Source organism: Carassius gibelio, chromosome B3 (genome assembly GCF_023724105.1).
Source record: "Carassius gibelio isolate Cgi1373 ecotype wild population from Czech Republic chromosome B3, carGib1.2-hapl.c, whole genome shotgun sequence".
Classification (NCBI taxonomy): Eukaryota; Metazoa; Chordata; class Actinopteri; order Cypriniformes; family Cyprinidae; genus Carassius; species Carassius gibelio.
In genome coordinates, this window is record NC_068398.1 from 48,897,159 (window position 1) to 49,136,326 (window position 239,168).

Below are 239,168 nucleotides of genomic sequence, written 5' to 3' on the forward strand. Positions count from 1 at the left end.
TTACTGGAGGCAACAGAACACAAGATGGGAGTGTTGTATTACAGAAAGAGCTCAGCGATGGTAAAATCAGACATCTCTGCTTACACTGTGTCACTTTTAGTTTGTTCAATACACTGTTTGATACTTAGATAAGTAACTATTTCCAAATCAGTGAATCTGCAAATACTGTTTTGAAGTCTGATGATGCAAATTGTAATTTGTGTCCCTTCGCATTTTATGTAGCGTAAATGTGGCCTTCTTGTCCTCTGAATTTGAATAACCCTGACTTAAGATGGTCTTTTTCATATTCTGTGTGCAAAGTCTTATGAAATGTATACAAAACACTAAATAACGAATTGAGGAAACTGTTATTTTGTAGGTCAGTGGTCACAATGATGACACCAGGGTTGAATTGGGGCGTATGATGAGGGAGAGACTGCTCTCACTATGCAGTATGCCGTGAGTCAGCAGCCACTAGACTTGGATTACTGGCAGTCATGAACTTATTTTCATCACATCCATTCATAATCAAATTACTTTCCCACATGAAGTCCTTAATGGTCCGGGTATCGTTCATTCATCTGTTTTTGCTTTCACATATAAAAACGGAAAAACGGGAAAACAGCTCCTTTATATATATATATATATATATATATATATATATATATATATGTATATATAGATATATATAACTGAGCAAAACTTGCCATTCGCATGGCATACGCATTCGTTCCAAACTGCTGTAGCCAAGGCGACATCTAGTGTATTATATGACTTTGCACGAGGGTGTAATTTACTTCCGAGTAAAGATAGGATCAGTCAAATGAAATACAATAAACATACAAATAAATATTACAAATTAAAAAACGATCGGAAATGTTGTCCAATTTTCTGATACTATTATTTAATGACAAATCAAAATATTTTTAAGGATGGCCAGAGCCTATATAGGGAAGATATAAAGGGGATAGCAAAATATATTGGCAAGGAAAAGCAAAAGAAACCTATATAGAGAGGAATGCACTAAGAAGGGCCTTCTCTACATTCTGCCTTTTGTCTGATAACCATGTTTACATTTAGGTTATTTCAATAGATTTTTTCAGCCAGTTAAGCCAAATAATTGGGTAACAAATAGCATGCATATAGACTATTAATCTTTTATTTATTTATTTATTTTATAGACTATTAATTGTAGAGGCTAACAAATACAGTGTGGGTAAACTCTTAATTTGAAAAATAATGAGTGCATTTCCTTCCAATCAGATTTAGCACCAGCCACAGGGGAAAATCGAAATATCATGTCGTATTTCTGATTTCCGTGCAAGAACGGGTAAACCAAAAATCAAGTCATAATTTCGTTTTTTCGTTTTCCTAAAAAAACGGAAAAAGGAGCTGTTTTCTCGTTTTTCCGTTTTTATATGTGAAAGCAAAAACAAATTAACGAACGATACCCGGACACTTAATGGACTATCCAACTTAAAAAATACAGTGGAGAGGCAAATTGAAAACAACTGTGCACCCATAACTGCCCTAGAAGTGCAATTTGGAATGAAGGCACGTTCAAAGTTTCTCATTTCTAGAGAATATCTCCAGAATCTTGTGAGCATGCAGCTGTCTACTGTATTTCATGCATTGCTCAGCTTCTTGGTGTATCAACCGGGAATATTAATCACCGTCTCAATGAGTATGGTATTTCTATAAGAGATACATACACAACGATAACAGATGAGAAACTTGACAAGTTTTTGTACAATTCAGACAGTCAAATAGAACATTTATGAGGGTGAATGAATTGTTTTGATATATTTTGATATATTTCTGAAAAAAAAGTTTAAAAGCATATAAACTTGGCATACATTAAAGGGGCAATGATTTTACTTTTAGACTGTTCTTTTCTAAAACAGCTTTGCTCTTTTTAAGTACTTCTGCATTTAGAGTTCGAGGAGGCCAAGGAGTAGAAAATGTGGAGATCGCTAGATACAAGTTTGAGGAAGGGGTTAGTTTCATGTCAGGAAAAAGCATGCATAACCAGCGATAAGCCTCAAGATTAATTAAATATTCATACCTTGAGCTAAACATTTAAACATTCTATTTGTAAAGATAACTGTGTACTCAACATTTATGGCAGATTCAGACGGGATTAAAATCACCAAGTACGTCTGTGAAACGCAGATTTCTCTTACGACCACATGTAAAACTAGTCCCATCCGAATAGGGCTTTAGAGAAAATATAAGCAAAAGCTCATAGGCTTGACATTTATCCTGCCTGAATTCGTTCTAAGAAATGCACATAACTTCATAAGTACCAAACTTTCTTAATCTGTGAATATTAAATATTTTAACTACAGTGTTTTTCTTTCATTTTCTGTGACTGAAGCAGTCAAATGTAACCCATAGATAAGGCAAAACTGACGTCTATTTGCGAAAATGTGCTGTAATGCGTTTGTTTGATAACTTGTGGTTAAAGCACCACTCAGTGGTCAAAAGCTGCAAATGCACTTTACAGACACCGCGGCAGAGGTACGTGCGGCGGTAAAAGGTGCATTTATTTCAGTAATTCAACTCAAATTGTGAATCTCGTGTATTAAATAAATTCAATGCACACAGACTGAAGTAGTTTGATGGCCACTATGAAGATGCAGTCCACTTTATGAGAAATAAAACAGATTTAGCTACACCAGTGATACATATTGAACTTGTATCAAACCGTTTCAGTTTTTTCTTTTGTGACCCCCTCCAGTTCACAGAGATGGCAGAAAGCACTTTTTTTTCTCAAAACACGTCTTTTGTTGATAATTGACTGACCAACTGTTACAATCTCTTTCTGGATCACAACTAAATAAGGGAGTCAATTTATTTGTCCGTGTAAAAGAGAACAACATAGAATGTCAATATAAATGGTATTCATTGTGTCAGCAGATACATGGATGTGTGTAATAATTATGAAAGACAATAATCCAAGCCATCCTTAAAAATATTTTGGTTTGCAGTAACAGTAATTAAAAAAAAAAAAAGGGTCGGTAGGTTGGTCTATTTTTTTTTTTTTAAAGTTTCAATGTAAAAAAAAAAAGGAAAATTTTGGTGATGGTGATTACGTAGGCATGAATTTAAACAAATTAGCATATCGTGACGTCACTGACAGGGTCTTCAACCCGTGCCTTCAGGCACATAATTGCAAACCTCATTTTGATGCAGGCTATATAGACCACGAACAAATTAAAATCTTTGTCAAAAACATGTTTATTGCATGAATTTCAGGTGAGAAGAAAAAAAATGAGGTACTGTTATACTATTTTACTTGCATCCACCACTAGGTATCAATGCAATCTACAAATGAGAGACCATTTACTGTGCTTTCTTGGGTTGTCACTTTTGTGAAAAAAAATCCAGTTTGATTTGAGTGACAAGTGTTCATTGAATCGATTGTAAAATCGATTTTGCATGTCTAAATAAGTTTTATACGGCAAATAACACCAAATATAGGTAAATCCATGGACAACAGGCAGGACGAATGTAAAGACCAATATTTCTGATGATTTATTGGCGTGAAGTTACGTGCACAATGGCAAACAGGAGTGCAACATTTTAGAAAAACAATAAGCAGAATGGACTGCCATAATGCAAAACATTTACTGCAGGCTTCAACATGGCTGTGTTTACGATTAAAAAATGTCAACAACAACAAAAAAATCACATAGGCGATTCTAGGGCTGTCAAAAAAAACCCGAATTTCGAATATTCGTTGAATTTAAAATAAAAATCCACATTCGAATGCAAAAACGTTGCATCAGTGGCGCACGAGATGCGATGACAATGTATGTGGCATTGCATTATAAGGTTATGTTAGCCTATCCAGTTGAAGCCACTACAAAAAAAAAAAAAAAGAGAGAACATCAATGTGGAGAAGATCTTGTTTACATCAAAACTGAAACCAAGCCATTCACACAGAATGCATATTTTGCGCATTTTCTAGAGGGACACCGTTGGACTCGCGTCTTGCACAAGAGAGCCGCATGTTTAGAAAGACATGTAAAATTAATGTATTAATTTAATTTTCTAAAAATATCTCAAGACTTTATGTTACCCATCCCACTGCATCTCATGTTTCTAAATGAAGAAAAAATTATCCTGTGTGACTGGTTATCCACCCTTTTTATTTATTTAACAATGTATGACGCTGTTTTGTTTATAGTTCTTTAAGCAACTTAATTAATAATAATTGGTTCATAAAAATATTGTAAATATGTTTTTTTTCACAGTCGTGTATTCTAATGCTTTGAATAAACATGCAGTAATATTTTGCTCGATGTGCTATCTTGAGGCCTCAGAAGAGAAGCAAAAAGCTTTTCTTCACCCTAACTGAAGTTATTCATTTTATATTCGAATACAATTCAAATTTTGATCAGCTATTTTTACAGCCCTAGGCGATTCTAGCCCAAATCTGTATCTGTATGCATTAAATTGTCTGAATACCGGCAGAATTCACATTTCTGTTGTAAAAAGAGAAACATTGTGCAGAAGTATTTTTTGCTGTAATGCGTGTGTCCGAAGCTGCAGTCGTTCTGTGACGCGTGTTCCCCAAAAAAAAAAAAAAAAAAAAACCTGGACGCTCTCCGAGAGAAGATCGTTAAAATCAATTTCTTATTTTAGTTTCCGAAACTTGTGTTGGTTGGTTCAATCGATTTATGCAATAGATTTTCGAACATAAAGTGACAGTCGACACGGACACGGTTTTAGACTAGACGGGAGAAGGGATGGGAAAAGATCTGGGCACAGTTTTTCTTGACACCTATCACCTGCGGTCTATTTAAATTCCCATTCTTCAGTGTCTCTTCCATTGCATCGCTGCATGGCTGCATGGACAGGCGTGTGGAGTGTTGCCCAGAACATAACCATACCGCCAACACTAACTGTGTGCAATTATAATTGTCATTAAATATACTTGACGGAAGTGGTCCTGATTGAAATTTTGTTTACTGCAGCCGCAGCCATCATTACCAAGCGCGAACCGTTGACTCTGACAATGAAATAGAGTATGAGACGAAGCGAACGCACAGGCCATATTGTGACATCCGTTAACCAATAGTGTAAACATAGATGACGTCCCAGGTGTTTTTTAATTAAGGAAGATAGCCTTCGTTTGTATGTAGGCCTAGGCAATTTATATATTTACAATACTTACTTAAATATAATTAATATTATTTTATTGCTTTTTCTATTAGTTGTTTGAAGAGTAAAAAAAAATTGGTCGGTCTTAACGCAAATTTACAATCGGCAAGTTCGTCGGAATAAAAGCAGAAAAAAAAATAATAATTGAGTCGGTCCTAAATTGACAGGGTCAGTCGGATTACGGCAAACAAGAATATTTTTAAGGATGGCCCAAAGCAAACACAGTCCATGGATCCTCCAAGAACCACAGCCATCACCAAAGGAGATGAATCAATGGTGGTGGGGATCTCCCATATCCCTCTTATCTCATCAGTCCTCCGGTAGCCTTATGAGTAACCCAAGGTACTGAGCAACAAAGACAACTCAAGCTCCGCACCAGCCCTACCAGCGCTCACACACACCCCACACTCCATCTCTGTCCCAGTCTTTTATAGAGTGCCATGTTTAACTTCAGGTGTGCAACCACTCCCTTCTGCCAAATCACCTGTGACTCAGAAATAACCAGTTACTCGCTGGAACCGTCACACCAACTCATAACATTTTTGTTGTCTACTCTTCTCCTTGACTAATGTTTTGTGGTCAACTCTTCTCCTTGACAAATGTTTAATCCACTAGTAGGGGGCATCTACATAAAATATACTGAGTGAAAAATATTGACAAATGTATTTGCTAGTGGGGAGCTGTGGCCTAATGGTAAGAGAGTTAGACTTGTATGTGTGTATGTGTTCACGGTGTGTGTGCGTGCGTGTGAGTGTGAGCGTGTGTGTGTGTGTTCACGGTGTGTGTGTGTTCACTGCTCTGGGTGTGTGTGTGTGTGTTCACTGCTCCGGGTGTGTGTGTGTGTGTGTGTGTGTTCACTGCTCCAGATATGTGTTCACTGTGTGTGTTCACGGTGTGTGTGTGTTCACTGCTCCAGATGTGTGTTCACTGTGTGTGTTCACGGTGTGTGTGTGTGTGTGTTCACTGCTCTGGGTGTGTGTGTGTGTGTGTTCACTGCTCCGGGTGTGTGTGTGTGTGTGTGTTCACTGCTCCAGATGTGTGTTCACTGTGTGTGTTCACTGTGTGTGTTCACGGTGTGTGTGTGTGTGTGTGTTCACTGCTCTGGGTGTGTGTGTGTGTGTGTGTTCACTGCTCCGGGTGTGTGTGTGTGTGTGTGTTCACTGCTCCAGATGTGTGTTCACTGTGTGTGTTCACGGTGTGTGTGTGTGTGTTCACTGCTCTGGGTGTGTGTGTGTGTGTGTTCACTGCTCCGGGTGTGTGTGTGTGTGTGTGTTCACTGCTCCAGATGTGTGTTCACTGTGTGTGTTCACGGTGTGTGTGTGTGTGTGTGTGTGAGCGTGTGTGTGTGTGTTCACGGTGTGTGAGCGTGAGTGTGAGCGTGTGTGTGTGTGTTCACGGTGTGTGTGTGTGTGTGTGTATGTGTGTGTGTTCACTGCTCCAGATATGTGTTCACTGTGTGTGTTCACGGTGTGTGTGTGTGTGTTCACTGCTCTGGGTGTGTGTGTGTGTGTGTTCACTGCTCCGGGTGTGTGTGTGTGTGTGTGTTCACTGCTCCAGATGTGTGTTCACTGTGTGTGTTCACGGTGTGTGTGTGTGTGTGTGTGTGTGTGAGCGTGTGTGTATGTGTTCACGGTGTGTGAGCGTGAGTGTGAGCGTGTGTGTGTGTGTTCACGGTGTGTGTGTGTGTGTGTGTATGTGTGTGTGTTCACTGCTCCAGATATGTGTTCACTGTGTGTGTTCACGGTGTGTGTGTGTGTGTGTTCACTGCTCCAGATGTGTGTTCACTGTGTGTGTTCACGGTGTGTGTGTGTGTGTTCACTGCTCTGGGTGTGTGTGTGTGTGTGTTCACTGCTCCGGGTGTGTGTGTGTGTGTGTGTTCACTGCTCCAGATGTGTGTTCACTGTGTGTGTTCACTGTGTGTGTTCACGGTGTGTGTGTGTGTGTGTTCACTGCTCTGGGTGTGTGTGTGTGTGTTCACTGCTCCGGGTGTGTGTGTGTGTGTGTGTTCACTGCTCCAGATGTGTGTTCACTGTGTTTGTTCACGGTGTGTGTGTGTGTGTGTGTGTGAGCGTGTGTGTATGTGTTCACGGTGTGTGAGCGTGAGTGTGAGCGTGTGTGTGTGTGTTCACGGTGTGTGTGTGTGTGTGTGTATGTGTGTGTGTTCACTGCTCCAGATATGTGTTCACTGTGTGTGTTCACGGTGTGTGTGTGTGTGTGTTCACTGCTCCAGATGTGTGTTCACTGTGTGTGTTCACGGTGTGTGTGTGTGTGTTCACTGCTCTGGGTGTGTGTGTGTGTGTGTTCACTGCTCCGGGTGTGTGTGTGTGTGTGTGTGTTCACTGCTCCAGATGTGTGTTCACTGTGTGTGTTCACTGTGTGTGTTCACGGTGTGTGTGTGTGTGTGTGTTCACTGCTCTGGGTGTGTGTGTGTGTGTGTGTGTTCACTGCTCCGGGTGTGTGTGTGTGTGTGTGTTCACTGCTCCAGATGTGTGTTCACTGTGTGTGTTCACGGTGTGTGTGTGTGTGTTCACTGCTCTGGGTGTGTGTGTGTGTGTGTTCACTGCTCCGGGTGTGTGTGTGTGTGTTCACTGCTCCAGATGTGTGTTCACTGTGTGTGTTCACGGTGTGTGTGTGTGTGTGTGTGTGAGCGTGTGTGTGTGTGTTCACGGTGTGTGAGCGTGAGTGTGAGCGTGTGTGTGTGTGTTCACGGTGTGTGTGTGTGTGTGTGTGTGTATGTGTGTGTGTTCACTGCTCCAGATATGTGTTCACTGTGTGTGTTCACGGTGTGTGTGTGTGTGTTCACTGCTCTGGGTGTGTGTGTGTGTGTGTTCACTGCTCCGGGTGTGTGTGTGTGTGTGTGTGTTCACTGCTCCAGATGTGTGTTCACTGTGTGTGTTCACGGTGTGTGTGTGTGTGTGTGTGTGAGCGTGTGTGTATGTGTTCACGGTGTGTGAGCGTGAGTGTGAGCGTGTGTGTGTGTGTTCACGGTGTGTGTGTGTGTGTGTGTATGTGTGTGTGTTCACTGCTCCAGATATGTGTTCACTGTGTGTGTTCACGGTGTGTGTGTGTGTGTGTTCACTGCTCCAGATGTGTGTTCACTGTGTGTGTTCACGGTGTGTGTGTGTGTGTTCACTGCTCTGGGTGTGTGTGTGTGTGTGTTCACTGCTCCGGGTGTGTGTGTGTGTGTGTGTTCACTGCTCCAGATGTGTGTTCACTGTGTGTGTTCACGGTGTGTGTGTGTGTGTGAGCGTGTGTGTGTGTGTTCACGGTGTGTGAGCGTGAGTGTGAGCGTGTGTGTGTGTGTTCACGGTGTGTGTGTGTGTGTGTGTATGTGTGTGTGTTCACTGCTCCAGATATGTGTTCACTGTGTGTGTTCACGGTGTGTGTGTGTGTGTGTTCACTGCTCTGGGTGTGTGTGTGTGTGTGTTCACTGCTCCGGGTGTGTGTGTGTGTGTGTGTTCACTGCTCCAGATGTGTGTTCACTGTGTGTGTTCACGGTGTGTGTGTGTGTGTGTGTGTGAGCGTGTGTGTATGTGTTCACGGTGTGTGAGCGTGAGTGTGAGCGTGTGTGTGTGTGTTCACGGTGTGTGTGTGTGTGTGTGTATGTGTGTGTGTTCACTGCTCCAGATATGTGTTCACTGTGTGTGTTCACGGTGTGTGTGTGTGTGTGTTCACTGCTCCAGATGTGTGTTCACTGTGTGTGTTCACGGTGTGTGTGTGTGTGTTCACTGCTCTGGGTGTGTGTGTGTGTGTGTTCACTGCTCCGGGTGTGTGTGTTCACTGCTCCAGATGTGTGTTCACTGTGTGTGTTCACGGTGTGTGTGTGTGTGTGTGTGTGTGAGCGTGTGTGTGTGTGTTCACGGTGTGTGTGTGTTCACTGCTCTGGGTGTGTGTGTATGTGTGTGTGTGTTCACTGCTCCAGATATTTGTTCACTGTGTGTGTTCACGGTGTGTGTGTGTGTGTGTGTGTGTGTTCACTGCTCCAGATGTGTGTTCATTGTGTGTGTTCACGGTGTGTGTGTGTGTGTGTGTGTTCACTGCTCCGGGTGTGTGTGTGTGTTCACTGCTCCAGATGTGTGTTCACTGTGTGTGTTCACGGTGTGTGTGTGTGTGTGTGTGTGTTCACTGCTCTGGGTGTGTGTGTGTGTGTTCACTGCTCCGGGTGTGTGTGTGTGTGTTCACTGCTCCAGATGTGTGTTCACTGTGTGTGTTCACGGTGTGTGTGTGTGTGTGTGTGTGTTCACTGCTCCGGGTGTGTATGTTCCCAGTGTGGGTGTGTGTATTCACTGCTCTGGGTGTGTGTTCACTGTGTGTGTGTGTGTGTGTGTTCACTTCTCCAGATATGTGTTCACTGTGTGTGTTCACGGTGTGTGTGTGTGTGTGTTCACTGCTCCAGATGTGTGTTCACTGTGTGTGTTCACGGTGTGTGTGTGTGTGTGTTCACTGCTCTGGGTGTGTGTGTGTGTGTGTGTTCACTGCTCCGGGTGTGTGTGTGTGTGTGTGTTCACTGCTCCAGATGTGTGTTCACTGTGTGTGTTCACTGTGTGTGTTCACGGTGTGTGTGTGTGTGTGTTCACTGCTCCAGATGTGTGTTCATTGTGTGTGTTCACGGTGTGTGTGTGTGTGTGTGTGTTCACTGCTCCGGGTGTGTGTGTGTGTTCACTGCTCCAGATGTGTGTTCACTGTGTGTGTTCACGGTGTGTGTGTGTGTGTGTGTGTGTTCACTGCTCTGGGTGTGTGTGTGTGTGTTCACTGCTCCGGGTGTGTGTGTGTGTGTTCACTGCTCCAGATGTGTGTTCACTGTGTGTGTTCACGGTGTGTGTGTGTGTGTGTGTGTGTTCACTGCTCCGGGTGTGTATGTTCCCAGTGTGGGTGTGTGTATTCACTGCTCTGGGTGTGTGTTCACTGTGTGTGTGTGTGTGTGTGTTCACTTCTCCAGATATGTGTTCACTGTGTGTGTTCACGGTGTGTGTGTGTGTGTGTTCACTGCTCCAGATGTGTGTTCACTGTGTGTGTTCACGGTGTGTGTGTGTGTGTGTTCACTGCTCTGGGTGTGTGTGTGTGTGTGTGTTCACTGCTCCGGGTGTGTGTGTGTGTGTGTGTTCACTGCTCCAGATGTGTGTTCACTGTGTGTGTTCACTGTGTGTGTTCACGGTGTGTGTGTGTGTGTGTTCACTGCTCTGGGTGTGTGTGTGTGTGTGTGTTCACTGCTCCGGGTGTGTGTGTGTGTGTGTGTTCACTGCTCCAGATGTGTATTCACTGTGTGTGTTCACGGTGTGTGTGTGTGTGTGTGTGTGTGAGCGTGTGTGTGTGTGTTCACGGTGTGTGTGTGTTCACTGCTCTGGGTGTGTGTGTGTGTGTATGTGTGTGTGTGTTCACTGCTCCAGATATTTGTTCACTGTGTGTGTTCACGGTGTGTGTGTGTGTGTGTGTTCACTGCTCCAGATGTGTGTTCATTGTTTGTGTTCACGGTGTGTGTGTGTGTGTGTGTGTTCACTGCTCCGGGTGTGTGTGTGTGTTCACTGCTCCAGATGTGTGTTCACTGTGTGTGTTCACGGTGTGTGTGTGTGTGTGTGTGTGTTCACTGCTCTGGGTGTGTGTGTGTGTGTTCACTGCTCCGGGTGTGTGTGTGTGTGTGTGTTCACTGCTCCAGATGTGTGTTCACTGTGTGTGTTCACGGTGTGTGTGTGTGTGTGTGTGTGTGTGTGTGTGTGTGTGTTCACTGCTCCGGGTGTGTATGTTCCCAGTGTGGGTGTGTGTATTCACTGCTCTGGGTGTGTGTTCACTGTGTGTGTGTGTGTGTGTGTTCACTTCTCACTGCTGTGTGTGTGCACTTGGATGGGTTAAATGCAGAGCACGAATTCTGAGTATGGTTTCCCATACTTGGCAAATGTCACAACTTTCACTTTTTTGCTAAATATTACTTCTCAACATAGGCCTACTGTATGTAAATTTTTCCCACTATTGCCTTCATGATCTGTAACTGAACAGCATTCCTTTTAGGGGGATGCTAAAATTCCTTTTATTGTTATACAATCAGACCTCAGGAAAACTAAAGACTTCATCTTGTTTGAATAATTAAATAATTATCAAACATGCTTATTCTGAACATAATGATCATTTATCTTATTTTCAGAATCAAAAAAAAAAAAATTGTAGTAATGATTTATGACTCTTTTTTTACAGCATGACAAGCTGTATTAATTGTAGTGTTTTAATTCATTAAAATGTCACATCAGAATTTCACAGCAAAAATAAAAATAAAATAGAATACATAGAATCATAGAAACACACCAAAGATGTATAGTGCAGAGAAAACACAAGCTCTATATTCGGTGCAGTGTGTCTTATTGTAGATGTGAAGATCTGCTGGATTCAGTGCAGCAGGATGAAGGAGAGCAGAGAACAGCAGAGGAACATGAAGCTCTGAGAGACGCTCGCAGCACCGTTACACAGGTTCCCATCACAGCATGAGGCTCCCTGAACATCTCTAACCGATGTGTCAGCATCACAGATAGATTTAGAGACACAGCCTTTTACAACTAGCGACTGGCCACCGAAAATCCCTGATGAAAAGAAAGAAAAGAGAGGTTAGTCTAAGTTGGAAACTGGTAAATGTGATCTGTATGTGATCTCAAACATCAGAGAGATAAAGATAATGCCTTTTTTCTTTTTTTCAGATTCTCACCTGATGCTTTAAAGCAGCGGTCTTCACTTCCTGAACAGCTCAATATGTTTGAGCAGCTCTTCTCATCACAGGAGTAACACATCTTTCCATTGGGGACAATAGAGGGATCTACAGGACAAAAACATTCATTGTTTTATCTTCTGTGCTAAAAATATAATATGTAATGAAATAACACTCTGTTAGCTGCTCCAATTAATTCATTCACACCTGACAAGCTGCACTATGTATTGCATAATTTGTATTTCCTGATCTCCTTTTGAAGTAAAATGAGTGTTGACCTTAAAGATTTATTTATTTTATGGTCAGTAAAGCGTGGTACCTGGAGTGTCTTGGACGTTACACTTGTCTGTGTTACAGCACGCCAAAGATGTCTTTGCAATGCCCATGTCCATAGATCCATTTACACAGTCAGCAGCACAGCCTTTAAGCTTCACTTTAGCACCTAAAATGTGAATGATTAAGGAAAGACAAGTTCAACACATTTTGATATAAAATATATTTATAAACCTCAAAATTTAGCATTTTCTAATTTGAATCTCAATTGATTCAATTTTAACACAAATTATATTGTGCATAGACAACTGAGAGAAACAAATTAAGTGGCAGAAATGTAAATAGAATATTCTGTGATCACAATGATAAATAATTCTGTGCGGAAATCAGCAGTTCTTTTAGAAGTTACATTTCCAGTGAAGCAGCACCAGTAAAAAAAAAAAAAAAAAACACCAACATCTTCATCAGTTATCAGTGATTTTCAATCCATCATATTAGACTTACCGGCATTTGACGTTGTTGTTGAACTCGTACACTTAGAAAATCCACTGGAACATGTTGTTACATTTTGATTTGCACAAGAACCCGTCAGACCTGAGCACTCATAGCAGCTGAAAGAGTGTCCTTTAGTATTAAAACAGAGAGAGAGATGTTAGTGGTCTGTATTCATACTCAATAACATTACAAACACTATTTGTCTTTGTACCTGCAGTGAACAGAATGAACAGAATAAAAACTGAGATTTGCAGATCCATCTTCAATCAGGAGGTGAATTAAGTGACACCTGTTTCAGTCCTTACTTTATAGCTATAGAAAGGGGAGGGTCTTTATGAGAAAATGAAAGGTTAAAGTAGACATTTCTAGAAAATGAAACTTTAGCTTACATCATTTACATGCCCATTAATTATAAAGGGAGGTTTAAGGAATTATAACCAACCATGCTACCAAATCTTAAAGTGAGTTTGTCCATAAAATGAAAGCCATGGGTTCAGTGTTGTCTGGGCCTCATTATTCTTTAAATAATCTTTTTATGTTCTGCAGAAGTCATAAATACTTTGCTGAGTGATCCAGGTATTACCTACACTCTTAAATATAAAGGTGCTTAAAAGGCTCTTCAGAGCAATCCCGTAGAAGATCCATTTTTTAACCAGTAAGTCAAAGGTTCTTTAAAGAAACATCTTTTTCTTACCTTTTTATAATCAGAAAAACCTTCTTTCACCACATAGAACCTTTAGTGAAACAACACAGACAAAAAAGGTTCTTGGCATCGTGTAGAACCTTTATTTTTAAAGAGTGTTTCTTTGGTGAGGATGGAATGTTATTGAAAAACCAGGTCAATATTAGTTTCAATGATCTTTTCACTTAAATACATGGCATTGTTACAATGAGCTAAACTTCTTTAATTTTCAATGAAAATATGAATTAACAATTAATTAAAAAAAAGTTAGTGGTTTCCAATGTTAGTTAATGACACCTAATGAATTAACTATTGTCAATAAATGGAATCTTATTGTAAAGTAATTGTTAAACAGGTAGAAATGTTGTATCCAGGAATAAAAACTGAATAAAATATTTTGTATCTGGAAATGTATTCATCCAAGATAAAATAAGTATTGTTTAAACACGGTGGTTGTGTAGTGTATTTTACAAAATATTTAAGGACATCTGGAAATACTAACCCATGTATGATGTATAAAATCATATATCTCAGTAAAATGAACTGGCATAAATCAACCCGTTATTTCAAAATAAGCCAAGGTGGAAACTGACAAGTCGATCCAGCCATGGGTGGTAAAATAACTCCAGCCATTGAATATATATATTAACAATAGATTTAAAACAAGAAGTTTGAACATTTATATTCATTAGGGAAATATTGTCACTGTTTTTAAACAACAGTGACTCACAGTTCATGCATACAACCGTAGCCTAAAGGCAAACACATCATTAAGAGGTAATATGCAAAACAGAGACAGAAACTCACTGATGACCTGTAGATATCCAAATATCCATCCAACTCACTTTGGATAAAAAAAAAACAATGCGTCTCCTGTCTTTACTTTCTTGTGCTTTTACTTTCATTTTTTATTTAGTACATTTAATTTTTTTTATATACATTTAATTATAATAATTAAATGTATTTATTTATTTAGTTATTTTCTTGGACATGATTTTGCTCAGTATTTCTTCATGAAAATAAAGCTGTTGAGCATTTCTAGCTTTATTTTAATTTAACCGAAATAATGTTTTATTAGACATTTATTAAATATCATACATTCTTGTTGCAGCATTGAGCATCATACATGAAACATTAAGCTGTACATAGACGTATTGGTTCTGGTAAGGGGCAGATTTTAAGGATCCTTTCCATTGTATTCACTGACTAAATTCTGCTCTCTGTCAAATTTTATCATCAGATACAACAAAGTACAGATATGCCTATGATTTAACTGAGACATATCTCACAGTGTAAACAGCTTCAGTGATAGTAATGGAAGTTTTTGAAATGTTTTTTGACAACTTAAATGTTATTTGCTCTCTGTACAATGAAAATGTAAAAATTTGTAGCTTTAATGTTTTTATTAAATTCACACTAAATACAAAGTAATGAAACTTTGTCATTAAAAATATTTATGTTACGATGTGGAGGGGCGCCTGCCATCTGTGAGGAGTGGGCGCCATTCGCCAGTGAGCCTGAGCCTGCTGCCATCCACCATGATGGGGAGGAGCAGGGAACGGGGGACTTGCCAGCTGCCTAAAACCGGAGGAGCCGTCGTCATCCACCGGGCGGCGAGGAATATTGTGCCGTCCACCGTGCAGCGGAGTAGTGTCGTGCCACCACCAGGCACCACGGAGGAGTTCACCCAGCTGGTGGAGGGCCAAGCGGCAGTACGTCTGGGAACCAGAAATTCTTTTTTTCTCTCTTCTCTCCCCTCTCTCATCTCTGTTGCTCCACATCCTTCCATCTCCCCCTGGAGGGGGAGTAGAGCGCAGTCTCGGAAGTACCCCCGGCCTGCGAGGGGCAATGGGGGGTATGTGAAGAGTGGGGTGGGGCCAAGAGGCGTGGGAACAGAGGGAGGCCAGTGGGGGGATTTGGAAATGAGCGACACCTGCTCCACTCACCGGTCTCACTTCCCACAGAGGACGTCGGAAGGATACAAAAGAGGTGCGATGACAGTGAAGGACGAGAGAGGACCAGGTCTGGATTTTAGTTTGTATTTGGTCTTGTTTGCGTTGTTTTGTCTTTATTTTGTCATTAAAGTTTTATTTGAATGTCCGCCGGTTCCCGCCTCCTTCTTCCTATGATTATGAAGTTTGTATAGTGTTACAGGCATGTTATGAGATTTTATGTGTAGTTAATAGATTACACTATTAGGCTACTTTACCCATCATCCATTATAGATCAACTAACATAATCTATAATATTTGATAGTTGAGATATTGCATGATATAGAATCTTTTAGGGTTCTGTCACTTCAGTCTAGTGTAATTCATGGTTTTGTGATGGAGCCCTGACACTCCTGCCGTGTTGTTTTCATGTGAGCGTGCTGTGCACTCTCGTCTGCATGAGCTGTTTCATTGTCTCATGTTGGAGCATGGTGTTTCGGATCCCAGCACTCATGTTTCATTGAGTTTCGGTTTCGTGTCAGGGTTTGGACACTTACGCTCCATGTTCTGTCTTGCTGTGGAGCATGCAGTGTTAAGATCACTTGGGACGTACACTCTTCTGTCCACATGTGGTGTGTTCTATGTGTGTTCACGTGGTTTGTGATCGGCCGCTTGCTTTCATGTTATGTTTTGTCTCATGCTGTGTAGCACACATCTTTTTTTTCCATGGTCGTTGTGCTTTCATTTCATGTTTTCTGTGAATACGCAGCTTATGAGTTCTCATCAGCTGCGTGTTTTGGTCTTGTCATGCGCATGGCTGGTGATTGTTTTGCTGGCCATGTGCTTGTGTTTTTGTTTTCTGTGAGCGCATGGCTTTCTTGTTTTTTTTCTGTGTGCCATGTGCTCTCATCTCGATTGTCTAATCCCTCCCCTCTTGTTACCTGATTATCAGTTAATTAGCTGATACTGTCTACTGTTCCCTGTTACTCCAAGTCGGTCAAGTCAAGTTGCTTGTCAAGTCAACTGTCTTGTTAGTTTTTTATCTTGTTTTGTTTGCTAGTTTTCTTGTTGTTCTAGTTCCCTTTCAAGGGAACTTCAAAACTTCGTCTTCTAGGGGGCGCTATGGGGAACACCTTATCGTGACCCGTGTCTGAAGCATACATTGAAAAAACACCAACTTGTTGGCCGGCTACAGCCTCTGACGTCACTACCGGCGCGACTATAAACAGGCACCAGGAGAACACGTCATTCTCTTCTACCTCACTGACTGTTCTGTTAGAAGTGTGCATCTGAAAGAACTGGTAAGAGCGATATTTCTCTGTTTATCATGGTGACTACTAACAAGCGTTTAGACAATGTGTGAAAGAAGCTGAGGCTGAGCCTTCTCAATTCTCCTGCCCTGCGTATGTAGAGCTGTTGGAGGTTTTGGATGGCGCCACAGCAAAGTTGGACTTGCCATGAAAGTGCGCTAATAAGGTGACGCTGTGAGGCAAAAAAAAAAAAACCTAGATGAGCATTATCTTTCTGAACATAGCCCTCCAGCTCAGGTGAGCCTTCCATTTCTGCATGACCTCCATACAGATATCAAAAAAGAAATGAAAGAAGCAATTTTCTTCTCGCATCCATCTTTTTTTCTGATCAGGTAGCCGAGCTGTGCCGCACCACGGATCTCTCCGTGCTACCAAGCAGGCCGCCTCTGCCATGGGCAGGACTTGCTGGCCATGGTGGCATCAGAGAGACATCTGTGGATGAACCTGGCAGACATCGGGAAGAAGGAAAAGGCTTTCTTCTCGATACTCAGGTTTTGCCTTCTGAACATTTTGGTATTTCTGTTGAGATGGTGATCGAGAGGTTCAGGAAGACGAAGGCATGCTCTGCTGCTTATAGATCCTTCGTTCCGCGAATGTCCAGGTCTGAGCCCGAACAACATAGGGGTCCTGGTCTGTGTCGATCTGAGAATCAAAGACGGCAACAGACAGCTAGTGTTGTGACCCGCGTTCCTCCCCGACCTGCGGGCAGGGGTTAGAGGAATCGTGGCTCACAAGGAGGAAAGCAGAATCTAAGGAATGTGATTCAGATGAAGCAGCTTTCTCGTCTTAATCAAAGTGATACCGAGGTATCTACTCTTTCCCTTTTAGGATTTTTAACTTCTGCTTTTATCCACTCCTTCCTAATTCCCCTCTATCTACCAACTCTCCACCTGATCGAGGTTAGGTGGAAACCTCTCGCATAACAGTCTCCTATGCTAGACCTAAAATGTTTTTGGCTGGTTCTATGTTCATAGCAACCACCTTACTGATGGTCCAGACTAAAAGGGGGCGCCCCTTGAGTGGGGCTCCTGCACAGGAGGGTGCGTGAGTATGTAACCCTCTCTGTACATACTTGTGTATTAAATTGCTGGTGGTTATGTGTCTACTAATAAACTGTGAGTTTACAGGTGTCTTCGGGAGCCTTCCTTGATCATCAGCCCTGGCACAGCACTGCAGGGAATTTCATGGATGTCTGGCCAGGTCACCCTTAGGGGTCTCCAGGCTGCTTAGTGGTGCTGTCGTATCTAGCGGGAAGTGGAGGTGGCAGTTACAGAAGTCTTTTTGTATATACTGCCTCAGGTGATGCTCCCCTCGCCCGAGGTTTGTAAAATTTGAGCTTGCCTCTCCCTTGCAATTCAGTGCCTCTGCGATGCTTAGGAACCTTAAGGGACACACGCTAAGCTTTGTGTACTTTCTCAAAACCACATGGTGGTCAGTGTGCCGGGAACACTTTGTGCACTTTTAAAATCCATGTAACCCTTACCTGTACGGTAAGGGTTACGTGCTCTGCCTCGTTCCCTTTCTTGAGATGATTAGACCTTGGTTCCTTGGGCTCCACTCAGCCAGTGTGTATTTGTTTATACACTTAAAGCATCGCTTCCCTCAACATGAGGGGCTATTTGGGTGATTCTCGTGGTAGTTTAGCATCACTCCCCTTTTTCCAAGAAGGGTTGCCTATGAGCCCACTACTCTGAGCTCGGTGTTCTCCTCTCATTTGAGACTGAGTTCTCAGTTTTTTTCCACAGAGCGCTCCAGTATTGTTTCCATAGATCGAGTTGATGACTCTCAAACATACTGTTTTGAGATGCGTCATTCCATCTATGAGCTGCTCTATCAGAGTGCCATGAGAGCATCCCAGAACATCCCAGGGGCATCTCCCATGGAAATGGTAGAGTTGGTTCTTCGCCATGATTCTGGCCTGCACTCACCTCAGCATGGTGGTGTGGGTATACTGTTCCCCATAGCGCCCCCTGGAGGACGCAGTACGATGTTCAACTTTTAAGGGAACGTCTCAGGTTACCAATGTAACCATGGTTCCCTGAGTAGGAAACTAGACACTGCGTCCTCTAGCTTCCTGCCAAGCTTCAGACGAAAAGCTTCTGACAAAGAAGTGAATGACGTGTTCTCCCAGTGCCTGTTTATAGTCATGCTGGTTGTGACGTCAAAGGCTGTAGCCCGCCAACAAGTTGGTGTTTTTTCAATGTATGCTTCAGACACGGGTCACGACGAGATGTTCCCCATAGGTCTTATTCCATACTCAGGGAACCATGGTTACATTTTTAACCTGAGACGTTTATGCCCTATCACAGGTCTTTTGTTTTCCAAAACCAGCAGGTTTTGTTTTCCTCAGACCCTACTCCTGGTTCAGAGACTGCAGCAGTGCCTCCAGAATGGTCGTTCTTTTGGAATTTATGCTCAAAGTCTTCTTGAGGCATTTCAGAAACATGGATTTCATGAGTCATCCTTTATATCTTTTTTCCCAGCTGGACTGGATTATCCTATCAATTGGGAGGAGCTGGGTGATCTGAATTCCTGGATTTAGGGAAAATTGTTGATTTATGCATGTCACCTCAAGGAGATGGAATTTCTACTAGATGAGCAGGGCCTTCTCCATAGCAGGCACACTTTTCTGTCTTTGTCTCTTCAGCCTATCTGCAGCGACCGCTCTGCCCACCCTCCCTCTTCAAGCCAGAGTCCAGATCTTCTGAAGCCAACGGTAAAGCAGAGGATGAAAAGGAAGAGGGCCGCCCGGACCACTGTACTCAATGGTGAGTTGGTGGAGCCACTTCCAGCCATTCCTAGGTCTAACAAATATGCTGTAGCAAGTCTGAAAACTTTTCTAGAAGCAGTGTTTTTTTCGGACATGCCCGCTAATGTTGAAACTGCAGCACTCCATGAGGTGGTGGAGTGCTTTGCAGCATCTATCAAGGTGGACAGCTCCCCACTACCTCATTCTCAGAAGCAGGGGAAGAGGAGTGTTCACTCCGCTACTACCACTCTGGCTCTAGAACCCTATCTAGAGTCCACACCAGCCCCAGAGCCCAGTCCTGAGTCCACCCCAGTCTGTATACCTGTGTGGATCTGCCCTGGCTCCTTGCTCTTCCGTCTCCGCCCAGGCTCATTGCCCTGTCTCGTCATTCCAAATGTCACTGGACAGGATGGGAAAGATCCTAATCCGTGTGAACCCAGAAACCCTTTTTTTTCAACTCCGACTGTCACTACCATGAAAGACTTTGTTTTTGCTTCATGTTTATCCTGTCTACCTGGGTCACTTTCAAGACCATTTCTGCCCATAAGTCAGTTTCTGCATCTCCAGGGCCTACCTCAAAGTTAAATATTGTCCATGAATCTCCAGAGCTCCCTCCAGTCCTGAAAGAGTCTGTTCCAGAACTCACTGGTCCATAAGCCTCAAGTCTTTGCTGCAAGTTGGGATCCTCATGAGCCTGTTCCACTCTGTCTTTTGCCTTGGCCATTGTTATGCCCCATGGCTCGAAAAGGACATAACAAAAATGTGCAAGAAAGTGTGAATAACAAATATTAACAAAATAAAATTAAAAATAAAGAAACGGTCTAGCATGAAGCAGTCCGGAATCAGTGGTGTAAAGTTAAGTAAATGCATGAGAGAGTAATGGTATATAGTAATGTTGGATGCATCATATAAAACAAAAACAAAAACCAAATGAAACCAAGTACAAAATGCAGCCAGCCCCTGGCCAGTTGTCATACTGCTTTTTAAAAGGCAAGACAGGAAACCAACAGCAGGTGTCCTCGATGAACCCATCAGAGCGTAATAAGATGGAAGGCGGAACAGCACCACAATTCAACCCAGGGCGCACACAACACATGGGTCGTCACAGTCAGTAAACCCAGAGCCCCTCTGGTCTGTTCCTCCAGCTCCATCCTGGTTTCTTATCCACCTGAGCCTCCCTGGCTCATCCCTCCCATCCCTCCATGGTCGTCCACACCAGACCCTGCAGAGTGTTCGGCTGTTGCCCTGGCTTGGCTCCCCTCCCTCCCCTCTTTGTCCCTGTGTTTTGATTTTTCCTGTCTTGTGTTGCCTGTTGTATGTCGGTCTTGTGTTGTCATGTCATGTTCCTGTCTTGTTTTTGGTGTTCCTCGTTAGGGACACCAGGTGGCATCGCTTTTTGTGGTGGGGTAGTGTCAGGGTTCTGTCACTTTGGTCTAGTGTAATTCATGGACAGAGCCCTGACATTCCTGTCATGTTGTTTTCATGTGAGCGCGCTGCTTCGAGAGTGCTTGAGTTGTGCACTCTCGTCTGCATGACTTGTTTAATTTTTTCATGTTGGAGCGTGGTGTTCAGATTCTGGCACTCATGTTTTGTTGAGTTTCGGTTTCGTATCGGGGTTTGGACACTTGCCCTCCATGTCTTGCTGTGCTTGGGCCATAAGCTTTTCTGTCCGCATATGCTGTGTTCTATTTAGCACGTGGTTTGTGATCCGCAGCGTGCTTTCATGTTATTGTTTTGTCTTGGGCTATGTAGCACACAGCTTGTGTTTTCACAGGCTGTGTGCTTTCATGTTATGTTTTGTGTGAATACGCAGCTTATGAGATCTCATCAGTTGTGTGTTTAGGTCTTGTATTAAACATGGCTGGTGGTTTGTTTTGCTTGCCATGTGCTTGTGCTTTTGTTTTGTGTGAGCATATGCCTTTATTGTTTTTTTTCTCATGTGCCATGCACTCTTGCATCGATTGTCTAACCCCTCCCCTCTTATTAACTCATTATCAGTTAATTATACCTAACTGTCCTTCCTCATTTCCTGCCTGGTTTGGTTCCCTGTTTATTCTCTCTCTGTGACCTGTGCAGTGCTGGTTCGTTTTGTGTTCCTGGTTACTCCAAGTCGGTCAAGTTGCTGGTCAACCTTTACCAAAAAGTAGTATACTTTTATAAAGTTCTAGTAGTATACTATTAAGTGTGCTGTTTCAATACTCCTGGGACTAAATTGGCTCAGTTTCTAGTATATAAAAGTATACTTTTAAGTATAACAATATAAAGTGCTATAACAGTAGCAAACTTTGAGTACTCAAATAGTTTACCAACTGATACTTTCCAATCAGGAATTAGCTTATATATAAATATAAACTGATTAGAAAATGCCGCAAATCATTATGATTTCTACTATTATAAAATGCTTTATAAAAACTTACACAAACCATTCAGAAGTGTGCTTGACCTTGAAGTCTATAATGTCATGTAAGTCTACTAAGTAATGTAAGTCTATGCTATATTAAAAGTTTGTACTCATTAACGTGTCTTCAGAAAGTCAAATGTTTTGACAAAACATTCAGGCATCTCTAGAGGAAATGCTTGTTCACACAGTTAGAAATATGTTTAAAGGGGGGGTGAAATGCTCGTTTTCACTCAATATCCTGTTAATCTTGAGTACCTATAGAGTAGTACTGCATCCTTCATAACTCCAAAAAGTCTTTAGTTTTATTATATTCATAAGAGAAAGATAGTCTGTACCGATTTTTCCCGGAAAAACACGAGCGGCTGGAGGCGTGACGTGTGGGCGGAGCTAAAGAATCACGAGCGTGAGAAGGCTTTTGTGTTGAGAGCGTCTGGAAGCTGTGACAGCTGTGAAGACTGAAACTGAACGAGAGCAGCAGCAGTAACGACTCGCTCCGAGCGGGGCCCGGGTCTCCGGGAGGGGAGGGGGACTCACTAACAAGGAGGCAGAGATATTTGAAGCAGTTTTACTCACCGCCTGTGGTTCCAACACACAATCGTGACCCTTTTTCGTTGGGATTGCATCATCCTTAAGAAATAAACGATACGCAAATCCGTCGTCAAACTGGGCTTTGTTTGTAAAACAAGCATTTTAGAAATGCAGGGAACAAACACAAACACTTGCTCCGATCAAACATTGATGCTCTGTAAAAATAAACTCCATCCACGGGTCCCTTAATGCTGTTTCTCTTTTGGTAATCTGTGCAGGGTTGTCTTGCCCTGGCAACCAAAAACACACTCCTTTTGTGACATTTCGCGACGCTCTCGCTCTGATCAGTGATTGTCTGCGCACAGCCTCTCTCTGCTCTGCTATACGGGAGCACGCGCTATTCCAGCAGAAGTGCCCTCAGGACCCATATAAGGAAATTCCGCTCCATCTAACGTCACACAGAGCCATACTCGAACAAAACTTTCAGAAACTTGTGACAAACCGGAAGGAGTATTTTTGGAACAGAAATACTCCTTCAAACGTACAACTTAATTTTTGAAACTTTTTCCATGTTTAGCATGGGAATCCAACTCTTTAACAGTGTAAAAAACTCAGTATGCATGAAATAGCATTTCACCCCCCTTTAATTTCTTGTTACATTGTTTCTATAAAATTATTAAAAATATTAACGCCATAGATGAGAACTATTTGCCAAATATGTATTTGTAGCTGTTATTATAGATTATGGATTTATCATGAGTTCAAGTCAGTGGTTGCATATAAAATGTAGAAACTTTATCCAGCAAGCACAGACACAAAAGAGACTCAGCAAATTTAAAGCAATGCCTTTGATCTTGTATTTGCATACAGTACTCCAAATCTTCTCCAATCTTTGTACACAGTTCAAGTCAGTCAAATTTTACTATGCCAGAGGTGGTATTTTTTAAGTACATGTATTGGCACTCTTTGGCCTCTACTGTTTTTGGCTGTAAAAAAAGACACCTTGCTGTACCTCAACACAGTTAACTAGATCTGATGTATCACGAAACTCTTTTTCATGTGTATTAAGTCTCCCTGCTGTAATAAAAGAGGATGAACAGAAGGAAGCACGTTCTGCATTTTCATTGGTTTTCTGTGGCTTGCCTGAAAAAAACAATTACAGTAAGAGTTTCAAGTCAAGTCACTTTTATTGTGCCTTGATGAGTGAAATTCTTGGGAGCGTGCTCCAGAAATTGCAGAAACAATTAACATATAACCATAAAGACTTCAACAGGTGAAAATGTGCAATATGCACATACATATAGTTAGCACTACACATTATACACTATACACAGAATGTACACGTTGAACATTATGTAAACATATTGTAAGGTCCAGGCACTCGGCCCAAGGAAGGTATCCGGTGCTGGATGAAGGTTTCCTGCGTGTTCTGTCTTTCAGCGTGTAGAGTTGATGAAGTAAGATGAATCTAAAAGTAAAATATGCATACCTGACCTTAGAAAATACATAGTATAAAGTGAAGAGACACACAACACACTACGGGCTTTCTGGCTACAGAAATCGCCCTGATCCTTTTGCTGCAATCCTTTAAATACCTCAGACCAAGACAAACATCCCCCGAGATGAAGACAGAAACTAACAATTGGAATTTGCATCAACTCAGGTCCCAAGCCTGGTTGGTTTTAAAACTCAATGGGAATAAAGGGTCATTTACAAGGAGGACCCTAGGAAAGGGCACTCCCATCACAGTAATCTGCTCCTCGCACAAATCTTTCTGTCAGCACGGCTGCAGAAAAGCCACTGAGCTTCTCAACACCCTGCTATACCCAAGTTGACAGTTTTTAAACTTGTTTTTTGTTTTAAATCAATGCCAAACAAGGAGAAATGATCACTACTATGATTCAGAAAGCCATAGCGATATGTTATGTTTTTATCCTTCTAATTTTGTCCCTGCGCTGCTGTTGGACAACAAACTTACAGCAACATAAACAAAGTAAACAGCATGTTATTACCTTCGATCAACACAGCCAGTTTGTTATCCACTCCATGATACTGAAAGATGGCAAAGCGACTTCCCCGATAAAACGATGTCCCAAAGTAGTAATCCAGCGTGCTCTATTCCGTCGGTCGCGGCAAACGTGCTCCCAATGCTTCCAACTATCTAAGTGCGTGATAAAATATCCACTCATAAACAACGCAACCTTTTGCTGTTACAAACAACAAATCACGCAAAAGTTTTATGGGAGCCGCACGCAAAACCGAAAGGGTTACTCGGGGGACATTTAAATATTAGAAGTGTTGCTTCAAAGACTGATCAACTCGAAAAACTACTCAAATCTGGATTTCCTTTGTTTGTCGGAATCATGGCTGACAGCCTCATCACCTGACACAGCATACTTAGTACCAGGGTATAATATCTTTAGAAAAGATCGAAATACTGGCAGTCTAATGAAGCAGAGGGATCATGCACTAAAAACTGCAATTAAGTCAGGGTTAGCCCACCATAGGAGAACATTTCAACAATTACGTAATAAAGTTGTAAAAGAACTGAGAAAGGCAAAAGCAAAGTTTTTTATTGATATTATAAATGATTCTAAAGAGAACAGTAAGCAAACTTGGGAAAACATCAATAGAGCCTTAAAGAAGACCAAAAACAGAGATAAAGAGTTTGAAATGCAAGTACATGGAAATTTAATTAAAGATAAAGATCAAATATCTTCTGTTTAATAATTATTTTATAAATTCAGTTCAAGATTTGGCACAAGGCTTTGGTCTAAGAAAGAAAGGTTATTTCACCATCAAATGATAATCTTCCACTGTTTAGCATTTCTGAAGTGCCAGAATCTTCCATATTTAAAATCTTAGGTAAGTTTAAGAACTCTAAGGCTAAAGATGTTTTTACTTGTGACTGTGCATTTTTGAAGAAGTATAAAAGTATCCTTTGTACTCCAATTATTCATCTGGTAAATTTATCCATTAAACAAAAAATTTTTCCCAATGCTTGGAAATCAGCTGTTATAACCCCTATTTTTAAGGCTGGAGATGTGACTAATTTAACCAATTATAGACCTATTAGTATCCTCCCTGCTGTTTCCAAAGTAATGGAGAGGATAGTCTGTGACCAGTTGCTAGACTATCTAAATCAAGGACATTTTCCACTGCACTCCATGCAGTTTGGATTCAGGAAACACAATGCCACAGAAACAGCTACTTGTTATCTTATTGAGCAAATAAAATCCAGCCTTGACAATGGAGGGGTTGTTGGGGCTGTTTTCCTCGATCTTAAGAAGGCGTTTGATACAGTGAATTATAATGTTCTGTTATCTAAACTGTCAAAGATTAATTTCTCTCCATCTGACATGGATGGAGTCTTATTTAGATTCTAGAAAGCAGTGCACCAGGATTAATGACAGATGTTCCCCCTTTGCTAACTGCACTACTGAGGTCCCTGCACTAATGGGGATCCATTTTAGGACCAATTTTATTTAGTTTATATATTAATGACCTGCCATTGATTTGCCCAGAAGTTCACATCCAGTTGTACGCTGATGATACAGTTATCTACACCCATGCGAAAACTAGAGAACAAGCTGCAGCAAAACTTACTGCAGTGTTGACCAAAGTATCAGACTGGTTAACTCTGAATTGTCTTACTCTTAATGTAAGCAAAACAGTGGGTATGTATTTCTCTATTAAGAGGAATGTTACACAACATCAACCCGATATCTGTATTATGGGAGAGGTGATACATATTGTTGATCATTTCAAGTATCTGGGTATAATTATTGATTCTAATTTAAGTTTTAAAAAACACATAAAAAAGATTTCCAATTGTGTCAGAGATAATTTGGCTAATTTTAGACATATAAGACACCAGTTACCAATAGCCGCAGCTAAACTGTTTTTGCATTCAATGATTTTTTTTTTTCACAATTATCTTACTGTTCTACAAGCTGGTCCCAGGTGGGACGGACCACATTAAAACCTTTATGTACCCTTTACAAACAAGCTGTAAAAGTTCTCGACAAAAAACCAAGAAACTATCACCATTGCACCATCATAAAAAAATACAATTTATTAACCTTTGATAGTTTTCTCTGTTTTGCAGACATGTGCCTGATGTATAAATTGATCCATGATCTTGCACCACCCCCACTCAAGCAATGTGTGTCATTTTTCAGAGAAAATGTAAGGGTCACTAGGGCTTCTGTAAGAGGTGACTGTTATACTCAGTTTAGAAAGACAAAATTTGGACAATCAGCTTTTTCTTTTTCTGTAGTAGAAAGGCGGAACTTAATTCCACCTTATATTAGAGATTGTGAAAGCTTTCACAGTTTTAAAATATCCTTAAAAACTTGGCTGAAGGCGAATCAATTATGTGATCATTAATCCATGGAATGTGTAACTATATCTGTGTTTTGGTTTATATGCGAGTACTGTTTGTTACATTTTGTTTGTTTTTATGTGTTTTGATAGAATTGTCTATATTGTCTGTATTGCTGCTTTTTTTTTCTCTCTCTCTCTTTTTCTTTTTCTTTTATTATTATTGTTTTTTTTTATCTTCCTTGGGACCACAGATGTAAATTAGCTTTACAGCTAACTCTGGTACAGGGCTTGAACTGGGCACGGTCCCTGTCAAATAAACTAATAAAATAAAATAAATAAATAAATCAAGATATCTCTTGACTCTTCGGATCTGTATTATCTTCTAATCTACTATTGTAAGATTGAGACCATTGTACCAGTTGCACTGAGACATTTCCAATGGTACTAGACATGAGTGTTAATTCACTTGCATTGACATTTTCATGTAATCATTTTGAGCAGACTGAGTAGAAGGAAGTGAAAGTGAAAGTGAAAGTGAAGTGACATTCAGCCAAGTATGGTGACCCATACTCAGAATTTGTGCTCTGCATTTAAAGCCCATCTTTCAAGTTGAAGATCATTGTGAATGAACGTGTAGATAAATAGTGTAGGAACTGGACTTGCATGAAGAAATTAATCATAAATTGGCATTAAAACAGTTTTTAAAAAGAAATTGTGATTAAAATTACTTCCGTTGTGAAAAACGCTCTGATCGGAAGTGACGCAACGGCCGGTAAACATCGTCTCTTCGTAATGGAGTCAGACAGTGAAGAGGTTGCAGTTGGCATAAATGTCAACTCTTACGATGGGCCATTGCCGTATAATTACGAGCCGCCTAGGCGAGAGAGTGGTCAGGGAGAGTTAAGGGGAAGGGTAAATGGACAGAGGAGAGAGATAGAGTTGTGGTATGAGGAGAATCAGTTGAGAATTGGGCAGGTGTCTTGGTGAGTGACCACAGGCTAATTGTGGCTAACGTTGTCTCCATGTTTATCACATTGCAGTATCTTTAATAAATCATATTTAGCAATATTGCTGTCGACTTTGTTGTTTTTCAAGCACCCATGTAGATTGTCACCATCTATGCCAGCAACATGTGTCTTAAAATAATTAATTTAGATCCCAGATTTTAAATGAATGTTGTAGGATGTAGGCGGTCAGCTAGTCTGGATAGGGATAGAAATTCTGTGCATTTCCACACAACATAGTTTATCGTGACATTTTGTAGAAATTGCTAACCGATGTTTAATCAGTAACTGCTTTTAGATCTAGATGTCCGCATGTTCTGTTTCTGCAGATGTCAAGCGTTTGGGCCGTATATCTGAACAACATAACCGGACAGCTGGAATTCCGAACTTAGTCGGCTGTTATACTACTCACCTCTTAGTATTTCCGACGGACATAATGTAAATGAGCTCACATGTACTGTGGAGTACCTGTATGAAAGCAGTTAGTCTTCCGGCTAGGACGGGAATATGCTGTTCATATAAATACAGTCATTGTAACAAGGATCTTGCATCTTGATCATGCATCTAATTGACAGCCTATACTGTACAGGGGGTGTGTCTTTTTACAGTTCATATTTACCCAAGTTTTAGGAAGTAAGTAGTCTACATGTCATTTCTTACAAGGTATTACACCAACCACTAAAGCTACAAGGAGGGAAGGAGAGTGAGTTTATCTTAGCACATTTGTTTAACAGGTGCTTGTGTGGTAGATGTGAGGCTATGCCATCAGCAGTGGAGAGTGTGTGCTGTAGGGAGGTCGACGCCTATTGGTCCTTTGTCCAAAACCTTGATCCCCCCAGAAGACATTACCTGCCTCACACTCCATCCAGGGTTTGAAGCATCCTGTCTGAATCTTTTTGTGCTGCAGATAGCATACATGAACTTCAGACAAGAGCATGGCCCTCTTCAAGCCAGCAGACCAGAGTAGGTTTTGAGCAAAAATTATTTTACTGCAATTCAAAATAGCTTTTCTACACCAAAATAGTAAATCCTGTTAAGCAGGTTGTTAAACTGAGTGGTTTCCATATACTTACTATAAAAACAACTTTGGGGTTGTGTAGTACAGTAGAATATCAGCTTATCATTACTATTGAAATGTAGGGCTGCCAAGAGAAGTCTGTACAAGGTAAGTAGTTAGAACATTAGGTCTCCAAAGCTAACCCAATGCAGTGAAATGCAACATAAATATATGACATTAATGTTTTCAGTTCAAATGGGTCTAAGACAATGACTCATCTTTGCAATTATTTTTTTGCAAACAATATGTAATGCTGTTATCAATCTATAACATTTTGGTCTGCTATACAAGACTGCATTAGTTTTTAGCCATATTCATTCTGTCATCATTTCCTGAAATTGAGAAAAAAAGAAAAAAAAAACTAATTTTATTAGTATCGATACTTTTAAGTGATAACTCATTCCTCCAGGCCTGCATGATGGTAGGGATAGAGTAATAGCGCTGATGGCAGAAAAAAGTGCCAGGACTTATGCACTGCAGTCCAAACAGCTTCAGCATCCTGATTGTCTGAGAAGCCATGCAACCTGAGAAGTGGATGGCACCGCTGAGTAAAAGGTTGCAGGCAGGCATGTTTCGATGCACCTTCTCTTGGTTTTGCCAGTAACGCTCATAACCACAAGTTCCGCAGGCCTGAAAGATACAAGATTCAATACTCAAGCAGCTTTAAGATGAACCAGTAAAAAACCTGTATAGTTAAGACACAAATTATTAATATACATACTGTACATTCACAGACTATAATTCAGCTCCTCATAGACAGTTGACAAATAAGACATTACCTGCTTGACTTTTATGAAAGTTCCTTCCGGGTGCATTATGTGTCCCTGGGTTTCCCCGCAGCATGCAGAGCAAACCGTGAACAAGGACAGCAACCACCTCTGGCAAACAATGAACTTGTCAACAGCACTGAAAACAAGAAAAGGAAAACACACATTAATTCTGACTATGACATTTTTTGATACACAATCAGAAACAGTTTCCATTAATAAAAAGGTTTTTACTTTGGGTCAGTGAGAGATTCCAGCTCTTCTGGTTCCTCCTCAGAGGACTCGCTCAACATCTCCTCCCCTGGACTCCATGACATATCACCAGAATGATTGATGATATCAGAAAATTACCATTCATCATCACTTTGTTCAGGACTGGCCAGTGGAGTCCCCACATCCACCATCTGAGGCTTTTCCTGAACACCTTAGATGAAAGAGATTCATCTTACTAATTGTTCACCATTGTACATTCATTGGTAACAACACATGCACTATCTAATGCAACCCAGTAAAAAATGTATTTTTCTAACATTATGGAGTTCTTAATTTTTTTATGTTTACTGTCTGAAAAGTGGAAATGACAAAATAGTAACCATGGAGATCATGAAAATTTTTGACATGATCCTTATTTGTGATTGTATATGGCATGTATGGTGAATGCTAGATATAAGCTAACTACCTAATGAACGATGTAAACATCTTATGTTGCACTGTGATCCACGATGGACCACTTCTGGCTCAGGGTCCACTGTAGAGATGTCTCCATCTCCATCATCTTCAGGATCTGAAGTGGCAGTTGCACCCGCCCCGTCTTTGCTGGCAGCACTCTCTCCCAAAATCTGAAAACAGACCGAAATCACAACTTTGAACTTAAAAAAAAAATGTAGTCCTTTCATGAAAATCCTCCATTCATGTATTATTTAAAAGACTGCTAATCTTTTTAAAATCTTTTCAAAGTAGTCCCGAGCTGCATTCTCTCGCATGTGCCTTGTTGATACCAGCTTCGATTAGTCAAAGAAAACCAAGAATTACTTGGATGCGTTTTGGAGACGGTGAAAAGTGTGCGCGCGCTCTGCTCATTCTTTCAGTTAAACATGCGCCCTGTCACAAGGGCAGCAGTTCATCTACATTACTCACTGAACAAATAAGACTTTGGCAGGGGAAAAAATCTATTTGGCGGGCGCTAAAACAAGTTAAATGCAGGAAAATTCATGCGTGAATTTAACCGAGTAGTAATATGCGAATGCAACCACATAAATTTTTTATTAAAAAAATACAATTTTCTGGAACCTGGTCTTAATAGCTCAATAAAATAAGTGTCAGGAGGCTCATGTGCCGCCTCACGGGGTGTAACAAGAGTAAGCTGACGGCAGCTAGGCGGGCTTTCGTGCCATGCCAAGACCATTATAACGTCAAAAAAAATACATTTGCAGAAATTACATGCAGAGCTACATTTCGATACAACAATGTATATATGGTATTATAAGACTTACTGTGCAAAGCTCCCGTTTTCGACGCGCAGATTCTCTCCTAGTGCTAACATTAACGTTAGACTCTTCACTCCCGCCAGATTTTGCAGGTGGACCTGCATGCACCGATGGCACAGCTCCATTTGCCAGCCTAACCCACTCTTTTCGTCGAAATCCCATGCGAAATTCCATAAGATCTCCTTGGTTGTAGCTGTCCGGTGTGAAGTGTTTTTCACATACCACCGTGTGTCTTGTCAACGAGGAGGCAGCGAAATTGCTTCTCTTTGCCTGGACGAAACGTATCCAAGCACGGAAATCTTTGTGTTTCTTGTTTGGAAATCGGTGGACCCGATGGCCAGACAAGTTGGAGTTGTTGCATCCAAAACAAACACAAGAATTCACCATTGTGACAACTCAAACCTACTATAACTATAATAACGAGAACGACAATCTCTATTTTCTGTTTCCACCTCTCAGACTACGTAAACCCACACTGAGAACCAGGGCGGCAGCGCCTATGTTTGCCTGTCGTTACGTCATATGACGCGTTCTCTGGGAAAAGGCGGGTTTTTGGAGCGTAGCTTAGAATAGGCACTTTTTTTTCTTAATTTCTGCCCGTGGGTGTTGTAAAACATATGTATTCGTATGTATGTCTTTTTAAATTTACATTTTCATGCAATATTCTGTATAAATTAAGTTATAAAATTAAATTGAAAGATGGCCTTTAACCCATCCGAAATGCACACACACAGAGCAGTGAACACACACACACACACTGTGAGCATACACCCGGAGCAGTGGGCAGCCATTTATGCTGCGGCGCCCGGGGAGCAGTTTGGGCTCAAGGGCACCTAAGTCGTGGTATTGAAGGTGGAGAGAGAACTGTACATGCACTCCCCCACCCACAATTCCGTCCGGCCCGAGACTAGAACCCACAACCCTTCGATTGGGAGTCCAACCCTCTAACCATTAGGCCACGACTTCCCAAAGAATGGGTGAAGGGATTTATAATGAAACAAATGGCCAGAAAGGGAGGAGGTCTCCTGCTCCTCCACTCTGTGGGGTGTCTCAAAGATGCTCGTGTATGTTTGTATTGTCTGTTTCTCAGAAGATCAAAGTATCTCAGGTTCTTTCATCCTTACAATATATACGCATAAAACATGGTAAGGTGCAACAGATTGTATGTGAACTGGATACTGAAATGTTATGGATGTGCATCGGATGGTATCCATTGTTAACGGTTAGGTTATTGTAGTAAATGCAGTATTCATAGTCCAGTGTTGAGCTGTTAAAGTGCAGTGTGGCATACCATATTGTGGGAGTATGCTGTAGGGTGTATTAATTCTGACTGTTCATTAGTCTGATAGCCTGAGGGACAAAGCTATCCCTCAGTCGGCTAGTGCGGGATCGGATGCTGCAGAGACGTCTTCCAGAGGGCAGCAGAGAGAGCAGTCTGTGGGACGGTTGGCTGGAGTCACTGATGATCCTCCAGGCTTAACTTATACTCCACCTGGTGTAGATGTCCTGGAGGGAGGGAAGCTCACCTCCAATGCTGGCAGTTCGCACAACCCTTTTCAGAGCTTTACGGTTTCCGGCGGTGCGGTTTCCGAACCAGGCAGTGATGCAGCCTGTCAGGAGGCTCTCTATAGTGCAGGTATAGAATGTTCTGAGGATGCTGGGGCTCAGTCCAAACTCCCTCAGCTGTCTCAGGAAGAAGAGGCGATGGTGTGCCTTCTTCAGCACTGCGTCAGTATGTGTAGACCAGCTGAGATCCTCACCGATGTTAATGCCGAGGAACTTGAAGCTGCTTACCCGCTCCACAGGTGTCTTGTCGATGGTGATGGGTGTGTGTTCTCTTCTCTGTCTCCTGAAATCCACCACCAGCTCCTTGGACTTGTTGATGTTGAATGAGAGGTGGTTCTCCTGACACCATTTATTCAGGGTGCTCACCTTCTCTCTGTAGGCCGTCTCATTCATGTCGGTGATCAGGTCTATCACTGTTGTGTTGTTAGTTAATTTGACAAAGACGTTGGAGCTGTGTGTGGCTGTACATTCATGTGTGTACAGGGAGTACAGGAGTGGGTATGATTAATTGATGTCATACATTTTATGTAGGTAGGTTAGGTACATATATTGTAGACCTTCTTGACAAAACCAAGAGTAAATGCCATTTCTGTTACAACAATTACATTTGAATATTGAGTCAGAAAACATAATTTGATGTAGGCTTCAAATATCAATAAACTAAGATACAACTAACATAACAAAAACAAATAGATACTTGTTTCTGGCAGGTCTTTGAAAGGTGTCACCATGCAACCTGCAAAATAATAATACAAGTTGGTGAATACAGTCATTTTAATTGGTTATGAGTTCAGTTATAGCATGATTAATAATCATATAATAACATCCTAAGCTCTTACCTTGTTTCTGCAGATGTCGTTCAAATGTATTTTGCCTTTGTATAATCTTGTCACTGTAAAACTGTAACATGGAGTCAGAGAGGTTCGGATCCATATGCAGTATTTTATTAAGAGAATGGTCAGACAGGCAGATATCAGAAAACAGAGTCAGCTATGTCAGGGGATATCCAAAATCATTAACAGTAACAAGCAGAGATCCGGGCAGGCAGCAGAAAATCACTGTAATCCAAGATCAGACACGGAAGGAACAAATGCAGGGAAAACACTCTGAAATGCCAGACAGAACTAAACAAGACTTTACAATAATTGAGAGTCCAAACACCGTATATATAGGGAAGTAGTAATGGGGAACACCTGGTAGTGATTAGACCCAAGCACAGGATTCTGGGAAATGGAGTTGGAAATAGGTCCCGAGTGGAGTGCACTCAACTGAAGTTTATGGGCACTCAAGCTGACGATTGTGATATAGTCCCCCGCCTAAGGAGTGGCTTCCAGACGCTCTAAACAATCAATGACTATGTTTACAAGCTGTTAAAATTCGGGTTATGGTCGGGTTAAGGTCACTATTTGAAACATTTGGGATAACCCGTTTACATGCGTGAGCAGAGAGAGTTACTCCTGTATACATGGAATGTGTAATCAGTCGCCAATATCCCGATGTAAACGGCACGGTTAGCGTCTGGACGTAAGACGCAATATGCGTAATTTCCGATTCTTCTTCCAGTATCCAAAGACTCAAAAGACCAAGATTCCTTGTGAACATGCACAGAACACACATTTTGATGGGGATATGCCGAAACACGTTTACAAGAACAAATATTCGGGTTAGAAAAGGGGTACCCCAGGTATAATATCCCGGTTTTTAAAAACCCGGATATGAGGATATCCGGGTTTGTGCCGGTGTTTACATGGCCGTGCGCGACCGGGTTATTGCTAATATCCCGGTTTTGAACAGGTTATTGGCTGCATGTAAACGTAGTCAATGAGGGTGGTGGAGTGGAGGCGGAACAGGGTGAGGGATGGAGGGCCAGGTCTGTGTGGAAGTGGAGTGGCCAGGGACCGGGGTAGAGCTAGCAGAGCAGGAAGCCAAGGTGGAGCAGGCAGAACAGGGGACCTTCCTGGGCTTAACTGGGGATCTGGGGCCCTTACTGGGCTTAACTGGGGAACAGGGGCCCTACCTGTGCCTATGGCATGCGCCAATGGCATCTGTGTTTCAGATGTCATGTCACATAATGTTTAAAACTGCCTCTTCCCGTATAGGTATACTGATAGTTTTATAATTAAATACTTTGTACAATTTGAAGTATTGTCTCAGTAAAGTACTAGTTAAGTAGTTTTATACTGCAAGTATATTCATAACTTAACTTTAATTGAACTTTACATCATACTATAAGTCTACTATGTCTCTATTTAGGTTTTAATTTGTATATATTTTGTTATACACATCTGAACATACAAAACATTCAAAGAAAGACCAGGGTATCTGCTTGTAAACAAAAACATTTTATTCCAGCTACGTGCATTTTTTTAAAAACACTTTAATATGGTGGTTTCATTAAAAAAAATAAAGAAATATCATTTTGAACAAAAAGCTGAAAAAAAAACCCCACTATGAATTGTGTTCAGAATGATAAACAAAACATAAATAACCACAAAGCTTGACTAATTATTACCTCTTCGTCAGTTGACATTTTATTCCATAACGTTACAGTCTTGATGCTGTTCATGTCAGATCATCATGTTAGATCACATGTGGTAGTATCTGTTGTTGTTTTTTTCTTCTTCACTTGTGTTTTTTTTTTATTCTGTTCAGAAAATGAGTACTAGATCCTCATAATAATGAAAACACATATTCTAGGAGCACAAGTATAGCTCAGATATATTTAGACTTTTTGTAAGTATAAGTCAAGTATACTTAAATGTCATTTTAAATATATTTCTGAGGTGTACATAAAGCCCATTCTTAGAAGTACATAAAAAGTAAACTAAAAGCATACTTTCCTAATTTTAGTTTAAAAGAAGTACACTAATAGCACACTTGAATAAACGTATTTTTCGTAAGGGAAGTCAAGTGTCTTGTTAGGTTTTTTTTTTTTTTTTTTATCTTGTTTTGTTTGCTAGATTTCTTGTAGCTTTAGTTGTTGCCCTATCATGGGTCTTTTGTTGTTTGACTTGTTTATGACCAAGTATTGAGTTGATCTTTACTTTTGATACTTTTTGAAATCTCCCTGGCTGTTCTATGTATGGTTTGTCTACAAAAACTTGACAGAGTGTTATGGAAATTTTTTGTTTTGTTAATCTTGCATTGATTGCATTAATCTCATTTAGGTATCTTTTTAAACATACACTGAATAAGTTAGTATATATAGTCCATAGGGACATTGAGGTTTTTTTTGTAACCTCTGCACGTAACTGCTTTAGGCTGAAAAACAACTTCTAAAGAGGAACCATGTACCAGGAACAATTAGTTTTGAGACAGTCCCTACCAGGGAGAGGTGCATGACATGTACATGTGTTATGGGGTGATGTGCACTGAGCAACATGATTGGCTCAAAGGTCCTAGTCTGTCCTTCATTGTATCTTTTACATTCTATAAAAAAGTGGACTGTGTGTTATCTCTTTGCACACAGACTCAAGCTGTGTGTAAACCATATTCTCTGCAGAGAATTAAAGCAATACAAAGACGCAACTCTGTTTGGTTTTTCATTCTCAGTCTCTACAAATTGTTACTGAATTAGAATTTCCACAACAAGAATCAGAATAAGAAAGAATGTGTCAGAAAGAAGCTTTACTGCCAAGTGTGTTTTCACACAAAAGGAATTTGTCTGGCGTCAGGAACTTCCATTACAGAAAGTACAAATGTAGTTCAGACATACATATAATTAAGGTTATATGAAAAATCCATATGAAATCTATAGTGATTTACTGTGTTATGCAAAATGACTTTATATTGTACATAGTAATGTGAAAATATTTGTTTATTAAAAATAATTCTAACTGCCTTTTTCTTTAATTTCCAATGAAATTATGAATTAACAATTCATTAAAAAAGTTAGTGGTTTACAATGTTAGTCAATGACACCTAATGAATTAACTATTGTCAATAAATGGAATCCTATTGTAAAGTAATAGTTAAACAGGTTGAAATGTTGTATGCAGGAATAAAAACTGATTAAAATATGTTGTATCTGGAAATGTATTCATCCAAGATAAAATAAGTATTGTGTAAACACAGTGGTTGTGTGTGGAATGCCACGTCTGCCAAAATAAAAAATAAATAAATACATAAATAAATATACAAATAAATGTAAAAAAGAATAAATATATTGTGACATGCGTCCCGAGCGCTCGTCAGCGTCGCCCTGGCAACACACCGGAATCACCGGCACGAGCTCATCACGGGCTGAGCGGTCGCACCTGCAGCTCATCAAGCAGTGCCTACTTAGGCAGAGGAGGAAGACAGAGTGGTGAGGAATGTCTCCTGACAAAGACGCTAACCCTTACCTCCTCTTTTCCAGAGAGCAGCGTGTGACCGTCAGCCCCCACCACGGAGAGCACAGCACGGGATCCACCACTCAGGACACAGTGAGCACGAGGGACTTAAAGCGCCACGGAGAGCACCGCCTTCACCCAGAGCACTTTCATCTAATAAATCCACCCTTCGGGGACTTTTCTCTTCCATCGGTTGTCGTGTAGTTCCTCACCACGCCACACTGGTGGAGAATGCGGGCAAGAGTGTGAGCTGGACACCGACAACCGACCCCTGAGGAGACCCTTAAAGCCACCCGTTTGTTTTTTTTTTCTGTTTCCTTTTTGTTCCCCCCTGTCATTTGTTCTGCTCTGTTTTCACAGGCGGCCGCTCCTCCCCCGGCATGGAAGAACTGCTGAAGCACCTCACCGAGGTGAGCATCCGCCAGCAACAAATAGTGGAGCACATGGCCTCACGTCAAGGAGACGCCGAACGTGAGCTCGCCGCCCTCCGCGCCGCCGCCCACCGCACGCCGCTGCCTGACCCCCGTGTCCAAGCCGTCCAGCTCATGCCAAGAATGACGTCACATGACGACGTGGAGATGTATCTTCGGATGTTTGAGGCCACCGCAGACCGGGAGGCGTGGCCAGAGGACGAGTGGGCCCGTCTCCTCGCGCCGCTGCTGACCGGGGAAGCGCAGCGGGCGTATTTCACCATGACGGCCGATAGAAGCCGGAACTATGGAGAGGTGAAGAAGGAGATCCTAGGCCGAGTAGGCCTTTCCCCAATCTGTGCGCACACACCACAGCAAGGCGCCCTCGACGAGGCCCCGCGCTGCTAACGTCAGACAGCCCTCGAGGAGGTGAGTCCCCCTCCCAAAACTCTAACCTGTTCTTCGATGTCTTCCAGCAGATAGCGGGAGGGGGGACGCTCGCCAAAGAGCAGCGTGGGGACGAGCGCCTCAAGCATTGCTGGTCTCAAGTGCGGGTGGCGGAAGGGGAGGATCTACAACCAGCTCCCCACCCCACACCCCACTTCATCATCCAAAACGGCCTGCTCTATTATGTCGGCCAGCGGAGGGGGGAGGAAAAGACGCTGTTGGTGGTACCGCGGAGTAAAGTCCCGGCGGTCTTGGAACTCGCCCACGCCCACCCGATGGCTGGCCACCTTGGCGCCCAAAACACTGTGCAACGGATCCGGGACCGCTTCCACTGGCCAGGACTGGAGGCGGATGTCAAGCGGTACTGCCAAGCGTGCCCGACGTGCCAACGGACCTCGCCACACACTCCTCCCCCTAGCCCGCTGATCCCGCTGCCGATCATTGAGGTGCCCTTCGAGCGCATCGGGATGGACCTGGTGGGGCCGCTGCCGAAGTCCGCCCGGGGGCATGAACATATCCTGGTTATCGTGGATTATGCCACCCGCTACCCAGAGGCCATTCCCCTCCGCAAGGCCACCGCCAAAAACATCGCCCAGGAGCTCTTCCTACTGAGTAGTCGGGTTGGCCTACCAGCGGAGATCCTGACCGACCAGGGCACCCCTTTCATGTCCCGGATCATGGCTGACCTCTGCAAACTCCTCAAAGTCCGACAGATCCGGACCAGCGTATACCATCCGCAAACCGATGGGCTCGTGGAACGCTTTAACCAGACCCTCAAACAGATGCTGCGGCGTGTCGTGGCCGAGGACCGACGCGACTGGGACCAGATGATCCCGTATGTACTGTTCGGGGTCCGGGAGGTACCCCAGGCGTCCACCGGCTTCACGCCCTTCGAGCTCCTCTTCGGCCGCCAGCCCCGAGGGCTCCTAGATGTCGCCCGGGAAGCCTGGGAACAACAGCCTGTGGTATGTCGGACCACCGTCGAGCACGTCAAGGCCATGAGAGAGCGGATCGACAGGGTCATGCCATTGGTCCGGGAGCATCTGACCAAGGCCCAGCAAGACCAGCAGCGCCTCTTCAATCGGGCTGCCCAACCCCGGGAGTTCCAGCCGGGAGATCACGTCATGGTACTGGTCCCCACCTCAGCCTGTAAGTTCCTGGCCCGCTGGCAGGGCCCGTATACGGTCACCGAACGGGTGGGACCCGTCACCTACAAAGTGCGCCAACCTGGTCGTCGAAGGGAAGAGCAGCTCTATCATATAAACCTGTTGAAGCGCTGGGTGGGGACCGGGCCCGGGCCCAGCTCTCGGCCCTCGCCGCCACCTCTCCCGTGGTTGTGGACATGGATCCCCACCTCTCCGCAGCCCAGAAGACGGAACTGCAGCACCTGGTCGGTCAGTTCTCGGATGTGTTCTCCCCTCTGCCAGGGCGGACGACCGTCATCCAGCACGAAATCCGAACACCACCAGGAGTCATCGTCCGGCAGCGGCCCTATCGTGTCCCGGAGGCTCGGCGACACGCAATCGAGACAGAGGTACAGGAGATGTTGAAGCTAGGGGTAATTGAGCCCTCGCGGAGTCCATGGTCCAGCCCCATCGTCATGGTCCCGAAGCCCGACGGCACCCTAAGGTTCTGTAACGACTTCCGCCGCCTAAATGAGGTCTCTGAATTCGATGGCTATCCCATGCCCCGCGTCGATGAGCTCCTGGATCGACTAGGAAGGGCCCGGTTCATATCAACTCTCGACCTCACCAAGGGGTATTGGCAAGTCCCCCTGTCTAAGGATGCCAAGCCGAAGACAGCCTTCTCGACCCCCAGTGGCCACTGGCAGTACCGGGTCCTTCCCTTCGGCCTGCACGGGGCCCCCGCCACATTCCAGAGGCTCAGGGATGTCCTGCTGAGGCCCCATATGGCCTACGCCGCGGCCTACATCGACGACGTCGTCATCCATTCAGAGACCTGGGGGGAACATTTAGAGCGGCTCCGGAGGGTGCTGCTGGACCTCCGCCGGGCGGGGCTCACCGCCAACCCCCGGAAATGTCACCTGGCTCTCTCCGAAGCCAAGTACCTGGGCTTCTGCGTGGGACGTGGCCTCATCCGCCCCCAGGAAAAGAAGGTGACAGCTATCCTCTCGGCACCGCGGCCCTCTACCAAGACCCAGGTACGAGCCTTTTTGGGGTTGGCAGGATACTACCGGTGTTTTATCCCTAACTTCTCCTCCTTAGCCTCTCCCCTGACAGATCTGACCAGGAAGGGGCAACCGGAGAAGATAGCCTGGAGTCTGGAAGCGGAAGAGGCGTTCCAGCAGGTGAAGTCAGCCCTCACCACGGAGCCAGTCCTGCGAGCCCCCGACTTCAACTGCCCCTTCCTGGTGCAAACCGACGCCTCGGACACCGGGTTGGGAGCCGTTCTCTCCCAGGTCCAGGACGGCGAGGAACACCCGGTGATCTTTATTAGCCGGAAGCTGACCCCGACCGAACAACGGTATGCCGCCGTGGAGAAGGAAGCGCCGGCCGTCAAGTGGGCAGTCCTGGAGCTCCGCTATTACCTCCTCGGACGCCGGTTCACCCTGCTGACAGATCATGCGCCACTACAGTGGATGGCCCGCGCAAAGGACACCAACCCCAGGGTAACCCGCTGGTTCCTTGCGCTCCAGGACTTCCACTTCACCATACAACATCGGGCGGGGACGGCCAACGCCAACGCGGACGGTCTCTCCAGGATAGGGGCAGCTTTCGCAGGTCTGTCAGGCTCCACTCCCCACCCTCCCCATCAAGCAGTGCCTACTTAGGCAGAGGAGGAAGACAGAGTGGTGAGGAATGTCTCCTGACAAAGACGCTAACCCTTACCTCCTCTTTTCCAGAGAGCAGCGTGTGACCGTCAGCCCCCACCACGGAGAGCACAGCACGGGATCCACCACTCAGGACACAGCGAGCACGAGGGACTTAAAGCGCCACGGAGAGCACCGCCTTCACCCAGAGCACTTTCATCTAATAAATCCACCCTTCGGGGACTTTTCTCTTCCATCGGTTGTCATGTAGTTCCTCACCCCGCCACAATATATATATATATATATATATATATATATATATATATATATATATATAAATATACATGGAAAAGCAAAAAAACGAAAATAAATAATTATTTATACATTTATTTCCTTATTTATGTATATATTTATTTTTTCCCATATTTATTTATTTCTTCTTTTATTTATTTCTACATTTATTCATTTATACATTTATTTATTTCTACATTTATGTATTTCTACATTTATTTATTTCTCCATTTATTTCTTCCTGCGTAGGGTAATGAGGAGGGCGTGGTTTACCTCAGACATAGCAATCGAGCTCAGAGTAAGCGAAGGGTTGAGGCCACAGTGAAACCCTGTGGCGAAATACAATAAGTATCACTGACGTTGATACGGTCTGTGACTGCGAGGTATATGGTTAAAATCTTACTGTGTGACATGGATATGCTAGTCTTTATTCCGGACATGGCCGTAGAACATCGTTTGGTCTGGATTTGTAAAATGTCCTGGGCTAACAAACATGAAACAGAGACTCTGAAAATGAAGCGCTTGATATTTTCCATTTTTCGGTCAAAACTCACGAAAAGGAAGCAGGGCACATAGGCTACAGTGAACTCGACGCAAGCATATTGACCAATGCGTTTGAAACGGGACCATTGCATTTGAATGTAGCCTAATTTCCAAAAACAATACTGACAGCAACAGCCTTATTAAATGTATGAACGTCACGTTAATCCACATCGATAAATTCAGTTAGAGGATAAGACTGTAGCCTATAGGGCAGTTAGCCTACCACTAAAATCCAACCAGAGCTTCATCAGAGCCATCAATACAGAGGAGATCTTAATGCATTTACACAGCAATTAGCCTACAAGTGCATACAAATATTATGAAGTGTCTTTAGGCCTACATTTTGAAGACATAAATATGACATGATGGAATCAATGAAGTGATAGCCTACGTTTAATATGAAACTAAAACAGACACCAGGTGGCAGAAAGTCACTGTCTTAATGAGTGAGTTCAATCCACTCGTTTGATACACTGAATCAAAAACAACTCGACGTGTTGAAGCGATTTGTTTCTGATCATTTATATTTAGGCCTATATGCGTTATCTAAATAATTATAATAGCCTAATAATAATAATAATAAATAAATGACCAAATGTTCAAAAAGTTGCCAGAGAGGGGTCATGTTCGGGGAAACAACATAATTATTGATAGGCTATATTTTTTTGGGGCCATGGGTTTAATGCGCAAACCTGCGTGACCATATAGCAACTATTCAGAAATGGAAATTACGAATGCATTAATATTTTGTTTTGAATTTAAGAAAAGTCGATTGAATATTTACAGGTTTGTATCTCGTTATTATTTTCAGAATAGTAACGTCTTTGTAACCAACCACAGTGATCAAATGTCAGTTTGATTGTTTTCATCTGTAATGTCTGTCAGGTGCATGGATGTAAATGTAATAGCTACAGAAACAAAATACTAAATCAAATAACAAACCAGAGCCTAAAGCAAACACAGAATAAACCCAGAGAAAGTCCCACTCCTACACTAGCCAGCCTAAACTTTTATAGAGGGATGAACAGGTGGACATCATTCCGTTGACGAGTCTCCACACCCACTAACCAGCTGTAGCAAGAAGAATATAGAGACTCGTCACACACTCCCCCTAAAAAGAAGAGCACAGAGACTTAAAACATGTTAAAAACCCCAAAGAGAACCCCACCACTACAAAATTCAACAGTCAGAGTAAGCAAACTTATTCAAACTCTAAAACAGGAGAATAGATCAAATCCTTCAACACTAAACTATATGAATATGAGATAAGGCATCAGCAGTTATGTTCTCTGAACCTTTAATGTGGCGAATATCTAACAGGTATCCCTGTAAAAATAAGCACAACCTCATTAACCTCTGGTTTGGGTTCTGCAACGAGTGAAGAAAAACTAAAGGGTTATGATCAGCAAAAACCACCAGGGGTCCCTCAGAGGAACCCACATACACTTCAAAGTGTTGCAAAGCCCAAATCAGAGCAAGCGCCTCCTTCTCAATCACAGAATAGTTAAGTTGATAAGAATTAAATTTTTTAGAAAAGAATCCAACTGGATGATCAATTCCATCTTCATAAGTCTGTAACAACACGGCACCAGCACCCACATTGCTGGGATCCACTTGCAAACGAAACGCCTGATCAAATTTCGGAGCTTTTAAAACGGGATCCTCTGTAAGAAGGATTTTTACCTTTTCAAAGGCTTGCTGAGAACCCGATGTCCAACAAAAGTCTACTCCGCCCTGCAATAAACTTGTCAGGGGGGCCACCACTGTAGAAAAATTCCTACAAAAACAACGATACAACCCTACCATTCCAAGAAATCGCATAAGTTCTTTCTTTGTGGTAGGAGTAGGGTAGTTATCAATCGTTTCTACTTTTGCATGGACTGGGCGCACTTGGCCTTGCCCAACCACTTTCCCCAAGTAAACTACTGTGGGCTTGGCAAACTCACATTTTAACAAATTAACGGTCAAATTTGCCCCCACAAATCGATCGAATAGTGCTCTAATTTGAACAATACGTTTTTCCCAAGTCTGACTATACACGACGACGTCATCCAAGTACACAGCACATCCCTTCAAACCAGAAATAAATTTATTCATTAAACGCTGAAAAGTTGCGGGAGCATTGCGCAACCCGAAACTCATAACGTTGTACGAAAATAATCCAGACTGTATAATGAAAGCAGAAATTTCTCGAGCTCTTTCAGTTGAAGGCACTTGCCAGTAACCTTTTAGCAGATCAAACTTGCTAACAAATTTAGCGTTTCCCACCTGATCAATACAGTCCTCAATTCGAGGTAATGGAAATGAATCAGGTTTTGTTATAGCATTTACCTTTCGGTAATCAGTACAAAATCTGAATGATCCATCAGATTTATTCACCAGCAATGAGGGAGAAGCCCAACTCGAAAAGGAAGGTTCAGCGATATTGTTTTCCCAACATATAGTTGATTTCCTTTTCTAATTGTTGCTTTTTTGTCGCAGATATTCGATAGTAGTGTTGATGAATTGGAGCTGAATCTCCCACATCAATGTCGTGTTCAATAAGACTTGTACGAAATGGAGTATCAGGAAACAATGTAATATATTCAGAAATCAAATCAATCAAATCGGTACGCTGTACCTCTGTTAAGTGACTAAAAGGATCAGGCAAAGAGCTTAATGCTTCTGAATTGTGTAAACGACCCTGAAGAATAGAATCTCCAGGATCAATCTCATCCTGATCCCCTCCTATCAGAATTGAAGTAGTTGACAATTCAGCGTCACAGCCCAATTAACCTGTAAAAAACACAGGTTTAATACCAGAATTGGATATATCGATGTTATCTTGATTTATTTTATTGTCAACATCTTCAGAACCATAAAAAGGCTTTAGCAAATTTACGTGACACACTCTAGTCTTCTTTTTCCGATCTTGCGTATTAATCAAATAGTTAAGCTCAGAAATTTGACGAGTAACAGTATATGGACCCACAAACCTGGCCTGAAATGGTGATCCCATAATGGGCAACGGAGCAAGAACTTGATCCCCCGGTTGGAATGAACGCAATTCTGTACGACGATCAAAAAGTCGTTTCATCCGATCTTGTGCTTTACTCAAAGATGCTTTTGCCAACTGACATGCTTCAAAAATTCGTCTGCGAAAATCACTCACATATGCTTTGGTGGATCAACTTTTTTCCAATCTGCCGTCAAAACAGATAAGGGACCACGCACCTCATGACCAAAAACAAGGTAATTCGGACTAAATCCGGTACTCTTTTGAGCGGCTTCTCGAGCTGACATCATTAACCAAGGTAATCCAGCTTCCCAATCCTGATTCATCTGAACACAGTAAAATCTCAATAAAGACTTCAATGTTTGATGAAATCTTTCCAGTGCTCCCTGACTTTGAGCGTGATAAGCACTGGAAAGATTATGTTGAATATGAAGCTGTTTCAAAACTTGACCAAACAAGTTGGAAGTAAAATTACTCCCCTGATCAGACTGAATAATTCGTGGGATTCAGAACACCGAAATAAACTGAGTAAGTGCTTTTACAACTAACCTTGCGGTTAGCGAATGAACGGGTACACAGCTGGATATCTAGTCATTTGGCACATAACCGTAAGCAAATATTCATTCCCTGCCTTCGACCGAGGTAATGGCCCAACACAATCCACAATCAGATGCTCAAAAGGTTGACTAACAGCAGGAATTGGATACAGAGTGGCAGGTTTCATAGACTGATTTGGTTTTCCCGTAAGCTGACATGTTCGACACAATTTAATATACTTCGATATGTCACGCTTCAATTTTGGCCAAAAAAAATTCTCAAAAGCAATTTGTATGTCTTTTTCACTCCCAAATGTCCAGATGTGTCATGTGCAGTTTTTAAAACAAGTTGTCGAAGAGACTGAGGAACTACAATTTGTAGAACAGGATCACCAATTACAAATTCTCCCTGCGGCATCCACTTCCGGACCAACACATCTTCTTCTAGATAATACCCAGAAGAAAGATTTATGATGGTGTCATGAGGGACAACTCGATCAAACAATTCAATAAGAGTAATGTCAGCCTTTTGTATTTTAATCAAGTCATCACGTGACACAGACAAAAGGGAAGGAATTTTTAGAGGTGCACTCAACATCTTTTTTGTGTCAGTTGCAGCATCAGTGGGTATTTTACTCATAGACCTGGTTATCACACATGACGGAAACCCCTTCAAAGTACCAGTAAAAATCTCATCACCGGTGTCAAAAGTCGATACAGATGGTGTGACCACTAAATTCGGTGAAACATTCTGCCAAACTCGTTCACCAGCCAAATCATTTCCCAGGATTACCTGTGCTCCATCCACAGGCAAACAGGAACGCACAGCAACTTCCACTTCTCCCTGAATCAAGTCAGAATGCAAAACAATTTTATGTAAGGGAAACGATATCACATTCAAACCAATACCTCTAATCAACACATACGATATCACATTCAAACCAATACCTCTAATCAACACATTGTTCCCAGTGTAAGAGTCATTTGAGAAAGATAAGATAGACTCTAGAACAAAGGTTTCTGATGATCTGGTGTCACAGAGAATTTTGACCGGTATATCTTCTGTAGAATTTACCAATCTGACAGAACCATCTGTAACAAATGGAGAAAATGTTGAAACACGTAACAAGGAACTCTTCTGCACATTTACTTCTGAGGAAGTCACTGCCAAAACAACAGGTTTCACAGAAGACGACTTCGATTTCAACAGCGGACAATCATTCTTCCAGTGACCGAACTCATGACAATAATTGCAGATGTTTTCTTTATCATTTCCTCCAACAAAGCCAAGACGCTGTTTGTCAGGTATACCCCCCAACATTTTTGGAGATCTATTAAATTCCTGCCACGATTCTCTCTTAAAATGTTCTCCAGCATTTTTGTAGCTAAAAGAGGTTTTATGAATCAGAGAGAATTCATCGGCCATAACAGCCCCCTGATATGCGGTGTTGGGTTTACGCTCACATATATATGTTGCTACACGTTGCAGCACAGAGTTTTTAAACTGTTCAAGCAAAATCAACTCCTTCAAATCGTCTAACATTTTCACATCAGACGCTGCACACCAACGATTGAAGTGAACTGAAATATCATGTAGAAACTCAACATGCGTTTGACTATCAGATTTTCTTCCAGGATCTAAATTTTTGTCTATAGGCCTCGGGGACCAACTCGTATGCCCTTAATACTGCATTCTTAACAGTCAAATAGTCCTTAGCATCTTCCACACAAAGAGACAAATACGCTTCTTGAGCTTTTCCTGTGAAAACAGACTGTAACATAAGCGTACAGTCCTCATCTGGCCACTTTCGTGCTTTTGCCACACGCTCAAACAATAAAAAAAACGTTCCACATCTTCCTCTTCAAATCTAGGGATCAATCTCATATTAGTCACAACATCAAATTTACACAAAGAACACAAACCATGTTCTACACCTTCCGTTAAATTAAGTTTACCGTCTTTTATCAGATCTAACCGATAATGTTCCAGATCAAGCTGTTGTTGGTAAAAGATGGTAAAAGATAAGCATATGGCTACTTGATTTCCAAAAAATGAATATATTTGAGGGGGTAAAAATTGGATAAACAATTCCCTCTACCTAAATTTCCAAACTATCTAAACTGATCCCTAATCTTCATACAGTTACTTGCAGCACGTTTTTATACACTGTAAACCAGTGTTTGAAATGGCAACCGATTAACAAGTCACCATTACAAAACACGGACGTGTTCCCGAGACAACTGCTCTAGCTGCTTTCACCGTACAAACAAAACAAACTAAAATAAAAAAAAATTATCTTTTATTTTTAAATTGCTAAACCTAAACAGGGAAAGCATATCCAAGAAACCTCCCTCAAACATACAAATATAGTCAACACTTACCAAAACCAGACTCCCGTAAAGTAGACCAAAACCCAAACCAATCACTATAATCCTCCACAAAATTTCTATTTAACTATTTAACCAAACAAACAAAGTTATGGACGAGCCCCCACATTTGTCACGACCGGCTCAAAGCCATGGCAAATGAAATGGATGACACAGTGACTGGATTGAAAGAAATAAACATTTATTAATGCAAATAAAATAAAATATATCTAAACAAGAAAACATTGTCATCTGAAATGTCTGTCAGGTGCATGGATGTAAATGTAATAGCTACAGAAACAAAATAGTAAATCAAATAACAAACCAGAGCCTAAAGCAAACACAGAATAAACCCAGAGAAAGTCCCACTCCTACACTAGCCAGCCTAAACTTTTATAGAGGGATGAACAGGTGGACATCATTCCGTTGACTTGTCTCCTAGCCACACCCACTAACCAGCTGTAGCAAGAAGAATATAGAGACTTGTCACACTGTAAATACATGATTGTTAGAAAAATATGATTGAATAAAGCTTTGTTTCATGTGTCATTACTTACTGTCATGGTTCCCTTTCAGTAGGTCACTCTCAAAGTCACGTTGGTGACCAGCGAATTGGGACCTCGCTTAGAGAGACAAATATACTTTTAGTGTAAACTAAATGAGCCAATGCACATTGGCATGTGGTTATTGCATCCAGCTGCTGATGATAACAGCATGAGCATAAAAGGCCACAGTTGAAATGCATACCAAATTTTTGCTTTGGATCATCAAGCGACAACATCGTTCTGCTCCTACCTAACTGCTTCATGTATGTGTGACGAGTTCAGCGCGCTCTAGGGAGCTTCTTGTGTTGGTGGAGGGCGCTTCAACAGTGGTCATTTCTGTATAAAGTGGGTAGCGCACTTCAGGCTGCTGCAAAATACCATTTCCCCTGTGTGTCTCAACAACTAAAAGAGCAATTCCCTGAAAGAGCCTATTTCTCTAAAAGAGCTTACACGGGTGTATCTTTGTACGAATCATCTTTTTAAAGATGCCATTTCACCTGTACTTAGATGCGGTCATTACCTGGCGTTGGGTGATGGTCACGATCACTGTCTCATGTGTCTGGGCATTAAACATGCTGAGGTAACATTCATGGATGAGTCATGTTCTCATTGCAGGCTCCTTTTCCTGGGGGGGGGGGGGGTGTTGCCTCTTCCACGATCAAGTGCATGTCCTGGTGGCTGCAGGTTGAGAGCTATTTTAAGCAGTAGCATGGGTGGTTTGAGGGCTACAGTGTTGGCAAACTCCTCAGGGAGCCAACCCTCGGGGGACCATACTCCTCTAGTGCTTTGCAACCAGTTGAGCCACCAAAGGAACACGCTGGGCCCACTTCAAGGGGATACCAGCAGTATCCATCGGTTCTCCTCCTGACGACCAGATGTCAATCACTGCATCAGAGGGAGAGCTTTCTGAAGAGGAAGATTTAACTGTGCTGCCACCCTTAATCGTATCCTTCCTTTGCTGTCCACACTTGTGGCCCCAGCCTGCTCGTCGCATCCGCAGCAGCTTCCAGCAAGCAGCGCCATGGACCTGGGTGTAGGCAGGCCGTCTCACCTGTACTGGCTCCCATCAAACCTGCTGGTGAGCAGAAGAGCAGGAGCCCCCGGGCCCGCGACCCAGAGAGGGAGGAAGCTGCTCTTTGGGGGATGGACCCTGGAGGGCCTGGGTGGAGAATCTAGAAAATCTTGATGAGAGAGCAGTTTTCTCTGTTTATGGGTCTCGGAAGGGCATGGAGAGTGACGGATGGACCAACTCTGGACCAAACTCATCCTCCTCCATCGCCAGCAGGTAGCAGTGGGCAGTTCGTGAACATCAATAAAGGCCCTACTCAGGCACACTCTGCCGACCTGTGGAACCAGATAAGTGTTGCACCGCGCACTCAGACCCCCCTTGGTCTGTTCCGTTGGTCCTGCTTGCACAGTGTCTCTACCCAGCCCATCTCCCTAGCTTCTGTGGACTATCAGCCTCAACTATGTGATTCAGTTCACCTGACTCCACAACAGTGAAAGTGGCTGATGCTCCTGTCTTGCATGCTGAAATTGCAGTCCTACTGGTGAAGGATGCAAATAGAGCCGGTCCCTAAAGCTGAAATGAGGACAGGGTTTTACAGCCCTTACTTCATTGTACCCAAGAAAGGTGAACCGGGCCCTTCGCACGTTACTGTTCAAGATTTTGATGCAGAAACAAATCTTCAGGTGTGTCTATCCCCGAGAATGGTTTGCAGCTATCAATCTAAAGGATGTGTACTTTCATGTGTCGATTCTTCTGTGCCACTGAATATTTCTGTGGTTTGCATTCAAAGGACATGCATCCCTGTTCAAGGTCCTGCCCTTCGGGCTGTCCCTGTCTCCCCATGTCTTCACGAAAGTCACAGAGGGGGCTCTTGTTCCCCACAGAGAGCACGTTTTTTGCATCCTCATCCTCAATCTTGATGATTAGCTTATACTAGCACAGTCCCGCAATCAGTTGTGTAAGCACAGGGACCTGGTGGTCTGGCACCTCAGCCAGTCAGGTCTTATGGTTAACTGGGAAAAGAGCAGAATCTCCCCCATACAGAGGATATCTTTTCTCGGTATGGAGTTAGATTCATTCAAACAAACAGCACGCCTCACAGAGGAATGTGCATGGTCAATTCTGAGCTGCTTAAATTCGTTCAAGGGCAGGACAGCGGTTCCACTGAAACTGTTTCAGAGGCTCCTGGTGCATATGCCAGCTGCAGCAGAACTTAGACATACACCGCTACCTTTTCGAGGTGCCATTTTTTATTTTCTTGTTAACCACATGTGTTTTGTATGAGGTACCCAAAATACATTGCTGCATGAAGCATGTGACCATTGTTGAGAGTCATACACTTGTAAGGGAAACAGGTCAATTTAGCTCAAAGGGAATCATTTAAGATTTTAAAGGGAATTTGAACAGAACAGAATAAGCCCACGCACTCACACATTCACACAAGTTGCAGGAAGATAGAACGTCAGGGAAGAATGAGTTTAAGAGAACGAAAATGTGGAATTCCAAGTTTACATTAATACTTGAAATTGCATAGACACTACCAACCATCAATCACTTAATTAACCCTCACATTGAGTTCCTCAATGAGGTTAAAATTACATTAGATACACCAGTATAGATCAGTATAAAGGAGTTCCCTTTGTTGTCGTTGAAAGGGGGTTTCCCGATGTCGCTGAATGGCTGGAAGTTCAGTAGTCGCTGAAGTGATGTCTTGGGAAGCCTGTGGTTAGGCGTTGGCTGGCTATGCGGAGTTGTGTGGGCTGGTTGAAGTTGAACGGGCACTCGAGGTCAGACTCGGAGACACGGCATTACAAAACTTAACTCAGAACACGAAACTCTCGAACAGAAAAGAAACTAAATCAGAATCAGAATCAGAATCAGAAAGAGCTTTATTGCCAAGTGTTTGCGCATACAAGGAATTTGTTTTAGTGACATAAGCTTCCAGTACACAGAGACACCAACACACAGACAAAAAAAAAAAAAAAAAAATTAGCCAAATAAATAAGTGTATAAACAATTGTGCTATAAATGATAATGGGATAGGATTGAAAAAGATGCAGGGATGTACTAGGATGGAGGGGTAACAAATAAATATAAGGATGTTGCACTTTTGTTTGCATAAGCATAAGTGGGGAACATTTAACTGTTCATGAGGTAGATTGCCTGGGGGAAGAAACTGTTTTTGTGCCTTGCTGTTCTGGTATTTGCGGCTCTGAGACGCCGGCCAGATGGCAAAAGTTCAAAAATGGGGTGACTTGGATGTGAGGGATCCAGAGCGATTTTATGAGCCCTTTTCCTCACTCTGGATGTATACAGTTCTTGAAGGGTGGGCAGGGGAGCACCAATAATCCTTTCAGCAGTCCGAACAGTTCTCTGTAGTCTTCTGATGTCCGATTTTGTTGCTGAGCCAAACCAGACAGTTATAGAAGTACACAGTACAGACTCAATGATGGCTGAGTAGAACTGTTTTAGCAGCTCCTGTGGCAAGTTAAACTTCCTCAGCTGGCGAAGGAAATACAACCTTTGTTGGGCCTTTTTTACAATGGAGTCAATGTGATTGTCCCACTTCAGGTCCTGAGAGATGGTGGTTCCCAGGAATCTGAATGACTCCACTGCAGTCACAGTGCTGTTCATGATGGTGAGTGGGGAAGGTGCAGGGGGGTTTCTCCTGAAGTCCACGATCATCTCCACTGTTTTGAGCGTGTTCAGCTCCAGGTTGTTAAGACTGCACCAGACAGCCAGCTGCTCAACCTCTTGTCTGTAAGCAGACTCATCACCGTCCTGGATGAGGCAGATGACTGTAGTGTCATCTGCAAACTTCAGGAGCTTGACAGAGGGGTCTTTAGAGGTGCAGTCGTTGGTGTAAAGGGAGAAGAGCAGAGGGGAGAGAACACATCCCTGAGGGGCGCCAGTGTTGGTGGAGCAGCTGTTTGATGTGAATTTCCCCAGTCTCACTAACTGTTGCCTATCTGTCAGAAAGCTGGTGATCCACCGACAGATAGAGCTAGGAACAGAGAGCTGGGTCAGTTTGGTCTGGAGGGTTGTTGGGATGATGGTGTTGAAAGCCGAACTAAAGTCCTCAAACAGGATCCTCACATAAGTCCCTGTTTTGTCCAGATGTTGCAGGATGAAGTGCAATCCTATGTTGATTGCATCATCCACGAACCTGTTTGCTCGGTAAGCAAACTGCAGGGGGTCCAGTAAGGGTCCAGTGATGTCCTTCAGATAACCCAGAACCAGTTTTTCAAACGACTTCATGACGACAGATGTTAGAGCCACAGGTCTGTAGTCGTTAAGTCCTGTTATCTTGGGTTTCTTTGGGATGGGGATGATGGTGGAGCGTTTGAAGCAGGAAGGTACTTCACACAACTCCAGGGATCTGTTGAAGATCTGTGAAAAGATGGGGGCCAGCTGGTCAGCACAGATTTTCAGACAGGCTGGTGTAACACCATCTGGGCCTGGTGCTTTTCTTCTTTTGTTCTTCTTGAAGACCTGGCGCACATCATCTTCACAGATTTGAAGAGCAGTAGGTGTGGAGAGGGGGATTGCAGGATGTGTTAATGGTTGTGCAGGGAGATGGTCAGAATGGGTGTTGGGGGTTTCAAATCTGCAATAAAACTCATTCAGGTCGTTAGCAAGTCGTTGATTAGCCTCAGTGCAAGGGGATGGTGTCTTGTAGTTTGTGATGGCCCTCAGTCCTCTCCAAACTAAAGTTGAGTCGTTGGAAGAAAACTGGTCTTCCAACTTTTTAGCGTAGGTCTTTTTAGCCGCTCTGATCTCTTTGTTCAGTGTGTTCCTGGCCTGATTGTACAAGACCCTGTCCCCATTTCTGTAGGCATCCTCTTTGGCCTGACGAAGATGTCTGAGTTTTACTGTAAACCATGGCTTATCGTTGTTGAATGTTAAATAAGTCCTGGTAGGAATGCAAACATCCTCACAGAAACTAATATAGGATGTTACAGTCTCTGTGAGTTCGTCCAGATCGGTGGTAGCAGCTTCAAAAACACTCCAATCAGTGAGGTCAAAACAAGATTGTAAATCCTGCTCTGTTTCGCTGGTCCATCTCTTCACAGTCCTTACTACAGGTTTAGCAGATTTAAGTTTCTGTTTGTAGGATGGTATAAGATGAATCAGACAGTGATCAGAATTTCCCAAAGCTGCTCGTGGAACAGAGTGATATGCATCCTTTATTGTGGTGTAGCAGTGATCCAATATATTACTGTCTCTGGTGGGACATGTAACATGCTGTCTGTATTTTGGCAGTTCACGGGAGAGATTGGCTTTATTAAAGTCCCCCAGAATGATTAAAACAGAGTCCGGGTGTTGTTGTTCTGTCTCTGTGATCTGATCAGCGAGTTTCTGTAAAGCTGAGCTCACGTGCGCTTGCGGATGGATGTAAACACTGACCAGAATGAAGGAGTGAAACTCCCGCGGCGAATAGAACGGCTTACAGTTGACAAACTGCATTTCTAGATCAGGACAGCACATCTTCTTTAACACAGTTACATCTCTACACCACCGCTCATTGATGTAAAAGCATGTCCCACCGCCGCGCGATTTCCGAGTCGACTCTGATTCGCGATCCGCTCTGAACAGCTGAAAGCCCGGCAGATGGAGCGCGCTGTCCGGTATGGCGTCATTCAGCCAGGTTTCCGTGAAACACAGAGCAGCAGAGTGAGAGAAATCCTTATTTGTCCGAGAGAGCAGAAGGAGTTCGTCTGTTTTGTTAGGTAGAGAGCGGAGATTTGCCAGATGGATGCTAGGCAACGGCATTCGAAATCCGCGCTTCCTGAGTCTGACGAGCGCTCCCGCTCGCTTCCCCCGTCTGCGCGTCCTGAAGCGCTTGATCAGCGCCGCCGCTCCTCCGATAACAACGTTCAGTAAAACGTCTGAATAATTTAAATCTGGTAAAAGATCTTGTGGTGTGTTCTGCCGAATGTTCAGCAGTTCATCCCTGGTTAAACAAAAAACAGGAAAAACGAACAAAAACAGTACAAACACTGGAGAGCCAAGCACTGAAGCAGCCATGCGCGGCGCCATCGAGTACTCCGTTTTAAAAAGTAAAAGAACAGAAGTAAGGTTTGACAAGACTAGGTGGTGTTTCTTCTCATCGTGGCAAAGTAGGAGCAGGCGTGCAGGCCGACGCACGCTGATACCGCACTCAAAGAACGCTTAAAGTGATGACTAAAAGCATGGCTAAAAGCTAAAGCTAGGAAGCAAAGCTACAAGCTAAAAGCAAGCTAAAAGCTAAATTTCATGATGTCCTAAGTATTTAAACTGGCCCTTTGGCCACACCTCACATGTTGTCTTGACCAATTAGATATCATCTTTGCTCGGGGTATCATAAACCATTTGTTAACTTATCAAGCATGTGGTCCGAATTTTCCCGCTCTTTCAGGGTCTAATTTTGGACATGATTCCTATAACAAGAATATGATACATTTGACAAATAACTGATGGTCAGGAATGTTTCAATTACTTGCCCCAAATTTGACAATCTCTTCTCTGAATTGAAATAGTCAATAATTGTTCTAATGGTGTTAATGTCGAAAGCTGTTCTGTGAAATAGTTGGTTGGTTGTTTAACTAGTTTCTGACTTGTGGCACTAGGAATGAATTACAACATCCTGTTGCCTTTCTGTGGAATTCGGCTCGTGTTTCAACCACAGTCCTGATCGACTCTTTAATTTGTCTGGTTTCGGTCAGATACGCTACACACTGAATCTTGATGTCAGTGTGATAAAGAAAAGTTTTTTTTTTTTTTTTTTTTTTTTTTTTTTACATTCTTGAAATTATATGCTTTATATTCAGCTGGGTCTCAGGCTGTTGACCCATTGAGTCACTTTAATAAATAATACGCAACTAACGGCATAGATTAGGTTGGGTGAAACCATGTAACCAGACCACATATGTGGTGATGTCTTATTCATCAGCAAGCACACGTCATGCACATGTCCTCTTGCTGTTTTTGCCATAATAAAGATTACAGCAACTAAAAAACAACACTGACAAGTCAAGTGTCAAATTGCACAACAAAAACCTCTTCAAAAACTTACCTCCATTATGGTGACCTCAAATCAAACCATTACTTTGAAATAGACATCAACATCTAAACCTCTGCTTAAATCTTAATTAGAATGTTAGGGTATAATGTTCTGATAATGTTATAAATAAACATTTTTAGATTTTTTTAGAGAACGTTATCCTATCTTTTGAGAGAATGTTCTGGGAACAAAAACAAAACTACCCGCTTAAAACATTGTTAGAACAATGGTAATGTTCTTAGAACATTTTTTTAAAAATTCTAGCTGGGGATGCTTTGACCTGAAGTGCATAGTATGTGCAGTGGTCGCGTGCACATCCGCAGACTAGCAAAACTTAATTTTCACACTTTAACAGTATTTATACAGTTATAACAGTATTTTTACAGGGGCCTATTGTGCACTACCCCACCTCCTCAAAAAAAAAAACATTTCTAAAGGCCATAATGACTATAATGTTATATTAAAATGTACATGTAGAAAAATTTGGGATGCACTAGGCTACCTGTTTCAGCCACATATATGCCCATTGAAAATGAACGCACTTTAGTACAATGCAAATACATTAAAGAACTAGAGATATGATGACTAGTTCCCAATAAGTATTGTTATGGTGCAAAAGGTCAAACTTCAGAGGCATGTCATCAATAACCTTTAATGGAATGTAAATGTACATCCAAGCTTAGCTGCAGGAATTTGCGAGGGCAATGGACAAGAACATTGGTGTACCAAGGGCAGGCTTAGTAACAATTACTCTTGTATGGTTGTCTATATACAATAAACATTAAAGTGCTGTCAAAATGAATTATTAATCCAAGTGGTTAATCAAAAACTAAAAATGAAAATTAACTCATAATCCTGATACCTTCTTGATTGATGGCTTCTTGTATTCGCTACATACGTCTGCTATGTCCAGTGTTCGGGGTGTAACGAGTTACAAAGTTGGTATAGCCTACTTATCACAACTTTGTCAATTGCGTCATCAATCGCAAACGATAATTTATTAAAACGTCTCGCTACCGAACTACCTACAGTACCTTAATTTGTGGAGGAGGAAGAGAGATTATTTAATAGAAAACCACACATAATGTTTCTACTGTATCTCTGTCAATCACTCTGATATTTAGTTACGATGAGTGCTGTCTGTCACTGTCTTTAATCAGTTCTGTGTATTACTGTATGCTCATTCTTTATAAAGTAGCAACAGTGTCGTTTTTAAAATACAGTACTGTGCAAAAGTTTTATGGAAAAGAAAAATTAGTATTTTCACCCAAAAAAGGGTTTTAAGCCAGTTATTTATATATTTTGCTGTAGTGTGTGCGTAGGAAATATCAGTTTGCCATTAAAGGTCCTATGACATGAAAATTTCACTTTCTGAGGTTTTTTAACATTAATATGAGTTCCCCTAGCCTGCATATGGTCCCCAAGTTTCTAGAAATTTGAATCGGTGTAAATTTAGATATTTCTATCTTTCTCTGCCTTTGAGAAAATGGAAGCTCAAACGGGCTGATCTTGAATCTCCTCGTTGTGACGTTTCAACGAGAATTGTTACCCCCCCTTTCTCTGCTTTCCCCTCCCAAATATTTACATATAATTCAGTCGCAATATCAGCACAGGCGTTACAAACAGACTTTCATGATATGGATTCGACAGCACCGCCACAAACAGTGAGTAACAGTGTTCATTAATGCCTGATCTGTGATCAGTGATTTCTGATGTGTAGCTAATCATTCAAGTTCACACAGACTTTCTTTCTAATTCGTTTAATACTGTTTATGCATCAGTGAATCAAGCCAGTGACTAAACGATCAACTTCACGTTGTTTCTCTTAGTAGCATGAAACAAATCTGTTATTTAAATTGTGATTTAACTACAGAGAGCGATCAAAGAACGCTCGCTTTTTTCCGGAGCTGTTACACATCGCAAGTATATCTGCACACTTGCCCAAACTACCGTTACAATGAATGATGCTGTTATGCTGCAAAACGGAGCTCTTACTGTATTCATGTGTTTGCTGTTAGCTGTGGTGAAAGCATTTTGTGAGATAACGTGTTGCAATAATGACGAGATCACTGCATCCACGCGATAAACAGACTCTGTCTACTCAATGCTCATCACTGGAGCCTTTCATGTGATGGGAAAAGATCGAAAAAATAATTATATAATCAACACTTCCATGATTCGTTAATCTCGACAGCTATATATATTTGAGAGGGGTTCCACATGAACGCATATGCAAAGATGTCAGCCAATCACAACAGTTGTCATTTACTCGGCGTCTCACAGCAGACACGCCCCCTTCAAACAGAGCATTCAAGCCAGAGGGCTAATATCAGGATCTAAAATTGCTTTTTATTTCTAAATTTTAAATGTAAAAATCAACCTAACAATATAAGTACACCTAAGAAAACATTAAAAAGCATTTAAAGAAAAGGAAATAATCCATGTCATGGGACCTTTAATTTTAATAATAATCTAGTGCGATTTTGAATGCACAAGCAGTTTGACAACGGCAAAATGAATGTTTGGAAATATAAACTGTTATTTTATACTGACACACACTACAGCAAAATATATAAATAACTGGCCGAACACCATTCTTTTAAGTGAAAATACTAACATGCCTAAGACTTCTACACAGTAGTGTAAGTATAATTAAAGTATGTGTTCGTTCATATGTGTTAAGGGCTAGATTTTCGCTGGAGGAAACACATGTGGTGTGACAAGCGAAAACTTTACAGTAGCTAGATGAGAAACCGACTGCTCCTGCGTGACCTTTTGTAAACTGTATTTATGACAAAGAACTGCAAAGATACGGATATTCTAACAATCTATCAATAATCTGTCTCTGTTTGAGCTCGCGCTGCTCCGCCGCGGTCTGGAGATTGAAGAGCACGCTGAAAGACGGGAGGAGACCGGTCTGACGCCGGTTTCATATGAAATGTAAGCGGACTGACTCTGAGGCGATCGGATACAGGTTCCATACCCAACCCTACCTTTAAGAAATATATTTTTGATAAACAAATCCAAAACTGGGTATGTCCTTGCTGGAGTGTGATGTGATTTGTGTCATGTGCAGGTGCGATGGATCGCGTATGGACCAATGGGGTGTCGGAATGGTATATGTTTATACTTCTCATCCAACCACAATCAAATTCACTCCATCCGGATGGCACGATTTATCTGGATAGGTTTTTTTTTTTTGAATGAATGAAAACAAGCCGTAATGAAATAGCAGTAACAAAGCTTTTTTTTTTTTAAATGTAAGGAGTAAAAGTAAAAAGTCGGCTGAAAAATAATTACTCAAGTAAAGTATAGATACCCCAAATTTCTACTTAAGTACAGTAACGAAGGATTTGTACTTCGTTACTTGACACCTCTGGCGGCCGTAGGTAGCTGACCCCTGGCATAGATAAAATGATCCCGGCTGATTAGGAGACGTTTCGTTGGTGCTCAGGTAGACCTGTTTACCTCTACAGAATCCTCTCACCGCCTTCTAACTAATTTTTCATCTGTCCCAAAAAATTCTCAAATGGAAAAAATGACTTTTTATGCTGTCTGCATTTTTAGAAACCAGTATGCATAGACATCATTTTTTATCATCGTCTAAAGGACATTTTGTAGGGCAACTAGGGCTGGGCGATATATCTAACGATATGATCATACGCATCTAATCAGTAAAGCTGCTTCCATGATTACTGCTAAAATCGCCATTACCTGCTTATAATTGGAGTAGCATTTAATAAATAGAGCCGTAGATCGCTGACAAGCTACGCAATATCGCATTCATTATCCCAGATGAATCGCCTTTGATAATGAACGCGATATTGTGTAGCTTGTCAGCGATCTACGGCTCTGTCTATTAAATGCTGCTCCATTCAAAAGCAGGTGATGGCGATTTAGTTGTCATCATGGAACCAGATTTACTGACTAGATGCACATGATCATATCGTTATATATATTGCCCAGCCCTAAGGGCAACTTTTTTTTTTTTTTTTTTTACTGGAACAGCTGAAAATAGTGCAATGTGTTTAGGGGTTAAAGCTACAGGTGCATCAGTGCATCCACACCCATAGGTGCACTGCCACTTACCAGTGAAAAGAATAGAGGTCAGTGATATTTGTGTGATTCGAAGAGATTTACAGTAGCATGGCCAAACCTATTCCACAACTGACCAACCACCTAATGGTGGAGATCAGAAGTACACATTTGTGAGTGTTTATTGCCATTCTGAAGAAAAATCGAATCTCACGATGAGGATTCTCTGCAGCTTCCAAACACAGGGATCAGAAGCTTTTAAATGGCCTATCATTGGAAGAGACTTCAACACAACACTTTATTATAAATCAGACAAAGCTAACACAAAAGATAGCACAGGATATAAATCACGGAGAAAGAGCATTAGGGAAATCATGAAAACAGTGAATCTAATAGATGTATGGAGAAAGAAAAATCCAGATGACAAAGACTACACATATTCCTGTAAAAAGCCTATGTCCAGATTAGACTATGTGTTCATGTTGGACAAATATTGTGATATATGGCAGGATGAAGATATCATTTCCAGCGCTGTCTGACCACTACCCTGTGAAACTCACTTTGACTATGTAAAAAAACGTATCTTTATTATATATCAGACAATTATCTTAGTGCATTTATTATACTGATATAATCTGCATAATTACTGTGCAAACTGTTTTTATGAATGATTATATACATTGTAACCATCTGTCACTTGTCAAATATTAGTCTTTGGTGATGTGATTTAACTTTTCTTCTTTACATTTATATTGCTCATTTTATCATCTAGGAAAATTTATTTTTCCTGTTGTAATAAATTTAAATAATGCCTTCTTAATTTGGAAACATTGTAAAATGACTTTATAATGTGCATACTAATTCAATTTTTGTGTGAACATATTTTTTTTTATTAAAAATAATTCTATCTATTGATTTCTTTAATTTATTATGAATATACAAATGAACAATTGATAAAAAAGTTAGTTGTTTATAATGTTAGTAAATGATACCTAATGAAGTATCTATTGTCAATAAATGGAATCCTATTGTAAAGTAATTGTTAAACAGGTTTAAATGTTGTATCCAGGAATAAAAACTTAATAAAATATGTTGTATCTGGAAATGTATTCATCCAAGATAAAATAAGTATTGTGTAAACACAGTGGTTGTGTAGTGTATTTTACAAAATATTTAAGGACATCTGGAAATACTAACCCATGTATGATGTATAAAATAAAAAAAATAAAAAATTACATATTTCTTTAAAACGAACTAGCATAAATCAACCCGTTATTTCAAAATAAGTCAAGGTTGAAACTGACCTGTCGATCCAGCTAAGGGTTGCAAAATAACTCCAACCATTGGGTTTCTGTGAACCTAGCACTTCTTAGTGTGTATGCTAGTGTTTTAAGTGGACAAATATTGACTTCCAGCCGAATTGTCACATCTGTGTCATATTTACTATGGTACGCAATTAAATACATATATATATAATTTACATTTTAAAGCCTCTCAGAATAATATGTATATCGGTATCTCTGTGATTAGGATATCAACATTAACAGTAGATTTTAAGCAAGAAGTTTTAACATTTACATTCATTAGGTAAAACTCATCACAGAATTCGAAACTTACTTACTGGAATTATTTGTACTGTTTTTAAACTACAGTGACACATAAATGTAGTTTGTCATGATGTTCATGCATGCAATCTCAGCCTAAGGGCAAACACATCATTAAAAGGTAAAATGCAAAACAGACACACAAACAATATGCAAACTCCTCATTGATAACCTGAAGATATCCAAATATCCATCCAAATCACTTTGGGAAAAAAAAAAGGTGTCTCTTCACTCTCTTGTGCTTTTATTTTCATTTTAATTTAGTATATTTAAATTATTTTATATTAATGTTATTATTCTAATTAAATTAATTTATTTAACATGATTAACATATTTGCAGTGCCTTCCTTCAGGAAGTTGCCATTATTAGGTGCATTTAATTTGTCAGTGGTCCCCCTGAGAGCAATGTTGCACTCAGCCAATAACTGGATGATGGCGACCAACCTGGTAAGCACTTCACGCCACGTCTTCTTTCTGCATTTATCAGTGCCATTTCCACTTTGTCTATTGTTTGGCCTGTTCTTATGCAGCTCTCTAGCTCCTTCCACAATCCCATGTTCTTGGAGTGTTCTGGACTATTCTCATGCATTTTTAGAGTCTCGCTACAGTTTTTCCAGTATTGAAACCCATCCCTACTTAATTTAAATGCTTTCTGGGAGAAGAGCTTGCAACAGAAACAGTATAAACTATCCATTATGGGCGACTACATCAGCCACGTTCTCTTGATTTTCTCCCCATTCACTAACTGCCTGTGGACATAGTGGTGATGGAAACTTCTTCAGATAGATTAATGTGAAATCTGGTTTTACTTCATAAGGTCCTCGACTAACTAATTCAGTTCTCACTGCATCAGTCAATTGGTGTGGCCTGTCAGCGGGATCCACAGGGCCAGCTTGTACAGGTTCACAGACATCTGTTGAAGCTGATGATGTGTCTTCAGGCTGTTGGATTGGAGCACTGAGTCTGCTGGTGCTGGGTCCTTCTTCTGTGAGAAAATTAAACACAAACATAGAGCAACTTTAAAAATATCTTTAGATGCAATAGTGATGATTTTACTTCAAATACAAGACGCAGGTTTTCAGATGTTCACTGTGTCCTATAATGAGTAAACTCAGAAGGGTTACATGGAAAATTTAACCCACGATAATGTCTTATTCAAGTAATACAGTTGTAGTTACTATGCCAAAGTATTGATGAAAATGCCATTATGAATGCCAATGAATGTTAATTTAGTATGAACACAAACTAATGTCCATCATTTAATGCAAATCTACAACATAATTTGACAATGAGAAGTTATTAGAAATACAACATCTTTAAGTATGAAGACAATTTCAAATGTGTATGTTAGGGTGTCTTCAGAGTATTTAGCATTGACTGTGTCAAAAACAAGTGTCTGGTGTGGATTTAGATAGATTAAGATGGCATATATCGATATATGTGATAAGCTGGTTAATTTGAAAAAGACTGTTTCTACTGTAGGTTACGTTTCTACTGTAGGTTACAAATAGCCTAACAAGTAGCCGACTCACCTGGTTCTTGATGGTGAGATTGTAGCTCAGCAAATGTGCTGCTCTTGCTTGATGGCTGGATAGATGCCACAGCGTAAACAAGAAAAAGAGACTGCCGTAAAATGTCATGCTGTGTGTTAGACAGTGCAATCCTCACTCCCCGACGTGTCGGATGGAGTTGAAATTTCGTTACACACCCACTTGTAACAGCTTTCTTCTGATATAATACAAATATTAAATTCATATTTGTATGCCTTCTTATTAACAATTGAAAAAAAAAAAATCATGAAAGATCTGTCCTGCAATCATACTCCAAATCAGAAAAAAGCTGACATTCTTCACCGTGAGGTCCAGCAGGTGTAGACAGTGCCGCAGCGTCAACTGATGTCTGTCGTGGCTGCAGATATTGTCGCATTGCATCTGGACATGATTCAAAAGTAAATTTATTTGGAAAAAGTTGCGAGATACTGTATTGTGTATTTAAACATCTAGCAAGGAACTGAGCGTGGTGAGATCAACCGCTGTAACAGTGGTGTAGTCTAGTTTTTTGTAGTGAGTATACTGTAATATACCCCCGCCTCACACTCACCCATCCCAGACCGTCACCCCACCACACTCACTAATGCAAAAAGTATGCATCGACATGTAATTGAGAGCATTATGAAATATTAGGTGTTATCAACATGTCAATTTATTATAAGCAACACAAGACTTTAACAGCCAATGACATTTCCAGCTGGGGAGACTGGACTGATTTTCTATTGTTTAGTGTTAATCACCATCTAACTCAGCCAGTTAAGAGCTACATTTAGCCTTAGGGTGCTTTCACATCCCTAGTTCGTTTCATTTGGTCTGAACCAAGGGCAAACAATTATACATTGTAACATTTTTCAGCTTTTTTGGTTCCTTTTCACACCACACTGATTGCTTTGGTCAGTACCAGTTGAAACGAACCAAAATACAGTCACATGACAACATCTACATCACTCATTGGCCATGACGTATTTCCTAAACGGCTTTTCGATTGGTCAGAATTTACGTGCGGGAAAATTCCAACATAATAGGAAAAGCCAGAAGTCAACACGACTGCGCGGGCTGGTTTTGTCCCTGGCCATAATCTATTACATTGTTTGTATACACCACAATATGCAAAAAATACATTTCTATAATGAAGCGCGGATGTGGCTTGAAAACAACGTTCTAATGCACTGCAAACGGCGAGCAGGAATCGCTCGTAACTTCAAGCAGAGGCGTGCATTAATTCTTCTTAACTCTGACATGCTCATGTTCATCTGACCAAATTTCTATGAGGCTCCGCACCTCTTCATTACTCCAAGTTTGTCCATGAGCTACCATGCTAAAGTGCAAACTGTCAACAAACACTTCCTCATCCCATAATGCACAATGCAGCTGACTACGGCAGCTGGTTTAGTCCAAAAATGATCATTACTTTTTTCAGTTGGGTCTGTTCAAGGTCGGACCACATTCTCACCACAAGCGAACCGCACCAGAGTTCGTTTGAAAGCGTACCGAGACCATCTCTTCAAGCAGGTCTCGGCACGCTTGTTTGGTTTCGCTTTTAGTCCGCACCAGAGTGCGATTGCTGCTTTCTCACCTGCCCAATCGAACCGCACTAAAGGGGGAAACGAACTCTGGTACGATTCAACCGAACTAAATGAGGCAGGTGTGAAAGCACCCTTAGATGTTATGTGAATATGGTCCCTGAAGCACAGGTTTTATCAACTGACAATAAAAAATAAAAATAAAAAAATAAACATTACAAGTTAAGTTACACCACTGCTAGCCTGTAACACAGCATGTTTTTGCTGTTAGCTCATAGCCTACCACAAAAAGTTCCTTTGGTAAATTGATATAATAATAATAATAATAATAATGCATTTTATTTACTGTTAAGCTGTAAAATGTTGTTGGTCATCCTCATCTTTATCTCCTCCAGGTAGGCTGTGAGCTTGATGATATAGTCTACATAAGTTACCTCTGCTTTGGGCCCGTTTTTCTTCCTCCTCCTTCCTTCATTTTTGGAAAGCCGATCCCGATGGCTTGGGTGTTCTTTTCATCATAAAAGATTATACATATATGATCATTTATAGCCTCTCCCGGTTACTAAGCAACATGCGTGAGTTTGACAGCTGCCTGTCAGAGTGACTCAGACATTTTTTAGGATTGTAAATCTAGTAAAAGAAATGGACAAATACAAGCAGTGTGTGGACAGTGCACGGTAAGCGTACAGTGTGTGCGCAGCTTTCATAATACGATACATACATTTAATGAACTTTTTTTTTTTATTCTGCAATTTTGCGCCCCGTCCAGCAGATGGCACCCCAGGCGGCCGCCTGTGTCGCCTGTCGGCAAAGCCGGCCTTGCATATTTGACAAGATTTTGCCCAGTTTTTCTTTGTGAAAATGAAGCTGTTGAGCATTTCTAGCTTTATTTTAATTTAACTAAAATAATGTTTGCTTAGGCATTTATTAAATATCATACATTCTTGTTGCAGCATTGAGCATCATGAAGCATTAAGCTGTACATAGATGTATAGGTTCTGGTAAGGGGCAGATTTTAAGGATCCTTTCCATTGTATGTCACGGCCGGGATACAGTAAAGACGGAGAGAGATCCAAGTGCATGTATGATATTTATTTGAGGGGAATCCAAAGGGTAAACAGTCCAGGCATGGGTCAAAACCAGAATAACAATCCAACATGAGAACAGACAAAGACACATGGCAAGAGCCAGACTACGGATTAGGACTCCGTGACACATACTAAGACAGACCGGGTATGAATACACAGGGAGAGATAATGGGGGAATTGACTGAGTGCAATGATTGATAACCCTTGACAGCTGTAAACTATGCAATCCGAACGTACCCCTGGCTCGCACAGTGAGTGAGGAGGTGGGTTAATAACGAGATAAGTGATTATGATTGGCTAAGGCAGAGTCAAGTGTTTCATGGTAGCTAATAAGAGCCAGTGTTTTTACACCAGCGGCATCACGCACGCACGCGAGTATCAATATTTTTATTTTTAACGTATCGCAATATTTTGTTGCTTTTAATTTCAATACTGTACCGATTCCAAAAATTTTATATAGATATTTTAATCTTACAAGATTCTTGAAATTTCATTTTGAGTTTGTATCCCGACGGCTAGATAGCAGTCTCTCATCTCTGAACTTAAACAGTGACAGGAAATACTAGCATTAAAACATGCCACTATCATTGGCATTAATATAGTTTGCTGCTAGTAATGGAGGATGAAAGAATTGTTTCAGTTCCCGTCTCAGTGTACAAAGCTGTAGTGTCAATTGGGTTTTTGTGGTAATGTTCGCCCTGGGACTGCAGCGTGGATGGCACCTCAGTTCTGCCAATTGGCGTGTCCTGTGTGAAGAGCCTAAGATTTCTACAGATTTGTCTCTTGGTGCTGGTGTTTTGTGCAGTTGGAGTTGTGCTCACGCCGAGCTTGCTTACAGTATCACAATGTACTGCAATATATCGTATCGCAACCAATGTATAGTGATGCGTATTGTATCGCCAGATTATTGCCAATACACAGCCCTATAAAGTAGCAACATGATTGTTTTCTAAAGTATGCATTCATATTTGTTAAGGGCTAGATTTTCACTGAAGGAAATAGCTGTGGTGTGATGAGCGGTGAATGCAGTGAAAACTGTATAGAGATGAGAAACTGGTTGCTCCCTCGTGACCTTAGAAGAACTGAACAGCAACAGATATTATAACAACCTATTGATAAACACACCTTGTGTCCACTGTTTCTGTTTGAGTCACCTCATGCTGCAGATTAAAGCGTGCACTGAAGGATGGGGAGGAGACAGGTCTGCCGCAGTTTGACCCTGAGGTGATCACAAATTTGTGTACAGTTTATGGAGCAAAACACTATAGCTCCACTAAAAATAGCCTAGTGATGCCCATGCCCCATGCTTCTTGCATACATTTAGGAGAAACTGGACAAATATTTCAACTGATCCAGTAGGGGCCCGTTTCACAAACTCTGAGTACGTTAACCCTGAAATTAGGGAAACTCTAGGTTTTCTGTTTCAAGAATGGGAGGTTTGTCAAACCTGAGAAAGCAGGGTGAGTCAAGCCCATTTCTGATAGAGAGTTAACTTATACTCAGAGTCAGTTAACATGGTAACTTACTCTATTGACCTAACCTGGTCAGTAGCAGGTTTTCTTCGGTAAACCCAGAGTTTATTTCGGTCTCTTACAGAACAGCTGAAATGAGTTGATTTAATCAACTCTAAATTGACTGACTCTGAGTTAAGCTTGTGCACCACAACTATAAAAAGCCATTTTCAATGGAGTGCCGATATTACGATTGTATGCACATCACTCAGTTTCATTTACTTGATTAAACAGCCCTTCTCTCTTATCTGAAGAACTACATTTGAAAGCTGAAAATTTGAACACTGTTATGAATTACAGTATGTTTTTGTTTTGGGTGGTAATATTATTATTTACTCTTTCCCTGCAATTGCCAGAGTTTTAGACAGCAAAATCCCCAGTGTTAATTTAACACTCTGAGTGTGGACTCATATAAACACTGAAGTAGTGTAAAAATTAACACTGAAGCAATGTTGAAGTTAATGAGATAATTAGGTGATTAACTGTTTAATGATTGACCATTATTGAAGACACCTGATAACAACAAGCAGAATTATCAAAGAAGAAAATCACAATTTGTATCACCATTAAAGAGATCAGTGTTTGTTTTATTTGTGATCTTGACCCTTTAGTCGTTAACTTTAGATTTTGTGTGGCTGTAATAACTGAGTTATAACAACCAAATAAAAGCTGATCATGTAGTATTGATTATGTTTTTAACTAATTGTCATGTAGTCACCTAAATATCTGAGATGGGTTTTCTTTATTGATTACATAAAATCAGGTGAAATAATGCAAGATCTGACATTTCTGGCATGATCAGACAAATGTTACCTCAAAAGTTACCTCATCATAAAAAAATAAATTAGTTCTCTCATTTGGACACACATACATCAAGAATCAGCGTGAGCATCACAACAATGGTAACCATCAAAAAGCATGTTGTACCCAATAAAAACTCATCCATGACTCCCATCATGCATTGCGGCATGAATAAATTATGAGCTGAATTGTTCTTTTATTCTTACTATATCGTTTTATTTTTGCTGTTTTTATGTGACACTTTAGTAGCTTGTTTTGTGATGTTCAGAGTTGATCTGTTTATCTGAATATGCTGTTTGTCACTGTTGTTGAGATTCATACGCTGATTCTTGATGTCGGTGTGAGCCTAAAATAAACACTTCTTTAAAAAAATCAGAACAGCTTGCAAGAAACCCTTACAAAAAGCATAGAAAACACAGACTCTTTCACTGTGGAATCAAAGTCAATAAAGAAAACATAACTCTGAGAGCAGACTTTAGATAAATTCAGGTCAAACAATGATTTCATTAAAACATTATCATCATCAACCAGTGACTTTTTGTCTTGGCTTGTCTGTCTCTTATAACTCTGCTATACCAGCCAAACAAAATTTAAAAGATTTAAGGGTCAAGATCACAACTAAAACAAACATTGACCACTATAATGGTGACACACAAATTGTTATTTTCTCATTTGGTTATTCTGCTTGTTAACACTGCTTTAGAGTTTATATGAGTCTACACAGGGATTTTGCTGTGTATATTATAAAAAATAAAAATAAGGTACAGGTAGCCTCTGATTGTGGTTTAATATGTACAAGAAAAACCTGACAGGGTGATACATAGCATCTAAAACCATGAAGGAGGAGTGCTGGCACTGACCTGAAGCTCTGAGGAATCTGAGCAATCTCATCACAAACAGACCAGCAGCAGCAGAATGGAGACGCACTTCTGCATTCTCTTCATGTGGGGTGAGAGATTTCTCCATAAGATACAAATCATCCATTAGTAAATAATGTTTAACTTTCTTAGTTGATGTTTGTGTTGGTCTGAGTCATGATAAATTAATGTAAAACAATTTGTGTTCGTCTAGATGTTTTCTTACATTTTCATTAAGTTGGAGCGGGGCTGAATGGCTTTTGTTCTGGAGCCAGAGCTCATTCTTGTGAGAATTGAACTGTTTCGTAACGCTGCTGTGTGTGTGTTATCCTGACTGGGATCAGTGTCAAACAAACACTGCGTGTCCTGGTCTTTGTGAGAGTAATGCAGCACTTCTGTTATTAAACCGTTCACTGCAGCTGGAGAGATTCTAGCTCTCATATTCACTTGTGAAATCTGTTTCAGTTTCGATATCACTCAGAACAGAACAGTTTATTCATGCGCTGAGTCTCTCTCTTGCAGCATGTTGATGATTGTGATTGTTTCATTATCCGCTAAGGTTTTTGTTTAGGGAACACTGAAAACACATTCATTATTAACTCTTAATTATTGAATTTGGTTCTCTAAAGGTTTTCCAAGTATTGTTGCTCCTGCTCGCCCTTCAGGAACTGAACACACCCAGATAAAAAAGAGGTCAGGGCTGCCTCACAAGCAGGGCTTTTCCTTTCCATCAACCTCAACAACAGCTACATTCCCTCATTTTCTCCTCTGTGTGAATGAACACTATCTGCAAAACCAGACTCACTGTTAATATTTAATAAAACACGACACTTATTCCCTCAGAGGAAAGAAATTTCAAAAGTGAAAAATGAAGTGCTGGGTTAAAAAAGGGACCAAGCCAGCGGTTGGGTAGTTCTGATCCAGCGGTTGGGTTATTTTGAACAGAGGTGAGTAGTCCAGGGGCCAAAGAGTAAAAGTCCTGATATATTTTTGCTCCACTCAGGAACTCGGCAGCTGATTTCACCAGAGAAGGAACCAAATCATTCCTTCCAAGTCAAAAAACAAGTCTCAAGTTTAACTCTTTGAAGACTTGGGATTTAAGTTAATGAGATAACTAAGTGACTAATTAAATGATGATTGTGCGTTAATGATGAATGCCTGCTGTTACCGAGAATTACAGGGGAACAGATATATTGATGTTTTATTGATTAAAATGATGGCACCATCATGGAGATCAGGGTTTGCTTTAGTTGATCTCTTGACCCCTGACTTGGTGTGTTGGATCTCTCTCTGTAGAAATGCACGTGCTGTTGTACAAAGATGAGATATTCTCTGGTATTTGCTGAGATGAGCTTCGTGAGCTGGCCTGAGGTTTTTTTGATTGCCTTTCATAGACATACATGATAGGAAATGTTGCAGTTTGTGTAGGATGGGCTATGTTGTTTAAAAAGCTAAAAATGCTGTAAATTTTTACAAAGCCTTTATTATAATGCACAGGAGAAGAAAAACATTAGCCTGTAACCCTCCCTGTCCCTGAAATGATTGTTTTGAAGCTGATCTTTAGGCTAACAGACAAACAACCCACTACATTTAATAAATTAATTGGGTTTATTTTCCACAGTAGGAGGATCAGGTTGTCACAGCCACACCTTCTACACTCCCGGAATCGGACACTGACGCCACACCCACTCGTCTCCAATCACCAGAATTCCAGACAAGACCTGTGCATCATCACCAGTGCCACATATAAAGCCATCCGTCACCATCACCCAGTGTCTGGTCTTGCACCGATCTCCTCACCCTAACCAAACCGCCTATCGGCTAACCTACCTGATCCTCTGAACCCTCGTCTTCATCATCTGTGTTCCTGTGCCCATCGTCTTCGTCTGAGTCATCATCTGTGTCACCATCACCTAAGGAAAGTTGTATTATCACTGTGTCATCTTCGTGTCAAGATTCACCTGCGTCTGAAACCTCTGTGTCACATTAAATACCATTGCGCTGAATCCTCTGTGTCCTCGTCTGTGTCTGACAGAAGACCAGACCTCATGCAGAGCTCTTCAGATACAGGCGAGAACCGCACCGCGAATCCCTTCACTGAACTGGTTCACGCTGTACGGTCCTCACTCATACAACAAGCTCAACTTTCCTCACCGGCTGTCAACAGTTCAAACACCGCTACAACTCCGGTCACTTCTTCAGTTGCCCCTGCGAGTCCCATGGCCAAACCAGCGACATACAGCGGCACGGCGGAGGATTGCAGCGGGTTCCTGCTACAGTGTTCCCTCTACATGGAGTCCAACGCTCACCTATTCACCACTGAACGCAGTCGAGTCGCATTCATCATCAACCTGCTCACAGGTAAAGCTCTCCAATGGGCTCAATCTCTCTGGGAGTCGAACTTATCTGCCACTGGATTGGTTTCTGATTTCTGTTCTCAGCTAAAATCTGTCTTTGGTCAACAAACTTCTGTATTATCTGTTCATGATCAACTATTCACAATCTGCCAACAGAGAGATGAATCCGTGAGTGATTATGCCATACGCTTCCGTACCCTCGCTTAGATAAGCGGCTGGAATGAAACTGCCTTAATTACAGCATATCGCCACGGGTTATGTGACAAAATACAAAGTTTGATTGTTGTATATGAAAATTCTCTGGGACTTGAGTGTCTTATTCAGAAATCCATCAGAGTCGCCCAGAGACTCACTGCCTGTCATCAACTCACTCCCGCTGTACTTCCTCCACCCGCTATACCATCTGTCGCTCCTCCAGCACCAGAACCCATGCAGGTGGACTCAAACCACCTATCCACATCGGAACGTCAGCGGAGGATTAACACCGGGCTGTGTCTCTATTGTGGGGGAGATGGACACCTCTTACCATCATGTCCAGTATGGCCTCCACGCCCAGCGGTGAGTACCATCCATATACCACCTCAAACTGCTCCTCTGACTAAAACCTGGGTTACTCTAAGACATCTCCATTCTTCTGTTTCAGTACAAGCCTTCATCGACTCCGGTTCGGCGGGGAACTTCATCAACCAGCAAACATTAACTCGTCTAAGTGCCAAGCATCATCGAAGCCCCGTCAACCTCAAAGTAACAACGATACAGGGAAAGCCGCTGGGCAAAGGTCTTGTCCGCTATTTCTCCCCCACAATCATCCTCCGTGTGGGACTCCTGCATGAGGAGGACATCACGTTTATGGTGCTGGAGGAATCCACCGCAGACATCATCCTGGGACGCCCCTGGCTTAACCAACACCAACCTCACATCCATTGGCCCACAGGTGAGATCCTGAAATGGGGAAAGTCTTGTAATCCTACCTGCATCAATCCACCAGTTAAAATTCCCAAGGTCATTCCTTCCATCAAGAAGTCATTCCTACCGGTCCAGTCCACATCAGTGGAAAGCCCCGAAACTAAGGTGGATCCTATCATCCCTCCGGAATATCGGGCGTTCCAGAATGTGTTCAGTAAGCGGTTGGCAACGAAACTTCCACCTCATAGGCCATGGGATTGCGCCATTGACCTCCTGCCTGGAGCAACCCTTCCCAAGGGACGAGTCTATCCTCTGTCCATTCCGGAGCAGAAGGCCATGGAGGAGTACGTACAGGAAGCCCTCACTCAAGAATTCATCCGACCATCTACTTCCCCTGCCGCTTCCAGCTTTTTCTTCATGGCCAAGAAGGACGGAGGCTTGAGGCCGTGTATCGACTATCGCCATCTCAACTCTCAAACCGTCAAATTCAGTTATCCTCTTCCCCTGGTCCCAGCGGCGTTAGAACAACTACGCGGAGCCAAAATCTTCACAAAACTGGACTTGAGGAGCGCCTATAACCTGATCCGCATCCGGAAGGGGGACGAGTGGAAGACTGCTTTCATCACTCCTTCCGGGCACTATGAATACAGGGTCATGCCGTATGGGTTATCCAACAGTCCATCCGTCTTCCAAAATTATATGAATGAAGTCTTCAGAGAATACCTTAATCAGTTCGTAATTGTCTACATCGACGATATCCTCATTTACTCCACATCCAAGGAGGAACACATCCAACATGTCACACTCGTACTCCGAAAACTCCGGGAACACCATCTATACCTCAAGTCAGAAAAATGTGAGTTCCACACGCCCTCAGTCCAGTTCCTGGGATACATCATCGACCCACGTGGCATGAAGATGGACCAGGGGAAGGTGGACGTCATCACACACTGGCCTCAACCTGGCTCCATTAAAGAACTCCAACGCTTCCTGGGCTTTGCCAACTTTTATAGAAGATTCATAAAAAATTACAGTTCACTCAGCTCACCCCTAACTTCTCTCCTCCAGAACTGGCCTAAGTCTCTGTCCTGGAACCCCGTGGCCACTGAAGCTTTCCACCAACTTAAACAAGCCTTCAAGACTGCTCCGATCCTAGTTCACCCTGATCCCAAACGACAGTTCATCGTGGAAGTGGACGCCTCATCAACCTGGGTCGGAGCAGTACTTTCCCAGCGGCAGGGGGATCCTCCACGACTCCATCCATGTGCCTTCTTCTCGAAGAAGCTATCCCCGGCGGAGCAGAATTATGACATTGGTAACCGTGAACTACTGGCCATCAAGCTGGCTCTGGAAGAGTGGCGTCATTGGCTGGAGGGAGCCCAGTTCCCTTTCGAGGTAGTAACCGACCACCGGAACCTGGAATACCTCCGTGAAGCTAAGAGACTGAATCATCGCCAAGCTAGATGGGCCTTATTCTTCACGAGATTCGACTTTAAAGTCACTTATTGCCCTGGCTCCCAGAACAGTAGAGCTGATGCCCTCTCCTGTCTTCATCAGGCAGATCCAGAACCCGAATCTCCTGAACCAATCCTCCCTCCAGCCATGATTGTAAGTCCCATTCAATGGAATATTGATCGTCTGATTGAACAAGAAAACCTTCAACGCTCTGCTCCGCCGGGAGGTCCAGAAGGGAAACTCTTCGTCCCTCCTCAACATCGGATTACCCTCCTGGACTTAGCTCATACCTCTCCGGGATCTGGACATCCAGGCAGGAGGCGGACACTCTCGATCCTACAACAGCGTTACTGGTGGCCATCGATGGCTCTGGATACTGCCTGTTACCTCAAAGGATGCTCCATCTGCGCCATAGCAGACACCCCTAGGAGATTCCCGGAAGTTAAACTGGTGCCTCTGCCCATTCCTGAACGTCCTTGGACCCATATTGGCATAGATTTCATGACTGACCTCCCTCCTTCTCAAGGCAACACCTGTGTTCTGGTAGTGGTCGACAGGTTTTCGAAGTCATGCAAACTCATCCCTCTCAAAGGACTTCCCACTGTGTTTGAAGTGGCAGAGGCACTATTCAACAATGTATTCCGTCACTTTGGCATTCCAGAGGACATCGTCTCCGACAGGGGTCCCCAATTCATCTCCAGAGTCTGGTCAGCTTTCTTCCGTCTTCTAGGGGTGTCCGTCAAGGCAAGGCAAGGCAAGTTTATTTATATAGCACATTTCATACACAATGGTAATTCAAAGTGCTTTACATCAAAGAAAGTAAAATAATCATGAAAAATAAGAAAAAAATAAAAATAAAACAAGCAATTTTAAAACTTTTAAAATTATTAAAACATTTACTTAAAATCAATTTAAAAACAGTTAGAAATTGATTTTATATAAAATAAAACAGTGAAGATATAGTGCAATCAGTTCGGACATAGCACAGTGCTCATTCAATAAATGCACAACTAAACAGATGGGTTTTAAGTCTAGATTTAAATGTGACTAGTGTTTTAGCACATCTGATCTCTTCTGGAAGCTGATTCCAACTGCGGGCAGAATAGTAACTAAAGGCGGACTCCCCTTGTTTTGTGTGAACCTTTGGTATTTCTAACTGACTCGATCCTAGTGATCTGAGTGCTCTGTTAGGTTTATATTCAGTGAGCATATCTGAAATATATTTCGGTCCTAGGTCATGCAGTGACTTATATACGAGTAAAAGTATTTTAAAATCAATCCTAAATGTAACTGGAAGCCAGTGTAAGGACCTGAGGACTGGTGTGATATGCTCAGATTTTCTGGTTCTAGTCAGAATCCTGGCAGCAGCGTTCTGGATGAGCTGCAGCTGTCTAATGGTCTTTTTGGGAAGGCCAGTGAGGAGCCCATTACAATAGTCCACCCTGCTGGTGATAAAGGCATGAACTAGTTTCTCCAAGTCTTGACTGGAAACAAAACATCTAATTCTTGCAATGTTTTTTAAATGATAGTATGCTGATTTAGTTACTGCTTTGACATGACTACTGAAACTAAGGTCTGTGTCCAGAATCACACCAAGATTCCTGACTTGTTTTTTAGTTGTATGACCCCTAGAGTCAAGGTATGCATTCACCTTGAACACTTCATCTTTGTTTCCAAATGCAATGACTTCAGTTTTTTCCTTTTTTAACTGAAGAAAGTTCTGGCACATCCAACTATTAATTTCATCAATGCATTGGCAGAGGGAGTCAATTGGGCTGTAGTCATTTGGAAATAAGGCTAGGTAAATCTGGGTATCATCAGCATAGCTGTGATAGGCAATTTGGTTATTTCTCATTATTTGACTCAGTGGAAGCATATACAGGCTAAACAAGAGCGGTGCAAGAATTGAGCCTTGTGGGACTCCGCATGTCATGGACGTCCACTTAGACTTATGCTCTCCTAGACTCACATAATAGCCTCTCCCTTCTAAGTATGACCTGAACCATTTGAGTACCATCCCAGAAAGCCCTACCCAGTTTTCCAGTCTCTCTAGTAGTATGTTATGATCGACAGTGTCAAACGCAGCACTGAGATCTAGCAATACCAGCACCGATATTTTGCCAGAGTCGCAATTTAAGCGAATATCATTTATTATCTTAATGAGTGCTGTCTCTGTGCTGTGATGCGGCCGAAAACCAGATTGAAAATTGTCCAGGTATCCATTTGAGTTTAAGTATTTGTTCATCTGATTAAAAACTACCTTTTCTATAATTTTGCCTATAAAAGGAAGATTAGATATTGGTCTGAAATTGCTCAAAATTGTGTTATCAAGATTGCTCTTTTTCAGGAGGGGCTTAACAACTGCAGTTTTTAGGGAGTTTGGAAATGTCCCAGAAAGAATGAGGCATTCACCACTTCTAAAAGATCTGCTTCTAAGCAGTTAAGCACACTTTTGAAAAAAGATGTGGGAAGTGTGTCAAGACAGCAGGTTGATGATTTTAGGTTCTGCACTATGTCTTCCAGAATTTTGCTATCAATTGTTTCAAAAATAGACATAGTATCTTTTTGATATTGTGGCCGAATCTGTCTGACCTCTGCATTATTTGAGGATGTGCTAATCGTCTTCCTGATATTAATGATCTTCTCAGAAAAGAAGGAAGCAAACTCATTGCATTTGCTGTCTGATAGCATTTCACTGGGAATCTGACTTTGGGGGTTTGTCAGTCTCTCAACAGTGGCAAAAAGAGTACAAGTGTTATTTACAAGTTACTGTTTATAAGGTTTGAGAAGAAGTTCTGTCTATCTGTGGCTAGTTTAACATTATAAGCATGAAGGCTGTCTTTATAGATGCTATAGTGAATTTCAAGTTTTGTCTTCCGCCACATCCTCTCTGCTTTTCTCCATTGTCTTTTCATAGTCTGAACTGCTGTTGATCTTCTCCAAACTGATTTCTGTCTGTTTGTTTTCTTACTGACTATTATTGGAGCAATATCATCAATAACATTCTTAACTTTTGAGTTGAAGGAATCAAGGAGAATATCAACAGAGTCTGCAGAAATGCTTGGTGTTAAAGATATAGCCTCCGTAAATAGTACACGTGTGTTCTCGTTTATGCATCTCCTTCTGACAGAGACAGATCTAGATTCAGTGGTAGCAGAGATCAATATATCAAAGAAAATACAGAAGTGATCAGATAGTGCTACGTCCTTAATAACAATGGATGAAATGTTTAGACCCCTACTGATGATTAGATCCAGAGTGTGTCCACCTTTGTGTGTGGGTCCATGCACATGCTGAATCAGGTCAAAAGTGTTTAAAACCGTTATCATTTCTTTTGTAGTTTTGTTTTCTGCATTATCTATGTGAATATTAAAATCCCCTGCTATTGCAAAACAGTCAAACTCTGAGGAAATCATTGATAACATTTCTGTGACCTCTTCAACAAAGGCTGGAGAGTATTTTAGAGGCCTGTAAATAATAATAAACAGAATGTGTGGAGCACCTTTCAGCACAATCCCTAGATATTCGAAAGACAAGTACTGACCAAATGACACTTGCTTGCATTGATAGACATCTTTAAATAGAGCAGCTACACCCCCACCTCTTCTAACAGTCCTGCAAACACTCATGTAAGTGAAGTTAGGAGGGGCTGCTTCATTTAGGATTGTTGCACTGCAGCTGTCTTCTAGCCATGTTTCGTTTAGAAACATAAAAATCCAGATTGTTTGTGGTTATAAAGTCATTGATTAGAAATGATTTATTTTTTAGTGAGCGAATGTTTAAAAGTGCTAACTTGATGGCAGTGCTTTGTGTCTTTACATCAATCTTAGTTTGATGCATATCAGATTAGATGAGTTTGCCCTTCGGTTTGAGATGGCCTTAGATTTTCTATCACGTGATAAAACTGAAATAGAGAAAGCTACAGGCACACTGGGTTCCCACTTGTTCTGTAAGCATTTGTGAATGTTGCTGCTATTATAACGGGGACCCGACACATATCACTGAGAGCTGCTATCAGTTGTTTTTGGTTCACCTTCAGCAGATAGAGGGTTTGGGCCCTGGCGTTGTGGCAGCGGTCGGAGAGCTCTCACAGGAACAGGGCCCACAGTCTTTGGTTGTTGGGGGGCCCGCCGTTTTTTTGTCAGCCTCTCTTCAGGATACCATCCACAGACCAACGGCCAGACAGAGCGTAAGATACAAGAGATTGGGAGGTTCCTGAGGGCCGTAACCAGGACTGTTGGAGCCAGTACCTACCCTGGGCGGAATACGCTCAGAACTCCCTCCAGCAATCTACCACCGGGCTCACCCCCTTCCAATGTGTCCTCGGATACCAGCCTCCACTCTTCCCATGGTCGGGTGAGCCCTCGGAGGTCCCAGCGGTAGATCACTGGTTCTGACAGAGCGAGAGGGTCTGGGACTCGACTCACGTGCATCTCCAGTGGGCAGTGCGGAGGCATAAGGAGCAAGCGGACGCTCGTCGAAGACCTACACCGCAATACCAACCTGGACAGCGAGTCTGGCTCTCGACGAGGGACATCCGCCTCCGGCTGCCCTGCCGTAAGCTGAGTCCCCGATACATCGGACCATTCACGATTGAACGGCAACTGAACGAAGTGACCTATAGACTCCAGCTACCTGCACAGTACCGTATCTCACCTTCATTCCATGTTTCACTCCTCAAACCCTTCACTGAACCTTTGTCTCCTCCATCCACAGAGCCTGGTGATGATGCCGTACCTCCTCCTCCAGCCATCGAAGAAGACAACGACATCTTCCGGGTGAGAGCTATCCTCGACTCTCGACAAAGGGGTCCTCAACTGGAGTACCTTGTAGACTGGGAGAACTATGGCCCGGAGGAGCGCTGCTGGGTTAATCGTAATGACATCCTAGACCCCAGTCTTCTCACTGACTTTCACCGAGACCATCCAGACCGCCCCGCTCCCCGTGGCCGAGGTAGACCCCGTCGTCGCACAAGATCCCAGCCGTCAGGAGCCACCCGTGGAGGAGGGGGTACTGTCACAGCCACACCTTCTACACTCCCGGAATCGGACACTGACGCCACACCCACTCGTCCCCAATCACCAGAATTCTGAACACCTGTGCATCATCACCAGTGCCACATATAAAGCCATCCGTCACCATCACCCAGTGTCTGGTCTTGCACCGATCTCCTCACCCTAACCAAACCGCCTATCGGATATCCTACCTGATCCTCTGAACCCTCGTCTTCATCATCTGTGTTCCTGTGCCCATCGTCTTCGTCTGAGTCATCATCTGTGTCACCATCACCTAAGGAAAGTTGTATTATCACTGTGTCATCTTCGTGTCAAGATTCACCTGCGTCTGAAACCTCTGTGTCACATTAAATACCATTGCGCTGAATCCTCTGTGTCCTCGTCTGTGTCTGACACAGGTCTTCAGATTAGAATTCATTAGGAATTAAATAATTTTTATAAATTTCATATAATCAGAGTATAAGAAAATATGTTTTATATAGGACAAGACAATTATTGTTACAAATAATTATCTGTCATGCTGTTGATAAACACCGTAATAGGCTAATGTGTCTGCTGTGTGTATTTAAATTTTTACGAAACTTTATTTTTCTTTAATACATTGCAAAGCATAAACTTTCCCTCCCCTTTATTTCAGGAAAATATGCTGCTCCTTTTAAAGTGAAGAAATCTAAACTTTATTTTTACTGGCTAGTGATGATTCTGAAAGCATATACCTGTAATCTGCTGCTATAATAACAAAAGCAATTTCATGCGCATTGTGCTCTTGTTTTAGTGCAGCTGTTAAGATTGTGGTTATTTCAGCAAAAAGTTTCATACATAGTAACAGAGTTAAACTTGTATATATCATTAAGTGGTATTATTTAGAGATCAGTGATGCGCACACATTTTAGACTTTTTTTTTTTTAAAATGTTTTTACTCCGTCCATGTAATAAATGCACATCTTTGAAAAAGCCACGTTGTAAGCGTGGCATAATGCATTAAAATGTCTTTTAAAAAGACTAAACCCAATTTTTAATAAAGCATTCTATATACAGGCAGTAGGTTATGGGAGGCAAATGCTTAATGCGTAGGCTAATTTGTTTACTGAATCTTTTTAAAACGCTATTTTAATGCATTAAGCCATCAAAACTCCCATCGAATGAGAATCGTATGATAAGTGTTCATGTCTTCAATATTGACACAATAAGGTGGCATTTGTTTAATAGGTTTCTTTTTTTTTTTTTTTTTTAGTTCAGTACCTGCGTAGGTTAATATAACAAAGAGAGACCACTTTCACATTCACTTATTTGTCAGTTATAACTGAGTTATTAGCATAAATCACAAGTTAAGCTGCTACTTCAAGCTTTTGATTCAGCAAAGCACACATTTTTGCTGTGAAACAAACTACTTTGAATTTTTAAGGGTCAAGAGACTTATTAATCACACAAGATGCCACCATAATTGTGGTCAAGGTTTGCTTTAAAGAAAAAAAATCTGTATATTTCATCTAAGGCTGTGGCTGTAGTTAGTTGTAGTTCTTATTTAACTTTTCTTCAGTGATGTTGATTGTTAACAGCAGATGTTCATCACTTATGTGCAATCATCATTTAATTAATCACTTAATTATCTCATTAACTTTAACTCTTTGAGGACTAGCGATTTGACTTCAGACTTCATTTGTGACTTGAAAGGAATAACTTTGTTCATGAGTGGAGCAAAAATATGTCAGGACTTTTAGGGGGCTTTCACACTGGCAGTTTAGTGTGGAACGGGGCACGGTTCGCATTAAAAATCGCTAATGTGAACGCTGTCATCGGACCCTGGTGCGCACTGGGGTACCGAACCAGAGACTACCTGGAGAAGGTGGTCTGAGTTCGGTTGCTCTCGGACTGTGGTGCCGTTCTCCTGAATGTGCAAGCAACACAGACTCGGGTGCGCACTTGTTCAGGAAGTAAAGTATCCTGCCGATGCGTAACACTGTCGATAACATTGTTTCCTCAAACAAGAGAAAGCCGAGGTTGAATCCACACATTCCTCAAAGTCTAAATTTTATTAATTAAAATTAAATAATTAAAATTAATTACTATGCTGTGCATTATAGAACCAAAATAACAAAAAAAGTTACAACTATGCTCAATTGCAAACGAGCCCAGTTTTTTAAGCCCTCTTGTTCTTTGGCCCCTGGACTACCCTCATCTGGTCAAAATAACCCAACCGCTGGGGCAGAACAACCAGCTCTGGGTTATATTTAACCCAGCATTTTTTAGAGTGATCTCTCATATTTCTCATGAGGTTACTTATCAAATAGAGATTTTAGTTTGAGTGTCCTGCTTCTCACACTTGTCCCCTGAGACCAAACTCTAACAATCACTGTCTTATGAATTAATCTTTCACTAATTGGACTACTAACACGCATCATATGATCGAAATGTTTGAGCTTGTATTGAGACATTTGACTCGGTGCACACTTTGTAAAGTTGGAGCTGCTGTGACACTGTACAAATGCTTGCAGTGTGAAAACAGTGTCATCTTTGGTTCCTGCTCTTGTTGCTCTGTCTGGTTTTGGATTAGCCTTTAGCCTGTGATATATGCCCTGTTGTTATTGTCTGGACTGATAACTTGTGTATATGATTGTGGATTATAATATTAATGAAATATATTACCTTTGGATCCTCTACCTTTGTGTCACCGTGCAGTTCATGACGGTTGCATACTGTATACAGTGCTGGGCAATGAAGAGAAACTTAAACTAGTAGCTGTTTAAAATTAGCACTAAGTATTGACATCGAGGCTCAACTGCTCCTCAGACAGCAGGGGTTTGAGTCTGACTGAAGGTACTTTCTGGTGAGTCAATAAAGAGATCTCCCATGTTCCTCACACCACATTCTCAAGACCAGAAAGAATAATTTAGAAGAAGTCTCACAAGCGTCTCCTGATGTCTCAACAGTCTCTCTCTTGTTTCTCCAGCGTCTCTTTCAGAGGCCTTCAACATCGACACTGAACATCCACTGAGATTTAACGGCACGCCGGAAGATTTCTTTGGTTACAGCGTTTATCAGACTGAGTTTGGAAACAGGAAGCAGTGAGTCAGACACACATTGGTTGTTAGGGTGTTCTGTGTGGTTGCTAGGTGTTTCCTGATGGTCTTGAATGTCTGATTGGTTGTGTTTCTCAGGATCATTGTTGGAGCTCCATTGGAAGGAAACTCAACAGGGGAGATGTACAGCTGCACAGCAGATCTGCAGTCCTGCAAACGGCTGCAGCGTCCAGGTATCAGCATCACAGCCATCTTTCAGTAACTGCTCTAGACTTTCACTGCTTTACAGGTGCTGGTCACATAAGTAGAATAGCATCAAAAAGTTGATCACTAATTCCATTCAAAAACTGAAACTTGTACATTATTTTCATTCATTACACAAAGACTGATATGTTTCAAATGTTTATTGCTTTTAATTTTGATGATTATCACTGACAACTAAGGAAAATCCCAAATTCAGTATCTCAGAAAATTAGAATATAACTTAAGACCAATTCAAAGAAAGGATTTTTAGAAATATTGGTCAACTGAAAAATATGAGCATGTACATCACTCAATACTTAGTTGGGGCTCCTTTTGCCTGAATTACTGCAGCAGTGCGGCGTGGCATGGAGTCGATCAGTCTGTGGCACTGCTCAGGTGTTATGAGAGCCCAGGTTGCTCTGATAGTGGTCTTCAGCTCTTCTGCATTCTTGGGTCTGGGATATCGCATCTTCCTCTTCACAATACCCCATAGACAAGGAATGTGACAGCTGAAAACCAATGTCTTGCATACAGAACTAGACTGAGAGACCATTTAAAGGCTTTGCAGGTGTTTTGAGTTAATAAGCTGAATAGAGTGTGGCACCAGGTGTCTTCAATATTGAACCTTTTCACAATATTCTAATTTTCTGAGATTTGGGATTTTCCTTAGTTGTCAGTTATGATTATCAAAATTAAAAGAAATAAACATTTGAAATGTATCAATCTGTGTGAAATGACTGGATATAATGTACAAGTTTTACTTTTTGAATAGAATTATTGAAATCTACTTTTTGATGATATTCTAATTATATGACCAACACATGTATACTGACCCTCTCTCTCTCTCTCTCTCTCTCTCTGGGGTTTGACAGGTTCAGAGAGCGTCCGCTTCTTCGGCATGTCTGCTGCTGTGTCTTCTGCTGCTCTCACTGTAAGTTCAGAGTCTCTGACAGTCAGACCTCCTTCATGAAATGCTAATGATGTGTGTCTCTTTCTCAGAGCTGCAGTCCGTATGTTCCTCATGAGTGTGATGGAAACTCGTATCTGAACGGTGTTTGTTATCAGTTCAACAGCAGCTTACAGATCGTCTCTAACTTCAACGCCGCTTACCAAGGTCTGAAGAGTCTCACACAATCCAAGGCGTCATTCAGTTTAACCATCTCAGACTCTAACACTGTAAACCCTGTGTTGCTTTATTTAATTTCTTTTGGAGATCTATTAGTTGATAACTGAATTAAAGATTAAATACATGATATTATGTTATACTTGTTATATTAGAAGTAACAACAGAGTTTGTGTATGTTGTGGTGTTTCTGCAGAATGCACCAATAGAGAAGTCAATCTGGTGTTTCTCTTTGATGGATCCGCCAGTATGAAAGCCCACGAGTTTGAAATGAACAAAAATTTTATTAAAGAAGTTATGAAAAAACTTTCTAACTCATCTATAAAGGTAAAATAATACATCAGCTAATAATGTGGAATATCACCAAAAATCTGATCACTAACCAGCAGAATCAGCATGTGAATGTCCATATTATAAACATGTGTAATGAGGTGTGAACATTACGTCTAATGATGATAATGTTGTTGTTGTTCGTTGTCAGTTTGCTGCTGTTCAGTTTTCAATAGATGTACGAACTGTGTTTGACTTCAACGATTATCAGAACGGCTCCGCGGAAGAGAAACTCATGAAAGAGAAACACATGAAATCTCTCACAAGAACATATAAAGCAATCAACTACATTCTGTGAGTGAAACCTTCATATGATCATGAGCATTCACTGAATTACACAAGAAAAGTTTCTAATTGTTGCTATCAAAAAATAAATAATTATATATATATATATATATATATATATATATATATATATATATATATATATATATATATATATATATATATATATATATATATATATATATATATATATATATATATATATATAGTACAGACCAAAAGTTTGGAAACAAGTTTCTTCTGCTCATCAAGCCTGCATTTATTTGATCAAAAATACAGAAAAAACAGTAATATTGTGAAATATTATTACAACTTAAAATAATAGTTTTCTATTTGAATATACTTTAAAAAATAATTTATTCCTGTGATGCAAAGCTGAATTTTCAGCATCATTACTCCAGCCTTCAGTGTCACGTCACATCCAGTCGATCACATGATCATTTAGAAATCATTCTAATATTCTGATTTATTATGAGTGTTGGAAACAATTCTGCTGTCTAATATATATTTGATGAATAAGAGGTTAAAAAGTGCATTTATTCAAAATAAAAAAACAATTCTAATAATATATATTCTAATAATATATTTTCTTTACTATCACTTTTTATCAATTTAACAAATCCTTGCTGAATAAAAGTATTGATTTTATAAAAAAAAAAAAAAAATTACTGAACCCAAATTACTGACCAGTAGTGTACATTGTTATTACGAAATATTTATATTTTAAAAACATAGCTTCTTTTTTTTTTTTTTTTTTTTTTTACTTTTTATTCATCAAAGTATCCTAAAAAAGTATCACATGTTCTGAAAAAATATTAAGCAGCAGAACTGTTTCCAACTTTGATAATGAATCATCATATTAAAATGATTTCTAAAGGATCATGTGATAATGATCCTAAAAATTCAGCTTTGCATCACAGAAATAAATGATAATTTAAAGTATAATAAATTTAATAACAATTATTTTAAATTGTAATAATATATCACAATATAACATTTTTTTCTGTATTTTTGATCAAATAAATGCAGGCTTGATGAGCAGAAGAAACTTCTTTCAAAAACATTAAAAATAGTAATGTTTCCAAACTTTTGGTCTGTACTGTATGTGTATATATATATATTTATATCTCAAACACAGTTTGTCATTCTTTAAGTTAAAAGTAAAATAAAAAAATTGCATGCAGACACATTGACCCTGAGGCTGAAATCTGTTCATATGTCATGATTTATGATTTATGTCATCAGAAAGAATCTGCTGAATAGCGTGTCGTCTGGAGCCGATCCCTATGCTCAGAAAGTTCTGGTGATCATCACAGATGGAGATCCCAGTGATAATGATGATGATTATGTCCTCAAGAGATGTGATGAGCAGAATATCCTCCGTTACGTCATCGGGGTGCGTTTCTCTAAAGCTCGAGCATGTCATTTATTCTGTATGCTCAGATAGTTTGGTGATTTTGTGTCTCTAGTCACACAGAAATGACACGCCTCACACTGTTTTTCAGGTGGGAAATTTAGATTTAACTGAACTCTCTCAGATGGCGTCAGAACCAAAACAGAACAACACATTATACATTCAAAACTACAGAGGACTCGAAGGACTTCTTGACAACCTGCAAGAAAAGATCCACAATATTGAAGGTAAGATGTACATGTACAGAAAATGGACAGTAAATAAAAGTTTTAAATTGAAGCAGCTAATGAAGAATCCACAGATGGTTGTAAGATTTTCTTTTGTGTTTTGGGGTTGATAGAAGCTCACAGAAGAAGTAGACAGAGAGATTTATCACAGAGTGGATTCAGTGTCGTCTACCAGGAGGTGAGAGATATGAATGATTTAAAGTACATTTTTAGGGCCCGAGCACTGCACTGCAAGGACCCTATTGGAATTGCTCCGTTTATAAGTATTTATTTTCTTTGTTGATTCAAGATCTCCAGAGCTATAGTTTGCCAGCCTCTGGCAGTTCTTGAGGGAAATGCAGGGGGTTTGTGAGTTGATTTAAAAGCTAATGATAATATCAAGAAAAAAATTATATATATATATATATATATATATATATATATATATATATATATATATAATGTTTTTTTTTTTTTTAAGAAAACGAATCAAAAACAATTGAAATTTATTTGTGAACATTAACCATTATTCCGAGAACTCTAAACATGAATTTGCCGTTTGCAGTCGTGAAACGCCAGTTTCAGCAGCAGTTCTTTCCACAGTTTTGAAAATGCTCAGAAAGTGGCTTTTGTTGAGTTAAAACCATGAACCAGTTGAAAATCAGTGCAAATATGTGAGGATTCAAATCAGTTGAGATATTAAAAGATGATATAAAAGAGGCACTTATGGTTGCTCAGAAGAACATTGATGCTAGTCAGCTCAGCAACATCAGGTTGTCCTGCAGATCCGAAACTGTTGAATCGTTGAACAGAGTCCCTGAGTCAACCGGACAGGAGCAATTTGGTTCAAGGAATGATTGTACCAAGGAGAAAAGCAGTGTAAGCAGTCCAGATGAAGGACAGAGTTGTGATTCTCTCAGTTCTGTTTCTGAGGCAGTTTGCCATAGTGACCATTGTGTTTCAAAAGTTGGTGTATACTATCCCTGAAATAGTCAAAATGTGTCTAGTTCAGGGGGGAGAATGTAACTGGTATGTATAATTAACTGTCAATTTAAATTGCTTTCTTTACTTTCCTACATAGTATTCTTATATATATGTTTATGCTCTTTACACCGCTATAAATTGTTTCATAATAAGAAAGGGTTAGTGAACGCCACACAATTTAAAGGTCCCATGACATGAAAATTTCACTTTATGAGGTTTTTTAACATTAATATGAGTTTCCCTAGCTGTCTACGATCCCCCAGTGGCTAGAAATTTTGATAGATGTAAACCAAGCACAGGCGTTACAAACAGACGTTTACGATACTGATTCGACAACACCGGCACAAACAGTGAGTAACAGTCTCCATTAATGCCTGATCTGTGATCAGTGATTTCTGATGTGTAGCTAATTATTCAAGTTCATACAGAGTTTCTTTCTAAATCGTTTAATACTGTTTATGCATCAGCGAATCAAGCCACTGACTAAACAATCAACTTCATGTTGTTTCTCTTAGTAGCATGAAACAAATGTTATTTAAATTGTGATTTAACTACAGAGAGCGATTTAAAGAAGCTCCCTTTATATTGTTCAGAGCTGTCAAACACACATCGCGAGTATATCTGCACACTTGCCCAAACTGCCGTTATAATCAATGATGCTGTTATGCTGCACAGCGAAGCTCTTACTGTATTCATGTCGATATTGTGTTTGCTGTTAGTTGTGGTGAAAGCATTTTGTGAGAGAAAACATGTTGCAATGACAAGATCACTGCATTCACTCGATAAACAGACTCTGTCTATTCGATGCTCATCACGGCAGCCTTTCATGTGATGGGAAGAGATTTAAAAAAAATGCTATAATCAACACTTCCACAATTCGTTAATCTCAACAGTTGTAATAGTAAAAAAAAAAAAAAAAAATCTAGCAAATGTATTTGAGAGGGGTTCACAGTCTCACAGCAAACATGCCCCTTCAAACAGAGCATTCAAGTCAGAGGGCTAAAAAGCAAAATTTCGCAAATAGAAGTCCGTTTTGCCTCATCTATGTGTTACATTTGACAGCTGCAGTCTGGGAAAATGAAAGAAAAACACTATAGTTAAAATATTTAATATTCACAGATGAAAGTTTGGTACTTATGAAGTTATGTGCATTTATTAGAACAAATTCAAGCAGGATAAATGTCAAGCCGGTTCCTGAGCTTATATTTTCTCTAAGCTACATAGTATTAAACCATATTTTAGATTTGACACATTTAGAAGGTGTGCAGTATTATTTATATTATATTAATTATGTGTTATATTATTCAAAATAAATTGTGGTTTACTTTACATCGGAGCATTAAAAGTGGTATTTTAGTGAGCTAGGCTACATGGATTAATATGCAAAATGTCAATATTTTCATATATTAGGCCTATATTTTAATTTATATCTTAAAATTCCTTTAATAAAACAACATGCATTTTTGTTATTAGTTACAAGTGATGCACGTGTCAATGTATAAATAACTCGCACCCGACCGACTTTTTCAACTAACTGCAACTCGGACCGCAAAAAAATAAAAATTAATTTTGCCCATTAATCCATGTAGCCTAGCTCACTAAAATAGGTTACCACTTTTAATGCTCCGATGCATTACCTGTTGCCGTAGTCAAGCAGCCGGAGATGCTGATGGAGAAAATCCAGAAGATGACGTGGTCTACGAGCGATTGAAGAGGAAGAATCAGTAACAGAAGAGAACGTAGGATACGAGCAGCTCAGTCGGTAGTAGAGAAACTCCAACAATTCAAACGTGAATCCGAGGAAGAAGGTTAATTCATCGACATGAACACAAAATGCCAGAAGATCATGAGTTCATTGTATGGACTGATTTTTGTCTTCCTTTGAAGGAAGACTTTGGATAAGGATACACTTTGGATAAGTGTCTGAAATGTTTGGATTCAGAATCCTAAAATGTTCATAGCACATTGTTATTTGTTCTATTTTGTTTAGTGGCTGATGTTCATTACAGCCAAGAGGATATTACACAGAAAATCGATATATTAAAAGATTTAAGCGATTCTTATATCAGATCAAGTATCTCACGAGCATTTGTCAGAAAAGAAAGATAAAGGTAGATATTTCCTCATTAAAGGGAGGATAAATGGATTTTTAGTAACTATACTTAACATCTACACCCCTCTGGGTAGTAAATGGTCATTTTTACAGCAAATATTTAATATGATAAATATGATATCTATTTAATATGATTTAATATGATATCTACAAAATCTGAGGGCATACTTATAAGTGGAGGAGATATGAATATTCATTTGTCAAAACTGGAATATTCAGGGAAAAATCCTATACTTCAAAACCGGGTAAGCAAGAAAGTCAATATCATGTTAAGAGAAAGTGGTATCATTGATATTTGGAGAAATTTTTATCCAAGTGGAAAATATTATACACATTTTTATATAGCTCCACATTAAACATGTGCTCTCCAAATTAAACATTGGGCTCTCCAAAAGGGGGAGATTCCCCCATCCTAGAGGGAAGCTACAATAACGATAATTGTGTAAAAACCATCGGCCAATTTCGGTTTTAAACCTAGATTATAAAATATACACATCGATTTTGGCTAAAAGACTGGAGACTGTATTGCCTAACCTTATTCAATTAGACCAAACAGGGTTTATTTGTCAGAGACCGACACAAGATTGCATTAGACGAACATTGCTTATACATATTCTTATACAAATCTTATGGCATATACAACATCACAAGATAAATTCTTTGGGATTAGATGGCAATGGCGTTGGGCCAGCAGCCATCTTGGGCAGTGGCGATGGGCCGGCGGCCATCTTGGGCAGTGGCGACGAGCACCAGACTCGACTCTGAAGGGTCCACGAGCACCTGACTGTCACGGTAGGAAATCCAGTGTTTCCTCCGTGTCATGTTTTGTGGTTGTTTTTGTACTTACGTTGTCTCCATGTGCTCGTTTAGTTGATTGTCATCACCTGGGTGTTGATTGTCTCACTCCAGCTGATCTTCATCACACCTCAGCTACTTATACTCACCTCGCTCTCTCTCTGTTGTCAGATCCTCTCTCATGTCTCCGTGTCCTAGTTGGATTACCGTCTTCCGTGTTCGTGTGCTGGATTGGGTTCGTGTTGTCGTCCTCGTGTCAGTGTTCCGGTCTGTTCCTGGTTTCATCCATTGACCTCCTTCACCTGCACCATCGACTTCACCATCCCGCTCTTCTCACGCCACCGTAGACCTTCCTTGCCATTGCCAACATTCTGGACTCTCTTTCTAATAAACATCATCTGATTGCCTGCAATTGCTTCCTCCTCTTTTACCTGTCGTTACAGTAGGATCTGACCATCATGGAAGCAGCAGGCGATCGCTCCCCATCTCATCTGGAGGAATTTCTGCAGAGAGCCGTGGGTCGTATGGATCGCCAAGACAAGGCGATAGATGAGATGGGTCGAGCCTTCCAAGCAATGGTGACGAAGGTGTCCGAGCTCGCTCTCCAGACTCAACACCAACAACAACAGCCACCCGCTGCGCCTCCCACGCCACCCACACCGCCGATCGTCTCCGGGGGTATTTCCCAGCCCGAACCACGCCTCCCCATCCCTGAGAAATATGCGGGTGAGCCAGAGTTTTGTCGATCATTCCTGTCTCATTGTTCTCTGCACTTCGCCATGCAGCCCCGCACGTTCTACACCGAGGAAATGAAGGTGGCATTCGTCTTGTCACTACTGACGGGAAGGGCTGCCCTCTGGGGGACGGCGGTGTGGGAGAATCAAGACAGCTGCTGTGCCTCGTTCCACGCCCTTTCGGAGGAGATGAGACGGGTCTTCGACCGCTCCGTCGCCGGGAGGGAAGCGGCTAGACTTCTCACGGACCTACGTCAAGAAGACAGGTCCGTATCCGATTACTCGATTGAGTTCCGCACCCTGGCGGCGGAGTGTAAGTGGAACGAAGAGGCGCAGTGGGATCACTTCCTGCATGGGTTGGCTGACCGCATCCAACAGGAGATCCACGCCGTCGAGCTCCCCACTTCTCTCAATAGCCTGATTGATCTCACCATCAGAGTTGACAACCGACTCGATCAAGCCGCCAGACGGAGGGGGAGAGCAGTTCTCGCGAACAGACCGGAGGCTCAGTGTCAGCGCTCAGAGGTTGCGGTCAGCCCACCGGGAGATCTTGAACCCATGCAGGTGGGGCGAGCTCGGCTCTCCCGGGAGGAGAGGATCAGGCGGAGATCCCTGGGACTATGTTTATACTGCGGCAGCCAAGAACATCACATCCAGCGTTGTCCGGTAAAAGACCAAGCCCGATAGTAAAACGGAGGCTACTATCGGGTGGGATCTCTGCCAGGAAGACCTCATCTACATCGACACTCCTTCCGGTGAGTCTACGGTGGTCCACCCACGCACTCGATCATCACGCTTTGTTGGATTCTGGGGCAGAGGGTAGTTTCATGGACTTCAAGTTCGCTTGTAAGCTTAACATTCCTCTCACCTCTCTCAAACACCCCATTGCACCCTTTGCTCTCAACGGACACAGACTACCAGTCATCACACAGACCACCTTACCTGTTTCTCTCATCACATCTGGCAACCATACTGAGGAGATCTCATTTTACATCACGAACTCACCTCAATCCCCCATCGTTCTCGGTCACACCTGGCTTCAGAAACACAACCCCAGGATCAATTGGCGCCTTGGATCCGTGGTTAGCTGGAGCGAGGAATGTCATTTGTCTTGTCTTTTGTCTGCTGGTGTTAATGTTTCTGAGTCTGTGTTTCAGGGGGAAGCAGTGGATTTGGCTAGCGTGCCCGCGGAGTACCACGACCTGAAGGAGGTGTTCAGTAAGTCTCGTGCTGATTCTCTTCCTCCTCATCGTCCCTATGACTGTGCGATAGAGTTATTGCCAGGTACTTCTCCGCCTAAGGGCAAGTTATATTCTTTGTCTATTCCAGAGACGGCGGCCATGGAGAAATATATATCCAGTTCTCTAGCAACGGGGTTTATCCGCCCTTCTTCTTCTCCAGCGGGGGCGGGGTTCTTTTTTGTGGGAAAGAAGGACGGATCCTTGCGACCTTGCATTGACTACCGAGGGCTGAACAACATAACGGTAAAGAATACCTATCCTTTGCCGCTTATGTCTTCAGCTTTTGAGAGGTTGCAGGGAGCGTCCGTTTTCACTAAATTGGACTTACGTAATGCTTATCATTTGGTCCGCATCAGGGAGGGGGATGAGTGGAAGACTGCCTTTAACACCCCTAGAGGCCATTTTGAGTACTGCGTGATGCCGTTCGGGCTAACCAACTCGCCGGCAGTCTTTCAAGCACTCGTTAATGACGTGTTGCGAGACATGGTCGATCTGTTCATATATGTTTACCTGGATGACATATTGATTTTTTCTTCGTCTCTCCAGGAACACGGGCAACACGTACGACGAGTGCTTCTGCGGTTGCTAGAGAATGGATTGTTTGTCAAGGCGGAGAAATGCGTTTTTCATGCACAGTCTGTTTCTTTTCTAGGACACATCATTTCGACTGAGGGTGTTCGCATGGATCCTGAGAAGGTTAAGGCTGTGGTAAATTGGCCATCCCCAGAGTCTCGCAAGGCCCTGCAGAGATTTCTGGGGTTCGCCAATTTTTACCGGCGTTTCATTCGCAATTTCAGCCAACTAGCCGCTCCTCTGACCGCCTTGACCTCCCCTAGTTTGACGTTCAGGTGGTCAAACGCAGCTGAGGCTGCGTTTGCCAAACTGAAAAGCTGCTTTGTTTCAGCTCCCATTCTCGTCACCCCTGATCGCTCACGTCAATTCATAGTGGAGGTCGACGCGTCAGAGGTGGGGGTAGGAGCAGTGTTATCCCAACGCGCATCCTCAGACGGAAAGGTGCATCCATGCGCGTATTATTCTCACCGTTTATCTCCTGCAGAAGTTAATTATGACATTGGCAATCGAGAGTTGTTGGCAGTCAAACTTGCACTGGAAGAATGGCGTCACTGGCTTGAGGGGTCGGGTGTACCTTTCATTGTATGGACGGACCATAAGAATCTCGAATACATTAGAACCGCCAAAAGACTTAACTCCAGGCAGGCTCGGTGGGCATTGTTTTTCGGTCGTTTCGATTTTACACTTTCTTACCGGCCGGGTTCCAAAAACATCAAACCCGATGCTTTATCCCGTCTTTTTGAGCGTTCCGATCGTACTGCTACTCCCGAGCCCATTTTACCGGGGACCATCATTATCTCCGCGCTCAGATGGGAGGTCGAATCGAAGGTGTTGACTGCCTTAGAAGGGGTAACGCCCCCGGCTCGTTCTCCAGTGGGGTCATTGTTCCAGTGTTGCTTGTCACCCAGGGGTTAGTAGAACTAGATTTCTAGTCAAGCAACGATTTTGGTGGCCTGGTATGGCTCGTGACGTCCACGATTTCGTCTTGGCTTGTTCAGTTTGCGCTATTGGTAAGACTTCCAATCGACCTCCAGATGGGTTACTCTTACCGCTGTCTGTCCCTTCAAGACCCTGGTCCCACATTTCGCTAGATTTTATCACCGCCCTCCCGCCCTCTAAAGGCAATACGGTGATTTTAACCGTAGTGGACCGGTTCTCGAAGGCGACTCATTTTATTCCCTTGCCCAAATTACCTTCAGCCAAGGAAACAGCGGTAGCTGTCATTGACCACGTCTTCCGCATACATGGCCTTCCGACAGACGTGGTTTCTGACAGGGGTCCCCAATTTGTGTCCAAATTTTGGCGAGAATTTTGTAAATTGTTAGGAGCGACTGTTAGTCTTTCTTCCGGGTTCCATCCCCAGAGCAATGGTCAAACCGAACGAGCCAATCAGGATGTCGAGAGGGTTTTGCGATGTTTGGCTTCCAATAATCCGTCCTGGTGTCAGCAACTCTCAGTTGTGGAGTACGCACACAATTCTTTGCCAGTGTCATCTACGGGCATGTCTCCATTTAAGTGTAGTTTAGGGTACCAACCACCCAATTTTGTCAGTACGGAATCCGAGGTTTCGGTCCCCTCCGCACACGCACTAGTCCAGAGGTGTCACCGCACCTGGACCAGAGCTCGCAGAGCTCTGCTCCAGGCTAGGTCGCGCACCAAGGCTAAGGCCGATCGCCACCGGTCGAAGCCTCCCCGTTACGCCGTCGGTCAAAGAGTGTGGCTTTCTACCCAGAATATTCCTATGCGTTCCGTTTCTAACAAACTTGCTCCCAAATTTATTGGCCCGTTTTCTATTACCAAGATTATTAATCCGGTAACCGTGCGTCTTAGCCTTCCTCCGGCGTACAGGAGGATTCATCCCGTGTTCCATGTGTCCAAAATTAAATCGGTGATTTCTTCCCGTCTTAATCCGCCTGCCCCGGTTCCCCCCCCCCCGCCTCGTCTCGTTAATGGGGAAACCACCTATTCGGTTAATCGTATTCTGGACTCTAGACGGAGGGGACGCGGTTTTCAGTACTTGGTGGATTGGGAGGGTTACGGTCCGGAGGAGAGAAGCTGGGTTCCTGCTCGGGACATATTGGATCACCACCTTATAGATGATTACAATCTACAGGTAAAGCAGGCTGGGAACGTCAGGTGACGTCCTAGGGGAGAGGGTACTGTCACGGTAGGAAATCCAGTGTTTCCTCCGTGTCATGTTTTGTGGTTGTTTTTGTACTTACGTTGTCTCCATGTGCTCGTTTAGTTGATTGTCATCACCTGGGTGTTGATTGTCTCGCTCCAGCTGATCTTCATCACACCTCAGCTACTTATACTCACCTCGCTCTCTCTCTGTTGTCAGATCCTCTCTCATGTCTCCGTGTCCTAGTTGGATTACCGTCTTCCGTGTTCGTGTGCTGGATTGGGTTCGTGTTGTCGTCCTCGTGTCAGTGTTCCGGTCTGTTCCTGGTTTCATCCATTGACCTCCTTCACCTGCACCATCGACTTCACCATCCCGCTCTTCTCACGCCACCGTAGACCTTCCTTGCCATTGCCAACATTCTGGACTCTCTTTCTAATAAACATCATCTGATTGCCTGCAATTGCTTCCTCCTCTTTTACCTGTCATTACACTGACTTGACTCTGGAGGGTTAACGAGAACCTGACTCGACTCTGGAGGGTCAACAAGCTGTCAAGCTGTCAAGCCAAGTCACCGGTGAAATTCATGGACAAAGGCAAGTCCCCAATGATCTTCATGAACAAATGGAAGTCACCAATGATCTTCATGAACAAATGCAAGTCACCAATGATCTTAATGAGCAGAGTCAGTCCACCAATGGTCTTCAAGAGCAGAGTCAAGTCAGCATTGATCTTCTGGAATCCAGTAGAAACATAATGGGATTACCAGAGTCTCTTCACGTCTCTGTGGAACTACCAGAGCCTCCCTACATCTCTGCTGAACTACCAGAGCCTCTCCACGCCTCTGCGGAACTACCAGAGCCTCTCCACGTCTCTGCTGAACTACTAGAGCCTCTCCTCGACTCAGCTGAACTACCAGAGTCTCTCCTCACCTCTGCGGAACTTCCAGAGCCTCGTCATGTCAGCCAAACTCTCTGAGCGCCCGACTGATCCTGTCGTGGCCACGGAGGCTACCCTTAACTTGTTCATGTTCTCTGTTTCAGACTTGCCTAACCAGACTTGCTCTCTGGTTAATGCGACCACACGGATGTGGTGGTCTTCTGCTCCGCCCTGGGGGGCTTCTGTTTCGACCACACGGATGTGGTGGTCTTCTGTGCCACCCTGGGGGGCTTCTGTCTTGACCACACGGATATGGTGGTCTTCTGCTCTGCCCTGGTGGGCTTCTGCCTCGACCACACGGATGTGGTGGTCTTCTACTCCGCCCTGGTGGGCATCACGTTATGTCCTTCCTGGACTTGTGTTTTTGTGGTTGTTTTGTTTGTGCTCTTCTGTCTGTTTTTCCATCTATGGACCTGGCCCTCCGTCCCTCCCCCTGATCACCCGCCAGTCCACCTCCCTCCTGGACTCCTTGTTTTTGTGTAGCACTTCTCTTGTCTCTGTTTCCCCATTTTACCTGGTTCTCTTGTCTCTGTTTCCCCATTTTACCTGTTCCTCTTGTCTCTGTTTCCCCATTTTACCTGGCCCTCGGTCTCTCCCCCTGGTCCTCCGCTGCTCCACCTCCCTCCTGGTCTCTTTATGTCTTTGGTCTCTTCTTGGGTTCGGGTGGAGCATCTGGCAGCTGCTCCGTGGAGGAGGGGGTAATATCACGCTGTCTAGTCTCTGTTTCCCTGGGTGTCCACTAGTGCGCTCACTTCCCCTTAGGCACTTCACCATAGGCACTACAATTCCACTAGTCTTGCCCCTTCATCACAGTAATTGCACTCCTGCTAATTGCACCAGGTGCTTTCACTTAATTGTCATTAGCCTCCCTATATTTACCAGTCCTTTCCTTATTCATTCATTCATTCAAGTTTATTTGTATAGCGCTTTTTACAAAACAAATCGTTACAAAGCAACTTTACAGAAAATTATGATTCTACAATATTTAGTAGTAGCTAGTAGTTTGTGCACATTTGACAGGATTTTAGAAAAAATAAAAATAATAATAATAATACAAGACGTAGTCAGCTAGACGATGAACTATCAATATTATTAATTAAGTTATTATATGATTCAGTCACACATTTAGCAATAATTGTTAGTTCTGTTTGTTGATTCAGGGTTAGCATCATCTGAGGTCCTCTGAGGGTCAGCATCATCTCTTCTCAGGTGTTCTGGATCCAGACTGGAGCTTGTGTAAATCCTAGTTACCACAGGATGTAAATTCTGTGGCGAAACATAGAAACAAAATACAGACATCATTAGCATAGCTGCTGATCCAACAAAGTAAAATTAGTTTAACCCAAGATAATTAGTAAAAATGCACCTTTGATCAGATGCAACACAATTAAAAAGATACATTATTCGAATGCTTGGCGAAAGAGATGTGTTTTTAATCTAGATTTAAACAGAGAGAGTGTGTCTGAACCCTGAACATTATCAGGAAGGCTATTCCAGAGTTTGGGAGCCAAATGTGAGAAAGCTCTACCTCCTTTAGTGGACTTTGCTATCCTAGGAACGATCAAAAGTCCAGCGTTTTGTGACCTTAGGGTGCGTGATGGATTGTAACGTGGTAGAAGGCTAGTTAGGTACGCTGGAGCTAAACCATTTAGGGCCTTATAGGTAAGTAATGATAATTTGTAACTGATACGGAACTTAATTGGTAGCCAGTGCAGAGACTGTAAAATTGGGGTAATATGATCATATTTTCTTGACCTGGTAAGGACTCTAGCTGCTGCATTCTGGACTACCTGTAGCTTGTTTATTGACGAAGCAGGACAACCACCTAGAAGTGCATTACAATAGTCCAGTCTAGAGGTCATGAATGCATGAACTAGCTTTTCTGCATCAGAAACAGATAACATGTTTCGTAGCTTGGCAATGTTTCTAAGATGGAAGAATGCAGTTTTTGTAACATTGGAAATATGATTTTCAAAAGACAAATTGCTGTCTAATATAACACCCAGATTTCTGACTGTAGAGGAAGTAACAGTACATCCGTCTAGTTGCAGATTGTAAACTACAAGATTCTGTGTAGTGTTTTTTGGTCCAATAATTAGTATCTCTGTCTTATCCGAATTTAATTGGAGAAAATTATTTGTCATCCAATCTTTTACATTTTTAACAGACTCTGTTAGCTTAGATAATTGGGAAGTTTCATCTGGTCTCGTTGAGATATATAGCTGAGTATCATCAGCATAACAGTGGAAGCTAATTCCATATTTTCTAATAATATTACCATGGGGCAACATGTATATTGAAAATAGAAGGGGACCTAGGACGGATCCTTGTGGCACTCCATAGTTTTCTGTTGACAACTTTCCTGTTGTCTGTATGGAGTCCTTTCCTTTCGTGATCCTGTCTTCTCGTCCTCCGAGATTCCTCATATTCTGAGTTCCCGTTCCGTTCCCTTCCTGTTCCTTTGTTGTTTGTTTGTTTTTTGGACTGCATTTGTGGTGTATTTTGCCGGTTCTCCCAAGGATCAAACTCAGTCAGGGATTTTTCTCTCAGAAGAAAAGACTTTATTTTAAGCAAAACAAAGTCGAGAGCTTGTTGCAAGAAGTTCTGCCAAAATGCTAGGTTGCATCTCATCATATACCCCACACAGGGCGGTTCCACATAGTCAAACTTTTCCTTATGCTTGCAATTTTGATCCCTCCCTAGGGAGGAGGGCCCCTACTTGTTTTGGTATAACGAAAGGCCCTTTCTGGCCATATGTTTCTCATCCGTTCTGAACATTCCAGCACGTAAGCAACTTTCTATCCATTACCTATAGGATTATAATGGAAAAACAAAAATGGCTTGATTCACATTGATTATTCTTGATTGATCAAAATCTTACTAATAAAAATCTTCCACATATTCTCCCCTTTGAGACTTAATAAGTCTCACATTTGATTATTCTTATCCAGAGTGCTACTCCATAATCCAGTCATATTATTTACACTACCTAGTGACTAAATAAGTCACATTGTATTATCCCCAGTGACTAGATTATGAAATTCCACTCTGAGGGACTACTGGACCAAACATCTCTCTCCTAATTTGACATGGAGTGAGTAAAAGATCCAGTCTCCCTAACCCCTCTTTAATAGTAGACATTGTTAAAAGCATGAATATGCAATTGGTTCAGCATTTGCCTGGTTGTTACAGTTTTGTATAAAAGGCATAAAAATACATACACATACAAATACAAATCACATCACACATTGAATATCACAAGATTATAAGAGTTGATCTTCAGCTTAGATACCTTATGTATCAATTTCCCATTATCTTGACATCTTTGAATTTAATTTGCTTAACTGTGGCTTTGACTAGTGACCTCAATATAGGAAGTATACAGTAAAATAGTAAATATCCTGTCATTAATGCCATTCCTAAAAACTTTCCCTAGTTATAAACTATGCTCCACATGCTCCTAACTGTAAATCAAACCAGTCTTACATTTTATTATCTTTTCCAACATTTTCTTTATCTATCATTCTTAGCCTTTTCAATTTGATCAGTTCTTCATTAAATGCTCCCTTCTATAAATACAGCATTTTCCCCAAACATAACACATACTTTTCCTTCTTCAATTCACAAATCTTGAGCTTTTCTATTTTGCTCCTTTCATTCTATTTGTTGCATCAAATTGCTCTATTTTCCCTTCAAATCTTCCTACATCCATATTTCCCTTCTCATAACCTTCAAATTCTTCATCTACCATTACTTAAAATTCTCTTTCCACCTTTTCTTTTCTATTTGTTGGCTCATATCTGCACCCAAGTATTTTGATCTCAGTAGCAGTCCCATCACTCTCTCATTCCATCTTCACCAGGGAGACTCTTTGCAAAGTCGTTGCAATGGTCTTTCCCTCGTTGGCAAGGGTGGGTCGTTACTAGCACGCCCTTCATCCCTCACTTCATGCTGTGTGGAGTTGTTGAAGCTGGTTGGCGTATTTTAGGGTAAGAGATGTGAACTCAGGTGTCACTCTGTAACCATTTTTCTGATTCATGCAAGGCTTTCGAGATCATTACTGCACCCTCACTGGTTCTCTTTAATGGAGCGAAGCATTCCTTGGTCTTACTGGAACTGCTGTCACCTGTAAATGGAAAACTTAAGAATTTTTTGTTAGTGTTATCAAGCATGCTAATTTGTTCCTCTTGTTAGTCATCCTTCTTGGTGTGACCTGTGGAATTGTAATGTGGGTTGAGGGCTGTCTTGGCCCCTTTTTGAGTTTTCACAATTCCTGTGCTGTCTTTACTGTTTTTTAATTCCTTTTAATTTTATTCTCAACAATTTGCTTATTTAGTTATCTTTTTATTTTGTAAACTGAGTTCCACTATATCACTGGATAATTTATCTAGGCCTATGTTGCTCAGTAGCATAGGCCTTTTGACCTGGAAAACACTCAACCCACTGCATTTATTTTAACAGTCAGAAAGATAATATTTCATCCTTTTGACACAATCAGCTCCATCATGATATGCTGAAAAGAATGTTAAATGTGGGGTAGACAGAGCAAGCTTGCTTTGCTCTGCCTTCCCGTGTTATACGCTGCGCATGTGTGGCACTGTTTTTCTTTCTGCCACAACAAGGACCTAGGTACTGACCAGGAAACTTAACCAAATTCATCCATGGTCATTATTTGTCTGGGCATAAATTTGCCCTGTGGGCCCACATTCAAATTTGTATACAGCTGTTTGGGCAAATTGATTGAATTGCCTCAGTGTCTCGTCAGACACTCTCTTTCATGCCATACAACACCATCATTCATACTTTTTCACACACTTTCACTCCCCCTTTTTTTTTTTTGCCAAAAACTTTTCTTTTCTTTCTTTCCTTCCTTTTTCCAAAATCTCCTAGATTAATTTGTTTAGAGTATTAGGCCTAGGCATTGAGCATTTGAGAGAGCCAATTATCATTTCTCAAATGTCATGTGTTTGTCTAATTTAAAGTTTAGTCAAATACTTTTTTGTTATTGCTCATGAGCGACTCTGAGAAGAGGATTGGAGATCTCTGTAAATCTTGGATCCATGGCCATCAACATTTCCATCTGGTTATCCCCAGTGATGACAGTATATGTGATTTCATGATTTTGGATCTTTGGAATAATCTTTTATTCAATATTATTTTATTCAGTTTTATCTTAGAAAATTACCTTAAAACAAAATGGAGTGACCAATATTTATATTTTTTCAACCATATATATATTTTTCCTATTGTTCATCAGGATACCCTTTTTTATTTATTAATTTATTTTCTTCTTTCTCAAAGAGCTCAGCATTGTTGTCAAGTATTCAGTTGTGCATTTTCCCCTAGTTGTTTAATGAAACTGTCTTACTATGCCAAATCCAGCTCCATGTTTATCTGATTGGTGAGTCAAGTACTCACTTCTGTCTGTCAAAATTATTTTTTCTTTAAGACATGAGGCTGGACTGGTACCTATTGAAAAGCAGATTGAGAAAGTTAGTTAAAACACAGAATTTAAGGAAGTGCTGTGAGACCAGTGAATAATCAAGATTAAAACATAGTAAATAAAATAATCAAATAAAATAATTAACATTTGAAGCAGTCTCTATAGTGTTCATTGAATATGCAGGACCTGTGCACTGAAGGGATGGAAGTCCTTCTGGTGACATCATCAGCCTGGGCTGTTGTACTGGGTCGTCAGTCTGTGATGGCACTCAAAGACCTGATGTTGTGGTGTACGGTCTCCGTTGTTTCTCTGCTTCTTCTCAGTCTGGCTTCTGGTTTCTTTCTGCCAGAGTTTTGCATTTCATAATGTTCTTTTCAACCTCAGGAAAAGTCTCAAGTGAAAGATTCACCTTTTCCTGCTTTGATTCAGTCTTCTCCTTGCTGAAGTGTGTTCTTCTCTTTCAAGAGGGGAGGGGAACATCCATCAGCCCCTCCCTCTTCTTCTCTTTCTGCAGCTGTGTTTGCTGCTTTGCCATTCCTCGACAGACTCCAGTTCATTGCTTTCCTTTGTCAAGGCACTGTTCCAGAAATCATCTGAAAGTTTAACACTCAGAGACTGCATTAATCAAATGTACCTATGTAACTTCTGACCAAATTGTTTCTGAGCAATCAGCTCTTTTTCTAATTTTCACTTTTCAACCTCTTCTTTCAGTGGTCCCTTATTAAAAACAAAATCATCTGGTTGAAAACAGCAGTTCTCTTATTCTTTGTTAGTTAAGCAAGTTCTTCATTGCAGGAAAATAGCAAGCATTTTTTCTTCTTTGCAAAATGCAGAAATCAGCTACCGTTATTATCTAAATATACTGCAATAAAATAAAATAAACCTTTTTTTATAACAGCATGACATGCATATGGTAAAATAAAGACTTCAATCATAATTTTTCTTCTATATTTGCATACATGATTCAGAATAATCCGGTATTTGTGAATTAATGTTTCCTAACCAACATAAAATAATTCCTATTATTGTAAATAAAATAATTAAATTTAATTCTTTAAGCAACTAGTTCCCTTCCTATTGTAAAATGCCTATAGCTTTTGAATCAAAATGTCTTATTAACTTGGTCACCCAATCTTGCTTTCATTCCACATTGCACAAGTTATTTCTTTTATTTTTTACATGTACACAAGCCCAATCTCTGAAACTCTGTAATGGATTAACTTTCATACTGTCCCAGGGATAACAAGATACAAATTTTAGATGTCTTCACATATTAGATATAAAGTTTTAAGCACGTGCATCCTTTAAATTCATCTATTAATATAAGTTATTAAATAATAAATGCATATCTTATTTTAATTAATTTATTATTATATCTATATTCCACCATATCTGCCATTTCTATATTAGTCCATTTCTTGGAACATTTGTATTTATTTTTCTCTAAAACAACCTTCATACAGTTGACTTTATTGTTTTAGGGCTCCTGCATTCCTTTCTCAACACCAGTCTCTGTAACCTGATCACTCCCAAGTGATGGTCCAGGAGGGGAGAGCACCTCTTGCTCCCCCCATGTAATACAACTTTACTGTGGAAACGTCCTCCTTTGTTCTCATTCCCACTACACTGGGCTCAGAAAATGTTCTCCCCTTTCACACAGACATCCTAAATGCAAAAATCTTTTATAGATCTTGGTTCAAACTTTATTGATGCTATTTTCCTAAACCCATTCACACTTGCTACACTCTTTATTGAGCCAGAGTGCTTATTCTTGCATACTTTTTCCCTTTATCTAAGGGATAATCACACATTAATTGTCCTTTTATTATCAAGGCTCATAATACATTCATCCCCCTCAAGTGGATACTAGCTGCGTCCAACTCCACCCAGCCACCCTGAAGTGACGGTCCAAGAATGGTGCGCAACTTTTACCCACCCAACACGGAATTTCTTTGTTCACACATTCATTCAGTCCGGACACAGATACATTCACACAACAAAACACAGCTCTTCCTAGAGCTCGCTCTACCTAGAGCGTCCTTAAGGGCCCATCTATTCAGTCCTTCGAGAATTTCACTTATACATTCTCAAAGCGGTATCCATGGGACTTTTCCTCGCGATTCCTTAACTAATCTGCTTATCCGTTTATCACTGTCCTACCTGGCACAGCTATCCAATAAACACAGACCACAGCATGCCATGTCTTTCTGCCTACACCATATTTGTCTTAAATCGAGGTTGCCTTTCAAGGCCTTCCCATTAATAACCCAAATATGTGCATGCAGTTATTTCTTCTGGAGTAAAACCCCTTTTTCAATTTAGATATCATATTATTTTTCTAAATTTGGAAGAGCAGATTTTAAGTGTCCTTACCACTCAGAGCTGACCAGTCAACAACACACACTAATTATATAAGCAAAAATGCTTACCTTATTCTATGGTGGCCACCACTGTGTGTGTGTTGCTCATCAGTCAGCTCAAGAGCAGTCGTCCACTCTGCTCCTTTCCAGTCCCATCTGGGGTGCCAAATATGTGGTGTATTTTGCCGGTTCTCCCAAGGATCAAACTCAGTCAGGGATTTTTCTCTCAGAAGAAAAGACTTTATTTTAAGCAAAACAAAGTCGAGAGCTTGTTGCAAGAAGTTCTGCCAAAATGCTAGGTTGCATCTCATCATATACCCCACACAGGGCGGTTCCACATAGTCAAACTTTTCCTTATGCTTGCAATTTTGATCCCTCCCTAGGGAGGAGGGCCCCTACTTGTTTTGGTATAACGAAAGGCCCTTTCTGGCCATATGTTTCTCATCCGTTCTGAACATTCCAGCACGTAAGCAACTTTCTATCCATTACCTATAGGATTATAATGGAAAAACAAAAATGGCTTGATTCACATTGATTATTCTTGATTGATCAAAATCTTACTAATAAAAATCTTCCACACATTCTGGTTATGACCTTGGCTTGTTTTCACGACGATTTGGATTACCCTAAAATAAACATACCTGCATTTGGATTTCTCTCTCCCTGTGTCTTACTGGGTCGCGTTAAAGTTAAGTCAAGTTAATAGAAACCTTTCACATCAAATTATCTTAGAAAGATCGTGTAGGCAGGGATGTCCATGTTCCCCTCTTTTGTTTGCTTTACTTTTAGAACCTTTAAGCCAATATATAAAACAAAATACAAATATTAAGGCAATAGACATAAATGGTGATGAACAGAAATTATCACTTTTCGCAGATGATATATTCGTTTATTTAGGTCAACCAAACGAATCATTTGAAGTCTTGATGGAAACATTAACTATGTTTAGAGATTTATCAGGCTATAAATTAAATGTCCAAAAAACCCAGATCTTAACTTTTAATTGCCAAATATCTAGTTTAGGGGTTTACCTAGTTTAAGGGTTCAAACACCCAAAGATATCACAAGACTATTTGATGTGAATTACAAACCACTGTATTCTACAATCAAATCAGATTTGGCTACATGGAATCTTCTACCATATCTAGGATTATATGGTAGAGTTGAATCAATTGAGATGAATATACTTCCACAATTTTTGTATTTTTTCACAGGTACATAAAGGGCAAGTATTGTATTTTGAGACACTCAAACGTGAACACCTGTTATGTAATAAGGATTTCCATAGGTACTTACAAATAAGACACAAAATGAATGTTTCTTAACTCTATACTTTGGTCTTAGAAGTCTTAAATCACAAGACAAATCTGATGAATACTGAATTATGTTGAGAATTATGTGATGAATACTGAATTATAATGAGAATTATGTTGGTAGCTGGCAAAAAGGTTATAACCAGAAAATGGTTGCAACCTGAAACACCAGAAATTAGCTGTTGTGAAATTGGCTGTGAACTGTTAATGAAATTTACACAATGGAGAGATTACAATGAATCTTCGGCTACAGTCTGAGAAATTTGTCAAGATATGGGGAAAATGGATAGATTATATTTGCCCACTAAGAGCAGACCTAGTATAGAGATCAAGATATTTTAAGGTAAGTAGGTAAAAAATTATTGAATAAAAAGAGAAACAAAAGATATAAGGAATAAAAAGCAATGATAGGGAAAAAATTACCCACATTGGGAATGAGAGTCCTCAAGGGTTTTTAATATTATTATTATTATTATTTATTTATTTATTTTATTTTATTTTTTGGGAAAAACTGATCAGATCAGGTACCCAAACTACTGGCAGGGTAATAAATATAGAACTATATAGTTCATTTAATTTATTAATTAATATAGTTGATTAAATCACAAACAGCTGTAATAATGTGTTGGCTGACATTGGCTTGTAACTAACTGAATCAGTGTTGCCAGATCTCGCGAGACAAATAAGCATTCAGGCCTGTGAAAACAAGCCCAAAACCAGCGACTTTTTCTACGGAGCCCCCCTAGGTTCCGGGAAAACGTCACTCACAATATTTTCCTAACCAGAAAAAAAAAAAAACAGATGGTCCTGCTCTGTCTCTGATTGGCTAAGACTCGTTGCCATCTGGGTCAGAGCCAATTGGAAGCAGGATGTGGGTGGGAAAAATTCTGATGTCTCCTGTGTGTATGGGAAAAGGGAAGAGACAGAGAGAACAGGGTAGACAAACTCCTATGTTTAAATAACATATAGAAAATATCTGCTTGACAACTTATAAGGCCAAAATAAGCAACTACACTTTAGAAACAAGCCCAAAAAAACGCGACCCGTGGCTACCAATACTTGTAAGCGACCTTGATATATTTGTTTTTCTTTTAATTTATTTTAATTTATTAATTTTTTCATTCAGCCAATACACACAACTATTGGATGTCTATTAAGGTACCATCTAATTGTATGTGAATGTTGTAATTACTGTAATAAAAATGTAAAAAAATGTCTCCTACAATAAAAAAAAATGCTAAGGAATATATCTTCAATGAACTGCAAAAAACTGAATGTAGTTAATTGTTAGTCAGTGCTTTAAAAGCGGAGCTGGTTGAGAGACACTCGTGGCTTGTGCTGAACGTGATGCGAATTGTTGACTGCCAAGAGCATAAAACCAATAGATTGTATGAAATATGGAAACCTGTCACAGTCTTGCCATTGCCTTAAGCGTGGGACACACTGCAGGAGTTTTGATCGTTTCAGATGAAAGATTGGAATCGTGAAACAATTATGGCGATCTCTGTAATCCTGGCTCATAATCGATGGTCCTGTGTCTTACAGTGAGAGAGGTTCAAAGACGGCCATTGTCAGGGTCTTAATGGTCAGCAATTTTAATGTAGATAATATGCTTGTTTTTAAGGACTTTTTTTGTTTACAGTACAATCTAATAACCAACACACCAACACAATACTGCTGTAAAAATGAATCGATAGCTGATGTGGTTTATTTTCTGCTAAAAATCAAGCCAAAGCTCAAAGAGCTGTCACTAACCTCGAACAAGTGCTGCGTGAAAACCGCTGAATCAAGATAAATCTGTGCACACTGGCTCCTGGAAATGTATTAAAACAGCCAATCAGATCAGAACTGCTGTTTTCAGAAGTCTGTTTAATGTAGGCTGTGTAAAATGCAAATGGTTGGTGTTCTTTGGCTGCTGAGACTGAAGCTGAGACTGCAGTGTTTGTTTCAGGACTCTGTGATCATGGGTTCGGTCGGACTGAATGACTGGCGTGGAGCTCTGTATGAAGTGACGGGATCAGGATCTGAATTCAGACAGACAGAGATCCTCGGTCCAGCTTTAAATAAAGACTCGTACATGGGTATGTTGGAGTTTTTGTTTGTCCTTTTGTGATGTGAAGAGTGTGTGTGTGTTTTAATGATGCTGATGGTGTTCAGGTTTCTCTACTGTGCTGGGAATGAGACGCGGCGTCTCTCTTCTGTTCTCTGGAGCACCGCGGGCTGAACACAGGGGTCTTGTGACCCTCTTCACCAAGAATGAAAGCACATGGACAGTGACGAGCAACATCGATGGAGAACAAGTCAGTGAAAAACCCTCAGACACAATATTATCTCTCTCCACCGGTGAGAGACAATCCATTGAGAAGATCAGCAGACGCTTCAAACACACACACACACTCATGAGATTTACTTTTTCACCAAATTAACCAAAAAGTTTTTTTCTATTCCGTAAATATAAACAAATTTTGATTTTGATGGCTGCAACAAACTCCCAAAAAGCTTGGACAGAGGCATGTTTAACACTGAGCCACATCAACATTCCTTATAATTACAATGTTTAAGTTTTGGGGAATTGAGAATACTAATTGTTAAAGGTTTGCAAGCAAAATGTTTGTCCAGTCTTTCTTGATAAAAGACTTCAGAAGCTCAGCAGTCTGTGATCGTCATGGTCCGATTCTCCTTTTCATTACTGGTCATACACTTTCAGTAGGAGACAGATCTGTGCTGCATTCTTATACATTTACTATGTTTCTATGAAACAATACTGTTGTAGCATATGCAGAATGAGACATGGCATTGTCTCGATCTAATAACCGTGGACTTCCCATGAAAGACTTCATCTTGATGGCACTCTATATTTCTATAAAATCCCAATATATGCCCCCATGTCGATGGTACCTTCACACATATTGCAGTCACCCATGCCGTTTGGTATTGCGTCTGTCACTGGTGGAAGTCTGGATGGTGTCTTTGGTCTTTGGGGCTGAGAACTTGATGTCAGTCTTTCCTGGTGGACTCATCTGAGCACAGCACACACTTTTTGACTATCAGAGATGAGCTCTGGCCAAGAGAAGCCTGCGGCATCACTGCATACAGCTGATGTATTGCTTTCTCCTTGAGTAACAGAGACTCAAGTCATTTCTCGATGCAGCAGCAGACTGTGTTAAGTGACAGCGGTTTTCTCAAGTGCTCCATGTGGCTATATTTCACAGGACAGCATGACGGTTTCTTATGCAATGCCATCTGAGGGGTCAAAGGTCAAGCACATTCACCTGAGGTTTCCTGTCTTGCTCCACACAGACTGAGATTTAACTGGATTCCCCAAATCTTTTTACAATATTAATAACAACATAAAATTGGTGAAATATCTAAATGCTTTGCTATTTTCCATTAAGAAATATGAAATGTTGATATTCTATAACCTTTTAACATTTATTTAGCCTCATTTTAGTTTGTCAGTGAAAACATTGGAAATCTTTTAATTTTTTGCCAATTAAATAAATTAAAGAGAATTAACAAATCTAATTCTTGATTTTACTGCATTTTACAAAATGCTAACTTTTTCTTATTCTGGGTTGTAAGTTTTTAAAAACCTCTTCAGTTTCTAGCCAGTATAATGTGATGTTGTGTTTGTGAAGCAGAAGAACATGAAGTTTTCATTTCTTCTATAAAAATCAGGCTATAAAAGCATGTGCTAGAATGCAGTTTCTGTTCATTTTGATTGATTTCTGGCATCAGATTGGCTCATATTTCGGAGCGTCTCTGAGTCTGTTGGATGTGGACTCGGATGGAGACTCAGATTTCCTGCTGGTTGGAGCTCCATTATTTTACCAGTCTCAGCCAAAGGCTGAAGGGAGGCTGTACGTCTACACTTTATCAGACCAGGTACACACAGATTCATGACTATTATTATGATCTTAATGAACAAGCTTCTGCCTGTAACTGGAAGTCTGCTAGTCGTCACCAGTGTGTTACTCCATTGGGATTGCTGTTGTAATAGGTTCCTATGACATGAAAGTTGTGGGAATTGTTCTAGTGCTGATTTAAAAATATGCTGTTCACCTTTTCAGAAGTATTTTCAGAAGACACTGAATGTGAGCCAGTCAAGCACAGGTAGATTTGCTACATCTGTGGCTTCACTAAAGGACCTGAATGGAGACAGTCTGTCAGATGTGGCAGTCGGGGCGCCGCTGGAGAATGAAGGCGTTGTCTACATCTACCTGGGTGATGGGACGCATGGCATAAACCCTGAACACACTCCTCAGGTGAGAGTTTGCTGTGCTTCCATCAATCCCAAATGCTGTGTTTGTGCTCACGCTTAACTCAGAAACCTAGACGTTCACAGATAAACAAACCTGCATAACGATGAGCCACTTTGACAACGTAGATCTGTTTGTGTGTGTGTGTGTGTGTGTGTGTGTGTGTGCGCAGCGGATCCCAGCACGGTCAGTTCTCCCGGGTCTGCAGCAATTTGGAGTGTCTCTGTCCGGTCAGATGGACATGAATGATGATAATCTGACAGATATCGTGATTGGAGCACAAGGAGGGATCGTCCTGCTCAAGTATGTCATTTCACAACACATTTAGAAATAATGTAAAGATTCTCTAACCATCTCAACACAGGATCATCAGTGGGTTAGACATCAGTGAGCAGTTTTTAAAGTAATCTTTACTTTGTAGAATAATAGAGAATAAAGTAAAATCTATATATAAAAAAATAAATCTATTAGGTGTTAGCCTTGTCAATCTGACTGTCTAGTAGTATGAGCTTTTTACTTTTTTATTTCTTCTCAGGGCTCGGCCTGTGATGTCTGTATCTGCAAAGCTCAGTTTCAGTCCAAAGGAAATTAGTCTGAACAACTTTGAATGTCCGGGTGACAACACATTTAATGCATTTAATCTCACGTCATGTTTCATGGTGACCGAGAGAACCAGCAGCAAAGGTAACATCAATGAAGTTTCAGAGAGTCTCTGTCACATGAAGAATATGTCTTACCCCCTCATGTCTCTCAGGATCTCTGGAGAAGAATCTGAATATTTCTCTGAATCTGAATGTGGATGTGGATGTGGCACGAGGAATGAGTCGAGGATTCTTCGATCCAATGGATTCGTCGTCCAGTTCTCTGCAGCAGTTTGTTCTGCTGGATTCTGGCTTCTCCTGTTTCAGCTTCTCCATCTTCATGCTGGTATGCAGGATTGGGCAAAGATGCAGCAACATTTATTTTAAAATAAACAATGGAGCATTATTATAAATATAATAATACATTATTTGTCAGACAGTCATTTATGCAATGGTATGCAAAATCATGATCCTACTGACAAGTTACTTCAATTAGGGTATGATATTCAGCAGTCAAATATGTATTTATCAATCATTTGACTCCTGTTTGGAAGTTGAAAAACAAACATTTTTGCATTACAACAATTATAATATGATCAATATGTTTTGATTATGTAGCCAGAAACATAATCAGAACTTGTCAACCACTGAATCTATTGAGAGCCATACAAGTGTAGAGGACACACACACACATACACTTTTAATAAGTGCAGTTGCACCAAACACATCACACTTTATTACTCATAAATCCATACTTCCCATTCCACTCCAACATTCCCATAATTCCTGTCCACTAAAAGATGAATGGATATATATTTGCTTACCCGACAGGCCTATCTATGTAAAGCAGCTTCAGTCTGACGGTGAACATTGTCTTTGTTTCAGCGCTGTGTTGCAGACACAGTAACTCCTCTGAAGATACGAATGAATTTCTCACAAACTGATAAGTTGTCCGGAAACTCTGTGGCTGTTCTTGATGTCCACAGCAGGAGGGATGAGCAGGTTGAGGTGAGCCGATTAAAAACTCAATAAACACATCAAAAATGTGTACACAATAAAAAACATTTGTTAAAAACTACAGAGACACTAGTTCATGGGTTCAGTGAGATCAGTGCCCCTTCAGTGGCGAAACACTGAAAACTTGACAAGCTGAGAAACTACTAAACAAAAGATTTGAAACAAAAAAAGAGTGTAGTTATTATTGTCACATATGTGACCAATCACGGAAAGCTAGTAGTAGTGCATCTTTCATAACTCCAAAAAGTCTTTAGTTTTATTATATTCATAAGAGAAAGATAGTCTGTACCGATTTTTCCCGGAAAAACACGAGCGGCTGGAGGCGTGACGTGTGGGCGGAGCTAAAGAATCACGAGCGCCAGTAGGCTTTTGCGTTGAGAGCGTTTGGAAGCTGTGACATTACCGTGAGGAAAAAACCATCATCCAAAACAAACCATGGCTAACAGTCAGATTCAGCGTATATTTATGATCCAGAATCAGATCCAGAGGCTGAAATTTAACAAGAGCAGCATCAGCAACGACGTCTCTATGTGGTATGTACTGAAACTGTATATATTTGCTTAGCGGTTTTGGAAAATGACTAAGTTCCACTTTATGTCGTCTTTTTTTTTTTTTTTTTAAGCTGTACATGTGGGAAGTGCAGTTTGATGACAACATCGCATGTTGTTTACTTGATGTGCTTACGCGCCGATAGCTAAGTTAACAACACAGAGATATTTGAAGCTGTTTTACTCACCGCATGCGGTTCCAACACACGATCGTGACCCTTTTTCGTTGGGACTGCATTATCCTTAAGAAATAAACAATGTGCAAATCCGGCGTCAAACTGGGCCTTGTTTGTAAAACAAGCATCTTCGAAATGCAGGGAACAAACAAAAACACTTGCACAACTCCGTTGATGCTCTGTAAAAATAAACTCCATCCACTGGTCCCTTAATGCTGTTTTTTCTTTGGTAATCTGTGCAGGGTTGTCTTGCCCTGGCAACCAAAAACACACTCCTTTTGTGACATTTAGCATTTGTAGCATTTCACCCCCCCTTTAATGTTTATGTAAACAAAAAGTACATATTGATGCTAATTTTATTTTGTTATTTGCTGGTTTTCTACATAAAACTTGGTGAATTGATTTCATTGTGTCTCCCATGCAGAGAGTTCTCTTTTCTCCTTGTGTAGCATTTACAGTCAAAGTCACGGATTTTCCCCATTTCTCTGTCTTTATGCCCATCAAATGTTACTATCGATATAGCCTCTGATATCTTATCTCATCTTCGCTCAGTTGTAGATTAGGGATATTATACAGTCTTATTATGTCGCTTTCATCGTCGCTCAGATCGTCTTCAGAATCAGTGAGCGCTTGTTCATAAGCATCCGGATTGTCGAAGAAGTACTTCAAAACATTTTCGCTGTAACTGCAATGTGATAATCTTTGCGGCATCCATCTGTTGTGTCACTGGTTTCCATCTTCATTGAATTTTGATATCAGCTAGGGCCGGCCCGAGCACTGCATAATAAGCAGCCACGCTTCCCTTGGAGGGCGGGGGCAATAACAAAAGAAACAAAAGCCGGCTTATCCAGTATCTAAATTGACACAGACAATGACACGCCCCTAATACGTGCTAGAATCTCTGAAAAACAAGCAGATTTCAACTTCAAAATGTACGCTTTTAAGTATACCAATACTGCTATCTCAAAAACGGAGAGGCTTCTTTATGATCTCAACTAACAGATTCTGCAAAAAAAACAAAATCAATAATGTTGAAAAAATAGAAAAATAAAAACGCTTCTTTCTCATTTTGCTCAAGTTGTGCTGCTGACTTGTCACTGGCTTCCGTGATGGGTCACATATCACTTTTAAATTGTGACTATGAGATACTAGCTAAAAGTTCTGCTGTCCTCGTCCTCCTGCTGGAGCAGGAAGAGAGCCTAGCCTGCCGCGATCGATCGATTAGCCATCGCTGTCTTTCCCATCTCAACCATGTAGGTCATGCTCAAACTGAATTATCTGTCTGTCCTGTCATGACCACAGAGGTCTTTCCCTATTCACTGTGCTACTAGCTATTTAGTCTGGCTTAAACCATCCCTGAAAATCCTGACTACTACTGACAAGAAACGAGGCAGACGATAACTATTTCTTTTTAGTTTAATAATGAAAACAACAAAAGACCAGTTGTCCAGATACACACATGCTTCTTGTTAGAGTCCTTACATTACGTGCTTTTTGTCCAGTACCTGGGCTTCCCTTAAAAACACATACACAATACTCTGACACCTCCCCTTTTTAGATTTGCTATAATCTTTAAGAAATTTTATCAAAAACATTACAATGAGCATAGAATATTTACTCTACATACGTTAGTACATGACTGTGTGTTTTAAAGATTCAACTTAAGCTCTCTTAAACAATCACATGTTCCCTTCTTTACAGAATTTAACTGCATATTTACTTACTAGTCATAATGTTTCTTACATTTACTAACATTTATTCACTCTCACTTTACTTTAACGACTAACCTTGAAATTGAACAGTCTGTTAACGTAGGCAGAGTCATTTGTTCTGTTCTCATCATTCAACTCTCAAATTCTCAATCCAATCTGTGTGTGTGTGTTTGTGTGTGTGTGTGTGTTTGTGTGTGTTGTTGTGTGTGTGTTTTGTGTCTGTAGTGTGTGTTTTTTTTAAAAGAAATCACCCTGAAGAGCTCGTTCAGAAAATAATTGCATTTGAAGACTATCCTCTCATGAACGTGAATGCAAAAGAAAACTGAGTCTGTGAGAACAACAGCACAGAGAAAGAGAACGGAGTGAAGGAGTCGAGCCCCAGTCCTGATCCTCAAAACACAGACCAATAAAATATCACTTTATTACACAACAACAAAAGTAAAGATGTTTGCTTTGATGGAGCTGAAAATTGTGTTTTAATGGTCTAGTTGAATAAAGATATGATTTAAGGTTCAGTATGTTTAGTTCAATGATATGCAGCATGTTTATAATAACCCAGTTTTATTCTGATATTCACTTACATGGACCTTTTTTCTATAAGAAAAAGTTTTGTATTAATATTGCTTTTATTGATTTTCTTTAGATTATTTTTTATTTTATTTTTGATCTATCTTTTGAATCTCAAAGAAAGTGTTCTTTAACTAACCCTCACACCAAATATTGGTAAAGAAATGTATAATCAATCAGTATAAATAAATCAGTTAACTGAATGAGATACTGAGTTATTGTTTATTGTTAAGCTGATGTTTTTATGGCACTATGACTACACAAATGAAATGTAGCAAATTAGCTTAAAAGGGAAATGAATATAAATAATTACAGTAAATTATAATTCATTAAAATTATTTATTTCACTGACAGTAGTAAATGTAGCACAATAATTATTACATTGAACTAATCTGTTTGTCCAACTCTAAGAAATATTTTTAGTGGCCACAGAAAATAACTTTCTTACAGTATTAATGCATTAGAGCATGTAGCTAGATTGGAATCATAAAAGGGTCATTATTCACAAGCGGTGACAGAATCAGAGATTCATTATTCATGCAAAAAAGTTTTATTAACTAAACGCTAACACATAACTAGTCTTAGAGAAACAAACATACATTCACTCTCACACATACATACAAACGACAATTGAAATAAATGAATGAAACCATTAGAGAAGCAGTGGGGGTTTGTGAGGCCAGTTGAACATCTAAAAAGAACCGTCAATCTCTAATTCAAAGGACAGTGTACAATCAGATGTCTGTCTGGTGAAAGGAACGACACTTGCATTTGACTTGGCTGTGGAATGAGAGTATTGTAAAGACTTCCCATGATGGTGAATTCCAGTGTTGAGTGAAGGCAAACTCCAGTGGTATTAGTCTGACTCTTTGTGGTTGAGAGCCATCTCCTCAGGCTGGGATGGATGCACATGGCTCTATTGCTGTGTTACAGGCAGGTTTTTGAGCCCGTAAATCACAACTTCAAACCACGACTCATGACTTTGTAGCGTTCCAGGCAAGTCACGCCAAACTGCCTGAGCGCAAGGAATTGTAGCTTGATTATTACATTTACTGCAACATTATGTTGTCCTAAAGTCTATTTCAGGTTGTGTTACTTTGCCCTGCCCGGATTCCTTTGGGCAATAAACTAGTGTTATCAAATGATTTGTCTTTGATTACCATGGAACCAGAGGCCTGTTCTGCCTTTTTGAGGTGTTAGTTTAAATTTGGGGGAAGGGTTCATAGACTCTTATATTTGGCTTGTTGGTTGAGTGTTAGGGATTATTTGTTAAGTATAAAAAAAATATTCTGTGTCTGGTTTGTCCAGGTGCTACAAGAAAATTTTTACTAATTACATGTTCTCATTACAAATCTCAAGATTATAATGTCATAAAATACACAGACAACACACATTTTTATGGGAGAATGTAGAGTCAGAGTCCGGGACAGTCCACCAGCAACCGAAGGACAAGAATCAGGGTCAGACAGGTGTGAAGGTCAAGCGAGGTGGAGACAGATCAAACCAGGGAATCCAAAACCCACAGTCCAGAGCAGACTGATAACAGCAAGCGTGTGGTGAACAGAACCCAGTCCATTAGGTCAGCAAAACAAAGAAAAGAAGAAAAGAGAAACAAAAACAAAGAATGAAGAAAATAGGAGATCGAACCCAAGTCCTGATAATTTCTCAGTGTGCAGGTGGAAAAGTAACAGTTCTTGAAGCAGTTCAACTGAAAGATTCATTATTAGCTGAGACAGTGCTATTGAATACTGCTAAGAAACATTAATAAACATATGAAACATAAGCGTCTTGTTGAATTAGAAAATTAATGCACACCCAACTGGGGAATGTACCCTTGAACACCACAGTCAATATTCCTCACAGTCGGCAGTTGGGGCCTAATGGTTAGAGATTTGGGCTTGTAACCCAAAAGTCATGAGTTCAAGTCTTGGGCAAGTATTGGTGGGGAGAGTGAATGACCAGTGCTTTCATCCACCCTTAATACCACGACTGACCTTTGAGCAAGACACCGAACCCCTAACTGCTTCACAGGGGGGGTTGTTCACTACTTACTGCTGTGTGTGTGTGTGTGTGTGTGCACTTGAAATGCAGAGCACAGATTCTCAATATGGCGTCACATAACTCAGTTTCATTTACTTAATTAAACAGCCTTTCTTTCTTATCTGAAGAACTACATTTGAGCTGCTGAAAATTTGAACACTGTTATGTATTACAATATGTTTTGTTTGCTGTTTTGGGTGGTAATATTATTATTAACTCTTTCCCCGCAATTGACAAGAGTTTTACACAGCAAAATCCCCAGTGTTAATATAACACTCTGAGTGTGGACTCATATAAACACTGAAGTAGTGTAAAAATTAACACTGAAGCAATGTTGAAGTTAATGAGATAATTAGGTGATTAACTGTTTTATGATTGACCATTATTGAAGACACCTGATAACAACAAGCAGAATCACCAAAGAAAAAAAATCACAATGTGTCACCATTATAGAGATCAGTGTTTGTTTGGTTTAGTTGTGATCTTGACCATTAAGTTGTTAACTTTAGATTTTGTGTTGCTGTAATAACCAAGTTATAACAGCCAGACAAACCAGATAAAAAGTGATCATGTGGTATTGATTATGTTTTGAACTAATTGTCATGTAGTTATCGGAGATGGGTTTTCTTTATCGATTACATAAAACAGGTGAAATAATTCGAGATCTGACATTTCTGGCATAATCAGCGATATGTTTTTAAAAGTTACCTCGTCTTAAAAAAAATAAATGAGTTCTCTACTTTAGACACACATACATCAAGAATCAACGTGAGCATCACAACAATGGTAATCATCAAAAAAGCATGTTGTAGCCAATAAAAACTCATCCATGACTCCCATCATGCATTGCGGCATGAATAAATTATGAGCTGAATTGTTCTTTTATTCTTACTATATCGTTTTATTTTTGCTGTTTTTATGTGACACTTTAGCTTGTTTTGTGATGTTCAGAGTTGATCTGTTTATCTGAATATGCTGTTTGTCACTGTTGTTGAGATTCATACGCTGATTCTTGATGTCGGTGTGAGCCTAAAATAAACACTTCTTTAAAAAAAATCAGAACAGCTTGCAAGAGACCCTTACATAAAATATCGAAAACACAGACTCTTTCACTGTGGAATCAAAGCTGTTCTAGTCAATAAAGGAAACATAACTCAGAGAGCAGACTCTAGATAAATTCAGGTCAAACAATTAAAACATAATCATCATCACCCAATGACTTTTGCTCTTGGCTTGTCTGTCTCTTATAACTCCGCTATACAGGGCCGCGGGAAGTAATTTTGAACAGGGGGTGCTGTGAATTTTTTTTTTTTTTTTTTTTTTGACAAAAAACCTATGAGCCTATAGGCCTATTTAAAATACATTTTAAAAATAAATACATTGAGATTTACTACTTTATTGTCATATACACTTCAGTGCACAGGGTCTGAAACACACAGACATCAGTTCTCAGATATGCGCAATGCCTTATTAATCTGAAGCAGAAGCAGAATCAGAAATAATAGTTTAATAATCGAAAGAAAACGAAATAATTACTTTCATTACAATTTCAGATAGCCTATACATACATGCAACTTATTTAGATACAACAAATAATATTACAACAAAATATAATATTAATCAAACTTCACAATAACGCTAAAACAATGCAATCGATTTGGTCAGCTGGCTTGAGTCACTGCACGTTTATGTCACACGCAACTCTATTAACTCCAAAATCTTTTTACGCACACCACAAGGAAATAATCTCTGACTATTTAAGCAATTTGTTTATTGAACAGTTCTCCACATCCATTACGCAAAGAACACACGAACGAAATAATACTCTCCATCCCCACCACCTTCCAAAAATACTATAGTATACTACTTACAATTGCTTGGCTAGTCAAAGCTGATCCCACACTTGTTGCCAAAAAAATAAATGTTACAAGCGCGGCAGCACAATGCTCTTACCTGAGCTACATGCAGGCGGGGTGCCCTGGTTACAGGTGTACAAATGTCGAGGTGCGCTGTATTAAATAAAGATGAATGTATTCTGCATGGAACGAGCGGGAAACCTCGTTACTCGGCGACCAAACCTGCCTGCCTGACGTTGACAACGTAACTTCCGAACCTGTGTTGATTAGGCCTCAAAATATGAAATTAATATCCAAAATATACGTAATAGACTGCGTGTGTCAAAATCATTTTCTAAAATATTCATAAGGAATTTATAAATTGTGCAAAATATTTTAATAGGCCTACATTTTGTTTTATCTCTCTCTCGTCACTAGGGGGTGCTGCAACACCCCCACTTCCCGCGGCCATGCCGCTATACCAGCCAAACAAAATTGAAAATTTAAAAGAGTCTAGGGTCAAGGTCCCAACTAAAGCAAACACTGACCACTATAATGGTGACACACAAATTGTTATTTTCTCATTTGGTTATTCTGCTTGTTAACATCAAATGTCTTCAATAATGGTCAATCATGACTCGGTTAATCACCTAATTATCTCATTAACTTCAACACTGCTTCAGTGTTACTTTTAACACTGCTTCAGATTTTATATGAGTCCACACTCAGTGTTAAATTAACACTGGGGATTTCGCTGTGAACATTATTTAAAAAAAAAAAAAAAAAACGTTACAGGTAGCCTCTGACTGTGGTTTAATATGTACAAGATAAACCTGACAGGGTAATACATAGCATCTAAAACCATGAAGGAGGAGTGCTGGCACTGACCTGAAGCTCTGAGGAATCTGAGCAATCTCATCACAAACAGACCAGCAGCAGCAGAATGGAGACGCACTTCTGCATTCTCTTCATGTGGGGTGAGAGATTTCTCCATAAGATACAAATCATCCATTAGTAAATAATGTTTAAGTTTCTTAGTTGATGTTTGTGTTGGTCTGAGTCATGATAAATTAATGTAAAACAATTTGTGTTCGTCTAGATGTTTTCTTACATTTTCATTAAGTTGGAGCGGGGCTGAATGGCTTTTGTTCTGGAGCCAGAGCTCATTCTTGTGAGAATTGAACTGTTTCGTAACGCTGCTGTGTGTGTGTTATCCTGACTGGGATCAGTGTCAAACAAACACTGCGTGGCCTGGTCTTTGTGCGAGTAATGCAGCACTTCTGTTATTAAACTGTTCACTGCAGCTTGAGAGATTCTAGCTCTCATATTCTCTTGTGAAATCTGTTTCAGTTTCGATATCACACAGAACAGAACAGTTTATTCACGCGCTGAGTCTCTCTCTTGCAGCATACAGCATGTTGATGGTTGTGATTGTTTCATTCGTTTAATATCAGACTGCAGATGAATGATGCTGATGTCTGTCTGTGCACAAGTCTAGGTAGAGACAGACTCACTGATTCTCCAAAATCAGAATGAATTTCTAGACAGGTTTGTTTGGCTCAGCAATCCAATCAGATGTCAGAAAACTACAAAAGACAGTCCAGACTGAAGAGAATAGTATAGGATAAGGTTTTAGTTTAGGGAACACTGAAAACCCATTCATTATTAGCTCTTAATTAGTGAGTTTGTGTTCTCTAAAGGTTTTCTGAGTATCCCTTCAGGAACTGAACACACCCAGATAAAAAAGAGAACCAGAGCAGCCAAAAACAACAGTTTCTTTCCTCAAACCATCAACCTCACCAACAGCTACATGACCTCATTTTCTCCTCACTGTATGAATGAACACCATCTGCAAAACCAAACTCAGTGTTAATATTTAATAAAACACTACACTTCTTATTCCCTCAGAGGAAAGTCTCTTAAAAGATGCTGGGTTAAATATAACCCAGCACTGGGTTAAAAAGGGACCAACCCAGCAGTTGGGTAGTTCTGACCCAGCGGTTGGGTTATTTTGAACAGAGGTGGGTAGTCCAGGGGCCAAAGAGTAAAGGTCCTGACATATTTTTGCTCCACTCAGGAACTCAGCAGCTGATTTAGCCTGGGGAAGGAACCAAATAATTCCTTCCAAGTCACAAACGAGCCTCAAGTTGGTTTCATACATTGTAACTAGGGTTGGGAATCGTTAGAAATTTTCCGGTTTCGATTCCGGTTCTGGTTCCACTTAACGGTTCCGGTTCTGATTCCGGTTCCATTAAAATCATTAAACAATTATTAAGAATTAGTGGTAAGGAAAAATGCACAATACTCAACTACTCAATGCTCAATATTGTTTTATAACTTACTGTCAACTTAATTGAAAGGTTGGCAATGTCAAAATGCAACATGTATTACAGTGTACAGATCTTCATAAGCAGGGTGGGGTATTTTTAGAAAATGTTCTGGTTCTGGTTTGGCTTCTGGTTTCATTTAAATGGACTATGTTTTTTACTATTTTATTTTGACTGAATGTAGCCTTGCTGGAAGGGAGTAAGTAATGTTGAGTAATGCTAGTCCATCAATCAGCATGTTTTTCAAAGTTGATGTTTTTTACACTATCAATAACGTTTTGCTTTTCAAGCAGGAATAAGCTTGTTGGCCAAATAGTCCCTTGAGGGCTGAGACGCTTGTTAATTCTCAGCAAACACAAAACGTTGTGAGGACGTCACCAGTTAGTCGTCATTTGGTCAGTGCGACATTACTTTATAGCGACGTTGTGAGGATGTGGTGGTAAAGTTCCATTTTTTGGAATCTCGACTAACTTCCCAGAAACATTGTGGGCACGTCCTCAAAAGACGTCACTAGTTAGTCCCATTGGGGACGTTGTAGCGACGTGGTCAGTTGGTCTTCAGATAGCATTTAATATTATTGCACTACATGTATTATTATTATTAAGATACCATTTGAACAGCCTATTTTTTGGGAAATAAGATACAAAAAATCATCATGTTAAAAGATGGCATGAATTTTATATATATATATATATATATATATACATATATATATATATTAGGGGTGTAACGATACGCGTATTCGTATTGAATCGGTTCGGTACGTGCTACGCATTATGTATACCGTACGGTTTGTTGGACTAATTAATTATATTTGAAAAAAAAAAGAGAAATATAATGATATGCGTTCAAGAAGGTAGCCCAATAACCCAAATGACGTAACAGGCAACGCCCCTGACACCCCCGAAGAAGAAAAAAAACACCAACTTACATGTTTATGTTAGGCTACTCAGTCAGGCGCTCGCTCACTCAGCACACGCTGAAGGCTCGTTGCAAAATGGCCAATGCGTTTAACAGAGCAGAAATAGAAGATCCTCCAATAACCAACAGGTCTGGTGTTTGGGTGCACTTTGTATTCCCTTTAAGATATAATGGTGATGGAAAGAGAGTGGTGGATAAAAAACAATGGTATGTCGCATCTGCTACATGGCAATAGGGTACACCAGCGGGAATACAAAAAAAAAAAAAAACAACAGCGGGAATACTTGAAACATGTCAACTCATTTAATGCCGACATCACCTTAGTGTGTCAGTATCTGGGAAAAGACGAAAAAAAGGAGAAACATACACGCAACAAACTATCCCCGCAGCATTTAGACCTACATTTCCAACTGATTCAAACAGGGCAAAAGACATCACCGCGGCGATCGGTAGGCTTCATTTACGTTATAGCCGTGGATATGAGACCTTACTATTTACCATTCATTCTGTCATCACCATTATAGCTTACAGGGAATCCAAACTGCACCCAAACACCAGACCTGTTGGTTATTGGAGGATCTTCTATTTCTGGTCTGTTAAATGCATTAGACATTTTGCAACGAGCCTTCAGCGCGTGCTGAGTGAGTGAGCGCCTTAGGGGCCGTTCACATATCGCGCCTAAAAACGCGTGGAAAATGCTAGGCGCGTCTTTCTCCTCCTTTCCAAAGCGCTCGGGCAGAAGCGCTCATGAGGCGTCTGTCTTTGCTAAGCAACAATGACGTGCTCTCTCCATGAAGACGCGGAAATTTCAGCAAAGGATAAATGGATTTGCAGCTCTAAAAATCGCTTGCAGTAGCTCTGCTACTAAATTTATTTCAAAATTGCAATCCATATACAACTGTGATCAGCTGTTCCTTCATCTTGGCTGAGCTTTCAACGTTGTTACGGGAAAGGATGAAGCTGATTGGTTAGTTCTTGTCACATGACCCGCGGTGCGCTTGCGGCATTCTGAAAAGTTGAGATGTTTTTACATTTTGCTGTATCTAAAACGTACCAAACCGAACCGTGACATCAGTGTATCGTATCGAACCGAACCGTGAATTTTGTTAAACGTTACACCCCTAATATATATATATATATATATATATATATATATATATATATATATATATGTATATATATATTTGCCATCAGTTTAAGAACAAAAAAATTATAATAATTTACTTAGCAAATGGGGATAATGTTTGTCAATGAAAGAGAGTACAGGACAAATGAACATTTAAACCTTAAACTAGCAGCACACGTCACTTTCTGAGTGAAGTGCGCGACGTGCGCGTGCCCGTCATTTTGTAACAGTCAACTTCCAGCACATGGACACGGAGGAAAGGTAAGCACTATAAATCTACTTTTATTCATATATTTTAACTGATATAACGTTAAATGCCATCAAAGAGGAGTAGTGTTTTGTATTTTTGTAGGTTTTCTCATTCAATTTAATAAATAAATGCTGTTTCGTTAATTAGCTCAAAAGCAGTCTCAGAGGTAGTCTAAGGTAACGTTAACTGTTAAAAACTAATGTAACCTTAACGTGACCTGTTTTAAATTATTTGAAATTTTACACGATAAACTATACAGTATTTACTTTCTAATTATTCATTTTTTTAACCGTAGTAATGTTAATTAGTTTGTTTGAATGTCTGCTGCTCGCTCTTGATGATGCTCATGCTAACCATGCTATGAACTTGAATATAAACCGCTGTATAAAGTTTAACGTTAATTAGACCGAGGCTGCCGAAATCATGTTCAGTGTATGTGGGATTAATAAATTCCCCTTTTCTCCCTCAAGTGGCAGGCTTGTAAATTCTGTCATCTGTTCATTATTGGTGTTGATGGTGTTTTTCACATGCATGCTTTTTAATGCTAGTTTAATTCTCAAATTGATCTGATACTTTCGTTTCACAAAAAGTAAACAAATTGTTCACTTTTTTAGGGCCTGGCTGCTACCAGTTGAGTCAATGATTCAGTGAGTTCCTTATAAGGAAATATATTTGTTACCACTTAATAATTTAAATGTATTATTTATTGCTTTAAAATGAACACATATATTTATCATCAGGTGCTATTTTTTTTTTTACCAAGTAGTGCGATAGCTTCCACACAAGCTACATTTTCGCAAGCATTTCTGAAGCTCAAACTCAAATCGTGAAATACAACTGCTAAGATCGCTGATCCTGGATCAGTAGTGACGCGACGGCACTACTTCATCTTGTTCGTGTTTACGGTGGATAGCAACCAACCATCTTTATGATGCATTACCGCCACCTTCTGCTCCGGATGGTACCAGTCACTCAAAAAATTATTTGATGAAATGATGGCATAGGATGAGGTCGGAGAACAGTTATTCCTGAGGAGTGAGTTGCCGTGGCCGTACCTCGACAAGTACATGACACTGACTGAGATAACAGAGAGAAAATATGTTTTCAGATGCTGCTTGTAAAAATGATCAGGGTCCCCCTTATGAAAGGAAAATATATTTACCAATATATTTCTTAAAATATATTGTGATATATTGTAATATATTATTTTCCTTTTTATTTCTAATATTTTATATATTTGAATACATTTAATAATATATTGATGACACATATATTATATAATATATTGCAAAATATACAAATGATTGCCGCTTTCAATATATTGCAATATATTGGAAAAAATTTATATATATAAGAATATATGCCTAATATATTACATGATATTTTCCATGTAACTTACTTGTGCGCACATTGTTAATTACATGTATTTTGATTGTTTTTGTTGCCAAATTGATAAGGAACACAAAAAACTATTAAACTAAACAATTACACCTGCCTATCTGTTTGACTGACAGTTTTCAGCACTGAAATAGCATTGACTTGTAATAAAATGTGTTCAACATAAAAATGTAATTTTAAAAGTAGCTTAGATGTAGCAAGCTACTGTTGATGTAGCTTAGCTTGCTACATTTCCCAGGGAGGTAGCTTCAGTGTAGTGAAGCTTCATTTACTGTAGAGTAACTGGTAGCTTAGCTCACTACATTTTAGTAGCTTGCCCAACACTGCTTGTAACATTGATTCGTTACCCTTTAGACACAACCACATATCCTCCAAATCATCTCCGAGTGGATGGCAGCAAGGATCCGCCTCTCGTTTACTTTTAAATGGAGTGACGTCAAGCATGGGGAAATTAATTCTGGGTCCGTTGGTCGTGGCAGAAGTTGAAAACTTTTAAAGCGCCAATGCAGCCGTCCTCCAGTCAGAACGTCTTATGCAAATACCCTAGTGCAGACGAAAGCCAATCGAGTGCATGCAATACCAGAAAACTAATGCGATTGGCTGTCACTATGAGAAGAGACAGTAATTCTGTCTCTTCTCATATTGACAGCCATAGTCACTATGAGACTATGACTATGACTATGGCATAGTGACAAATTAGCATTTTTTTTTTTAATCAATGTAGAATTTCTATACTTCACTGTAGGGATGTCCATTTTCAATAATTTCCATGATCGAATGTCGTTTAAGTTAACAATCAATTAATCGATTAATCGTTAACCTTAATGCTGCAAAATGAGTCTATTGCAGCAACACCCAGTCACCGGTATGACAGGATGTGCAAAAGTGTGTGTAACGATACTACGTTCGTAATCATCGGGAAGAAGGAGGCGGGAACCGGCGCACAATCAAAACATTTTAATATTCAAAAATAAATAAAAAACAGCGCACCAGCCCCTCACAGACAACTGGTGCGCATGAATAAAAAGCAAACATAAAATAATGTCCCAGGCCTGGTCCTCTCTCGTCCTTCACTATAGTCGCTCCAGTTTTATATCCTTCCATCTCCTACGTGGGACTCGATACCGGCGGTGGGGCGCAGGTGCAGCTCATCTTCAATCACTACACCTGGCCTCACTCCTCGTTCCCACGCCTCTTGGCCCCGCCCCACTCGCCACAGTGTGTATGTGTGTGTGTGTGTATATATATATATATATATATATATATATATATATGTATGTATGTATTTATGTGTGTATATGTGTACGTGTGTGTGTGTAAAATACATCTCTTTTAAATGTATAGCACAGTAATGAAGGCAGCAACATGTGGTAGATGGGACAGAACAAGAAAGAATTAATAATCTTTAATTGTGCTAATGTATTATAATACGAAAGGGTATGGCTCCTATACAGTGCGCAGTGCTTATACACAACCAGTGCGCAGATTGATCGCTTGAAGCAACACAGAGTCACAGCGTGTAGCATTACTCATAGAAATGTTCAAAACGCCAAGGGAAGAGATATTGATGTTGTGTATTATATGTGTGCAATATTTTGAACCTGTCCTTTCAACAGTTTTAAATCTCAGTTATTGTGTGCTCTTGAAGAGAGTTTCAGTGTTTTGACTGTAGTAACTAGGGCTGGGATGATATGCTAATCTGCCAATTCAATACTATCCAGATACTTGTGTGCCGATTCAATATATATTTATAATTATATATATAATTGAGTATTGTGATTATAGTTATATAACTATTGCAATTGGTGACTTATCCAAATCGTCTATAAAATGATTTGTTTGTTTATTACAAGTTGAGTTTTCATTTAAATGTAGCAATGCACACATTCTCGAAGAACTTACATTCTGGTGATTACTTCCTTCCCTCACTGCTGTTTTTAATCTTTCCCTCAAATCTACAGAAACAATGTACACAGCTGGTCAAACGTTTTAAATGTATTTTAAAAGTATAGTTTATTTCTATAATGCACAGCTATATTTTCTGCATTAATTACTCCAGTCTTCAGTCTTGAAAATTTTTGTCTACACTACAGTTACATTTATTTTTTTGGGGGGGAAGCCTAATAGCAAGAATGCATAAATGTTGGGAGTCGTGGCCTAATGGTTTTTCGAGTTGGACTCCCAATCGAACGGTTGTGAGTTCTAGTCTCGGGCCGGCAGGAATTATGGGTGGAGGGAGTGCATGTACAGTTCTCTCTCCACCTTCAATACCACGACTTGGGTGCCCTTGAGCAATGCACTGAACCCCCAACTGCTCCCCGGGTGCCGCAGCATAAATGGCTGCCCACTGCTCCAGATGTGTGTTCACAGTGTGTGTGTGTGTGTGTGTGTTCACTGCTCTGTGTGTGTGCACTTTGGATGGGTTAAATGCAGAGCACAAATTCTGAGTATGGGTCACCATACTTGGCTGAATGTCACTTTACTTTACTTTTTTTTTTTTACTTAAAATTGAATACCAGTGGTAGAGAAAACCTTTTTTTGATTTTACAAAAGATTACCATTTTTTTTTTCAATGTTTTGAAATTTGTGTTTATAAAATAATGATGAAGAAAAAATTTGACTCTCCAGAAATGCTATGTTTTCTTCCCCATCATTTCTAATATGGGGTGCATTTCCCTAAAACCAACTGTGGTCACAAGTTCCTTCGTTACCAATAGAGTTCAGTGGAACTAACGACCGTAGTAAGCTCGATGTACTAAAATAATTACTTTTACATTTCATCGATTTGCTAAACTGTATGCACAATTTACTAATTCGTTCTCTTGATGTATAAATCGTGTACATGATTTAGCAAATCGAGGGAATGAAATAGAAAATCGTGCGCAGGATTTAGCCTATATTTTTTCCTGCATGCCGTGTTATTAAAGCACATCACCACTAGACATTTATACCAGGAGCCTCATATACGACGCTCACAGTTTTGCTTTGTGCAGTATCTCTGTGCAGTATCTGCTGAATTGTTTCATATCTATTTATCATGTTTGTTTGTTTTTGCACCAAATTATGTAGAGTTGTATCAATAAGTGTACTGATAATTATTTATCATTTTCAGTGATAACGTCATTAACTATCCCCATCCTTAATAAGACAAACATTTTCTATTGTTTATATTGTGTAATCTGTTATATGATGTGTTTAGTTTTCTGTGCTCATGACTTAGAAACACTTTGCATGGTTAAAGAACAGGTGCAATGTTCAAAATGTTTTAGCTCAGTATTTGTAGAAAGTAGTGCTGAATAAATGTTGATTTGTGAATGAATGCAGTGTGTTTTTGTCTATTTTATATTAGAATGTAATGTTTTTTTATTGGTTTGCATTTCATGTATGTAATTGATGTATTTACTATAAATCCCCTATAATTAGATTACAATTAGATTTCCTAAGGTTTATTTTTGCACCAGAGATGGATCGAGTTTATTAGTTCTTTATGTATTTCAAGGTAATGGTGAGGTGAGAATACGTTGCTGCGACCAATATGATCCGGTAATGTCACGTCCTCATAATGTGCCATTTTGGTTGTTAGGACATACTCATCACGTCCCAGCGACGTTCCACTATAATGTCGCCACGACGGATATGGGAATCACAAAGTTACGTCGCTGGAATGTTATTTGGGACGTCGCTGCGACGAATATGGTCTGGTCCAGTTACGTAGTCACAACGTAACTGTGTTAGCTGGGTTTCCCTTAATTAATGAAATATAAACTGTTAAACTTATAAACATGTATACACACTCTCCATAAATAAAGTCCCTATTTTACAAATAATAATGCAGTCAGGAGATGGTGTGATGCAATGAATGGTTTCCACATTTTTTTAACATTTTAAAATGCATTAAAATAAATATTTTCTATCACTTTGTTTACACTTTTGTCTTGAAATGACCTGCACACTAAATAATCTAACCCTCATACTTGCATAACAATAGCAGTCGATTTATTTAGTGGTCCAAGTTGAAGCCAGTATGTATATTAATGACAATATGGGACAAATATAATGTAATTTAGTGGCGGCAGTTGCAGCGCGCTGCTGTTAGATGTACAGTCAGACAAAACGATGTGCAGTTATCAAAGGCGCGAGTGCACATACAGTCGTGGTAAAAAAGACGCGACAGCGCAACCAGTTTGTGGAAGTGCGTCATTATAATCAATGTGCTCAGTAATTAAAGAGACAGGGAGGCGTGTCTGTTATTCGGTTTGTGACATCTTTTTAGTTTACGGGGAACCGGAACACCGGCGCAAGGCTGCTTACAGCGCTTGGTCACTTGTTGCACCAGAACCGTTTTCGGAACCGAAACTTAAAAATTGCTCACGGTTCCGGTTCTTTTCAAAGAACAAAACCGGTTCTGAATAAGAACCGGTTTTCGGTTCCCATCCCTAATCGTAACAGAGTTAAGTTAAACTTGTATATACCAATCAGTGGTACTATTTAGAGATCAGTGATGCGCACACACTTTAATCCCTTTTTTTTACTCCGTCCATGTAATAAATGCACATCCTTGAATAAGCCATGTTGTAAGCGTTTTCATCCCGTAAGAAAACCATTGGCCTAAAGGAAAACGCTTAACATGGTGTAATGCATTAGTGTGTTTTAAAAAATCTAAACGAAATTTTTAACAAAGCATTCTATTTACAGACAAGTAGGTTATGGGAGGCAAACGTTTAATGCGTAGGCTAATTAAATGCATTTCATTCATATTCTAGGCTCATATCTGCTTTTCTCTGAAAAGAATGCTTTATTAATTTGTTAACTGAATCTATTTAAAACACTGTTTTAATGCATTAAGCCATGTACTTTCACGTTAAGTGTTTTAGAGTTAGATCAGAGTGATTCATTTGTGAATAGATCTGGTCCAGAAGATTAAACCTCATGTACCTACGCCTATGAAAGATTATCAAACCAATCAGAGTATGTATGGGGCATGTCTGTACATGCAGCCCCACCTCAATTTGCAAGCTACAGCCGGGTGTACTTGAACAATCCAGCAAAACATTATGATAGATATAGTGAATTAATAAAATAATATTAATTTCGTCACTACTAAGTTCGTCACTAATGTGCAATCATCATTTAATTAATCACTTAATTATCTCATTAACTTAATAAGCTGTCATCGGACCCTGTTGCGCACTGGGGTACCGAACCCGAGACTACCTGGAGAAGATGGTCTGAGTTCGGTTGCTCTCGAACTGTGGTGCTGTTCTCCTGAATGTGCAAGCAACACAGACTCACTCGGGTGCGCACTTGTTCAGGAAATAAAGTATCCTGCCCATGCGTAACACTGTCGATATCATTGTTTCCTCAACACAAGAGAGAGCCGCGGTTGATTCCACACAATCCTCAAAGTCAAAATTAAACTAATTAAAATTAAATAATTAAAATTAATTAATATGCTTGTGTATAATAGCACCAAAATAAATAAAACAATTACAAATATGCTCAGTTGCATTGTGTCCTCCATGCGTTTTCCGTGTGCGTTTGCGATGACGTAAGGTGACTGCAAACGCACCTGGGTTTGATAAAACTATTGAGTGTGAAAGCAGTCCAATGCTGCGGGCGGCGCCAAGAACAATCGGGTTCGGACCGCAGCAAACGAGCCCAGTGTAAAAGCCCTCTTATATTCTTTGGCCCTCGGACTACCCTCCTCTGGTCAAAATAACCCAACCGCTGGGGCAGAACAACCCAACTGCTGGGTTATATTTAACCCAGCATTTTTTAGAGTGACATCTCTCATATTTCTCATGAGGTTACTTATCAAATAGAGATTTTAGTTTGAGTCTCCTGCTTCTCACACTTGTCTCCTGAGACAAAAATCTAACACTCTCCGAATGATCTCCTTTAAATCTTTAGAAGACATCTCATCATCATCATCATCATCACACAGTGCTCAGACTTTTCTCCTACACTTGTCACATTTGACTCCTCTTTATTTCAGAGGTGATCTCAACAACTTTACAAAGTGTACACCAAGTCAAGTGCTTGACATCTAATAAATGATGTAAAAACAACCCATAAAATCAGAGTTTAAGGCTGTATTAAGATGTGAAATTATGCAGAAAAAAAGTTATGTTACTCACTTATGTTACTGTCAATTGACACACAGTAAGAGAATAGAGCTGTACAGGTTACAGTGCACAACATCTGTTGTTAGAAACAGTAATGTACCCAATGACTTTATCAAAACTGACTCACAGAATTCTTAAAATCACAATAAATGTCTTATGAATTAATCTTTCACTAATTGGATTATTAACACATCATATGATCAAAATGTTTGAGCTTGTATTGAGACATTTGGCTTGGCACACACTTTGTAAAATGGTTGACACAGTCTTCTGTTTTTCTGTCACTGTCTTCGGTGAGTGTTGTGTTTCTTTGGTGCCATGTGCTTTGTCCTGTCTCTTTTCTTACCCCGCCTATCTTGTTACCTCGTTATTGTTTCAGTTGCTACACCCGTGCTTCTCCCTTGCTCCCGGACTCGTTTACCTTAACTCCGCACACCTGTCTCTCAATCACACACAGCTGTTGCTCAATGTCATGGACTATATATTCTCGTCTCACACACCACTCTGTCTGGCTGTATTATTCGTTGTTTGTCTATGCTGTGGTTGCTGGTTTTCGTCTTCATGTTGGCTGCATCCACTCTTGTTCCTGGTGTTTTGTTTGTTGCCGTGTTGGCCTTTTTGTTCCGGTTTATAATTAATAAATAATTTCCCTGCATTTGGACCAGACCCTGTTTCTTCCTCTGCGCGTCCTACCGTGCCGTGACAGAATACAGCCAGCAACATGGGTCCAGCCGGGAGGTTTCTTGATGTCTGCCAGGAAGATCGGACCATGGAGGATTACGCCAGATACTTCCTGGGGCAGGCTCGGTTGTCGGCTATGGAGAGGACCTGCCTAATGGTCTTCTTCTGGGGAGGACTAGTCGACCCCTTCAAATCCATCATGCCATACTGGCACCCCAATGAGATGCTGGAGGATTACATCAACCTGGCTCTTCAGTTGAGTGTCTCAGCAGTCAGGGTGGTGGTGCCTACCGAGGAGGTTCCCTACAAGACGGCGGGGCTCGCTTCAGGCCTTCATGAAGTCCCCTGAGGTGGTGGCGTCCGCTCGCGAGTCCCCTGAAGCGGCGGCGGCGAACGATGTCAATTCCCCCGAAGCCACGGCGGCATCATCTTTCAGTTCCCCTGGAGTGAGCAGTTCTACCTCTTTCTCCGGGCGCTCTTCCATTACATGGGCCTGGCCCTCCATCCCTCCCCTTGATTCACCTCCGTTCCACCTCCTTCCGTGATTTCTAACTTTGGAGTGTCTGGAATCCATTCCTTAAGCGAGGGGTTCTGTCACAGTCTTCTGTCTTTCTGTCACTGTCTTCTGTAAGTGTTGTTAAATATTGACATCGAGGCTCAACTGCTCCTCAGACAGCTTGAGTTTGAGTCTGACTGAAGGTACTTTCCGGCGAGTCAATAAAGAGATCTCCCATGTTCCTCACACCACATTCTCAAGACCAGAAAGAATAATTTAGAAGAAGTCTCACAAGCGTCTCCTGATGTCTCAACAGTCTCTCTCTTGTTTCTCCAGCGTCTCTTTCAGAGGCCTTCAACATCGACACTGAGCATCCACTGAGATTTAACGGCACGCCGGAAGATTTCTTTGGTTACAGCGTTTATCAGACTGAGTTTGGAAACAGGAAGCAGTGAGTCAGACACACACTGGTTGCTAGGTTGTTCTGTGTGGTTGCTAGGTGTTTCCTGATGGTCTTGAATGTCTGATTGGTTGTGTTTCTCAGGATCATTGTTGGAGCTCCTTTGGAAGGAAACTCAACAGGGGAGATGTACAGCTGCACAGCAGATCTGCAGTCCTGCAAACGGCTGCAGCGTCCAGGTATCAGCATCACAGCCATCTCTCAGTGACTGCTCTGGACTTTCACTGCTTTACAGGTGCTGGTCATATAAGTAGAATAGCATCAAAAAGTTGATTTAACTAATTCCATTCAAAAACTGAAACTTATATATTATATTCCTTCATTACACACAGTGGTCTCAAACTCAATTCCTGGAGGGCCACAGCTCTGTAGAGTTTAGCTCCAAATCACACCTGCTTGGAAGTTTCTAGTAATCCTGAAGACCTTGATTAGCTGGATCAGGTGTGTTTGATTAGGGTTGGAGCAAAACTGTGCAGAGCTGTGGCCATCCAGGAATTGAGTTTGAGACCAATGACACAGACTAATATATTTCAAATGTTTATTTCTTTTAATTTTGATGATTATAACTGACAACTAAGAAAAACCCCAAATTCAGTATCTCCGAAAATTAGAGTATAACTTAAGACCAATAGAAAGAAAGGATTTTTAGAAATCTTGGCCAACTGAAAAGTATGAGCATGAACAGCACTCAATACTTAGTTGTGGCTCCTTTTGCCTGAATTACTGCAGCAATGCGGCGTGGCATGGAGTCGATCAGTCTGTGGCACTGCTCAGATGTTATGAGAGCCAAGGTTGCTCTGATAGCGGCCTTCAGCTCTTCTGCATTCTTGGGTCTGGTATATCACATCTTCCTCTTCACAATACCACATAGACAAAGATTTGCGACAGCTGAAACCAATGTCTTGCACACAGAACTAGACTGAGAGACCATTTAAAGGCTTTGCAGGTGTTTTGAGTTAATTAGCTGATGAGTGTGGCGTCAATATTGCACCTTTTCACAATATTCTAATTTTTGAGATGCTGAATTTGGGAATTTTCTTAGTTGTCAGTTATAATTATCAAAATGTAAAGAAATAAACATTTGAAATATATCATTCTGTGTGTAATGACTGAATATTATATACAAGTTTTACTTTTTGAATAGAATTAGAGAAATAAATCTACTTTTTGATGATATTCTAATTATATGACCAGCACCTGTATACTGACCCCCCCCCCCCCCCCCCTCTCTCTCTCTCTCCCTCTCCCTCTCTCTCCCCTCTCTCATTTCCGGTGTGACTGGTTGAGCGAGGGTGTGGGCGCGTGGTGCAGAGCAGGTGGTGTGAGTGAAAATCTTTTTTATCTCTCTTTTTTTCTGCTTATTTCTTATTTGTGTTGTCTGTTTTGTTATTTGTTATAGTTATTTGGTGGGTCGTGTGCTGTCCGTTAGTCGGAGGCATGGCGGCCCAACAAACACAGGTGTTGAGTTCACTCACGAGACGCCACAGAATTAAGGTGGCGACAGCTGTGAGCACTGAGGCATGTTGTTTGGCCATTGGAGAGTTAGTTGGACATTCTAGCGTTTTGTCCGCGTCTCGAATGAACAATGCGACAGTAGTTTTCCTAGATAGTGTAGACAAGGCAAATGAGTTGGTTGAGCAGGGAATTGTCATTGATGGGGAATTTATTTCAGTTCTACCACTTTCTATGCCAGCGAAAAAGGTAATCATATCTAATGTTCCACCTTTTGTCAGTGATGTGATTCTAACGGAAGCACTGTCGCGTTATGGCAAACTGGTGTCACCGATAAAAAAAATCCCAATCAGTAGCGAGTCGCCGTTATTGAAACATATCGTTTCATTTAGGCGCTTCGTATACATGATAATTCCGGATGACGCCGATCTAGATTTAACTTTGAACTTTCGAATTGAGGATTTTAGTTATTCGATTTTCGTCACGACTGGTCAAGCCAAATGCTTTGGATGCGGATTTAAAGGTCATTTAATTCGTAATTGCCCGAACAAAAATGTTGAGGGAGAAAAAATGAATGAAGTTGTACAGGGTAAAGAAAATGTTGGAAAATAATTAAATGTGGAAGGTTCGGTAGAGGTGGAGAAGGTGGTAGATCGTTCAGTAGAAATTGAGGCTTGAATAGCTTCATCTCAGATTAAGCAAGCGGATCCAATTCCTAAGAGTTTACCCACAAGTAGTGTTTTAAGTGTTTCTGATAGGGTGGTTTATCCTTCAGAAAGCAAAAAAGGTGCAAATGGTGAAGGTTTTCAAATAAGTGTAATGGCTGAAGAAGCACAGTTGACACCAGAACAAGAGCAGTTTTCCTTCAAGACACCACAAAATAGAAAGATGAAAAATAAAGTTCTAGATGTAAAAATCAGTAAGACAACTGAACTACGAGATGAAGATACTCAAGATACGGAAAGTGACAGTGATTCGTCTGAATGCAGTGAGGTTTTTTCTCAAGGTGAATTTAATGTACGGAGTTATGATCTTGAGGACATAAAATTATTTCTCAGGTCAACAAAAAATAAAAGAGGTGTAAAAGTACAAGAATATTTTCCTGATTTAAACCAATTTGTGGACCGGGCAAAGAGTTGGATGGCTAGTGATTCTTTTACTAATAAAGAAGCGTATAGATTGAAGAAAATAGTGAGAAACATAAATATCGCACATAATAATGATGTATAAGTGTAAGAAAAGGAATAATTTTTCCTGTTGGTATGTTGTGTTGTTTTTTTTCTCTATCTTTGCCTTCATTATGAATGAAATTCATATTGCATCTATGAATGTTAATGGGGCAAATAATGTGAAAAAAAAAGAGTACACATTTTTGAGGAAATTGATCAGAAAAATATAGACATAACTTTTTTACAGGAAACTCATAGTAGTGTGGAGAATGAGGTTGACTGGATGAAGGAATTTAGTGGGTTATCCATTCTGAGTCATAATTCAAATATAAGTGGTGGGGTGGCTGTTTTATTCAATAAAAAGTTTAAACCAACTTCGTATGATGTAGTGGAAGTTAAAAGTTAGAGCTTCTTATGAAAATTGTGTTTGTTTTTATTTGTGTTTATATTCCTACGGCACCTATCTTTTTATAGCTTTTTTTGGATACTCTTTGTGCAACACTGAAAGATTGCGGTTCTGAAGATTTTCTCTTTTTGGGTGGTGATTTTAATTGTACCGAGTTGGATATGGACAGAAATCATGTTGAACCACATATGGCCTCACATAAGAGGTTAATTCATCTGATTGAGAAATATGATTTATGTGACATTTGGAGAATGAAAAATGGTAATGAAAAACAATACACATGGGCCCACATGCGTGATAATTATATATCACTGGCAAGATTAGATAGATTTCATGTATTTAAACATCATTTGAATTTATTTAACAAATGCTTTATCACACCTTTGTCTTTTACTGATCATAGTATGGTAAGTTGTAAATTTATTTTAAATTCAGTAAAATCTAAAAGTGCTTATTGGCATTTTAACACAAGTCTATTAAATTATAAATTATTTATTGAATCTTTTACATTTTTTTGGAAAACTTTTAAAGAAACTAAAATGTATTTTAAATCCTTACAGCAATGGTGGGATTATGGAAAGGTACAGATAAAGCAATTCACACAACAATATACTCATAATGTTACAAAAGAATTTAATCGTTCTGTAGAGTTTCGGGAAAAACAATTAAAAGATTTACAAAAGTTGTATCAGTCCTCCGGTGATAGTAATATTTTGGAAACTTGTTTTCGAAAAAAAGCTGAACTTAAAGAGCTATTAGAGTTTAAGGCACAAGGTGCTTTAATTCGTGCCAATTTTTTAAACATTGATCAGATGGATGTACCTTCCAAGTATTTCTTTGGTCATGAGAAGAAAAATGGGCAGAAACGTTTAATTCATGCCCTACGTTCTGAGGATGGCAATTTGTTATATAATCCCAGACAGATTTGTGATGTGGCAACGAGTTTTTATCAATCCCTGTACAAAAGTGAACTTAAGCCGGAAAATAAAGGAAAATCTCCTTTTCTAGAGGATTTACCAAAGATCTCAGAGGAGTCCAGTGAAGAACTGGAATGTAGCCTAACCCTGGGAGAGCGGTACAAGTCACTTCATGAGATGGAGTCTGGGAAAGCTCCGGGTATAGATGGGCTTCCAGTGGACTTTCTGAAGGTTTTCTGGTCGGATTTAGGAGCTGACCTGCTAGAGATATTCAACGACAGTTTGCTGAAGGGTGGGCTGCCGTTGAGTTGCCGAAGGGCAGTAGCTACTCTCCTTCCGAAAAAGGGGGATCTTTCGGAGATCAAGAACTGGAGGCCGGTATCGCTTCTGTGCAGTGATTATAAATTGCTTTCTAAAACTTTGGCTAAGAGAATGACTAAGGTAATGTCACAGGTGATCCATTCTGATCAATCGTACTGTATACCGGGTAGGTCAATATTTGACAATATTTCTCTAATTAGAGATGTTATACGGGTTTCCAAATTATTTAATATCAATTGTGGTCTGCTATCTCTTCACCAAGAGAAAGCTTTTGATCGGGTTGAGCGTGATGTTTTTATGGAATATTTTAGAAGCTTTTGGTTTTAATGAAAATTTTCTAAACATGATTAAAATTCTTTATAGTGACATAGAGAGTATAATTAAGATTAATGGTGGCTTATGTGCTCCGTTCAAGGTCAAAAGAGGTATAAGACAAGGATGTTTGTTATCTGGAATGTTGTATTCTCTTGTCACTGAACCCTTTCTACAGAAAATCAGGAAGAAGTTAGAGGGTTTCAAGATACCTTTATGTGATTTTAATTTTTGTTTATCAGCCTATGCTGATGATCTAATAATAGTAATTAACAAACAAAGTTATATAAATGTTTTATCTAGACTGATAGAGGATTTTGGAAAATGGTCATCCGCAAAAGTCAATTGGAAAAAAAGTGAAGCGTTTTTATTAGGAGATTGGAAGGAAGGGAAACCAAGTCTTCCTGAAGGTTTGTGCTGGAATAGGTGGGGTTTGAAATATCTAGGGGTGTTTTTGGGAGACGATAACTTGTTACAAAAGAATTGGGATGGTGTATTACAAAAAGTTAAAGGACGTTTAGATAAATGGAAGTGGCTTCTACCCAACATGTCCTATAGGGGTAGAACGCTTATAGTAAATAATTTGGTTGCCTCTCTTTTATGGCACAGATTGGTTGGTATTGATCCTCCTGTGAAGCTAATAGCTGAAATTCAAGCGGCTTTTCTTGATTTTTTTTTGGGACAAACTTCACTGGATTCCACAGAGTATTTTATTTCTACCTAAGGAAGAAGGAGGCCAGGGTTTGATTCACTTACAGAGCAGGATTGCAGCTTTCCGACTGCATTTTGTACAAAGACTTCTTGATGGACCGATGAATGTGAGCTGGAGGGCAATCAGTTGTGCCCTACTTTAAGACTGTTGGAAACTTTGGAATGGACAAATCTCTTTTCCTAATGGACTCCCAGTGTTTGGATCTCTCGAAAATGCCGTCTTTTTATCAACATCTTTTTAAGATTTGGAGTCTTTTTCAAATTCAAAGGACTGAGAATTTTCACTCAATTTTTTGGTTGCTGAATGAAACCTTGATATTTAATGCAAGATTAGACGTTTCTGCACCTAATTTCCTAGCAGGATTTAGTAGGAGTTTACAAGACTCAGGAATTTATGTTTTAAAACATTTACTGTGTTTAACTGGGCCTGTTTTTCAGAATGTAGAAACTTTTACTGAAAAGCTTGGAATTCGATCTGTTCGTTCAGTTTCTCGTTATCTGAATAAATTTGAAAGAAGTGTTTACGGATGAAGAAAAATTGATGTTGGAGGAATTCTCTTTAGGAAATAATATCCCTGACAATGAAGATATGTTTCCTTGTTTGTTAATTCAACCAAAAATTGAAGAGTGTTCGGGATGTTTTATTCAACAAAGAAAGTTTTCATCTGTTGATTTTTTTTCATGTGTTGGAAAAGAGCTGTATAAAATGTGTGTGCTTGTTCTTAACAAAAAAAAGTTGACTAATAGAGTTGATACGCCATGGCGTGCTGTTTTAAAGTTGGGTGATGAGATAAGACCTGAATGGAGAGTTTTGTACAAGCCACCATTATCTAAAAGAACAGGAGATTTGCAGTGGAGAATCTTGCATGGAGCTGTTGCAGTGAATTCTTTTATTTCAGTTTTAGATCCAAAGAATAACTCTGGTTGTCCTTTTTGTTTAAAAAAAGAGACTGTGTTTCATGCTTTCATGTAATGTATCAGACTTGGACCTTTGTTTGAGATGGTAGAAAGATTGTGTAATAAGTTTAAAGAGTGTTTTTATCCTGAGACATTTATTTTTGATTTTAAATATGATCAAAAAAAGCTGGTTGTTTTTCAATTGTTGAATTTTATTTTGGGACAAGCAAAGTTGGCAATATACATGAGTAGGAAAAACAAAATAGAGAAAAAAAGCAATGATGATGTTGTTTTTGTTTTTAAATCGTTACTTAAAGTAAGAATTTTGATTGATTTCAGATTTTACAAAGCTATGTGTGATCTTTGTACTTTTAAAATGAAATGGTGTAGTCGGGAAAGGTCTGTGTAAAATTGATGATGATGATGAGTTATGTTTTTGTTTTTAAATGAATGGTCTTTTTTTCCCCCTCTCCAACAAATTATGATGTGAAATTATAGAATAATGTGTGATTTGGCTAATGGTAAATAAAGTGTTGTTTAAAAATCAAAAATCTCTCTCTCTCTCTCTCTCTCTGGGGTTTGACAGGTTCAGAGAGCGTCCGCTTCTTCGGCATGTCTGCTGCTGTGTCTTCTGCTGCTCTCACTGTAAGTTCAGAGTCTCTGACAGTCAGACCTCCTTCATGAAATGCTAATGATGTGTGTCTCTTTCTCAGAGCTGCAGTCCGTATGCTCCTCATGAGTGTGATGGAAACTCGTATCTGAACGGTGTTTGCTATCAGTTCAACAGCAGCTTACAGATCGTCTCTAACTTCACCGCCGCTTACCAAGGTCTGAAGAGTCTCACACAATCCAAGGCTTCATTCAGTTTAACCATCTCAGACTCTAACACTGTAAACCCTGTGTTGCTTTAATTAATTTATATCTATTAGACCTATTAGTTGATAACTGAATTAAAGATTAAATACATGATATTATGTTATACTTGTTATATTAGAAGTAACAGCAGAGTTTGTGTATGTTGTGGTGTTTCTGCAGAATGCACCAATAGAGGAGTCAATCTGGTGTTTCTCTTTGATGGATCCAGCAGTTTCAAAACCCACGAGTTTGAAATTAACAAAAATTGTATTCAAGAAGTTATGAGAAAACTTTCTAACTCATCCATAAAGGTAAAATAATACATCAGCTAATAATGTGAAATACCACCAAAAATCTGATCACTAACCAGCAGAATCAGCATGTGAATGTCCATATTATAAACATGTGTAATGAGGTGTGAACATCTAATGATGATAATGTTGTTGTTTTTCGTTGTCAGTTTGCTGCTGCTCAGTTTTCATCAGATGTACGAACTGTGTTTGACTTCAACGATTATCAGTTCGGCTCCGCTGAAGAAAAACTCATTAGAGAGAAACACATGAAATCTCTCTCAAACACACATAAAGCAATCAACTACATTCTGTGAGTGAAATCTTCATATGATCATGAGCATTCACTGAATTACACTTGAAGAGTTTTTAATTGTTGCCATCAAAAAAAAAAAATATATATATATTTCTCTGTCAAATACTGTTGCTGAAGTTGTACTTTTGCCATTCTTTAAATTAAAAGTAAAAAAAATTATAATTGTCATGCAGACACATTGACCCTGAAGCTGAAATCTGTTCATATGTCATGATTTATGATTTATTATGTCATCAGAAAGAATCTGCTGAATAGCGTGTCGTCTGGAGCCGATCCCTACGCTCAGAAAGTTCTGGTGATCATCACAGATGGAGATCCCAGTGATAACGATGATGATTATGATTATGTCCTCAAGAGATGTGATGAGCAGAATATCCTCCGTTACGTCATCGGGGTGTGTTTCTCTAAAGCTCGAGCATGTCATTTATTCTGTATGTTCAGATAGTTTGGTGATTTTGTGTCTCTAGTCACACAGAAATGACAGACCTCACACTGTTTTTCAGGTGGGAAATTTTGATTTAACTGAAATCTCTCAGATGGCGTCAGAACCAAAACAGAGCAACACCTTATTCATTCAAAACTACACTCGACTTGAAGGACTTCTTGACAACCTGCAAGAAAAGATCCACAATATTAAAGGTAAGATATACATGTACAGAAAATGGACCGTAAATAACATTTTTAAATTGAAGCAGCTAATGAAGAGTCCACAGATGATTGTAAGATTTGTTCTTTTGTGTTTTGGGGTTGATAGAAGCTCACAGAAGAAGCAGACAGAGAGATTTATCACAGAGTGGATTCAGTGTCGTCTACCAGGAGGTGAGAGATATGAATGATATAAAGTACATTTTAACTATTTATTTTTTTGTTGATTTAAGGACTCCAGAGCTATAGTTTGTGAGGGAAACTGCAGGGGGTTTGTGAGTTGATTAAAAGCTAATGATAATATCAAGATAAATTAATTTGTTTTTTTATTTTTAAAGAAAACATTAAAAAACAAATGAAATTTATTTGTGAACATTAACCATTATTCAGAGAACTGTGAACATGAATTTGCTGTTTGCAGTCGTGAAACGCCAGTTTCAGCAGCAGTTCTCTCCACAGTTTTGAAAATGCTCAGAAAGTGGCTTTTGTTGAGTTAAAACCATGAACCGTGAGCCAGTTGAAAATCAGTACAAATACGTGAGGATTCAAATCATTTGAGATATTATAAGATGATATAAAAGAGGCACTTATGGTTGCTCAGAAGAACATTGATGTTAGTCAGCTCAGCAACATCTGACCAAGTTGTACATTCAAAAGACGAAAGGTGATAACATTGTTGAACAACAGAAATTGGTCACCCAACTCAAAGGTGAACGTGGGAAGAGAAAACTGGCAGAAAAAAACTGTACGCTGAACCCACTGTGTCACATTTACCGCATACATAGCACCAAAACAGATCAGGATAAAACTGTTCACCGCAACTTGCTGTTGCAAGCAAATTTCCTTCCACTTGAGTTTGAAGAACCTGAATCATCTGAGGATAGTGGTGGATGGCAGTAAAAGTGTATCAATGGATGTTGTTAGTCCTGCATCTGATTTGTGTTCTTTGTCTGAGCATGTCGTCAGTTGGGTGGAAAAAACGCAGTTACCCTCAGCAGAGGTTGTCCTGCAGATCCGAAAGTTTTGAATCCTTGAACAGAGTCCCTGAGTCAACCGGACAGGAACAATTTGGTTCAAGGAATGATTGTACCAAGGAGAAAAGCAGTGTAAGCAGTCCAGGTGAAGGACGGAGTTGTGATTCTCTCAGTTCTGTTTCTGAGGCAGTTTGCCATAGTGACCATTGTGTTTCACCTGTTGAAGCTGTTGAACCACCTCCTGGTTCAGGAGATATGAGAGTTTGGACCAGAGTAGGTAGGACTGTGAAACCAGTCAACAGATTGATGGAGAACATGACTCAATATATCAAAACTCTGAAACCAGTTGATGGGGTTGTGAGATACTTATTGAGATGAGAATTTATTGTATTACAAGATTTGTTTTTGTCATTTTGAAATCTAGAAAACAGCACACATGAGTCAATGTATTACAGTATGTTGTTGTTCCAGATCAGAGATGAATGGTGTTTAAGGCACCTTTTGCAGGTGACTGTAATAGGCCTGATCAGCCTGCTGTACTCACCTCCCCTGAGAGTGGGAAACATTTTTTGTTGCACAATGTTCTGGAAAAAAGTTATACTATCCCTGAAATAGTCAAAATGTGTCTAGATCAGGGGGGAGAATGTAACTGGTATGTATAATTAACTGACAATTTAAATTGCTTTCTTTACTTTCTTATATAGTATTCTTTATATATATATATATATATATATATATATATATATATATATATATATATATATATATATATATATATATATATATGCTCTTTACACCGCTATAAATTGTTTCATAATAATAAAGAGTAAGTGAATGCCACAAAATTTAAAGGTCCCATGACATGAAAATTTCCCTTAATTTGTTTTTAAACATTAATATGAGTTTCCCTAGCTGTCGATGATCCCCGAGTGTCATGACATTTTGATAGATGTAAACCAAGCACAGGCGTTTCAAACAGACTTTTACGATACTGATTCGACAGCACTGGCACAAACAGTGAGTAACAGTGTTCATTAATGCCTGATCTGTGATCAGTGATTTCTGATGTGTAGCTAATAGCTAATCATTCAAGTTCACACAGACTTTCTTTCTAAATCGTTTAATGCTGTTTATGCATCAGCGAATCAAGCAAGTGACTAAACAATCAACTTAATGTTGTATCTCTTATTAGCATGAAACAAATCTGCTATTTAAATTGTGATTTAACTACAGAGAGCGATTTAAAGAAGCTCCCTTTATATCGTTCAGAGCTGTCAAACACACATGGCGAGTATATCTGCACACTTGCCCAAACTGCTGTTATAATCAATGATGCTGTTATGTTGTACAGCGAAGCTCTTACTGTATTCATGTCGATATTGTGTTTGCTGTTAGTTGTGGTGAAAGCATTTTGTGAGAGAAAACATGTTGCAATGACAAGATCACCGCATTCACTCGATAAACAGACTCTGTCTATTCAATGCTCATCATGGCAGCCTTTCATGTGATGGGAAAAGATAAAAAAATTATTCTATAATCAACACTTCCACAATTCGTTAATCTCGACAGTTGTAATAGTAAAAAAAAACTAGCAAATGTATTTGAGTGGAGTTCACAGTCTCACAGCAGACACTCCCCTTAAAACAAAGCATTCAAGTCAGAGGGCTAAAATCAGGATATAAAAATGCCTTTTATTTCTAAATTTTAAATGTAAAAATCATACTAACAATATAGTAGGTGGCCTTCCAAAATGCCAGTTCTACCGCCGCTGCGGCGTCTGTAAAGTGCATTTGCAGCTTTTGACCGCTGAGTGGTGCTTTAACCACACGTTATCAAACAAGCGCATCAAATCACATTTTCGCAAATAGAAATCTGTTTTGCCTCATTTATGTGTTACATTTGACGGCTGCAGTTGGGGAAAATGAAAGAAATACACTATAGTTAAAATATTTAATATATTTAATATTCACAAATGAAAGTTTGGTACTTATGAAGTTATGAGCATTTATTAGAACAAATTCAAGCAGGATAAATGTCAAGCATGTTCCTGAGCCTGAGCTTATATTTTCTCTAAGCTACATAGTATTAAACCATATTTTAGATTTGACACATTTAATATGTATGCAGTATTATTTATATTATATTAATTATGTGTTATATTATTCAAAATTAATTGTGGTTTACATTGCATCGGAGCATTAAAAGTGGTATTTTAGTGAGCTAGGCTACATGGATTAATATGTGAAACGTCAATATTTTCATATATTAGGCCTATATTTTAATTTATATCTTAAAATTCCTTAACTAATAACAAAAATGCATGTTGTTTTATTAATCAGTAGGGGTGTAACAGTGCGCAAAAATCATGGTTCGGTACGTACCTCGGTTTTAAAGTCACGGTTCGGTTAATTTTCGGTACAGTAAGGGAAAGAAATGCAAACATTAAACATAATTTGTTTACAAAAATACATTTAAAAATACTTTTTCATAAAATATATAAATATATATATATATATATATATATATATATATATATATATATATATATATATATATATATATATATATATATATATAATAAAAAAAGAATAAGAAATAAAATACTGCTGCAAAGTTCTCCACTAAATAAAATACTCTCAGTCTCAAACCAATATCATATAATAAAATATAATGAAAAAAATAAATAAATAACTATGATTACAGTGCAGCATTACCAATCCCAGCTTGTAGGCCTGCTCATATTTAAAAAAATATATATCACTTTTCAAAAGTGTAAAATGCGGCATCAACAGTTTCAGTTTTTAGACTTGCTCAGATTTCGTTATTGCGTTGGACCGATCAGAGTGCATTCATCTGACAATTATACTGTACCCTCTGAGTACGGGACAACAAAAGGTCCTTTATCCACAAAACCAGGGTACCCGTTGACACCAATGGATATTAACTGTTCTAACAATATATCAATCCTCATTGTGTTAAATGCTGATGTAAAATCTAAAAATAGAATTCATGCATATGCTTTTAAATTTCCGAATGATAGGTTTCAAAATTCATCATAGTTAACACAGCATCATGAGTGCCCCTATTTCGTCTATATGCAAACTGCAAAGGATCAATACTTGAACCAACAGATGACATTAGATATTTAACAAGAATCCTTTACATAGTTTTACATAACACAGATGTTAAGGCTATAGGGCGAAGATCATTCACAGTATAAACTAAATGTATTTTAGGCACTGGAATTATCATACTTTCTTTCCATAAGGGAGGTACAATTCCAGCTTGCAACAAAGCCTGGAATAGCCTTGTCAAAACACATCAACTGGAGACAACAGTTCTTTAACCCTTTACCACTAATACCATCAGCCCCCCTAGCTTTACTAGGCTTCATCTTAGAAATGGAAGCAACCACATCCAACTCCGTCAAATTAATAGGGGCACAATATGGGATGGTCTGACAAATACTATTGCAATTAAGACTGCTAGCCTCAGTATCGAATCTGTTAAAAAAATGTATATCATTTATAGGCATAGTAATTGGTAGATTGCTACATTCCTACCCATCATAATATTCAGACCATCCCACACTTGCCGAACATTGCCTGTAATAACATTTTCCTCAATCTTATTCCTATGATGTAATTTAGCTTCCCTAAATGTACCCTTTACAACTCTTTTTCACTCTCTAAAAGTAATAAAATCATCACTACAAAATGTTGTCATAGGGCTGCCTGAGCAATCTTCTGAGAATTTCTGTTTCAAAGGATGTGTGGCATTGATGGCATTGTGGGTGCCATTGATGGTTGCCAAATTCGAATTTAGAGATCATCAGTGAAGGGGAGGTGATCTCATTTGTAAGGCATACTACTAAGGTTCTGTTACAAAGCGGCGTTGATGACCTGGGAATATTTTCAGACATCTTTGCAGGCCACCAAGACGAGTTCATTGCTTTGAGTTTCACCCTTCTACTCTTTCTGGAGACAGAAGCTGGGGGAATACCAACTACTCTGAGACAGCACTCATGTCAATAACAGCTTCTCTTTTGTTGTCACCCCAAAAACGAGACAATGGTACCCTTTGCGGAGATCAGTGCTCTGCCAAAACAACTTCTTTTGACTTTGTCCCATTTTTTATTCTTGAATTCAGTTCAGAAAGCCTTTTGGGAGATCTGCATGGTCCTTCATCAAAAGTTTGATCTGTACTAAATCCTTGATTTGAAGGCAGGCTCACTTAGGCAGTATTTGTTTCACCTATACTTCACAAAATTGTATTTTTAATGCAATACACATACTTTCAGAGCTGCTGTTTGTGGATGTTACAGGTACAACATGGAGAGCATTGGTGAAATCTGCATCAACATAGAGGGTGGCGTCTCCTTCTTATTTGGGTGATTGGTTGGGTCATTTCCTAGTTCCAGAAAATCATACAATCATTGACAAACACAAGCCGTATTTGACGAAAGCATATTTATTATAATCCCATTCACAACAAAAGCATAATGTAGACAAGATCAGGTTGCACACAGAATAAAATGGTAAGAGTTTTCAACCATAGTTTTAACGCAGTAACTAGTTACTGATAAAACTGATCATTTTCAGGTCTTAAAAATACATTTTAATGGGGGTACTTTATTTGTGATTATTTTATTTATAGAGTTGATCATTGTTTCATTTACAGACTTGTTGTGTAGTGATTTTAAAGATTTATGTATAATATTGTGATTTCATAGTTTTGTGTCCAGTTTGTGAAAATATGTATTTGATTTAAATATTTTATATGGTTTAAAAATTATTGGAAAAGAAAACTGAATATGTGAAAATGTTTTTAAGGACTGTCAGTCAGTTTTTTTAAATAAATAGTTTTAATCAAGTTAATTTAGGCACAGAAAATAATTTAAAGCTATCATTGTGTTAAATGGCAAAGTATCAAGTAAGTGTTACACACAGTAGATTTAGAAATAAATATTTTATTTAAATCAAGATCAATTTTATTACAGAAACATTCAGACCATAAAAGGCTAATATAAACTTTGGAATTAAAAAATAAGAGAGAAAGTGAGAAAAAAATTCAATTTTTTTTGTCCATGCAATAACAGTCATTGGTAAAGTAATCGGTTTTGTTACCAACCTTCAAAATACCTTGATTTGCAAAAGAAAGAAATATTTCTTTATTATTATTAATTAAATAATACTTTAAATTAGAAACTGAAATTTTCAGCAGGTTGCAGTAAATGTCTTTATGAGTCCTACATTTATTTGATTAATTTAAACAGCTGATTCATTTATGAATGGGTCTTTGAATTATTGGTTCTGTGATTCATTTAAAAGATGGATTCAATCACAAACAAATTATTGCTGTGTTGCTTGGAGATAGGAGAACAGTTTTGCTGTAACTGTATAGATACTTTAATTGGAAAATTGAGCAAAAAACTTAAAATATTGTGTTTAAAATATAACAATATTCATTTATTAACTGTATAATAAAATTGCATTTCAATTTGTGACATTCGGAACAAAAACAGTAGTCGTGTGATATAAGGATTGTTTAATTTAAATATGACAAACTCACACAGGAGCATTTTTTGCACTGATATCTTGAATTGTATGGCGTTACTGTATTAATGGTGTAACAATGAGTCAGAGGCGTTCGGATCCATGTGCAGAACTTTATTGAGAGAATGGTCAGAGAGGCAGAAATCAGGAACGGTGTCAGGTATATCCAGAATCATAAACCGTAACAAGCAGAGATCAGGACAGGCAGCAAAGAATCAGAGTCGAAATACACAATCCAAGGGTCAGACACAGAAAAACAAACACAGGGAAAACGCTCGGAAATGCTAGATGGTGTTAAACAAGACTTTGCAGTGTGGTGGTGTGAGTGTGCTGCTTATATGGATGTGTGTGTATTAGCTGCAGGTGTGTAATCAGATGCAGGTGTGTGTGTGTGCAATCAGTCCCAGGAATGAGGCAGGATTGGAAATGGAGTTTGAATGAGTCCTGAGTGGACTGCCCTTTGCTGAAGTTCATGGGCACTCCAGCAGATGATCGTAACCCCCCCCACCCCACAAGAAGCGGCTTCCAGACACTTTAAACAATCTAGGAAGGTGGTGGAGCGGAGGCGGAATAGGGGGAGGGACAGAGGGCCAGGTCCATGTGGAAGTAGATAGGCCGGGGAACGGGGCAGAGCAGACGTGACGAGGCTCTGGGAGTTCGGCTGAGACGTGACGAGGCTCTGGGAGTTCGGCTGAGACATGACGAGACTCTGGTAGATGTGTGGTGATTTGACTGGGTTCAAGAAGATCAACTGTCACTTGGCTTTGTTCATGAAGATCACTGGTGACTTGGCTTTGCTCATGAAGATCAACTGAGATTCAACTTAGTTCGTGAAGATCAACGGTGACTTGATTTGACTCATGAAATTTACCTGTGGCTTTACTTGACTTATAAATATTAATGGTGACTTGGCTTGATTCGCAAAGATCGTTGGTGATTTGACTTTGTTCATAAAGATCAACTGTGATTCGACCTAGTTCATAAAGATCAACTGTGACTTTACTTAACTCACTGAGGTTAATTGTGACTTGACTCACGAAGATCATTGGTGACTTGACTTTGTTCATGAAGACCAATGGTGACTTGATTTGACTCATGAAGTTTAACTGTGGTTTTACTTGACTCATGGGGGTTGATGGTGACTTGACCTGACTCTGGACGGTCAACGGTAGGGCTGTAGAGTCCGGACTCGAGACATTTTTCTGTCGTCTCGGACTTGTCTCGGACTCGTTGAATTTGCACTCGGACTTGTCTCGGACTTGGCCATTGGACTCGCCAAGTCTTCTAGTTGGTCTCGACCGAGTCCAGCAAAAAAATAAAATAAAAAATTTCTCCTTCAAAACAAAACCACATTTGCATGATGTTGCAACTGAAAACGTGTGGAAAACGCTAGGCGCGCCGCTCTCCTTATTTCCAAAGCACTCTGTAATCTGCGCTCGCGCTCCAGTGGCGTCTGCTGTTGCTGGGCAACCATGACCCGCTCTTCATGATGACGCAGAAGTTTCAGCAAAGAATAAATGGAATTCCAGCACTTAAAATCACTTGCAGTAGCTCTGCTAATAGATTCATTTAAAAAATGGCTATCCTTGTACAACTATGATCATCTGTTTCTCCATCTTGCCTTAGCTTTCAGTATTGTTCCGGGAAAGGATGTGCATGACCAGCGGTGCACTTACTGCGACCTGAAAAGTTTAGATGTTTCTAATTTAATTTTTTACCTGTTAGATTGTGTTTTATTTACGTCTACACCTAGATAGCCTTTTTTTTTTATCAATAAACGCGTATTAATGTATAGCCTTATGCAACAATTACATATGCAAATTTTAAAAACTTTATATATGACATTACATATTTAAATTGTCATGTAACAGCCAGTATTTGTATCTGTAACAATCACAAAATTTTTCCTATCTGCATTCGGATACAACATCGTACAGTTACTTGATAAGACTGTTATGACTTTTTATGTATTTTTTCGTAGTTATCACTGAACAAGTATGTCGTGTTAAACTGAAATAATTATTAATTTCTAAAATAATATTTATCATGCAAGCAGAGAGATGTCATGACAAACGTTTAGTGATCATTTGAACACGACTGAATCCATTCAATGCACACATTTTCATTACGCAGAACACTTTGAGCGAGTCTTAATGTTAATGAACTTCACTAAACAGATGTGTGTGTTCCGCGCAAACCAGCAAAAGGTAAATATGCAAACATGTAGGACAAGTAGACAATGTATCCGTATCGAAGCTGATTATTAGCCTACTGTTGAGAGAGAACTGATTTGGTTTTTGAGAGACTGAGACGCGCAGCGCGGTTGTTTGATTGGAGAGCGCGCTGTGCTTCGTATCATGGTAGCCTAAGCTTTCAATATTTGCCTTTTAAATATATACAAATAATATAACGTGTAGCTATGATGTATTATTATAGGTAAAATTACTCTTGCAACGCCCTGATTTCTGAGAGATAAACAGAGAGGCGACAACAATGCGGTGTTTGATTTGTGCTCTTTTCACTCATAAAGTTTACATTCATTCACATCTGGCGCTGATGCCCTGGCTCACCTGTTATCTAGCAAACACCAGACTCTGTCAGCTTTAGCCGAGTATTCAGGCAGAGTTATTCCTTGAGCGTTATTCGTTTTTTAAGCCATTATACTTGCCATTCCGAATAAGGCATTCGGCTTCAGGCACAACCCTAATTATTACATATTTTATTTTTACATGCAACATAGATAAGGTCATATAGTAGTAACAGCTCCACGCAATATTGTAATTCTAAAATTCACGTCGTACTTGCAAACACTTTGTATGCATTATGGTTAATGCATGCTGGAGTAGTCGATTGTTTCCGACAGAGCTCGACTAGTCTATGCAAGCACTAGCACAGTATGACAAAAATGTCGCTGTATTTATGTGCGCATGGCCAGTAGAGCCAAACGTATCCATTCTAGCCTTGCTGCGTGCATTTGTCATATCCCGAGCTTTGCGTGTGTCTGTGCACTGTGCCAATTAGGCATAGTCATATACATTTTTGACCACAGATATAATGTCAACAAAAAATAAAGTACATAAAAATTATTTGACCTTACAGTTCCAAACTTTGTTTGTTTATCCAAGTTTAGCTCCCAGGGTCGGACTGGGGGTAAAACCAGTACTCATTAGCAAGGCCCCAAAGGAAGAGAGGGCCCTTGAAAAGTATGAATCTGAAATATATATTTTTTACCTGGATATTTTCATGGGTGGGGGCCATGGGGGCCCATCAGGATCGCCTATGCATAGGGACCGGGATCTTGTGTAACGCCCCTGTTAGCTTTAACCCTAATTATACACACTTGAACCTAATCAAGCTCTTACTAGACACACTAATCTTCCAGGTGTTTTAAGGCCAGTTGGAGCTAAACTTTTCAGGACATTGGCCATCCAGGATGTAGTTTGGAGACCCCTGTCCTACAGAGTTGTTACTTTGCACATGCTTTTTGATCATCACAAATAATAATGTAAAATGATTTTCTTAGAATAGGATATATGCTTTCTCTCGCATCACAAACATTATCAGTTGAGTATGTGGTCTTGAAGAGGACCCTTTTTTCTTTCAGTTGGACTCGGTCTTGGACTTGGACTCGAAACTTTTGGACTTGGACTTGACTTGGACTCGAACCTCTTTGGACTCGGTCTTGACTTGGTCTCAGCTAGTCCTGGACTTGGACTTGACTTGGACTCGACAAAGCCGGACTTGACTACAGCTCTAGTCAACGGTGACCTGACTAAAGTCCAGGAAATCAACGGAGACCTGACTTGACTCATGAAGTTTAACTGTTGTCTTACTTGACTCGTGGGTGTTAGTAGTGACTTGACCTGACTCTGGCGGTCAGCTGTGACTTGACATCTCTGGAACGTCGACGGGGACCTGACTTGACCCTGGGCTGGTGGCCATCTTATGCAGCAGCGCTGGGCTGGCGGACATCTTGGCCATTTCCTCATCCATAACACCCACAGTAAATGCAGAGGTACATAGTTGAAGTGCCAGATCTATATACATTTCTAGTGTCTCGTGAGGTTTGTGCAATGGCATTATCAAACTGAGTAACTCAGACAGCCCTCGTCCGTGTTGGTTAAATGCGTCAACTCAACAAAGTCCATCACATAGTCCTCGATGGGCTGATCTCCTTGACATAAACATATAAGCTGGGCTACTGGGTTGATGACTGACCTGGATGTACTCCTTAAGGCTGCTGGATCCTGGTAGGGTGAAGTCTTCTGTATGATCTGACGACGAGTCAGAGGCGTTCGGATACATGTGCAGAACTTTATTGAGAGAATGGTCAGACAGGCAGAAATCAGGAATGGCGTCAGGTATGTCAGGTATATCCAGAATCATAAACAGTAACAAGCAGAGATCAGGACAGGCAGCAAAGAATCAGAGTCGAAATACACAATCCGAGGGTAAGACACAGAAGAACAAACACAGGGAAAACACTCTGAAATGCTAGATGGGGCTAAACAAGACTTTGCAGTGTGGTGGTGTGAGTGTGCTGCTTATATGGATGTGTGTGTATTATGTTCATGGGCACTCCAGCAGATGATCATGACAAATGGAGTTGTTGTACTGCATAATATTTATTAACAGTCAACTGTATGAAATGTAAGATAATGTGTTAAAATATTAATTGAGTTATTACTAATTAAGTTAATTATTATATTGACAGCTTTATTTGTTAACTTTCTCATATTTAGTTTTCTAAAATATATAATTGATTTTGAAAAAAGTACATTATTTGGAAAGTAAGTTCATGGTAAATATTTATTAATGATTTATTGACTTTTGGAAACAACTGAATGAATTCAAAGTAAATGTTTAATTATATGTAAATAATTCTGTTTTCGCTTTTGTCTTTTTTTTAAGTGTGTTATTTAAATCAACAATAGATAAAGATGTAAATTCATTCAAATTCAGTCTATTATAAATTATATTTGTACTTACAGATGATTATTAAATTACTCTTTACAGACAGTTGCTTATTTTCTGAAAGACATGCAGAGATATTGTGACATGTTTTTTATCTAAAGTATATATTTATACTTTATTTATACCGGGAAGTCGTGGCCTAATGGTTAGAGGGTTGGACTCCCAATCGAAGGGTTGTAGGTTCTAGTCTCGGGCCGGCAGGAATTGTGGGTGGGGGGAGTGCATGTACAGTTCTCTCTCCACCTTCGATACCATGACTTAGGTGCCCTTGAGCAAGGCATCGAACCCCCAACTGCTCCCCAGGCGCTGCAGAATAAATGGCTGCCCACTGCTCCGGGTGTGTGCTCACAGTGTGTGTGTGTGTGTTCACTGCTCTGTGTGTGTGCATTTCGGATGGGTTAAATGCAGAGCACAAATTCTGAGTATGGGTCACCATACTTGGCTGAATGTCACTTCACTTTCACATATTTTTCATGTTTTTTTTTCCCCATGTTTACAATGTGCATTACACATGTGTTTTTTGTACATGACAAATTTTTGGTTAAATGCCTTTTTAAAAAATGTTTTTTTTTTCTTAAATTGGCAGTCTGGAGATTCAAATAAATCATATAAAACCAGCAACTGAAATAGTGGAAGTTAGAGGTGCATACATTGAAATGCAGACATGTTAAATATTGAAGACATAACAGAATGCATACAAATTCAGTTATGGGGCAGCCTAGTACAGTGATCCTCAAATATTGCTTGCGAGATCCACTTTCCTGCGAAGTTTAGCTCTAACCCTAATCAAACACGCATGAGTTCATGCTAATCAGTGTCTTCAGGATCATTAGAAAATCATAGGCAGGTGTGTTTAATTAGAGTCGGAGCTAAACTCTGCAGGAAACTGGATCTCGCGAGCCAGATTTGAGGATCACTGGCCTAGTAGACAAGCTAGTCAATGGAAAGAGTTATTGTATCCGAAATTTATCCACTAGGCCAGGACTGCCCAAGCCTGCTCCTGGTGATCGACTGTCCTGCAAAGTTTGGCTCTAACCCTAATCAAACACACCTGCCTTTAATTTTTAAGTGAGCATCAATACCTTAATTAGTTGCTTCAGGTGTGTTTGATTAGGATTGGAGCTAAACTGTGCAGGACAGTCGATCGTCAGGGGCAGGGTTGGGCAGCCCTGCACTAGGCAATATGCAGGAATCCTTTTCTGAGTAATTCACGTAGTACAGAGATTGAAGAGGTGGAAGGTATTTCACTTCCTAGTCATATTGAAGATTTCACAGTGGAAGAAGATGCGGTGAAAACAATCATTGGTGAAATCAATGCTGTTGAGATTACCGTTTCTCATAAGTGCAGAAAATGCCAGGCTTGGTAAATGGATTTCAATCCACAAGGAAATTTCCATTGCTGTCATAGATGTGTACTTTAGCAAAGTGTTACAACTATGAATGTATTGTAAAAGTGTCCCTAGCAGGCAGTTTTGGTGAAGATGATGTCAAACTTGTGCTGAAACGGTATTTGGATGATGATTTTTGCACTTACTTGCAAACAGTCAAGATGTGGAAGAGCACCTTTTGCGCATGGAAAATGCTAAATAAAAACACAAAACAACTGTTGTTTCTCTAGAGAAACCGGGAATTGATACAGTACATCTAGAGTGTCTATTCAGGAAGAAGCACCAGGTACAGGCTCTGTACAGCAAGAAGTAGCTTCAGTGTCAATGGTGAGAGAAGTAACTGAAGACTCGAATGATGGTGAAGTACCTGCAAATTCTAAAGAAACATGAGGTGACAATTGTAAAAGTTGTGGACCAAGAGTAGGGTGAGCACCTGCTAATAAGCCCATGGGGGGATAGAGGGTATGTTTCTGAAGGACAATGTGGGGCATCTTGCGCGGTGGTGCCCCCACCCCATGGGCAGACTCACTGATAGTGGTTTACCCATTTCTAGCACATACCACCTTACATGGTATATTAATAATGCCCTATTCCCCTAAACATGTGTAATTGCTGATACATGCTCATGACAGAATTGACAGATGTACTTCCACTTACGATTTACTTTAGCTATTTAATTGTATTTATTTTTCATTACAATTTATTCACTTTAAATAAATATACAATTATAGGATTAAAATGAATTGTAGTTGCTCAACGCCACAGGAGCAGTTTAAAAAAAAAAAAGTCTAAACCCACAACTCCAGAGGTTCACGGAACGATGGTGAGCTTGCATGTTAGTAAAGGCAGGCGCATGAAGAAAAAAAAACAGTTTGAAACAGGAAACACCTTCTTTTTTAATTGATGATGGCGGTGGCTCAGAGTCTCTTTCTCCATTATTCGAATTGGAAAGCGTGCATCTAAAAGTTCCTTCCCAGTGTGTCTGGTATGCATGTACGTGCGCGGTCATGTCAACAATGAAAAAGTTGATGACAACCTATTTAGCAGTTCAACTGAGGGGTGGGTGTGGGAACAGTAGCGTGCTGAACTGTCAAGTATTGTTCTTTTGGCTGCCTGGGGCTCGAGGATATAGAGCGATCAACTTTTTTGAGCAAGCATTGATTATGCGTGACACAGTCTATATTTTTGGGACGCATGAATTGGGCTTCAAACGCTGTGCGCACACGCTACGCGGTACGGGTGGTCACCCTAACCAAGAGTTAGATGAAGATACATTTGTTGAAAAGGGTTGCAGTTGCAATGCAGATTGAGGAAGAACTAGCAACTAGTTCTCTACACAAGCACATCTTTTAAGGAGGAATTTGAGAAAGAATTTGGCCAAGGTGGAGTTCCTGCTTCTGTTGTTACTCGATGGAATTCGACTTTCCGACAGCTGAAGTCCTCGCTTAGCTGTAACTACCAAACTTTGTGCAAGGTCTTGGATGATAGGGGCACAGAGAGACTATGTTCACTCTTAGAGAGTGGGCTCAGATTAAAGAACTGGTCAGCATTCTGAAGCCCTTTGCTGATGCCACTGATCTCACTCAGGGAGAGAAAGTTGTAAACATAATTGCTGTGATTCCCTGTGTTCTGTCCCTCAACCATCACTTGGAAAACCAGAAAGAAGAAACAAAATACTTGGTCAACTTAATCCACACTCTTTAAAGATCACTCCAAAGAAGATTCATAAGCATCTTTGTCAATGTAAAAATTTCTCAGCCAGAGACCAATGAAGGAATCCTGCCATTCTCTGATCCTGTTTATGTCAAAGCAGCTGTTCTTGATCCAGCCTTTGGGGTTATGTGGATCGAGCACGATGTATTGGTTGATGACAAGCTGAAGGAGCAGCTGACCATGGAGGTAAAAAGTTATGGGCTAATTTTAGAATGAGACCCCATACTTGTAAATATTACATTATTAGTAGTTTGCAATCTTGATTTACACACCCAAGTAGAGGTCGACCGATATATCGATATCGATGGAGAAGTTGGCAGCTCTAACAAACACTGCAGCGTTACTCCACCCCGCTCACAGACAGCACCGTGCTCGGAAAGACAGCTGTCCTGGAGCAGCCCTGGGGTGCGTTTCCCAAAACCAAACTCTTTGAATGGTTTCGTGGTGCTTAATGTTTTCAAATGACCCTTAGTATTAAAAATAAAATTATCCCAAATGTAACTGTGGCGCTTGTGGCTGTGCTGCGCAGTCAATGAACTGTTTTTTTCACATCAAACATTTTATGCAATGTTTAAAGTAGGATCACAGCAAACATTAAATTCTGCGTTGGCACTGCTGCTGGCCCAGAGAGAGCAGTTATCATGTATTAATATTTAAAATTGAAATACAGATACTGTCCAGTTGAAAAACTGTTACAATCATTCTAACCAAAAAGTTTAAATTTTGGATATACACACTTGTGTCTGTGTGATTTAAAAGTAGCGATTTGCTTAAAGTTACTTACTCAAGTTACTTAAAGTAATTTGATGCTCAGATAAAGTTTCTATAAGTTACAGTGACTGATTCATCCAGTAATGAAACAAGTGAAGCCTTTATTCAATTTAAAATGAAATATTTTTTAAAGAAGACTACAGCAATTAACATTTTGTCTGAACATTTAGTAAATTACATGAAATAAATTTTAATTGTCTAATTAAAAAAATCATGATTTTCAATGTATCCAGAATGATGCAGCTCTACAATATTGGGAAGGTTTATTCTGTAATTTTACATTGCGTTTTAAACCTGATTCTCCAGGAGGCAGAGCATACCAATATGGACATGAAGAAGAGTAAATCAAAGGTCGAACCAGGTTGAACTCAATCAGCTTCCCTCGAGGTGAAATTCCCCATTGTTTGTGAAAAATGGGGTGCACCCAAACACTCCAAAGTTTTTTTTTTTTACTTTTTTTCGTAAATACATTTTGTAGCAGAGTTACATTAAGTGTTTTTCAGTGGTGGAAATCCATTGCTGAAATGTCCTTGGTCTAACTCACTGGGCACATTGACACATGCAACCACACACCAAACATATTTAGCTGAGCAAGAAAGGGCAACAAAGTTACTTGCTAAATATGCTACACGGTATTAATATAAAGCAGTAGTGCAAGTACAATGAAATATCACTTGAGACACAAACATCCACAAGCAAAGGAAAGGCGCTTCCCACAACTGGTCACACACACGAGACATTATCTCTTTATTCCTGGGACATCTGTGCCATCAGCGAGGGTGTTTTCTACTGCAGGCTGTGCTCCAGGCTAACCCCTCTCTCTCTCTCTCTCATTTTATTAGCGGGTCGCAACCAACTTGTTCAGGTGCATACCGCCACCTACTGTACCGGGGTTTGCAACTTCAAGGCTTCACGTACTTAGCATTTTAATAAAAATAAAAATAAAAACTGGTGGAAACACCCTATATGCTGTGCTATAACCCTGTATATTTAAGAAAACTAAAGATAGCTTTGCTACATTCCCAAATTTTTTCTCATCTGCCCCCAAAATCCCCTTCAAACTCCATTCTTGCTCCATCTTGTAAAGATCATCCTTATCTTGCAAGATCCTCCTTTCTGCATTATAATTTTTACACCTCATAATGATATGTTCCACATTTTCTGGAGTATTACAATAATCACAATTATCTGATATGCATTTTCCCATTAAAAACAGCATTGATTTTAAACCAGTATGTCCAAGTCTTAATCTTAAAGGGGGGGTGAAATGCTCGTTTTCACTCAATATCCTGTTAATCTTGAGTACCTATAGAGTAGTACTGCATCCTTCATAACTCCAAAAAGTCTTTAGTTTTATTATATTCATAAGAGAAAGATAGTCTGTACCGATTTTTCCCGGAAAAACACGACCGGCTGGAGGCGTAACGTGTGGGCGGAGCTAAAGAATCACGAGCGCCAGTAAGCTTTTGTGTTGAGAGCTGGAAGCTGTGACATTACTGTGAGGAAAAAAAATCCAAAACAAACCATGGCTTACAGTCAGATTCAGCCGTTTATTTATGATCCAGAATCAGATCCCGAGGCTGAAACTGAACGAGAGCAGCAGCAGCAACGACTCGCTCCGAGCGGGGCTCGAACCCGGGTCTCTGATGGGAGGCAGACGCACTAACAAGGAGGCAGAGATATTTGAAGCAGTTTTACTCACCGCCTGCGGTTCCAACACACGATCGTGACCCTTTTTCGTTGGGATTGCATCATCCTTAAGAAATAAACGATACGCAAATCCGTCAAACTGGGCCTTGTTTGTAAAACAAGCATCTTCGAAATGCAGGGAACAAACACTTGCACAACTCTGTTGATGCTCTGTAAAAATAAACTCCATCCACTGGTCCCTTAATGCTGTTTTTTTTTTTTTTTGGTAATCTGTGCAGGGTTGTCTTGCCCTGGCAACCGAAAATACACTTCTTTTGTGACATTTCGCGACGCTCTCGCTCTGATCAGTGAAGTCTGTTGTGCTCTCAGTGCTCTGCTATACGGGAGCGCGCTCTTCCGGCAGAAGTGCCTCAGGACCCATATAAGGAAATTCCGCTCCATCTAACTCACACAGAGCCATACTCGAAAAAAACTTTCCCAAACTTGTGACAAACCGGAAGGAGTATTTTAGGAACAGAAATACTCCTTCAAATGTACAACTTAATTTTTGAAACTTTGTCCATGTTTAGCATGGGAATCCAACTCTTTAACAGTGTAAAAAACTCAGTATGCATGAAATAGCATTTCACCCCCCCTTTAATAAAATAACTTCTTCTCTTCTGCATCTTCCTTTAAAAACCTTTACATTAATTGATTTCTGAATATTATAATAATATCACCCTTTGCTATCCATGTCCCACTTTTTCTGCCATGATTCTCTTATTTTTGTTTTAATGAATGATTTGGCCTCACTTTTACCAAATGGGACTTTCATTATTTCCTCATCCTTTAGTTTCAGTGCATTCTTTGCAGTCAGATCTGCAATCTCATTGCCCTCCTCACCAGTATGAGATGGAACCCAACAAAACTGAAGATTAATTCCAATTCTCTCTATATTTAACATTATTGTGGATATCTCTTTGTGTAAATCCTCTCTTATTGTTTCAGTTGTTCCCTCTTTTCCATATTGCCCCATCATCTGCATATAATGAATACCCAATACCTGTTCCAACATTCTCAAAGATGTCATTTATCATGATATTAAACAGAATTGGGCTAATAGCGCTACCTTGCAGAATACCATTTACTATGTTCAAATCACTTGAAACATCATCTCCAACTTTAACACGAAACGTTCAATTTTGATAAGAAATCTAATATCCAGTTATACATCCTTTATATTATGTAATTTAATCAATAGTCCTTCCCTCCACACTGAGTCATATGCTTTCTCTATATCAAAATATACTATAACCATGACCTCTTTCATACCAATTGCTTTTTCAGCTTCACTACTAACTTTCACTAGGGCATCTATTGTAGATCTACCTTAACGAAAATCACCTTTTTGTGCACAGATTAGCCCTTTCTGTTCTAAAGAATATGACAGTCTACAAACTATTACCTTTTCCATCCATTTACACAAGTGAGATGTTAACGCTATAGGCCCTGTAAGTCCCAGGCTTACTAAAAGGCAATATCAAAGCACTTTTCCAATTATGAGGTAGTTTGCCTTCTCTCCATATCTTATTAAAAAGTCTTTGTATAATTCCCATAAATTCATATTATGAATTTACAAATAATATCAGGCACAACACCCATGTCATTTATGATTTTCTTGAGCTCTTGCCCATTTGCAAGTAAACTTCTGGCATTCCATTGTAGGATATGAAATACCATGGATATGTTAATCACCTTGAGACAATCCATTATAATTAGTAGGGTTCAGCATCTCATGTATCATTTCAGCCTTTATATCTTTTATCCCCAACAGCTCTGTTGCTGCCTGTACTATTGTCTTAATTCTGTCACTTTTTCTTTGTTGTTGCATTGCCACATTCACAATCTTACAGATGAAAGTCACAAAGTTGATTTTATCCATAACTAGTGTCTCTTCGTTAATACTTTTGCAACATGTGATTATTTCTGTTTGCCTTTGATTTTCTGTATGAGATGAAATCTCAACTGAATGTCTTTCCACTGGCAGGTTTGTGTTACTTGCTACACAGGTATCTTTAGATCTAGCTAGTTCGCGTTCCTTAACCTTTTTAACTGCATCAGCATATGAAACTTGACTTATTATCTTGTACTTCTGTACCTCTCTAGCTTGTTTTTGAACAGGACATCCCCCGAAAGCAGCATTATGTTCTCCTCCACAGTTACAGCATCTGGTTTTTGCATCTTTATCAAATTTGCCGTATTCATGCCCCCCCCCCCCCCAACTAGCACATCTTAATTTTCCTTTACATTGTCCAGCAGTGTGTCCCATTCTTTGGCATTTAAAGCATCTCATAGGGGCTGGGATATACTCCCTAACATCATAACTCAAGTAACCCATTATTATTTTCTTGTGCATAACATTTTCAAAGTCAAGGTGAACTGACAGGCTATCCTTTTTAGTAAAAATCAGTAGTCTCCTGTTACTTAAATACTTACCAAACTTTAATTTTTCCCATTTCTTTTTCAATAGCTTTTGTCAATTTTAACGGATGAAAATGAACCCCTTCTCTTTTGAATGTTACCATTACTTTCCATTCCATTTCTTCATCCTCCCTTCTCACGCTCGACTTTGCAGCCTTTGTTTTTTTGCTGACGTCACTCACCTCCAGCCCTATATTTGAAATTCCAGAGCTATTACTCCTATCTTTCCTTTTCCTTGACACATCCTGCCAAGGCATACCCTCACTGTCTCCATCCGTACTTTCACCCATGATAGTTGCACCTACGGTACAGTTGTTGCTAATCCGTCTCCCGAAACACTGTGGCTGCGTCCGAAATCGCAAACTTAATGAGTAGGTACTAAATTTAAGTACTTACTTAACGAGCGCTAAAAGAGTACGTACTCTACAGCCAAATCTCGTTGAGTATGAATGAATTCCGCCATGTTTACGTTATCATGTGACCTATGACGTTATAACAACTTCAAATATATGACTGACTGCTACAGGTTTAATATTTACTACCTAAATATTTTGATGTTGATCCAATTTGCTCCTTTTGTGGTCGGTCTTGTTGAATACACAAATGCCCTTTTATTGTTATTGTAGTTTAATCAATATATTTGTGTTGTTTTTACGTTTTAACTCTATTGAAATGACCCACAGTTTAATCCTTGAAGATTAAACCCTTCAACCCTTCAAAACCCTTCAAAGCTTTATTCAGAAATTGTTCTTTATTTGAATGTTTACAGACAGTGAACCCACATCTGTCCATCAGGTCTCTCACTGCTGCAGTCAGACTGAATCTGATCATGATGACAGAGAGACATCGAGGCTGTCCTTGTCTGAGTGCACAGAGAGGATGAGGAAGACCATGATGAAGACCCTGAACCACACAACCCTGAACAAGAGCAGGAGAACATGTGCGGGACAATCTGACTGCTGTTGTGTCTGCTCTCCATGAGCACCACGACCTGTAAAACACTTACACAGAGTAAAACACCTTATATCATGTTGTCAGCATTCTATTTACTGCTGAATTAAATTTTATATTTTTACAATTGCATGTTAATTTGATAAAGCTTCATTATTTCTGTGATTTAGTTAACTGAACTGGTGAGCAGTTTCTGGTTCAATCTCCACCGGTGTGTCTTTACTCAAGGTGACTCCAGAGGGATTGAGATCCTGTAATAAGAGCACTGTAAGTCACTTCAGATTAAAGTGTCTGGCCAATTAATACATGTAAATGTGAATTTTGTGAATGCTTTTTTTGTGTCTTGGGCAGAAAAATGCTTAATAAAGCTGCTTATTTCTTAAAGCTTTTTTCTCCAATGTTCTACTATAATATTAATGCATGCATACATTTAATACAGTTTCTATTTGGGGTTTTAAAGGGTCAGGTCATCTAAACATATAAATTCAGTCATAAAAGACTTGCATCCATTCTGTTCAATCCTTTGATTGAACATAAAAGGTGATTTTTGTCAAGTTTCTCCTGTTGGTTTGTGTCCATACAGTATCAGTCAATGGAGCCTGACTTTCAGATTCTTCATGACATTCTTAGATGATACTTTGGAAACTTCTGAAACTCGGGTTTCATTGACTGATGTTGTATGAACAGTAACCAGCAGAACAAACTTGAACAATCTCACACCCTCCGTGTCTTTTGGTGTTTCTCTAGATGCTCTCGCTGGCTCTGGGGTCACTGAAGATGAAGAGACCACAGCAGCATCTGGTCCTGATGAGAAAACAAGAGGAGATGCAGTGATGGAGCATTTCACCCAAGTCACTCCATCTTCTCCATCCTCAGAGCACACGGCAGTCTGCAGACATTTCAGATCCTATAAAGATGCACAAGCACAAAACAAAAGCAGTCATTTTAACAGCACAGTGTCACTTCATTTCTGTATTAGAAGTAACAGAATGATCTTTAGATTTTGCTTTCAGGTTTTTTTCCACAGATGCTGCTGTCACCTGCTCCACCACAAAAGATCTGCAACAAATGTACAGCAAACAAGAATCTGAAAAGTGCTGTAATACTGTTTATTAATAAACTACAACTTAAAATGTAAAAGATGTTTTGATGACTGTAGTGTACTCACTGAGAATCTTTGAGGCCAGCATTCCTTCATCAGTCTCTCTGCAGCAGATAAATACACGTGTGTCTCATCTGTCCCTGTAACATCCAGAAAAGAGTCCGTCTCTGTGATTTATCTGTGATATACTGCATTTACATGTTGAGATAGATGCTGATGTGTTCACTCACTTTGTCCAACACAAATGTTCCTCAATTTATCAACAACACTAATGGTCAATTGAAATAGTTAACTTATGTTTACTTAATGTAGATTTATTTATTTACATTACTTAACATTCATCTAAAGCAATGTAGACAGTTGATTCTACATGATAACACACACATCTCTCACTCAAATGTCTGTTCATGTGATTTGCTCTTTTGCAGTTCTCTTAGAACATTTCTCTGTCTCATATGAAACAGACAATTAATCGTCTTTAAGATGTATATGGTTCATGCAAATCCACTTTGGAGACGTACATGTGCTTACTGGAGATCCGCTGTTCGCTTTACATAATAAAACATGTTTTAATGTTGTTTTTCATCACAAATATACTATGATGTTACTGGCTAGCGTCTTTACACCTTAACAAATCAACAGTTTACCCTACAGTAGCTCAACAAATACGATTTTATCACATGGGAACCGTGTTTTGTTTTATAATACTCAGCTTTGTAAACACCCTCTACGTGCTCTCCTTCACGTTCGATGACTATTTATCCCTTTCGCGTGGCATTCTGGGATTGAAAAGTATCCCTCGATGAACCCTTCAGAATCTTTGCTGAAGCAGTAGGACATCCGGGGATTACTCGCCTACTGTTTTATGGTTTCGAACGTACTTCTTTCTTCACATACTCTTTTTACCTACTATATAGTAGGTGAGTAGGCATATTAGAACGCAAATTAAGTATACGTACAACTGAATCTCGCGAGAGTTATTGCAATTCTCGCCTACTCTTTTATGAACGCAAAAGATTCAAACATACTAATTTGTCGCATACTGCTTTTTCCATACTATATAGTAGAGAAGTATTCGATTTCGGACGCAGCCTGTTTGAAATCAACTCTAAAACTTCCACAAATAACTCCAAACTTTTTCTACCGGACACCGCTGGAAGTCGTCCAAGATTCCAGGCTAACCCCACCCTGTGAGGCTCTTTTTATACCCAATCCTGTTGCCAACTGACCTAATAAGTTGCTAATTGGTCCTCCAGCTGTTCCTTATATGTACATTTATTTGTACCTGTCCCAACTTTTTTGCAATATGTAGCTCTCATGAAATCCAAAATGAGCCAATATTTGGCATGACATTTCAAAATGTCTCACTTTGAACATTTGATATGTTATCTATATTCTATTGTGAATAAAATACAAGTTTATGAGATTTGTAAATTATTCCATTCTTATTTACTCACAATTTTTACAGTTGTTAAATTTGGTAAAGTGTCAAAATGGTCCCGTTCTATGTCTTTACCCCAAAAGTTTTCACAGTCCTTCAGAAGTATTCATGGCTGTGGGAAGAAAAGGCACGACAGACACAAGATCTGAGTATACCTTCACTTCAAATCTTTATTGTTATACACTGAGTTTATATAGGATAAAATAAAGGTGGTATGATCTTTTTTGACCAATGAGATATAGATTGTATATGTGTTGGATATAAGCCAAAACAACAAGTTATATATAACATACATGTGATCAGGAAAAACTGGACATAATAAGGTATAATACTGGCACTGAGCTTTTCAACTTTATGCAAAGGTTAGACTGAACTCATCAACCTGGGCCTAAAAGGTCCCCCCACCAATCTGTACCGATTCACTTTTAGGTATTATCTGTGCATGCGCGTGTACATTTGGGTAAAGAGACATAAGACTAAAGCATAGAGAGAGAGAAAACACAGACGGGAGGAGGGAGACAAGGAGAGGGATCAAAGAAGACAAAGATAAGACGAAACACGTCATTTGTAGGAAAAACAGGAAACACCAGTGGAAGAGGACGAGTAAGAAGGGAGGAAGATTGCAAAGAGGCAAACTCACATTAATACCTGACAGAGATCATGAAATAATCTAAACAGTGTTCCCAACTTTTTTGGAATCAGGTTTTTAAATGTAAAACTAGATTTTCTCAGACATCTACTGCAATCAGTTTGGATCAGTTTATGGATTGCTCTGAGCTTTGACTGGAGTGTGTAGCAAGCTGTTCTGTATGCTTCTTTAGAGGCCTGACTTTAAGGACAAGCTATGAGTCTTTTGTAATTAGTGTTCTTTGTCTCAAGAAGCTTCTGGATCTCAGAATCATTATCATCAAACCCCAATTAGAGCTGAAAAGATTCCTAAAGTAACTCAAATACAAAAAATCATTAATGTAAATTATGTGCCTAGAGGTTTCATTTAGTCCATTTACTATAACTACACACGGAACACTATGTTTCCCCAGGGACCATTATGACTGACACACAACCCGATAAACACTGGACAATACCTGCCTCCCAGTGTGCACACTATCCATCCTAAATGATATGTGATATTAGTAATTTTACTATTTAAGGCAGATATGGTGAATAGTATGCACATTGGGATGCAGGAATATTTGAGACTGTAAATCAATAAGGTGGCTAGTTATGATGTCTCAAATTAGATCACAGGCATCCACAGCACGGTTTTCCGGCCTTGACCCTTATGCTCAGAGATTGTTCCAGATTCTCTGAATCTTTGCATGATATTATGCACTGTAGATGATGATAACTTCAAACTCTTTGCAATTTCACCCTGAGAAATTCCTTTCTGATATTGCTCCACTATTTTTCACCGCCGCATTGGGGGAATTGGTGATCCTCTGCCCATCTTGACTTCTGAGAGACACTGCCACTCTGAGAGGCTCTTGTTATACCCAATCATGTTGCCAATTGACTTAATAAATTGGAAATTGATCCTCCAGCTGTTCCTTATATGTACATTTAACTTCTCCGGTCATTATTGCTACCAGTCCCAAATTTTTGGGAATGTTTAGCTGTCATGAAATCCAAAATGAGCCAATATTTGAAATAACATTTCAAAATGTCTCACTTTCAACATTTGATATGCTATCTACATTATATTGTGAATTAAATATAAGTTTGAGATTTGTAAATTATTCCATTCCTTATTTACTCACAATTTGTACAGTGTTCCCAAATTTTTTGGAACTGGGTTTGTATGTGTCGAAAAAATGTACCTCTATTTATTTTAGTTCTGTGACTTGACAAAATTTATCAGGACTCGACTTGCTTAGGGTGAACCCTTGACTTGACTTGCTTGATTTATCTGAACTGTGGGTTAAGACTTGAGATTTGCTTGAACTTGACCATGTGTGACTTGTCCCCACCTCCGATAGAATATGTGCAATGAACAATCTATGTATTTTCTTGTTGTAGAAAATCATTACACTCTAACGCTGTCAGTATTTTTCGTTCATTTTATCACTTTCAAATACAAATAAATAAATAATGGATTTTCAGACCAAGTCATTATATTAATTAAACTTATTTATTTATTTGAACGAACATCATAAAAGATGAAGATGAAAAAAGGGTGTGGTCTAAAAAAGAAGACAAAAAAAAAAAAAACAGGTAGTGAAGGAGTCGACTCGTGGAAGTGGGAGCCGGGTGGCGGAACTGAGTTAATTTGTATCTGCATGGAATATTTGAGGTAGTCTTTTACACCAGGAAGATCGCCTTGGTATCTTTGAATTAACCTGCATGAGGAGCTGAAGAAATTGAAGCAGAATACCAGTTCATCAAAATGCAAAATGGGTTTGGTGATTTCTATTTCTACTCCCGTTTAACTCGACTGTTGGCCACATTATTCTTGCACAAAATCTCTTTTTTGAATTTCAAAAAAGAGCTCAAATACTATTTCCACGGCTTTAAAGCTTTTGTCGTTCACGCATTCCTTCATAAAATGTATAGGCCCTAGTCCTAGACAGAAGTCTATATAATTTTTTTTGGTTGATTGTTTGTTTTTGACAAACTTTGATTTATTTTTATTTTTTCTTTGTTATGAAACTGTAATCTAAGTTTTTTTTTTTTTTTTTTTTACATTATACTTCATAATTTACTGTCTTTGCAGATAATGATTTGTGTTCATTACAGCACTGAGAAGTTTAAATGGGAGAAAGAAGACTGTATCTCTATGATCATGAACTTAAATGCAGACAGTCGTATTGGCCAAAGCTGCTTTGCCTGTGTCTTAGTCCAGTGAAGTAGAAGGTGTTAAATTAGTAAAGTCTGCTGGGTCATTAGAAAAAGATCACCTGATACTTAAAGGTCACGTTTTTCATGTTTTTTTTTAAGCTTTGATTGTGTTTACAATGTGCAATATAACGTGTTCATGTTTCGCGTGTAAAATTCACTTATCTGTATAACACAGTTTTCACTGTCATAAAAACGGGCTGATGACTTCCTTGTTCTATAAAGTCCCTCCTTCAGAAATACGTAACGAGTTCTGATTGTGCCAGCGGTTCCTGTGTTGTGATTCGACACCAGCTTAGCGCACGCTGCCCTCCTGGAAATGCGATTGGGCTGGTTTTGGAGTAGTTTTGAGAAGCAAGTGGGCAGGATTTGTTTTGAAAACCTGGCAATCCTGATCTCAAGGCACTTGGTGGAGATGTACTTCTAATCACAGGAGCGTTTTTACTGACGAGATGCGCATGAAAATCGCATTTGTTTTTTGCACAGCCCGAACATCTAGTCAACAAAGCTAAACAGCGTTGCCCTTTGTATAATAAGTTACAGAAACTGTTAAACGCACCAACTTAAATAATGTAATACACTTACCGCTTGTGGTCCATAAACAGTGCCTTCTCCAGACAAAGAGGGAACTGCTCCATCTTTCAAGAATAATCTTTGTGCGAATCCAGCATTAAACTGATTGAGATTGAGGAAGCTGTCTTCAGCAAAATATGCTGCACATAGTTTTACATGTGGATTATAACTTTCGGGAACCAAGTTAAACATAAATTGTAACCATTGATCTCTAAGTACAGCAACCCTGGGAAGCCCAAACAAAGGTGATTGGACTCCGAGATGAAAATAACAGCATTTCGATGACATGGCGACGAACGCACTCTTCAAATGCAGCTCTTCCTTCTTCTCCGTTGGAGCGGAACAAGACCACGCCCCCTTTTTTGTGTATTCCTGTGGGTGGAGGTTAGTCAAAAAACGGTTTTAGTGACGTCATTAATGCAGGATGCTGAGTGTAACAGAAATGAGTCGAACCAGACAAATTAAAGAGTCTATCAAAGCGATGTTTGAAACACGAGAGCCGAATTCCTCAGGAAGTCATAAATCAGTTCTAGTGCCACAAGAACCAAGCAAGATGACCAACCAACTTGTTCACACAACAGCTTTCAACATTAACACCACTGGAACAATTATTTACAATTTCAATTGTGTTGTTCGTAATGGAAATGCAACGCTGGACAACACATGTAAACCCAGGAGATCAAGTTAAACACTTCCATTGACTTCCCCCACCCAGCAGAACCAGACTGAAATTCCTAAGGGTGGGAAGGGCTTTAAACATTTGTCTCCACAGAAGTATTTGTCAAGAGAATGGCAAAGAAACTGCTTTTGTACATATATATGGACCAGAATGAACTCAAAAAGACTTATAAATGAATCAGTCCATCGCTTCACTTCATATTCATTTATGTGTAACCCACACATTTGACAATCATGTTATAATCACTTATTGTGTATGTTTTTTTTTTACAACTATGGCATAGCTTAACGATTTGTAATTATGTTTGGTATGTCTGTGATCCAATCTGCTTGCTTGAATTAGTTCAGACAATAATTTATTTGTCCCATGTATCGTATTCGTGTTATAGGAATTATGTCCAAAATTAAACCCTGCAAGGCAGGAAAATTCGGACCACATGCTTGGTAAGATAAACAAATGATTTATGATACCCCCCGAGCCAAGACAATATCTGATTGGTCAAGACAACATTTGAGGTGTGGCCAACAGGCCAGTTTAAAAACTGAGGACATCGTAAAATGTCTGCTTTTAGTTCTAGCCTTGCTTGTGCTATCAGTCATGCTTTTAGTCTGTTATTAGTCATGCCTGCTTTTAGCTTGTAGCTTCGCTACCTTGCTTTTAGCTTGTAGCTTCGCTACCTAGCTTTAGCTTGTAGCTTCTAGACATGCTGTTTGTCATCACTGTTCTTTGAGCGCGGTTCCTGCGTGCTTCAGCCTGCACGCCTGCTGCTACTTAGCCACTATGAGAAGGAACACAACCTAGTCTCGTCAAACTTTATTTCTTTTCTTTTCCGTTTGAGAGTTTCGTGTTCTGAGTTAAGTTTTGTAACGTCGAGTCTCCGACGCCTGACCTCGGGTGCCCGTTCAACTTCAACCAGCCCACACGACTCTGCACTTTCAGCCAACGCCCAACAACCACGGGCTTCCCAAGACGTCACTTCAGCGACTGAACTTCCAGCCAATCAACGACCTCGGGATAGCCCTTTCACCGAGGCTCCTTCTTCACAGGAGATGCACATAACTTTACCTCCAGACTGTGATTCTGTTCAAATTCCCTTTAAAATCTTAAATGATTCCCTTTGAGCTAAATTGACCTGTTTCCCTTACAGTTTGGTGGAGAATGCGGGCAGTTTAATCTAAATTGTAAGCATAAACCAAGTTATTTAATCTTTGATTTTTGCTAAAGGACTGAAAGATGAGAAGCTAGCAAGACGTGTGTGTGTGTTTGTGTGACGCGTGACGTAAGCAGCGCGCGCCCCCCTCAAATGAATGAAAGCAGCTAGAACTCAAGTCCGTCTCTTCATTGTTAACAGCAGTAAGTGAACTTAAAAGTAAACATCTGAGATCGTACAATAAGGTAGAAAATGAGCGTGTTCCTCATTTGTGTAATGCCTTGTTTTATAGCTGATTTGAGTTTACTGCGTGTTCCAGTGTCTCAAAAGCTATCTCAGTCACTGTTTGCTGAACAGAGCTAAACTGTTAGTGTTTCAAAAGGGATATAAATCGGTGAATAAAGAATAGTTTTGAGCGTGTTCCTCAATCTATTATCTATTATCAGAGCCTCCGTATTCATATTTCATATTGTTTGATTGCCAGTGCGTGTTCCACTGCCGAATCAAATTTGATATTTGACTCCCCTAAGTTAAACATTAGAAAATGTTTGCCTGTCTGTGTCCATTCACAAAGTGAATGCAATCTCGCGTAACACTGCGTGTGTCCGAGAGTAATTTGAATGGGAGTGTTTTAAAAGCTTAATCAAGTAAATTTTAACTGTGTACCAACAGCGAAGGAAAACTTTTGTGTTCGTGTCCAGAGAAACTGGCACCGAGATTCAGATCGCCATCACTGTGTCCCCCTAACTACAGCAAAAGCTGCTATATCTTAGGCGGTGTTGTTATTTGTATAGTGTTGAAATGAACCGACATTTCATGTAACATGCTTAACTGTATTTGCAACAATGCAACGATTCATGTGCTAACGTTAATTCACTACGTTACACACTACGATTGTGTTTTGGTTGCCATAGTGACGCCCGTGACCCGGAAGCCTTAACGTACTTCCGGAGCAACTCTGAACTGTGCAAGAGCAGCGCACTTGTGTAAACAAACTCCACGGTGTTGCTAAGCTAACGAAACCATTGCATTTACATTGAATAAAGCCACTAGTCTCAAAGGTTAGCTGTTAGCATCACAATTCACTGGATGAATAGTGTGTGTTTGGGCAACGCTGACGTGATGTAACCCTTTAAACATCTTATCTAACACTTGTTAGTCTCTTTCTCTTTTATTGCTCTTTTTTCTCACTAAACCACTTATTTTCATTTTACTAGAAAGGAAAATACTAACTCACAATTATTAATTGTGACAAATTGAAATTTAATTGAAACATTACATTTATTTTGAATCATTTAAAATTTCCCTCTCAGATCATTTCATATGATCTTTTATTCCTAGTATTCTCTTTTGGGCCTAATTATTTTAGGAATGAATAAGCCTTGAACTTTGGAAGTTAAGTAAACTTATTCTTCCTAATTTATTTATTACCCATCTGAAAATATGCTATTCAGACCTTTACTTATTTGAATGCCTTTTACCCCTCTTCCTGTTTTGGTTATACACTTAACCACTATTGTTTTACTTATTGATTTCCTCTTTTTAATTTCATTTTTGCATATTTTGCCCATTTATTAATTTTTTTAATTTTACTTTTGCTTACCATTTCTTTCCTTAGTGTATCCTAGCCTGGGAACGACACACCTGAGCCCTAAAAGGAGACATTGTTATCCCTCACTACGAGTTCAAATAAATTAGAAAGACAACTCTCTTTCACTTAAAGTTTATTTTGTTTGGTTAGCAGCAACTAACACAACGCTCTCCTTGTAGTTGAGATAACCACTACTGAGACTTACCATCTCCGTCCTCGCTTTCCTTTACTTTCCTCTTTTCTTTTTACATTTGTAGGACATGTAAGAACCATCAATCAATTCTAAGTGAATTAAATACACAATCGTGCCAAAGACGACAAATCATTCTTATGAATTTTGATTGTAATCAAACCTCTCCTTTGTTATTCCTAACCTCCCTACATTTGGAAACGCAATCCAAGTTTTAGCATCTCATCCAATGTGAGATCAATTTAATAGAGATACGTGTTGAATAACTGTCGCTTTTGCAGCCTCCCTGGTGAGCGGTCCAACTGTAAGGTGTATGGTGTCAATCCTGTCAGACTAAGAAAAGAGATATCAGAAGTATTATTGTATTCTTTTGTCCAAAACAAGAAATATAATAATATTGTTTACCTTTTTGATAACATTTAATTGGAAAAAAATATTTTCCTAATTTGAAAAACATAAAATTTTGCTTGTCATTAAATTTGTTTTTCACCTCTTTCTCTCTTTTCCTCCTCCTCATTAGAGTGACAAAGTCTTTGCATCTCTAGTCTACTTAGACACCCTGAGACCAACACAGTCATCACCACATTTCACTAGTGGTTCACAATAACTGATACAACACTTAGTTGTCCGACAACACATAGGCTTTTACTCCACACAGATCTGTGTCAGTCTCTCTTCTCCCCAGCGTGCCAACATGCCGCAGACTGCAGACCCCATTGCCCATGGGGAAGATGTGAACATTTGGCTGAGAGGCATGACAGACAGCCTCACTCCAAAGACATTTGAACTGTTATTATTTTTAATAATAATCCTAATCCTGAGAAGATTCCTGACACAAGATTCAAGCCAGAACAACGACCATGAGGAGCTAGTCAAGATCACGAGCTCACTAAGCTATGCCTTCACAACCCAGCTGAAACTGAGCGACAAGGACATCACCCACCTTCAAGAGGAGCTGACACGTGCTCAACATCGCATAGACAAGCTGGAAGTGAAAGTTCAAGATCAACTCAAAGCACCCAGCGAGAGGGAGCAGGATACAACAGAACAAGTTATGAAGCTCCAAGCAGCCCTGGCAGCAGCTCAGCTCGACCAGCAACATGCAACGGCTGCTCAGAAAGACCTGGTAAACAGACTCCAGTATGCCGAACAGCTACTGGAGAAACCAAGCTAGACATCAGAAACAAGAGTTCTGAAATCAGTGCTTTGAAAGACCACCTTGAAAGGTACAGAACTGAAATGGACAATCTGACCCAACAACTAGACGATACCAACGATGAGCTCTACATGGTCAGAAAAGAACTCCAAAATGCTTACAAGCACAAACAAGAGCCAAGGAAAGAGAAACCTCTCTTAGCCTCATCACTGCTGAGCAGAGCAGAGTCCTACGTCCAAGAACTGGCATATGACGAAAGGAGCGAAGGGCCACAATCCAAAACCTCACCTGCCTTCGCTACACAACCCTTTCCTGCCAATGAAAGAAAACCTCCCGTCCAAGGCCTTGGAGCTGCACACGGGAAGACCATCAAAGACCTCAACAAGCTGTCTAAAAACATCAGCAGGTTCAACCCGAACTCCACAGAGAGCCCCGACATCCAAGCTTACCTGCGAGATATCAATTTCATCTGGAAGTGAGACCTCATGTGACTGACAGAGACTGGTTATATCTACTTAGAGCCACGTCCAGTCCCGAGGTACGAAACTTCCTAGATCGACAGCCCAGTCAAACCAAGTCAAACTACCAGCGACTTTGTGAGGTCCTGATTAAAGAGTTTACAGACCCAGAGTCTGAACATGGACTGTTAACTGCCTTGGAAACCAAACAAGGTCATCAAGAGACTCCACAAGCTTATTACAACCGACTCCGACAAGCCTACTTTGGTGCACAAAACAAGCCTGACCTTGAAGAGGATGTGAACTTCAAAAGCCTCTTTCTAAGAAATATGCACCCTGGAGTCAGTCACCATCTAGGTGTCATGGCCTGTCCAAACTCCATGACCATCCAACAGTTGCGTGACCTAACACAGAAGGCCTATAACAAGCAGAAGTTGGCCTCAAAGAAAGGTAACAAAACATCCACACTCTTGAACTCTTTGTTAACAAAGACTCAAGCCTTGCACTGAACGACACCCAGTGGCATCACAACACCAGAGTCTTCCAACAAGAGCACAGAGAGCCTGACGCCCATATCCACGACCGCTTTCAGCCCAACTGCTGGAAAAATCCATGGGACCAGCCACGTTTCTCAATAAACCAAAAGGATAAGAACATCTGGAAACCTAACCAGATATCCAAAGGTAATCACCTGACTCATCCAAGAGCAACTCGTGTGGGTAAGCGACAACAAAACCCACTTCAGCACCACTCAGACATGCACAGTGCTGAGTATGCACAAGAACATGACAGCTTACCATCAGAAGACATGGAACAAGTCATGAAACAACTGAGAGAGTTCTTTCAAGACAATTCAAATGCGTATGACCACAAAGTTGAGTCGTGCTCGCTGTGACCAGCAACAGAACGGAAGGCCGGTGATCACCTGGTGCACCACATCAGAGATGACAAGCACCTGTTCAACAACGACCCAGAACGAACAAGTCTTCCACGGCCAACCGTTGATGAAAAATCTGAGGTACTAAAGGACATCACCTCAGTCACCTAACACAGTCACTAACAAACTGTCAAATGAACTCCAACTCCAAGAACCACATTCCCTGTCTGTGCAACAGCAACCACCAGAGCACAGAAGGTCAGAAAGTCTGCTACAGCCAGAAGGCATCACAAGAAGAATGCAACATAGGAGACAAAGTTTTACAACCCAGCTTCACACAGCCATGCCAAACTGCCTCCGACTGTCTGCTAAAGAACTTCCTGCCTTGCTGGACTGACCCTCATTAGACCATGGACACGCCCTCATCCAAGCCAAGGATGCAGAGAGCCAGTCTTCAGTGACATGCTAGAAAAAGGGGGAGACAACACAGACCTGAACAGATCTGACCACACATGCACTACACCATTAACACACACAACAGAGGTAAACACATCTACTGATAACACATTCAACAAACATATTCTTCCCACAGGTAGAATATCCAACTTTTAGTGTAACAAAGTTACACATACCCACCATGAAGAAACGTGCAGCCATCCTCACAATAGGTAGAACACCTGACACTAAGTTAAGGTTCATGACACACTAGCTGCACCTGACATACTAGCTCAATAGTAGTTGTAACCCATGCTAGGAAAACCCACAGGAGCCTTGTTTTGTTTTGTTCTTCTTTTACTATCCTTCTCCTTCCCTTCTTCCCCGAGTAGGTGAAACGCCTAGACACCCTGCGAGGGTCGACGGTCTGATATTAGATGACCAAACAACTTGTAAGTTGTAACACATACAAACGTGTCATTACTAAAAACTGATGGACAGCTGCCCAAAATATATATGAAATTTATTGAAAGTGTATTGAATAATTGTGTACACAGTACATTACCACACAAGTACAATATATAAAGACTTATTAAATTTAACCCTTGTGCAATGTTCGATTTCAATTTATGAAGCGGGTCAAATTGACCCTAATTGGATTCAATACAATTCCTCAAAAATCACACTATGAAAAAAAAAACAAAGATTCAGGTACAAACTGTAAACTTTTATTATCAACATTTGTCAAATATTTGAAAATAAACAGTATGCTGACTTGTTTTGCATATACATTTTTTTTTCTTAGAACATAATAACTGAACAATTACATGTAGCTGTATAATGAATATATTTTCTTTTCTTTAGTTGGCTGTTTTGTAACTTCATTTCATAAAGTCTAGAAGTTACTTCCGACATGATGAGCACACAGCAAGTGTGTGCCTTTGGCATATGAATTTCTCGCACTTCACACATATGGTGCTGGTTTTGCTGTCGCGCTTGAATGGGCACACCTCACATCTCTTCCATTTTTTCCTATCATCTGTGTTCACTCCTTTGTTTTATGTGGGTATGACTCCAGATGCACGTTTCTGCCCTCCATGTTCAGAATCTCTCTGGGTAGCTCAGGTTTGTCATTTGAAATTTGCCATTAATTTTGAACACCATGATTTAGCTTTCTGAAGTGTGTTTGGTTAGGGTTAGAGCACTTTTAGATACACTTACACTATAGAACTGGAGTTGATGCCCTGACATACATGAAATAAATGTTTTTATTTTGTTTCTGTACAGTTTCTTTTGAATAGCTGCCTATGAGGGTCAAATTAACCCGCTAACATCACAAACGTAATAGTAATTTTGCTTGTATATGTCAAAAAACACCAGCATGTTGAAACTTTGCATGCATGTCCATGATGATAAATGAGAAAAAGTCACAAAATATCAAGAAAAGGAAAAAGGTTTAAATATTATTTCAGGTAGCTTGAAAAAATAAATGATAGGGAATTTTTACCATCTGTGGCTGACAAAATATTTTTCTGTATTGAAATAAGTGTGGAAATCCTCATTTTTTAGCTTCATAAAGAAGTAAAAAAAATAAATAAATAAAGAAATGTTACTATTTTGGGTCAGTACAGTGGCCTTAAGAGTGTTAAAATATGCGGGTGAAATTGACCGGCAAACATCACAAACGTAATAGTAATTTTGTTTGCATATGTCAAAAAACCTCAGCATGTTGAAACTTTACATGCAAAGCTAGTCAGTAAAGGAAATATAACTCAGAGAGCAGATTCTAAATGAGTTCATTGATTCAGGTCAAACAATGATTTCATTAAAACATAATCGTCATCACCCAATGACTTTTGCTCTTGGCTTGTCTGTCTCTTATAATTCTCCTATACCAGCCAAACAAAATGTAAAATTTAAAAGAGTCTAGGGTCAAGATCCCAACTAAAGCAAACACTGACCACTATAATGGTGACACACAAATTGTTATTTTCTCGTTTGGTTATTCTGCTTGTTAATATCAGGTGTCTTCAAAAATGGTCAATCATGAATCGGTTAATCACCTAATTATCTCATTAACTTCAACGCTGCTTCAGTGTTACTTTTAACACTGCTTCAGAGTTTATATGAGTCCACACTCAGTGTTAACACTGGAGATTTGCTGTGTATATTATAAAAAATAAAAATAAGGTACAGGTAGCCTCTGATTGTGGTTTAATATGTACAAGATAAACCTGACAGGGTTATACATAGCATGTAAAACCATGAAGGAGGAGTGCTGGCACTGACCTGAAGCTCTGAGGAATCTGAGCAATCTCATCACAAACAGACCAGCAGCAGCAGAATGGAGACGCACATCTGGATTATCTTCATGTGGGGTGAGAGATTTCTCCATAAGATACAAATCATCCATTAGTAAATAATGTTTAAAATAATTTGTGTTCATCTAGACGTTTTCTTACATTTACATTAAGTTAGAGCGGGGCTGAACGGCTTGTGTTCTGCAGCCAGAGCTTACTGAACTGTTTCGTAATGCTGCTGTTTGTGTGTTATCCTGACTATGATCAGTGTCAAACAAACACTGCGCATCCCGGCCTTTGTGTGAGTAATGCAGCTGTTCTGTTATTAAACCGTTCACTTCAGCTGGAGAGATTCTAGCTCTCAAATTCACTTGTGAAATCTCTTTCAGTTTTGTCATCACTCAGAACAGAACAGTTTATTCATGCACTGGGTCTCTCTCTTGCAGCATGTTGATGATTGTGATTGTTTCATTCGTTTAATATCAGACTGCAGATGAATGATGCTGATGTCTGTCTGTGCACATCTCTAGATAGACAGACTGACTGATTCTCTGAAACCAGAATGAATTTCTAGGCTGGTTTGTTTAGCTTAGCAGATGTCAAAAAAACTACAACAGACAGTCCAGACTGCAGAGAAGATTATCGGCTAAGGTTTTAGTTTAGGGAACACTGAAAACCCATTCATTACTAACTCTTAATTAGTGAATTGTGTTCTCTAAAGGTTTTCTGAGTATTGTTGCTCCTGCTCGCCCTTCAGGAACTGAACACACCCAGAATAAGAAAAGAGGTCAGGGCTGCCTCACGAGCGGGGCTTTTCCTCTTTGATCGGCTTCCGGACACTGAGAACCAGAACAGCCAAAAACAAAAGTTTCTTTCCTCAAACCATCAACCTCACCAACAGCTACATGCCCTCGTTTTCTCCTCATTGTGTGAATGAACACCATCTGCAAAACCAAACTCAGTGTTAATATTTAATAAAACACTACACTTCTTATTCCCTCAAAGGACTCTAAAAAGATGCTGGGTTAAATATAACCCAGCACTGGGTTAAAAAGGGACCAACCCAGCAGTTGGGTTGTTCTGACCCAGCGGTTGGGTTATTTTGAACAGAGGTGGGTAGTCCAGGGGCCAAAGAGTAAAAGTCCTGACATTTTTTTTGCTCCACTCAGGAACTCAGCAGCTGATTTAGCCTGGGGAAGGAACCAAATCATTCCTTCCGAGTCACAAACGGGCCTCGTTGTGAATCGTTAGAAATTTTCCGGTTCTGGTTCCACCTAATGGTTCCGGTTCTGATTCCGGTTCCATTAAAATCATTAAACAATTATTAAGAATTAGTGGTAAGGAAAAATGCACAATACTCAACTACTCAATGCTCAATACTGTTTTATTACTTACTGTCAACTTAATTGAAAGGTTGGCAATGTCAAACTGCAACATACATTACAGTGTACAGATCTTCATAAGCAGGGTGGGGTATTTTTAGAAATGTTCTGGTTCAGCTTCTGGTTTCATTTAAATGAACTATGTTTTTTACTATTTTACCTTCACTGAATGTAGCGTTGCTGGAAGGGGGTAAGTAATGTTGAGTAATGCTAGTCCATCAATCAGCATGTGTTTCAAAGTTGATGTTTTTTACATTATCAATAACGTTTCGCTTTTCAAGCAGGAATAAGCTTGTTGGCCAAATAGTCCCTTGAGGGCTGAGACACTTGTTAATTTCCCTTAATTAATGAAATATAAACCGTTAGACTTATAAACATGTATACACACTCTCCATAAAGTCACTATGTTACAAATAATAATGCAGTCAGGAGATGGTGTGATGCAATGAGTGGTTTCCACATTTTTAAACATTTTTAAATGCATTAAAATAAATATTATCTATCACTTTGTTTATCACTCTTGAAATGACCTGTACACTAAATAATCTAACCCTCATACTTGCATAACAATAGCAGTCTATTTATTTAGTGGTCCAAGTTGAAGCCAGTATGTATATTAATGACAATATGGGACAAATATAATGTCATTTAGTGGCGGCAGGTGCTGCGGGCTGCTGTTAGATGTACAGTCAGACAAAACGATGTGCACAGTTTCTCTTTGTTAACACACCCAATTCAGATAATCAGCTCATTAGAAATTAACTCCGTGCATGAACAGTGTTCCAATTGTTCATTGCTCCCTACTGCCTGAGCAGGGGAAATCTGTTGAAGTTTACCTCACATCGAAACATTCATTCACTGATTTGTGCTGTGCAGCGTCTTTAAACATGGACAACTGTGACATACCTCTGTAAATCAATACAATTTAAATTCAGGTCTTGTACACTTCAATGCACTTTGATTGGAACATATAGCTATGTACACTTCGAACTGGAATCATGGCTGAATATCCTGTGATCTCAACTTCGCAGGCCACTTATGTTCGAATAGAACAAATGTCTGAAGCGCAGACATTTGTGCAGAGCAGTGGGGCGCGAGGACTGCAATTGAGAACCGCTGCTTTATGGGAAACCAGAACACCGGCGCAAGGCTGCTTACAGCGCTTGGTCACGTGTTGCACCAGAACTGTTTTCGGACAGAGTTAAGTTAAACTTGTACATATCAATCAGTGGTACTATTTAGAGATCAGTGATGCGCACACGCTTTAGACACTTTGTTTTTACTCCGTCCATGTAATAAATGCACATCCTTGAATAAGCCATGTTGTAAGCGTTTTCATCCCGTAAGAAAACCATTTGCCTAAAGGAAAACGCTTAATATGGCGTAATGCATTAGTGTGTTTTAAAAAGTCTAAACGAAATTTTTAACAAAGCATTCTATTTACAGACAAGTAGGCTATGGGAGGCAAATGCTTAATGCGTAGGCTAATTAAATGCATTTCATTCATATTCTAGGCTCATATCTGCTGGTCTCTGAATGGAATGGTTTATTAATTTGTTAACTGAATCTTTTTAAAACACTATTTTAATCCATTTAAGCCATGTACTTTCACGTTGAGCGTTTTAGAGTTTGATCAGAGTGATTCATTTGTGAAAAGGACTGGTCCAGAAGATTAAACCTCATGTACCTACACCTATGAAAGATTATCAAACCAATCAGAGTAATTGGCGTGGAGAGACCGGATATAAGCCGGAGCACGACAGAGAGAGAGACAAGCTGGGACCTCGTGGGCGATACTGGGAGTGACAACGACCAGAAGTCTGAGTTATTTGAGTAGTATTGTGCAAGGGCACGCTGATCGCACTTGATGCGCATTATTGTTTATTGTTTTATAATTAAAATGAGAGTCCATCAAGCCGACCCATCTTCTTCCTTCTTTATAATAACCGTGTCAAATCTCATCACAATATATATAGTGAATTAATAAAATAATAATACACATAAAAAAAACAAAAAAAAAACTACTGTACTATTTGGACACACTCAAACATCAAGAACCAGTATACGAATCTCAACAATGGTGATGATCAACAGAATGCTTCATGATGCAATGCATGCTGGGTTCATGTCTGAAAGCCTGAGCTGATATAGCTTTTATTTTTTTCTTCAATATTGACACATTAAGGAGGCATTTGCTTAATAGACTATAGAAATGTTTGCTGTGAAACAAACTACTTTGAATTATTAAAAGAGTCAAGAGACTAATTAAACGCACACAAGACGCCACCATGATGTTGATTGTTAACAGCAGATGTTCATCACTAATGTGCAATCATCATTTAATTAATCACTTAATTATCTCATTAACTTTAACTCTTTGAGGACTTGCGATTTGACTTCAGACTCATTTGTGACTTGAAAGGAATGACTTTGCTCATTAGTGGAGCAAAAATATGTCAGGACTTTTAGGGGGCTTTCACACTGGCAGTTTAGTGTGGAACGGGGCACGGTTTGCATGAAAAATCGCTAATGTGAACGCTGTCATCGGACCCTGGTGCGCACTGGGGTACCGAACCAGAGACTATCTGGAGAAGGTGGTCTGAGTTCAGTTGCTCTCGAACTGTGGTGCCGTTCTCCTGAATGTGCAAGCAACACAGACTCAGGTGCGCACTTGTTCAGGAAGTAAAGTATCCTGCCCATGTGTAACACTGTGGATATCATTGTTTCCTCAAACAAGAGAGAGCCGCGGTTGATTCCACACAATCCTCAAAGTCAAAATTAAATAAATTAAAATTAAATAATTACAAATTAATTACTATGCTGTGCATAATAGCACCAAAATAACGAAAAAAATTACTATGCTCAGTCGCGTTGTGTCCTCCATGCGTTTTCCGTGTGCGTTTGCGATGACGTAAGGTGACTGCAAACACACCTGGGTTTGATAAAACTATTGAGTGTGAAAGCAGACCAATGCTACGGGCGGCGCCGGGAACAATCAGGCTCGGACCACAGCAAACGAGTCCAGTGTAAAAGCCCTCTTATATTCTTTGGCCCTCGGACTACCCTCCTCTGGTCAAAATAACCCAACTGCTGGGTTATATTTATGAGGTTATTTATCAAACAGAGATTTTAGTTTGAGTCTCCTGCTTCTCACACTTGTCTCCTGAGAAAAAAATCTAACACTCTCCGAATGATCTCCTTTAAAGCTTTAGAAGACATTTCATCTTCATAATCATCATCATCATCATCATCATCACACTAGTGCTCAGACTTTTCTCCTACATTTTTCTCTCACATTTGTCTCCTCTTTATTTTCAGAGGTGATCTCAACAACTTTACAAAGTGTACACCAAGTCAAGTGCTTGACATCTAATAAATGATGTAAAAACAACCCATAAAATCTGAGTTTAAGCCTGTATTAAGATGTGAAATTATGCAGAAATAAAGTTATGTTACTCACTTATGTTACTGTCAATTGACACACAGTAAGAGAATAGAGCTGTACAGGTTACAATGCACAACATCTGTTGTTAGAAACAGAAATGTACCCAATGACTTTATCAAAACTGACTCACAGAATTCTTAAAATCACAATAAATGTCTTATGAATTAATCTTTCACTAATTGGATTATTAACACATCATATGATCGAACTGTTTGAGCTTGTATTGAGACATTTGGCTTGGTGCACACTTTGTAAAATGGTTGACACAGTCTTCTGTCTTTCTGTCACTGTCTTCGGTGAGTGTTGTGTTTCTTTGGTGCCATGTGCTTTGTCCTGTCTCTTTTCTTACCCCGCCTATCTTGTTACCTCATTATTGTTTCAGTTGCTACACCCGTGCTTCTCCCTTGCTCCCGGACTCGTTTACCTTAACTCCGCACACCTGTCTCTCAATCACACACACAGCTGTTGCTCATTGTCATGGACTATATATTCTCGTCTCACACACCACTCTGTCTGGCTGTATTATTCGTTGTTTGTCTATGCTGTGGTTCCTGGTTTTGTGTCTTCATGTCGGCTGCATCCACTTCCCAGTGTTTTGTTTGTTTTGTTTATAAATAATAATACTGTGCTGTTACAACTTTATTAATTCTCAATAAGAGCTTCTCTAGATGTCCATAGAAATAGAGGTTTTTAAATGTTATATTTTCATTTGAAATCACCATCACGGAGAGCAGTGTATCCTTTTATAGTTGTCTTTGAAAAGAAAAACGTAGCTTTGGAGCTGCTGTGACGCTGTACAAATGCTTGCAGTGTGAAAACCGTGTCCGCCTTGGCTCCTGCTCTTGTTACTCTGTCTGGTTTTGGATTAGCCTTTAGGCTGTGATTTTTGCCCTGTTGTTATTGTCTGGACTGATAACCTGTGTATATGATTTGGGATTACCCATTGTCTTTGGATCTTCTACCATTGTGTCACTGTGCGGTTCATGACGGCTGCATACTGTACACATTGCTGGGTAATGAAGAGAAACTTAGTGTTAGCTTTAAACTGTTACTAGATTAAATATTGACATCGAGGCTCAACTGCTCCTCAGACAGCTTGAGTTTGAGTCTGACTGAAGGTACCTTCCGGTGAGTCAATAAAGAGATCTCCCATGTTCCTCACACCACATTCTCAAGACCAGAAATAATCATTTAGAAGAAATCTCACAAGCGTCTCCTGATGTCTCAACAGTCTCTCTCTTGTTTCTCCAGCGTCTCTTTCAGAGGCCTTGAACATCGACACTGAACATCCACTGAGATTTAACGGCACGCCGGAAGATTTCTTTGGTTACAGCGTTTATCAGACTGAGTTTGGAAACAGGAAGCAGTGAGTCAGACACACATTGGTTGTTAGGGTGTTCTGTGTGGTTGCTAGGTGTTTCCTGATGGTCTTGAATGTCTGATTGGTTGTGTTTCTCAGGATCATTGTTGGAGCTCCTTTGGAAGGAAACTCAACAGGGGAGATGTACAGCTGCACAGCAGATCTGCAGTCCTGCAAACGGCTGCAGCGTCCAGGTATCAGCATCACAGCCATCTCTCAGTGACTGCTCTGGACTTTCACTGCTTTACAGGTGCTGGTCACATAAGTAGAATAGCATCAAAAAGTTGATTTATTTCACTAATTCCATTCAAAAAGTGAAACTTATTTATTGTATTCATTCATTACACACAGACCAGTGGTCTCAAACTCAATTCCTGGAGGGCCACAGCTCTGTAGAGTTTAGCTCCAAATCACACCTGCTTGGAAGTTTCTAGTAATCCTGAAGACCTTGATTAGCTGGATCAGGTGTGTTTGATTAGGGTTGGAGCAAAACTGTGCAGAGCTGTGGCCCTCCAGGAATTGAGTTTGAGACCAATGACACAGACTAAGGGTGTACTCACACTAGGCACGGTTGCCATGAACCGGGCCCGAGTACGATTGTCCCCCCTCCCCACTCCCCCTCTGGCCTGCACTCACATATAGGGTTTCAGCATTCGTGCCGGAGCACGCTTACGTCATTATGGTGCAATGGTTTCGGGATAAACAGGAAGAGCGGTGCTCTCTGAACACAATGGAGTGCATCGCTCTCTTTTCTTTGTGGATAATTTTGTGTCGTTTGGTCCACAGCCCTCTCACAGCCTGTTGTTAAACAGATGTATCGCCTTAGTGGCGTGAAAATTTTCACGTAATCGTGCTGCTCGTATGAGGATGTTTGCAGCTGAGGTGCCAGCTGAAGTGCAGCAAGGACTTTGCAGTTTTTAATTTTTATGCGTTTTGCACCTCTGCCGTAGATCAACAACGCACTCGGGCACGGTTCAAACTGGCTAGTGTGAGTACACCCTAATATATTTCAAATGTTTATTTCCTTTAATTTTGAGGATTATAACGGACAACTAAGGAAAATCCCAAATTCAGTATCTCCGGAAATTACTTAAGACCAATAGAAAGAAAGGATTTTTAGAAATCTTGGCCAAATGAAAAGTATGAGCATGTACAGCACTCAATACTCAGTTGGGGCTCCTTTTGTCTGAATTACTGCAGCAATGCGGCGTGGCATACAGAACTAAACTGAGAGACAATTTAAAGGCTTTCCAGGTGTTTTGAGTTAATAAGCTGATGAGTGTGGCACACGTTGTCTTCAATATTGAACCTTTTCACAATATTCAAATTTTCTGAGATACTGAATTTGGGATTTTCCTTAGTTGTCAGTTATGATTATCAAAATTAAAAGAAATAAACATTTGAAATGTATATTATATTCAGTCATTACACACAGAATGATACAAGTTTTACTTTTTGAATAGAATTAGAGAAATAAATCTACTTTTTGATGATATTCTAATTATATGACCAGCACATGTATACTGAGCCTCTCCCTCTCTCTCCCTCTCTCTCCCTCTCTCTCTCTCTCTCTCTCTCTCTGGGGTTTGACAGGTTCAGAGAGCGTCCGCTTCTTCGGCATGTCTGCTGCTGTGTCTTCTGCTGCTCTCACTGTAAGTTCAGAGTCTCTGACAGTCAGACCTCCTTCATGAGATGCTAATGATATGTGTCTCTTTCTCAGAGCTGCAGTCCGTATGTTCCTCATGAGTGTGATGAAAACTCGTATCTGAACAGTGTTTGTTATCAGTTCAACAGCAGCTTACAGATCGTCTCTAACTTCACCGCTGCTTACCAAGGTCTGAAGAGTCTCACACAATCCAAGGCGTCATTCAGTTTAACCATCTCAGACTCTAACACTGTAAACCCTGTGTTGCTTTATTTCATTTCTATCTATTAGATCTATTAGTTGATAACTGAATTAAAGATTAAATACATGATATTATGTTATACTTGTTATATTAGAAGTAACAGCAGAGTTTGTGTATGTTGTGGTGTTTCTGCAGAATGCACCAATAGAGAAGTCAATCTGGTGTTTCTCTTTGATGGATCCAGCAGTTTCAAAACCCACGAGTTTGAAATGAACAAAAATTTTATTAAAGAAGTTATGAGAAAACTTTCTAACTCATCCATAAAGGTAAAATAATACATCAGCTAATAATGTGAAATACCACCAAAAACCTGATCACTAACCAGCAGAATCAGCATGTGAATGTCCATATTATAAACATGTGTAATGAGGTGTGAACATTACGTCTAATGATGATAATGTTGTTGTTGTTTGTTGTCAGTTTGCTGCTGCTCAGTTTTCAACAGATGTACGAACTGTGTTTGACTTCAACGATTATCAGAACGGCTCCGCTGAAGAAAAACTCATGAGAGAGAAACACATGAAATCTCTTTCAAACACACATAAAGGAATCAACTACATTCTGTGAGTGAAATCTTCATATGATTATGAGCATTTACTGAATTAAACTTGAAGAGTTTTTAATTGTTGCCATCAAAAAAATTTTTTTATATATATTTCTCTGTCAAATACTGTTGCTGAAGTTGTACTTTTGTCATCCTTTAAATTAAAAGTAAAAAAAAATAATAATAATTGGCATGCAGACACATTGACCCTGAGGCTGAAATCTGTTCATATGTCATGATTTATGATTTATTATGTCATCAGAAAGAATCTGCTGAATAGCGTGTCGTCTGGAGCCGATCCCTACGCTCAGAAAGTTCTGGTGATCATCACAGATGGAGATCCCAGTGATAACGATGATGATTATATCCTCAAGAGATGTGATGAGCAGAATATCCTCCGTTACGTCATCGGGGTGCGTTTCTCTAAAGTTCGAGCATGTCATTTATTCTGTATGTTCAGATAGTTTGGTGATTTTGTGTCTCTAGTCACACAGAAATGACAGACCTCACACTGTTTTTCAGGTGGGAAATTTTGATTTAACTTATCTCTCTCAGATGGCATCAGAACCAAAACAGAACAACACATTATTCATTCAAAACTACACTCGACTCGAAGGAATCCTTGACAACCTGCAAGAAAAGATCCACAATATTGAAGGTACGATGTCCATGTACAGAAAATGGACAGTAAATAAAAGTTTTAAATAGAAGCAGCTAATGAAGAGTCCACAGATGATTGTAAGATTTGTTCTTTTGTGTTTCGGGGTTGATAGAAGCTCACAGAAGAAGTAGACAGAGAGATTTATCACAGAGTGGATTCAGTGTCGTCTACCAGGAGGTGAGAGATATGAATGATATAAAGTACATTTTAACTATTTATTTTTTTGTTGATTCAAGATCTCCAGAGCTATAGTTTGTGAGCCTCTGGCGGTTCTTGAGGGAACTGCAGGGGGTTTGTGAGAACTGTGAACATGAATTTGCTGTTTGCAGTCGTGAAACGCCAGTTTCAGCAGCAGTTCTCTCCACAGTTTTGAAAATGCTAAGAAAGTGGCTTTTGTTGAGTTAAAACCATGAACCATGAGCCAGTTGAAAATCAGTACAAATACGTGAGGATTCAAATCATTTGAGATATTATAGGATGATATAAAAGAGGCACTTATGGTTGCTCAGAAGAACATTGATGCTAATCAGCTCAGCAACATCAGACCGAGTTGTACATTCAAAAGACGAAAGGTGATAACACTGAGTTGGGTGACCGATTTCTGCTGGTCAACAAAGGTGAACGTGGGAAGAGAAAACTGGCAGACAGGTGGGAGTCCATGCCCAAGGTAGTTGCGCTGAACCCACTGTCACATTTACCGCATACATAGCACCAAAACAGATCAGGATAAAACTGTTCACCACACCTTGCTGTTACAAGCAAATTTCCTTCCACTTGAGTTTGAAGAACCTGAATCATCTGAGGATAGTGGTGGATGGCAGTAAAAGTGTGTCAATGGATGTTGTTGGTCCTGCATCTGATTTGTGTTCTTTGTCTGAGCATGTCGTCAGTTGGGTGGAAAAGACCGCAGTTACTGACGACCCTCAGCAGAGGTTGTCCTGCAGATCCGAAAGTGTTGAATCATTGAACAGAGTCCCTGAGTCAACCGGACAGGAACAATTTGGTTCAAGGAATGATTGTACCAAGGAGAAAAGCAGTGTAAGCAGTCCAGATGAAGAATTCTTGCGGTTCTGTTTCTGAAATAGTCTGATGGAGAACATGGCTCAATATATCAAAACTCCTGAAACCAGTTGATGGGGTTGTGAGATACTTATTGAGATGAGAATGTATTGTATTACAACATTTGTTTTTGTCATTTTGAGTTCTAGAATACAGCACACATGAGTCAATGTATTACAGTTTGTTGTTGTTCCAGATCAGAGATGAAGTTTCATCAGAGATGAATGGTTTGACTGGTATGTATAATTAACTGACAATTTAAATAGCTTTCTTTACTTTCCTATATAGTATTCTATATATATATATATATATATATATATATATATATATATATATATATATACAGTATTGTTCAAAATAATAGCAGTACAATGTGACTAACCAGAATAATCAAGGTTTTTCGTATATTTTTTTATTGCTACGTGGCAAACAAGTTACCAGTAGGTTCAGTAGATTCTCAGAAAACAAATGAGACCCAGCATTCATGATATGCACGCTCTTAAGGCTGTGCAATTGGGCAATTAGTTGAATTAGTTGAAAGGGGTGTGTTCAAAAAAATAGCAGTGTGGCATTCAATCACTGAGGTCATCAATTTTGTGAAGAAACAGGTGTGAATCAGGTGGCCCCTATTTAAGGATGAAGCCAACACTTGTTGAACATGCATTTGAAAGCTGAGGAAAATGGGTCGTTCAAGACATTGTTCAGAAGAACAGCGTACTTTGATTAAAAAGTTGATTAGAGAGGGGAAAACCTATAAAGAGGTGCAAAAAATGATAGGCTGTTCAGCTAAAATGATCTCCAATGCCTTAAAATGGAGAGCAAAACCAGAGAGACGTGGAAGAAAACGGAAGACAACCATCAAAATGGATAGAAGAATAACCAGAATGGCAAAGGCTCAGCCAATGATCACCTCCAGGATGATCAAAGACAGTCTGGAGTTACCTGTAAGTACTGTGACAGTTAGAAGACGTCTGTGTGAAACTAATCTATTTTCAAGAATCCCCCGCAAAGTCCCTCTGTTAAAAAAAAGGCATGTGCAGAAGAGGTTACAATTTGCCAAAGAACACATCAACTGGCCTAAAGAGAAATGGAGGAACATTTTGTGGACTGATGAGAGTAAAATTGTTCTTTTTGGGTCCAAGGGCCACAGGCAGTTTGTGAGACGACCCCCAAACTCTGAATTCAAGCCACAGTACACAGTGAAGACAGTGAAGCATGGAGGTGCAAGCATCATGATATGGGCATGTTTCTCCTACTATGGTGTTGGGCCTATTTATCGCATACCAGGGATCATGGATCAGTTTGCACATGTTAAAATACTTGAAGAGGTCATGTTGCCCTATGCTGAAGAGGACATGCCCTTGAAATGGTTGTTTCAACAAGACAATGACCCAAAACACACTAGTAAACGGGCAAAGTCTTGGTTCCAAACCAACAAAATTAATGTTATGGAGTGGCCAGCCCAATCTCCAGACCTTAATCCAATTGAGAACTTGTGGGGTGATATCAAAAATGCTGTTTCTGAAGCAAAACCAAGAAATGTGAATGAATTGTGGAATGTTGTTAAAGAATCATGGAGTGGAATAACAGCTGAGAGGTGCCACAAGTTGGTTGACTCCATGCCACACAGATGTCAAGCAGTTTTAAAAAACTGTGGTCATACAACTAAATATTAGTTTAGTGATTCACAGGATTGCTAAATCCCAGAAAAAAAAATGTTTGTACAAAATAGTTTTGAGTTTGTACAGTCAAAGGTAGACACTGCTATTTTTTTGAACACACCCCTTTCAACTAATTGCCCAATTGCACAGCCTTAAGAGCGTGCATATCATGAATGCTGGGTCTTGTTTGTTTTCTGAGAATCTACTGAACCTACTGGTAACTTGTTTGCCACGTAGCAATAAAAAAATATACTAAAAACCTTGATTATTCTGCTTAGTCACATTGTACTGCTATTATTTTGAACAATACTGTATATATATGCTCTTCAGGGACGTGCACAGACATTTTGAGGGGCAGGGGCTCAAGTGAAATAAAGGGCACTTCTCATAATTACGTATTTTTTTTTCTTTTTTTAAAACAAAAAAGGTACACATATTAACGCAACACTGACTTCCTTTTAAAAAAAATAATTTAAAAAGTGAATTAATTTTATCTTCCTCAAACTCTAATTTTCAAAAGATGTCTACAAAATAATCAGTTCACACAGAAACCCTGGTCTCCTTAGTATTCACTAGGTTTATAGAGCAGCGAAGGAAACCATCCCACAATGTGCATGTTTTGAAAATATTTTCTATGCTACTAGCTTCAAGTATATATTTAGAATAACCAAAATAACTGCATCATGCAGAGGGGTGTGTTTTACTAATAATTTGTTTATTTTTTTAGACAAGGCACTACATCATCACCATCATCAAATAAAACCTTCAAAATCCACATTTAGATGGAGTTTGTTTTAAACCTACTACACTCAAAAAATATTCTGTGGCTTAGTAAATATTTAACTTAATAAAATCTCTGAAAATCTTACTTGATTGTTTGAATTAAACTTACCAAAATAGTTGAGTAAAAATGTAATAAAATTAAATAAAAGCCAATGTCATGTACTGTATGTATTTGTGGTTGTATGGAATACTATTTAGGTTTAGAGGAAATAAAAAAAAAAAGTTCATAAATAAAAAGTTAATTTATAAATATTGTTATTTTTAATGTTTAATGTTAACTTATTTCTACTCAGTTTTATTTATTCATGTACAGATGCAGTTACTCAGATTTACTACATCTTTTAGAGTGTAGCCTATCCTCCATCTGTTTGCATCTGTAGATTTCTTCTAGATTCACCAATTTAGATTTCTAAATTTCAGGGGGAAAGACTCTTGATGTAAGTCATTAACTAACGGGGTTGGGGGTCAATGAGCGCTTCAGAACTCCTGTCCTGATGTTTAGATATACTATTCTTCAATAAATATATTTGTTTGACAGGGAAGCTGTGCGCAAAAAGGAATATATATTATTTTTTCAAAAAAAAAAAAAATGCACCCCAGAAAAAAGGGCACTTTCTCTCCAGGAATAAAAAGGGCAGGTGCTCAAATAGGCATTGAGGCTATTTAAGTGTTGGCTATGTATTGGCTATGACTAGATGGAAAATGCTAGCCCTCTCTCTCAGGCGACGTCCCATGTCTCAGTCAGTGAGTCAGTCAGACATCAAATAAATAAAATATGAGCCTTTATAGACATAGTGTTTAGAAGTACTTATTCAAACAACAAGATATTTATTTACCCTTTGCAAAACTTTGTTCAGCTCAGCTGTTGTCTACTGTGCGGCTGCTGTGGAACTTCAGTTGATTTTTTTTTATTTTTATTAATTACTTATTTAAATATCACATTACAAAATATCAGAATAACAATAAAATAAACCAGAAAGAAAAGGAACACAAAGAACAGCCAGGGGAGAAAAAATACAATTAAGTTCTGAATAAAAATAGTTAATATATAATAATAAAAATAATAATGATAATGATAAATAAAAATATGAATATAAATGAATAAGTAAACAAACAGAGAAATACAATGAAAATTGATACATTTTACAGGGGAATTTTGAAAAGGACAAAACAAGTTAGTGTTTTCTTTGGCTTAGTATTTTCTGATGCTGAAAGCATTTCAAAATATTGTTGCAGCTCTCTAAAGGAACTTCAGTTGATTCAATGAATAGAGCTTGGGAAACTACGTCACTGCGCATTGCATTCTGGGTAGTTGCGGCCATTTTTGGGGACACGCTTTTCGGTAAAAGTGAAAGTGAAAGTGACATGACAAACAGATCAAGTGTAAGATTACATATAAAGAAAAACTCAACAAGGAAGAAAAGATACGGTATTCAGAAAAAAATCAAGACAATCAACGAACTCAATCTGCACGAACACAAAGAGCGGTCGGATGATCTTAAAGAGCTGCTGCTCGTAACTTTCCCCAATGTGTTTTCTAACCTTGTTTGTAGTGTCAGAGCGTACACCTCTGATCAGTTTAAAAATGATACATTTACAAATGGATGGGTGCAGAACCTACACGTTTTCCGCGTCAACGAGCGAGTTACACGGCCCCTTTACTTTTTAATATGCGTTATTGTAAACTGTACAAATTAACCTCAGTGCCTTATGATGCACAAATAAAGAGATACAGAATTGATCAATTTTGCCGTTTATTACTGTAACAAGGTGGTATGCAATATGCATAACACTGATAATGCAGGAGATGTGGTTCATGCATAGGTAACATTTAATGTAACGTTAAGTCTGTCAAATTGATTAATCACATCCAAAAAAAAGTTGTTTATATAACGTACATTTCTGTATATCTTTATATATATAAATGCACATACATACGTGTGTATATATCAGACCAAAGGGACAATCCTTCTTTTCCTTCTTACTGCTGCTGACCAAGCTATGTGACGCCGCTTTGTTAACTCGGAGACCTGAGATCAAGGTGCGGTTTTCCAGCGGGAAAGCTGAAAAATCGCACTCCATTCAAATTATTTTTCCATGCCGGTCATGAGTACGAGTATGGCAGTTAATTACACAACAAGGTTTTACCATTTATCTTATTTTTTAGCTGTAGAGAGCAAACAAAACAGTCTATTATCAATCCAATACAATACATACAGCAGCATCCGTGTCCCAAAGTCCCAGAATGCATTGCATTGCTGACGTCATGTTCCCAGACTCTATATAGAGGGGGCGGAGTTATCAGCTTATTGACAGCTTGAGGATTGAATAAGATTTACACAAGCTCGTTTTAAGAACTTTCATTTGCTAAATATTTGTAAAACAGACAGACAGACATAAAGGGTGACCAATAGCATTGATAAAAAATAAGAAAAAACACCACCAAAAAAAGGGCACTTCAGAGTGTAAGGGCAAAAAGGGCATGTGCTCTGCATAGGTTGAGCCCTACCTGTGCACGTGCCTGATGCTCTTTAACTGCTATAAATTGTTTCATAATAAGAAAGGGTTAGGGAACGCCACAAAATTTAAAGGTCCCATGAACTGATTTTTTTTTACATTTAATATGAGTATCCCTAGCCTGTCTATGATCCCCCAGTGGCTATAAATTTTGATAGATGTAAACCAAGCACAGGCAGACTTTTACGATACTGATTCGACAGCACCGCCTCAAACAGTGAGTAACAGTGTTCATTAATGCCTGATCTGTGATCAGTGATTTCTGATGTGTAGCTAATTATTCAAGTTCACACACAGACTTCCTTTCTAAATCGTTTAATACTGTTTATGCATCAGCGAATCAAGCCAGTGAATAAACAATCAACTTCATGTTGTTTCTCTTAGTAGCATGAAACAAATCTGTTATTTAAATGGTGATTTAACTACAGAGAGCGATTTAAAGAAGCTCCCTTTATATTGTTCAGAGCTTTCAAACACATCGCGAGTATATCTGCACACTTGCCCAAACTGCCGTTATAATCAATGATGCTGTTATGCTGCACAGCGAAGCTCTTACTGTATTCATGTCGATATTGTGTTTGCTGTTAGTTGTGGTGAAAGCATTTTGTGAGAGAAAACATGTTGCAATGACAAGATCACTGCATTCACTCGATAAACAGACTCTGTCTATTCAATGCTCATCACTGCAGCCTTTCATGTGATGGGAAAAGATAAAAAAATAATGCTTTAATCAACACTTCCACAATTCGTTAATCTCGACAGTTGTAATAGTAAAAAAAAAAACTACCAAAAGTATTTGAGAGGGGTTCACAATCTCACAGCAGACACGCCCCTTCAAACAGAGCATTCAAGTCAGAGGGCTAAAATCATGATATAAAAACGCCTTTTATTTCTAAATTTTAAATTTAAAAATCATACTAACAATATGCAGTAGGTGGCCATCCAAAATGCCGGTTCGTCTGTAAAGTGCATTTGCAGCTTTTGACCGCTGAGTGGTGCTTTAACCACAAGTTATTAAACAAGCGCATCAAAGCACATTTTCGCAAATAGAAGTCAGTTTTGCCTTATCTATGTGTTACATTTGACGGCTTCAGTCATGGAAAATGAAAGAAAAACACTATATTTAATATATTTAATATTCACAAATGAAAGTTTGGTACTTATGAAGTTATGTGCATTTATTAGAACAAATTCAAGCAGGATAAATGTCAAGCATGTTCCTGAGCCTGAGATTATATTTTCTCTAAGCTACATAGTATTAAACCATATTTTAGATTTGACACATTTAAAAGGTATGCAGTATTATTTATATTATATTAATTATGTGTTATATTATTCAAAAGAAATTGTGGTTTACTTTGCATTGGATCATTAAAAGTGGTATTTTAGTGAGCTAGGCTGCATGGATTAATATGCAAAATGTAAATATTTTCATATATTAGGCCTATCGCTGGCGCCGATACAGGATGGCTGCCTCTGTGACGTGCTCTGCAGTTGTTTTTGTGTTTTTTGTTAGTTTATCCTGTCTTTGCCTAGCATCAGTTGCCTAGCATCCATCTGGCAAATCTCTGCTCTCTACCTAACAAAACGGACGAACTGCTTCTGCTTTCCCGGAGAAATAAGGATTTTTCACACTCTGCTGCTCTGTGTTTCATGGAAACTTGGCTGAATGACGCCATACCGGACAGCGCGCTCCATCTGCCGGACTTTCAGCTGTTCAGAGCGGACCGGGACGCAGAATCAATGGGAAAATTGCGCGGCAGTGGGACATGCTTTTACATCAATGAACAGTGGTGTACAGATGTAACTGTGTTAAAGAAGATGTGCTGCTCAAATCTCGAAACACTCTTCATTAACTGCAAGCCGTTCTATTCGCCGCGGGAGTTTCACTCATTCAATCTGGTGAGTGTTTACATTCCTGAACAAGCGCACGTATGCCTGGCTTTACAGAAACTCGCTGATCAGATCACAGAGAGAGAACAACCACACCCGGACTCCATTTTAATCATTCTTGAGGACTTTAATAAAGCCAATTTCTCCCGTGAACTGCCAAAATACAGACAGCACATCACATGTCCCACAAGAGACCGTAATATATTGGATCACTGTTACACCACAATAAAGGATGCATATCACTCTGTTCCACGAGCAGCTTTGGGACATTCTGGTCACCTTCTGGTTCATCTTATACCGTCCTACAGGCAGAAACTAAAATCAGCTAAACCTGTATCAAGGACTGTAAAAAGATGGACTAATGAAACAGAGCAGGATTTACAATCTTGTTTTGACCTCACTGATTGGAGTGTTTTTGAAGCTGCTGCCACCGATCTGGGCGAGCTCACAGAGAACGTAACATCATATATCAGTTTCTGTGAGGATGTTTGCATTCCTACCAGGACTAAATTACAACAGTGACAAACTGTGGTTCACTGTAAAACTCAGACAGCTCCGTCAGGCCAAAGAAGATGCTTACGTGAAGGGGGACAATGTCCTGTATAAACAGGCTAAATACACAGTGGAAAAGGAGACCAAAGTGGAAAAGAGGAATTATTCTGGAAAAATAAGGACTCAGTTCACTTCGAACAACTCCGCATCAGTGTGGAAAAGTCTAAAGAAGTTCACCAATTACAAGACACCACCCCCCAGCACTTTGGAGAATCAACGACTGGCAGACGATCTGAACGAGTTTTACTGCAGGTTTGAAATAACACCCATCACCTGCCCTGAACGTCTCCCCACACAACCGCTCTCACCATTCACAACTACTGCATACCACCCTAAAATACCTCTCCAAACAACTGGCCTCACCATTTACACCTCCTGCATCCCCACTCTCCCCCACACCTGCAATACAGATAAGCGAGGATACGGTGCACCAGGCCCACATTGTGTTACACCAACCTGTCTGAAATCACACAGATCTTCAACAGATCGCTGGAGATGTGCGAAGTCCCTTCATGCTTCAAACGCTCCACCATCGTCCCCATCCCAATAAAATCCAAAATTACAGGACTAAATGACTACAGGCCTGTGGCTCTAACGTCTTTGGTCATGAAGTCAAACACTGGTGCTGGCCCACCCGAAGGACATCACTGGACCATTGCTGGATCCTCTTCAGTTTGCCTACAGAGCAAACACGTCTGTGGAAGATGCAGTAAACATCGGACTGCATTATGTTCTGCAACCTCTAGATAGACCGGGGACTTATGTGAGGATTCTTGTTTGTGGACTTCAGCTTCAGCATCCCAAACCTCCTCTTGCCCAAACTAACTCAGCTCTCCGTGCCCACCTCCGTCTGTCAGTGGATCAACAGCTTCCTGACAGACAGGCAGCAGCTAGTGAGGCTGGGAAAATACACATCCAGCACCCGTACAATCAGCACCGGAGCTCCCCAGGGCTGCGTTCTCTCCCCACTGCTCTTCTCCCTGTACACTAACGATTGCACATCTAAGGACCCTTCTGTCAAGCTCCTGAAGTTTGCAGATGACACTGCACTCATCGGCCTCATCCAGGACGGTGACGAGTCTGCTTACAGACAGGAGGTAAAAGAGCTGGCTGTCTGGTGCACTCTCAACAACCTGGAGCTTAAAACGCTCAAAACAGTGGAGATGATAGTGGACTTCAGGAAAACCCCCCTGGACTCCCCCCACTCACCATCCTGAACAGCACTGTGACTGCAGTGGAGTCATTCAGGTTCCTGGGAACATCTCATTGACTCCATTGTGAAAAAGGCCCAGCAAAGGTTGTACTTCCTTCGCCAGCTGAGGAAGTTTAACCTGCCACAGGAGCTGCTGAAACAGTTCTGCTCCACCGTCATTGAATCCATCTTCTGCACTTCAGTACCTGTCTCGTTCAGGTCAGCTTCTAAATCCGACCTCAGAAGACTACAGAGAGTAGTCCAGACTGCTGAGCGAATCATCGGTTCAACCCTCCCATCTATTCAAGAACTGTACTTATCCAGAGTGAGCAAAAGGGAGAAAAATCACTCTGGACCCATCACATCCAGCACACTCCCTCTTTGAACTGTTGCCATCTGGTCGATGCTACAGAGCTCTGAACATAGAGCGTACACTTAATTTTTTTGCACATAATATATCTGTACATACATAACTGCTCATTGTAATATACCTGCCATACATTGTCAATTTGCATATTTTAATTCCTTACCTACCTATTTGTATTTTTTTGTATTTTTTATTCCTTATTTTGTTTTTTGTTCTGTCGCTGTCATTATGTTGCACTGCGGAGCTTCTATCACGAAAACAAATTCCTTGTATGTGTAAACATACCTGGCAATAAAACTAATTCTGATTCTGATGTTTTAATTTATATCTTAAAATTCCTTTAATAAAACAACACGCATTTTTGTTATTAGTTACCAGAGATGCACGGGTCAATGTATAAATAACCCGCACCCGACCAACTAACTAACCCGCCCGCAACTCGGACCGCAAAAAAAGAAAAATACATTTAGCATATTAATCCATGTAGCCTAGCTCACTAAAATAGGCTACCACTTTTAATGCTCCGATGCAAAGTAAACCACAATTTATTTTGAATAATATAACACACAATTCATATAATATAAATAATATTGCATACCTTTTACCTATGTATTTTAAAATTGTGTCTAATACTATATAAATTACAAATGTTTAATTGGAATCTTTATTTCAAACGACTCGACCGACCACAACCCGAATATCATTAAAAATATTTTTGGATGTCTCGCACCCTTCTTTCAATGTTAGGAGCTCTTGATCCAGCAAAGAAAGTCAAATGGAGCCAACATATCAGTCAATTGGTCCACTCTTATAATTGTTCTAAAAATTATGCAACTGGCTACTCACCATACTATCTCCTATTTGGATGGGAGCCACGTCTACCTGTGGATCTTTGCTTTGGCACGTCACCTGATGGAGACAAGGAAGTAACTTACTTGAAGTATATGGAAAGAATGTAACGTGAACTACAAAAAGCATACCAATTGGCAGAGGAGTCCTCCTTGAAAAATCATCAATGGAACAAAAAGTGAAAATTCAACTGCTTGGTAAAGGAGATCATGTTTTCATAAGAAATCTGGAAAACAAATTAGAGGACAGGTGGAATCCTGTGCCTTAAATTGTGACCGAAAAGTTAAAGAACTAACCAGTATACAAACCGAGACCGCAAACAGGAACAGGACGTTTCAAACAGTCTAACAGTTGGATCATAGAGAGATGGCGTCAGGTGGAGGCTGTGGTTCGGCAGGTCCTGCGAGCTCACCTTCTTTAATACGTTCTGAAGAGTCGCCATTTAACAACAGTGGATCTGATGCTGAATTACAGTTGCCTTATCTGAGAAAAAGTGGGCGGTTAAATATAAATCAGTATGTAGTTATCGCCTTGTATGTGCTTGCGGCGGTGTTACTGTTAACCTGGAGTGACTGGCAAGCTCTTTGCTGCTGGTCGGATTTCAACACGATGAGCCACGTACCACCTTTCAACACATGGAGCAAACATGCCATTTATGCGTCTGTTTTAAAACACTGACGCGCAGTTGTGCCTTTAGCGGTCAGCTCCTGTTTTTATAAGCGCCGCCGAGGATCAGCAGTTTTAATCTGGCTGTGTATTTCACTTTACGGATCTGGTGGCAGGGAAGAACTAATAAGCGCAAATGGCGTTTCACCCATGTGTGGATCTGCATGCACGATCGCAGTGAGTTACTCTTATGAGCACAGAGAAACAAACGGACAAAATTGCTTGCCATCAACACTGCACAGTGGAGTATCGATCTGGAACTGCACAGGATTTTCCTGCGATAAAGTTAGATGTGCCTTCCCCGGATGGTACCGAGACATTTTTGGGTGCTTTGGCACAGACACCACGCACAGATAAATTTTGTCCGGATACCAAACAACAGAGATACAGACTATTTCAGACTGCTAACCATGCCAAAGTACTCTAGGATCCAAAGGTTAAACCTAAAGGTGTATTTGGGGGACACCTAAATATAAGAAGTGCTGTATCAAAATCTGAACAACTTGAACAGTTGCTAACACATTCCAACCTTGACTTTTTGTGTCTTTCTGAGATTTGGCTAAAAGCGTCCACTTCAAATAGTGCGGTTTATATTCCAGGGTACAACATCTACAGGCGTGACCGTGGTCATGGCAAAGGGGGCGGAGTAATGATCTATGTCAAGGATAGTTTTAAATGTGTACACATGGAATCAGTGGGAGATGTTTTGGAATGTGTGGGGATAAAAATAAGGCTGTCTCCGGAAATGTCATTTGCTGTTCTTGTTTTGTATAGGCCTCCGACATCAAATAATGTATTTTTTAATCACCTAATTGACATTGTTAAAAAAATGTGATGTGAAAGAAATACTTCTCATGGTTGATTTTCATATAAATTGGATTTATAAAAATGGTAGAAAAAAGCTAAAGGACATTTCTCAAAAATACAATTTTACTCAAATGATTGAAAAAGCAACTCGTATTACGAAGACATCTCAAACACTTTTTGATCTAGTCTTTACTAACAATGCTGACATATCGGTATAGTTTATAATTTAATAACAGGTCTTTCTGATCATAATTTAACATTAGTTGCAAGGAAACTGTCAAAAGCATGCTACCGAAATTTAAATAAGGGTGATATTAATGAATCTGTACTCTATATCCCCAGGAAAGATATTGAGAGGTTTGATAATGAAATAAGAAAGGTAAACTGGTTTGAAATGGTAAAGACAGTAATGCAGCTTCTAGTGAATTGATAAAGATGTTTCAACAGCTTGTTTTTAAATATTCTAAAGGAAAAAAGATAAAGCCTAAAGGCAAAATCCCTCTACCTTGGTTAAATAATAATATATGGAAATATATGAGAACTCGAGACTCCACATTAAAAAAGTCCCATAAAACGGGACTCACTACTGATCGCCTGTTCTTAAATGGACTTTGAAATAAAGTCATTCAACAGCTAAGACAAGCAAAAGCAATTTTTTTTTCTGAACATAATTAAACAAGCAAAGGGCAATTCTAAACAACTTTGGCAAACTATAGACAAATTAACTGGAAAGATGCAAATTAAGAGCTGAAAATAGATGACAAAAATCACAGTGATGGTCTAACAGTTTCAAACTATTTTAATAACTATTTTATTGATTCGGTGAGTGAAATTATCCAACACGCCTCTGGATTGCCTCATCCTTGTTTATCACCTCAGCCCTCCACTTATGATCATGAGGTTCTGTGTTTTAAACACAATGATTATTCTAAAACAGATAAAATAATACAATCCTTATCTAACTAAAAAGCTAAAGATTTATGGGGACTTGACAGCCCTCTCATTAAAAAACACAGGGAGATTTTAACACCAGCTATTACATATATTGTGAATAAATCTATTGATTAGAGTATCTTCCCCAGTGTCTTTAAAACAGCAGTTATAACCCCAATTTATAAATCTGGAAGCAAAAATGAAATGATTAACTACAGGCCTATTAGCATATTGCCTATTGTATCAAAAATTCTTGAGAATGCCATCATAGAACAGCTAACCGATCACGAGACTGTAATAATTTGTTGCACCCCATGCAGTTCGGTTTTAGACGTAACCATTCCACAGACGCAGCCTGCTGCTATTTGATAGAAAACATAAAGGCCGACTTGGACAAGGGGGGCACGGTGGGTGCTGTGTTTCTGGACTTGCGAAAGTCTTGGATTCAGTTCCAAACCCCCTTCCCTGCCGGAATGAGGGTCTTCTACCGGATGGAGTATGCATGTACAATTCGGCTATAGAAGCGGTGCGAGACATGGCTGAGAGGGGATTACCTTTTGCCATAGTCAAGCAGCCGGAGACGCTGATGGAGAAAATCCAGAAGATGACGTGGTCTACAAGCGATCGAAGAGGAAGAAGCAGTTACAGAAGAGAGAACGTAGGAGACGAGCAGATCAGTCAGTAGTAGAGAAACTCCAACAATTCAGACATGAATCCGCGGGAGAAGGTTAATCCTTCGACATGAACGCAAAATGCCAGAAGATCATGAGTTCATTGTATGGACTGATTTTTGTCTTCCTATTCAATACACTTTGGATAAGTGTCTGTTCCACCGGTTTCTATTTGTTAATAATTTTAATTTTTCGTAAAGAGAACCAAGATCCGTCTGTTAATGTCTGTTAAATTAAGAAGATATAGTAAAAGAATAACAGGAATTGAGTGCAATTTTGAGATGGAGACCAATAAACAGAAACTGAGAAGTAAGAAAAGTAAAGATTCAAATAGCCCTTATAAAAGAGACACATTTAAGCGAAACTGAGCATTTAAAACCTAAACAAGGGGGGTTTAATTATCTATTTTCAGCTTCTTATAAATCTGGACCTAGACGGGGGGGTTGCGATTCTTAGATCAAGTATCTTACGATCATTTGTCAGAAAAGAAAGATAAAGAAAGTAGATATTTCCTCATTAAAGGGAGGATAAATGGGTTTTTTAGTAACTATACTTAACATCTACACCCCTCCGGGTAGTAAATGGTCATTTTTCCAGCAAATATTTAATATGGTATCTACAGAATCTGAGGGCATACTTATAAGTGCAGGAGATATGAATATTCATTTGTCAAAATTGGACTATTCAGGGAAAAATCATGTTAAGAGAAAGTGGTATCATTGATATCTGGAGAAATTTTTATACAACTGGAAAAGATTATACACATTTTTCAGCTTCACATTAAACATGTGCTCTCCAAATTAAACATTGGGCTCTCCAAAAGGAGATTCCCCCATCCTGGAGGGAAGCTACAATAAAAATAATTCCTAAAGATGCAAAAGATAAATTAGAGTGTAAAAACCATCGTACAATTTCTGTTTTAAACATAGATTATAAAATATACACATCGATTTTGGGTAAAAGACTGGAGACTGTATTGCCTAACCTTATTCAATTATACCAAACAGGGTTTATTTGTCAGAGACAGACACAAGATACCATTAGATGAACATTGCACAACTTATGGCATATATAGCATCACAAGATAAATTCTGTGGGATTAGATGCTGAAAAAGCGTTGGATACAGTTAGATGTCTGTACCTTTTTTTAAGGTATTAGAAAAGTTTGGCTTTCATAGCACTATTGCTATGATTAGATGCTGAAAAAGCATTTGATACATTTAGATGGCTGTACCTTTATAGGGTATTAGAAAAGTTTGGCTTTCATAGCACTATTATTAAAGCATTCCAGGGACTATACAATAAATCTACAGCAAGAATCAAAGTTAATGGAAACCTTTCACAAGCCTTTATCTTAGAAAGACCTTGTAGGCAGAGATGTCAATGTTCCCCTCTTTTGTTTGCTTTATTTTTAGAACCTTTAAGCCAATATATAAAACAAAATACAAATATTAAGGGACTAGACATAAATGGTGATGAACAGAAATTATCATTTTTCACAGATGAAATATTAGTTTATTTAGGTCAACCAAACGAATCATTAGAAGTCTTGATGGAAACATTAACTATGTTTGGAGATTTATCAAGCTATAAATTAAATGTCAAAAAAAAAAACAGATCTTAACTTTAATTGCCAAATATCTAGTTTAGGGGTTTATCTAGTTTAGGGGTTCAAATACCCAAAGATATCAGAAGACTATTTGATGTGAATTACAAACCACTGTATTCTACAATCATATCAGATTTGGCTAGATGGATGAGTATACTTCAACAATTTTTGTATCTTTTCCATACTCTTCCAATAGAGATAAGCAAACAAAACTTTATTGAATGGGATAGATTGATATCACGATTTATATGGCAAGGAAAAAAAATAAGAATAAAATTTAGGACACTACAATTACAGAAAGAAAAAGGAGGTCTTGCCTTGCCGTGCTTAGAGGAATAGTATCGTGCAGCTCAAGTACGACCTTTATTATGTCTATGCAATCCAGATTTTAAAGCCAGGTGGAAAGAAATAGAAAATGCTAACCTGAAAAGACCTCCAATCCAAGCTACAGTATAATGGCAGATGGACACTTGAATAAAATGAATATACATGAATTTAAACCGTGGACAACTAACTTATTAAATAATTGGCAAGATACAAAAAAATATATATATATAATTTGATAGATTTGATATCAATCTTGAGATGGCCTGCCTATGTTTCAACATTTGCTCCAAATACTGTAGACGATAGCTTTAAAGCTTGGACTAAACGAGGCCTCACAGCATACTGTACGTTTTTACATAAAGGGCAAGTATTGTATTTTGAGGCACTCGAACACAAACAACTGTTGTGTCATAAGGATTTCCATAAGTACTTACAAATAAGACACAAACTTAATAATATTATAAGGGAACATAATGACAAGGAAAATAATAAAAATATTTATTGCAATACATAAAACGGGGGGCATGACAAAAATAGTTACAAAATTTTATAAAAGTCTACAAAACCAAAAATGAGAAAATACCCAATATATTAAAAATAAATGGGCAATGGAAGGAAATCTGAATATCCTAGAGAAAGATTGGGAAAGTATTCTTAAATCACAGAGAATTTGGTTGGAAAAATATCACTAGATTTTTCCTCACCCCTGAGCAGCAGAGATACCAAAGCAAAAATGCAACCTGCTGGAGATTGTGCTGCTCAAATCAAGCCAACCATAGCCATATATTCTGGGAATGCCCTAAAGTTCAGAAATATTGGCAGGAAATCCATAAGAGCTTAGAGAGTATTTTCATTTAGTTTCTTAACTCTATACTTTGGTCTTAGAAGTCTTAAATCAGAAGACAAATCTGATGAATACTTAATGAGAATTATGTTGGTAGCTGGCAAAAAGGTTATAACCAGAAAATGGTTGCAACCTGAAACACAGTGGAGAGATTAACAATGATTCTTCGGCTACAGTCTGAGAAATTTGTCAAGATATGGGGAAAATTGATAGAGATTCCCTTACGAAAATTAACCATACCATACCGTTAACCAGACCAGACCTAGTATAGAGATTAAGATATTTTAAGGGAAGAAGGCAAAAATATTATTGAATAAAAAGAGAAACAAAAGATATGAGGAATAAAAAGGCAATGGTAGGAAAAAAAAATACCCACATTGGGAATGAGAGTACTTCTGGAGTAAAGTATATTGTCCTCAAGGAGTTTTTTTTATTATTATTTATTAGGTTTTTTCTTTCTTTTTTTTTTTTTAGGAAAAATAATTTGATCAAATTCTTTGCAAAACTGATCAGATCAGGTACCCAAACTACTGGCAGGGTAATAAATATAGAACTATATAGTTGATTTAATCACAAACGGCTGTAATAATGTGTTGGCTGAAATTGGCTTGTTACTAACTGAATTGGTACAACAAATTATGTCTCTTATGTTCCTTTTATGTGTATTTTATTACTGTCTCCTACAATAAAAAAAATGCTAAGGAATAGATCTTCAATGAACTGCAAAATCTGAATGTAGTTTATTATTAGTCAATGCTTTGAAAGCGGAGCTGGTTGAGAGACACTCGTGGCTTGTGCTGAACGTGATGTGAATTGTTGACTGCCACGAGCATAAAACCAATAGAATGAATTAAATCTTTGGAAACCTGTCACAGTCTTGCCATTGCCTCAAGCCTGGGACACACTGCAGGAGTTTTGATCGTTTCAGATGAAAGATTGGAATCGTGAAACAATTATGGCGATCTCTGTAATCCTGGCTCATAATCGATGGTCCTGTGTCTTACAGTGAGAGAGGTTCAGAGACGGCCGTTGTCAGGGTCTTAATGGTCAGCAATTTTAATGTAGATAATATGCTTGTTTTTAAGGACTTTTTTTGTTTATGATACAATCTAATAACTAACACTTGGTCTCTGATGTTAAATCTGATACTGCTGTAAAAATGATTTGAGAGATGATGTGGTTTATTTTCTGCTAAAAATCAAGCCAAAGAGCTGTCACTAACCTCAAACAAGTGCTGCGTGAAAACCGCTGAATCAAGATAAATCTGTGCACACTGGCTCCTGGAAATGTATTAAAACAGCCAATCAGATCAGAACTGCTGTTTTCAGAAGTCTGTTTAATGTAGGCTGTGTAAAATGCAAATGGTTGGTGTTCTTTGGCTGCTGAGACTGAAGCTGAGACTGCAGTGTTTGTTTCAGGACTCTGTGATCATGGGTTCAGTCGGACTGAATGACTGGCGTGGAGCTCTGTATGAAGTGACGGGATCAGGATCTGAATTCAGACAGACAGAGATCCACGGTCCAGCTTTAAATAAAGACTCGTACATGGGTATGTTGGAGTTTTTGTTTGTCCTTTTGTGATGTGAAGAGTGTGTGTGTGTGTGTTTTAATGATGCTGATGGTGTTCAGGTTTCTCTACTGTGCTGGGGATGAGACACGGCGTCTCTCTTCTGTTCTCTGGAGCACCGCGGGCTGAACACAGGGGTCTTGTGACCCTCTTCACCAAGAATGAAAGCACATGGACAGTGACGAGCAACATCAATGGAGAACAAGTCAGTGAAAAACCCTCAGACACAATATTATCTCTCTCCACCGGTGAGATCAGGGACTCCCATAACTACAGTCCATTGAGAAGATCAGCAGACCCTTCAAACACACACACACGCATGAGATTTGGTGTTTCACCAAATTAACCAAAAAAGTTATTTGCATTCTGTAAATATAAACAAATTTTGATTTTGATGGCTGCAACAAACTCCCAAAAAGCTTGGACAGAGGCATGTTTAACACTGAGCCACATCAACATTCCTTATAATTACAATGTTTAAGTTTTGGGGAATTGAGAATACTAATTGTTAAAGTTTTGCAAGCAAAATGTTTGATCTTGCTTGATAAAAGACTTCAGAAGCTCAGCAGTCTGTGATCGTCATGGTCTGATTCTCCTTTTCATTACTGGTCATACACTTTCAGTAGGAGACAGATCTGTGCTGCATTCTTATACATTTATTATGTTTCTATGAAACAATACTGTTGTAGCATATGCAGAATGAGACATGGCATTGTCTCAATCTAATAACCGTGGACTTCCCATGAAAGACTTCATCTTGATGGCACTATATATCTCTATAAAATTAATGTCAATGGTACCTTCACACATATTGCAGTCACCCATGCCGTTTGCTATTGCGTCTGTCACTGGTGGAAGTCTGGATGGTGTCTTTGGTCTTCGGGGCTGAGAACTTGATGTCAGTCTTTCCTGGTGGACTCATCTGAGCACAGCACACACTTTTTGACTATCAAAGATGAGCTCTGGCCAAGAGAAGCCTGCGGCATCACTGCATACAGCTGATGTATTGCTTTCTCCTTGAGTAACAGAGACTCAAGTCATTTCTTGATGCAGCAGCAGACTGTGTTAAGTGACAGCGGTTTTCTCAAGTGCTCCATGTGGCTATATTTCACAGGACAGCATGACGGTTTCTTATGCAATGCCATCTGAGGGGTCAAAGGTCAAGCACATTCACCTGAGGTTTCCTGTCTTGCTCCACACAGACTGAGATTTAACTGGATTCCCCAAATCTTTTCACAATATTAATAACAACATTATATTGGTGAAATATCTAAATGCTTTGCTATTTTTCATTAAGAAATGTGAAATGTTGATATTCTATACCCTTTTAACATTTATTTAGCCTCATTTTAGTTTGTCAGTGAAAACATTGAAAATCTTTTCATTTTTTGCAAATTAAAAAAGTTAAAGAGAATTAACAAATCTAAAATTCTTGATTTCACTGCATTTTGCAAAATGTCCTAACTTTTTCTTATTCTGGGTTGTAAGTTTTTAAAAACCTCTTCAGTTTCTAGCCAGTATAATGTGACGTTGTGTTTGTGAAGCAGAAGAACATGGAGTTTTCATTTCTTCTATAAAAATCAAGCTATAAAAGCATGTGCTAGAATGCAGTTTCTGTTCATTTTGATTGATTTCTGGCATCAGATTGGCTCATATTTCGGAGCGTCTCTGAGTCTGTTGGATGTGGACTCGGATGGAGACTCAGATTTCCTGCTGGTTGGAGCTCCATTATTTTACCAGTCTCAGCCAAAGGCTGAAGGGAGGCTGTACGTCTACACTTTATCAGACCAGGTACACACAGATTCATGACTATTATTATGATCTTAATGAACAAGCTTCTGCCTGTAACTGGAAGGCTGCTAGTCGTCACCAGTGTGTTACTCCATTGGGATTGCTGTTGTCATAGGTTCCTATGACATGAAAGTTGTGGAAATTGTTCTGTGCTGATGAAGAAATATGCTGTTCACTTTTTCAGAAGTATTTTCAGAAGACACTGAATGTGAGCCAGTCAAGCACAGGTAGATTTGCTACATCTGTGGCTTCACTAAAGGACCTGAATGGAGACAGTCTGTCAGATGTGGCAGTCGGGGCGCCGCTGGAGAATGAAGGCGTTGTCTACATCTACCTGGGTGATGGGACGCATGGCATAAACCCTGAACACACTCCTCAGGTGAGAGTTTGCTGTGCTTCCATCAATCCCAAATGCTGTGTTTGTGATCACGCTTAACTCAGAAACCCAGACGAGCCAGACGTTCACAGATAAACAAATCTGCATAACGATGAGCCACTTTGACACAGTAGATCTTTTTGTGTGTGTGTGTGTGTGTGTGTATGTGTGTGTGTGCAGCGGATCCCAGCACGGTCAGTTCTCCCGGGTCTGCAGCAATTTGGAGTGTCTCTTTCCGGTCAGATGGACATGAATGATGATAATCTGACAGATATCGTGATCGGAGCACAAGGAGGGATCGTTCTGCTCAAGTATGTCATTTCACAACACATTTAGAAATAATGTAAAGATTCTCTAACCATCTCAACACGGGATCATCTGTGGGTAAGACATCAGTGAGCAGTTTATAAAGTAATCTTTACTTTGTAGAATAATAGAGAATAAATATAAATCTATATATAAAAAAATAAATCTATTAGGTGTTAGCCTTGTCAATCTGACTGTCTAGTAGTATGAGTTTTTTACTTTTTTATTTCTTCTCAGGGCTCTGCCTGTGATGTCTGTATCTGCGAAGCTCAGTTTCAATCCAAAGGAAATTAGTCTGAACAACTTTGAATGTCCGGGTGACAACACATTTAATGCATTTAATCTCACGTCATGTTTCACGGTGACCGAGAGAACGAGCAGCAAAGGTAACATCAATGAAGTTTCAGAGAGTCTTTGTCACATGAAGAATATGTCTTACCCCCTCATGTCTCTCAGGATCTCTGGAGAAGAATCTGAATGTTTCTCTGAATCTGAATGTGGATGTGGTACGAGGAATGAGTCGAGGATTCTTCAATTCAATGAATTCGTCGTCCAGTTCTATGCAGCAGTTTGTTCTGCTGGATTCTGGGATTTCCTGTTCCAATTTCTCCATCTTCATGCTGGTACGTGTGGTCTATCACAACTTCAGCCAGTCACAGCAGCCTCGGTCTGACATTGAATGTTGTGTTTCTTTCAGCACTGTGTTGCAGACACAGTATCTCCTCTGAAGATACAAATTAATTTCTCACAAACTGAGAAGTTGTCTGGAAACCCGGTGGCTGTTCTTGACATCAACAGCAGGACGGAGGAGCATGTCGAGGTGACATCTCAATTTAACACATCTTCACACATCTCAGTTTAAACTTTATAGGCTTGATTGACATAGTGATGGGAGAAATACAAGTGCATCTCAATAAATTTGAATGTTTTGGAAGAGTTCATTTATTTCAGTAATTCAATTAAAATTGTAAAACTTGTGTATTAAATCAATTCAAATCAGGTTCTTTTTTAAATTGTGATGATTTTGGCTAACATTTAACAAAAACCTCACCAATTCACTATCTCAACAAATTAGAATATTGTGACATGCCAATCAACTAATCAACTCAACTCAACTTCACAAGGAATGTACTGAGGCTGGGGTCAAAGCATCAAGAGCCACCACACACAGACGTGTCAATGAATTTGCTGAACCACCGACAATGTCAAAGGTGTCTTATCTGGGTTAAGGAGAAGAACTGGACTGTTGTCCAGTGGTCCAATTTGCTCTTTTCAGATGAAAGAAAGTTTTGTATTTCATTTGGAAACCAAGGTCCTAGAGTCTAGAGGAAGGGTGGAGAATTTCATAGCCAATGTTGCTTGAATTCCAGTGTAAAGTTTCCACAGTCTGTGTTGATTTGGGGTGCAATGTCATCTGCTGGTGTTGGTCCATTGTGGGTTTTTTTCTTCTTTTACTTTTTAAGAGTCACTGCACCCATTTTCCAATACATTTCGGAGCAATTCATGCTTCCTTCTGCTGACCTGCTTTTTGAAGATGCTGACTTCATTTTTTAGCAGGATTTGGCACCTGCCCAAACTGCCAAAAGTTGGTTAAATGACCATGCTGTTGGTGTGCTTGACTGGCCAGCAAACTCAGTAGACCTGAACCCCAGAGAGAACCTGTGGGGTATTGTCAAGAGGATGAGAAACAAGAGTCCAGAGTGAGAAATCAGACCAAACATACATAAAGACACCCTTTACAAGCCAATTACAATTTTTTTATGAAAGTAAGCTAATAAATATAATATACAAATACCATTAAACATTTAGTGTCTGTATGTGTTATTTTATTTAAGTCATGACTGAGGTTGTGACAGATATATTTACTTCCATATTTAAATGGATTATCAAAAAAGTAAAAAAGTGTAGGTCAGGCAATTGCTTGAGTGCACGGGTTGTTGTTTCTCTGGTGGCATTTCTGAAAGTGATTTGCAGTCAACTAAGGAATGGGTGTGTTTTAAGTGACTACACGATTTATTACATGTACATTATTAAATGTTATGTGTTTTTGGCAGAAGCTTTTATCCAAAGCCACTTACAAATCAGGAGAACAATAGAAGCAGTCATATCAACAAGGCTACTGGCAAAGTGCAAACTGATGGATAGAGGTGTGACGTGAGTTTTTTTTTTTGGCTCATTGAAGACCACTCTTGCTGCTGCATTCTGGATCAGTTGTAGAGGCTTGATAATACATGCAGGATGTCCTGCAGGGAGAGCATTACAATAGTCAAGTCAGGAGAGAACAAGCTTGGACAAGGAGTTGTGCGGTTTCTCTGATAAGATAGGGTCTAATCACCCTAATTTTGTATAAGGCAAATCTTCAGGACCGGGCTGCAGCAATATGATCTGTGATAGCTTAGCTATAATGGGCAGTGTGTGAAAGGAAGTCTAAAGCTTATAAAGCATGTCTTTTGATTGTGCTGTGTGTGTGACAGGTCTCAGGTGCATGGTGTGATTGTTATCAGGTGACTAGATTGGTGCAGTGGAGCATGGGAAATGTAGTACAGGGTGTACTGTGTAATATGAGAGTCTGTGTTGTGGATAATGACCTCTCGTGGTGAATTAACGGAAGTTAAAATACCATCATGACTGAATCATATGCACCAGTTGTGCAGATGCAATGATCTAACCATGAGGTCGTATGCCATGCATCACTGATATACGTGTAACTTTTAATGTAGTTTCATAACTAAGGTTCGGGAGAAGCACGTCAGATACTTAGCCTAATTAGCACAGGTGGAACCACTCAAGATAATCAACCTTAGGGTATAAATACAGCTGAATTAGCCTACCTGTCTCCATTGATGGTTTATCAGCATGCTGGTTTGCTTCGTCTATCACCTTACCACAGACCCAATTTTTGTACCAACGAAGAGAGCTACACCGGGGATTTATAAGACCTGCTGCTTTTGCTGGACCCGCGATCTTTCCTACCCAGCCAAACACGGCCGTTGAGCAGCATTAAGCGTCATCGTGACCGCTGCTCTCCTCGCCAAGCCACACGTCATGACCAATAGACCCTGCAAGCTCCGAGCTCGCCTCGCTCGACACAATGATCATACTGCCCGAGAACGAGCTCTCCTCGAGCTGGAATCCAACCAGCCTGGGCCGCACCCAAGTTCTTACCGCAGCAAGCCTCTCTCATTTTCCGCAGCGGCTCAGCCTTTCACCCCGGCGTTCCGGCCGAGTGGCAGTTTGAGGCCGCTTCCTCTAGCGGCGCAGACCGCGCGACGTTAACCAATACATTTTCAGGCGAAGACGCTAAAAGCAGGTTCTTCTTCTTCATTGGATTTTTACGGCAATTGGCATCCAAAGTGTTGCATCTAAAAGCAGGTTCGCGGCTAAAGTTTGTTAAATGACATCCTGACGCAGTTCCATCTTCTACTAGTGTTTTGTGGTGGTTTTAGGCAAACCAGCATAAAGATGCACTATCGCCACCTGCTGATCTGGAGTGTGGAGTGCACATAGATTTGGACTTCAGATACAAACGTAGTTCCATCGGATGATGATGCCACTTTTAACCCTCTCAAGGCAGGCGTTGCAGATTTGCAACAGTAAAGTAACTAAAAACCTTATTACTCCTAAAGACACTAAAAACTTTACTAAAGGTTACTACAGTTACTAAGTTACTAAAACTTAATTTGAGCCTTAGAGGGTTAACCATGAAGCAAAGGCATTATTTCCAGAGTCATCCACATTGAAATGTCCAAGACATTACATTTGCCTTACCGCGCACGTTTAAACCTCACTGAAATGATACAGACATAAGTTCCATGATAAAAAAAAAAAATGCCTGAAAGCACCATAAGTCGCTGGATAAAACCGTCGGCTAAATGCTTAATTTAATTTAAAAATTGTATTTCCATGCAAGTTTTCTGGCAGGACCAAATTATTTAGGGACCTATTTCTCCATTCACAGGCATGATCACTCAAAATTCATCTAAAACGCATCTTCCCTCGTGTTTTGACGCAGGATAGCAGAATCAGAATCAGAATCAGAAAGGGCTTTATTGCCAAGTATGCTTGCGCATACAAGGAATTTGTTGTAGTGACATAAGCTTCCAGTACACAGAGACAACAACACACAGACAAAAAAAAAAAAAGTAGGCAAATAAATAAGTGTATAAACAATTGTGCTATAAATTATAATGGAATAGGATTGAATAAGATGCAGGGATGTACTAGGATGGAGGGGTAACAAATAAATATAAGGATATTGCACTTTTTTTTTTTTTTTTTTGCATAAGCATAAGTGGGGAACATTTAAACTGTTCATGAGGTAGATTGCCTGGGGGAAGAAACTGTTCTTGTGCCTTGCTGTTCTGGTGTTTGCGGCTCTGAGGCCGGCCAGATGGCAAAAGTTCAAAGATGGGGTGACTTGGATGTGAGGGATCCAGAGTGATTTTATGAGCCCTTTTCCTCACTCTGGATTTACAGTTCTTGAAGGGTGGGCAGGGGAGCACCAATAATCCTTTCAGCAGTCTGAACAGTTCTCTGTAATCTTCTGATGTCTGATTTTGTTGTTGAACCAAACCAGACAGTTATTGAAGTACAGAGGACAGACTCAAAGACGGCCGAGTAGAACTGTTTCAGCAGCTCCTGTGGCAGGTTAAACTTCCTCAGCTGGCGAAGGAAATACAACCTTTGCTGGGCCTTTTTCACAATGGAGTCAATGTGATTGTCCCACTTCAGGTCCTGAGAGATGGTGGTTCCCAGGAATCTGAATGACTCCACTGCAGTCACAGTGCTGTTCATGATGGTGAGTGGGGAAAGTGCAGTGGAGTTTCTCCTAAAGTCCACGATCATCTCCACTGTTTTGAGCGTGTTCAGCTCCAGGTTGTTAAGACTGCACCAGACAGCCAGCTGCTCAACCTCTTTTTTGTAAGCAGACTCATCACCGTCCTGTCATCTGCAAACTTCAGGAGCTTGACAGAGGGGTCTTTAGAGGTGCAGTCGTTGGTGTACAGGGAGAAGAGCAGAGGGGAGAGAACACATCCCTGAGGGGCACCAGTGTTGGTGGAGCAGCTGTTTGATGTGAATTTCCCCAGTCTCACTAACTGTTGCCTGTCTGTCAGAAAGCTGGTGATCCACTGACAGATAGAGCTAGGAACAGAGAGCTGGGTCAGTTTGGTCTGGAGGGCTGTTGGGATGATGGTGTTCAAAGCCGAACTAAAGTCCACAAACAGGATCCTCACATAAGTCCCTGTTTTGTCCAGATGTTGCAGGATGAAGTGCAATCCCATGTTGATTGCATCATCCATGGACCTGTTTGCTCGGTAAGCAAACTGCAGGGGGTCCAGTAAGGGTCCAGTGATGTCCTTCAGATAACCCAGAACCAGTTTTTCAAACGACTTCATGACGACAGACGTTAAAGCCACAGGCCTGTAGTCGTTAAGTCCTGTTATCTTGGGTTTCTTTGGAATGGGGATTATGGTGGAGCGTTTGAAGCAGGAAGGCACTTCACACAACTCCAGGGATCTGTTGAAGATCTGTGAAAAGATGGGGACCAGCTGGTCAGCACAGATTTTCAGACAGGCTGGTGTAACGCCATCTGGGCCTGGTGCTTTTCTTCTTTTGTTCTTCTTAAAGACCTGGCGCACATCGTCTTCACAGATTTGAAGAGCAGGAGGTGTGGAGAGGGGGATTGAAGGAGGTGTTAATGGTTGTGTAGGGAGATGGTCAGAATGGGTATTGGGGGTTTCAAATCTGCAATAAAACTCATTCAGGTCGTTAGCAAGTCGTTGATTAGCCTCAGTGCAAGGGGATGGTGTCTTGTAGTTTGTGATGGCTCTTAGACCTCTCCACACTGAAGTTGAGTCGTTGGAAGTAAACTGGTCTTCCAACTTTTTAGCGTAGGTCTTTTTAGCCGCTCTGATCTCTTTGTTCAGTGTGTTCCTGGCCTGATTGTACAATACCCTGTCCCCATTTCTGTAGGCATCCTCTTTGGCCTGACGAAGATGTCTGAGTTTTACTGTAAACTATGGCTTATCATTGTTGAATGTTAAATAAGTCCTGGTAGGAATGCATACATCCTCACAGAAACTAATATAAGATGTTACGGTCTCTGTGAGTTCGTCCAGATCGGTGGTAGCAGCTTCAAAAACACTCCAATCAGTGAGGTCAAAACAAGATTGTAAATCCTGCTCTGTTTCGCTGGTCCATCTCTTCACAGTCTTTACTACAGGTTTAGCAGATTTAAGTTTTTGCTTGTAGGACGGTATAAGATGAATCAGACAGTGATCAGAATGTCCCAAAACTGCTCGTGGAACAGAGTGATATGCATCCTTTATTGTTGTGTAACAGTGATCCAGTATATTACTGTCTCTGGTGGGACATGTAACATGCTGTCTGTATTTTGGCAGTTAACAGGAGAGATTGGCTTTATTAAAGTCCCCGAGAATGATTAAAACAGAGTCCGGGTGTTGTTGTTCTGTCTCTGTGATCTGGTCTGCGAGTTTCTGTAAAGCAAGGCTCACATGCGCTTGAGGATGGATGTAAACACTGACCAGAATGAACGAGTGAAACTCCCGCGGCGAATAGAACGGATTGCAGTTGACAAACTGCATTTCTAGATCAGGACAGCACATCTTCTTTAACACAGTTACATCTCTACACCAGCGTTCATTGATGTAAAAGCATGTCCCGCCGCGCGACTTCCCTGTTGATTCTGATTCGCGATCCGCTCTAAACAGCTGAAAGCCTGACAGATGGAGCGCGCTGTCTGGTATGGCGTCATTCAGCCAGGTTTCCGTGAAACACAGAGCAGCAGAGTGTGAGAAATCCTTATTTGTCCGAGAGAGCAGAAGGAGTTCGTCTGTTTTGTTGGGTAGAGAGCGGAGATTTGCTAGATGGATGCTAGGCAACGGCTTTCGAAATCCGCGCTTCCTGAGTCTGACGAGCGCTCCCGTTCGCTTCCCCCGTCTGCGCGTCCTGAAGCGTTTGATCAGCGCCGCCGCTCCTCCGATAACAACGTTCAGTAAAACGTCTGAATAATTTAAATCCAGTAAAAGATCTTGTGGTGTGTTCTGCCGAATGTTCAGCAGTTCATCCCTGGTGAAACTGATCGTGTTTGTTAAAAAAAACAGGAAAAACGAACAAAAACAGCACAAACACTGGAGAGCCAAGCACTGAAGCAGCCATGCGCGGCGCCAACGAGTACAAAAGTGGGAGTAAAATTACTGTCGCCTTTTCAGGACCGTAATACGAAAAACAGGAAAGTAAATATCTTTAGATGCCACTTGGAAGTGAATAGCACATAACTGCTATTAACCCATTTGCTTGCAAGCATCGCCAACGGCCCCAGTTTATTATCGTTTCACTTCCACAGCACGCTAAACATCACTCTCTTACTTGATCTGGATAAACCGTACATCAATTGAAAGTCTAAAGACTCTGGCTTCGATATTTGACCAATATTTCGATAAAACATCTTTTCAGTGACAGTTATTTAGGAAATTATGTCAGAAAAACGATTCCTATTCCTGAACGGTAAACGACGAAGTGTCAGCTCATGGACAAACGTTGATAATGTATCTAGTCAGAAAGAATCATGATCAGAAACATTTTTATTTTATTTTATTATTATGTAATTTCTGTCTCCATGCCAAAAATGGGGGGGTGACTGGTACGTTACTGCTATAATCATGTCTTTCGGTAAAGTGTCTTACAAGACTAAACATGCTTCATCGTTTCCAAAAGCCTCTGTTTCCACAGTCCATACTACAATGTGAAAACAGCCTTCCAAACGTATCCGCCCTGGAGACTGCCTAAGAGCCCGGAGGCCAAATGAGAGCAAAGATGCTTTTCCAACAGTAACATAATAATATGGACAAGGCTTGAGGAATTGTCAAATCAGGCAACCTATTGCTAAGCTGGTAACACAGTAAGCTACCCATTAATTTTTAGCTTGCCCCATCAAATGTTACTAACCCTTTTTACTCTTCCTGCAGCCAGCATCTACAACAGCCGAAGCAAGTAGCCTTTCCTGTACCTCCTCACTGCCGCAGCAGTGTCTGCTCCCGCAGGAGCCTTTCCCGTATCTCCCCACTGCCGCAGCAGTATCTGCTCCCGCAGGAGCCTTTTCCGTATCTCCCCACTGCCACAGCAGCTGTACCTCCTCACTGCCGCAGCAGTGTCCGCTCCTGCAGGAGCCTTTCTCTTATCTCCCCACTGCAGCAGCAGTGTCTGCTCCCACAGGAGCCTTTCCCGTACCTCCTCACTGCCGCAGCAGTGTCTGCTCCCGCAGGAGCCTTTTCCGTACCTCCCCACTACCGCAGCAGTGTCTGCTCCCGCAGGAGCCTTTTCAGTACCTCCTCGCTGCCGCAGCAGTGTCTGCTCCCGCAGGAGCCTTTCCCGTATCTCCCCACTACCGCAGCAGTGTCTGCTCCCGAAAGAGCCTTTTCCGTATCTCCCCACTTCCGCAGCAGTGTCTGCTCCTGCAGGAGCCTTTCCTGTACCTCCTCACTGCCGCAGCAGTGTCCGCTCCCGCAGGAGCCTTTCCCGTATCTCCCCACTTCCACAGCAGTGTATGCTCCCACAGGAGACTTTCCTGTTTCTCCCCACTGCCACAGCAGCACCTGGTCCCGCAGGAGTATATATAAAAAAAAAAGAAAAAAGAAATTGGTCTCACAGCAAGAACTTTCCCAGTAGAGCTCTTATGTTTTCTCTTTTGTCCAGTGAGCATTGGGTCTCACAGCGGACGCAGTGTGAGAAAATCTCCCAGTCAAGCTCTCATTTTCCGCTTTCCTGTTTTCTCTTTCTGTGCAGCGAGCAGTTGGTGTCACAGTGGATGCAGAGAAAACTTTCCCGATAGAGCACTTATGTTTTCTCTTCCGTCTAGCAAGCATTGGGTCTCACAGCGGATGTAGTGTGAGAAAATCTTCTGGTCAAGCTCTCATTTTCTCCCTTTCCTGTTTTCTCTTTCTGTCCAGCGAGCATTTGGTCTCACAGCGGACACAGCGAGAACTTTCCCGGTAGAGCACTTACATTTTCTCTTTCGTCCAGCGAGCATTGGGTCTCACAGCGGAAGCAGTGTGAGAAAATCTCCCGGTCAAGCTCTCATTTTCTCTCTTTCCTGTTTCCTCTTTCTTTCCAGCAAGCATTTGGTCTCACAGCGGACGCAGTGAGAACTTTCCCGGTAGAGCACTTACCTTTTCTCTTCCGTCCAGCGATCATTGGGTCTCACAGCGGATGCAGTGTGAGAAAATCTCCCAGTCAAGCTCTCATTTTCCTCTTTCCTGTTTTCTCTTTCTCTCCAGCGAGCATTTGGTCTCACAGCGGACGCAGTGAGAACTTTCCCGGTAGAGCACTTACCTTTTCTCTTCCGTCCAGCGAGCATTGGGTCTCACAGCGGACGCAGTATGAGAAAATCTCCCTGTCAAGCTCTCATTTTCCTTTTTCCCGTTTTCTCATTCTAGTTCTAGTTCTTTTATTTATAAAGCACATTTAAAACAATCACATGACTGACCAAAGTGCTGTACAACATACTGATCATAGATAAAATAAAATATGCTACATTACACAACAGTTAATATGCAAATGCTTCAGAAAACAAGTGAGTTTTCGGAAGCGATTTACAAACCGATAAAGATGGAGCAGCTCTAAGGGATGCTGGCAAGCTGTTTCACAATCTAGGGCCCATCACCCATCTCCTCTACGTTTCAGCCTTGTAGAGGGAACCAATAGTAGGTTTTGATTACTAGACCTCAAATCTCTGGAAGGGTTGTAAGGGTGCAGCAATTCGGATAGGTAATGTGGAGCGAGATTATGCAAACATTTATAAACAAATAAGAGTATTTTAAAATGTATCCTAGAGTTAACAGGAAGCCAATGAAGTGCTCGCAGAAGGGGGGTGGCAGAATCATATTTTTTTAGAAATTTGGCTGCTGCGTTTTGGACCAATTGTAAACAAGCTACTTGGGACTTTGAGATGACATAATACAAAGAGTTGCAGTAGTCCAATCGAGAAGTGATAAACGCATGAACAGCTATCTCAAGAGTTTTTTTCCGGCAGACAACAACTGGCAACAACTGAGGAGACATGTTTCTCAAGAGTGAGCCGACTGTCTAAAAATACACCAAGGTTCTTAACACACTTTGACTCAAAAACTACCAGGTTGTCCAAGATTGAGTTGTTAAATTTAAAATTGTCAGATGGACCAAAAACAATGACCTCAGTCTTTTAAGAGTCATTTAAGGTTAAAAAGTTACTGGCTAACCAATGCTTTACCTCATCAAGACATGTAAGCAGTGAATTTATGGCTGAAGGATCGTTTCTTTTAATGGGCAGATAGATCTGTGTGTCATCAGCATAAAAATGGAATGACACACCATGCCTTCTCAGAATCGAACCTAAGGGAAGCATGTAGAGGGAAAAAAGCAGAGGTGCTAAAATGGATCCCTGGGGAAGTCCAAAATTAAGAGGTGCGGCAGAAGAGGCAAAATTGCCAATTTTGACTGAAAAATATAGATCCGTTAAATAGGATTTAAACCAATTCAAGACTGAGCCTTTTAGCCCCACACAATATTCTAATCTAGACAGGAGCAACTGATGATCAATAGTGTCAAATGCAGCAGTCAAGTCTAAAAGGATTAAAATCACGGGGTCACCTGTATCAGTAGCAACTAAGATGTCGTTTAACACTTTCAGCAGAGCTGACTCGGTGCAGTGGAAAGGCTTAAAGCCGGACTGAAAGAATTCTGAGATTTGGTTAGTACTTAGAAAAGATTGTAGTTGACACAACACAATCTTTTCCAGTGCCTTAGAAATAAAAGGGACCACAGAGATTGGACGGTAGTTATTTAAAACAGACATGTCTAAGGAAGGCTTCTGTAGCAAAGGAGTAACGGAGGCCAATTTCATGCATGCGGGAACCGAACCAGTTGATAAGCATTTGTTAAACAGGGAAAGTAAGGCAGGGCCAACTGATCCCATCAACAATTTAAAATACCGGGGGTGAATTACGTCATGAGGACAGAACGAAACTTTGAGGGAGTTAATAATTTCAGAGAGAAATTGTAAAGAGATGGGATCAAAGGACTCCCATATAGACGATGACTGGAGAATCTCATCATAAACAGGAACAATGAAGGTGGTTACTACCTGGGATCTTAATTTAATAATCTTTTCAGAAAAGAAACTCAAGAATCTTTCACATAATTCATTTGAGGAATTTGGTATACCATTGACAGATGGATTTAAGAGAGCATTTATGACCGAAAACAAAACTTTTGGTTGATTATTATTGTTTAGAATCAGATTAGAGAAATATGCTGCTTTTGCAGTCTTGAGAGCAGACTGGTAGGACTGAAGAGCAGACTTAAATACCTTGTCTGAAGATTGAAATCTATCCTTTTTCCATTTTCGCTCTGTTTTCCTGCACGTCTGTCTTAGAGAACGAATTTCGGGAGTTAGCCACCTTTCAGATTTAGTTTTTGGTTTAAAAACTTTAAGAGGAGCAGTTTCATTTAGAATGTCCATCTATACCTTATTTAGCAGGTCGAAATGTTGGTCGACATTCAGATCAGCAAGTGAAATGTCCAAGGACAATTTTGAGCTCAGTTCATTAAAAAGCAAGTTAAAATCTAGGTGAAACCGAGAGGAATAAGACCGAGACAACTTGACAACATCACACAGAGCAGGTAGATTTGGCAGTGACAAAGAGAATAAAATAGGCTTGTGGTCAGAGATCACTGCATCAGAAAGCTCAAGTTCAGAAACAGAAAGCCTATAAGTGAGCACTAGGTCCAAAGTGTGCCCTTGTATATGAGTGGGCTCATTTATCCACTGAGTGAGGTTAAAAGATTCAATAAGACTTAAAAGCTCCTTAGAAAGGTAACTGGATGGGCAACAGACATGAATATTAAAATCACCAACTAATATAAAACGGTCATAATTAGTAGTAATATACCCCATTAACTCTGTAAGTTCCATAATAAAATCTTTAACCAAATGTGGAGGGCGAAAACAGAGTAGGACCGTTCCACTCAAAACTTAATAGCTGAGTTTCAAAACTAGAAAAATTTTTTGCAACAATATTCTGACAGCGAGAGAAAAAAGCATTTTTTAAAACAGTCACTAGGCCGCCCCCTCTACCATTTTGCCGGGGAGAGTTAAAAAACGAGCAATCGTTTGGAACCAGTTCAGAAAAAGGACTCAAATATCCTCCCTCTGTCCAAGATTCAGTGATGAACATAAAATCCAACTTATGAGAGGAGAAAAAATTGTTCAGCAGGAAGGTCTTATTTACCAGTGAACGGGCGTTTAACAAAGCCAATTTCGGTGGATTTATGTCGCCAGAAGTGGCAAATGTTAATAGAATTGCATAGTCTTTACTTTATAAATTAAATATAGATTAATTCTTGTTAAAACTACAAAGAAAATTCAGTAAAGAGCAGTGAGTGGTTTTCTCCTGTTTCATTTCTTGGATTAACATTAAAGGGTAACTAAACCCCTGGTCAGAGCCTGACTCCACCCACTGGCAATATTTTAATAATGCTGAAAATTGGGCAGAGCACAGCAGAGATAGAGGGGATGAACCGAGGGCAGGGCTGAGAGCTTTGCAACAGAGCGTTCATTGGAAGTAGAGGACTTTTCTCCCCCACCTTCACCTGAAGTGGAGGATGTCAAGGTGTCTGTGGACACAGGGCCAGGGACTAATCCATATCAATTCATGCCACTGGCTTAAACTGCAGTCTTAACTCCCGCACCGCGTCGTTTTTCAGCGCGAGCTGTATGGAGAAGCCCATTTTCACCTCCATTGCGTTGTAAAGGCAATCCCGCGTAAAATGCAGTTTGCACACTCCAGCTCTAGGCGGGAACTCGTGGTCTTCCAGGCCAAGTGCATGCAACCACTGGCACCTAATTTTAAAGTCTGCTGGAAAACTATGCAGTCCAGCAGTGCTGTTGTAACCACCAACACTACACATACGTACGATCCTGACCACTGTACTAAATACAGATAAATCTACGCTACCTGAAGCTTTCCTAATTGATGCAATACTATGCTACTAACTAACTAACAACACTAACGTTACACTAACAACTATGCCAATTAACTATATAGGCTACACGAAATAATCTAAATAACTATCTAAATGCTATGCTAAATAGATGCTATAATAGTCTATCCTGGTCGTTTTCAATACTCTCAATTCCAACTGACTCACTCCAGTAATTTTGACGGAACAAGATGGTTTTATACTGTGAAGGGCGTGGTAGCTCATACCAAGAGGCATTGTGAGCTGGAAACTGCTTACGTCACCTGCCACCGCTTGCGTCACTTGCCACCGCAAACATCCAATTGGAAAAATCAACTGCAGTAGCCACCATTCAACCTGAAGAGGGCAACACTCAGACGTTTTTGCACCATATATTGTAAAATTAAAACACTTTATACTCAAATGTCAAAAAAGTTACTTGAATCAATGAACAGCACTAATAATGCCCCATTCTTACAGGTCATTAACTAAAAAAAGTTGGCTTAGGGTTTAGTTACTCTTTAAGGACATTTACATCAGGTAGTAAATTAGGTGTGGTCCCTTTAAGAGATAAAACATCCATTATGGCACATTCCATTTCTTTTGCAACTGTTTACTTTCACTTAGGACATAACCAACCATTTTTCGAAAATACTTTTGAGGTGACAATTTTGTATGTATTTTTCATTTCAAGAGCAAAGACTCAAGACAAAACTCAGTTCGGTGTTTAAGGGCTGTAGACGGAGACGCATCTCTCTGCATACAAACTGCACTCACCGAAAAGCGTGGGGGGGCTGAATGAACCTTTCCATGTCTTTTTGTCTTTGTATTTTTAAACTGGTGAGGTGTATTTGCATGTTCAGGCATGGGAAGAAATTAAGAAGAACTTGGTTTGGTGTTTACGCGGCTCTCTGTGCGCACGCACCGAACTAAACCACAAACTCTCAGTTGAGTTTTTCCGCATCTTCTGTTTGAATGTTTAAAGTGGAAAGGCTTAAAACATGTGCAATTGATAAGCTTTCGCTTTTTCACATAGGCTGTCATTTTACGCTTGCCTCAGGCCTCCTCCCCTCTCTCAACGCCGTTTTACTAAAGATATGCTCCTCGCCTATTTTTAAAGATAAGAGTGTGATCTCAAATATGCTCTAGAACCGCTCTCGCGATACTTTTTTGTCATTCACCGATCAATCTTGGCAGCGCTGCTTCAAGTTGAACACACCTATTGGGTTTGTGGTGGTAGTGTTGTGCACACTAGGGGAACGTATATCCACTATTTGTCATTGATATTGTGATATGACACTTTTTTTATCATGTAAAAATGTATACCAATATTATTGTGGATGGTATGATATGGCACACACTGGCAGAAATCATTAATGTTCTTAATGAAACAACATAATTCAGCATAAATGAGTCTGAGTGAGGAATATCAGAAGACCAATTTCTGACTGTTGATGAGGAGGAGCTGGGGATGGAGGAAGGTAATTACCTCCTGAGAAAGAGATAAAGTTCATGAGTAATACTGAATACACCTTATATAGGGATGCTGTGATAGGTGTTGTATTTCCTATAGGTAGACGTGGATCAGCTGAGAGCCAGCGGATTTATGCTTGAATGATGCCACCTGCCAGAACTAATGCTACGTTTTATTTTTGTCTCTAGTTCTGTAAAAGTTTCTCTTTTGTTGATCAAGGTGCCGTTTCAATGGAGATGTAATTCAAACAACAGCTGTGTGGCGGATCTGAAGCTGAACTTCAGTTTTATGTGAGAAAAAACTGATAAATAAATTACAAATTATTGTAATATGAAATATGATTGTATATCCGTCTGAATATTGGCATTCTTCATCAGGTTTTGCTTGAAATGAGGGTTGAAATATTGTTCCGCAGGAACGACACATTAGTGGTGAAGAATCAAGCTTATTTCACGGTCCTTGTATCGCTGGCAAACCCAGGCGACGACTCCTTCAACACCAGCATAGTTCTGCATTACCCAGAAGGCCTCTCGCTCGCTAAATTTGATGCTATTAAGGTACAGCTGTCTGCATGTCAAACTAAAGACTTATGTAGTAAAACCATCTAATCATCCTAAAAACAAGTTTGTCCTTAAATCAGTTTAGTTTTGAAGCATTTCTGATATTCAGTCAAGATGAGCTGATTTTGAATAGATGTAGCAGGAACAGCAATGTAACAGCAATATCGCAGAAATCAGAAAGTTTTAAATAAAAAATATATTTTTTAATACTATTTTCATTTAAAAATCAATGTTTGTCAACTGAGACATGTTTGAAAGGTTTTTTGTTGTTAATGCATCTCCCGTGCTGAATTTTAGTAAATTTCTCTTCCTGTCAATTCAGTTCAGCTTCCTGTGGGGCATGGCCAATTCAAATTCCAAAAGGAAGCCAATTCTGCACTAATACAGCGCTATTAAGATATTTGTCAAATAATAAAAAATATCAAATTAAAGGCAGATTTTCTGAAAACTTTCTCTGAAATTCTAATTATATTGTAATAGATCTGCTACACTGCTGCTGCTGGGGTAGAGCAGGTACCAAGACTTAGTTCTGCTAATACATTTAAGACATGCTGCTGTGAGCATGTAGGAAATTCTGCTGCTGCACTTTTAACATATGATATAACTCACATATAATACATGAAATTACCCTGTAGCAGATCTATACAGGTGGAGCTGAGGAAGGTGGAGGGTTTCTGAAGCACTCAACCCAAGTATTTGAATGTTGTGCAGCAAGCTCATTGGCTGCTGATGCAAAAGAAACCAGTCAGCTGCAAAATGTGAAAAATCATGTGATTATATCAGATTAAGCTAGAACCTAGCAGACTGCACCATGTAGAGTTTCATGGAAGAACTTTGAATAAATTGTGTGTTTGTGTTGAATAAACAGCCGAGTCTGACTCGAATCAGCTGTGGTGATGAAGACAGCGGTGCTACGAACAGAACATCCTGCAGCATCAATCTACCAGTGTACCGCAGTGGCACCACAGTAAGACAGAATCACACACACAGATTCTTTTCTTTTCATACACATTTTCTGCATATTATTGCTATAAGTGTTAAAATTGTGGCAAAATTAACAGAATATATCTTTACAGTTACTACAGCCCATGAACCCATGACCTTGGTGTTGTTACCAACATTTGGTTTCTACTGTATTCTAGACTCAGTTTCTGGGAACCTTCCGTGTGACAAAATGGGATAACGATTGGTCTGACCGGTTGGAGATGATGATCACTGCCAACAGGTGAATCAGGTTCATTAACTAATTTGTTGTTAGGACTTTGTAGTTAGTCATACTTCCGCAGATATCTGGGCTGACCATATGTCATGAAGGTTAAGAAGAATGACTTTATTGCAGTTCATGTTCAGCTGTGAGTAAATTCTGTATTTGTTCACAGTGATAACAATGGTAACATGAGTGATACGGTGGTGAGGAAGAGCGTCCCGGTGCAGTTCTCCGTTGATCTGGCGATCAGTCTGTGAGTCACATTTATCAAAAACATCTGTCCTTCTTGATCTGCTCTTCACCTCTGTATGACGGAAATCACAACACAAGACATTTGACATAAAACTAAAATCTAAATGTCTTGCTCTGTTCTGTCCATAACTTACTCACTTTCTCCTGTAGATTCTGTTTTAATGACTTCATTAGACAGTCCCTCCAGAAAAACACTGACTTTTTTTTGTGATTGTCGTGGGCAAAAATCCTTGATTTTGCGCCAGGTTTTCTTAAAAATGCGATGGAATATGCGGGATATTTTTGCAATCTTATGCGATGAAATTGCGGGAACTTGCAAAAACTGCGGTTTGATGAAAAAGAGAAAAAAAGGTGACCCCCCCCCCAACACTCTGTTCTCACTAGGCTAGTCTTATGACTTCCTATGATAAGCAAGCATACTAAATCACAGAATAATTAAGTTCTCATTCTGTTTTATTTCAGACCTTAATTAACACATGGCCCAAACTTACAAAACATTGAGTCAAACAAGTTCTCTAGCTTTACAAAAGGAATATTCAACTAACTTTACTTCAGTAAAAATGAATACAAATAAAATATACAAATGCTGTTTTACAGGAATTGCAAAGTGCAATCTTTTATTGCAACGTAAATTATTTTACATACTACTAATGTACTTACAACTGTAAGGTTTTGGTAGCCTACTATTCTGTAACAAAAAAGTACAATCTTACAACTGTAGAGATGCATCAACTTCTGAATTAAACTACAACAGTCCACTCTGAAAATGAAAGCTAACTGCTTAGTCTAACACTGGCCTATCATTCGCCATCCTCATCCCTCTCTCAAAATAATTTGCCCCTACTGTCATGTAACACACCGGGTAACTGCTTCGCGTTAACCTTGAGGTTAACCTTAACTGCTTAACCTTGATGTCTTTTGCGCTTATTTTTGTTGGCAGATGAGAATGATTTGCGTCCTTCATCCTGGTTTCACCGCGGGCTTCACAGATGATGTTCACGTCGCGCAATTACGTCACTTCATAAGGTTCCCATTGGGAAATAATGGCAATTTACTTGTGTGAAGTAAACGCAACATTTTTCAACTTTCTGCTAAGATATATGTGACTTTTTTGCAACGAAAATTATTATTATTATGAAATCATGCTACCTCCGCAAATTTTGCTTCCTGAAATTGGGATTTTATGCGGCGAAAGTGCGGCATATTTGAAAAAATGCGACCCCCGCATAAATATGTTGTCCTTGGCTGATTATGCATAAAATCACATGGTCGCATAATCGCGTTTTTCTGGAGGGACTGATTAGAGAGACGACCAGCATTATTACCAGCAGTCAACAAACTATGACAATAACATGATAAAAATGATAGACGGAGAAAGTGACTAAACAAAATGTTATTGTCTGTTTGTCAGAGTGGCTGAAGACTCTGTGACGTATCTGAACTTCTCTCTGGAGGACAGAGGTCCAAAACCTCTCAACATCAGCTACAAGGTTTTTTTTAACTGGTTCATTGTAATAAAGAGTGTATCTTCACAATAATTATTTGAAATAAAGTAAAAATCAGAAACAGGCTTCAGATTTCACCAGAATTTACAGATTAACTAATTTACGGATGTGACTCAAAGTGATTTGGAACAATCAGATTACTGTGTATCTGTGTGTTTGCAGGTGGAGAATCTGGGTGTTAAAGGTCTGCCGGTGTCGGTCACGCTCACCCTGCTCTGTCAGACTACCCATGTGATTTTAAGACCTCACAGCTTCAGCATGCAGGAGGTGCATCACTCGCTCATCAGCTCATACCATCAAATCATCATGTATTTGTTGAATAAACCTCTTCTGTTCTTCTCTTCAGAACTCGCTGCAGTGCAACTTCAAGCCAGAACAGCAGGTAAGAGGTCATATATGTGTATTCTGTGACTGCTTGTCATTTGATGTTGATGAAGATAGTATAAAAGAACCTGAGACAGATGTTGCTAGTTGAAGGTCATTCACACTAAAAACAATAATAATAACTGTGTTGACAATTACAACAATGATACCTGTAACGAAAACTGTATTGGCATCAAAATGTTATATCTATAGTTATAGTCCTCCTCCTTAGTGTGAGTGGCCTTAAATAGATGCATTAGCAGTGCATAGTTTTGGAGCGCTATTGTAAAAGGAGTTGCAAAAACAACCAAAGCATGTTTAAATGATTTACAGTAGAAGTATAGCTTAAATTGATTGCTTTTTTTTTATTATTGAAAAGCAGCATATATTGATCTAATCACAAGCAGAGAAGCAATATTGGGTATAGAATATAGAATATAAATAGTGCTTCATTAATTAACTGTGTTAAATTATTTGAATGCGTTAAGGATTGTAAAACTAATCGCATGCATTAATGTGTAAACTATGACATCCCAACTTGAAACAGACAATAAGACGCATTTCAATATGCAGATCTTTTGTTCATATCAATCAAAGATGATGTTCTTCAGTCAGTCAACAGAGGGCAGCAGTGTGACCTCTGACTCTTTAAAAGGTCAAATTATTGACGTGTGCTGTTACATTCATGTTTATTGCCTCCTTTTCATCACTGTTTAACTGATTTCCCCTTTAACTCTGGTTTATTGCACTCGGTTTTTTGTTGATGTTTCAGGACAGTAACTACAGGAAGTTTGAGTGTCATCCGTTTCTTCTGCAGAAATCTTCAGTAGCTCACTTCAACCTGATGGCACATGCAGCTCTACAAAATGTCAAGGAATTCAAGAGTGTAGGTGTTAAACACACATCTGAACTACAGCACAGTCACAAACACGTGAAACACACATCCGAACTGCAGGACCGCACAAACACAAACCTGAACTACAGGACTGCACAAACACACACCTCAACTACAGCACAGTCACGAACACGTGAAACTCACACCTGAACTACAGGATCGCACAAACACACACCTGAACTACGGCACAGTCACAAACACGTGAAACACACACCTGAACTACAGGACTGCACAAACACACACCTGATCTACAGGACCGCACAAACACACACCTGGACTACAGCACAGTCACAAACACACACCTGAACTACAGCACAGTCACAAACACATGAAACACACACCTGAACTACAGGACTGCACAAACACACACCTAATCTACAGGACCGCACAAACACACACCTGGACTACAGCACAGTCACAAACACACACCTGAACTACAGCACAGTCACAAACATGTGAAACACACACCTGAACTACAGGACCGCACAAACACATACCTGAACTACAGGACCGCACAAATACACACCTGAACTACAGCACAGTCACAAGCACGTGAACACATACCTGAACTACAGGACCGCACAAACACACACCTGGACTACAGGGCCGCACAAACACATACCTGAACTACAGGGCCACACAAACACAAACCTGAACTACAGCACAGTCACAAACACGTGAAACACACACCTGAACTACAGGATCGCAAAAACACACACCTGAACTACAGGACCGCACAAACACACACCTGAACTACAGGACCGCACAAACACACACCTGAACTACAGGACCGCACAAACACACACCTGAACTACAGGACCGCACAAACATACACCTGAACTACAGGACCGCACAAACACAAACCTGAACTACAGGATCGCACAAACACACACCTGAACTACAGGACCGCACAAACACACACCTGAACTACAGGACCGCACAAACACACACCTGAACTACAGGACCGCACAAACACACACCTGAACTACAGGACCGCACAAACACACACCTGAACTACAGGGCAGCACAAACACACACCTGAACTACAGCACAGTCACAAACACACACCTGAACTACAGCACAGTCACAAACACATGAAACACACACCTGAACTACAGGACCGCACAAACACACACCTGAACTACAGCACAGTCACAAACACGTGAACACATACCTGAACTACAGGATCGCACAAACACACACCTGAAGTACAGGACCGCTCAAACACAAACCTGAACTACAGGACTGCACAAACACACACCTGAACTACAGGACCGCACAAAGACACACCTGAACTACAGCACAGTCACAAACACGTGAAACACAAACCTGAACTACAGGACTGCACCAACACACACCTGATCTACAGGACCGCAGAAACACACACCTGGACTACTGGACCGCACAAACACATACCCGCACTACAGCACAGTCACAAACACAAACCTGAACTACAGCACAGTCACAAACACGTGAAATACACACCTGAACTACAGGACTGCACAAACACATACCTGAACTACAGGATCGCACAAACACACACCTGAACTACAGGACCGCACAAACACACACCTGAACTACAGCACAGTCACAAACACGTGAAACACACACTTGAACTACAGGATCGCACAAACACACACCTGAACTACAGGACCGCACAAACACACACCTGAAATACAGCACAGTCACAAACACATACCTGAACTACAGCACAGTCACAAACACACACCTAATCTACAGGACCGCACAAACACACACCTGGACTACAGCACAGTCACAAGCACATGAACACATACCTGAACTACAGGATCGCACAAACACACACCTGAACTACAGGACCGCACAAATACACACCTGATCTACAGGACCGCACAAACACACACCTGGACTACAGGGCCGCACAAACACATACCTGAACTACAGGACTGCACAAACACACACCTGGACTACAGGACCGCACAAACACACACCTGGACTACAGCACAGTCACAAACACACACCTGAACTACAGGACCGCACAAACATACACCTGAACTACAGGACCGCACAAACACAAACCTGAACTACAGGATCGCACAAACACACACCTGAACTACAGGACCGCACAAACATACACCTGAACTACAGGACCGCACAAACACAAACCTGAACTACAGGATCGCACAAAGACACACCTGATCTACAGGACAGCACAAACACACACCTGAACTACAGCACAGTCACAAACACACACCTGAACTACAGCACAGTCACAAACACGTGAAACACACACCTGAACTACAGGACCGCACAAACACACACCTGAACTACAGGACTGCACAAACACACACCTGAACTACAGGACCGCACAAACACACACCTGAACTACAGCACAGTCACAAACACGTGAAACACACACTTGAACTACAGGATCACACAAACACACACCTGAACTACAGGACCGCACAAACACACACCTGAACTACAGAACAGTCACAAACACGTGAAACACACACCTGAACTACAGGACCGCACAAACACACACCTGAACAACAGCACAGTCACAAACACATACCTGAACTACAGCACAGTCACAAACACACACCTGAACTACAGGACCGCACAAACACACACCTGGACTACAGCACAGTCACAAACACACACCTGAACAACAGCACAGTCACAAACACATACCTGAACTACAGCACAGTCACAAACACACACCTGATCTACAGGACCGCACAAACACACACCTGGACTACAGGGCCGCACAAACACATACCTGAACTACAGGACTGCACAAACACACACCTGGACTACAGGACCGCACAAACACACACCTGGACTACAGCACAGTCACAAACACACACCTGAACTACAGGACCGCACAAACATACACCTGAACTACAGGACCGCACAAACACAAACCTGAACTACAGGATCGCACAAACACACACCTGAACTACAGGACCGCACAAACATACACCTGAACTACAGGACCGCACAAACACAAACCTGAACTACAGGATCGCACAAACACACACCTGATCTACAGGACCGCACAAACACATACCTGAACTACAGGACAGCACAAACACACACCTGAACTTCAGGACCGCACAAACACACATCTGAACTACAGGGCCGCACAAACACACACCTTAACTACAGGGCCGCACAAACACACACCTTAACTACAGGACCGCACAAACACACAGCTGAACTACAGCACAAAAATATATATATTTTAAAAACCTTATTAGAATAATATATTGCCTTATTTATTACTTATATTAATGCTTCATTATTAACACACACACACACACACACACACACACACACACACACACACATATATATATATATATATATATATATATATATATATATAAAACCGACAGCTGAGATTATCCACTTGCTTATCCTCAAACATACCCAGGTATACCACATTACCAGCTTTTTAGAATGCCCCTCTGAACTACAGCACAGCACAATCACAAACAGACACACACATGCTGTCATTCGCCTGACAGAAACAGTCCCAAACGGAGGGTGTTTAAGAGTTTCAAAGATTAAAATTGATGCAGATCCCAAACTGTTTCTTCTGCTGTAGAAATACTCCTTCTACGAGTTCAGGATGGATTACGTGTTCAACATCAGCGCTGAGCTCAAATTCAACACAAGCCGCCACAAGCAGATGTCAAACAAGCAGGTGAATCAGAGATGAACCAATAATAAGCCGCTGTTATCTCAAGTTTGCTGCAGACACATCTGAGATCTACATGTTTATAACACCATATAATATTACAATTTACAGTAGAAAATATTTCTTCCATTCTGCAGGATGATCCCCACAGATCCCAGGTACCTGCCATCTAATTTCTTCAGTAATTCATTCATCTTTTACATCTTCAGCGTAAATGTGTACATTTTAAAAGCGATTTTATATATTATTCATTAAGTATGAAAATGTTACTAGTGCCAGTGGTTGTGATGATTTTCCTCAGACTGCAGTGAAGGTGGAGTTTGTCGTTCCTCCCAGTCGAATGCTGATTGTTGGCACTGGTGTAGTGGGCGGGTTTATCTTCCTCATCATATTGATCCTTCTGCTGAAAGTAAGAACCAATCAAGTCACCTTGCAGTTGATCTCATCATTCACCTCTCAGATTCTCAATCCCATTTGTGTGTGTGTGTGTGTGTGTGTGTAGTGTGTGTTTTTTACAGTAAAGTCCCCCGCAGTTTATGAAAATAAGATGGTGGTTCTACTCAAATTCATCAATAAAGAAAACTGACGTCTGAGTCAGTGTTTTGAAGGAGGGCTCAAAACTGAAGTTCCTTTTTTATGTTAATGATTTTTAATGGTCCAGGTTTATGACCAGGTTTTCTTCATTTTCAGTGTGTTCAGTATGTTTAGTTTAATGATGTTCTTTCCAGTGTCTTTGTAGTTTATTTATAATATCCTAAGTTACATACATTTTATGGTGTTTTTTTCAATTAAACAGTTTTTGTCTTGACTGAATCTTTTTTTTAAGCTTCATGGTTTTTTTTCTCTCAAATTTCAAATAAAAGTATTCTGTGAGAAACATTCATACTGAGTATTAGTGTTTATTTTAAGACAATAAATAAATAATCACTGTATAAATCTGTAATATAAAAATAAGCTAATTATAAGTATGCTATGGGTAAACGCATTTGTAAATGAGTGTAGAGGCTTTCAAGTTTATAAAAAAATAGTCAAGTTAGTTGCAGAAGTATGTCTTTTTTGAATAGGGATGACACCTAAAACATGGTGGCAGCGTGAACACTTTTAGATTGTTTGTTTCCCTGCTGGAAAAACCAGCACAGACCAGCATAGATGGTCATACCAGCTAGACCAGCATATGTTGTGTTTTGGCATAGGTTTGCTGGTGACCAGCATGGGATGCAGATGTGCTGGTATGCTTGCTGTATGCATCTATTAAATGCATCCCATGCTGGTCACACCAGCACCAACATTGGATGCTGGTCACACACATTGGAAACTATGCTGGTCAACAGTAAATAGATGTTAAGGATGGTAGTCTGTTCACCAGGGTGGAATGCTGGACAGCTACATTGAATTTTGGTATGATGAAAATCATGAAAATACTAGCTTACATTAATACATGTAACAAGTTCATTTAATAATAACAAGTAAACATTAATACAATAATAACAACTATTTAACAAAAAACAACACTCATTTGGCTCAACAAGCAAATTACAATGAAACACACAAACAAATTTTTTCCTTAATTAAGTGCTCACTATTGGGTTCCATTTGCGCCAAAAATGATAAATTATGTTGATGTGTATTCTCTCTGTTTATTATTTTGTTCGGTCATCCTTACTGTTTTGCCAATCCTGGGAAGAACTCGAACACATCATCGAACACTTCACTGCTGCTGCTGCTGCTCTCCGTCTTCACTGGGAAGTACTCGAAAAACATCCTCAAACACTACACTGCTGCTGCTGCTGCTTTCCGTCTTCACTAGGAAGTACTCGAACACATTCTCGAACACTTCACTGCTGCTGCTGCTCTCCGTCTTCACTAGGAAGTACTCGAACACATCCTCGAAAACTTCACTGCGGCTGCTGCTCTCCGTCTTCACTAGGAAGTACTCGAACACATCCTCAAACACTTCACTGCTGCTGCTGCTGCTCTCTGTCTTCACTAGGAAGTACTCGAACACATCCTCAAACACTTCACTGCTGCTGCTCTCCCTCTTCACTAGGAAGTACTCGAACACATTCTCGAACACTTCACTGCTGCTCTCCGTCTTCACTAGGAAGTACTCGAACACATCCTCGAACACTTCACTGCAGCTGCTGCTCTCCGTCTTCACTAGGAAGTACTCGAACACATCCTCGAACACTTCACTGCTGTTGCTCTCCGTCTTCACTGGGAAGTACTCGAACACATCCTCGAACACTTCACTGCTGCTGCTGCTGCTCTCCTTCTTCACTGGGAAGTACTCGAACACATCCTCGAACACTTCACTGCTGCTGCTCTCCGTCTTCACTATGAAGTACTCGAACACATCCTCGAACACTTCACTGCTGCTGCTGCTCTCCGTCTTCACTATGAAGTACTCGAACACATTCTCGAACACTTCACTGCTGCTGCTGCTCTCCGTCTTCACTAGGAAGTACTCAAACATATCCTCGAACACTTCACTGCTGCTGCTGCTCTCCGTCTTCACTAGGAAGTACTCGAATACATCCTCGAACACTTCACTGCAGCTGCTGCTCTCTGTCTTCACTAGGAAGTACTCGAACACATCCTCGAACACTTCACTGCAGCTGCTGCTCTCCGTCTTCACTAGGAAGTACTCGAACACATCCTCGAACACTTCACTGCTGCTGCTGCTCTCCGTCTTGACTAGGAAGTACTCGAACACATCCTCAAACACTTCCCTGCTGCTGCTGCTCTCCGTCTTCACTGCTAAGTACTTGAACACATCCTTGAACACTTCACTGCTGCTGCTGCTCTCCGTCTTCACTGGGAAGTACTCGAACACATCCTCAAACACTTCACTGCTGCTGCTGCTGCTCTCCGTCTTCACTGGGAAGTACTCTAACACATCCTCGAACACTTCACTGCGGCTGCTGCTCTCCGTCTTCACTAGGAAGTACTCAAACATATCCTTGAACACTTCACTGCTACTGCTGCTCTCCGTCTTCAATAGGAAGTACTCTAACATATCCTCGAACACTTCACTGCTGCTGCTCTCCGTCTTCACTGGGAATTACTCAAACACATCCTCGAACACTTTACTGCTGCTGCTCTCCGTCTTCACTGGGAAGTACTCGAACACATCCTCGAACACTTCACTGCTGCTGCTGCTGCTCTCCGTCTTCACAAGAAAGTACTCAAAGGTGTATTCGAACACTTCACTGCTACTGTTCTCTGTCTTCACTAGGAAGTACTCAAACACATCCTCGAACACTTCACTGCTGCTGCTGCTCTCCGTCTTCACTAGGAAGTACTCAAACACATCCTCGAACATTTCACTGCTGCTGCCGCTCTCCGTCTTCACTAGGAAGTACTCAAAGGTGTCTTCAAACACTTCACTGCTGCTCCCCGTCTTCACAATGAAGTACTCAAAGGTGATGAACATTATTAACAGCAATTATTATGTGATGCAATCACACTTGGAGCAATCTTTGTTAGTTCTGTTTGAAGATTCAGGGTTAGCATCATCTGGGTCCTCCTAGGGTCAGCATCATCTCTTTTTTGAAAAATCACTTTAAGTTATGACTACAAAGGTATATCTTAATTATAGTTTCAAATACTAACTGAAATTTACCCAAAAGAGAGAGCAGTGGGAGATGGCGATCTGCAGGTATGGACCGACGACCACCAACTGCCAACAGCAAAGCCCCAAAAATCTGCAGTTTATGCTCAGTCAACTTTTTGGACCTTTTTGGATTTTTTCTGTAGTTATTTATTTATTTTTAAATTTAAAGCTCCAATATGGAGGAATTTTTTAATATAATTTCAGAAAATAACTTGCACAGTGTGATATATTTCCTCCAGTTGTTTACTTACAATATCTCAAAAGTCTCCAAAGATTTTTTATTTCAGAGAAATTACGATTTTAAATAACTGGCCGTCCCGGAAAAGAAATGTCGCCTCTCAGTGACGCAATGTCCGCTCTATACCTTTTTTCCGGTGTAGACCATGTGATGTTCCACCACACCGGAATATCACATGGTCAAATGCGGAAGTGGTGGTTATGTTATAGCCATGCGTATGGTTTGGTTGTCGTTGTTATGGATCACGATTACTCTTTGGCGAGTATTGAAGTGCCAGTAAAACTTAATCGTCCATATTCGGATACACGCAGACTGTGTGACAAACGGCGGAATAAAACCAGGATAAATATCGGCCAGGCGTTTACGAGATGGAGAGAGCTGCGCAAAAATCTTGGAGTTGACAGAGACTCTGCTCTAGCGAGTGTATTGATAGACAGGTAAGCAAATCAATTATTTATTTTGTTATTGTACAAGTAACGTAATAGTTACAGTAAAGATGATTTTAATAGATGTGAATTACACCACATGCCTGTACATTCTGTCACTGTAGCATTTGTTTTATCAATAAAATTACCTGTGAGAAAATAACATAACGTGGCAAATGGACTGTTTCAGTTTCAATAATAGCACTTATAAACAAAGTTATATTGCTCTTTGTACTAAGGTAAGAATTTTTATCACGTGTGGTGACCGAGATTATGGCAGTACAATTAAATACAAACTCACTCCCCAATCTCAAGAGACGCACTAGCGACAGACACTAGTGGCTGTAGCCATTTAGCCTCCTTGTTAGTGCGTCTGCCTCCCATGCCGAAGACCCGGGTTCGAGCCCCACTCGGTGCGAGTGCGAGGAGCGGTAGAGAGGGGTTACGTGAATAACATTTCACGTTCCTTGTAGTTCAATAATTATGATGACATAAAATAATACAATCAGATATACAGGTAATACAAAAACGAATAAATTACCTCATCCGTGATCATGATTTACTAGCTAGGACCACGCCACAAACCAGCTATGCAACTGGGGAAGAGTAGAAAGAGGATGAAGGGGTCGAGGGAATGGGATGATGGTCAGGTTGATCAGGGCATCTTGAATTGATGGCTCAGGGTCGGGGTACCGTCTCTAGCGTATATTTAGGCCAGACAATGAGGACCCCCTGATACAACCTGATAGAAATATAATGTGGGATAAGGTTGGCTGAATGGATGAGAAAGGGAGGGAAGGGAGAGAACGAGACTAGCAGAGCGGTGTGAGATGGAGGTTTGGAAGTCAGGTGATTGTTTGAGGCATGGCCCTGCTCCCGAACTTTAGTTAACCTCACTTAACTCCATTTCGTTTATCCAATTTAGATACATTGCTATTGTAAAAACGACATCTTCCATTGTCACCTGCTTCATAGCGTCATCAAGCTTTGCCTTTGTTATTGTTGGAAATATAAGTGTAATAAAAACGCTGTCAAATTAACTTTTTTTTGCTCTTTTTGACCACATGGTCAAGATGTTGTAAAACATGGCAAATAAAAATTTCTGGGCTCAGAGTTGTATTGAAAAATGTGTCCAATTGTCTCTGTGAGTTGTTTACATCAAAAGTTATGCCACTTTATATCATATTTAGATTTTTCGGGTTTGGTGCAAAGGGTTAAAAATAAAGCATTTTGGACATTATTTCAGCTTGGTACCGCATTTATTCTTAAAATAGACACTTGAATGATAAAGAAATAACAGGTTGTGAAAAAAAAAATCACCCTATGCGCTTGAGAAAATGAAAAAATAGTTGATCCTTTACACATCTTTGGCCATTTTTTGCTATTTCTGTCCAGAAATAAAGTCAATATGTTGTCAAATGTCAAAAATAACCATTCCATTAAAATCCTGGGGTCAGAATTGTATGGGAAAATGTGTTCATTTGTCTCTGTATGTTGTTTACTTCTAATGTTATGCCACTTTCTATATAACTTTTTGATTTTTCGGGTTCCGGTCGGGTGCAGCAAAGGGCTAAAAAGAACCCTTTGGGACATTATTTCAGCTTGGTACCTGGCAGATTATGAAAATAGACACTTTTAGGATTTAAAAAAATCAGGTGGCATAAAAAAAGCCGGGGGGTGCGCTTGGACCCCTATTTCCATCTAGACCAGTGGTTCCCAACCTTTTTCAACTCGCGGCCCACACAACCAAACACATATGTTTGCGCGGCCCACTTCAAAAAAATTAACTGACCCCGCTATTGTTGGGTTAATAACTTAGTACTCAGAAGCTAGATTTTAAACTATATTTATTGAATAAACTAGGGCTGTGCGATATGGACAAAAAAAAAAAAAAAAAAAAAAACTATCGCGATTTTTTTGATCAATTTTGCAATTGTGCTTTTACAGTCATAAATGCATTCAGGATTAATTTGAAACATATTTCCAAAAGAAAACCAATCAGAGCTTTATCAAAAAGTTGTAACATCTCTAGAACAGACAGAAGTCAAAATTATCACTATAGTGAAGATGTAAAAAAATGTATAGACTTGTGGCAAAAAAAATAAATAAAAAATCCTGTATACAGGGACTTTTTTTTCTTTTTTGCCATGCATTGTTCATAGAGCTCATTAATTGTAGCAGTACCTCAGGTGTTTGCAGTGTGTATACAGTATGTGTATGCGGTCAGCAGTGAGAGCGCATAAATATAACGCGAAAGCACATTAAAATAATGCACGAGTGCGAATCTCTCTGTTCGCAGCAGATTTCCTTTGCTCTGTCACAAAACCGGTCGTGCTTGCTCAGATACACGCTGCTTTGCGAGGAGAGAGTGTGCACACTTAAAACGTGTCTCCTCTCACTTAAACTGCATCCTGTTCACTAACAAATTCACTCTATGCTCATGTGTTAGACATGAATTATTTTCGCACGTTTTATTTCTAGCCTTTTACCGCAGTGAGAACGCTCTGATCCGTCAACACTGGCTCAGAAAAAAAGGCGCATCACAGACAGTGTGTGAACCTGGAGTTAGGCATATGCGCACGCTCAAATCGTGATTTTAGGACGTTTTCTTTTAATCGCACAGCCCTAGAATGGACTGGAAATGAACAGAAAATAATTGGCGGCCCACCTGCAATACCACCTGCAGGACCACAGGTTGAAAACCACTGATCTAGACTATACTTGATATCTCCGAAAAGTACCATTAACTTGCTAAGTGCAACAATAGCAAAACAAGCGGTAAAACTGTCAGGCAACTTTTGTGTGCGGCGCGCTATGCATAGCTCGTGCATTCAGAGCTGTGCACATTCACAGCTGATTCAGGTGACATTAGAGATGATCCGCACATCTATACTGCAGTGTGTAAATGGGCCGATGATCCTTTTCACAGCATGAAAAACAAAACTTATTTTCCAATTGTCAATGGGTCAATTTTCGATAAAGGTTTGTGCTTTCTGTTTGGGGTCTCTGGGAAAGTTTGAAAGTCTTTTAGAGCTGCATTCAGAGTGCTCACGTCCGTATAATGGAGAATTGACACATAACATTGTTTTTTCCTTATAAATGCACTAAACACAAACACGAAAAATAAGACTAAATCTTCTTTGTTTGGATTTTTTAAAAAGTCTTTTAAGCATTTTGGGGGGAGGTGGATTTAATGGAACCACACACAACCAAGTGTGTTCTGAAAGACACATGCCCTGCATTAATCCAGTGTGCTTTAAAAATCTTGACCTGCTTTGGATCTACTTATGTGTGTGAAAGTGCTTTCTCTGCAGTAGGAATAATAAAGTCAAAGCAACGTTCACGTCTAACTGACAGACATTTGACAGACTGTCTTAGAGAAGCTGCCAGTGAGCAACAGCCAGATCTTAAATCACTGGTTAAAAGAATGCAGACTCAGATTTCCCACTAAGAATAAGGACTACTTTTCATCAGGGCTTGAGAAATATATATAATATAATAAAAACAATAATTAATAATACTAGAAAACTGTTAATCCACTTTTTGTTCCATATTTTTTATTCAGTACTGGTATAAGCCTACTTTAAATAGGACAGAAAATTGCAAGACTTACCTAGCAAGGTTTTTTAATACTCTGAGTATGAGCTCTTTTGTTTGCATTCATATTGCAAGAAAATTATCCAGATTTTAATTTAAATTTTATGTTCAGTATTACTTTAAATAGAACATAGACTAGGAAGACTTACCTAGCAAAATAGGTAATAAACTGAATTTCTATGCAAGTAAAAACTTTAAATATTGTCATAAATTAAGTTTTACTATGCAAGTTATAATTTGTGGCCCTTCATATTTAATATGGTTTAAATGTGGCCCCCTTGGCATCTGAACTTGAGTACCCCTGGTCTAATCTATGCTTTGGACCTGGCAAGAGCCAGAGATGCTGGGCTGAGACAAATATCATCCACAACAACACAAACAAAGTCCTCCTGCAGAGGTCTACCACAGCAGTGGCACAAGCCAAGTGGTAATAAAATAAGGGTAGTTGCCATCTTATTTTACATTAAAATATATGCATAATGAACAGAGAACCATCATTAGTTCCAAGCAATGCTATGCTGAGTTAGCTAGTTAACATTAGCGTGTATATCAAAAACATAAAGAATAATATATTGTTTTTGGAGGTTTTAGTCTTTCGTGGTTTAGACTACAGCTAACTTTACCTTTAAGAAACTCTGTATAACAGCTAATGCATCAAGTTTAATAAACAAACGTCAATGGTCATTCACATCATTATATTATTGTTATGTTATTATTGGTGGTGTTTTGTCGAGGTTGACACACAACCTTATTTTGTGAATAAATATCCATGAATAAACTATACTGCAATGTACAATGCTGTGTTGTTATTATTATGAAGCAACTCACCTCTAGGAAAACTTTAATTTATAGAATGGTCTCATTTCCCCAAAGGCCTGAGAAATATGGTTCCCTCCAGTGATGCGCGGGTTGATCCAAAATGAGCGGGTATTCGCGGTTACGAGTCATCCAAAAATATTTGAAATGATATTCAGGTCGCGGTCGGTCGGGTCGTTTGAAATAAAGATGCCAATTAAACCTTTGTAATTTATATATTACTAGACACAATTGAGAAATACATTGGCCTACACTTTATTGGCTGAATAACTGGCATCGAATAGAGTGACCACCTGTCCCGCTTTACGTTGTACAGCAATTTTATCCTTTGTCCCGCCGGATACGTCCATAGGCGTACTGTTAACTTATGTCCAATAGTTCAGAGGAGAGCAATTAAATCATTAGTCGATAGGCTGAGTCGTACGTCAATCAAACTGTTGACTGGTGTACGAACGCCTCCTCAACATTCAACAATCTCAAATTGGAGAGTGCTCACGCTGTTCGGTCAGGTTAAGCAGCCGTGTGTCACAAATAAGAGAAGGTCAGAGTTGCGGTAGGCTTAGTTGAAAACATCGATCGGGTGCGGGTTGTTTATACATTGACCCGCGCATCACTGGTTCCCTCCTCACATATTCCCTGATGCTGGTGTAGATTTAAGGGTCATTATGTGTAACAACTTTCATCTACAGAACAGTCCAATACACCGAAAACATCAGGAGAACAAATGTATTTAATTATAACAATTATATGTAATAATAACAACATGCAATTATTACAAAAAAAATATTTTGAAAAGTTAACGTGACATCCACCGGGAAGCTGGAGTTTTATATCATTTAAATATTGCAACATTTAATCTAGGTCTTCAGTACACACAGGGCACTAAAAGTCCTCCACTAATGGTGGATTGCCAACACATGACTGTGGTACCACCCGTGACAATCTGATGGGGAAAAACAAGGCTGAGTGTGCAGGGGGCATTTTTTGTTTCCAACACAAGAGAATAAATCTCCGTGCAAACAAGGTCACAAAACAAACCATGCTGTTTTGGGTATCCAAAAGTTGTACATTGACAGGTTTTACACCAAAAAGAGGCCAAATTGGTTCTGGCTTAAGCTGTTTTTTCAAAATCGTGGAAAGGGTTCCAATAGGTCATAATGTGAGGACAATTCCAAAACATATGTGCAAGAGAGGCTGGCCCTTGTGAACATCTATCACAAGAAGGACTAATGGAAGGAAACATCTTTGACAACATTAATTTGGATATATTCAATCTGTGAAGCACCTTGAACTACAAAAGACCATGTCTAATACAAACAGAGGTAGAATGAACATTTCTTTGGACTTTTGACCATTGATCATCTGTAATAGACACCCCTAGGTCATCTTGCCAGGCTCTTTTCAAATGGTCCAATGTAGGTGTTGTTTTTTCCTGTGATGGCACATTATGGATTTTAGCAATTAGCCCTCTTTGAAATTAGTTAGACAAAAACACTGTTTCCATTGCAGAATTTGGGGGCTGATTAGGGAAAGACGGAAATAAGCACTTCACAAAACTTTGGATCTGTAGGTATTTAAAGAAATCTTTATTTTCCAAATTGTATTTGCGCTGTAATTGTTTGAATGTGGGAAATATATTTTCAATAAATAAATCTTTTAAACATCGAATACCTTTATAATCCCACTGAAGAAATGTCATATTTAAGACTGATGGAGGAAATGTATGATTATTAATCAATGGACTTAAAGCTGACGCATCCCTCCATCCGTAATGCATCCTAATCTGGGACCAGATTTTAACTGAATGAGAAACTACTGGGTTCTCAAGTTTTCTCAACAGGTTCTCAACAGCTTTCACTCTCCATCCTACTCCAATCAGCCCCTGAGTGGACAACCAAAACGACATTGCGCAGATATTACATGACCAGTAGTAACGTTGGAAACAGGTAATCCCATTCCTCCCTGGCAAGTTGGTCTTAACAAGAACATTTTCTTGATTCTAGGAGTTTTTCCATTCCATATAAAATATGACATGAGGAAATCTAGTTTACTAAAAAATGCTTTGGCTATCCAAATAGGAATACATTGGAACAAGAACAAAAACTTAAAAAACTTATAATTAGTAAGAACTGTCCGATTTTGATAAACCCAGTTTGGTCCTGTGAAATAATTGTCGGTAAGATTGTTTCCAGTCATGTAGCTACAATTTTTGCAAGTAATTTATTATCCACGTTGAGTAATCAGTAATAAATAAATAATAATAATAAAAAAATTTTTTTTTAATTTATTTGTTACAAAATTACATTTTGTTGCATGGGAACCCCAAAGACTTTCAGTGTGAATTTTTTTTCTTCACATCATTATCATCATTAAACTTTATTATACACAAACAAGGGCAAAATCCACAAAATCCCATATTTACCTGTGTACTAAAACGCCAATGTTTCCATTTTTGACAAAATCCTGACTGAACTTAGAGCCATGATCTTCAGTGTTAAAGGGTTAGTTCACCCAAAAATGAAAATTATGTCATTAATAACTGACCCTCATGCCGTTGCAAACCCATAAGACCTCCATTCATATTCAGAACACAGTTTAAGATATTTTAGATTTAGTCTGAGAGCTCTCAGTCCCTCCATTGAAAATGTATGGTATACTGTTCATGTCCAGAAAGGTAATAAAAGCATAATCAAAGTAGTCCATGTGACATCCGAGGGTCAGTTAGAATTTGTTGAAGCTTCGAAAATACATTTTGGTCCAAAAATAACAAAAACTACTACTTTATTCAACATTGTCTTCTCTTCTGGGTCGGTTGTCAGCGCGTTCATTGCAGTTTAGTGATATCCGGTTTGCGAACGAATCATTTGATTTCACCGGTTCTACTTGAACCAGTTCACCAAATCGAACTGATTCATTTACTCAAGTAGTAAGCAGTACACTGAACCGAGAACCATTTCTGTCGGACACATCCGATTCGAGAACCGAGGAGCTGATGATACTGCGCAAGTGTGATTTAGCTTGAAGCAGATGTCAGAACATAACTGGTTCTTTTGATGATTGATTCTGAACTGATTCTGTGCTAATGTTATGAGCGCTGGTAAACCGAAGGCTTGAATTAAGGGCAATCATCGCCAATAACGTCATTACGTCGAGTGCAAAAGAACCGGTGAATCGGTTTTTTCAACCGGTTTATTGAATCGAATGGTCCGAAAGAACTACTGTGTGAGTAAATGAATTAATCCAGGATATTGGTTTGTGTGAACTCGGAGGGAGTGTCAGCCACATTAAAAAAGTTAACAGCTTATGTTATTTGTGGATTAATGCTTATTAAGATGCGAACCGTTTCAAATGATTTAGTTCAATTTGGTGAACTGGTTCAAGAAGATCCGGTATCAGTAAACTGCATTGTTGTGAACACGCTCTCAACATACCTGGAAGTCAAGTCAAGTCAAGTCTGCTTTATTGTCAGTTTCCACATGTACAGTACATACATACAGAGAATCGAAATTGTGTTACTCTCAGACCCAGGTGCACACAGATAACATTTACATTAAAGCCTAAAAATCTAGATCAAATATAAAATGTAGATACAACTATACAATAAGGGAATGTAAAAAAAGACATATAAAAATTAAAAGTAAAGTTAAATAAAGCAGTGCAAGGCAAATGGCAGATAGAGTGCAAATCAATGAAGTGAACAACAGTGCAGATAAAAGATTTTTAGTGCAAAGAAAAAAAAGCTTATTAAGTCTGATTAAAGTGACAAAGGGCTCAAGAGCAGTTATTTTATTTAACTCACTGATGAGGTAGTGGAATAACGTCAGTTCCATGCTGAATGAGGTAGTGAGCAGACCAATGATGCACCAAGTGACTGGTGCATGCCATCATATATTAGTGTGTGTGTGTGTGTGGGGGGGGGGGGGGGGGGTGGCTCGGGATGTCGGATCTAGTAGTTCAGTGGTGCCTGGGGCAGAAGAGGGGAGGGGGTGCAAGTTCGGGAGTGAGTTCAGCTTCCTGACAGCCTGGTGGATGAAGCTGTCCTTCAGTCTGCTGGTCCTGGCCTGGAGACTCCGCAGTCTCCTCCCTGATGTCAGCAGACTGAAGAAGCTGTGTGACGGGTGAGTGGGATCACCTGTGCTTTGCGGGTGAGACAGGTTCCGTAAATGTCCTGGAGGGAGGGGAGAGAGACACCAATTATCTTTTCAGCTGCTCTCACTATGCATTGCAGAGTCTTTAGGCAGGACGCGTTGCAGGCTCCTGGTCTCCAAGCTCAGAAACCTCGGACAGAATGCCCAACTCAGTGACTGGGTTCTTGATTTCCTATCATGCAGACCTCAGGTAGTGAGGGTGGGTCAGACCACCTCCAACATCATCACCCTTAGTACAGGAGCCCCACAAGGATGTGTTCTGAGCCCGCTGCTCTACTCGCTCTACACATGTGACTGTGTGTCCCCTACACCTCCACTTCTGTCACCAAGTTTGTGTGAAGCTGCTGTTTATAGATTATAGCTCGGCCTTCAATACTATATTCAAGTCAAGTCACCTTTATTTATATAGCGCTTTAAACAAAATACATTGCGTCAAAGCAACTGAACAAAATTAATTAGGAAAACAGTGTGTCAATAATGCAAAATTACAGTTAAAGGCAGTTCATCATTGAATTCAGTGATGTCATCTCTGTTCAGTTTAAACAGTGTCTGTGCATTTATTTGCCATCAAGTCAACGATATCGCTGTAGATTAAGTGACCCCAAAAAGCAAGCCAGAGGTGACAGTGGCAAGGAACCG

The 239,168-nt window shown here is 40.1% G+C and overlaps 3 protein-coding genes across 5 annotated transcripts; 1 reads left to right on the forward strand and 2 right to left on the reverse strand.

Annotated features, from left to right (window-relative positions):
- Positions 1–11,382: 11,382 nt before the first annotated feature.
- Positions 11,383–12,854, reverse strand: LOC127951761 (urokinase plasminogen activator surface receptor-like). The gene is made up of 4 exons (XM_052549762.1): positions 12,614–12,854; positions 12,156–12,278; positions 11,837–11,944; positions 11,383–11,714 (listed from the first exon to the last, which is right to left on the reverse strand). The coding sequence occupies exons 2-4, from the start codon at positions 12,226–12,228 to the stop codon at positions 11,524–11,526; spliced, it is 372 nt and encodes a 123-aa protein (XP_052405722.1). The 5' UTR covers positions 12,229–12,278; positions 12,614–12,854; the 3' UTR covers positions 11,383–11,523.
- A 4,216-nt stretch (positions 12,855–17,070) lies between these two features.
- LOC127953072 (uncharacterized) lies at positions 17,071–30,474 on the reverse strand. The gene is made up of 7 exons (XM_052551964.1): positions 30,039–30,474; positions 29,594–29,783; positions 29,372–29,498; positions 28,976–29,222; positions 28,663–28,691; positions 19,791–20,015; positions 17,071–17,169 (listed from the first exon to the last, which is right to left on the reverse strand). The coding sequence occupies exons 2-7, from the start codon at positions 29,674–29,676 to the stop codon at positions 17,071–17,073; spliced, it is 810 nt and encodes a 269-aa protein (XP_052407924.1). The 5' UTR covers positions 29,677–29,783; positions 30,039–30,474.
- Positions 30,475–67,645: 37,171 nt separating this feature from the next.
- On the forward strand, positions 67,646–226,545 carry LOC127952380 (integrin alpha-L-like). 3 transcript variants are annotated; one of them, XM_052550782.1, is made up of 31 exons: positions 67,646–67,760; positions 80,352–80,466; positions 80,560–80,654; positions 81,537–81,595; positions 81,664–81,778; positions 81,984–82,114; positions 82,269–82,411; positions 137,039–137,195; positions 137,305–137,440; positions 137,556–137,620; positions 200,114–200,243; positions 200,324–200,466; positions 201,906–202,052; positions 202,237–202,431; positions 202,609–202,739; positions 202,972–203,120; positions 203,191–203,357; positions 203,432–203,554; positions 217,445–217,515; positions 217,641–217,782; positions 218,654–218,752; positions 218,928–219,010; positions 219,165–219,245; positions 220,656–220,734; positions 220,912–221,016; positions 221,096–221,131; positions 221,885–221,998; positions 225,600–225,698; positions 225,830–225,850; positions 225,994–226,101; positions 226,195–226,545. In XM_052550782.1, exons 1-31 carry the CDS (start codon positions 67,727–67,729, stop codon positions 226,276–226,278), a joined length of 3,357 nt encoding a protein of 1,118 aa, XP_052406742.1. In that variant the 5' UTR covers positions 67,646–67,726; the 3' UTR covers positions 226,279–226,545. The 3 variants fall into 3 exon arrangements, with proteins under 3 accessions (XP_052406742.1, XP_052406744.1, XP_052406743.1); XM_052550784.1 differs by lacking the exons at positions 137,039–137,195; positions 137,305–137,440; positions 137,556–137,620 and adding exons at positions 83,648–83,798; positions 83,908–84,043; positions 182,078–182,142 and having other exon boundaries at positions 226,195–226,544; XM_052550783.1 differs by lacking the exons at positions 137,039–137,195; positions 137,305–137,440; positions 137,556–137,620; ... (4 more) ...; positions 202,609–202,739; positions 202,972–203,120 and adding exons at positions 83,648–83,798; positions 83,908–84,043; positions 84,157–84,221; ... (4 more) ...; positions 107,068–107,198; positions 107,431–107,579 and having other exon boundaries at positions 226,195–226,541.
- The last annotated feature ends 12,623 nt before the right edge of the window (positions 226,546–239,168 follow it).

What these genes read in the sequence shown, in the direction of transcription:
- LOC127951761 (XM_052549762.1), bottom strand. Translation starts at nt 12,228, where the DNA reads ATGGACATGGGCATTGCAAAGACATCTTTGGCGTGCTGTAACACAGAC. An exon ending in TAACGTCCAAGACACTCCAG is followed by an intron (nt 11,945 to 12,155) that starts GTACCACGCTTT and finishes TTTGTCCTGTAG; the next exon opens with ATCCCTCTATTGTCCCCAAT. An exon ending in CCGCTGCTTTAAAGCATCAG is followed by an intron (nt 11,715 to 11,836) that starts GTGAGAATCTGA and finishes TCTTTTCATCAG; the next exon opens with GGATTTTCGGTGGCCAGTCG.
- LOC127953072 (XM_052551964.1), bottom strand. Translation starts at nt 29,676, where the DNA reads ATGTCATGGAGTCCAGGGGAGGAGATGTTGAGCGAGTCCTCTGAGGAG. An exon ending in GAATGAGTTATCACTTAAAA is followed by an intron (nt 28,692 to 28,975) that starts GTATCGATACTA and finishes TACCTTGTACAG; the next exon opens with ACTTCTCTTGGCAGCCCTAC. An exon ending in TGGTCTTGAAAGTGACCCAG is followed by an intron (nt 17,170 to 19,790) that starts GTAGACAGGATA and finishes TTTGATTCTCAG; the next exon opens with ATCGACACAGACCAGGACCC.
- LOC127952380 (XM_052550782.1), top strand. Translation starts at nt 67,727, where the DNA reads ATGGAGACGCACTTCTGCATTCTCTTCATGTGGG. An exon ending in AAGCTGAACTTCAGTTTTAT is followed by an intron (nt 217,516 to 217,640) that starts GTGAGAAAAAAC and finishes ATTGTTCCGCAG; the next exon opens with GAACGACACATTAGTGGTGA. An exon ending in CTAAATTTGATGCTATTAAG is followed by an intron (nt 217,783 to 218,653) that starts GTACAGCTGTCT and finishes TTGAATAAACAG; the next exon opens with CCGAGTCTGACTCGAATCAG.